This window comes from Parasteatoda tepidariorum, chromosome 10, assembly GCF_982258835.1.
Source record: "Parasteatoda tepidariorum strain Cologne lab strain chromosome 10, Ptep-v5.0, whole genome shotgun sequence".
In the NCBI taxonomy this organism is placed as follows: Eukaryota; Metazoa; Arthropoda; class Arachnida; order Araneae; family Theridiidae; genus Parasteatoda; species Parasteatoda tepidariorum.
Window position 1 is genome coordinate 95,275,340 of NC_141764.1, and position 228,840 is coordinate 95,504,179.

Sequence of the window (228,840 nt, forward strand, 5' to 3'; positions counted from 1 at the left end):
ACATTCTCAAATCAATCGCCGTTGTGCAGCGCTAGTGTTACGTAAATAAAATACCTACCAAAATTAATTGACGCATAAAGCGTAACTTTTCGTGCGAGTTCGATTAGCGTTGCTGAAAGTTGCTAATGAAAATAAGCCTTACAATTTCTCCCTATTCCGTGATTTCTTTGAAGTAAGCTTTAAGCTAACTTTCAAACAGGTGCAAAACAGAACTGCCAATCACCATGACATGCAAATTACCGAAAACAAAACAAACTGTGACTGTCAGAAGGGTTGCAGATTAAATTGTTACCTGACCGGTAACACTTACCTTGAAAAGAGTTTCCTTTCTGTGATTGCATACATTTCCTTCTTTGTTTCAAGTTGGTTCGAATTTAAATAAAGAAAAAAATGGCTAGAGAGTTTGATGTTATAATTTTTGGTGGAACTGGGTATACAGGCCGGTATGTTATTGAAGAACTGGCTCATTCTTCTAAATCAACTGATATTAAATGGGCTATTGCCGGCAGAAATAAAGAAAAATTGGAGGAATCCTTAGAGATTGTTCAGGGGTATCTTGGGAAAGGTATAAAAGTTTCAATTAGTCTGTCGAGCCATCTGAAAATACTCATCTAATAATGTACTTATTAAATTAATGAGAAAAGAATATTGATGGAATTCGTATAAACTATCTTTTGTTCATATTTACCGGAAAATTATTTGTACTTATTGTGGTAAAAATAACCAATGCTAGCATATAGCTGAGTGAAAATATTTGATTTAATTATTATTTTACCGATAACAGGTTAAATCAGTCTGTACAGATTTTTGCCAATCTAGGTATACTGTAATGTAGTTTAGAAAAAATGAGAATGAAAAGTAATGATCAAAAGCGAATAGTAAAATATGAAAGTATTTATTTTTATCTGTTTCTTAACACTGTAAATGAATATAGTTTTGACCATTATATAAGATATACCATTATTTTTCCAAAAGGCAGTAATGTTTAAGAAAATCTGAACCATTTACAATTTTAATTTTTTTTTTTTTATTATGATATTTTATTTTAGGTATAATTAATAGACTTAAATAAAATCTAAAATATTTACATATATTATCAGGATGTGTAACGTTTATAAAAATTGCTTTAAGGTGCTTATTTTTGATTTTCGTTTTTTAAAAGCCCTTAAAGGTGCTTTTTGCATTGGGTGTTTTTAAAAAGTGCTTAATTTTCCCTTTTTCAAAATGAGCTTTTTCCTTTACAATGTTGATTTTCGCTTCGAATTATGCAAAAAGACACAGTTCACATTGTTCTATTCAATGTTTTCACAATTAATTCAACCCCAATCTATTGCGGCATATTGTCAGTCCGTAGTCTCTGAAAATGCCATTCGTTTTACGTGATTCAAAATTTCATGATTTTTTAACAATAGTCAAAAACAATGCCAAAAGGTTTGTTTTTTTCCTTTCTTTTTTTTGGCATGATGGTTAAAACATTGTCAAAAACTTTCCAACTCTGCCTAATTGTGATATTTTTTTAAAGTGCTTAAAAATATTTTAGTGCTTGAAAGTGCTTATGTTTGTTGAATAATTTGGTTACGCACCCTGATTATTTAATGTAACTTTCTATTAGAAATGCTACTGGATACTACTAATCAAATAATACTAGGCTAATCCTCAGAACCTTGAAAGGTTGGCATGCTTAACTACAAAAACATGAAACCTGCTGCTTTACAATAATATAATTTATGTATAAAAGTTATAATTTATGTATAAAAGGTTTTACTTTCTTATAACTTTTTAAAAATACAATGATTGGTAGAAAAAAATATTAACAAGTGATTATTATAAACTAGAGTTCATTGTATTAGATTTAAATTTACTTTTTTTTTAAAAAAAGGCTCTAGAGTAAAGTAAAAAATAATTGAAATATATGTTTGAAGTGAATAGGTATATTATATTAAAATATTTTGTTTCCTTTATTAATTTCTTTAAAAGCAAAATAATAATAATTTGGTTATTTGCTCTGTAAAGTTTAAAAATATATTGTAATAGAGAAACTAGCAAAAGCATTGTTTATTCATAATCACTTCAGAAAAAAAGAGAAAATTATTTGTCCTATTTTTGCCTACTTGAATATGTATAAAGAATTCCATTCTATTTAAATATAAGTATGGGTTGATGTATATATTTTTTAAGTATAAACATGGTGCTTAACATTTTTAAAAAGTGTTTGAAGGTACTTATTTTTGATTTTCATTTTTTAAAAGCCCTTAAATGTGCTTTTTTCATTGGATGTTTTTAAAAGGTGCTATTTTTCTCTTTTCGAAAATGAGATTTTTTTTTCTTTACCATGTTGATTTTCGCCACGTATTATGCAAAAGTGTGCTTTTTCACAGTGTTCTGTTCAACGTTTTCATAATTCATTCAACCACAATCTATTTTGGCGTACCGTCGGTCCATAGCGTAGGAAAGCGCTAATAATTTTACATGTTTAATGAAATACTTTCGAGTCTGCATGTGCGTCTACTGAGCTGGGTTCGGTGAGATTATTGCACTGTCATGTGCAACTCTGCTGCATTTTGAAAGATATTCTCAATTTCTGGCTTCATTTTCCACCCGCTGAAATCGAACTGAAAAATCTCTTGATCATTTTATAATGGTTAATATAATCAGGAAAAAGAGTTCTTTATAAGAAACTAGTTATTTTTATCATGTTTGTGTAAAGTCTTGGAAAATTATTTTGCATTTTGTTAATGTATATAGTGCTTAAAAATATTTTTGAGTGCTTTAAAAGTACTTAAAAGGTGCTTATTTTTTGTTGTGAGATTTGGCTACACACCCTGATAAAAAGTATAAAGTAAGTAATGATTATGTAAATTGAAATTTATATTTGGTTTTAATTTTCGTTGACAGAAATTTATAATTTTTAAACATTTCTGAAAGTGGAAATGAGTTAATCATTTTTTCTGTTTTTCAGAGATAGATATAAGCAAAACTCCAATTATTGAAGCTGATGTTAAAAGTGAATCATCTCTTTCAAATATGTGCAAAAGGGCTAAGTTGATACTTAACTGTGTTGGACCAGTGAGTAATATTTCTTAACCATTTTGCTTATGCAGTATAATGTATCAAATGTACCAAAAACTCATAAAAGAGAAATGAAAAATAAAGTTATGAAACATCTCATAGGACGTGTATATCTCCAGTGCTTAAAAAAAAATAGCTTGCCAGCAGATTTATGTGGGCAAAATTATAACAAACTTAAAAGGTTTATTTTTATTTATCAATAACTAAAGGGAAAAGTTAAGATAATTCTGAGTATGAAATTATATCATTGATTTTTCTTTATGCAGGTATCAGTCTTAATTAAAAGCTTGGAATGTTTCGATAAAACTCTCATATTAAAATTCTTTGTTTTGCATAACAGTAGATAGAATAATTATGAATGTGCTTGCATATTAATAGATAGATGAAGAAGTAGAAAATTTATATTTAAATAGCGATCCACTTTTTGTAATAAGAGACACAGAAATTTTGAAGTTCAGAGTCACTGTTTCTACTTTTCTTGAAAAAGAAATTCAGCATATTATCAAACAGATTTTCTTTGATATATGTCAATCAACTAATTTTTAAATTGTTTATATATATATATATATATATATATATATATATATATATATATATATATATATATATATATATATATATATATATATATATATATTTAAATGCCTGTTAGTGTATCTATCATCAAAAGGTTTGTTATACAAAAATATTTTTTTCTCAGTGTTTTCATTACAGAAAAAAAATGAGAGAAAATTTCTCACCCTTTCTCAAAAACAGGATGAGATCTCAAAAAGTTAAGTGAGATTTCTAAAAATTAAAATAACGCGAATAGACTTGGAAAAAAATATTTCTTTAATTATAATACATTTTTAACATCTAATTTTTAAAGCATTGAATATTTTTGCTGCATCATGATATGGAAAACGTTCTATATCTACTTTTTCATCAGCTATTCTCATTAGGTTGCTCAAATGTTTATCAGTCATTTGTATAAGATATTTTGTCCTAATTCGGTTTTGAGTGCTAAATGACCTTGCAACAGATGCTGAAGTATTCAGAATCTCTAAGTAAATTTGTAGCATTGAAAAAATTTAAACGTCTTACATGAAGAAATCTTACCTTCCGTGAACACGTGGTTGCAGAAAAATGTGTTCTGAAAGGTGTTCTGTCATTCGGGGGGGGGGGCATTGTGTTCTGCTGTTAGCACTGGTTCTGAACAATACTGGTAAATAGGGAAGCAGATAACAGGGATCCGTGTTGAAAATAATGAAAGATCAAGGAAGAAAAGTGAAACGGATTTTATTCAAAATGGCAGAAGACGAATTTTTTTCCAAAATTCGAGCATTTTGAAATTGATTAATAGAGTGCGCGATCTTCTCGCGTTGATAATTTTTTAATGCGAGAAAAGAAGAAAATAAGCGAGATTCTCGCGCTGTAGTGAAAACACTGTTTCTTGAAAATATGTTTATTTGTGAATGTTAGATATTTTATTATTTCTAAATTTCTTTTCAGTACAAATTGTTTGGCGAGCCAGTTATCAAAGCTTGCGTAGAAAATGGAACTCATCACATTGATCTTAGCGGAGAACTAAAGGTTAAATCTTATTCATTGGATAATTGTTTTCCAATATCTTTTGTCAATCCCATCTTAGTCATTTGCTAAATTTTTAATGTTTGAAATTAAAAGATCCAGGAAATTCAGAATAAAATGCTTAAATTTTATTTTTTTATTAGTATCTCTTGTAATTCAATCAAGTAAATGTAAATTATTTGTAGTTCTTTTTGATTAAAAGTATAGTTTCTTTTTAAATAATAATATTTAATTTAATTAATTTTCTTTTGTTTTTTAATTCTAGGCACTTGTTCATGAAAAACTTGTAGTTAAGAGGAAAATATCCAATAAATATCACTTAAGATTTTATTTTTATTTATTTATTTATTTATTTAAATATCAAAATATCACTACTCTTATTATGTTTTAAAATTGTAACAAAAATTTATAAAAAGTTATTCTTTCATAAATTAAGATACTTCTTGGCATGATGTAGTCAAAGTATGGTTTGACTTTTAGGTTTGTTATCTTTTTTTTTTTTCATCTTTAATTTCATTACTAAGCTTTAGATGGACTTAAATGAAAAACTTTCAACAAACAAAAATTTCAATTTAAAAGCTTTCTGTTAGCAATTTATTAATTTTTGTAGTTTCAATCCTATCTTTACCACCTGATTTTGATAAATGTTGTTCAAAAACCGCTGATTTATGTAATGCTAATTTTTTCAAAATTGTAAATTTATTACTTACTTACTAACATATATATATAAATTTAACTATAACAGTTTTTTGATAGATATTAAACTATTTATTGACTTGCCTTGTTTTATCCTATACTTAGCTATATTTTTTATAATGCACTGAAAAAATTTCCATAGTAGTGATTAATTTTCCACAAATAGTGTTTGCACGTTTGTGTATATTGTGCATATCTAGCTTTAGGTCACTGTTCACTGGTTGGATAATTAACTTTTATAGTGAAAACAAATTATTCATGTTTATTTTAATAATTTATTTTCAAATCATGATTTATAACTGAAGTTGTTATAACTATTTTAATCATAAATTTTAAATTTTCATTGATAATATTGAAATACTAATTAGTAATTATATTCTACTAATATAATACCTACTAATAAATAATTATTATTTTTATAGTATTTAGAAGGAACGCAAATCAAGTATTTTGATGCAGCACGTGAGAAAAAGATTTATATTGTTGGGGCTTGTGGCTTTGACAGCATCCCTGGCGATTGTGGAATGACCATCTTAAAAAATCATTTTCCTGGTAAGTTACTAAAAAATTGTCATTTTCTTGATTGGTTAATAAAAATTAAAATTTTCTTTAAAAATATTTAAATGTGTATAAACATAGATCTTGATTTATTGCTGCTACTAACAGTAAAATATCCTCAAGTGTAGTTTTTCACCTGTTTTGAAAAAAAAAAAAAATTCATAATTTGTCTAGAATTATTGCAAAACTTCAAAACTTGTTATTTCTAAAACCTAATTATTTTCCATTTTATTTAATATATCTTGAAATTATTATTTTTAAAATATATAGAAAATAATTGATTTATCATTTTAGGGAATCTGAAATATTTTAGTTTTTTATTTATTTTTCTTAAAAAATTTAGAAAGTTTATTAACATAATTTCTTTTAATTCATTATTTACATTTCTAAAAGCAGTTTATTAAATAGTTCTGACATTTAAATTTTCTAAAAGAAATTATTGATTGTTTCTATTGAAGTTTTAATGTGTTACTTAGTTTAAATTCATATGTACAATTTTTTTCTTCAAAGATTTAATATTTGCATTTCTTAAAAGTTCTTTGTTGTGTTAAATATTTTGTCATTAATAGTATTTTTCAAATTTAATGTAATGTTTTGTATTTTTTTATTCATTTATTTATTTTATGTATTTATTTATATATTTTTTGTTAATATTTCAGGTGATTTGAATTCTGTTGAGTATTTTGTCACCATCGGAATCGGACCGGAGGTAAATAAAATATGTTAAAGTTATATTCAATATGCTTTAATTTTGTACTTCCAGAACAAATAAATTGTTGTTTAGAAAATTTATTGTAAAATCAAAATTTTTTAAGTTTATTTATGCTGATATTTCCATTTAAAATCAAGTTTTTATGATACTTTTTTAATAATTCTCAAATTTCTTTGATGGTAAAGTTAATAAAAACAAAATTTTAAAATGATTAAAATCAATACTGATTACAATGCTTTTGTGCTTGCAGACAGTTGAAGGTTCTCTATCTATGATGTTTTCTTTAATATCTTTAAAAATTTCAGAATTAAAAACTTATAATGGAAAGAAATATATTTTTAAAAATACTGTTTATAACTACTGACTTTTTTTTTTTTGTTCATGATTTAAAAATTGTGTATTTTTAATTCTCTGGTTTAGTGTATTTTTAATTCTCTGGTTTCTCTGGTTTATTTGAAGAAAAAAAAAACACTCAAAAATACTTTTTTAAAGAAATAATTTTGTCTCTTCTCTATTCTTATGTTTAAATTTTGTAATTAAATGAAGTTTAAAATATTCTAACATCTCTAAATAACATTGTAGTTTGATTTAGATCAGTTGGTTATGACCCTTTTTTATTTTGTTGCTATAGAAATTTGATTCTATGGGGCTTTAGAAGAAATTAATTGTCATGCATTTTCATTTTGCATTGATTGAAACTAGTACATATTTTGACTTTATTTTTCATTGTATTACAATTTTAAAATGAATTTTTTATATAATTTTACCAACTAATTGTAAAATATTGGTAGTTATATTTTTGTCGTTTTCTCTAGGGTCGATCCACTAATATCGGAACCTTTATGTCAGCTATGAACTCTATGTGGGATAAGAAGTATGTAAAAGAATATGATGCTGCTCTTAAAGAAAGAGTATTTAAAGAGGATTTGCCAAAACCTAAATATCCATTAGGCTGGAGGTACAAAATTTTTTAGTTTAAATTCATAATTTATGCACCAAGTATCACCATAGTAAAGCTTTTTTGATATTTTTTATTATTTTCTAAATAATTTAAAGTTTCTCTGATTTTCATCGTCATCATAGTTGGCCATACAGCCCAATGTGCGCTTCTGATGATTTCTCCATTACGACTTCCGATTTATCTTTGATCTCCAATTCTTTTCATTAATTGCAAGAAAATCAGACTCCTCTGAGTCAGCCCATCTCAACCACTGCCTTCCCTGCTTTCTTTTTCCAGTGGGGTCTAAAAAGCAATTAAATTTTGACGGAATATTTATTGCTAACTTCTTTATATTGAATTTTAATTTACGTGTTTTTGTTTTCAGACAACCACCAGTTTCTTATAGTTCTGAAGAGAAGGCCTGGAGTCTTTGGTTTGTAGGACCAGATCAGAGAGTTATTCATAGAAGTCAATTATTTCGCCACAACTACTTAAAAGAAAGACCTGTAAGTTATTCTATCATTGACTTATTTTTCAAAGAAAATGGAATAACTTATGAAATCAAGATATTATCTATTATAAACAATTTAATACTAGAGAATGTACACTGTTTTGCTTTGATATAATTTAACAGCTAACTCTTCAACGTTCTCCACGTCTTTATTCACATGCATATGATTTTTCACATGTATTTCAATTTATCTTTTTAAAAAAATATCTCAAAATGGATACCATTTTTCTGAATACATTTTTATTGAAATAGTATTTTTGCTAATGACTATTATGCACTAGTTTCTGTAAATAAGAGAATTTTCAAATTTGATTGATTATTTCAAAACTACTGGACAAATTTCAATAAAATTTTATTTTAATGTAGGATAATATGATATCAATGAAATAACTAATATATAGATGTTGTATGCACTTGTAATCACTCAAAGTAAAAAGGTATGAAATATTGGTTGCAGAATTTAATGAGAAATAAGGTTAAATATATAGTTATTATACGCATGCATAACACTCATCAGAGACAGAAGATATAATTAGTTGTTGCAGGTTAGGGTCAATAAGGCGTGAAGTCTCCTTCTACATGTATATGAGCTTTACATTCTATTTTCATATCGTGAAATCAAAATGTTCTCGTAGTTTTGTACATCTTTAAATTTAAAAGAGGTTCACATTAAGATTTTAGTTTAACAGAAATTCGGTATAAATATTAAATTAAACTTCGTAATGCATTTGAGGCATTTAGAATAAGTCACATAGCTGCCAATTATCCACAATTTGCAGTTATTTTCTGCATTTTTACTTATTTTAACTATTTTTTACGTGCAGAAGACAAGATTTTCTGCATTTTTATCTGCCCACTTGATAGGTCTTATTTTCTTTAATTCAGATATTGCTACTTCTCTGCAGCGGCCTTGGTGTGCCCACTTGCTGTGGTCCTCCCTTTAAGGTGTAACGCAATGGATTTCTCCTCATTTATCAATGAGGGAAGGAATTCAGTTTGTTCTGCAAGAGCGCTCCCAATTATTACGTGACTTATTATTTGCCAGCACGAAAGTGAATCTTGAAATAAAATGGCGTGTGCCAAAAAAGAAATAACGAAGGATTTTGCAGTAAAAATATTTATTTGCTCTTTCAATTAATCTTGTTAAATCTATATATTAATAGGCTAGCAATATTTTGTCTCGCTAAAAACTCCCAAACTACGCAACCGAATTAAACAAATAAGGTGTCGTTTTAAAGGTATTGTTATGTAGATGTGCAATAAGGTCTTAAATTATGAAAATTTCCTTTAATTAATTAATAAAATTAATAATTTAGTTTCAACCAATGAGAATTCAGCAAATCATTTTTCGGGTGGTTCGCATAAGCATTGTTTCCGTAAGCATCGTTTGATTTAAAGCATTTCTTAATTAATAGATTGATAAACAAAATTAAGAGTGGATAAAAAAAACGGAACTGAATTTCTTAAAAAAAGAATTCAATATCTTTAGTTCCTTTGATAAATTTTTAGTTTTAATGATAAATTTTTTGTTTCGTTACAATAGAATGGCAATGCATCGTGCGAATATTCAAACCAAAACAAACGTGCGAATATTCAAACCAAAACAAACTTTCTACAAACAATTATTTTGATTTGAGATTTAAAACGATATCTTAGTCATTTAGTTCTATTTTTATTTATTTAGTGCCTGCTGCCTAAATAAAATGCCTGCTATCAGGCGTCGAAATATCTCTGGCAGACGTCAGAGAAATGAATGGCGGAATTCTAAACGGGAAAGCATTTCTCGCCGAAGGGAATCGCCACCTCTACAAATTCGAGATTTTTACAAATCTGCATTGACTGTTCATGACGATTGTGACCCCTTTACTATTGGATCTATGACTTTTATTTGTAACTTTTGTCATGCTAAGCATTTTATGTTAGAGAAGACAGGAAGTAGCAATGAATATGGTATTTGCTGTCAGAAAGGCAAGGTTGATCTTCCTTTATTGTCGCATTCACAATATTTTGAGAATTTGATTACTGGTGTAACATCTTTAGACCATACTGCAAAGAAACGATCCCAAAATTATTTGGACAATATTCGCTCCTATAATTCTGCATTTGTCATGATAAGTTCTGAGACACACTTAGATGAAAGTGTAACCGGTGAAATGTATCATTTTAAAATCCATGACACATTTTACCATCGTGTTGGTTCACTTATACCAAGTGAAGGTTGTCAGCCAAAGTACGCTCAGAATTACTTTTATGATGTAGATACAGCAGTTGAACACAGAATGCGTGAACAAGCTAATGTCAAATGTGATGCGAACATTATGCATGAAATAGCTATATATCTGAACAGAGTGAATTCATATGTCCAATCTTTTCAAACAATGGGTGATCTCTGTAGGAATTCCAGTGATGGAAATGAAAAGGAAATATGCATGCACATCACTGTCAACGCGTCATCTGATCAACGACGGTACAATGATGCCACAAATACAGATGTTGCAGCAATTTTTAGATGCGTAGATGAAGTACCTCCTGGGGTATGAAACCTGGTGGTGATGTCAAAGTCAGGTGGCATTCGCACAGTTTCTGTTTTAGACTCATCGTTAGACCCATTGGCTTATCCGCTACTGTTTCCCCATGGTGATCCTGGATGGCATATTAATATTTCCTGTATCTTCAGTGGGTTGTGGATATGTATGTTCGAATTGAAGGCACACGCTTAAATTTTATAAGGCACAATCAAAGTAATTTGCGTGCAGATATGTATTTAAATGTAGCTGATTACATACACCAGCGTGCAGCTGAAAACAATTTGAGAGTTGGGCGTCAAGTCATTCTTCCCTCTTCTTTCATTGGTTCTCCCCGTAATATGCATCAATGTCCATTGTTTTTATAAGATTGCGAAGCAATATGCAATGGAACTGCGAAGCAGTTCTGGGGGTTGGCGAGCGTAGCGAGCAGGGGGCGGAGCCCCCTAGTTTTATTTATTATGACTGAATTAAAACAATACAAAAAACTTTTATAGAATCCAAAACCCAGAATCTGCTAATATCGTCATTCATATTCACCCGATTTTAATGTAAAATATAGATTTGTGTATTTATCTGATTTAAAAGCTAGACATTGCGATTCTTATTTCCGCAATTTAAAAATCGTTCATCGCGATTCTTATTTACAAAATTTTGAAATCCAATATAGCGATTTCTATGTACTCGTTTTTAAAATCCTATATCGTAATTTGTATTTACATTGTAGTAATATCAAACATAAATTTTTGTATTTATACTTTATTTAAAAATTACACATTAGGATTCGTTTCACACTATTGAAAATTGATGCATTGTGATTCATATTTATGCGATTTAAAAATTCAATATTGCAATTCATATTTATGTGATTTTAAAATCCAAGATTGCAATTTTAAAATCTAAAAATGCAATTCTTGTGAGAAGTAATTTCTTTTTTTTTAATCAGTTACTATAAAGGTCTGATATTCTTCACTAGTAAGTGATTTAATTATATATGCTAGCTCAAAAAATTATGTTAAATATGAAGCATGATTGGTATATAAATTAAAATCTTGATACCGATTTTTTGTGCATAAAATTTTCAGGATTTTCCACTTTGTTGCACTATCACCCCTGCATTATATTATAGTGAATTTATAAAATAATAAATAATTTTAATCTGCTTTTTTTATGCATTTATTAGCATGCAGTGGCATGCTAATAAATGCATAAAATGCTATCTAATAATTAATAAAGCATAATATGCTATCTAATAACTGCATTTTTATGCATTTTTATAATTAGGGGTTGGCAGCTATGAAGTTATTAGCATTCAGGAGATAAATGAATAAATTATTAATACTAAAATATTTTATTTCATTTTGAATTTCTTAATAGTTCATTTTGTTATTCCTGCATTTGCTGTGCCTTAAGTATCAATGCTATTTAAAATTCATATATGTCTTTTATTCTTTTAGAACTAAATTTTAATATCCTCCAGATATACTTCAATATTCTAATGTTTAATATATTAATAATATTAAAAAAAATTCTTATTTTATTGTATTTGTTGTTGATATTTTGATTTATTGACTAAATTTTATTTTTCTGGATAATTTAAATATACTTTATTTTTATTTCCATTCTTTATATTTCAGATATTGTCTCATGGTTACATTAAGTGCAATTCATTCTTTACTGCTTTCGCACTGGTAATGTTTGCTGTATATTTTGCATTCATGTCATTCTTTTCATTCACTCGATCCCTCTTAGCCAAGGTTTGTTTTTATTGCCTTATATCCATCAACTTAAATTTACTAAAAAGTAATTGCAATATTCAATTTTCTTAGTTAGCATTTATCTACTGCAAATGTTTACACTATAAATAAGATTTCAATCCTTTAACTGTCAGACTACTTGAACAATTCTGTTTAAGTATTACTTTGTTAACTATTGTACCTCCATTAAATAACATAATGGAAAACTGATTTGATGTGCCAAGAATTAACTAAATTCTACCCATTAGTTAAATCAGTCATCCATAGGTAAAATCATTGCCAATAAAGAGTTGTTTATATTATTAAGTGCTAATGTTTCATTGTTACATTTTATTATCGTATGATATTTAGAAACCATGGAAGAAGTTTTTTAAATAAATATTCAAATATTGGCACTATTTAATAGTTATAATTATACTTAAGTAAGTTAGTTAATGCACAAAATTGGTATTTACACACATAATTTTATTTTTAATTTACTTAAATCTACAGCACATTATTTGGCATGATAAAATTGTTATCGAATACTGTCTTTTTAAAAATATTATTTTTTAATGTCAAGGTTTGTAGTATTTTTAAAAATTGCTTTATTTTTGTTTTTAAAAAGACTTTAAAAATGTTTTTTTTTTTTCATTGGATTTTTCCCCTTACTAAAATGAGATTTTTGTTAAATCTATCATTGCTATAAATTAAGCGAAAAGCATGGTTTTTCTCAATTCATTGAACAACAATTCATTTTTGCATTATTTCGATCATATTGTATGAAAGCACCAATCATTTTACATGATGGATGAATTACTTAAAATTCCACAAGCATATACACTAAGCTTGATGCATTGAGAAGGATTCGCGCACTTGCAAGACTGCTGCATTTTGCAAGACATTTCAGCTTCATGTCTTACCGTCTGAAATTGAACCAAAGATCTCTCTGAAGTTTCGCTCATCGTGGAAACCAAATAAACATTACCAATTATTTTTCCAAATAGCAAAAGAAATTTTTTTTACTTGTTTGTTGATTTGTTAGCTTATAGCAATCACAGAGCTTTGTCACTTCAAAATTTTTGTTTCCATTTTATTCACTTGATTATGCAAAGATAAGAAGTAATTAAGATTTTTTTATCATGAGAGTATGTGCCTGGGGAAAATCAACAAATTGTTTGAATCTTTTAATGTATTCTTATTTTGCTGAATTTGCTATGAAATTTTCAGTACTCTTCAGTTATTTTATGAAAAAACTCAATTATTTTTAAATGCAAGATTTCTTAACAACCAATGCACTTTAATAATATTTTTATTTTTTGTCGAAACGTTTGACTGTGCACGTTAAATTCAAATTTATTTTAAAAAATTTTTTGTTCATCTGATTGCATTTTTCATACTTCTTATATTTCTTCAGTCATTTTTTTCTAGTTATTTCATGTAATTCTATAACAGTACTTTGTAAGAAAAATAAAATATTATAGCGATATCTTAATTTACTTTAAAGTTTCATTTGTTTGTATTAAAGTCTGCATACATTTACTATAATAAACATAATCAAACAAATTATCAACTACACAGTATCTTATTAGATTTCAAAAAAATTACAAAGATTAATTTTATTGCAAATTTAATATTTTCCACTGAATTGCCAGGAAATATATTACATTGATATTTAAAATGCTAGACATTATGCATTTGTTGAAGAGCAATTCAAATTATACATTTTACTGTTGATCTGTTTTTAAAACTAATTCTGTATTATTATTATAGTACCCATCCTTTTTCACTGCTGGTGTATTTTCAAGTTCTGGACCAACTCGAACACAAGTAAGTCAAAATCTATTTTAGTTTTGTATTTTCTATCATAAGACTAATTTTTATTTAGCAAATGTTCCCATTTAGTTTCCAGTAATTATTATTTTGATCCTAATAGATTCCTATTTTTTTCATTAATCATACTAATGTAATCAAAATATTTGTAGTTCTTAATGGCATCATTGAATGAAATTTGTGAAGCTCTAATGATAATTTGCTTTTTTTTTTCATAGTGATAATTTTAAAGAATTTTTAATGATTATAAGTGCTATTTTTAGTTGAGGTTACAAAGTTCTGGGCCTTGACTTTTCGCTCTCTAGGTAATCTTCGAGTACATGCAGTTTTTTTTTTTTTTTAATGTTTATTATTGTTTGTTTACTTTTTATTTAGTATTTGCTTTAGCATTGTAATTCCCTTAAAATATTCTTTTTAAATTAACAAAATAATGGAAATTATATTGTTTTTAAATACCTATTATTTACTTCTGTAGTATTCTAATATACTTTATTTTTGCTTGCGTAATAGTGTTACGTATTTAATGTCTTCAAATTCTGATAATGTGTGTTTTTTCTCTCACTTTATTGAAGTTTTACTATCGAATAAAGTAGTCTTCATTCGTTGACATTAAAAACATAGGTTTTATCTGTCTTTCAGTGCAATAAGACAACGGAAAAAATTAAATTATTTTTATTGCAGCACTTAGTTCATTCCAGTGTAATCTATTTCTACTGTGAACTCATTTAATATTTAATAAACATTAAATTCTTTAAAATCTTCTGTAAAAAATTCAAAAGCCGTTCTTGTAAAATTGAAGTAATTTTGTGTTGTGGCACTATTGGCCTGAGTTATTGATTTCATATTTGCATTGAATTAATTTCAATAACATTTTGAGTCTTTCATTTGTTCCGAAATAAAACAGTGTACTTTCTTAGTATACAATCTGTTTTTATGTTATAAGCATTTTAATTTTTCATTCAGGTCATGCAAGGATCTACTACTGTAACATTTTATGGTGAAGGATGGAAGGAAAAACTGTCAGATCCTACTGACCAGCACACCACTAAACCTGACACCAGAATGAAACTCACCATGAAAGGGCCAGGTCGCTTTTATTTTCTTTTATTATTCATTTATTGTTAAAATTGTTATGCTTTTGCTAAAATTCTCCCTTATTAATTTGTTAGCATGGAAAAAAAATTATTCCTGATTAATGTGTTATTAAAATTAATAACACATTAATTTTAATTAACCAAGCATTTTGCTTCTAAAGTGTAGCTTGATATTGCTTTGTATCATTTGACCACTTTTGCTAAAAATGTGAGAAACTGATGATAGTTTTTCAAATGTGCTTAGGTTAGCAGGATACAGTTGTCTAACCACTCTTTGGAAAATATTTATTGCACGATTATTTTTATCTTGGTTAATTTTTTATTACAATTAATGAAACAATCTGGTGAATTAATCTGAAACTTGATAATTTATTTTATGTGGAAACTAAATTATAAAATTAATCTGGTATTATTTTGTATTTTCAAACAAGATTATTGTAGTATTCCCTCACAAGTTTTTAGTACCATCAGATGTTTGTTTGCTTTTTTTATATTTGGACATAATGAAAAAGTAGCTTTTTTAAACACGTCATTTATTTCATTATTTACAATTTGATGTAATTTTATAAAGCTGTGACTACTTTTCTTTATTATATTCTGAATCTCCAAAAATTGAAATTGTAACTTAGGAAATTGAACTAATTGTGAAAGAATAATTTAGATGAATTAGTGAAATAATAATTAGATTAAAATAAAAGATTTTATATTGCATTTTAGAAACTTTTATGTTAAATTTCTTTCTTCCAATTTATTATTTTTATACATTTACCATGTACTGCAGAAAAAAAATACTTTTCTTAAAAGTTGAGTGCTTTATACTTCCCAGCAACTTCTTTTTTATGCTTTATTTCTATACAATGTTATCTTTTCTTTCTCTTGTTTTTTTTTATTTTTTATATATACTTGACAAATTAAGTTTTAACTGTTGATTTCTGTATATTTTTTAATTTATTTTAGTTAATTTGGATAAAATGCTAACATTATAATTGTCTGTAGTTGATCCACTTATATTATTTAAAATTTATCTTGCCAAAATTTGGAAAAGTTTTTTAATTTTTATACATGTTAAATTGATTATGTATTATTAATAACATATATAAATTATAGTATAATTTATTGTAGTTTTTCTATATTATTAATATTTAATATATATTACATTTTAGAACATTCAATTACATTTTTAAGGAAGAAATCTTATATCTAGAACTTACTTACACAGTTTAATAAATCTCTCAGGAGTTTCAATTTTGCAGCCATTATAATGGCAAAATTTTGTAAATTCATCTAAATAATGATTTTATATTTTTCTTTTAGAGCCTGCATATGCACTTACAGCTAAATGCATGGTAAATGCTGGTTTGACTATACTTCTTGAAAAAGATAAACTACCTTTAGAGTAAGTTATCAAGTCAATAGAGTGTAATTCTTTGATCTATTAGAGAGACATTTTAGTGATATGTGCTGTTAAAATATCGCACATAAAAGTTTTTAATTAATTTTTATTTAACTGTTAATCACAGAATTTCATAATTATTAGGAGGTAAAATTAATCTCTGATACTCTATTATGTCAATGCATTCTGTTTGACAGTTGATTAAAATTTTGATTGATTGAATTTTTTTGTTAAATCATAATTTAATGTATTCTTTAAGATACATTTATAAATTATTATTTTTATTTTGAAATTAAATTTCTTTGATCTTTAAAAAATAACCATTTTTAAGAATTGTTATATCCATAACTCAAGTTACACATAATTATAAGTGTTGTGTAAAATATGTATTTTAAAAAATTAAGTATTTTCCTCTTCACCTTGCATTGCAGTAACATATTTGCCAGCTTGCAGAGTGTTGGAATACACTTAACAAAATGATTATGAAATAATAATTATCGAAAGAATATTCTTAAAATTAAGCTACTTTCCATATATTTTAAAGCAATAATTCAAATATATCTATACTAAGTAATATAGAAATATTTGAATTATTGATTAGTCACAATATTTTCACTTTGAAAACCGTTATTTTTGTATTTGAAAACAAATATTGTCACCACTGAAAAAAATATTCCTAATGCATGTTTGTAAATATGCATTAAAAATGTGGAGTAGGGCAAACCATCTTCATGTGAAAATTTAGTTTCAAAACTAAGACCATTTTCAAAATTTTAAGTTTGAAAGACCAAACGAAAAATCTCATTACAGCATTGAATTCAGATGAAGGAAAAACATTGAGAAATATACCTGTTTGTTTCATATTATGGAGAAAAAATATTTTGGGCTCAATTTAATTATAATTCTGCAAATTTAGTCGTGTTATCACATTATAATTCTTTCCGTGTAATTTAAATCAATGCTAATTGTTTTTCTTTCAATATATTTTCAGAGGTGGTGTTCTTTCTCCTGGTGTAGCATTTGCTAAAACTTCTCTTGAAGAAAGATTGAAAAAACGTGGAATGACTTTTGAATTTGAAAATATCAATTAAAGTTAATTATTAGTGGCTGATAAACTTTGTCAACAATATGCATGTTATTAATTTGTATTCTTCTAAATAAAATATTCACCAGTAATGGTATTATAAATATGGTCCTAGTAAATGAGCAAGAGCATATATTCAAATTTAAATGCAGAAAATTGTTCAAATGTAGCCATTTAAAGCTATAATCCCTTAGAATGTACTTTATAGCCTCTTATGTTAGTTAGAACTCAGAGAATTTGCATAATTTTATTCAAATATACTTCAGAAACACATAAGGCGTTTATTTAGCCATTTGTGACAATTCTAAGGATACTTCCAGAACTGCTTCTAAATTACAAAATTTAAAAATTATTTATAATTCCAAAAATGCAGTAAATCTCTGTAATTCCAATGGTCTGCATGATTTTAATTTTTTTCAAGGTTCTATCCCTTTTTGCTTCTTTTAAATTTCTGTTGGTTTAAAAAAACTTAATCTACATTCAACTTAATGGAGAAAAGTCAATCTTAATTATCGATAGTACAGTAATCAAGAATTTATGACTGAATGCTTGAAGAATTATTTTGTTATTTATATGACATCAATATCATGTCATTTAAAAGATAGTTTATTGATTTTTTTATATCTAAACATAACCAAGATTACTTCTGATATTATCCTTTAAAATTTAATAGATGCAAAATAATGTTCTCCAATATACTAAAAAAAATTTAAAATTGCATATTGATATTAGCATTTACATTCTATTTTTGATATTAATTTAAAATATAGACCGAAATTTGTATACTAATTCAACTAGGCATACTATGTTATTTGACTGGCACTTTTGTCCCTCTTCAATACAATTTAAAAAATGTAAAAGATAATTTCCATACAAAACAAGTTATTTTGTGATTATCTGTTACCAAATGGTTAAAGAATAAATTTTTTCTTGATGTATATTTAATTTTTTATTTACTTAATTTTTATATGTTTTACCTATTAAGCTGTGAAAGTTATGATTTTTAAATGAAAAATGAGCTTACAATTTTGACTGTGTTATTTGTTAAATGAAAACAACTTTTTTTATTGTTGTATAATGTGTTTTATCAATTTTAGCCATGTTTATATTCATTTTTTTTTTAAATTAATATTCTAATTTTAAAGAGAAATGAGCTTATAATATTGATTTATCTTGTTTGGTAAATATTAAAATTTTTTTAATGTTTATTGCTTCATTAATATATTTTACCGAATAATAACTTGTTTAATTTGATTTTTTTTTCCTTCAGAAAATGAGCTTATAAATGATGTGATCTTTGCTAAATACTGAAACTAGAAATTACATTTATTTTTTACTATTATTAAACTGTTATAAAAATGTTTAGATTTTTATATGCTTACAAATAATGTAATGGAGGAGCATGTGAAATGTGTTGAATATGAAATCTAATCTTGCAATATGTTCTCTCACTTTGAGAGAGCAGATTTTAAAGAGGAGTGGTTTCTCAAAACTAAATGGGAAAATATAACAATTATGTGCTACAAAGATAAATTGCACCACTTTAAGTATTAGTTTAATGTTCAATTTTTGGATTAAAGTTCTTTATTTCATATGTATTTTGAATAAACAGTATTAAAATTTTAATTTCATTAAAAAGTTAGCAATTTTAATTGCTATTTGTTTTAATTATCTGAAACTTTAGTTTATATGCTTATGATGTGTACAATATTGAATTTTTATTTCTAGATGTTGTTTATTCTCTTTTCAAAATATTCCATTATATTTACTTAATGTTGATGTTTGATTCTTTATAATGTTTTATTAATGCTTGGTTGCCTGTGATTAATGCTTACTAAATGTTGCATATTGTGGTATATTATGAATGTTTTAAATCTTGAACTATTTTTTATTTTTATTCTTACGCTTTTTTGTACTTTGTTGACACCATGACTTTTTAAAATATATATTTGGTGGAAATATATTTTTTATTGTGTATAAAACCAAAAAATAAAACCTATTACCATCGTTAGCTACTATATTTTCTTAGAGATATTTTGCTTCAAATAAAATTTCTTGCGGAAATATTTGTTTTAGTTTCCACTTCTTTATCTCATTATTGAATCCTCTCTCTCATATCTTGTAGTTAGTCTTTTGTATTATTGATTGCATTATCTCATTAATTGATATTTAATTTTTGGAAAAATTTTTAATTTTGATGTAATCAACTTAGTTAACTTAATACAATCATTATTTTTAATTATTGTATTGCATGCATTGCTTGAAAAGTTCGCAGTAGCCACACATATGCTTCAATATCAATTAATATTTAAAATCGGTTGCTTATGATTTTCATTGCAATATAAACCAAAAGAAACATTTTGAGACTATAAAAATTTGAACTTAGAAGAAAAATTAACTATGATTACCAGAGAAATGTGTCTGTTATTGATTTTCGTGCAATGTAATATTTTTCTGAAAAGATCTGCAGAAATAACTTTAGCATTTCTACATGACTGTTAATTTTTTTTTACATAATTTCAAAAAAAATAAATTTTTTATTAAGAAGAACCAAAATACTAATTGGAAACTTTATTTTAATAAAAAAATTAATTTGAAAATAATAAAAGGCTAAATGTGAAAATTCCTAACAATAGGTTATAGATTGAATAATTTAAATTTTATCTATTTAAACTGAATAATTTTTATGGAAAGCAATTTAAAAGTTCCGAAATCTCAACAAAAAAATTAATTATAGTCTTAGTTTAAATTTTTAAAAATATTTAATAGAACTTTAATAATAATAGAACTGATATTTTAGCAATTTACTTATATGTTTTTTTTTTTTTTTTTAATTTGTCTTCTATTTTCAATAAGGATTAATTACGTAATTTTATAAATTCTTTCTTACTATAATTTTGAAAAAAATACTTTTAAACCCAAAATACCATCAAAATAAATTTCATCTTGTTATAATTTCTTTTTCTTCAATGCTGCTATCTAATAGCATCTTATAACACTACAGATTAGTATGCTGTGTCAGTGAACAAAATAAAGGATCATTTCAACTTCATTAAATTTATTTTGAGTATTTCAATTCAAACTACGTGAGAGCAAAAAAATGTACGTATACAGCATTGTGAATGGAGTGTGTCTAGTCAACGTATACTAATTGAATAGTGCCAAGATTAGAGATTCTTGCTGCTAGGTGCTTCTTTGAAAGACTAGACACTTAGAAATTATTCTTTAGAAATATGTTTAAAGCTGAGTATGATAAAAGACATGTAAAAAATAACAAAATAGTTTACCCTACAAAAGAGTTTTTTAAAACAATCTTGGAGAATAATGAAAAAAGAATATACTGAATGATTGAAAAACTTCCATATAATGATAAAAGAAAATCTATAAAAAAAATCAAATTTCTTTCAAAATATAAATGTTAATAATACTTTTAAAAACATTTTATTGCTTTAAAGTCTATATCTTTAAATTATTATTTTTTTTTAATTTATTGGTATTTAATAAACATCAAAATTCAGCTATAAAATATCGAATTTTGTTATTAATTTAAATAACTTATAACTATAAAATTAAAAATATTTCTCAAAGTTTGAGTAAAACGTACGCGATCGAATTTCTCATATTGTCTGGAAATATATTGGGACATTGAAAAATCAGGGCCGAAAGTACAATCGGAACACTATGAGCCGCGATGGCTCAGGGGATAGAGCATTCGCCTTCCAATGAGGCGTACCGGGTTCGAATCCCAGTCTATACGAATTCCGCATTCGGCTTGCACTGACAACAATGCTGACGTAGTCAGTGCAAGCCGAATGCTGACGTGAAATATCCTCAGTGGTAGACGGATCATGGGTTAGAGTCCCCTTGCAGTCAGGCTAACCGTTGGAGGTTGTCGTGATCTTCCTCTCCATGTAACGCAAATGCGGGTTAGCTCCATCAAAAAGTCCTCCACGAAGGCAAATTTCTCCCAATACTCGATCCAGGAGTTCTAACTGAGAAATAACCGGAATTTTAAAAACCACAGAGCTTTACTAGCATTGACTGCCGAGAAAAGTTTTTAAAAAAAAAAAAAGATCAAATAGTCACATTAAAAGTAAATAAGTGTAATAAAATTGTATAAAAAAAAAACATCCGAGATTTTTTTTAAAAACTAATGTGAAAATTCGTAGCAATAATTATCGAAAGAGCGATTGAAACACCACATGGATTACCGATGACTTGGCACAAACCGATAGTGTTTCACAGAGATTACTTGAATCCGCGATTCTAACTTTATGCGCTATATATGGCACATAATTTTTATTCAAAAAAAGTGAGAATGCCAATAACAGCTACACCGTAAAGAACATCGAAATTATAAATATAAATATTCCTAGCAATAATTGTCGAAAAAAATGATAAAAACACTACATATATTTATCATGGAATCGGCCTGAGTTGTGAGCTATGCTGATGAAGTGAAGTTTTAAATGCGTGATTTAGACTTTTCATGCACACAATATTTATTATAAATGTTGCATCGATTTTGTTTCAACCAAATTTTTAAAAAAAGTAAAGAATATACTGCATTGATTGATTGGTTTGCTACAAATCTAAATTTTTAACTAAATCCTCACTCCACAGTCATATTTTATAAAATGTTTTTTTCTTTTTGAGAAAATGAAATAAAAAACATGATTTCTGAAGGAACAACTTTTAAACTTGCGTGATTTCGAATTACACTTAACTATCTAAAATCCAAGCACAGAATAATTTTCAGAACTCCCTTGTTTTTTAACTTATAAGGTGACTTAGATTAACTGATCAATTTTATGCTGACAGTAAAAAAATATTTATTTTCACGTAACTTTTGATCTTGTGATCGGATTTTCAAATACTAAGATTCAGTATCAATTCCCAAGAAGCACAGAAACATCGATCTATCCCGTAGCAGTTCCTATCAATACTTTGAAAGCGGAGGAATATAGTTACTGTGAGCAAGTTATTGAATGAATTCCATCAATGAAACTTTAAAAGTATTTTTCTTAAGACACTCTATTTTAAATATATTTTAGTTTCAAGGTTCAAAATATTTGTTAGAAAGATAAAAATCTATCAGTTGAATAATTATTCAACTGATAGATTTTAATTAGTGGTACTATTTAGTTAGAAAATTTGTCAAAAGCTTGGACTCCTTGAAATTTTAACAAAAGTAATTTCTCCCAATTTTAAATTCGTTTATACAAGGATAATACTATTAAAAAAGAGCAATAATTTTTGTAATTTATTTAAGCTTTATGCACTGGTGAGCAAAAATTTAGGATGAAGTAGTTAGGATGAAGTAGTTTAGGATGAAGTAGTTAATGTAACAGTATTGGTTAAAATCAATAAAAATCATACCATAGGATCAACAAAAGTTGAAGTTAAAGATTTTGAAACTAATTACGTTTATTTCTCAACTACTATCATAATTAAAAGTGTGGACCACCGCAGAATCTTAGGGGCTGCTAGAGGTAAGTTTAATATTTCTCAAAGACTTTTCTACTAGATTTTCAGAAACTAATATTATGTGTAAACAACTTCGACGAATCTATACAAACGTTATTATTTAGTTGATTGAGTAAAAATTGACTTGTCTATTATTTCAGAAATATCTAATGTCTCATTTAACATTATTACTTTGTATGAATGATGCTTTCAATGTAAATGTAAACAACAACAATCTCGAGCTCTTGACCTGCTCTACTTCTGGCTAAAAAGTATACAACTGCTTACCACACTGCCTATTCTGCGAGGTGATATTTTCAAACTGATAATTTTGTTTTTAATAAAGGAAATAAATCATAACTTCTGAGCTCAAATCTATTGTATTTCATCAAGATATTAATTACATTAAGTAATAATTCTGGTGAGTTTGAAGTGAAAATTTGTTTAAGTTATTTAGAGTTATATTGTTAAAAAAGGTGACATAGTTGCTAAATTCAGATAGAATTCCCTTATGAAAAAATCGAGATATAAATGAGGTATAAACGAGGTATATTTTAAAGGTATAAAGGAGGTTGTTATTTAAATACGTCGTAAAGGTTGAAAAGGGTGCAAATGAATACCTCAAAATCAACCTTAAATATACCTCCAGAGGTATATATGTTTCAGCCTGAAGTATATTTTTTTACACTTGTGGAAGTATTTATTCAACAACCTAAGATGTGTCATTTTACACTTCAGGTTATTGTAAATCAACCTCAGGTGTATTTTGTTCGACTTCAGGTAACTATTTTTCAACCTCAGGTATCTAATTTTATGCTTGTAGAGGTAGATATTTTTCAACCTATGGTGTGTCATTTTACACTTCAGCTTATTATAAATCTACCTCAGGTGTATTTTGTTCGACATCAGGTAATTGTTTTTCAACCTCAGGTATATAATTTTATGCTTGTAGGGGTATATATTTATCAACCTGTGGTGTGTCGTTTTGCACTTCTGGTTGTTATAAATCAACCTCAAATGTATTTTGTTCTACCTCAGGTAATTATTCTTCAACCTCAGGTATATAATTTTATGCTTGTAGAGGTATATATTTTTCAACCTAAGGTGGGCCATTTTACACTTCTGGTTGTTATAAATCAACCTGAAGTGTATTTTCAGCAATTGGAAAGGTTATTTTTAATTAGCGCCACGTGTTCCATGTTTTACCTTAAGTTATTATTTCGTAACCTCAAGCATATATTTTTGTATTTTTAGAAGTATTAATTTATCAACCAAAGATGTTTTTTAGCACTTACGAAGGTGAGGTGTTATACGGACCACCTAGTTTATTAATTTTTAGACTCACTATATAAAAAATATAATATATATATATATAAAGATATTATATATATTATGTGAAGAATAATGTACATTACATTTTTTTTCACTAGTAGAGATCATTTATCAACCTGAAATTTTTAATATTAAACCTTCGGCAGTAATTGCTTCTTTTGTTAAGCTATAAAAGAAAGTTTCCAATGCATAATTCTTCTATAATTTTAATAGATTGATTTAAATCATCTTAAAATAACACTTATCCAAATTCTACCATTCTACAGTTAGTAAAAATTATTTATGGGAACCCATACTTCGTATTTTTAGAAGATAGTTGTTTAAGGTGCTTGAATTGTTAAAGCTATAAAACTACAAATTTAAATAATTAGTCAGCTGAAATTCAAAGTACTTTTATTTAAAACTAAAATTTCACTTTTTTTACAAACCAGCAAAATTATTTTAAATACTGTTTCCGTCTACATGTTGAAACTTGTAATTATTGGAACCTAAAAGGAAAAAAAATATAAATTAGTAAGAAAGTCATATCTATATATATATTTCTCTTACACGGCGATGAAAAAAAGCCTCATTACAACTCTCCGAATGGCAACGCTAGAAAATCAACCAATAATTGCCGCTAAAAATGTCACATGCCAAATCTAGATTGGGTGGCTCAACATATAGCGCTTCTAAAAACGGAAACTGAAATAACCAGAGTGCAAAATATTATGTGCTTATGCACATTGTATTTTTTGTTAAATAATTTATTTATTATATATCAGTTTATAGATGGTAACGAGAAGAGTTTTGTGGTTGCTATGGTGACTAATTAGATGGTAAATTGTTTTTTTGAGTGAGTGTGAGATTTGTTTTTTGGAACTGCGATGCAGAAATTTTATTGTTTAGTTAATAAATCTTCCTTTTATATTAAACGTGATAGTAGTTTCCTTAATTATTTGATTCGAAGTCCTTGGAGTTTTATTCGTGGTCAGTTTATTTTGTATTTTTTGACAAGAGAGAGCATTCTCACCAAACGAGATTTCTTCCGAAATTCAATGTTTTGTTTATGCAGGGTTTTTCCATTGTAATTTCCATTGCATTGCATTTAAATTCTTAATAGACTTAATTATAGCCAAAATTTTAACCTTTTTAAAGAGATATCAGTTTTAGAAATTTTATCTTAAGATTTTATACTATAGCACATTTCTAATAGGTTTAACGAATTACATGTCATTTATTTGAATTCAAATTTATTTTAATGACTTAGTATTTACTAAAAAGACGTAATTTTTTTTTTTAAAAAAAGTTTTTATATGGATTTGAATGATTGTTTTGAATTCTTAGAATTTTGTGCATTTGCAATGAACCTAAGTTAGTAGCAAGCGAAGCAAACCATATAAGATTGCGTAGCAATTTTCGGGGGTTGGCGAGCGTCAGCGAGCAGGGGGCACAGCCCACTAGTTTACAATAATAGTGGCAGGTCTTAAAATATTAGAAAGTATTTTTCTATTTATGATTTAAATATTTATTATTTATGATTATTTATTTTTTATTATTTATGATTTAAATTAACTGGATGAAATTAATTTTCCTTTCCAGATAAATATCTTCTGCCATTTCTATTCAATCCTCGTAGCTAAAAAGCATGACATGTATCACAGCCACAAAATAAAATACACTGAAGACAGTATTACCATTAACAACATTTACAGAAATTCAAATATACAGGGTATTTATAAAGTCTCGGACCCATTTTGATGTTTAATAACTCATAAAATAATAAAGATAGATTAAAATTAATAACATAAATGGTTAGATAGACTCAAAAACTTTCATGAACCTTGTCAATGAACTTCTACGTGTGCCCCCTTCGTCGCACAGAGAATATCAAGTCGATAGTCAATTTCACGCCAGGTAGTGGCAAGCAGGTCGGCATCCACAGAGGCTATTGCGGTTGTAATTCTGGCTTTTAGGCCATCAATGTTCGACATGATCCTCCTGCAAACATTGTCCTTTATAAATCCCCAAAGAAAAAAGTCCAGCGGCGTTATATCAGGTGATCTGGGTGGCCAAGGAATTGGACCTCCTCTCCCAATCCATCTTCCTGTAAAATGGTCATTCAAAGAACTACGAACGATGATACCCCAATGAGGTGGTGCACCATCTTGTTGCAAAAAGACGTGTGGCTGAAGCTCTTCTAGTTGTGGAAATACGAAGTTTTCCAACATGTCTAAGTATACGACTGATGAGATTGCCTTTTCTGTAAAAAAGAAAGCTATCTCTCGTGAAATTGACTATCGACTTGATATTCTCCGTGCGACGAAGGGGGCACACGTAGAAGTTCATTGACAAGGGTCATGAAACTTTTTGAGTCTATCTAACCATTAATGTTATTAATTTTAATCTATCTTTATTATTTTATGAGTTATTAAACATCAAAATGGGTCCGGGACTTTATAAACACCCTGTATAATTCCAATCTTATTATGCAATTTTAACACTTTTTATTTTTCTATACATGTGTAACATTATGGTACTTGTAAGTTTAATAATTAGATTCCCTTCCCTTTCTTTTTTAAAAATCTTTAAACTCAATAAACCTAGTCTATATTTTTCAACTTTTTGTCAGACTTCATGAAACTAGCAGCTTTTTTTTTAAATTTTTGACGCTGATTCTGAAAAGGACTTATGTTATTGTCAATCACATCAGAGTTTCTTAAAAAATAGTTATTTTAATAATTTTTAATCAATGTAATCAAGAATCTACAATCGTTTAATAAATTAAAATTTTAAAGTTATGTACCAATTTTTATTCTTTTTTTACACTCAATCGAATAGAACAAATTACAAGCTGATAAGGAGCATTTATTTTAAAGTTGTGAGTAATTTTATGTGAGGAAAATGTCTAAGAGAGAATGATTTGAAGTAATACTTTTAAAATAAGTTGAGTATAATATCTCCTATATAACTTATAATACCGAGCAGAATAAAACTAATAGTTAGTTGTTACAAACACTTGTTTAAATATAAATACACATCTCATAGGATGAAACTCAAAATAATGCATATTACTTTCAACAATAAATGTTTGTATTTGCAATTGATTTTATTCAATTCAGGATTAAAATTGCATACTATACTGACTTATTTCTAAAATATTTAAGATTTCCGAAATTCGCACATTTTTGAAGTAGTGAACCATAAACAGCTGCATGAAAAAGCTCATAACCTTGAAACAAATTGTCATATAAACTTGAAATCGGATTTAATTTCATTCTGCCCAATATTCTAATAAGTAATAGCAATCTGCTTAGCAAAAAATTAACGTGGGTAAAATGCGAGAAAATAATATGTAGTGAAAATAGCAGTTTTGTGATCAAACATGAAGAAGTGAGCTAGTACAGTTACTAGTTTTCAATTATCAAATATCTAGCAAACTATTGTTATCAACAATTACATAAATTCTGTAGTTTATTAGGAGAGATTTTATTTTATTTTATAACCGTCGTTGAACAGCCGATCCAATTTTATGGGTTTACGACTACTTACGTTCAACACCGTAGCCTTGTAATTTTGAACCAATCCAGAAGACAAGGAAACTCCTGGATCAGTACCCCCAGAGGTATTGATTTGTTGTGGGAACATGGAGGACTTTGAGACTCGACAGATTTAACGTGCATCAGTCACCATTTACTACACGGGGAGTCTTCGGCCGGCGAGGATCGAACCCACGACCTCTTGGATATGGGCCCAGCGCCCAACCGACTAGGCTATCCCGGCCCTATTATGAGAGATTAATTTTCTTTTAGGTATAAATTCAGAACTATATCCTAGGGGAAGGCTGAGCAGTAGCTTGCTTGTCTCTTCTTCTGCGCCTCCGCGCATGTGCTATTTACAGCCTAGGCCATCTCAGTAATATCAGGGAACTGTGGATAAGCTCTGTAAAATATATATATATATATATATATATATATATATATATATATATATATATATATATATATATATATATATATATATATATATATATATATATATATATATATATAAACAATAATATAAACTTTGCAACAAATATCCAAACGATAAGCATACAGCTAAAGTAGAATTTCAAAGCAAAATTGCTATTTTAAAAATCTTTCAAGTTTCAATGATTTATTTATAAGAGAAATTGTGAACATTTTTCTCAATTAATCAGCGTGCATACTGCTACGTTAAAACATATACATTTAAGCAAAATAAAAAAAATAGTTCTATTTGACTGAACTACAAACAATGAAATATACTGTGCATAACCTGCTGCAATGATTCACCAGTAATGTTACCCAAAACAGTGACGAGAAATATTTCGGTTATTCTCTCTTATTGCTAAGCCTACAACGATAGCCTCTAAGAATATCCTCCAACTTAAATTATTTAAGGTCAGGACGCGTAGTTAAAACAAAAATAATAAAATTTAAGTTTCAAAATTGAAGCATATTTGATTAAAAGTGATAAAACTAAATTAATAAATGTCAAGCACACTTACCGAATTTCGAATAGACTTTCGATTGTCAACACACACGCCATTTGCCGGCTCGCATGGAACTCTGGGAAGTGAGTTAGTTAATATGAAGTGTACTTTAAGCAACCTTAAAACAAGCTTAGGTATAAATAAAATGACTTCAACACCTCAATAAATACCTCACTCTCTTTAGTTGAAATAAGGTATATTTTTTTAAACCTCATAAATACCTCAATATCGTTAGTAGAAAAAAGGTATATTTTTTATACCTCGTAATTACCTCACTCTCGTTAGTTGAAATAAGGTTGATTTTTTTTATACCTCATAAATACCTCTTTTGTTACAAGTGTAAGAGAAACAACCTCGTGTACCTTAAAAATCATCTTATCAGTCTGGATGATTTGAAGTGAATTTAAAACAACCTCAAAATAAGCTTAGGTATAAATAAAATGACTTCATATACCTCAATAAATACCTTTTTATCGTTTGTTGAAATAAGGTAAAAAATTTTATACCTCAAAAATACCTCTTTTGTTACAAGTGTAAGAAAATAAACCTGGTATAACTTAGAAACCTCCGTATCAGTCTGGTTGATTTGAAGTGAATTTTAAACAACCTCAAAACAAGCTGAAGTATATATAAATCAACCTCGTACACCTTAATTACAACCTTTACGTGGTATAACTTTTATTGCTGTTTTCTCTGCAACCCTAAATATACCTCAAATATACCTCAAAACAACCTTAATACCTCAAAAATACCTCAAATCAACCTTAAATATACCTTAAATTTTCATAAGGGTTCGCTTTTTTTTGGCAGTTCTGATTTGGTCCCTTTTCACTTGTTTATTACTGTTTGTTCTTGGTGCAAGCCATGCACCAATGAACTTAATTTCAATTTTCGAACAAATTATCTTTTAGGATTAAATTTATAAGTTGGTATTTTGTTAATAAGATAAGTTTTTATAACGATTCTTTTTTCAAATGACAATTCTAGCGTCTTGAAAAGACATGTTTCAAATGACGTTTCTTATAACAATTCTTCTTTTAAAAACAAGTAATAAATCAGGTTACAAATACTCGTGTGCAAGAAATACTACAAGAAAGTCACAAAACACAATGATCACATCACGTTGTAAGCGAAACGGCTTTAAAGCACAGCAAAAATAGTAACCCGGGAGTATAGACAGTCAACAGCTCGCAGCGTTCCCAGTGTCAAAAATAACATCCGATATATGGGTCCAATTTGTAGCGCCCTCTATAATAAAAAGAGATCATAATAATAGTAAGCTATATAAAACAAAACTAAGCACCCGGAAACGTATTGAAAATTCCCATCTCTATTCGTAAACAAAACCAAGATAAAAAGGAATAAAGGTTGCAACCGGTATAGGAAGTTTTCTTTTACATGACTGTCACTTTCTGACTTTCCTCCCGCTTTGCTTCAAGTTCATCAAAAAATGTCTGAAATTAAAAATAGAGAATTTGATATTATAATTTTCGGTGCTACTGGATACACTGGCCGATATGTAATAGAAGAATTGGCTCATTCTTCTAAGTCAATTGACATTAAATGGGCTATTGCTGGCAGGAATAAGGAAAAATTAAAAGAATCATTGGATATTGTTAAAGAATATCTTGGACAAGGTAAACTATATAAGAAGTTTTTATATGCTTTTGTGTGATCTCAGTGTTTTTATTAAAATTGTAATTCTAAAAGTATTGTGAAGAATTAATTGACAAGTTTTAAATTTGTATTAATGATAGAGAATGATTCTTTTTGTTATCAAATTGCTGTATGCTTTTTGTAATGTTAATTCCTAAATAACCTCACTTAAACCTAAAAAAGTAAAATATCTACCAAAGTTTGTTTTACTATCACTTTTTTTCTGTTTATCAATTTTCACTTTAATTTAAAATTTGTTTAAACTGGTTTAGAAAATTTATTTGTACTTTATACTTGAAAATAAAAGCATTAAATAATATTTCATTCTTGAAAAACATCCTAACTCATCTTTGAATTACTTTAATGCATTTAAGGACATATATAACATTATTTTCTATTATAACAAATTATTATTGAAAAAATGAGCTACAAATTTTTGAACTATTAAAACTTGCACATATTAGTTATAATACAAGCTTTATATGATGAAAAAAATATTCATCAATTTTATTCCTTTTAGAGATTGATATTAGCAAGACTCCTATAATTGAGGCTGATGTTAAGAGTGACACATCTTTATCAAATATGTGCAAAAGGTCTAAGTTGATACTTAATTGTGTTGGACCTGTAAGTAGCCTTTTCCTACCTTAATTTGTAACTAACTTTATTCTTATTTCTAATGAAAAATTAGAAAGCTAAATTGAAAGAATACCTCAAAAAACAAAATGTCAAGATTTTCTTTCTTTTACTTGACTGCAGGCTTAACAGAAAGGAATTTATTCTATTTTTTTCCCCTGTATCATTAAAATAAATTTAAACAACATAAAGTTTTTATGTATAATTTATAAAGGACCCCTTTTATTCGCAAATTTTGCTGCATGTATGTTGGATTAAGCTGAATTTGTGCAATAATAATCTTTATCTGAAATTCATGCCTTAAATTCTGTTACTTTGTCTAAAGTTTAAAATTTGATAAAATAGGTCAAATAAAATGGTGGACATTTTTTTAATATAAACTGAAAAGGTTTTATAAATGAGTATATTAAAAAAAAATATTAAGTTTTAAAATACTAAATTCAAGATCTTTGGATCATCTTTATTCATACTGAAAGTTTTTATTTATTAATTTAATTCTAAAAAATACTTTTGTTCAATTATGTCTTTCATTGAACAAAACAACAGTAACACCTTTTTAACTTGTTTTATTTTATTAAATAAATGCATATGTGATTTATAATTCAGCAAACATTATATGTGACCTCGGTTTAAAGTATTTGATTGCAAACTATTTGAAATTAACTTTACCTACAACCATTAATTTTCAAAACACTTCAATTTGTAGAAAGTAAGCAATTCATTGAAGAGTTTAATAGTATATTTTTACATACTTATTTAATATCATTGAATTTATACTTGAAATTGTAGATTTTAGTTTGTGTTTCTTTATATGACTTTATTGTTATTTATTTTAAATATTTTTACATTTAGCAACACATGTAAATTATGCATCAAATGATATATGTTTTGTGACTTATGTGCTGAGAAACATTTCTATGTTAGCCTAAGTATTCAAAATTTCTTAAGATATGTAGGCATATTATGTGAATACAATATGTAATTGAAAAAAAAAATTTTTGAAAATATAACAGGAATAGTTTGTTTTCAGTTTTTGTAAGTATAAAACTATTTGCTAATTATTATTTTTTAATTAATCCCTTTTTTTCAGTACAAATTGTTTGGGGAACCTGTAATAAAAGCTTGTTTAGAAAATGGAACTCATCATGTTGATATTAGTGGAGAACTAAAGGTTTAGTCTTTTTTTTTAAAATTCATTTAAAGTAAACATAGCCTTAATGTTTTATTTACACCTTGACACATCCCTGAACTATAAAGCTTTTGTCCCTTTTCAACTCACAAATCCTAGTTTACTTGTTATCCATTGTTTGTTTAATCTAATTGTATTTGAGGCTTAATGCAAAACAAGCAATATCAGTATTCTAAAACTTAGGCTGCAAAATTTTTATAATTTATTTAAAAATTATTGCAATGGCTATTTTATGTTTATGTTATGGTACCAAAATTGACCCAAGTTGTAAAAATAAGTTTTTAGCTGAATGCATGTAGGTCTTTTCTCCATACATTGATATTGGTTGTTCTTGTATGAAGTTACCGGTATTAATTATTATTGGTAATTAATTTGATTATTGTTATCACTGTATTACTGTTTGAATTTAAAAAATTATGAATCCCGAATGCATTTTAGAAATATTACAAAATAATAGATTATCTGATTTAACCAAGGTGAAATTAGGTTCAAATATTGTTTACACCTTTAAAATGATAAGTAAATGATAAAAAAAATGATAAGTATATAATTTAAATAATAATGAATGATTTAAATTATAAAAGGAACTGTCAAAAGAAGATGAATCACTCAGAACAAAGCATCCTGAAAACCTGAATATTTAAAAAAAAAACTAATGGTTTTAAAGAAATAATAAAGGTTAAGAGGAACAAAACTGAAATACTAAAAGAAAAAACTCATTTAGTTTATTCTGAAATTTCAGATTTTCTAGTTAGTGTACTAAGTTTTATTTTTTCCATGAAAAAGTGCAGTACTAGAATTTTATTTAAAAAAATAAAGCTTAATAAATAAAAATAGAAAACACTGCTTATAGAAAATAATAAAAATGAATGAAAGGGAGAAATTTAGGTTAGTTGCTTATTAAAGATAAAATGAAAGATTATAAGAAAGAAAGAAAAAAGCTAAAAGGTACTCAAAATAATTGAAGTAAGGAAGGGAAAAAAAACTAAATTTTTAAACAAGAAAGCTCATGAAAAAGAAACAGGAAAAAAATTATTCTATGTTTCATTTATTTAATAACTATTCCTTCTGATCTAATCTTTTTAATATTCAATACTCTTGTTATTATTTTCATTTTTATGTCCCAGTCATTATATGGTAATGAGTTTCCTTTAAAGGAACTTTAAATAGGCTCAAATACAAACCATCATAAAAGAAAAAACTAATAATTTTATCCCTTTTTTGTTTTATTTGCATTGAGAGATTTTATTTAAATAATTTTCTCTGCCAGCTTTTACTTTTTTTAAATATAGTTTTTTAGTAATAATTTCTTTTTCCTTCTTCCTTTCTTTTCTCTTTTTTCATTTTATTTTATTTATTTATTTATTTTTTAACCTAGTATTAACTTTTGCTCCTTTTCTTTTTATATCACTAAGCAACTCCTTTTTAAACACTCCTACTGTTTTTCAAAATATATTTAAACTTGATTTGAATCAAATTCATTCAAATGAATTGTAGAAACTTTACAAATACAGGTAGAAAAGAAGAAAAGAAAAATATTTTTTTAGTCATAATTTCTTTTTCCTTCTTTTCTTTTTTATTTTATTTATTTATTTAATTTATTTATTTTTTAACCTAGTATTAACTTTTACTCCTTTTCTTTTTATATCACCAAGCAACACAACTCCTTTTTAAACACTCCCACTGTTTTTCAAAATATATTTAAACTTGATTTGAATCAAAATCATTCAAATGAATTGAAGAAAAAAAGAAGGAAAATTCATTTACTAATACAAAATTGAGCAAAATAGCAGAAAAGCAGTTCAAGAGCTAATATTCAAGTGGAACAGGTATCACCATCCAGTGAGAAAAATAAAATAAAAATTATAACAAAACATATAAGGCATTTGATAAAAGATGTGACTATGAAAAATTATTTACTGAAACATTGCTGTTTTAGTATATGAAAAGCCTTCTGGAAATCAAGGTCAATTGCTGATTTAAATTTTCGAATGATTGTTGGTGGCAGAAAACACTATTCTGTGCTTTGATTCCAATTTGAAGGTTATAAGAATGTTCTTCAAAAAATAACATTGTTGGCCCATGCATTTTGATTTTTCTTTTGCTGTGATTTTCTTTTCTTTTTCTTCATTTAATGCGTGTTTGGAAAAAAAAATTTTTTTATGGAATATTATGTTTGTTCAAGGCGTAGAAATTAAGTTGCTTGAAACTAATAAGATTTCTGGTTAACTTGTTGAACTCGTATGAACTTATAAAGGATTAATAGTGTAAAAAATATTTTTTAATAGTTTTTAGAAGAAACTCAGATCAAGTATTTTGATGCTGCACGTGAGAAAAATGTTTATATTGTTGGAGCTTGTGGATTTGACAGCATCCCTGGGGACTATGGAATGACTCTCTTGAAAAAACATTTTCCTGGTTAGTTGAAAATTAGCTATTTTTTATTTTGCAATTCTATAAAATATTTATTCTTCAATCTATTAAATAATTTTAATAACATTCTTTTAATATCAGTTTAAGATTTATTGTTTATTTTTTTTTTGTAACTTTGAATGACTTGTTAAAAAAAAGTAAGTACTCCTACAAAAAATTCTTTTGATAATTTTGCTATAGAGGTCCACCAGTTTCTGTATATATAAAAGCTCCCAAAATATATTATCTAAAATAATTTTATTCAAATTATATTATTTTTATTTATAATTTACTCTGGATTATACTGAGTATAATATGATCCAGCAAATGCTGATAGGTCAAAAATGTCACTTGTATCTTTTTTCTGACATTTATAAATTTGATGTTTCTTAATAAAATTTTGTTATTGTACAAAATAAAATAAAAATTACCAAGAATATAAGAGTAAAAGGAAACATTTTATATTATCTGGTCAAAATTTTGCGAAATTGAAACTCGTGTACAGAAATTACTGTGAAACTAATTCTCATGCATTTTCACATAGACAAAATGTTATAACACAAACTTTTATTTTGAACAAATTACTAATTTTCTAAAGTTGTATTTATTATTTTGTTTACATGCATACAATGTTAAGCCTTCAAACCAAACTGGATAAACTGCAATGTAGATAATAGGGAGTTTATTATATTCTCAATTAAATACCTTTATATATTACCTTTTCTATAACCTTACTTTTCTTAAAAAAAATGTTCTTAACAAATTATAATAGAAATATGTTATAATTAATGTTATTTTCAATTTTAAACGTAATGTTTTAATCTGTTTCAGGTGATTTGAACTCTGTTGAATATTATATCAGCATTGGAGTAGGGCCTGAAGTAAAAAAAAATATTATATATTTTTATTATGGAAATTAATTACATATTGTTCAAAAAATATTTATGCTGTTATTTTATAATGATTAATTCATAATGTAATATTTTAATTTTAAATCAACAATCTATCTTATACATAGTATCAAAAAATAACTCGCATTCCCTTTTTTATAACCTATATAAAAAAGAGTTTTTTGTTTGTAATTTATTTATTGAAGAATAATTTTTCATCACTTATAGTCAATATCAACCTTAATACACTGTTTTTTTATTTATTTTTAAAATATTGTATTATAACATGCTTGAAACTTTAAAGGTTGTGTGACAAAATATATGTCATTTAAAGATGACTATAATGTTATGCTTTCTTTCCCTTTTTCTCAAATAAAATTTTCAAAGGTTCAATTAAAATATTAAATAATTCTTTATTAAATAGTTTACGTTATTCTCATACTTTTTTTGCTACCATTTCTTTAAAGGCTATTAAAAAAGTGCAGTATACATGGTAGTAATTAAACCAAAATAAGTAAATGTTTTTATTTTGGTTTAATTACTACCATGTATACTGCACTTTTTTAAATGTTAATATTAATATAACATTTAATTAATAAATGTTTTTATTTATTATAGCTTTTTAGCAATAATTAGTTATTTATACAATACACTTTTTCTTTCCTTTTTTTTATATTATACCGTCATCTATAGCTCTATTAACTTCAGTTATATTCTGAACTATTAAGCACAAAATAATATATATTTCCAACCACTTTAATGAGTTTTAAGGTACACCTACTCACTTTTTAAGTAAAATAAATCAGATTCACTTACATACAGCCATTGTAGAATTCAATCCAATCCACAACAGTATCATCTTTAACACTTTAATTATCACTCAAGCACTTTTTTTTCTGTTCCAAAAAGCTTTCTGAAATGTTTCGCTAGAATTTGTTTGAGCTATCCAATAAAATATCTTTAGTAAAATTTTGTTGATAAAATAACTCTTTATTATTATTATGAGCAGTAGTTTTATTTTATAAAAAAATATGTTTCTTAGGGTCGATCTACAAACATTGGAACTTTTCTCTCGGCTGTTTACTCATTTTGGGATAATATGTTTGTCAAAGAAGCTGATATAGCTCTGAAAGAAAAGCTGTTTAAAGAAGATCTACCATCACCAAAATATCAATTGCCCTGGAGGTACAGAATTTCAGTTCATAGTGCTATATTTATTAATTCATATTGCTATTTATTACTTTGAGTCACAAATAAATTCTGCTTTGAAAGTAAGTTAAAAAAAAAAATTAAATTAGGAAAATAATAAGAAACCTCACAAATTATGGTTTAAAAACACTTCTTTTTCAGAAAAATACATTTGATTTAAGTGCTTAAATACAAATTTTATTAAGAGTCATAACAAGAAAATTGACATAATTTTATTTAAGTGAGTTGTGATACTTATTTTTGATGTATGGCAGTTATTCCTCAATGGTTATATTTTGCATCTTTTTTAACTACTTTCAAATGTAGTGAATCTTGCTAAGTGTAGTAAACTTTTTAATTTGAAATCAATTCAAAGATTTTTTTTATTAGTCATTTAAATTTTGTGTATTTTCAAAAGAGGACATGTAATTAAGGCAAAACTAAATAAATGAAAAAAAGAAGAAGAAAAAAGACTAAATACAAGAACTTTGGGAAATTTTGAGAATTTGTTTTGTGTTAAAGGGATCTGGAACTTCTAAACTAAGTTCACCATTTGTCAATGTATATAAGATGGTTGTTTGAAAATTTTTAGATTGTTTCAGCTTATGATAAAGTATCACAAACTGGTTATTAAAAAGATGAGAGAAAGAAAAGATCACAGTTTCTATATTGTTAAGATCCTTTTTCCATCTTAGCAAATTTTTGTATTATTGAGTATTTATTTTGTGTTATACATATTTCACCTTATTTCATATTTTTAAATTAAATTCAAAAATCAACGTGCTTATTAAAACTTTATTTTATAATTTTAAACATATTTCACACTTTTTTTAATAGTATAATTAAAAACTTTAAATAAGAAATTAATCTCACTTTTATTTTTAAAAAAAAGTCCTACTTATTGTATTGACAGGAGTTATGATGTTTAATTTATTTTAAATTTATCATGAGAAACTCTTTGTAATTATATATGATTATTTCAAAAGAATAAGAATAAAAAGATTTGTGAATTTTTGCTGCTATTTTTACTTTATTAATGCACGTTCAAAAAGGCTATTTTTAATTCCTCAAATTACTATTCCTTAGGATTAATCTATTAAATTATTGGAAAAAAATTGCTTTTAAATGATTGGTAAAATATTTTGCTACATATCTTTGTAAAAGGAAGCTTTCTTAGTTTAATGTGATAATATTTTTTCCCCAGATTACCTCCACTTTCTTATATTTCTGAAGAGAAAGGATGGGGTCTTTGGTTTCTGGGTCCAGATGAGCGAGTCATTTTAAGAAGTCAGTTGTTTCGCCATAATTACTTAAAAGAGCGACCAGTAAGTTAATGTTTTTTTATGGAAATAAAAAGAAAGAAATATGTTCTTTGAGTCAGGATGACAAAAGAGATTTAATTATTGCTATCGCTAGCAAAGTAGGATAGTTCAGGGCACAGAAAGGTAATTGCCTCTCAATAAAGTGGTCCAGATTTGAATCTATAATGATCTCAATGTAAAATGACAAAAAATATCTTGGGTGATAGATGGATAATTTCTTAGATCCTGTTCCTGTCAGCCTAATTGTCAGAGATTTTTTTCATCGATTCAGGTGGTGGAAATCACTTTATATATATATGTGTGTGTAGTGATTTATTGGGCAATGCGGGAAAAAAGACAATAATTAACTTAACAAATTTAATAGTGAAAGTATAACAGCGACATGAATAGCACAGAGCTGCCTGCACACAACGTTTCAGATCAAATACTGTCTAAAGAATCAATAATTCTAAAGAGAAGAATTAGTCAATTGAATCTATGAAATTTATTGACTTTTCCCTTCAAGACACTCTGGCATCATGAATTACAGGACTTTTCCCTTGTAGACAGTCTGGCACCACTATACTGTTGGTGAATCAAGGATGATAGTCAATAACAACTCCCATATGTATATATACTTGTGTAATTAGAATTTTCTCCATCAATTTGTTTTAATTTATATTTCTATGCAAAACCTAATTTTTCATACTTTAATTCTAGTTTGTTTGTTTTCTATATAATGTTTCTTCCTTGTTTTTAAAAAAATAAATATTTTTTAGATTTTGTCTCATGGTTACATGAAGTTATCTTCATTTTTTACTGGATTGTTACTCATAATGTTTGCTGGATTTTTTGGATTCATGACGTCGTTTTCTTTCGGTCGATACCTATTGGCAAAGGTTTGTTGTACTACAAAACAAAAAATATATATTGTACTGTTAAAAAGTAGAAATTAAATTTGTTTTAATTAAATTTTTTAACAAATTATTGTATCATTATTGATGTTGGAGGATTTTAAATCTATTGAATCTTTAATTTGAGTATTTTAGCATGTTTAAATTATAATGTATGCATCCAATGTAAATTTTTGCAATTTAGTAGCTGATAACTAATTTAGCACTTGCAAAGAAGGCAGAATTTATTCACTACTTTTTTTTGCTTTCTGCAGCATGTGATTCAATTAAATTGTATGTAAAACAGACACAAAGAACTGCAATAATTAATGTCCTTGCATAAAAATACCATTTTAAATTTGCAGCATTAGTACTTTTCATTTAAGTAGGAAAAAAATCTATCGCTTTTTTTTTCTTTTTACATGAATGCACTTGGCAATATATCTATACCATTTTGAAAACATCTTTAATATTTGTCATTAAGAATTTATTTTAATTTTTTTTCTAAAGATGAGTGTGTAGGAGCTTGTTTAAAAATAATGTAGAAAAGAACATAGTCTTATTTTTATACCAAATAGATTTGCATTAAAAAAAATACTGTAATATAAGTGTAGTGTTTTTATTTTTATCTCTTCCAAAAAGTGAAAGTTGTTTGTTATTCATTGCTTTTAAGTACTTTCATTATTATTTTATTATAGTACCCATCTTTTTTTACTGCTGGTGTATTTTCAAGTACTGGGCCAACTCGAAAACAAGTATGTTGAAGATAATTTATTTCCCATTTTTAGACCAATTATCATTTTCCAATAACATTTTACTGATATTTCATTACTTGAAATTTTAAATACTCTAACATAAGTGCGCATTGTCTCTAATTTTTATGTCATCACTTGAACTCTTGAAAAATTTAAATATCTCTCCTATGGTCAAAAGTATCTCACTACAAGCAGTGAAACTGCTGTAGTTTGCTGCTTTTTTTAGTAATTTGTAGTACAGTGCTCTAATTTTTAAAAGTAAGTGAAAAGAATTAGTTTGAAGTAGGAGACAGCTAAGATCGAATCTTCACAACCGAAAAACAAAGTTAAAACTCTATACTTCCTGTGCTACTTTATGGAAACGAAACTTGGACTCTAAACTCAGATATACAGCGGACACTAGACACATTCAATAAAAAGATCCTCAGAGCCATCTTTGGCTCAATTTAAGAAAGGGGATGCTTTGGAACCAGATATAACTTCGAGCTCTACCGACTCTATAAGCAACTCCAAATTTCACAAATAATCTGCAGTAATACCCTGAGATGGCTGGGCCATCTATGGAGAAGCTCTTAAACTAGCGTCATGAGAATTGTCACCTTTAAGAACCCTGAGGGGTCGCCCCAGATGCAGACCCCCTACTAGATGGCTTGATGACATCGAAAAAGATTTGAAAACCATAAAGATTAGAAATTGGAAGGGAGTTGCCTTTGATAGGAGGCACTGGCATTTGTTAGCTGTTGTGGCAGCCAAGGCCTGCAAGGGGCTGAAAAAGAAGAAGATATAAAGTATATCAGATTTTAATAAAAAATTTGAAATTTTCAAAAAGTAGAAATGTTTCAATTGCTAAAAAGTTTTACTAAAATGCTTCAGTTTGTGCAAAGTTACTAATGTTTTGATAAATGCATTGTTCTCTATAAGAATTTTATCTAAGACTTTTGAAATTTACTAAAGAAAGAAAATTTTATGTTAAAAAATTATACATAGAATTAAAACTTTTCATTCAAAAATAAATGTTCTGCTAAAATTATTTCATTTCTGTTTAAGTTGCTGATATGAAATGTTAAAAATATGTTCTGAAAAATCTGTTTAATTTAAAAACGTCTGTATATTATACTAACTGCAAAGTGATTGCTGTGTGGATAGGTAAAATTGTAGACCAAATTTAAGTATTGAATTGATGTGACCAAGCTTTAGTGAAGAGTGACATTTCTCCATTTTTTACAATAGAGAGTTATTTAAGATAAAAATTACTCTAAACTTCTTATTTTAAGAATGATTTTTAAAAAAGAAATCTAAATGGATGATAAAAACCTAAAGATTTTAAATAATTTATATACATTTATATTCCTTTTAGGTGATGGAAGGAAGTACTAAGTTGACATTATATGGCCTAGGATGGAAAGAAAAACTGTCAGATCCCACTGACCAGCACACCACTAAACCTGACACCAGAATGAAACTCACCATCAGGGGACCAGGTTAATATTATTTTTTTATTCTTAATATATTTCTTTGGTTAAAAACAATAGCTAAACATAAAAAAAATCAAGTCATCCCACAATAGCCAGTTGTTGGAGTAGTGGCTATGTGGTTAGTATTATGCACTGGCCACTTTAGATTTATGGATTACTTTAGATAATTTTATAACCATATAATAACTGAAACTTATGTTGCTTCAAAAAATCACTAAGAATAGCACCCCTGCCTTTTACTCCACAGCTTAATGTCTTAAGAGGCTCTTCATTCTCCCGACCGAACCCAACTGTCATACGGGTGGAGATGGAGAGGGAAAATTCTAAATATGTTTTTAATCCTTTTCATTTAATTTTTATAAACAAACTGATTACAGATTTTTATTTTAGTTGGCAGTATTTTAGGATAATCAATCAGAATTTTAGATATAAAGTATGCAGTATTTTAGATTCTCTATTACTTTTTTCTCCAAAAATTATCCCAATACGATTTTGCAATCAACAGTTTTTGAAAAATATTTAAATAGTTATTAGTTTTTAGAGTTTTGATAAGTATCTTTGTTTTTATGACATTATCTTTAAAGCGTCATCCAAATCACTTTTCATTGGTTTAAACTCTAATAAGATTAAATTTTAAAAACTGAAAAACATGTAGCTTTAAATCACTTACTCAAAACCACAAATCACATCATTTTGATTGCTTTAAATTTTTAAGAAAAAATTCATAAATGTTCTAAAAATTATCAAACGCTATTTCTCCTAACTAATTAAGCGACCCCTATATTTCCTATCATTTTTGAAAGTTATTGTTCTGTTTAATAATACTATATAATGAATAGTTTGTTAAATATTAAGAAAATAACAGAAAATACAAATTAGATGTTTAACTTGGAATCCAAGATAAGGAAGGTAGAGACCTCTTAAACCACTGTAATAACATCCATTAATAAAGGTATAAAGATGCAAACATCTTTCTTCATTCTTTTTTTTTTTTTTTTTTAAATGTTATTTTTAAATGTACTTATACCCTTTTTTTTTTTTTTTTTTTTTTTTTAAACTTGAAGAAAATTGATTGTGTTTTGTTATTGAATTTTTTATGACTTTTTTTTTTAATTTTTATTTTCATTAATACTTAAAAATATGATTTTAAAAAGAAACAGTTACAACATACACATGAAAATTAATTATCATTTGATGATCGATAAATATTGCTCCTTTTCATTGGGCAATAATTTAATATTGCATTCAATTATGAGGTTCTATTCTTTTTATTAAATCTAAATAATCTAGCTCTTAAGTGCTCCTTCAGCTTGCTGAATAATGTTAAAACATTCAATATTACCACCCTTGTCACAAAATTTTAGAGACCCCTAGTTTAAAGGTATGCAGCTGATAAGAACTAATATCAACTAATAAACAGCTATCATAAAATATTATTCATTATACTAGATTTAGGAAAATATAAACTGAATTTATTTTCTTAAGGTTTCATTATCTAAATGAATTCTAAACTCAGTGGCATGACAGCCAAAGAAAGATCAAGCCTATTATGTTCATCCAAGTTTTCTTGATCTTGGGCTCTGGGATGCAGGAGCAGATGCTCCAGTTGCGTATTCAGCAGAATGAGGAACCTATTTAATCCAAGCATGCTTGGTACTTATTTTATCAACCCACTGAATTCAATAAATTTAATATAGAAAAGAAAATTACAATATAGAAAGGAATTAAAAACATTAATGCAAAAATTAATAAAATTAAAAATAATAAAAATAAAATATCCAAATGGAAAAAATGCACTTAGCAGCAGAGAAACCAAGAGGAATTAAACAAATGAGACGATGAAGAAAAATTATCAAAAAAATTGAAAAAAATATGACAATCAAAGCTTACCTCATCACCAGCTTTGAATTTTCATAAAATGCAAAACTTTTTCTATCAAGAAAGCAAGACAAAAGTCAAAAATTCGCTTTCTCTGTACCCCAAAAGTTTTGCCCCTGTCCAGGAATACATAAAATACAAGAAAATGTTATACAATACGATTTAAATTACAGAAGCATAAACATTCATTAGAATAAAACAAGACAATTGCATTAGGAAAGTAAGAAAGAAACTTACTTGGAATAACAAGAATTCAATAACTAAACAACTCACACAGCTGCAAGACACAAATGAGATAAACTGAAATATAGTTTTATGACGTCACTACCTTCTTAACAACTGTCCTTTTTCTGTAAGAAGAGAGAAAAAAAAGAGAAGCCGCGAAGATTTGGGGGAGTTGTTTTCATATTTTAGTTTATCTGATTTGTGTCTTGCAGTCATGTGAGTTGTTTAGTTATTAAATTCTTGTTATTCCAAATAAGTTTCTTTCTTACTTTCCTACTGTAATTGTCTTGTTTTATTCTAATGAATGTTTATGCTTCTGTATTTTTAATAGTATGTTATTTTGTATTATACTAGTAAATTTTTCTTTCTTATTTTACTTCTATATTTGTCTTGTTTTTATTCTACTGCTTTATGCTTCTGTATTTTTAATAGTATGTTATTTTATATTATACTAGTAAATTTTTCTTTCTTATTTTACTTCTATATTTGTCTTGTTTTAATTCTACTGCTTTATGCTTCTGTAATTTAAATTGTATTGTATAACAAATTATGCTACTTTTCCTTGTGATTTATATATTCTTGGGCACTGGCAAAACTTTTGGGGTACAGAGAAAGCGAATTTTTGTCTTGCTTTCTTGATAGAAAAAGTTTTGCATTTTATGACAATTCAAAGCTGGTACCTCAGCTGATGACGTCAGCTTTGATTGTCATATTTTTTTCAATGTTTTTTCAATTTTTTTACTAATTTTTCTTCATTGTCTCATTTGTTATATAAATGTAACTCACCCTTTTTATTATTTTATCATAAAAATTCTGGAAAAGCTCTAAAATTTATCTTCCTGTTCTAAATTTACTTTAATAAGTGTTTATATTTAATGTATTTTTTCAATTAATGTTTATTTAACAAAGAAAATTCTCCTAAATTTTTTTTAAATCTTTTTTTCTTCTTTAATTTAGAGCCTGCATATCCATTAACTGCTCTGTGCATGGTACAAGCTGGTTTGACAATACTCCAAGACCAAGATAAACTACCTTTAGAGTAAGTCAACACATCACTATAAGTTATTGATCTAGAGTACTGAGCTGATAAAAAAAGGAAAATATTTTATTTTTGTTGTAAAGGAAAATTATTTGTTTTGTTTTTGTATTTTTTTTAATAAATTCTATTAATGCTACCAAGAACTATTTTAAAATTATGTTTTGAACCTATAATTAACTCACCTTAAATTTTTTTTAAAAAAAAGAAATCTAATGTTATTAATCTTTATTTTAACAAGTAGTCATAAGTAACATTTTCTTTACGGGTTTGAAAAGACAATTTCATATCTTTTCAGGAGTTCATCTACTATTCTGATTTAAAAACTAAAACCATTCATGCTGAATTAAAAAAAATTTGAAATTATGTAAAAAGCTTAGGGCTATAGTGATTTAGAAATTAATACATGAACTGTTTTGTAATCATTCCAGTTAAGTGCTGCTCCAAACTGTTTCAGTTCACTCTGGTTTTTCCAACCCACTCTAAAACAGGCCTTTTTTTTTTCACCAGCATCCCAAATGCTCCTGTGAATATTCCAAATTGCTTCGATCTACTCAGTACTTTCCCTCCTGCACCAAGACAGGCATTTTTTTTTCTCTGTCAGTCTATTTATTAGCAATTGTTCACATTTCTCTGAGTGATTTAAGCTGTTTCAATCTTTTGTTTTACTAACCTATTCAAAAACTGGCCGTTTTTTCCACTCGCACTTTCCCAAAAGTTCATATTCCTGTGAGTGCTCCAAACCACTTTGATCTATTTTGTTTTATCCTAATTGCTTCAACACCACATTTTTTTCCCCTCTGGCATTCTTGCAAATGTTCATATATTTCTTTTCTGTGTACTGTAATTACGAAAGAAACGCTGATTGGTTCTGCAAGGAAACAAGAGAGCTATCAAAAGGTTGAGCTTATATTTGTAGTTTAACTTTATATTACATGTTTGGCACAATAAAATACTGTGCTCAATTGCGTGTGTTCATATGAGTTGAAATTAACCTAATTTCTGAAATGCAAATTCTACTGATGTTTTTACGTTTTTACAGAATTTTGAAAATATAAAAGCCATGTTTAATTTCCGGTGAAATGTCTACTTTAAGTACTTATTGTGAGACAGTGAAAGCTGTAATTGTTAAAAAGGATTAGTCGCAAGAAAAAGTAGAAAAATTTAATTATCTTTTACACAAAGGTTATCTTTTACATAGGGTTAGTTTTTGCTTTACTTACCAATTAACCGTTTCTTTTTTACATTTATGAAATTGTAGTTTTTTAGTTGAGCATTGACTTTAGCTGAAACTCTTACTTAAGCTAGTCAATAACTGTACTTTGTTTTTATTTCTTTTATTTTTTAGAGGAGGTGTTCTCACTCCTGGTGTAGCGTTTGCTAACACTTCTCTCAAACAAAGATTAGAAAACCGTGGAATGACTTTTGAATTTGAAACTCTTAACTGAAACTTCTGATGAAAAGAATGAAGCTTATGAATACTGTGATTAATATGTTGTTACTACTAAGATTTATAATTATTGCTTAACAGGTTAATGAGCACATACTATGATATTTTTTTATAAAAGGTTAAGCTTTGAAATGTCAATAGTAACTTTTAAAAACTAATTATTTATGTTAAAAATGTCAGGCATGTAAATGTTTCTATATCTTTTGCTCTAATTGCCTAATATTATATCTGTAGTATTTGCCTTATGCATTTGTTATTAAGACGAAAATGAAGATGAATTTGCTCATCATCATTTTTAAATGCTTCTTATAATATTTTACTTCAAGTGTTAATTTTTTTAATATTATAAGAGTGTTAAAAAAATTTCCACAGTAAAATATATTCTGTCATATATATATTGTTTATCCATCTGTTTGAAAAAACAAGAGCTTCTTTTCAAAAAATTTTATGTTATATTGTCAATTTTATTATTTTTTTATATCATGTTGTATCTTATTTTTATGTTACTTTTTATAAATTTTTATTAAATAGTATGAGTTTAAATAATGATTTTGTCTTAAAATTTTTTTCTATTTCTTTTAGTTCAAAAATATTTGTTGTTTTTTTATATGTTAGAAAGTAATATATATATATACACACACACAGTTGGACCCCGATTTAACGAATTCATCGGGACCGGAAATTTTATTCGTTAAATCAGGGTTCAAAAAAAATAATTTTTTTTACATATGTATTCTTAAAAATTACTAGTAATAAACGACTATCTAAATATAATCTATAAATCATGAACTTTTATTCATCAGATGAAAATATTATTACAAACATTGGTTTTATTTTGACAAAAAACTGAGTTATGGAAGTTTGATGACTTTCCTGATCTTTTACCCGAAAAAGTTCCTTTTCAACTTTATGAAGATTATCAAAAACTTTTATCTTTCACTTCCTGCTGCATAAGGTATGTTTTAACAGTTCCTAAGCTACTTAAGGCTTGAGAAAATGGGACAATTTTAACAGGAGCATCGTTTTCATCCGAATCACTGTTCATAGTTTCCGACGAGTCAACACTTTCGGTAACTTCAGTTGCACAAACAGCCAATCCGTCATCACATGTAACGTAATCATTGAAGTCTATCCCAGGAGCAACTTCTTCTGAAATGGGGACATCAACGTCAACTTCACCACTTTCTACTTGAGAGCCAAAGAATCCCGCATTCCGAAAACACTTTTCTATCGTACTCTTAGAAACTTGATCCCAATATTGTCACACTAGACAGAGTGCATCGAAAACATTGAGCCTGTATTTTTTATCCTCACTTTCATCTAAAGATTCTGTTATCTTTCTCATGAGTAACTTTCTGTAATTAACTTTAACAGATTGAATAATGCCAAAGTCTAGTGGTTGCAGAACACTCGTGCAATTCGCTGGGAAGAACAGCACCTTGACGTTAGTTAAGCGGGAAACTAGAGCAGGACATCGATCGAAAAACAAAATAATTTTTTTCTTCTGCATCCTCGTAGATTTGTCAAGGGTCCTCTAAAAATCTTAGATAGAGAAGAAGTCATCCACGACTTTTGTACAATGACTAGTGATTTTAACTTGTCAGTTCCATCTGCATTCGCTGTAAGCAAAACAGTTACTCTTATTTTGCTTTTCTTTCCTCCAAAGCATTTTTTATTTTTATAGCAAAGCGTCTTGTCTGGTTGTAAATCATAAAACAGTACAGTTTCGTCTGCATTGTAGATGTCTGATGGATCCTTCAATCAACTTTTGCTGCTTTTCTTCCCATTCCATTACAACATTTTCGTCCACATCTGCCTTTTCGTCGCATATCATCTGACATAAATTATGTCGGTTCTTAAATCGGTCAATCCAACCATTAGATACAGTAAAGTTCGTCACTCCATGCTTCTTTGCTAATTGAAAAGCCTTTTCTTTCATTAAAGAACAGCTGACAGCAATATTCTTGGACCAAACGATATTAAACCATTCTACCAGTTCTGATTCAAGAGCAGTAAGAGGGGTATCTTTCAATGATTTTCGACGATTTCCCCCCGACTCCAACAGATCCTTTTTCGATTTCTTTGCGCTGTTTCGCAATTTTTGCTAATGTCGACACTGAGATCCCAAGATGCTCTGCTAAAGCATTTTATGGTCCAACGTTATTATCAAATTCTCTTAAAATTGCCATCTTTTCACTTAACGTAAAGCGTTTTCGTTTTCTACTGGCATCCGCCATAATGGACGAGGATTTGAAAATTCTAATCGTCCAGAATCTGCCAAAATTAATGAAAAATATTTTTTCCGGATGCTGAAATAATTCGGTAATTTCCTAGGGGTTTTTAGAGTCTGACTATATATATATATTCTGAAATGTGAGTGACTGATAACAAACAAGCAGTCTAACCATTAAAAAACAACCTTAATTGTATTTGCACCAATATAATGAATGTAAAAATATAACTTAATATTTTAAAATGTTTGGATTACGCATGAAAAAATTTTAAAAGTGTATTAAACATATTGATTAAGGCATTATAGAATATGCTGATAAGTAATTCTGTTTCTTAAAAATTGTTTTAGTAATTTTTATTTTAAAATATTTCTAAAAAATACCATGTTTGCTAATATATAGACGGTGATATTGTCTGATTTCTATTTCTGGATGTTTTTTCCACTCTTTAATTCTCTCTTACTTTAATACTTCTATACTAATAATAAATTATACTATCTTATATCTACAAAGTTTTCGGAATTAATATTTTTAAATTGTGTTTCTTGTTAACAATTATGAATTAATTATATTAAAACTTGGATTTGCACAAAACATATTTTTGTAATGATTCAAATTGTAAATATCGAAAAGAAATGATATATTTAATCATAAAAAAAAAAATTATTACTATATTTTATTATTTAAACAATAGTATCTCAAATAAAATGTTTTTTGGAATACATATTTGTTTTATTCTTGAAATCTTTTCTATTTAAAATTCTTGTGAAATCAACCACTTTCAATAGTTTTAAAATCTTAGTGTACACTTTTAGTTCAAATGAATCGATTTTTATTCATTTTTAATTACTATCTCATTCATCATTTTTCATCACAAGAAATTTTATTATATACATTTTTATTTGTTATAACAAACAAACAATCTTTTTAAATTGATTAAATATGATTATAATGCAATGCCTGTGAGTTTACAAAATCACTGATCAGTGGAATTATATCCTCTTATTGTCATTATATTTTAAAGAATGAAATATTTAATATCACGATGTTGAAATTTTTTGGTCATCAGACTCGCAATCAGTAATTATCTGAATAAAAACTATTTGGTCATTCAATGAAATTTATTGAAAGAGATAGTGCATGTCGAGGCTGTTAATTGTGACAGCTAGGAAACCATGGAACTGCGGGGTAGAAGCATTGAAGTTTAGGTCAAAGGCCGAAGGTAGGAACATCAAACAGTATTTTTTTTTTTTTTTTTTAATATACTTAGCAAATTAAGTTCTAACTGTTGATTTCTGCTTATTTTTAAATTCATTTCAGTTAATTTTTGGATAAAATGTTAACATTATAATTGTCTTTAGTTGAACTGCTTATATTATTATCTTGCCAAAATTTGGAAAAGTTTTTAATTTTTATGCATATTAAATTGATTATGTATTATTGATAATATATATAAATTATAACATGATTAATTTATTATTTTTATATATTATTGATATTTAATATATATTACATTTTAGTACATTCAATTATATTTTTAGGGAAGAAATCTTATATCTGGTCTATTATAATCTTATATTTTTAGGGAAGAAATCTTACACAGTTTAATAAATCTCTCAGGAGTTTCATTTTTTTAACTATTCATTTTTTCAATCTTAGAAACTTCAATTTTGCAGCCATTAAAATGGCAAAATTTTGTAAATTCATCTAAGTAATGATTTTATTTTTATATTTTTCTTTTAGAGCCTGCATATGCACTTACAGCTAAATGCATGGTAAATGCTGGTTTGACTATACTTCTTGAAAAAGATAAACTACGTTTAGAGTAAGTTATCAAGTCAATAGAGTGTAATTCTTTGATGTATTAGAAAGACATTTTAGTGATATGTGCTGTTAAAATATTGCACATAAAAGTTTTTAATTCATTTTTATTTTACTGTTAATCACTGAATGTTATGATTATTAGGAGGTAAAATTAATCTCTGGTACTCTATTATGTCGATGCATTCTGTTTGACAGTTGATTAAGATTTTGATTGATTGAATTTTTTTGTTAAATCATAATTTAATCTATTTTTTAAAATACATTTTTAAATTATAATTTTTATTTCGATATTAAATTTCTTTGAACTTTAAAAAGAACCATTTTTAAGGATTGTTATATCCATAACTCAAGTTACACTTAATTATAAGCATAGTGTAAAATATGTATTTTAAAAAATTAAGTATTTTCCTTTTCACCTTGCATTGCAGTAACATATTTGCCAGCTTATAGTGTGTTGGGATAGACTTAACAAAATGATTATACAATAAAAATTATCGAAAGAATATTCTTAAAATTGAGCTACTTTCCATATATTTTAAAGCATAACTGCCTAAGTAATATAGATATATTTGAATTATTGATTAGTCACAATATTTTCACTTTGAAAACCGGGAATTTTGATATTTAAAAACAAATATTGTCACCACTGAAAAAAATATACCTAATGCATGTTTGTAAATATGCATTAAAAATGTGGAGTAGAGTAAACCATCTTCATGTGAAAATTTAGTTTCAAAGTAAAACCATTTTCAAAACGTTAACTTTGAAAGACCAAACGAAAAATCTCATTACAGCATTGAATTCAGATTTCAAAAAAATTTTGAGAAATATACCTGTTTGTTTCATATTATGGAGAAAAAGTATTTTGGGCTCAGTTTAATTCTAATTCTGCAGGTTTACTAGTTAGTCGTGTTAACACATTATAATTCTTTCCGTGTAATTTAAATCAATGCTAATTGCTTTTCTTTCTATATATTTTCAGAGGTGGTGTTCTTTCTCCTGGTGTAGCATTTGCTAAAACTTCTCTTGAAGAAAGATTGAAAAAACGAGGAATGACTTTTGAATTTGAAAACATCAATTAAAGTTAATTATTAGTGGCCGATAAACTTTGTCAACAATATGCATGTTATTCATTTGTATTCTTCTAAATAAAAATATTTGCCAGTAATAGTATTATAAATGTGGCCCTACTAAATGAGCAGGAGCATATATTCAAATTTAAATGCAGAAAATTGTTCAAATGTAGCCATTTAAGGCTATAATACCTTAGAATGTACTTTATAGCTTCTTATGTTAGTTAGAACTCAGAGAATTTGCATAATTTTATTCAAAATGTACTTCAGAAACACATAAAGCATTTATTTAGCCATTTGTGACAATTCTAAGGATGCTTCGGGAACTGAATCTACATTAAACTAAATGGGAAAAAATCAATCTTAATTATCGATAGTACAGTAATCTAGTATTTATGGCTGAATGCTGGAAGAATTATTTCGTTATTTATATGACATCCATATAATGTCATTTAAAAGATAGTTTATTGATGTTCATGTCTAAAAATAGCCAAGATTACTTCTGATATTTTCCTTTAAAATATAATCGATGCAAAATAATATTCTCCAATATACTAAAAAAAATTTTAAATTGCTTATTGATATTAGCATTTACATTCTATTTCAGAAATTTTTATACTAATTCAACTAGGCATACTATGTTACTTGACTGGCACTTCTGTCCCTCTTCAATATTATTTAAAAAATGTAAAAGATAATTTCCATACAAAACAAGTTATTTTGTGATTATTTTTTACCAAATGGTGAAAAAGTAAATTTTTTCTGAATATGTATATGCAATTTTTTATGTACTTAATTTTTATATGTTTTGCCTATTAAACTGTGAAAGTTATGATTTTTTAAATGAAAAATGAGCTTACAATTTTGACTGTGTTATTTGTTAAATAAAAACATTTTTTTTTTTTATTGTTGTATAATGTGTTTTATCAATTTTAGCCTTGTTTATATTCTTTTTTTTTCAATTAATATTCTAATTTTAAAAAGAAATGAGCTTATAATATTGATTTATCTTGTTTGGTAAATATTGAAACTTTTTTTAATCTTTATTGCTTCATTAATATGTTTTACAGAAATTAAAACATGTTTATTTTGATTTTATTTTTTTAAATGAACTTATAAATGATGTGATTTTTGCTAAATACTGAAACTAGAAATTACATTTATTTTTTACTATTATTAGACTGTTATAAAAATGTTTAGATTTTTATATGCTTAAAAATAATGTAATGGAGGAGCATGTGAAATGTGTTGAATATATGAAATTTAATCTTGCAATGTGTTCTCTCACTTTAAGAAGGCAGATTTTAAAGTGGGATGGTTTCTCGAAACTGAAGGGGAAAATATAACAATTATGTGCTACAAAGATAAACTGCACCTCTTTAAGTATTAGTTTAATGTTCAATATTTGGATTAAAATTCTTTATATCATATGTATTTTGAATAAACAGTATTAAAATTTTAATTACGTTAAAAAGTTTGCAATTTTAATAGCTATTTGCTTTAATTAATAAATAATCTTAAACTTTAGTTTATATGCTTATGATGTGTACAATATTGAATTTTTATTTCTAGATGTTGTTTATTCTCTTTTCAAAATATTCCATTATATTTACTTAATGTTGATGTTTGATTCTTTATAATTTTTTATTAATGCTTGGTTGCCTGTGATTAATGCTTACTAAATGTTGCATATTGTGGTATATTATGAATGTTTTAAATCTGGAACTATTTTTTACTTTTTATTCTTACGCTTTTTTGTACTTTGTTGACACCATGACTTTTTAAAATATATATTTGCAGGAAATATATTTTTTATTGTGTATCAGATTGTAAAACCAAAAAATAAAACCTGTTACAATTGTTTGCTACTATATTTTCTTAGAGCAAAGTATATTTTGCTTCAAATAAAATCTCTTGTCGAAATCATATTTGTTTTAGTTTCCACTTCTTTACCTCAATATTGAATTCTCTCTCATATCAGTTAGTCTTTTATATTATTGATTGTATTATCTCATTAATTGATATTTAATTTTTGGACAATTTTTTTAATTTTAATGAAAGTTAACTTAATACAATTGTTATTTTTAGCTATTTTATTGCATGCATTGCTTAAAAAGTTGCCAGACATGTGCTTCAACATCTATTAATATTTAAAGTCTGTTTTCATTGCAATATAAACCAAAAGAAACATTTAGAGACTTTAAAATTTGAACTTAGAAGAGACATGTTATTCCTACATTTCATAAACATTAACCAGAGAAATTTGTCTGTTATTGAATTTCGTCAAATTTAATTTTTTCTGAAAAGGTCTACAGAAATAACTTTTAACATTTCTTCATAACTGTTTATTTTTTTATATTATTTAAAAAATAATTTTTTTGTTATTAGGAAGAACCAAACTACTAATTGGAAACTTTATTTTAATAAAAAAATGAATTTAAAAATTTATATGATAATTATAAAAGACTAAATGTGAAAATTCCTAACAATAGTTTATAGATTGAATGATTTAAATTTTATCTATATAAACTGAATTATTTTTATGGAAAGCAATGAAAAAATTCCAAAATCTCAACAGAAAAATTAATTATAGTCTTAGTTTAAATTTTTAAAAATATTTAATAAAGCTTGAATAATAATAGAACTCGTATTTTAACAATTTACTTACATATGTTTTTTTTTTTTTTTCATTTTAATTTGGTTGTTTCTATTTTCAATAAAGATTAATTACGTAATTCTATAAATTCTTTCTTACTTTAATTTTTTTTTTAAATACTTTTAAACCAAAGTACCATCAAAATATATTTCATCAAGTTAAAATTTCTTTTTCTTCAACGCTGCTATCTAATAGCATCTTATAACACTAAAGGTTAGTATACTGTGTCAATTAACAAAATGTAGGATTATTTCAACTTCATTAAATTTATTTTGAGTATTTCAATTCAAACTATGTTAGAGGAAGAAAAAAAATTACCTATACAACACTGTGAATGGAGTATGTCTAGTCAACATATCCTAATTGAAAAGTGCCAAGATTAGAGATTCTTGCTACTAGTTGCTTCTTTGAAAGACTAGACACTTTGAAATCATTAACGTTGAGTCTGATATAAGACATCATGCAGAAAATAACAAAATAGTTGACCCTACAAAAATGCTTTTTAAAACAATTTTGGTGAATTGCTTAAGTGATAAATAAAAAATACTGAAAACTATATATATATAATGCAATATCAAGCTGCAATGTCTTAAGAATAGCACTTTAACTTAAAGAAAAAAATTTATTCACTTTTTTTTCACCTAATAGCTTCCTCCCAAGTTTGCAATTGTCGCATTGCGTTTTTCTTTTAAAGGAAAAAAAAAAGAAAAAACTTTTTACTTTCTAACGCCTTAGTACCAAGAAAGAGTTGAAGCAGGGCCTGGGGCAAAAGCAAAAACTTCTTTGGGTCCCCCCTCTGCTTCAGTAATGAAGAACCGAACTTAATGGAAGTATTTAAATTTTTCACCTCATGATAGATAATGTATGTAAATGTATTACAATTTTCGCATTGATAAATTATATCCCCATTTTTCTCATTTATTCCTTTTTTATAAAAACATTCTTGTGTGAACTATTTTTGATCATTTTAACTCCTTCCAATTTCTGCGTTCATATAAAATCTTCATTATCTTCAGTTCTAATTATTGCAAAAACAGAATAACAAACTGAAAATTTAAAAGTATACCTTAACTAAAATAGTTATTTTATTTTATAATGTAATAGTAATTGTTTCTTATATCAATATTATTTCATATAAAATTCGGTTTTCATATCAAATTTGCACTGATATTTTCAATAACTTTATTCAGAATTGTATCCAAAGTTATTTTGAAAAGAACTTTGAAATCAATTTCTGTAAAGACTTACTACGAATATGTTGTCGCGAGCGACTGCCATGACATCTGTTACAAATGGTCCTGTCATTTCTTCCACACTAGCTAATAAATATAATTAGTTTAATCTTTTAATCTATATTTGTCATGGCTAAGTTAAGCTAATCATGTTGAGGTAACTCAACGTTTAAAAGTGGATTGGCAACCTATTTCCATACATAATAATTTGTTTTTTTAAATACGAAAATTAGCTTAACGTCATTGAAACCATAAACTGCTCTCGATTCATCCAAGCTTCAACTTTTCTTTATTTTATTTTATTTTTCGTCGAATCTTTCAGCATTATAAGTTAAAACCTAAAACATTTTTTTGTCTTTTTATTTTATTATTATTATTATATATAGCTCTTTAATGTTATGCTGTATTACCCATCGTTTATACAGTGCTTTAAAAAAAAATACAATACTTCTATCCTGTAGCATCAGCAGTTATATTTCATCAAAAGAAAAAATACAAATGTACCACAAAAAGATTCTGTTTTTAGTTAATATTTATTACTGTTTTACTTATGATACTAAAAACCCCTGTGATAGAATTTTTTCGGGCTTTCTACGACAAAACTCTCTAGTACTAATATCTTTCTGCAAGATACTTTTAATGATAACAAATATATATGTTACTATTTTAAAGTAAAAGAATTGCTGTGTTTCAATAAAACTATATAACTTTTAATGTAATATTTTTTATTTTAATAGATGAGCGATATTCTCGCATTTTGTTGGGAGAAAAACACATTATTTTCTTTTTCGCATTTTTGAAATCTTCATCACATCAAGAAAAAAAATCGTGAAAATTTTCACGATTTTTCAGATTACTTCTACGCTTAAGCGTAGAAGTAACTGCCGAAATAAAGATCGATCGACGACGGTGTTACTCAAATGCGTGTTTCGTTTCAAAATTCCGCTGTTGTAAATAATGTCGTATTAAAAAGTATCGGATTTAAAAAACTATGTCAAAATCAATAAATATAACTGCTAAAAAATCGATAATCATTGCGTTAAAAAGTAAATACTCAAACCCGTGATTCGAATTTCTCATATTGTCTGAAATATATTGGGACATTGAAGAATCATACGAAAATCAATACCAGTAACTGCCGAAAGTACAATCGGAAGTGGATTTACTATACTATCGGCTGAAATTGAGCTACTCAAAAAGTGATTATTTGAATGGGCGATTCAAATTTTACGTGTACTAACTGAGAGGAATTTTAAAAACCACGGGGCTTATGAGCATTAACTGCAGAAAAGTTTGAAGAAAAAAGATGAAATCTTTATATTAAAAGTTAATAAGTGCAATAAAATTGTATAAAAAAACATGTGAAAATTCGTAGCAATAATTATCGAAAAAAACGATTGGAACACCACATGGATTAGTGATGATATCGGAAAAAACCGAGTTTTTCAAGAGTGATTTCTTGAATCCGCGATTCAAACTTCACGTGCTATAAAAATATCGATAATTTTTTTCTTCAAAAAAATAAGAATATCAATTAACAACTAGGCTGTAAAAAAACATCGATATTCCAAAAATAATAATATTAAATAAATAAAAAAATATTCATAACAATAATTGTCGAAAAAAATGCAGCGCCCTCTATAAAAAAAAAGAGATCCTAATAATAGAGGCAGATCGAGTTTAGCCTTGGCTACATGAAATGAAACTAAGCACCCGGAAACGTATTGAAACAAAACCAAACCGTAAACAAAACCAAGATAAAAAAGGAATAAAGGTTGTAACCGGTATAGGAAGTTTTCTTTTACATGACAGGCACTTTCTGACTTTCCTTTCGCTGTGCTTCAAATTCATCAAAAATGTCTGAAAATAAAAATAGAGAATTTGATATTATAATTTTCGGTGCTACTGGATACACTGGCCGATATGTAATAGAAGAATTGGCTCATTCTTCTAAGTCAATTGACATTAAATGGGCTATTGCTGGCAGGAATAAGGAAAAATTAAAAGAATCATTGAATATTGTTCAAGAATATCTTGGACAAGGTAAAATATATAAAAAGTTTCTATATGCTTTTGTGTGAGATTCGTGTTTCTATTAAAATTTTAATTCTAAAAATATTGTGAAGAATTTATTTATAAGTTTTAAATTTGTTTTAATAATAGAGAATGATTCTTTACGTTATCAAATTGCTGTATGCTTTTTGTAATGTTAATTCCTAAATAACCTCACTTAAACCTAAAAAAGTAAAATATCTACCAAAGCTCGTTTTACTGTGACTTTTTTTTATTTATCAATTTTCACTTTACTTGAATTTAAAATTTGTTTAAACTGGTTTAGAAAATTTATTTGTACTTTATACTTGAAAGTAATAGCTTTTGAGCGTCATGCTTGAAAATAAAACACATTGAAGGTAAAGGTTAAAAGCATTTAATAATATTCAAGTAATTTCTTGAAAAACATTTAAACTCATCTTTGAATTACTTGAATGCATATAAAGACATATATAATACTTAAATTCTATTTTTCAGAGGTTAATACTTTAAAATGCAGATTTTTAAAAATTGTTAAACAAATTATTATTGAAAAAATGAGCTACAAATTTGTGAACTATTAAAACTTGCACATATTAGTTAGTGTATACAAGCTTTATATGGTAAAAAAGAATTTCATCAATTTTATTCTTTTTAGAGATTGACATTAGCAAGACTCCTATTATTGAGGCTAATGTTAAGAGTGGAACATCTTTATCAAATATGTGCAAAAGAGCTAAGTTGATACTTAATTGTGTTGGACCTGTAAGTAGCCTTTTCCTACCTTAATTTGGAACTAACTAACCTAACTTTATTCTTATTTCTAATGAAAAATGAGAAAACTAATTTGAAAGAATACCCCAAAGAACAAAATGTCAAGATTTTCTTTCTTTCACTTGATTGCAGGCTTAACTGAAAGGAATTTACTCCATTTTTTTTCCTCTGTATCATTAAAATAAATTTAAACAACATAAAGTTTTTATGTATAATTTTTAAAGGACCTTTTATTTGCAAATTTTGTTGCTTATATGTTGGATTGAGCTGAATTTGTGCAATAATAATATTATATCTGAAATTCATTCCTTAAATTCTGTTACTTGGTGTATCATTATAGATACACCAAGTACATTATAGATACACCATTTCAAATTTGATAAAAAAGGTCAAATAAAAAGGTGAACACTTTTTTAATATGAACTGAAGAGGTTTTATGAATGAGTATATTAAAAAAAAATGTTAGTTTTACTAAAATGTTACTAGATTCATTTAAAATGTTACTAAATTCAAGTTCTTTATTCATACTGAAAGTTTTTATTTATTAATTTAATTTTAAAAAATATTATTGTTCAATGATGTCTTTTCATTAAACAAAACAACAGTAACACCTTTTTAATTTGTTTTATTTTATTAAATAAATGCATATGTGATTCATAATTCAGCAAACATTATATATGACCTCTATTTCAAATATTTAATTGCAAACTATTTGAAATTAGCTTTGCCTACAACCATTACTTTTTGAAACATTTCAATTTGTAGAAAGTAGGCAATTCATTGAAGAATTTAATAGTATATTTATACATACTTGTTTAATATCATTGAATTTATACTTGAATATGTAGATTTTAGTTTTTCTTTATATGACTTTGTTGTTATTTCTTTTAAATATTTTTACATCTAGCAACACATGTAAATTATGCATCAAATAATATATGTTTTGTGACTTATGTACTGAGAAATGTTTATGTTAGCCTAAGTATTCAAAATTTCTTAAGATATGTAATATATTTTATGCACATAATGTGCCTACATAATTTAAAAAAAAAAAAATGTGAAAGTATAACAGGAATAGTTTGTTTTCAGTTTTTGTATGTATAAAACTATTTTCTAATTATTTTTTTTTTAATTAATCCTTTTTTTTTTTTCCAGTACAAATTGTTTGGAGAACCTGTAATAAAAGCTTGTTTAGAAAATGGAACTCATCATGTTGATATTAGTGGAGAACTAAAGGTTTAGTCTTTTTTTTTTTTTTAATATTTATAATTTATTTAAAGTAAACATTGCCTTCATGTTTTGTTTACACCTTGACATATCCTTGAACCATAGAGCTTTTGTCCCTTTTCAACTCACAAATCCTAGTTTACTTGTTATCCATTGTTTGTGTAATCTAATTGTATTTGAGGCTTAATGCAAGACAAGTAATATCAGTATTCTAAAAAGTGGCTGCCAAATTTTTTTAATTTATTTAAAAATTATTGCAATAGCTGTTTTATGTTTATGTTATGGTACCAAAGTTGACCTAAGTTGTGAAAATAAGTTTTTAGCTGCTGAATGCACGTAGTTCTTTTCTCCATGCATTGATATTGGTTGTTCTTGTATGAAGTTACAGGTAATAATTATTATTGATAATTAATTTGATTATTGTTATCACTGAATTGCTGTTAAATACTCCTTTAGCAAAATACGAAATAGCAAAAATTTCAAAGTAACGACTATTTTCCGAATCCCAAATGCATTAAAAATTGAAATATTACGAAATAATAGATTATCTGATTTAACCAAGGTTAAATTAGGTTCAAATATTCTTTACACCTTGAAAATGATAAGTAAATGAGATAAATGATAAGGAATGATTTAAATGATAAAAGGAACTGTCGAAAGAAGATGAATCACTCAGAACAAAGCATCCTGAGAACCTGAATAGTATTTAAAAAAAACTAATGGGTTTTAAAAAAATAATAAAGGTTAAGAAGAGCAAAACTGAAATACTAAAGGAAAACACTCATTTAGTTTATTCTACAATTTCAGATTTTCTAGTTAGTGTACTAAGTTTTATTTTTTCCATGAAGAAGTGCAGTAATAGAATTTTATTTAAAGAAATAAAGCTTAATAAATAAAAATAAAGAACACTGCTTATAGAAAATAATAAAAATAAAAGAAAGGGAGAAATTTTACGTTAGTTGCTTATTAAAGATAAAATGAAAGGTTATAAGAAAGAAAAAAGCTAAAAGTAACTCAAAATAATTAGAGTAAGGAAGAAAAAAAAACTAAATTTTTGAAAGAAAAAGCTCATGAGAAAGAAACAGGAAAAAAAATTAATTCTATGTTTCATTTATTTAATAACTATTCTTTCTGATCTAATCTTTTTAATATTTAATATACTCTTATTATTATTTTCATTTTTCTGCAATGTCCCAGTCATTATATGGTAATGAGTTTCCTTTAAAGGAACTTTAAATAGGCTCAAATACAAACCGTCATAAAAGAAAAGACTAATATTTTTATCCCTTTTTTGTTTTATTTGCATTGAGAGATTTTATTTAAATAATTTTCTCTGCAAGCTCTTTCTTTTCTTTTCTTTTTTTTTTTTTTAATTTTTTTTTTAGTCATAATTTTTTTTCCTTCTTCCTTTCTTTTCTCTTTTTTATTTTATTTATTTATTTATTTTTTAACTTAGTATTAACTTTTGCTCCTTTTCTTTTTATACCACTAAGCAACTCCTTTTTAAGCACTCTCACTGTTATTCAAAATATATTTAAACTTGATTTGAATCAAATTCATTCAAATTAATTGTAGAAACTTTACAAATACAGGCAGAAAAGAAGAAAACAAATATTTTTTTAGTCATAATTTCTTTTTCCTTCCTTTCTTTTCTCTTTTTTATTTTATTTTATTTATTTTTTAACTTAGTATTAACTTTTGCTCCTTTTCTTTTTATACCACCAAGCAACTCCTTTTTAAACACTCTCACTGTTATTCAAAATATATTTAAACTTGATTTGAATCAAATTAATTGTAGAAACTTTACAAATACAGTTAGGAAAGAAAAAGAAAAAAATATATTTTTCTGAATCCTCAAATTTATGTAAGCTTTACATGTAAGCTTTTATTTTTAATCTTTCAAAATGAAAATGATGAAAAAATTTTTTTTCTTCTCTAGAGAAATTATTTACTGTAAGCAGATGAGAAACTTTTCTGGATTGTCCTAAAAGTTTTAAAATTTCACATTAAAAAATACATAATCTGCTAAAATATATATCATGTTAACTTTAACTTTATCAAAAGAGTTAACTCCATTTTGAGTTATAGAAATATATATGTTTTCCAAAAACGCCAACTAATTTTTTTGTTTTAAAGATTTTTAATTTTTTTAACATTTACTAAAAGTTCCAATTAAATAACTTACCAAAAATCCAGTTTTTACTTTTAAGGGAAACCATTTTGATTTTCAAACATTCTAATTGTTTTTCTGTTAATATTTCTGCACATTATTTTTTTCCAAACTTCTAAGAAGTTCAGTTATTTAGCTTTCTAGCTGGTTGAATTCCAAATAGGTAGGTTATTTTTAGGTAAAATTATTTTTTTAATTGCATAATGCTTTTTTTTTTCCTTTTATCAATATAAAGAAAATATTTTTAGTGGCAATATTTAAAAACTTGAAAAAATATCTTTTCAACAAAACAAATCAATATGTTTTTGTATTAAAAGGAGCAATTTCTTTCTTCCTAAAAATAATGGGAAAAATTCATGTACTGATACCAAACTGAGCAAAATAAGAAAGAAAAAAAAAAAACTTTCAAGTGTTGACTTCAAACTTATTTCAAGATACAACCAGTTTACTTTCCTAGACAGAAACTCTGCTTTGTCTCATGTTATTCTATGGTGATCTCTAAGAAAGGAAACTTTTCTACAAATTTGTTCTATCAGAAAATCAGTTCAAGTGGAACAGGTATCACCATCCAGTGGAAAAAAATATAAAAATTTAAGCAAAACATATAAGGCATTTGATAAAAGATGGGACTATAAAAAATTATTTACTCAAACATTGCTCTTTTAGTATATGAAAAGACTTCTAGAGATCATGGTCAAATTGCTGATTTACATTTTCGAATGATTGTTGGAGGCAAAAAACACTATTCTGTGCTTTGATTCCAATTTGAAGGTTATAAGAACTACATTAAAAACCAAGAGCGTTGATGCTCTTCAAAAACTAACATTGTTAACTCATACATTTAATGCTTGTTTGAAAAATATATATTTTTATGGAATATTATGTTTGTTCAATGCGTAGAAATTAAGTTGCTTGAAACTAATAAGATTTCTTTTTAACTTGTTGAACTCGTATGAACTTATAAAGGAACTTATAAGAAATTTTTTTATAGTTTTTAGAAGGAACTCAGATCAAGTATTTTGATGTTGCACGTGAGAAAAATGTTTATATTGTTGAAGCTTGTGGATTTGACAGCATCCCTGGGGACTATGGACTGACTCTTTTGAAAAAACATTTTCCCGGTAAGATAAAAAGCCTTTTTTTAATTTTGCAATTCTGTAAAATATTTATTCTTCAATCGATTAAATAATTTTAATGACAGTTTAAAATCTATGGTTTACTTTTTGTTGTAACTTTGAATGACTTATTAAATAAAAAGTAATTATGTAAGAAATTCTTTTGATAATTTTGCTTTAGAGGTCCACAAACTCCTGAATATATAATAGCTCTCAAATTATTCTCTCCTTTCAATTTTATTTATATAATTGACTCTGAATTATACTGAGTATAACATGATCCAGTAAATGCTGATGAGTCAAAAATGTCACTTGTATATGTCTCTAACATTTATAAATTTGATGTTTCTTAATAGCATTTTGTCATAGTAAACAATAAAAATAAATAAAATAGACCAAAATAAAATTACCAAAAATATAAGAGAAAAAAAAACTTCTATATTATATGGTCAAAATATTGCAAAATTGAAATGCATTGCAGAAATTACTGTGGATCAGATTCTTGTGCAGTTTCACATAGATAAAATGTTATAATACAAACATTTGTATTATGAACAAGTTACTAATATTTTTCTAAAATTGTATTTATTGTTTTACTCACATGGATGCAAGGTTAAGCCATTTTTTGCAAATTATAATAGAAAGATGTGATAATTAATGCCATTTTCAGTTTTTAACATAATGTTTTAATCTGTTTCAGGTGATTTGAACTCTGTTGAATATTATATCAGCGTTGGAGTAGGGCCTGAAGTAAAAATTTTTTTTATATATTTTTATTATGGAAATTAATTACATATTGTTCAAAAAATATTTATGCTGTTATTTTATAATGATTAATTTATAATGTAATATTTTAATTTCAAACCAACTATCTATCTTATACATAGTATCACAAAATAGCATATTCCCTTTTTTATGACCTATATAAAAGAAAAATTTTGTTTGTAATTCAGTTATTGAAGAATAATTTTTCATCACTTATTGTCAGTATCAACCTTACGAATACACTAGTTTTTTTTATTTATTTTTAAAATATTGTATTATAACATGGTTTGAAACTTTAAAGATTGTGTGACAAAATATATGCCATTTAAAGATTACTATAATGCAGGGTTGGGTTTTTGACGTCAAAAAGTGGTTTTTGACATGACAAGGGTATAATACTGGTTTAAACCGTCAAAAACTGAAGTTTGCCAAGAAAATATATAAACTTCAAAACTACCAACAGTTGCCATGCATTATATTGCAATTTAATTATACTATAGGTAATCAGCAGGTTTTAAAATATTTTTTTAATTAAAATTAAGGTAAAATAACAGATTTAAGATCTTAAAAATTTATATTCAAATGCATGTGCAGAAAAATTTTGCGCAAAAATTGTTTAAATATTTATATTTTGAAAAAAAAAAAATTTTTTTTTGTTGATATTTAAGAAAATTGAAAGTTTATTACTATGCATTTTTGACATATAAGGAACATATACCTAATATTTATAAGGAACTTACAAGTTATATTGTATAAATACAAACTTGATACAAGTGTATAAAAATTTTTTTTTAATGTTATACCGAATATCTTTATTATCCAATATGTTAATTTGAAAGTAGTTATATTTATGAATAATGATAAATATAATTCATATTGTTTATTATATTTATTTATAATTATTATACTTATCATTTTAAAACAATTTTTATCTCTTAATTTTTTTTTCTCCACTTGTATTAAGAATACAAATAATGTATATCTTGAAAGCAGGAAGTAATTATTCAACAGCTGAATATTTAGATATTCAACAAAACTATATAGTACAGCAAAATGAAATTCACAAGTACAGTAGGGAACCGATTATCCGGAACAATCGGGACCATCGCTATTCTGGATAACTGATTTTTCCGGTTTTCTGAATCGCTACAAAAAGCCGTTTTTTTTTATTGTTAAACCCAACTAAAAAAAAAAATTTGGGAATAATCTTAGAAAGAAGAAAAAACGATGAAGTAATACACTAATGATTATTTCCAAAATAATGGAAAGGTAAAAATCTTTCAAAAAAGATAAAAAAATCCTAAAATCTTAGGAGGAAAAAAAATAATTTTTTTTTAAAAATGGCGGGAAAATTCATCGAATTTCGTTCCGGTTTTCTGATTTCCGGATAACGGGTTCTGTACTGTATTTGGATAAACTAAATTTTCAGCATAGTAAATGAATAGGCTGAATATACTGTAAATCGACACTAACTACTCTGTGTATTTAACAGAAAGCACTTAAATTTGTGTTGTCTTATGTTAACAAAAGATGTGAGTTTTCAAAGATACAAGATTTTGGTTACTATTCAAAATTTTAAATTTATTTTTTCTAGAACCTATTTAGAAACACTATCCTTTATAAAAAATATATAAATTTATGTATTAATTAAATTTCATATATGAATATAGGTTTTTGACATTTTTGATGTGACGGTTTAAACCGTCAAAAACTGTCACATGTCAAAAACCTGCCAACCCTGCTATAATGTATGCTTTTTCTTCTTTTTTTTTCCAAATAAAAATTTGAAAGGTGCAATTAAAATATTAAATCATTCTTTATTGAATAGTTTCCCTTGTTCTTAAGCTTTTTTTTTTTTTTTTTTTTTTTTTTTTTTTTTTTGCTACCATTTCATCAAAGGCTATAAAAAAAAAAGTGCAGTGTACATGGCAGTAATTTAACAAAAATAAATAAATGTTTTTATTCATAATTACTTTTTAGCAATAATTAGCCGCGATACACTTACTGTCATATATAGTTCTATTTAATTTCAGTTGTATTCTGAATTATTAAGTACTGAATAATATATATTTCCAACCACTTTAATAAATTTTAACATATACCTACTCACTTTTCAAGTTAGATTGGATTCGCTTACATACCCCCATTGTAGATTTCAATACAATAAAATTTCCAGTAAAATTTTTTTGATAATGTAACTCTTTATTAGTATTAGTAGTAGTAATTTTATTTTATAAAAAAATAATGTTTCTTAGGGTCGATCTACAAACATTGGAACGTTTCTCTCGGCTATTTACTCATTTTGGGATACTATATTTGTTAAAAAAGCTGATAGTGCTCTGAAAGAAAAGCTGTTTAAGGAAGATCTACCATCACCAAAATATCCATTGCCCTGGAGGTACAGAATTTTAGTTCATTAGCTATGTATTAATTTAAACTGCTATTTATTACTTTGAGTCACATATAAATTCTGCATTGAAAGTAAGTTAAAGAAAATTTAAATTGAGAAAATAAAGAAACCTCACAAATTATGGTTTAAAAACATTTATTTTTCAAAATAAAATCAAATTTCAGAAAACCATATTTGATTTGATTTAGCTTAAATACAAATTTTATTAAGAGTCATAACACAAAAAAATGACATAATTTTATTTGAGTGAGTGATATTACTTATACTTATTATTGATATAGATTATTGATATTGATAATAATGATTAATTATTATTGATATGGGGGGTTATTACTCAATGTTTATATTTTAGATCTTTTAGAACTACTTTCAAATGCAGTGAAACTTGTTAAGTGTAGTAAACTTTTTAAATTTTGTGTATTTTCAAAAGAGGACAATTTAATTTTTCGCAGAAAAAATAAATAAAACAAAAATAGAACTTTAAGAAAATTTATTGTGTTTTGTTTTAAAGGAATCTGTAAGTTCTAAACTAAGTTTACCATTTGTCAATGTAAATACAAAGGTTGTTAGAAAAACTTTTAGATTATGATACTTTATCATAAGCTGAAACAAAGTGGTTATTAAAAAGATAAAAACAAAGATCACAGTTTCTATATTGTTAGAATCCTTTTTTCATCTTAGCAAATTTTTTTATTATTGAGTATTTGTTTTGAGTTATACATATTTCACCTCATTTATTTTTATATTAAATTCAAAAATCAATGTGCTTATTAAAACCTTATTTTAGAATTGCAAACATATTTCGTACACTTTTTTTTATGTTATAATCATAAACTTTAAATGAAAAAAATTAGTCTAATTTTACTTAAGTTATAAAACAATTCTACATACTGTATTAATAGAAGTTAGGATGTTAAATTTATTTTATATTCTTATTTATCATAATAAACTCTTTGTTAATCAATATACCTATTAAAACCTTTTTGAGTATTGTAAACATATTTCACGCATGATTTTTTATACTAAAATCATAAACTTTAAACAAAAAATTAATCTCACTTTAATTAAAAAAAAGTCCTGCACATTGTGTTGACAGCAGTTGTGATGTTAAATTCATTTTAAAAACTTTTTTATGGTGATAAATTCTTTCAAAAGATAAAAGATTCTTATACAACTATTTCAAAAGATAAAAGATTCTTATACAACTATTTCAAAAGAATAAGAATAAAAAGATTTGGGAATTTTTGCTGCTATTGTTACTTTATTAATGCAAATTTTAAGATGCTACTTTTAAGGTTTTAATTACTTAAATTTCTATTCCTTAAGCTTAATCTAATAAATTATTGGAAAAATTTGCTTTTAAATTATTAGTAAAGTATTTCACTTTCATATCTTTGTAAAAGGAAGTTTTCTTAGTTTAATTTAATATTTGTTTTTCTTTCCAGATTACCTCCACTTTCTTATATTTCTGAAGAGAAAGGATGGGGTCTTTGGTTTCTGGGTCCAGATGAGCGAATCATTTTAAGAAGTCAGTTGTTTCGCCATAATTACTTAAAAGAACGACCAGTAAGTTAATGGGTTTTTTTTATGGAAATGAAAAGACATAATTATATTCTATGAGCAAGGATTACAAAAAAGATTGCATTATTGCCATTTCTAGCAAAATTTTTAAGTAGGGTAGCTCAGGACACAAAAGGATTATTGCCTCTCAATAAAGTGATCCAGGTTTGAATCTAATATTGATCTCAGCATAAACTAAAAACAAATATCTTGAATGATAGATGGATCATGTGTTAGATTCAGTCCCTGTCAGCCTAACTGCTAGAGATATTTATGAGTTTCCTCTCAGGTTTTCATCGTCATAAAGTTCCCTTATCTCCTAAATTAGGTGGTGGTAATAACTTTATACAGGGTGATTCTAAAAAGATGGTCGAAATTTTAGGAAGTGATAGTACACACCCAAGCAAGCAATTTTTATCAAAAAATGCATGGTCAAAAACAAAACGCAAAGGTGCTGGCGCATTTGGAAAGTTGTTTGATGCAAACGTGGAAGCTCCATTCCTGTTGCGAGTTATTGCGCTGCGTTACTTGTTGCCAAGCTTTCAGCCGCTGCAGGGAAAATTCGTGATATGCCTGGTGTGTTTCAGAATGTTCGCCTATCTTTTCTTCGCCATTGTACTGCGTGCATAGCCACTGCCGGCCACTGTTTTGAACACTTATTGTAATCACATGCCATTAAATTTGCTTTTATAACTTAATTTCATCGTTCTTAATTAACAAAATGTTTAACAAAATGTTTCTTCAAAATATATAAATGAAAAGAAAAGGAATAACATAAAAAAATTAATTGAAGCTTTTTATGTTATATATATATACGCACACTTGAGTATTTAGATTTTTCTCCATTAATATTTTCATTTACTTTATATTTCTATGCAAAACTCAATTTTTGATATTTTAATTAAAATATATCTAGTTTTTTTTTGTTTTCTATATGATGTTTTTTCCTTTTTTAAAAATTTTTTTATTTTTTTTCCTTCAGATCTTGTCTCATGGTTATGTGAAGTTATCTTCATTTTTTACTGGATTGCTACTCATAATGTTTGCTGGATTTTTTGGATTCATGACATCCTTTTCTTTTGGTCGATATCTACTGGCAAAGGTTGGTTGTACTGCAAAAAAAAAATATTGTAGTGTTAAGAAGAAATTGACTTAGTTTTAATAAAAAAATTTTTTATCAAATTATTGTATCATTACTGAGTGTTGACGGTTTTTAAATCTATTGAATCTTTAATTTGATTACTTTAGCATGTTTAAATTATAATGTGCGCATCCAATGTAAATTTTTGCAATTCAGTTGCTAATAATTAACTTACCACTTGGAAAGAAGGCAGAATTTATTCACTACTTTTTTGTGCTTTCTGCTGCATGTGGTACAGTTAAATTGTGCGTAAAACCGACACAAAGAACTGTAATAATTAATGACCTTACATAAAAATATCATTTTAAATTTGCAGCATTAGTACTTTTCATTTAAGTAGAAAAAAACTGTTATTTTTTTTCTTTTTTACATGAATGCAATTGACCTTAAATACAGTATTTTGATAAGATCTTTAATATTTGTCATCTGTATATTTTTAGAAGTTATTTTTTTACTGCTGTCACCACTCAAAATCTATTTTCAAAGCAAAGTTCTTGAAAAATAAAGTAATTTCAATTAATTAAATGGTTTTAATTATTTTACTTAAATTATTGATACCTTGTAGCTAATATTTCCTATTCAGTTCATTTCAACATCATGCCATTCAATTCCCATATTGATATCAAAAATGGCTTGTTGACTGTTCTGTATCTGATTTACCAATTTTTTTACTTTACAAAATTTGTTTGTTTCCTGACAGACAATTAAATGTTATGGAGTCTGACAGCGATAAAATATTTTGAATAAATTGATCTTTAGTAACTTGAGTTTTATTTTTACTCCAAATAGATTTTCATTGAAAAAAAAAATACTCTACTAAAAAAATACTGTGCTAAAATTTTAAAGTGTTTTTATTTTTATCTTATAACTGTCTTCCAAAAAATTGATTGTTTGTTATTCCATTATTTAAGTATTTTTATTATTATTTATTATAGTACCCATCATTTTTAACTGCTGGTGTATTTTCAAGTACTGGGCCAACTCGAAAGCAAGTATGTTGAAAATAATTTATTTCCCATTTTTAGGCTAATTATCATTTTCTAATAATATTTTACTGATATTTATAAAACTTACATCAGAGCAGCAAGTTTTTTCCTTACTATTAACATTTTAATGACTAATATTTAGACTATCCGTTACGAATAATAGCTAATTTATCACTTTAGCCCTACTTTCAAATCCAAATGTAAATTTTTTTGAAACTCTTAAAAGGATACTTGATGTTAGTTAACTGTGAAAGCGAATATATGTGCTGTCTAATTTTCCATGTATTTTATTTTTTAGCGAAAATAAAACATTATACACGAAATTGCAAATATTCGATAATTTAGTAGCATTTTTTAAATTAAATTTTCACTGTTGAGAAATTGAAGGTTAAAAGAACAAATTCATAACAAATGGTATAGAAAAACAAACTGGCTCATGTAAACATAAAAATGTTTTAAAGTACTAATTTTAAGAATAATTTTTAAAAAAGAAATCTAAATTTATGAAGAAAAGAAAACCTAAAGATTTTAAATAAATTAAATGTTCCTTTTAGGTAATGGAAGGAAGCACTACGTTTACATTATATGGCCTAGGATGGAAAGAAAAACTATCAGATCCCACAGACCAGCACACCACTAAACCTGACACCAGAATAAAACTCACCATTAAAGGGCCAGGTTATTATATATATATATATATTTTATTCTTAATATGTTTCTTTGGTTAATCATGATCAGTTGCTTGCTTAAAAATAAAAATTAACTATTTGCATATGTATAAAAAATCAAGTTATCCCGCAATAGCCAGTGGTTGGCTAAAGAGATCGTGAAGGTTGACTCCATAATTTGAATACCAATATTATGAGTAGTGGTGTATTATGCACTGGCCACTTTTGATAGATGGATTACTTTGTAGATAATTTTATAACCATATAATGACTGAAACTTATGTTGTTTCAAACAATCACTAAGAATAAAGCTCCTGCCTTTTACTTGACAGCTTAATGTTTTGAGAAACAGTTTCTCTTCCCACCAAACTCATCTATTGTATGGGTGGAGGGGGGGGGATTCTAAACATGTTTTTAATTGTTTTCATTTAATTTTTACAAATAAACTGATGAGAGATGTTTACTCTATTACAGTATCGTAAGATACATTTAAAATAAAAGTCTGTCCTTCAGTCAGAATTTGAGATATAAAGCATCCGGTATTTTAGATTCTCTATTACTTTTTTCTCTCAAAATTATCCCAATACAATTTTGCAATCAACAGTTTTTTAAAGATATTTAATTAGTAAACAGTTATTAGTTTTAAGATTTTTTAAAAGTATTTTTGTTTTTATAAAATTAATATTAAAGGAAATTTATAGCATCATCCAAATCACTTTTCATTATTAGTTTAAACTGCAGTAAGATTAGATTTTAAAAGATTTGAAAAGTATGAAACTTGTCGCTTTAAATTACTTATGCAAAACCATAAATCACATCATTTTATTGCTTTTAAGTTTTGAGGAAAAATTCATAAAAGGTCTAAAATTTATCAAACGCTATTTCTCAAACTAATTAAGTTACCCCTTTATTTCCTATCTCTTTTGAAAGTTATTGTGCTCTTTTATATTACCATATAATCAATAGTTTGTTAAATCATCATCAATGACTCGACAGGCCAGGGTGAGCCTTGGCCTTCTCAAGAAGTTTTTTCAGGCCAACCTTTTTTTTCATAGTGTTTTCCAATTTTTAGTTTTTAGGATCAAAAGATCTTTCTCTAGGCCATCTATCCGTCTCAAATTTGGCCAGACTCTTTTTCGTGTGCCAACTGGTCTGGCATTGAAAACTCTTTTTGTAGTATGGTCTTCGTCCATTCTGATAACGTGGCCTGCTCATTTTATTCTTCGCCTTTTCATAAAGTTAATAATGTCAGGTTCATTAAATGAGTGACAAAGCTCTAGATTTGATCTTCTAAACCACTCACCATTTTTCTAAATTCCTCCAAAAATACTTCTCAAGACCTTTCTCTCAAATGTACCCAACATAGCCTCATCCGTACAAGAAGAGATCCAGGTTTCACAAGCATATGTTAAAATTGATCTTATAAGAGATTTATATAAAACTTTAGTTTTTCTATGAATTGCATTAGACTTTATGTATTTTCGAATTCCATTAAAACAGTTATTGGCTATAGTAATTCTTCTTTGTATTTCCATTGTGGTATAATTTGTTAAATATAAAATAAAAATAGCAGAAAATGCAAATTAGATATTGAACTTAGAATTCAAGATAGGCCTCTTAAACCACTGTAATAACATCCATTAACCCTTTCGAGCCGACTGTCACATATATGTGCCAGCTCACTTCCCGACCGACACACCCGCTTGTCAGAGAGTTTTCTCGTTCACCCCTGACCGTCACTTATTTGTGCCAGCGTTTCGGAACGTTTTAAAAAATGAAATTTCTTCCAAAAGATGGCATTGTATGTCCATATGGTTTCAGATACATGTAGATTTGACCTTCTACTCAAGATGAAAGTACAGTCACATGGTTTTTAGGGGAAGGAGTGGAGGGGGGGGGGATGTTTTATGAGGGCTCTTTAAATTAGCACGTGATATTTATTTACAGTAAGTAAGGGAGTTTTTTTTTCTCTCGCTACTTTCGATTTTCGGATTAGCTTTTAGTGGATAATTAAATCTTGTAGGCTTGAATTTTTTTTCTTTTTACCGTTAGAATGTCGAAGCGTCGAAAAATTTTGACTAAGCTGGAAATAGAGGAAATTATGCAAAATATTTCAGATATTGATTCTGAAACAGATTCGGATAGTAGTGATAGTGACACTATAATGAAAATAAAATGTGTAAAATATACATTTAAACAAGAAATAACTTAAGTAAATCAAGTATCCATAGAAATATATATAAAGCACATGTCACTTAAATACTCTACAGAACAATATTAAACAAAGCGCTGATATTTCGGTAATTTCATGGAATTAGGCTTAACATCGAAAAACCCTCCAGCCCTGGGGAGACACACGCTAGAGAGACTGCCGGCCTCAGTGGTAAGCGCGCTTTCGCGCTTTGCGTCGCGAAAGGGTTAATAAAAGAATAAAAATGCAAACATCTTTCTTCATTTTTTGTTATTTAAAAATTTTATTTTTAAATGCACTTATACTTTATTTTTTAAGGTTTAAAATAAATTAAAAAAAAGGTAAAATAACATTTTTTTTCTATTTCTCTATTTTTTGCTTTGCAAATTTTCTTTTACGGTGAATTTCTATCGCTGTCATCGAATCAGCTTTAAAAGTTAATAATAAGTACAAAGATAAAACTTTTAAATGCTAAAATTCTAGAAAGATATTCAGCAAAAAAACCAAAACTTAACTTGATTGTGTTTTGTTATTGAAATTTTTATGCTTTTTTTTAATTTTTATTTTTATTAATACTTAAAAATATGATTTTAAAAACTAACAGTTGCATCATACACATGAATATTTAATTATCATTTGATGATTCAGAAATAATTATCATTTGATGATTCAGAAATAATTATCATTTAATGATTCAGAAATAATTATCAGTTAATGATTCAAGAATAATTAATTATCATTTGATGATTCATGAATAATGCTCATTATCATTGGGGAATAATTTAATCATGCATTCAGTAATGAGGTTCTACTCTTTTTATTAAATCTTAATAATCTAGCTTTTAAGTGGTTTTTTTCCCCCATCAACTTTGCTGAATAGTGTTAATGTTCATCATTGCCACCCGTGTCACAAAATTTAAGCGACCCCTAGTTAAAAGGTATGCAGCAGACCTTACAAAATAGCTGTAATAAGACAGGGTTCCCACGGTCCTTGAGAGTCCTTGAAAGTCCTTGAATTTTTTTTGCTAAATTCAGGTCCTTGAAAATGCTTGAAAAACGTCTTAGGTCCTTGAAGAACTTGATAGGTCCTTGAGTTTGTCCAATACTGTCGGCGGCCCTTTTTATAAAACACCCGCGGATCTTTCTGTTTCGTTCCCGAGCTCTCTCACGTGGTTTTTAACGCCACCGTTTCTAACCCTGCCTAGCGTCTTGGTTTCTGCCAAGCGCGCGGAGCGCAGCAGACAATCAATGCGATCGGGGCGAGACTCCACTTCATCTTCTGTCGCATATGCTTAGATCTTCTTTTTTCTTATCGAAACTGGAATACTCTCGAATTTCGTAACAATATGTACCTTGTAGTTTTCAATAAATTTGCCGTTTTACCATCCGCACTTGTCCTTACGTTTGCGTCATTTCAAAACTTTATTGTAAAGCGTATTCGCAAAGGCATGGCTTCGTATTTGTGTTATGTAGTTTAGACTAGTTATGCCTGGGTAGTGCTATTTTAATCCCCAATGGATGGATAATCAAGCTTATAAAGAATGGATTTTATCGATGCCCGAAAAGAAGTTCAGAGCCAAGTGCCGATTATGCATGAAGGAGATCGATATCGCGAAAATGGAAGAATCTGCTCTGAAATCACACATCAAAGAAAGGTAAAACAAAAAAGCAGTCTCATGTCCTGAGTTCTCTTTTTCCAAAGAAATCAACATCTAATTCATCTGGTGTAAATACTCCTTCAACATCGTGTGCCCCATGTGAAACAGAAACTTTAGTGGCCGAGGTAACATTGTCTTCTTATCTGGTCGAAAGGAATGTGCTTGATGCTGAAATTCTCTGGAGTCTGAAGTGCATCACTAGTAATTATTCATGTAACTCCTGTGAATGGATTAGTAAATTGTTCTCCAAAATGTTTGCTGATAGCTGTATAGCGAGACAATTTTTTTGTAGTGCCACAAAGTGAGCCTATTTGGGCTGCTTTGGATTGGCACTATACTTCAAAGGGATTCTTATAAATGAGTTGAAGAATGTTGATTGCTACACTGTACTCTTTGATGAGACGTTAAATCAGTCTCTACAATCTAAGCAGATGGACATTATGGTAAGGAATTGATAATAAAGTTTGCACTAAGTATCTTACCTCCCAATTTATGGGTCATGGAACTGCAGAAAATATTTTGTCCTCTTTTTACAAATGCATGGATGATGGTTAAAAGCTCTCTAAAATACTTCAATTATCCATGGGTGGACCCTATGTCAATTGGAATTAAAAGAGAATTAAAAGAGTGTGAATTAAAAGAGAAATATTCCCACCAGGTCATATTCATTGGCAGTTGTGGATTACACATAACGAATAATGCTTTTAAACATGGTGAAAATGGGATATGTTCCTTCTAATTTTTATTTTCAGAAAGAATTGTTGCTGCATAACATTTAGAGAAGGTTGTGTAAATTATGGGTGAATAATTTCAGAAACGATGCTTAATAGAGGAGAAGAGGGGGTTATGGAATAGTCATGGAATATGGAATACCTAAGATTTAGCTCTGTCTTTCGTGCAGCCTTTACATGGAAATACACAGGATTAAAGGATTTCACCATTAACACCTCATTACCATTAGTTATAGATTGTGCTGAAAATGATTCTGTGAATTAATATGTAAAACCAGCAGGGTTGTTTTTAAAAAAATATAAATTTTAGTCCATAATACATATACTCTCTTCTCTCTATATAGGCAAAGCATTTAGGTTATTTGAAATTAATTATTGCCACAACAAGCATTGTTGCTTCTAGTAAAATAGAAGAGAATAATTTTTAAAATTGGTCTTAGATTAAGGTCCTTGAAAATTTTGTTGAGGTCCTTGAAAAGTCCTTGAATTTCAATCTCATCATAGAGTGGGAACCCTGTAAGAACTAATATCAACTAATAAATAACTATCATAAAATATTATATCAGATTTAGGAAAATATAAACTGAATTTATTTTCTTTTAAGTTTTCATTATCTGAATAAACATAAAAACTCTAAATTCAGTGGCATGACAGCCAAAGGAAGGTCAAGGCTGCTACGTCCATGCAAGTTTTCTTGACCTTGGGTTCTGGGATACTAGAGCAGATGCTCTGGGTGGGTGCTCAGCGGAATGTGGAACCCTCAGTATTTAGTACCAAGAATGCTCGGTACTCATTTTATCAACCCACTGAATTAAATAAACGTAATTCAGCCTTTTTATTAATTCTTTTGTCATAAAATTTTTTAAATTATCATGCATGAATTGCTACAGAACTATTATGTAGGACGTTTCAATGCATCCCATAAAAATGCTGAAAAAGCTCTAAAAATTATCTTCCTGTTCTCAATTTACTTTAATAAGTGCTTATATTTAATGTATTTTTTTTCAATAAATGTTTATTGCCTATTTAACAAAGAAAATTCTCCTTATTGTTTTTTTTTTTTAAATATTTTTTTCTTTCATTTAGAGCCTGGATATCCATTAACTGCTATGTGCATGGTACAAGCTGGTTTGACAATACTCCAAGAACAAGCTAAATTACCTTTAGAGTAAGTTAACACATCACTATAAGTTATTAATCTAGAGAACTGAGATGATAAAAAAAGAATATTTTATTATTGTTGTAAACTTAGCTTTATTTTAAATACATTTTATTAATGCTGCCAAAAACTATTTTCAAATTATGTTTTGAATCTATAATTACCTCACCTTAACTTATAAAAAAGAAAGAGATCTAATATTATTAATCTTTGTTTTAACAAGTAGTCATTATAAATAACATTTTCTGTAAGTGTTTGAAAAGCAGGGCTGACTGTGCTCCGGAAAAAATCCTGATTTCCGTAATAACAGTGATCCGGAAGTTTACGCAGATCGAAGGTCCAGGCGTTTCAAAAAGTTATTGATCACAGAAGTTTCCGGAAATCAAATTTCCAAAGGTGGAACTTAAAAACACAGTTTATTTTATTTGTAAGGGAGAGCCACAGAGATACTTTATAAGCTTATATTCATGATTAATATTCATTTTTTATCAGTAAATAGTTGTTATAATCATAAACTCAAGAAGGAAAGACATATTTGTAAAATTTTTAATATATTTTAAGTAAACTAAGAAATATAGAGAAAAAAGAAAAATCTATGTTTAATTTTTTAATTTAAACTTCTATTTTTAAACTCAAGAAATTTTCCGGAATTCTGACTTGGGCTCACATTTACCCCTGGAAAAGACAATGGTATGTCTTTCAAGCTTGTTATCATTCATCCTGATTTGAAAACTAAAAGCATTCATGCTGAATTAGTTCTGTTCGATTGTTCAGACTGTTTCAGTTCACCCTGGTTTTTCCAACCTAATCTAAAGCAGGCCTTTCTTTTTACACCAGTACTTTCCTAAATGTTCCTCTGAGTATTCCAAATTGCTTCGATCTACTTAGTTCTTTCCCACCTGCACCAAGACAGGCATTTTTTTTTCTCTGTCGGTCTGTTTATTAGCAATTGTTCACATTTCTCAGTGATTTAAGCTGTTTCAATCTTCTTTTATTTTACAAACCTATTCCAAAACTGGCCGTTTTTTCCACTCGCAATTTCCCAAATGTTCATATGCCTGTGAGTGTTCCAAACTACTTTGATCTATTTTGTTTTATCCCTCTTGTTTCAACACCAATTTTTTTCTTCTTCTGACATTTTAGCAGATGATCATATATTTTTCTTCTGTATACTTCTTTTTGTAATTACGAAAGAAACGCTGATTGGTTCTGCAAGGAAACAAGAGAGCTATCAAAAGATTGAGCTTATATTTGTAGTTCAACTTCATATTACATGTTTGGCACAATAAAATAATGTGCTCAATTGCGTGTGTTCATATGAGTTGAAATTAACCTAATTTCTGAAATGCAAATTCTACTGATGTTTTTAATTTTTTACACAATTTTGAAAATATAAAAGCCATGTTTAATTTCCCGTAAAATGTCTATTTTAAGTACTTATTGTGAGACAATGAAAGCTGTAATTGTTAAAAAGTATTAGTCGCAAGAAAAAGTAGAAAAATTTAATTCCTTTTTACACAAGAGTTACCTTTTACATAGGGCTAGTTTTTGCTTTAGTTACCAAATAATTGTTTCTTTTTTACATTTATGAAATTGTGGTTTTTTAGTAGAACATTGACTTTAGCTGAAATACTTACTTATGTTAGTCAATAACTGTACTTTGCTTTTATTTTTTAGAGGAGGTGTTCTCACTCCTGGTGTAGCATTTGCGGACACTTCTCTCAAACAAAGATTAGAAAAGCGTGGAATGACTTTTGAATTTAAAACTCTTAACTGAAACTTCTGATGAAAAGAATGAAGCTTATGAATACTGTGATTAATATGTTGTTATTACTAAGATTTAAAATTATTGCTTAACAAGTTAATTAACGCATGCTATGATATTTTTTTATGAAAGATTAAGCTTGGAAATGTCAATCGTAACTTTTAAAAACTAGATTTTTATGTTAAAATGTCGGGCATGTAAGTGTTCCTACTTATTATGCTACACAATGCTCTAATTGCCTAATATTATATATGTAGTATTTGAAGTATGCGTTTGTTATTAAGACGAAAATGAAGATGAAATTGCTCATCATCATTTTTAAATGCTTCTTATAATATTTTACTTCAGGTGGTAAATTTTTTTAATATTATAAGAGTGTTAAAAAAAATTTCCACAGTAAAATATATTATGTCATATTTATATTGTTTATCTGTCTGTTTGATAAAGCAAGAGCTTTTTTTCATAATTTTTTATGTTATATTGTCAATTTTATTATTTTTTTTTTATATCATATTGTTGTATCTTATTTTTATGTTACTTTTTATTAATTTTTATAAAATAGTATGAGTTTAAATAATGATCTTGTCTTAAAATTTTTTCTGTTTTTTTTTTTTTAGTTTAAAAATATTTGTTGTTTTTTATATGTTAGAGAGTAATATAATATATCCTGAAATGTGAGTGACTGATAACAAACGAGCAGTCTTACCATTATAAAACAACCTTAATTGTAATTGCACCAGTATGATGAATGTAAAAATATAATTTAATATTTTAAAATGTTTGGGTTACACATAAAAAAATTTTAAGAGTGTATTAAACATATTGATTAAGGCATTAGAGAATATGCTTTTTAATAATGCCTGGATTCTGTTTTTTAAAAATTGTTTTAGTAGTTTTTATTTTAAAATATTTCTAAAAAATATCATGTTTACTAATATATATATATTTATACTGTCCGATTTCTATTTCTGGATGTTTTTTCCCCTCTTTAATACTCTCTTACTCTAATACTTCTACTAATAATAAATGTTCTCTTATATTTGCACAGTTTTCAGAACTAATATTTATAAATTGTGTTTCTTGTTAACAATTATGAATTAATTATATTAAAACTTGGATTTGCGCAAAATATATTTTTGTAATGATTCAAATTGTGAATATCTAAAAGAAATAATATATTTAACCATAAAAAAAACTATTACTATATTTTATTATTTAAATAATATTATCTCAAATAAAATGTTTTTTGGAATACATATTTGTTTTGTTCTTGAAATCTTTTCTATTTAAAATTCTTGTGAAATCAACCATTTTCAATAGTTTTAAAATCTTAGTCTGTACTTTTAGTTTAAATGAATTGATTTTTATTCATTTTTAATCACTATCTCATTCATCATTTTTCATCACAAGAAATTTCATTATATACATTTTTATTTGTTAAACGAGCAAACAATCCTTTTAAATTGTTGAAATATGATTATAAAGCAATGCCTGTGAGTTTGCAAAATCACTGATCAGTGGAATTATCCTCTTATTGTCATTATATTTGAAAGAATGAAATATTTAATATCACGATATTGAAATGTTTTGATCATCAGGCTCACAATCATTAATTATCTGAATAAAAACTATTTGGTCATTCAATGAAAAAAGAGATAGTGCTTGTAGAGGCTGTTAATTGTGACAGCTAGGAAATCATGGAACAGCGGGATAGAGGGGTAGAAGGATCGAGTTTTAGGTCAAAGGCCGAAGGTAGGAACATCTAGCACAGTAGTTCCTGCAAGGAAGGATACTTGCGGATGAACATAACCGATGACCATGGCGAGGAGTGAACAGCCTGCTGTCTGATATTTAAGGAGTGGATATTTTGCCATCATGGTTGTTGCAGCCTCCGAGATCCCACCATACTTTGTTTTCCCCGGTGACCCCCACCTACTGGAGGCATTCAACAGTTTAAGCTTTTAATTGTTTTAATAACTACTTTTGAAATGTTTTTTACGAATAGCCTTTTTCTGGAGTTTGTTTATTGATGGATTGTTAACTTTTTCTATTAAAGAAGGATGTTTCAGTGCAATAGTGTTTTATTTGACATCTTCCAGTTATCACTGAATAATAATTGGTGACCCGGACTTGATATTGAGCCAGAGGCTCAGATATGCCCATGTTTTGCATCTGTTTTCAAGAAAAGTTACCCTTCTTGGACACTGCGTCTGTTTTTTAACTTTCTCTTGAATCACTTATTATTTTTCATTACTCTAAAGAAGATAATTTGAAATTTATTAGAAAACAAAAAAGTCGAGTGTGTTTGTGGGAGGAAGGAAGTTCTTTTTTGTAACAAAAATTAGAAGGACTAAGTTGGTTTAGCTCTCTGTTCAAAGTGGTATTTGGCAATGATTTTCTTTCACTTTCAATATTAAGGAGTAGATAAAGTGTAATAATTTTAATTTGCATAGCTTTAACCTTATTAACATAAAATTCAAATGAAACTTACTTCACTTAACCCATCAAGGTTTCTAATTATATTTATGTAAATGTATACTTGGGAGAAAAATTGTTAGTGAGACCATGGTCTAACATGAACTGTAATGCCAGAGAGTTAGTTTTATGTAAATGTATACTTATGAAAAACTGAGAAAATGCATTCTTTTTTTTTAATGAATTCTGTTAATGAACTCAGATGTTTATTGGAATCAAAACCTTCAGATGTCAATGCAAAAGTGTTTGTGTCCAAAAAGTTTTAGCAACCATTTACAGAAATATCAAGGAGATTTCGATTAAAAACAATTGGTTTTGATAAAATTGCCATAAATTATGTATTATTTTAATATTTCACAAGTTTATTATTCTGCATTACTCTTTGGCAATCATTTACTACAAATAAGTAATAAAGTTCTGTTCTTAAAAGAATTTAAGCTCTTTTTTTATTTTACTTTTGTGAAAAAAATTCCATTAAAAGTATAGTCTTCCTGAACTTAATTTCGACCTTTTTATACGAAATATACTAGTCTCCCTTCCTTCCTTTATACATTTGCAAAGATTTTAAATACTTCTAACTTTGATTTTATCTATAATTTATTTCATTTTATCATTCATAAAATAGGCATAAGAAAATTTATCTTCATATCTGTTGGTAAATTTTTAAAGTTTTGTTTCTTTTGAATTAGTTAAAATCTTATAAAAATACTCTCTGATTATCTTTATAGACTGCAATATTCGGGAAAACGTACTATTTTCTTAAAAGCATGTTCTTGAATTCTTTCAAAGATAAATATCAAATGCATAAAAGGATGTTTACCTATTTATATTCCTAAAATTATTTTAATTTGCAGTAAAATTACTTGAATGATAATAGGTTTCTCTTAAATATTTTACTATATATTTTTGAACAATAAAAACTTTCTTCCCCTATTTCTCCCCTGAATAGACTACTCAACTTTTTAGTGTGTTTCGGTTAATACTATATAGTTTTTAGTGTGTTTGGGTTTTGTTTACTTTAGTGTGTTTGAGTTTTAATGGTGGAGCCTTATGTAGAATGTTCAGTCATTTCTATAGTGTTAATGAACTGTTCAGCTGTGTTCTTTTTTTTTTTTTTTTCGTGTTTTAAATTATTTTTAATTAGAGTAACTAAACAATTATATCACAACTGATAAAAAAATTTTGCTTTTCTTAATAATTTTTTACATAACTGCTAAACATCACCTGCATTAACACGTGAATTATCCGGCTCCAAAAGCTAGTGCTTACTTCCCTAAAGAGCAGTTATACAGCAGATTGTATTCCAGGGGTACCTCGGATTTCCAAGTTTTTCGAATCTTTCTTCCGCGTCTAAAAACGCAGAGGGGCATGTAATTTCTGCGCGAATATCGTAGAACTCCGCTCCACTAAAGACCATTCGCGGGCATCCGCGAATCAAAAATTATAATACAACAAAATTTTGAAGCTTTTTCTAAATCCTGTTAACGAGACGTTTACATACATTCTTCTGCCAATTACGTGAATAATTAAGTCTCACGTGACTCTTCCGCCAATTTTATTCTTTTGGTTTGGCTGTTTTTCACCATTTTATCTGCTAATATCGCGATTCTTATTCGCGTAATTTAAAAGTCCAATATCACGATTTGTATTTACGTTTTTGAAACCAATGCTTCGTATTCACGCGTTTTTAAAATCCAATATTGCGATTCCTATTCACCCGTTTGTAATCACGCATCCATTTTCGAATTTATACTTGATTTAAAAACAACGCATTGCGATTCGTATTCGCTCTGTCTAAAATTTTAGCGCAGTGATTCATATTTACTCGATTTTAAGTGTTTTTAAAATCCAATACCGCGATTCATATTCTCACGATTTCTAAATTCAATATCGCGTTTCATATTCATGCTATTTTAAAATCGTGATTCTTCTAAGTAACTTTTTCTCGAATTAATTATTCTAAAAGTTCTATTCTGCATTAGTAGGTAATTTAAATATAAATGTTAGTTCAAAAAATTATGAACATAAAATTTTCAGGGTTTTTCACTTAGTGCCGCAATTACCCCTAAGTTATAATACTGCTCTTTGGGAGAGTGATAGATCACATTAAGTTAAATCTAAGTTATCATTTTATCGCATTTATTTTTAATAATGATTGTCGGGTTCTGCATCGTTGTTGTAGTTGCTTCTCATTCATCATTGAAGATCAAGGAGAAGAATGGTTTATATCCATTTTTTCCGAATATTATTATTTGATTGACATCTGTTGTATTTTGAGGATTACTAAGTAATAGCAAATCAATAATGTAAAAAAATCGGTTTTCCCCGAGAATTATTAACACAGTGAGGATATTTTGTGCTGTAGTAAAACAGTTCCTGTCTTTACGCATTTTTTAATTTTTTTTTATTTATAATTTTTTTTTTTAAACATAAACAGTTCTTCCTTCTTAAATTTTTAAAAGACATTTTTTTTTAATAGGTTAATAGAAAAAATATCAGTTTGTTTATAAATAAGATCATTATTATAATTTTATGTCCGTCCGTACATTTTATTGATATGTTAATCGTGACGAAATAAAAGGATAGCCAGATTTGGAAATTAATCAAACTTCTTTTAAAAAAAAATTAGCTTAAGGGTACAAAATGTGTGACACAATAAGAAGTAATAAATGGGAAGTAATTTTACTTGCTAAGAATATTTAACGATAACCTTATATCATATAACAGTTCTCACTGGAAGCAGTTTTTATCTCTCTTCACTCTTTATGTTTTTAAATAGTTTGATATCATATAAATGATAAGATTTATAACTACATCTAATCTCCATCTCATTTTTTATTTCTTTTACTATTATCATCAAGTCAAACGGCGAGAGATTATAAAATGGAAATTGCAAAAGTGATAAATTTTTCTACAACAAATGGATAAAAAATTATTATTTTAAGGAAAAAAATACAAAAAAGCATTTCAATATGGTCCAATCAGCACATCCAACCAACTATGTGGTTGCCTTTTTTTTTACAAGTTTAATAGTTTGATGATTTGAATCATAATTTTTTTTTTATTCCATCGAACTCCTTGCGCATAATTTTGAGCAAAATGTAACGTAACAAAAAGAGAAAAGTTTTCAAATAAATGCAAATCTCGAAAAAAAAATGCGTTATACAAATATTAATAAAATAAATAATATAAAAAAATAAGCAAATATGGCCCGTTAGCATGCTAAATTTCAACTTTGTATTTGCGTTCCTGCTGCCTGCAGAACTGCCCATATGATATTTTTAATATGTTATGTTTATCAGTTAATATAATTCATGAACTAATTATCGAATGTCAATTTTTATTATTCCATCGAAAGTCATGTAGACTTTTCTACACACCTTAATAATTTCAAGTTTTTGAGTCTTTTAGTTTAGTACTGAGAAAAATTTCTATAAACATTATTCGACACATTTGGGTGTTTTCAAGAAATATGACACTCTTATTATAATATGAAATAAGGTCAAGTGTGGTTCCCTGCATCTCCGGTCGAAGTGAAAAGTTCAACGGAAGTGCGTGAACCACATTTATTAATATTACTTTTTCTCGGGCTTGCATAATGATGACAAATATTTCGTCTGAGCAGAAATAGGCAACGGGAAACATTCGTTGTTTGGGTTTTGTCATTGCTTGTTAAACGTAGAGGTGAAAACTTGTTACAATTATTGATTGAAGAATTTGAAATTATTTCTCTTGTTTGGAAAAAGAATGCTTCGCAATATTCGCCCACGGGTTGCTTCTATAATGTTTTCGTAAGTTGTATTTTCTTTCATTCTAAAATTATTAAAGATATCTCATACCTTAATCATTAAAGGGTGAATTACAATTTGATAGCAAGTCAAAAATGCCGCATTTCTTTGAAATTAATCATAATAAATTGTTTGGAAATATTTTCTTACTCTTATTTCTATTTCTGTTTGTTTAACCGCTACTTATTTCTGTTTAAAAGTTTGAGGAAAACCTATTTTCGATTGGTATATATTTATCAGTGTTCTCCATAAGAGTTTTTAGGAGGATGGCCCACCCTGTCTGCACTTTCCCTAAAACAAATGCACCCTCTTTGCCTTTACTGTAAAAATGTTTTCCTCTTTTTTTCAGAAAAAATACTGATTTTTTTAATTTAAAATAAATGTATTTCTGAAAATGTACATTGTTTTATATAATACACATATTTTATACCTTTTATCTTCCAATAAACTTTTCTATTTGTTTGCTTTTTATATACTCTACTTGCTTGTGCATTGTTAAATCGATTCCATTGATTTTCAGGAAATCATTTAAAATAACTAGGATGAAACCCAATCCAATTTATTAACAAATAGCTTAATAGTATCTATCGCTGTGATAACGTTAAAGCTCTAATAACCATCTTAATTTCCTTAAATTTCTGAAATTGTATTTATAAATCCTAGCTAATGCTAAAGGCAACCCAGGAGCGACCATGAACTTAATACAGTTCTCACAGATATCACTCATAAAGTATGGTGATCTTAATATAGCTCTCCCAGCTTCTCACAAAAACAGCATTGAATCAACTAGTAGTTTCCATGTATCCAATTCTATTCCACCTATAATTCTGGTGGGGGAGTACTGTAGTGTGTCTACCACTACAAAATTACAATTCCAATTCACTAGTATATAAGACATCTTAACTCGATTCTATGTTGGCGTACCTTTTCATAGATGAAGGTTGACATTGTCGATATCTACTCTCCCTCTCTCCCTACACAAAGTTATTACTGAATCCCATTTAACCTATTTTCCAGAAACTCTGGTCTTATTGTAAGCTGTAAGCCTTATTAAAGCTGAATCTTTACAAGAAACAATAGTGTCTCCTAAATTAAAATAATTTCAATATATCAAAAATGAATTAAATGATTGACTATCCTATTTACCTATTCATTTTAATTTTTAAGAAATCAAAATGAATGAAATTCTTTAAAAAATTCTGAAATATTAAAAAAATGTGCATCATAAAAGTAAGTAATAAAATTCTGATTTAAATCCTTTGAAGATCAAATGTAAAAAAAAACTCACATTATTGATTTAATACATTTATAGCATTCAAGTTTTTATTTAATTTATTATTTAAAACAATCTTAGAAGATAATAAATTTAATTTAAGAGATTAAAAAAATAATCTAGAATTTTTTTAACTATATATTGAAAAATTTTATTTCAAAACTAATAACAAAATTTATGAACCATTGATTAGAGTATCATAACTGATTAAACTAATCTAACTAAAATGTGTAACTTTAAAACCAACCTCAGTATTTAAGACAGTATCATAATAATTGATTTAACTAGTAATTGAAAAAGATATTTAACGATAACCTTTGTCACAATGGGCACTTTTTATTTTTTGAGGGATAACAAATGCATTATTTGTATAAAAAATTCTTTTCTTATTTTATAGAAGTAAGAATTATATACAATTGAAAAAAAAAATTGTATAAACTAAATGAAGGTGCTTTATACACATTGTTTTGCTTTAAGGATGATATGTTTATTTTTTATTTTGGGCTTTAATTTCTTTTTATTTTTAGTACTTTTATGTACAGAATATTTTGCTTTTGCTTTTCGTATTTCAAAAATTGTTTCAGAATATTTAGCCTAAATACTTTTCAATATTTCTTTGTAGCATATTATTCCCTGATTTTATTATTATTGTAGTAACTAAAAAAAAAGGCAATCTAAAATAGTTTTATGAATTAAAAAGGTTTAAACCTTAAATATGTATATTTGGTGGTTTAGTATATATCATGGCTGGATATATATTTGGCTGTTATATCATATTGGCTGAAGAAAGATATTTTCTATTAATAGTAGGGGAACTATTGTAGAGCAAGTTAAAAGATGACAACAAATAGTAGGTAGTTAAAGGGATAATGATGATACGAATTTAAAGTGATACAAAGCAATAAGTAGAACTCTCCTTACTATTGCAATATCACCAATTAAAAATAATTCAATCTGTTAAAATTTGCTGCTAATACTATTTTGGAAGTTTGGATTATAAAACATAAGTACCAGTAGTACCATTAATTCATGTTTTACAGAACAAAGAATTACTAATGAATAATGGTTAAGTTTTAAAGTTAGGATTTGTATTTACTGGTTTCTTATATTTTGACCCTCCCCCTTAAAAAAAAACATCCACATGCAATTTAATATATATTTGTAATATTATTTTAAGAGCTTTGTTTAAGTTATGAAACAATATTTATATGTTTACTCTTTATTTTTAGATTCTATCGCACAAACGGGTCACAAGCAGGAGAATGGGGTAGTGGTTCTGGAAAGGTAAAATAGTGTTTTATAAAAAAGAAATATTTTTGTCTAAATATTTCCTATTTTAATAAAGTTGCTTATGATTTTTAAAATTAGGTTTTATCTACTGCTGAATTGTGTATCTTAAGTTAGTTACTATTAATATGTTATGTTACTATTAAATGAAAAGTACTATAAGTTTTTTCTAATATTATGATAAGTTTTTGTTATTCTCGAGATATTTCTTAGTTAATTCTAATTAGACCTCCTTTCCTCTATACACCAATATTAACTAACAAAAATTTGTAAGACGGAGGTTTAAATTGCCCTCAATATGTCATATGATGATTTAATGATATTTTAATGTAAATTTATTGCAGTTTTACTTATAATGTCAGGTTCGTTATTTGAATACTTCATTTTTATGCAACCACTTCAAAATTATGGCTCTTAAGAAGCCTCTTTACAAAATTTCACCTCAAATATCATTTGTTCCTGTTAAACATTTATTTTTAATAAACATGGTCTTAAGGTACTTTGACACAAATTAAGATTCCTTTTTCTTGTGACTATTCATATATTGAATGAGAATCTGTGAATAGCTATACATTTTCTTATGCTTTAGGTCCGTTTAAAAGTTCGTACATAGAACACCTTCAATTTTTCCCTTATATATTTTTTAAAGTTCTGTTTCAGTTTTTTACTCTATGGTTTTCATGAATTGTGCAAGTTTGGCGTTTATGTACTATAACTTGCTTTTTTTCGGTTTCATATTAATTTTGTTTTCAAATAGTTCTACTGTTGTCAGAACTTATGTATTTATTTCAAACATCTGTTTAAATCCATATGTATTTGAAATTAGTAATTTTGCTGTATTATTTTCCGATTTTTTAATTTGTTGTTAATTTTGGATTATAGCCTTTTGAACCGAATTTTAGATTTTGGGACGTTTATATTAATTAAATTTTATCAATAATTGTATCACAAATATTCCTTTTGTACTTATGTACCATTAAAAATATAAAAATTTTATGAATAAATGGCAAAACTGAAGTAATATTTTCAAGTCATTTAAATGCCTTTTATTAAAAATAAAAGCTCAAATTAATACATAGCATTTGTGTCCTACCAAAAGTTATGTATGTTGGATTGGGTTTTTCTCCCGAAAGATCACTGGCAATTAAAAAAACTTAGGTACATTACCTCGTAGTTCCCTTGGCCACTTTTGGTGTAGACTTATAATTTTTATATTGGCTGTAAATTTTAATTGCTTAAATCATCAGATTTAAAAAAAAATGTTTTTCAAATTTTTCTCGCATTTTTTTTCTTCAAATAATAAGTGCACAATGTTTAAAATTAAGGGAAAATGGTGCTTTATCCTTAACTTTTCCTGAATTTAATTTCAACTTTCTTGAATTTTTTGAAAGTTTATAATGTTATAAAATAGTCTGTTGTGATTTTTTGAAGTTTAAGAACTTTTTGAGAAGCTATGTGACTAATACAGAGTTTAGTTAAACAAATTTTCAACCACATGTTCTTTTTAGCTGACCATATTTTCCTAGTTAAGCACATTTTTCAGCCTCATCTCATTAGTCTGCTGAAAAATTATTCAATCAATTTGTAGTTCATCTGATTTCTGAATTTCCTTCTATGTAAATTTAGAATGATTCTAATATCTTGAAGGTCGTAAAAATTTGAATAGCTAGATATCAAAAGTATTTAACACAATTGTCGAGAATTCAATTACCTCTAAGCTCAAAAAAGTATGTAGGAAAAAAGATTAATATTTTTTGAGATACAATAGAACAAGGTTTAATCATTTAGTTTTTTTTAAAAAAATGAATAAAAATATGGCTGTGTTGCATGTAATTTTATTCTATATTGGTCACCTTAACTCTTAATGTTTAGAAAATAATTCTAACACATTACACACTAATAAAGCTTTCAGAAAATATAAATAAGAAAGAAAGTCTACTTGTAAAAATTTTTGTTATTTTAATTTTCGAAAATTAAAAGTTAATGAGTGCTGAAATTATCTAATTGATTCGATCCTCATTCATTCAATAATCTAAAAAGAAAATATTTTTTAAGATTTTATGAAAGCTTAATATTTGATTAAAAAGGTAGTTTCATTTTATTGTAAAAATAAAATATTTCTTAAAAAGTGAAAACATTAATTGTTTGTACTAACTTAAGTTTCAAATAACTTATATAATTACTATTTTAGGGTGGAGGTTCTGGTGGATCTGTCAGGTAATAAAAAGTTAATTGAATCTGTTTTTTAAATGAAAATTTTCACTATTGATATGTTCAGAATTTAAAGTGCTTATTCTAGGCAACTTTGAACTTTTGCCACCTCATCTCATTTTCTTACAAAGCATTTAATGAATTAACATTCCACTTTCAAAACTTGTCAAAAATTTAAATCTCAGTGATGTGCAATTGTTACCGCCAAAGTATGAAATGTTGGCATTCTGTAGACTGCCTAGGCATTGTATATAATGCTATACGTTTTAAAGCAAAGTATGAAGTATGAGAATTATTACATACTTTTCTTAGGCATTGATAATTTTCTTAGGCATTAATACCCAGACATTCTATAGAATGACAAATTCTGTTTAAGAAAAATATGCAAAAAGGTTCTGATTAGGCTATTATATTTTTATTTCACTTCGCTATTATATTTTTTTTCACACATATTTCTCAAAAATAAAAATTTTATTCTGCAAAAATATTGAGAACATTAAAAAATGAGTTCAAAATGCATAAAGAAAATTGAAAGTTGTTCAAAATAAACTTATTAAGGGGAAAAAAAATTTCGTTTAAAAAAATAAGAACTTATAATTAACCTACTTGTACCAACATGTAGGCCTGAATGACATTTCATTACATTCAAAACGAAGTGGAGATGTATTTCATACTTTGCCGGTTTCTTATTCTATAAAATGCCAAGGAAAGGTTTGAAGTATGAATAGTTTCATACATAGCTGACTCGTTTTAGGAAATTGTATACAATTCCTAAGCATTAAATGGTATGCTGGATTTCTAACTTTGCCTGTAACGTATGATTTTTCTTAAAATGAGATATGGTTGGGATTTGCCGTTATTATTCTAATCCCCTCAATTATATTTAATTAAAATGCTTCTGAAATTTAGCATAGTTTAACTCTCATTTCAATAACATTATATTTATTTTGTTATTTAATTTTAAAATTAAATGATTTAGGTTAGGCTATAAGATATATGAATAAAAGGCTTAGTGCATTAGGGTGATGTTTTTCTTCTTTTGAATGTGTAGCATATGTATATGTAAAATTTTCAGATCAAACTGTTGTTTAATATTGTTTTGAAATAAACATTGCAAGTTTCTAAATTTTTTAATAGATAACATCACAGTGCACAAAAACAACTTTTATTGCTTTCATTTAAATCATAATATAATTTACTCAAAATACTCCTATAGACAATTTTAAAATGTGGCTGATTGGTATATTTTGCTCTAAGCCTATCAAATTTCAATATCTTCATGTTGCACAGTTAAATTTAGCTTATTTATTTTGCTAATTTTAATATATATATATATATACTTCGTCTAAAGAAAGTGTTTTTCTTTAGTTATAACAAATTTTTATTTTTATTATTAGGGATGCTGGTGGTAGTTTTGGTAAGATGGAAGCTGCAAGGGAAGAAGAATATTTTAGGAAACAAGTAGGTTTATAATTTTTTTTCAAGCTGTTGTTATCTAGTACAATCAATTTTTAAAAAATTTGTTTATTCAAATGTAAATTATGTAAAAACTGCAATGCAAATATGCCTAATCTTTAATTTAAAAAAAAAAATGTTTAAGGTTGGATTTTGAATACAATATAATAATTTAAAAGAACACCGAAGTAATGCATTAGTGATATATTTTTTATTTAACTTGAAAAAGTGTTAATATTTATCAGTAATTTACTTCTTAATAGACCAACAGTAACTAAAATGTATTGTGTATTCATACGTTAGGTATAAAAAATAAAGTTAATTAAAATATGTGATTTGATAGAAGTTTTCCAATTTTTGAAAATTGTAGACATTAGATTTTTCTGACTTCTGAACATGTTTGTTAATTTTCTACTTTAATTTTTTCATCTTATAAAGATACATGTTTTGAGCTATGCCAGATTGGGAAGCTCACCAAATATATACTTTTTAGTAGTCTGCAGTCCTAGAAGGTTTAAATAAAATTATAAACTTGACTATTACTTATTTTATTGCTGTTTAGGGGAGATCCAAATTTAAAAAAAAATAATAACACGCAAGTAGAAACTGTACAGTGCCTAATATGTCTCTCTAGAAGGGATTCTTGATATTCAAAAGTTTTGCAAACAAGTAAGAAAGTTCTGAATTCGAAACACATTACGTATCTTTAATACTTTCATCATGTTTTGACATGTCCTTAGTTTTTCTTAGCAATCATGATTATATTTTTACATTGTTTAAAAAGCAAAGCATTATTTTATTATTATTAATGCAAATTTTTTGCCAAAGTAAATTCATTTTTTTTTCTGCTATAAGCTGCTAACACTTTTGCCATATTCAAAAATTTCTTCCCTACAACATTATGAAGGAGGATATTAAACCACACGGAGAAAATATAAAACTGTGCTTAAGTTCATTTATCAAGCATGTGGCCGTGTCAAAAATCTTGTTTTAGTAGGAATTCAATAGTGTGTTCTGTAGTCTCTATATCTACTGCTACTTACATCTTAATAATGATTATATCTTGAAAAAAATCAGAAACACATTTACATACAAAAAGAATCGGATTTATAGATGCTGATATCTAAAATAGATGTTTCTCTTTAAGTGTAATCATCAAAATGTTTGGTAATGTCATTTTCCTTATTTTTTTTTTCTTCTTCAAATCTTTAGCAAAAAGAGCAGCTTAAATCTTTGAAAGGCCACCTTCATGAAGAAATAGATCATCATGAAGAAGAAATAGAAAGACTGCAAGAGGAAATCAAACGACACAAGCAAAAGATTTCTAAATTGAACCAGGAAGAGAAGAAAATAGATAGTTAAACTTCAAAATGAAAATAATCCATTTTGTTACTTATCAATTTTTTGTTTGATTTGTCTGCTAATTACTAGAAAATGATCAATAAGCATTTAAAAACTTGTATGTTGTTAAAGTAATATAACAATAATTTGTAAATAAACTTTTATTTACAGCATCATTTTTCTTTGATATAAAATGTTATTATTGGGTATAGCCTTGAAAATCTTATTATCCATTATTTCCTTTTAAAGTATTTACAATTGTCTAAAATGATGTTCCATCAACACTTGCAATCAAATTTTCGTCTTGGAAAAGGTATGACATCTCTAATGTTTGGAATTCCTAACACACATTGCAAATATCTATCAAAACCAATTCCAAATCCACCATGAGGTACACTTCCATATTTTCTGAGATCTAGGTACCTTAAATATAAAGCACATGAAAAATAAACATTATGAATAAGTACATTTCTTTTGGTGTAAATATTAGTTAAAATTTAATTTGCATACTTTTGGGTTAAAATTAATAAGCTTTGATAAAAATAAGATAGCTTTAACAGGATAGCTTTAACAGCAGGTATCATAAAAGAGTAGAATTAAGATCACATAATAACAGTTATGTTACTTAATAATGATAAATGAAGTTACTTAATAACAGTTGGTGATTATTGATGTAGACAAAGAGTCTGAGAATATATATAAGTGCATTAACATTATATATATTAACTTCTTTAGTAATAATTTCTTGTTAAAATTTTGCAATATGAAATTGGAAAAAAAAGTAGCGAACTCAAAATTGTTAAGAATTGGTATTGTTTCAGTTCTAATTATTATCGGCAATGTCTAAATACAAAACGCCTAACAAGTCATGTATCTTTACTACTTATTTGTGTTTGTATAATTATTTGCAATAAAACAATAACTTTTTTTCTTCAATTTTTGAAATACAATCCATGCAACTTGCTTACAGTCATATATTGTACTTTTTTTAGAAAAGACCAAATAATAGTTTAAAAAGAATTTCTTTAAGAAAAATCCTCCAAAAAATAAAAAGTCTTTCATGACAAATTTTAATGATACTAACGTAAAAAACAGATCAATAGCCTGACTTTATAGCATTTTTCAATCTCTAATATAAATTTTTGAAACATTTTGTAATGAATGTATTTATTTATTTGGAAGTGATATTTCATTCGTATATGCAATTTTTCCACTTAAAGGATAAGTAAAAAATTGAGACACATGCTTCGAAAGAATACTGCAGACATACAAATCTCTTAACTTAGCTGTAATACAATTTTTGTAAAATATTTAAATGATAGTTTTTTTTATCTACCTTACATTAGAATCAAAATAAAAATCATTACTAACCATGAAAGACTAGGATTTTCTTCAAATGAAAATTTTTCTTTCAACAGATCATAATTATCTTCTCTGAGACTTCCTCCACATACTTCCCCACCAAAAGGAGCAAATAAGTCGAAACAATAAGCCTATAATAAATAGGATTGGTTATATAAATATAATTCTTTTTTAAATATTAGGGCTATACTTTGTACATTATTATACTATAAAACTCAAGTATAATTCTATTCTTAATGCTATGTTATTTAGAGTCATTATAATTTGTCTTTTAGAGATAGGTACATTTAATTAAATTGAAGCAAACTGTTTGGAAGAAATTGATAATTATTTAAAATAGTTATTGTAAAATAGTAATATTAAAATAGTGAAACTTCTCAAATTGTTCAACATAAAATTGAACAGCAAATTCAGAACTTATATATATTATTTATTCACATGTGAGTATATACAAGTATAATTTAAAAAAAAGTTGTATTTAACATTAAATACCTACTTTGGGAAGAAAGTGTAAAAATAATTTCATAATCTAAATAAATAATTACATCTGGAGTTATTTACTTTCCTTTTTTTTAATGTATTTAAAATTTATACATCATGCTTATACCAATGAAAAACATGAATATTGAAATTTAATATAATAATCTGCATTGTAGCAAATTTTATTTCTTGACAACTTTTTGAAAACAATAGCTTTTGATATGACAGAAAAACATAGTATGTGCAATCCTATCTGAGAATTAATTTTGTAGAACGATTTTTTTTCCAATATAAAATTAAAAATTTGTTTCCTTTTAAAAAAAGATCTAGCTTGTTCCTGGTTTAAAAAAATAGTCAAATGTAAAACTAGAATATTTAATCTAAATTTTTACAAACACGATCGAAACAAGTTTAATTCGAAGATTTATTTTCTTTTTTTGCAAAAATTTTTATTTAACAATTTATATATATATAAAAAAAAAGATTATAGCAAAGATTGCTTTAACTAAACTCGCTAATAAAGATAATGGAGAAGGTGGTTGTTAAAAACCGTCAACTACATTTGTGGAGATAGTGATAGGAATGGAAATGGACATTTGTGTTAAAAAGAGAAATTAGAGTTAATTTCTTACCAAATTTCTTTCATCTGTTTTCATATAAAATGGCTTTATTGATGATGGAAACATAGAGACGAATACAGGGGTATTATTACAATATTTTACTAAAAATTGCTTGTGGTCAGTTCCAATATCATCTCCATACTAAAATCATAAAAAATAAATATTAGTAGTTTAAAATTGTGCTTTTCCATTGACTGTTTATGAAGTAAATTACCCATCAAAAAGCATACTTTATAATTTAATAAAATATGCTTACATGAGAACTTTTACATGAAATAATTTTTATCATGATTTTCTATTCTTTAATGGTAATTAAGAAGATGCCATGAAATAATAATTTAGCTCATATACAAGTAAAATAATTTTTTTCACTATTATTTTTTTCATTATATGAACTCTATTCACTATTATTATAATTTTTTTCACAATTATTTATTTCATAGGAAGAAAATAAATGTTCACAATAATAATTTAAAAATAATTAGCTTCATAGTCTTTCTATTCTTGATGAAAACATTTTTTTAATTGGCATAATTTTGCCAGAGAAATTTTTTTTTTAACGAAAAGTATTATTAATAAAATAGTAATATTTATTCATTTCATATTAGGCTTATATACAATATTTTACTCAAATGCCTTGCTAATGTTTTCAATTCTAATAACAAATTAATTTAATTAAATAATAAATTCATTATTACAAAAAACAGAACAAAATATATTAAAATTTATTGCTGATTAGTTCGTGAAACCATCTTTTTTCAAAACCCAATCACCGGAATATAAAACGTTTGTTTCAGAAGGAGTTTAAACGAAATTTCCTTAGCTTACAAAGAAATTTAATTAGATACAAACCAGCAAATAAAATTTTTTTTAACCTTTCTCTAACCATCGTTTTCAGATTTGGTAATTTTGACCCAATCTTGAAATTGATCACATTAAAAAAAATATAAGTACTTTATACAGATAAAAGGAATTTGCCAACAATTAACTATGTAACTACTAAAAATAAGAGCAAATAAATCAGTCTTACTTTTATAGGAACTTTAAGTCGTTTTCTATTATTTTCTAATATAATAACAGCTTCACTATAGGACAGGCTGAAAAAGAATTTTCTTTTAAATGCTACAGTTCATTTGAAGATCATACTATTTCTATAAGCTATTACAAAAAATTTATTTATTTAAAAAAAAAAGAGAAGATAATTACTGCACAAAGTTCTTAGACACAATTTTATTGAGATAATCTTGATGATCTCTATTATTTTCACTAGTAAAAATGATTTCATCTTTACAGGATTCCAATAAAGATTCAGTAACGTATTTTATGCATTTCTCAGCGACCTAAAAATGAATTTGAAAAAATATTACAACAACTTATTAAATTATGATGGATATAATTATAGAATTAATACTACTGTTAAAATATCCATAGTACTAGTTTTCAATGTACACAGTTTTAAATAAATATATTAAGTTCAGCTGCATATAAATGATTCAAATTGAAACATTAATTACATAATATAAGTGGTGAAATTCTGATGATATAATTATTAATTGAGTGTTACAAAGACTGTAAAACAATACAAAAATTACTTGGAGAAAAGTTAACTTTTATTGTTTCTGATTAAAAACATCTGTCAAATATTTTTTTACCATTATTTCAAAAAATTTTTCCATCCAGTTTTTTTGTTTGTTATTTTCTAAAAAAACATATTTCACGACTGAAATAAGAATAAAAAGAGATGATTAAAAAATACAGAAAAATTTGTAAAATTTTTTCAAACATCGAAAAAAAAAAAAAAAAAAAAAAAAAACTTTTTTTTTGTGTTGAAAATTAGAGTTTATTTGGAACTACGCTCTTTGCCTGGATTGTCTATTCAAATTCAAGGGCATATTTTAATTTACATGTAAATTAAGAAAACAAAATAAATAATATGATTTCTTTACTTTTGGTTCACAAAAAATGCCTTGCCTCTTCTCAAGCATAAAATAAATAAATAAATATTCAAAATACACTTGTAAAATATAATGCAAACTAAATTGGTTTATGATTTTAGCTTAGATAAAGTGGAAATCTTAAAATTAGTTTGAAGAAGGACTTAATTATTTTCTGTTAAAAATAGTTATTTTTTTATGTAATGCACTAAAGAAAAAAAAAATGTTTGAAAAGTTAAAGTTTGTTTAAACTTTCCTATTTAGGATGCTTCTTTAAAGATTGAATCAAAATTTTGTATTAACACAAATCACATGACAAATTTCTTATAAAATGTTATTCAATGCTAACGTGGAGTTAGGTTTGACAATTTTCGCTACAAGTCATTATAAATTTTACGTAACTGCTCATGTACTATTATAACTGCTCTTGAAAAAAATATACATATTATCAATATATCATCATCTCACGTAGAATATATCTTTAATCTGGAAATCTTTTTCAAAAACTTTCAACTTTTCTTTCAGTTTTTTATTTATAATAAGTATCAGAAAATTGTTTTGCTCTTTTCCACAGCAAAAATGAAGTTTGTCCCAACATAATGTAATAAAAGTAAATATGTCAGTGATATATTATAACTATAGCTATTGTAACAAGCACAAAATACTACATTTTAAAAAGAATTTCAGATTATGGGTAATATTAAGGAAAACAATAATTTATTAAATTACTTCAAAAGCTTCTATATTAGGAATACTCACCTGCAACACATCATTTATTGTTTCAACGAAAGCTATTTCAGCTTCAATCATTTGAAATTCACTTGCATGTAAACGTGTTTGAGAGCCTTCAGCTCTAAAAGTAGGCCCAAAGGTATAAACACGAGATAAAGCACTGAAAGGTAACAAAACAAATTTTTAAGTTAAAGTGTTCCAATAAAGTAGCTTTATGCAGTCATTTGTTATGAAAACAAAAGACAAGATGAAATATTGCTAAGATACTTGGATTTTTATAGACACTTGGAAGGGAGGGGAGACAGAAATATAAACAATATTTAAATGTCGTTTACTATTTTTTATTGCCGAAAAAACTTAATTCATTTAAATACTGAACACATCATTTACTTGCTAAATTAAGTACCGATTTAAACATCATGTAGTTAGAGTACAAATTTTAAACTTTGAGATGCTTTGAATCTTAATTTGATTTACAAAAAAATTGAAATAAATTTTTTAAAAGAAAATATAATATGAAGCATTTTTATACAGTAATGGAAAACTATTTTCTTTTTAAATTGGTTATTTAGAGTAAAAACTAATGTAAACAAAAAATTTTATAAATTGCTATTAGAAGAATAAAATTTAGTATTAAGCACCAAGGCAAGTTTAAATAAAATTTACTCCCATACATAGTGATTTAACATGAGATAAAATTCAAATTGAATAAGATTCATAATAAATAACTAAATTCTACTTCAAAAAATATAAGTAAATATTGTACCTAACCATAGCTTCTAAATGCAGTTGTCCTGATACGGTAAGGTACGTTGGAGAGCCAAAAAATTCTTCTTCATTATTTATCTTTGAACTAATTGGAGGTGATTTGTCAAGTTTCAAATTATCATTTAATGCATTGCTTTGATCTTTAAACTCAACAGAATTTTCTTTAGGAAGTTTATCTTTGTCTCTCACCTTAAAAAAAAGGAGATAAAATAATAAAAATTGAAGTTAAAATTAGAGTTAAAAGAAAGATTGAGAATTTTTGGATAAATTTTGCAACAAAACTATCATGCTGAGTTATTAGTAATAATTTAGAAATCAGCCTACATGCAAACACACTTCTATAGCAAACTTACTGATAACACAAGAAATTATTGCCCAATTAAAAAAATTCCATTTATGCACGGCCGGATTATCCTATAGGCACACTAGGCACGTGCCTAGGGCCTACGAAATTCAGGGGCCTACGAAAAACTTGGGAGAAAAAAATTTATTGACCAAAATAATTTAGCTTTAAAAACAACAAGTGTATTTTGCACAAAATTATGAAGATACAAATAAAAATATAATATTTTTCGGTAATAAATTATTTTGCAGAATCTTATGATGTAATATATTACTTTTTTGCGATTTTTGGATTCAACGAAATCTTGTATTATGCTGTCGAATTCCAAACTACGCAAAATGTTGTATTCAATAGACATAAGTGCGAGAGATGCCAAACGATCTTGATTCATTGTTGAACGCCAATAATTTTTTATAAATTTTAATCTGGAGAAAGATCTTTCTCCTTCTGCATTTGATCCAAGAATCGACAAATATATTCTTAATGCAATGTGAACGTTAGGAAAAGTATTCACAAGTTTATCTTTAATTTGAGCCTTCAACATTTCTTGTGCAGATTTATGCTCATACAAATTTGAAAATAGTAAAAATTCATCTACAAAGTTTTCCTCTAAATCGGAAGAGTAAATTTTCACCAAAAATGGTATTATCGATATCAACTGCAATATCGGCAGTATGTCGGTATTGCAGATAAAGTTAGATAAACAAATTCGTAAATTAAAACCCATATTAATAAAAATGTAAAAAAAAAATATGCAAGAAAATTTTAGCGGGGAAAGAGGGGAGGAATGGGGGGGGGGGCAAAAACGGCTATGCCTAGGGCCTACAAAATGTATAATCCGGCTCTGTGCCTAGGGCCTACGAAAGGTATAATCCGGCCCTGCATTTATGGTATGGCTTTTGTTAACTTCCAGATTTTGTATCTCTCAAAAATGTGACGAAATAAGATAAATTTCATACAAACTGATTTTTTTTAAATAAAATTTAATATTTTATCACTTATAAAATTTCATTTCTGTTGAGATTTTTAATTAAGAAACAGAAAAAAATGCAAGTTATACAAATTTATTTTATTATATCAACAAATTGTGTTTTTATCTTGCTATATTATACCAAACAAATTAAACACAGCTACTGAAATAAAAAATATTATTTTCACCTCGATTGAAAACACTTCACCAGCTCCCTCACAGTCATTTTGTGTGATGATAGGGGTGTGAATGAAGCAAAATCCCTCCTTCTGAAAATATAATTAAATGTATCAGAGAAAAAAAGCATTCTCTAAGCATAGATTTTAAGGCTATAAAAAATTAGTGCTGCATTCTTATATTAACACCCATATTTGAACTTTTATTTTCCTGAAACTTCTGTATGAGAAATAAATTTTAATGAATAATAGGTCTTAAAGACTTATTATATGGGATAATTCTTTACTCGGATAAGTCAAAGTCCTAAGGATTCCGGTTACAGTACAATATAAAAAAAAGTACATAATGAGGATTATACTAGGAAAAATTAATAGTAGAAGAAAATTAAAAAAAAAATCTTGTAACTGCAAATGTCATATAAATTTTCAGGTCAGTTTTTTTTATCACTTACAGTAATTAAAGAATCTGATAATGTCAAATAATTGTCAAATTGCATTCTACATTGAATACATTCTAAACAATATTGTCCTAACTAAAAGCTGACAATGTTTAAAATTTAGCAAAAAATTACAAAGGCAGACTTAAAGAAATATGAAACAAATTTATTTTAAACTGAAATAAATAAGATTTAAAAGAAGTTATAAAACTAATACTAACTAAACAAAAACAAATGTTTAGTTTTCTAGGAAAAAAAACTTGATAAAATAAAATGGTAACAAATGACTTTTAAAATTGAAATTATAATTAGAAAATAAGATTCTACACCATATTAACATGAAAAAAATTTATCCTCACCTTTTTCAGTAATTTAACAATTCATGATTTACATTTTGTTTTGTGAAAATCTGTTTTAAACTATGCATAATATTTAATTCCAGTCAACCAATATTTTTTCTTCCTGTTTTAGAAGTAGGGTACCACATTTAATTAAATCAAATTAGTACTTTATTTTACAAATGAGACACCAAATGCTGTAAATTTAATTGTAACTACTCTACAATTATAACAGAAAAATATTGATAAGAAAATAAAATATGTCTACCTGAAAAAAATTTTGCACAGCAATGGAAGCATTATTTCTAATTCTTAAAATGGAAGAAAATTTTCTAGTCTTTGGTCGAAGGTGCAGATACTGACGAATAAATTCTTGCGAAAATTTTTGATGGTAGACAAATGGATAGTCCTACGTAAAATTCATATAAAAGTATAATCGAAGAGCAAATTTAAAAAAAACAAACAAAAACATAAGTTAAAGAGCAGTATTAAATAATATAATATTTTTCAACACAGTAATATGATTATCTGCTTAGAACAGAAATCTTCTGCTACTCTAAAGAAATTTGGAGCAACAATTCTTATTTTCATAGTAGTTTGAGTGCCTACAAAGCAAAAATTTTCTGCTTGTGATTGACATTAAATGAACTTGAATATAAAATTTTATATAAATTAACAAATATACAGAATGAAAATTTCCATACTTTAAAAGTAAAATAAAAAGGTTTTAATAAAAATAAAATCGATAAAGTTTTAAGATAAAATGTATTAAATGTAATCCCTTAAATTTACTTTCTACCTGAGACTGCACTTCATTAATTAATTGTATTATTTTAAACTTCGATATTAGTTATAAGTTAAATAAAATATTTATTTTGCTGGGGAATTAGAAACTTTTCCACATTCTGCAATTACTCTAAAATATACAAAAACTAGAAGGAACTAGTCTATGTAGCAACTTAGAATATAACATAATAAGTCATCAATGTTTTTTTTTCTTCCCAAAAACCATACAAGATTTTAAATTCAAATTAAATTATAGATTTATAGGTAAACAATTTAATTGTATAGATGCATTCATGGGATAGAGATGCACTGTATAGAATTGTATTCAAAAATTTTATTTTGAAACGCAAAAATAATAAAAACACACAAGTTAAAATAAATTAAGGTTTTAACTTCTATAAATTCTCTAACCAGAGTGCATCAAAAATAATGTATTTCTTAAAAGATCTTTCAGAAAATTTGCAAAAGACCTGATTGCAATAATAAAGCTAGATTAGGTTATAACTGTCACTAATTTAACAAAGAACTCACTAAAATATTTGTTAAAACTTTTTACATTTCTGTTGAGAAACTTAAAAATATAATAAATTATTATGATTTTTAGTGAAGTTGCTTATTTAGATATTAATATATAGAAGTTTATAAATATATTCAAAGCTTTTGATAAGCACAGATCATATAAAATCATATGTGATACAAAATTAAAGCATATATAAAACTGATCAATAAAATATAATATGCAAATAAACGATTTCAGTTATCAAGGATAGTTACAAACTATATTGAACATAAATGTATACAATGGTATAAATATACATAATATTCTACTAAGCAACATGGTTTTATTGACATTAAAAAAAACTATCAACAGTGACTTCCTTTTAGCAATATCTGAATTTGGGTTAATAATTTTAAGAATTAAACTAGAAATGTTGCAATTTAATAATGATAATTTTAAAAAAAAGAAGAAAAAAGAACGATAAAATATACTTTTAAAAATGAATTTAATGATGAAAATGGGGTAAATCTTTTTTTAATAATTGTCACTGTTAATTTTTCAAGGAAAAAAACATTCACCAAGACATTAGTTTGTGAGATATTTAATATACATTTGCAAAAATTGTAAATTATACATTAATTTTTGTTCTCTAACTCTTGCATACGTCCCCATTTGTTACACAAAACAATGCTTTTACAATATCTGTTTTGCAAACAGTTTATATTTATATTTACTTTTCAATATTTATAAGTGCAGTATAGTTTTATATAAATGTAATAATATTTGAAAGTTTTAAACAACAATAAACAATATAACTCATCCTAAAATTACATACTACAAATTAAGAAAAAATTAACAGTGAACAAAATTATGAGCAATAAAAGTAAATAAAAAAGATACTTCAGCACATTCGCCATATGTTTTCCAAGAATTGGCATGTAGTTCAACTTCTTGCCCTTTATGCAGGCTTTTAACAACAGATCCTTCAACTTTAATTGAGCTTCCATATTTGGGTGGTATGCTAATTTAAAAGAAACACAGTATTTAAATAAGTAAATAAATTTAAAGTAATAAATTTAGAAATTTTTTTTTCAACAGTTCTTCAGACTGACCACAGTTAAAATAAATCCCAATGATGATAGATTTATTATTTTATTTATGTACCTTAAAAAAAAGAACCTGCCTTTTATCCAGCTATCACAAAAACCTGGGGGTTATAATGGTAACAGGGATAAGTCACATTCGTAGGAGAGTGGGAAATAGTTGTTTCATTTTGTTGTAAGTTGGGGGAATTATGTCATTCCTTGAACTCTCCTCCATTAAAAATCATATTACTCCAATTTCCATAGCAGCAGACAACTCCAGACTTTCCGTCAGGAAGAGTTCTTTAGCTAACAGGGCAGTATCTCAACTAAGGCATAATTACGACAACACTTTGAAAATAACAAGTAATTATATAGAAATCCTTCAGATTTCAGCAATTTATTCTATTTAAATATTACCACCATGATTTAATATCTCATATAAAGTAATTAGCTATTATGATTTTACTAAATGCTTTTCTATCTTTTAATTCATATTTTTCACTAAATATTTCAATATCTGCAGTTTTGTTATAACTTTTTTTACTCTAACTTATTGAACAGAAGACAAAGATAATTAATATTTTGTTTCCTGCTATCACCTCAAGATCCATGATTATTGTAAAAAAAAAAATATTGGGTTGTTCAAAAAGTAATTTCGTTTTTTTTAAAAATTTCTTTTTTATTTTATGAAAAGGAAAGGCGGTTCTCTTATGGTAAAAAATATTTTATTGAGTTGTATAATGTCCATTCTGATTACTTTTTGCCATCTTTTTGTCAGTAGCACGATTCAATGCTCTTAAAACTTTTGTTCTTTTCTAACAAAAAACTGACACATATGGGGATTGTCATCCACATTTGAAGCAAAGGTTTGACCATATAAATTTTTTTTTGCAGAGACTAGAATATTGCTGCAGACAACCTATATCTAGTCCAATGGGATAACAAGCTTCAAAAATGGCCAAGTCTCTTGACATTTGAAAAGCAAATCACAGACATAAGATGACAGAAAAAATATCTTTCCGTAAAAACATGAGAAAATCATATGTTGAGTTTGGATTTAAAAACTTGGTGTTTCAAATTATCACAGTAGGTTGAATTCGATAAATTTAATCTTTCAACAATCATATGAGTTGTTATTCACATAAATTAATATTTTGTCTTAATCAGCTTCAACTATCCTTTCAGAAGGTGATGCATCTTCAACATCCAGATTGTTGTATTAAAATTTTGCCAACCTGTTTTAGCACAGACAAGCATACTATTAATACATCTTTTCCATACACAATGAAAAAATTTTCGTGCTTGAATAGCATTTTCACCTTTTCAATAGTAAATAATATATATATATACCGAAATGCAGCTTTTCACTTTCCATATTTAAAAAGGCATCAACCAAAAACTACTGCGGAGAATCAATCAGACTTCTTCACAAGCAAGCATTGCTACATCAACTGTCAAAATAAGTAACAAGTATAAGACGTAAGTGTTTTACTGCAAGCATGATTTTTTTATTTCCTCCACAAAAATGAATACTAAATAAATTTATTGATAGTAGTGAAAAAAATTGTAAATAATGTCCACTTGTTTATATATTATTTTACACTGTTTAAAAATATTTTAAAAAAATAATTCATAAAACTAAATGAGTGTATAATCAACAATGTAGGAATGGGAGTTGCAGACTATCAGCTTTTACGGAGGACAAAATTAAAATATACAGCTAGAAAGTTTAAACCATTTTCTTCAATCTGCTATATCTGCAAAACAATAAGCTCTTTTTAAATCCTTAACTTAAAAAAAAAAAAAAAAAAAAAAAAAACTGAGCTAAATTTATATTGCATTATACATGAAAATTTCATTTATTTGTCAGATATATTAATGGTGGGAGTTTTAAGAGTATCCTAATTCCATATACCCATTGTCTCCTTCCCACTAACATCTATGGAAATAGGAAAAATTTCTCGTAAGATATTTACAAACAGTAAGCTTGGTTATAGCTTTGTGAATCTCCATAAGACTAACTTAAAATTAAAAATTGAATTTTTTAAACATTTAATAAAGATATGAAGAAATGAAGTTTATAAACAAGTAATAAATTTCCAATTTAGTTTCTTGAAATAATTTATTACATACTGCAAACATTTGTCAAAAATTTGGTAAGAAAAATTACATAAGTAAAAATGAATAACTTAAGAAAACTTACCTATGTTCTTGTGCATCTAAAACTATTTGAAGTCTGCCAAAACATGTTCCATCAACAAGATCCACAAAATATAAATCTTTGTGATTCCTAACAGATTGAACCCATCCCTGTGAGATCAAAACAAACAAAAAATTAATTGAAACAAATACAAGTTTCATTAGCAGACAGCTTTAAAATAAAAATTAGAATTTAATTTAAAAAAATTACTTAATTACAGTATGTTGGGAAAAAGAAAGATAAAATTAAAAGAACATTTCTAAACAAGGAAATCAAAGTTAAAAGAAAAATATATCAAACAGACAAATCATGTGGTAAATATGTTAATTTACATTATTGACAAACCATGTGAAATATTTAATTTATAACATTAATTTTTAAGATGTTCTTTTAACTTCCTCATCTTGATGTTCAAACTTATTATTGAGATCAAGTAGTCTTTCTACTATATTTTCTTCCATATTACTAGATAACTTTGCATCAAATAATAGGCATTCTGTTCCTGAGCTCTAAATTGATTGGTATCAGCTAGTGTGGGAATTAAAGGCATTTTGTGTACAATGCTGACCAAGCAGATGGTCTTGAAATTATCAAGTCCTAAACAACAATGACCCTCTTTGCCATCAATTGAATGTTACAAGAATGTTTTACTTAGCTAATTCTACCATTAATCTTCTTTCAAACATATATTGTGTTAGAGTAAAAAAATTTAACTTCTTACTTATTGCCAATACAAGTTAATTTTTAAAATTTTATTTGTACAGTCATGAGAATGGTTTCACCTTATAACAATATATAATTAGTTACATCGCGATGCATTCTAACACACTAAAATTACAGCTATTACAGCTATTTTAAATTACAGAAAAATAAGTTTAAAACAAATTCATTAATTCACCTCTACAGATCAATGACACTATTATGGATTACACTTTTATTTTGCTAAACAATAATTTAAAAAGAAGCTTTAACATGAATACATGCAGGGTTCCCCCCTGAAGAAGTCCTGTATTGCATTTAAGATGTTTGTTTTATTGCATTTTTATATTCAGGGTATCTGCTACATTTTAGATTTTCAAATTCATGACTAATTCCAAGAATTTTTCATGACTTAACGAAGTTACTATTTTCTAAAACGAAACAATAAATTTAAAAAAGCATTATAATAACATAATTGAAATGATAGGTATAACCAAAACTGCTATACTCTGCATCTTCATATTTATAGATTTTAAATGTAAAAAAGTAAAGAAAGAGTTAAAACAATAATATAGCTGAAAAAAATACAAAAGCAAATAATTATTTTTCTGCAGAAATATATTCTAAAGATACTTTTCTTGTTCATCAGAAAGGAAAGAAATATTCCTGATTTTTCTGTTCTCATTTCAGAATTAAAAAAATTCGCCAATAATTGGTTTACTTCAACTAGAATTTTAAATTGATAAAGTTTAAAAAAAATAATAATAAAAATTCTTAAATCACAGAAGTTTAAAAGATAATTCACTCTAGAAATGATGTCTTTTCTATCATTTTTTGAAAGAACACCATAATTTTTAAATAATAGAATAAAATCATTTTATATTCTAATAAAATATGACTGAGTAGTGATTTTGTTAGGAATTCAGATATTTGGAACAAGATGAAATTGGGGGTGGGGATTCCATTTTAAAAATTAGATTTTTCGGAAACCTAAATCCATGACTTTCCAGGTGCGCAGATACTCTGTATATTTTAATTTAAGCTTTAATTCTCTAATTTTAACTTTAAATAACTGTGGATTAATCAGTTTTTGCCTATATTACACAGAATATGTAATTAACTATATTGAAGTCGCGTTTATAATCACATATTAAAATTTTTGCTCTGTCTTGGTATGAGGAGGAAACTAAATCTTTTACCTGGTTCTATGTCATCCAAAATTTTCATTTACTAACCAGCCAGTTTTGGATATAAGGATCTGGATATAAATTGGATTTATTACCCAGCAGGGTATTACAGCATTTATTATTTTCAAGTTCTATCTTCTTTATATAGTGCAAAGATAATCCTTAGGGTCAGTGGCAGAGTTTTGAATAATGAATGTTTTTTTCACCACTTCAATTAAATTTAATATAAGAATATAATAAATATATAGGTATTTCGGCTGAAATTCGATAGTCAGGTCAAGGTACCATGAATCGGGTAATTTATACCGATAAACGGGTAATAAAAATCTGACCGGTTATCCACCGGTGCATTGTTATATTTAAATATTAAAATAGAAATAGAGTTATTATGTTAAAGTTATCGATGCAAAGCTATTTAAAATTAAGCATTTTGAAATAATAACTGTTTAAAGACAAAATTCGAACTAAAATTTGCAAACAGAGAAAAATTTATAACAATACCCGGACTAAAACTGTTTTATTTATTGGCTTGATTGAAAGAGCTTCCTTTACTGTTAAGGGAAGAGGGATAGTGCAAAATCTTCTTTGTAGAGTCAAACACTTTTGGAGCATGCGAAAGTTCATTATTTCAGTCTGTTTGTTTACTAATAAAAGGTAGTGGTTGCCACTTTGAAAACTTTTCTTCAAAACTTTTGCAAGAGTGTTATGCTGTTCGCTAGGTAACTTGGAACAGAAATGGATGCGTTTGATTGGATTTTTTATTACAGACGCATGTATAGACTCGTTTGATTGGCGCTTACAGTTTTCCTCACAGTGATGCTATTCTTTTTTTTTTTTTTTTTAAAAAATTGGTACACCCTTGCGTTTAAAAGGACAGAAATAGACAGCCCAAACCGTTGACATTGACAGATTTAAAAAGGCCCCGCCAGCCAAAAATAATAAATTGTAATAATATTTTAAAATAATTACATATTTTAAGTATGTGGAGGTACATTTTATTATAAAGACTTTTTTCTCATGACTGTTATTTGCCTCAAGTATTGTTTTGTAAAATGGAAAAGATTAAAAATTTAATTGAGTTAGAAAATGATTTAGGCGGAAAAGAAGGAACGTTTTCATTTGATGTTTTTGTTAAATACCTAGAAAATAAATATGGAGTAGTATCTGAGTGCATAAAAGATTCCAATAATGATATGAAATGCATATACTGTCAAGATTCATTTATGAAGGATGTTTTTAACTTTTTTCCTGACCGACTTTGCATTGATGTTACTCATTGTATGGTAGCTGATATTTTTATGTACATCTTTCTTTGCGAAGATTCAAACGGACGAAATGAAATAGTAGCCGTTGGTTTTTCAACGAGTGATAATTCCGAATCCTTTTTATGGCTTTTGAACACGTTTAAGAAGCATAATCCTAATTGGCGTAAAACGAAAATATTGACTCTTGATCCTGAAATAAAGTATAAAGATGTAGTTAGAACTGTATTTCCAACTCCGTATGCCATAATATGTTTTCATCATGCTCTCAAATCATTTAACAAAGGTGTAGAATCAATTAGAATTCAGAACATGATTCCTAATGATCAAATTAAATGTGCTGTGGATTTATTTAAAAGTATGTACAACTCAATTAGTCATGCTGAGTATGAGATGTATTATCAACAATACATTATGTTGCATAGCTGTTTAGTATTTTATTTTCAAGAAGTATGGCTGCCTTTACAGCCATTATGGCGAATTGGGCTTGATTTTTTTCATGAAAATTTATTTAGCTCTCTGAATTATCATTTAGAAATTTTAGACAATTCAATAAAAGTAATATTTGTCTCAGAAGAGAGCTTGGCGAAGTTTATTGAAAAATTGTTCGTTATATTGTCGATTAAAAGGAAGGAAAAATCCAGCTTGAATTTGCTCACAAATCCTTTATTTTATTCTCGATTTTCTACTGAGTACCAAATTTCCAGAATACTAACCCCATATGCTGCCAGGTTTGTCATTGATCAATACGGCCTATCTTCTGAAATACATATGGATTGTAGCATTTTATCTGACAGTTATTTTTTTGATAGCTTAGGCACGTCAGTTAATGCTACTGTATCAATGTGCCAATGCAATTTTTTCCTGTATTTTTTTTTGCCTTGCCGACACATTTTTGCAGTGAGGAAAACACTGAGTCTTTGTGCTTTTGATGAAAATTTAGCAGATTCTGTTTGGATTATGAAATACTACCAGTCTTCTCTTATGTCTATTCAAACTACATTGAATGGGATTAATAATTTTGTTTCAAATGATTTAAAGCATTTGTTTGTGCAAAATTTATTAGAAATATCCTTACTATCTTTTTACGAAGATTCTCAGATATCAGAATCACGTGCTGAATTATTGAATGAACTCGTGAAAAATTGGGCAAATAATAAAGATGTTTCCATTCAGTTTGAGGGAGTAGAATTAGTTTTGCCTGAAAGTAATAGAGACAATTTTTTAATGGATCATATTTCTCAAAAGTTTAAAACTGAGGAAGAGTTTAATTCTTTTCCTACTCAATTAAATAAATCTGTCTCTGTATTAAAAAGAACCCCCGTTTCTTCAAAATCATTCAAAGTTGAATATGCAAATCCAGATTTTGGTGGTTCGAGTGAGAGCTCTTTTTGTAAGTATAGAATAAGTTTCAACAATTTATGTAATTATTACATGTGGTATTAGAATGGAAATTTTTGTGTTTATTATTAATCCATTTTCAATTTTATTAACAAATCTGCAATAAATTAAGTTGTATATTGTTAAAATATAAATAATTTAATAAATTTTATCGATCCATCTTTTTTGAAAAATGTTAAGCTATACGGATAAATATTTTTCAGGTCTAAAACCATTTATAAATGACTTGTTTGAATTCAATAAATGAATATAATCAATAAATGTTAAAGAATATAAGGCAAATGTTTAATGCTGATCATTTTTATGGTGGCAAAAATTTTTTTCTTGATTGAATATTACAGTAAAAAAATTTATTTTTACTGAGTTAAATTTTGAAACAAAAAAAGAAAAAAGAGTTTTTAAACTTGTATTAAAAATATATTATCAATAAAATAAATTTAGTCCAGAAAATTAAATGTGTGAAACCTAATATAGTTTTTAAGTTTAAAAGCAAATAAGTAGGTAAAAGAGTTTCTGTTGTGATATTATTTCTGTTCATTAATATCTGTTCTTTTGTACATAATATTTTAATGACCTATAATTGGTTTAATAATAGCCACAAAATACCTACTACTTGATATAATAATGTAAAATGTAATTTAATCACTAATTCAAATTCTTTTGCATTAACTATTTTAATTTCCTTATAAGTCATTTTAAAAATAATTAAAAAAAAAAACTTTGAATTTCAAGGCATTAAGAATTATTATCTTATCTTTTAGTTATGATCATTTCAGTTTGATAATTGAAAGTATTACCTACTGTTTCAGAATTCTTTTCTTTCTTCTTGTAATGAAGATTTATTGCATTGTTTCCATAGCTGCATTTTGTGAAAAGGAACTCAAACAAAAGAAATGGAATTTCAAAAGCAAAGTTTTAGATGGACCTCACATAAATTATGCCTATTTATGTCGAATCATCTGCGATAGTAAGGAGAGTATTATAGACTGGTTGAGACAAATGGAATTAATTTGTACTAGTATGTTATGTCCTACTTGTGGCTGTGCAATGACTCTCAAATTAGTTCCCCGACTATCTGATGGAGCTGTATGGGTTTGCTCTAATGATATGGTAAGTTACGCCATAGACTAATTTTACAGTTAATTTCAAATGCTGTTGGATAGTGATGTTGATTGCAAATTTGTAGTTTATCTCTTGTAGAAAAAAATGATATGTATGGTTTATTATCAATTCAAAATTAATTGGGTGTTCCTTAAAAATAATATTAATCAAAGAAAAAAAAATCTCAGCAAATTAATGAGATTTATGTAAACAAGAGTTGTTTTGTAAAATATTACTTACATAAAATTTGTTAAACAGTTTTAGGCACCTTAATATAATTATAAAATGTTAAGTTTTTATTTAAAAAAATATTTGATAAAGCACCAAAAGCTGTTTTAAACAAGTTCATTTATCAAACCAAATTTGTACATCATTAAATTCTAACTGTCCCAATTTTTATGCATTAAAAATAAGTTTTAAGATATAATATTTATAAGGAATAATAATATTTATAAAAACTTATGTCAATGTTTGTTTTGTAGAGTAATTTGAAGACCATATTTATAAAAGATTGCTCATTTTAAAATATGTAATCCATTTCCACAATTTGTTGAAATTTGATACTTATCATTATCTATAAAAGCATTACAGGTAATTTTAAAATGTCACTAAAATTGTTTACACAATTGTAAAAAGTTAATGATTGAAATTTATAGTAAGTATTTGACAAAAAGTTTTGAAACTATCAAAAATTATCCTAAGTTCAAAATTTGCTAGATCTACATGATATGTTGTATAATTCAGAAGAAATGGAATTTAAAAGAAGGCATTGATTCACTCTGTCTAACCAAATATGTTGATGTTGGTGAATTATAAACATATATTTTTTATAATTTGTTTGCTTTTTGCTGTTTCTTAAAGAAGCATTTAATTTATAAGCTTTGAAAAGGCTTTTTGGAGAAATAAAATTACTTATATCTTAACTTTGATAGGTTACATAAGATCTGACTGCATGCTAATTATTGTTCTGTTTACTGAAATGTGATAAATTTAGATACTTGTTCTCATTCAAAATTTTTTAGGATTTTATTATGATTTCAGGAAAAAAAACAAAATTGTTCTCGAAGGTGCTCAGTCAGAAGAGGCTCTTGGTTTGAGTTAACTAATATGAGTTTTGAACAGATACTTACATTTTGCTATATGTGGATTAACAGCTACAGCCAGGGGCAAATTATATCGGAAACTGGAATATCTACTGCTACTTACATCTCATGGAATAAGCTTAACAGGAGAGTTTGTGAAGAATACCTTACGGAAAATACAAGTTATTCATCCACAACAAAGGTAATTTAATTTTTTTAATAAAAGAAGATTGAAATGAAAACATGAAACCTTTTTTTTCCTCCGAACAGATGATTTTGATTAAATATTGTTCAGTTGAAAAAAATGTGAATTTTTATTATTCTACAATGCTGTACTCTTTCAAATCTTAAATCAATATTCTTATAGTTTTAACAGAAATAATAATAATCTAAAGATCTTAGGAGTTTCCCTTTATTAGGTAATTATGTGTCTCATAATTGAGAGTTCCCTTCTGATCGTTTCAATTTTCATTATGTCGCTTTGACCTTTTACACCAGGTTTAATATGTTGCATAATCAAAATTAAAAAAAAAAAAAGTTTAATTAAAACATTTTTGTTAAAACAACACTTTCTTGCTAGGCATTTGCCTATCATCATTACATCTTTTAATAAGTAGTGCATGACCTAATTATAATGACCCAGCATCTGACACCAGCAGCTCATTATCTGAACTTAACCCAAAAAATGGAACCTTTTGTTTGTTACAGTATTATAAATGCATTAGAGAAATGAGAGTATAATTTTTGAAATAATAAGAAGATAAAAGCAAAGCGTTCTCATAACAAGCCATTATAAGCTATGGGGGTTCATGAAAGTTAAGTCTACAATTTTGTGACCAACGCCATGATTGTTACGTTGGAGTCAGTATTACACACAAGCTGTCTGTACACCCCAGTACCCATCAATCTGAAACTGAGTTGGCTTCAAGTCGCCTCTAAGAATCAGAGTTGATTTTAACCACAACGTCAACTCAATGCCTTTACCCACTGAATTATTGCGATTTATACTATTACAATTATGTATTTTTTAATTAAAATTTTATAACCAGCGTTGAATAGCTGGCCCAATTTTGAGTTTACAACTATGAATGTTCAACTATGTTGCCTTGTAATTTTGAACCCAATCCAGAGGACAAGGGAGCTCCTGGATCAAGTATTGGAGCAAGCTAGCTTTTTTAGAACACTTTTTGGTGAAACTAACCTACGTTTGCGTTACATGGAGCAGAAGGCCATGAAAACTTTCCATGGTTAGCCGGATAGCGAGGAGATTCTAACCCGTGATACAGCTACTGTTAAGGATAAGCACTGTAGTCAGTGTGAGCCGGGAGCAGAATTTATATCAACCAACCGCCGCTGGATTCGAATCTGAGTCACCTCATTGGGAAGTGAATACTTAATCTAAACTGCCACCCACAACTCATTGATTATGTATTCAAAGTAGTGACATCTCCTTTTTTTGTGCTTTTGTTTTTAAGATTTTATAAACTGAAATATTTTTTAACAGAGACATGCTTCAATGCCAGTGAAATGTAACAGTTTGGAGGTATACCCCTAGTCACAGCACATACATCCTTTGATTTTATTATCTTGAGTACTTAACTGTATTTGATACTGTACCTACTCTCTCTCTTTATGACTTTTGTACTATTAAACTCAATATTTACCAACCACAAAAAAGTATAATTGTTGAATAAGAATTGTTGAATATCACGGAAAAAAGTATCTTTAAAACTAAAATTTCATGCTTTGCTGTAACTCCTTTTTTATAACAACTGCAAATAAATTCTGTTATTTTGAAGAAGAAAAAATATTTGTGAGCTTTGTCCGTAAGATTATTTAAATTTCCAGAAATATCTTGGAAATATTGATTTGTGTAGTAGATAGGCAATGCTCTGAGTTATAATTTATTTTTTGAATTTAACTTTGAAAGCAGTAATTTTTTTTATATGTTCAAAAGTAAAAGTTCTCTAAGTTTTTTGACATTTTGATATTAATTGTTGTTTATGTAAAGGTCTTAAAAATATTCTAATCTTTCTCTGGTTTCAGATGGATTCAAGTGTTTATGCTCAAGTGTTAGATGCATGGCTAGAAAAACGAGCTAACGAAGACACATTTTTAAAATTTTTGCAAGATGCAAATGCAATGCATAGAAAAGATTCTGCAAAGCACTCTGTGTGGTGAAGTAAAAATAATTAGCTTTTCTTATTTTATGCAATGTAAGACTTGAAAATTTTGACAAAAATTGACATTTTAAAACCTGGCAGGTTTAATGTAAGTTATTTTGTAACTAAACCTTTATATGTTAAATAGTTGAGGTAGTTTAAATGCTACAGTTTTGGCAAGTTTTTTTTTTCTTATACTTTTGTTTAATTTAGCTTCATGAGAATTTTTTATTTCTTTATGTTGTGCAGTAAATTATAGTTTTTTTTTTAAATTTAATTTGCTAAGATGCATATTTACAATTATTTATCTAGTCTTGGAAGAGCTTATTTTTGTTATATCTGTCATATTTATTTGCTCTATATAAGTTTTTGTGAGCTTTCTTTTGTTTTGTTTTAAAGATATACATTTATCTATTATGTTATTTCAATTTAATAAACTTTTGTTAGTTGGTTATTATTATAAATATGTTGTATTTGTTGAAAAGCACTGGTATAGGTACACTTGAGTAGTTTTATTTAACACAAAGCTGATTCTGCTGTGGTTACCCCAATGCAATTACAAAACAGATAATTGACCACATGCCTAAGACCAGCTATCAGTTTTTGCATAAGAAATGACATATTAGGATTCACGACAAATTAAAAAATATATATACAGTGAAATCTCGCTATAGTGAACACGGTTTATAGTGAACGAAATGTTCGGTCCCGAGCCTTGCTATACACGTATAATGTTATTTTTTGTGGATATAGTGAACCAACAAAAGAGAGGAAGTTGGATATTATGCTTTTTTCTGCCATCGACTGATTTTTTTCCTTCATTTTCTTTAATAATTTTGAAATGTCTACTTACAAATAAATACTTATACAGATTTTTTAAACCATCTATAAAATAGAATGGGATGTAGCGATAAGCATTTTCTCTTGTTTGCTTCTTCTATCATACTTTTCCATCCCTAAACAAAGGCCTACCCAGGCAGTTGTGTGGACAAATTTTTCCCTGCATCAGCAAAAGATTACTATTTTTTTTTTTACACTAGACAAAGAGTAATAAAAAATAAAAGCAAGTTAACACATTTTTTGTTACTACGTATCATATTTCAGTCATTTTTGTATTTCATTTTATGGGTTATTTATTTAAATAATGTAAAATAAAAAGGAGTTCGGAACCCTTAGTTAAAATTGTTTGCGGAACAGATATAGTGAACCGAAATTTCGGTCCCTTGAAGGTTCACTATAGCGAGGTTTGACTGTATATACCCATCTAAGTTCTTGTAAACCTATGTTTTTTTTTCATCAATTGCTTAGACACTAGCAGCTTTTTGATGAGCTGTTTGACTGTATATACCCATGTAAGTTCTTGTAAACCTATTTTTTTTTCATCAATTGCTTAGACACTAGCTGCTTTTTGATGACCTGTCAAATCAAGTAAAACCCCTTTGAAGTAGAGATACAAGTCATTGTGTGTCTTCTAGGGCATTAGCTGTGTACTTAAAAATCTTAGTTTGTAGACCAAAATGTCACATTTGACTTTTACGCCTCTGACAATTCTGCACACGAAAGTCTTATTTCCATGATTAAGCGTTGTAAAAAACAAAAAAAAACGACCAGTCCTTTACGGGAAAAGCCAGGATTTCAAAATATTGAACTTAATTTTCTGTAAATCTGATATTTTCTACAAAACTGCATCTGAAAATATATTATGTTGGAAAAATTGGTCACTTTAGTGAATTTCGTAATATTCTTACATTGAAGTATTATTAAAAAAATTTATTTCTACATTGCATTTCCAAGTAGTTAAAAATTCTTGTTTTCATGGATTTGAAAGCTAAAAGCTGTTGCTCCAAAGTTGTCTGTTTTGAAAGTACAAAATCATCGCTCCAAATATATCTAATAATTGTAATTATCAATATTTACCTTTAATTTTTTTAAAAATAACAAAAAACTAGTTTTATTTATTTTAACTGGTCTTTTTTTATGTGGTTTATACTTAAAAAGAAAAAAAAACCTGCTTTTTTTTATCTTCATTAAAATTTGTGTATCCTTTCTGTATTGTTATTGCAAACCAGTTATTATGGAAATTAATTGAGGTTTAACTGTAGTTGCATGGTCAACAAATTCTACGCTTTTCTTTACCTTTTAAATATATAATGAATCATTTTTTTCAGTAGTTACATGCAAATGGATTATTTTTTTTTGTAGCATAATAATTGACAATTAACATTAGAACAGAATGAAATCTGTCAAAAATGCAAACTATAATTTTTATCATATTTCTATTTTTTACTTGAAATATAATACTACTTCTTTTAAGAACCGCAGTGGTTCATGAGATAGAGCATTTGCCTCCCAATGAGGTGATCCAGGTTCGAATTCCAGCGGTGACTGGTTAATTTGAATTCTGTTCCTAAGTTACACCAACTACAGTGCTGAAGTGAAATATCCTCTGGTAGACTATCATGGGAGAGATTCCCCTTGCTGTCAAGCTGACCGTGGAAGGTTTTTGTGGTTTTTCTTTCCATGCAATGCAAATGCGAGTTAGTTCCATAAAAAAAAGTCCATGAAATGGTTTGTCACAATGCTTGATCGTCTGAATTGGCTACGGAGTTAAACATTGATAGTTGTAAACTCAGAATTGGGTTGGTTGTTCAACTCCAGTTATAAAATAAAATACTTCTTTTAAGCTTTGCTAATTACAAATTAACACTGATTTAAGTTTAGTTATCTAAGGTTAATAGAGATTTTAATCAAACTGATTTAAATTAACTAACCCTAGTGTACACTAGACCCCTTTAATAAAGAGCACTAATATATCACTCCATTGAATCAAAGTGCCTTGGTGCAACGTTTCACCCATTGCCTTCTACTATACTGTGAAGTTCAGTTGACACATAGAAGAAAGTGATAAACCTTTGGTAATCATTATTATACAAAGCGTTTGTGTATTATTATTCTGCAGTTAGTAATTTTGTTGCAAAAGGTTTCTTCTTGAAGAATCTACAAAGTTTTATTTGAATATTGATAGAAAAGTTGATTAAATCTACTGTAAGTTTTAAATCACTATAGATATCAACATAAAATTCTTATAAAAAATAGATTCATGAACATCTACATCATTGATAAAAATTTAAATAAGCAAGTAAAATGTTAAAAGAAATCACATGCTTAGTTAATTTTCTGTAATGATGCATTTTAAGTAATAAGATTGATTAAATAATATATGGTTGATAATGCTACTAAAATTTAAATGAATGCTAGCTGTTTTATTCATCAAATTTATAATTGTAGTTTTTAGAAAATTTTACACTGAATGAATATTTGTAATCCTAGTTAGTTAAAAATAAAGAGACTTATATTTGTGGATTTTACAATTTTTTTTTTTTCCTCTGACATTAAAATATTAATTTATGACCCTAATATTTTAAATTTAATCTTTGAATTATTCAAATGAAAATTATCAAAACAAGGAAAATAGAAGTATATATGAAATATTTATATATAATAATCTAATATTTAAAAATATTGATAAATTTTTACTCTTTTGTAACTTAGCGATGAAGATTTTTTGCTTGTTTTTATTACAGAAACAATTGTATATATCTTCTATTTTTATTTGTATCAATTTCATTTTAGTATTAAAATTTCAACACAAATATAACCATTTTTTCGCTCCCAACTTGAGCTATATTTCATTTTTTCCCACCTGTTGAACAGTCTTAGGCCATCTGATGCAGGCAATAAATAACATTTGTTGTATGGCTCATTATATTTAACTCTGTAACTTAGAAATTTTAAAACCAAACTCTGAAGATGACAAAACTTCTGTGTCAAGTATCAGGATGTACTTCTTAATGTTGAGAATTTCTAAAAAGCTAACATTTATTTCCTTACAAGGAGATAAAAACTCTCATGATAATTAGTTTTATGGAGGAGGTATTCACATATTTTGCATTAGCATTGCGGTTGATATAGAACATGTATGGTGTACAAATTATTCAGCCATTAACAAATTTTATTTCAAATATGGATCATTTGTTGCAGAGCCATTTCAGTCTTATTATTTGTAATAGTATATTATATACACTATTATGTGATATTGATGTTTAGGTATATGTTTATAACTGCTCGCAATTTTATTTGTTTATTGCTGGCTGAAACTTTATAATGAATTCTTTCCATTATTTTGACAGCATATTTGAAGCATTTCTTTTAAAACTTTGAATTGCAATAGATTTGCTTTTAAAATATTCTTTTAATTTTAATAAGCACAAAAACGTAGATTCAAAAATTTTAGTCTGCTTTATGAAATAAACAATATTAAAACTGCATAATTGCTATAAAATTAGCAATAGAGGCAGAAACCCGAAATATACAAGTACTGTTAAACTTATTAATATTTGTAAAATTTTTAGGAATAATAAATGTCTTCAATATTTTATAAAAACTATTTAATTACATGTAAACAATAATATACTTTAAAACAATATAATATAAGTCCAATATCCAAAATAACAATAGATCCCTTATTAAATAAGTTTAATAACATATTATTGATGAAATAGTTCAGTTCTTTTTATGTCTTTTTTGACAAAAAGACACTTAATTTGTCAGTTTAATTTATTAAGTTTTCAACAACATAACTGAACAAGAAAAAAAAAAATTAAATGCATAATTTTAAACATTTGATATGCTCTCTGTTTAGTCAATCAAAATATCATAAGGCAAAATGATTGTGCGTGTAGAAATTGAATTATGGATAGGACTTTCACAAATTACACTATTTACATAAATATTTAAGGAAAACATAATTTTTTTTTCACAAACAATGAATTATTCTTGATTATTTATATACAATTATTGTATCAAGCTTTGAAAACAGAAATACACATACACAAAAAGCTCTGTTTTCTTAGATTTCTTTGGAAAAATGTTTTCACGATGTGAATTTTTTAATTCACCAGTTCCTAATTACACCAAAAAAAACAAATTCACATCTTTTTTTCCCAATTAAAATCTTAAATAGTTAAAATGCATGAGCATCTAATCCATGGACATTTGTTTCAACTGATAAACCAATTTTCCCAAATCTCAAAAGTCTGAACTTTAAATGCCTATTATTTGCCAAGAATACTTATTCAGTATGTCCAAGACACATTCTTGAAATATTACATAAGCTTTAATATACTTCATGCACTATCTCTTGTTGCTGTACTTATGATTGTTACACTAAGGTTGAAACAGGATTTTAGTTAAAATTATAACAAGACTAGATCACAAGCAAAGCACCTCATCAGCTTCACTTCCACTGCCATTCATAAAGCAGTCTACAAGGATGATTCCACAGAAGAAAGCACCAACGGCTGCCAGAAGAATACCTGCAGCAATTAGTAAATAACTTTTCTTTCTTTTTAAATCCCGATCAGTTTGTAGTGTTACTTGTATGAGACAAATACCTGAAAATAGCATGGATATAAAAAATTTGAGTTTTAAGCAATTAAATATTAAAAAGTAAAATATTGTATAATGTGCCCAATATAGGTGTTATATTTAATCTGAAGACTTGGATAGTGTTGTGTAGAGTTTAATGGCAAAGAACTGGATTCCTTTATACCGCACCAAATATAAATAACCTAACATACTTGAGGTAAACTCATTAAATATTATAAATTAAGCCTGATGCAAACAAATTTGTATTTGTATGCAAATTTAAAGGAAGTGACATACTATTGAAGATACTGTAGGTATCATTTCATGACCTGTATAATGAGACTCAGTTTAAGAGGCTTTTTTCTCCTCCAAAATTAATTCATCAAAATATTTAGGCAAAAAGACACAGTTCACATTGTTCTATTCAACGTTTTCTCAATTAATTCAAGCCCAATCTATTTCGGAGTATTGTCAGTCCGTAGCATATGAAAACGCCATTCGTTTAACATTATTCAAAATTTCATGATTTTTCACAAAAACAGTGCCATAATTTTTTTTTTTTTTTTGACATGTCGGTTAAAACAAGATAAAACCGTCAATTGTCAAAAACGTTTTGACTCTGCCTAATAATATTTTTTTAAAGTGCTTAAAAATATTTTTTGATTGCTTAAAAGGTGCTTATTTTTTGTTGGATAATTTGGTGATAAAATATAAATCTATTGATATAAATCTTAAAAATAACATAGCTAGAGAGTTTTTCTGACATGATTAACATATATATATATATATATATATATATATATATATATATATATATATATATATATATATATATATATATATATATATATATATATATATATATATATATTTACTGGAAAATAGTAATTAATGTGTGGCTAAATGTTTCAATTGCAAAAAATTATTAGTTTGTACACGTTGCTTAAGTTAATTTTTACAGTATACTTATATACTCTAGTTGGAGCTTTAATTGCTTTCCTAGTTTTGTTATTATTTATTGACAATCATTTTTTGATGTGAAAGCACACAAAATAAATGTTAGTGAAAGATTCGAACACAGTCACATAGTAATTATAAAAGTACAAATTAAAAATTATTAATTAGCTTTAATAAATTAAGGGTTTCTTGAAAGTAGGTGTTCAAAATATATATTTGTGCAAACTCATAGGTAGATTTAAAATATAATTACCAGGATAAATGAAAATATTAGCTGAAGAGACTGATCCCAAAGCATGAATCACAGTGCCAATGCTTTTAGTATAAAGTGCAATTAGCAATGATGAGCTGAACCACAAGCTTGCAATGATGATTCGACGTCTTTTTTCTCCTATCATAAATTCAGCAGCAGATAGTTTTCGCAATTCAGAATAGAGTCCATCCACGGCACCCCTGTAGCATAAATAGTTTTTAACTCAACATGATACCAATTATTTAAAAATATTAATTTATGAAGTTTTAATTGTACGTAAATTGCAGCTTTTGAGTCTAAAAATATTTTTCTTGCTCACATCATCAAATCATATTAATCAGACTAATGTTTGGTGTAACTAACAATGAATATTTTCAAATGTAGCTGTTTGTAATAGCTTGAAACTTCTGTTAAATGTAAAAAGAAGAAAAATTGCTTATCTAAGGAAAATTACATCCTAATTAATCATCAACAACATCATATTAAAAATATCAGAATTTAAAAAACCAAAACATGTGAAAAGTGTTAAATAAAGTAATAAATAACTGCCTAAAAAACTATCATCAAACGATGTTGAATTACAATGGGATCATCACAAACCATACGAGTCAAAAAGTGATATTTCAAAATCGAAATTCGAACGGCGTAATAACATCGTATTCAAAATATCGGAATTAGAAAACAATATGTTAAAGGAACCGAAAAAAGGATAGATAAATGCTGCTAAACTATCAACTAATGACAAAATTATGATGGAATCGTCACGAAACGAGCGCTTCGAAAAAAGTGATGGGCCCAATTTCGAAAATCATATGTCGTAAAAACGCATTAAATATGTAGGATTTAATTTGAAAAACCATAGGGAAGCAGCTTAAAAACAATTGAAAAAACACGGAATTTTTTTCCTTCTAAAAAGTCTAATAATAAAAAAACAATGTTCTTTACCAAATAAGAAATTTTCAAAAAAAAACTAATGAGTAAAATAAAGTAATAATTTCCATTCTTCATGAAATTGGGCCCTAAAAATAAAACCTGGATCGAACTCAGAATATTTTAGTACTTATAACTTTTTAGTTTTCAAGTGGAACAGCAATTCCCCTGTTTCCTGCGAGTTCTTAATAACGAATTTAATTGAATTCATTTGCCAAACCTTGGTGATAGAGGATTAAGAAAATTAACAATAAAAAATAATAATTTATAAGAGATAATAAGACACTATCCCTATAAATTTCTCAATAAAAATAACAATACACAATCTGAAGTCCATCCAGCCTTCTATCTGTCATCCTGTCTGTTAACCATACGCCCTTTTTAAGTTGAAAGTTTTCTATGTCGGAAACCATAGCATAGGGGTGCACAACCTGCGGCCCTTCGACTACTGAAGTGCGGCCCGCGAAAGCTTCTAAACACAATAAAAAATTTTTAAAATATGACTATTTTTAATCGCACTTTTAAGTCATCACGTTTTGACACAATCAATTTTAACAGATTCTTTAGTAAATGTACGTTTAACGCGCTTTCTTTAAGCCCATTTTATCGTAAATATAAATGATTTTTTTTAAACAGTTATTTCCGCTTCTCTACGTGATTTCGAAAATCCCGAATTTTTAATCTTTTCGCAATCAGATCGCAAATTTAAATAATCACTTTTTGTGCTCTTTATTTGTGACGATTTCATCTTGAATCTAAGTGATTTTTTATCTTTTTTTTAAACAATTTTTTTCGGCAGTTATTGCTATGCGTTCCCACGTATTATAAAAAATTCCAATTGTTCTATTACGACATACAAATTTTAAATCATGCATTTGACACGCTTTATTCGTGCTGAGTTCAGCATAAATATATTTTTTTCCCAATTATTTCTATACTTTTCCACATGATTTTGACGATCCCGTTATTTAACTATGATGTTATTACGACACGTGATTGTTAATCGCGCAATTAAATAATCCCTTTTTGATACGGTATTTCGGTACAGTTTTATCGTAAATCCTAGTTACTTTTCCTTCGTTTTTATTTCCGCAACGAATATGATTTGGTCGAATGTGGTAATGAATTGTGATTTGATCAAAAACCAAATATTCGGCAAAAAAAGAAGGAAAAAAAGACTGAACGCCGTACACGTGGGGCGAAATAGCAAAATCTTTTAGCAGCATAGCAACACTGAAACTAAAATTTCAATGCTCAGAATTATATTTTCTGGAAAAACATTCATAAATTAACTCTAAAAAATAAGGCCAATCAAAACGTTTTTGAAAATGTCGAAAAGCGAAACAGAGAACATAAAAATAAATCTTAATTTTTGAAAATTTTTTTTAAAGCTGAACATCTCAGTTTTTCAATTACCAGAAAAAGCCAAGAAAAAAGAATTAAGTCAACAGAAATGCTATTAAAAATTACTGCGTTATAATGAAAACGTCTAAAAAAGGTTTTTTTTTTTATTTAAAGAAAATAAAAAGATAGAAAAAACGTTCTTAATTTTTTAAATGAAAATCTTATGCCGAAAATCTCAATTTAAATTTTTCTCATTGCCATAATTTTGGAAGAAAAAAAAATTGCTATAAAATAAATTTTATTAGTAACTTTATTTTTTAAAAAAATGCTGAGTCATAATAAAAGTGCCTAAAAAAAACAGAAAAAACAAATTTTTCTTAATTCCTGAAACAAAACTTTAATACTGAAAATCACACTTTTCTATGTCATTGGTTATTTATATTACAGTACAGGGAAAGAGTGATAATAAATTAATAGTATGAGACGTTCTGTTAAAATGCTGGGTTATAATAAAAACAGCAAAAAATGGAAAAAAGTCCTTCTCGATTCTCAAATTATCGAAAAAATGACAAAATTGACTTGTCTGATTATAATTAAAAAAAAAGAAGTAATATCTATAAAAATTCAAAAATAAAAAAAACTTGGAAAAATACATTTCTAAAAAATATTCTGCCGAATATTTGACTGATCATTCAACCAACTGAATTTTTCACAGAAGGGCCAAATACTCGTTACATCCCTCCCTAATTTAAATGCAATGTTATTGCAAATTGAGAAATTCATAAAATGACGGAAAACGTGAATTTTTAAACTGCTCTCTGTTTGTAGTTTAGATTTCAATTTTTTGTTGCTTAAGTGATCTTTTTCGATAAAAAAAAGGAAAATGTTTACGATATAAAAAAATCTAATAATTAATTAAATAAAATAATAAAGTACATTACAAAATAAGCATTGACTTTTATTTTGAACAATCACAGTTTTGTTTTTATTTTAGGCTTTTGTTTAAAACCTATAAATTTTCTTCAATTAAAATATTTAATTTGAATTTATATTACTTAATTATGACTAAACTTTTTCCTGCTTTCATTCTGTGGGCATTGCAGTTTTTTTATTTTATTTATTAGAATTTAATTCTAAAATGAATTCTCGTATTGCATGATATGATAAAAAAATAAAAAACATTTCTTTTCTTCAATGTTTATTTTGATAAATCTATTGTTCATATGATAAAAATAGCAAGTTTTTTTTATATTTTTGAATGAATTCTCATAATGGAACACTACTAAGTTATTGATATTACTAAGTTTATTGATAAAAAAAATGGAACGCTAATGCTTAAATAAACATTACTACATTTGTCATTAATACATCTGCGGCTCTTCGTTAGCCAACCTGCTGTGCAAGTGGCCCTTCACTCAAAAAGGTTGTGCATCCCTATCATAGCATGTTATTGTTCTGTGATTCTGTGAAATATGGCTCCATGCCCAATGGGTGATATCGAAACTCTTGTGCGCAAATATAGCATATTTGACGCTCGCCAAATCAAAATCCCTGACTTTTCCAGTTTTTGGCTCAAAAATTTTAAAATTCCCTGATTTTTTTTGGAAATTTTCAGACTTTTTCTGATTTTCCAGGTAGCGTAGCAACCCTGAACTTAATAATGATAAGTAACATTCGTACATAAATTACCTTCCGCAAAGTGCAAGGACAGGATACGTGACAACCATCTTGATGATAAGTGCTCCAATACCCACCATGACAACTGGATCACTGGCATCGTACATCTTCATGACATTTGGAGAGACTAGAGACCCGAAAGTCAAGTAACCAAAGCAACCAATGACTGAATAAATTAAGAACAGGAAAACCATTGACAGACAGCAGGATTTCGTCAAGTTTTTCAAAGTTCGTTCTCGCATGCAAGCATATACAGGTACTACTACTTCTTGACACTGGAAATAGTAAAATTAAGACAATCTAAAAAATTTATAAAGTATAATGATTCATTTAATACAACTATTATATTCATAATTAAAAGCTTGTAAAATTATGATTATAAGCATGCTAAAAGTTATAGTTGAAGAACGATTCTGAGAAAAAAAATCTAATTCCTTTTTTTCCTTTGAGAGCAAAATTAACTGATTTGTTTTTACCGTTTTAAAATTACTTGAAAGGGCCAGACTGAAATTATGTGTTGTATGGCTTTTTTGCACACTTTATGCTAACAGCACCGTAAAAAATCATTATAGCAATAATTTAATACTTAATTGGTAAATAATTTCAAAATTCATGTTTGATCCCTTTACCATTGGGCTAATCGCGGGAGGTTTTCAGGACCACGTAATGCAAATGCGTTTTAGTTCCATCAAAAAGTCCTCCACAGAGATTAGTTTGTCGTAATGCTTGATCCCTTGTCTCCTGAGTTGGGTTCAAAATTACAAGGCTACGGAGTTGAACATTAGTAGTAGTAACCTCAAAATTGCGTTTGGCTGTTGTTCCACGCCACTTATAAAATCTTATACTATAATACGAGGAATGGTTGCCAAGTCGAAAATCGCCCCAGAATTAATAAACTCCGGTAAACTTGGGGGTCTGGGGTTTTTGGCCACGAGGAATCGATTGGCGCCGGTTTTGAAGCGCTACGGTCGAGCAGTTCGGAGTTACAGATAGGATATTTTCAAACTTTATTAGTTCGCCATAATGGCTATAAATACTTTTCTCCACTCTTATAAATGTATGCTAATGCGAACCTTACAATTGAAATATTAACTTTCGACAACTTAAACCAATAATATATGAAGGAATTAATAATTTAATTGTAAGGTTCGCATTAGTTTACATTTATCAAAGTGGAGAAAAGTTTAACTTTTGTGTTAAAATCACCGTCAACAAAGTCCGACATTTCAACATTCGTCAGATTTCAAGCTACATTTTCAACATGCAGAACGCACCTCTACATGAAATTCTTCAAGGAGCCGGAATTTTGGAACAACAAGCGATCAACTCAATTCTACCCGCAAATGGACAACTAGAAGATACCGTCATTGTCAGAATGCTTCTCCATTACGCCGAACAAGCTTACCCGACCGTCAAAGTTGCCGTACTTCACCCTGAATTTGTCGCACGCTTCTACGTTACAACAGCGGATGGCGCTTATGAAGGAATGGCTCTTCTCAACGATATCAGCGACCAGAACAAGGCTTCCAACTATCTATACGGCGTTCAACAAGGATTCGACGTGCTACTCATTCCAATTCACAAGAGAGCTCAAATGGCTATCCATTTGAGCACTGGATGCTAGGAATTTACGAAGCAAGCTATGGAGAACGTCAACTATTAGTCTGCGATCCAGTCGACAACCCGCTGCCCATCGATGCTGTTTTGAGAAAAATACTGCGACTCGTTTTGAATACCGTTGTTACGAATGAAAAGCTGAAAGGATGCATCGTGAAACCTCGCAACGCTTACAACCACCAAGATGACGCGTCTTCCTGCGGAGTTTACATCGTCTTTTATGCTGGACAATACCTCTCTCATCGACGCCTTTTCCTGGACAAGAATTTTCAAGAAGCGGATGAACGAAAGCAAATTTACGAATTCGTTGTGAACAGTGTCTTTAATTGTATAATTTTTTGTTATCAATTAAATTTTATTTCCTATGACTTTTCAAACTTTACCTTTGTATAGAATAGTTCCAAACTCTAACTTTGTTTAGATAGTTTACAATGGTGCACTTTAACCGGTTATCTTTTCACCAATGGTTTCACAAATTTTCTTATGGCATGTATTGTTTTGATAAATCACAATTGAAAATTTAAATCTTCGAGTTAGCTTCGATACCTGTTTTCTCCGAGCGGAGCTCGGTCACCCGCTGGTAAAATATAAAACTTCATATTTTGTTACCATGGGATAAATTGAAGACATTATTTTTGTGTTGTAATCGGAGAAATTGCAATTGTAATAAACATTAGGAAAATTTTTTCCCCTTTTTTTTGTGTCCTGAAAGTTGGAAATTATAAGCTGAGAAGATAAAAATTTAATGCAGTTAAAAATTGTCAGAGAGGAAATGCATACTTCATAATGCAACAGAACTTCAGTGACAATATCTACATACAACATACAAAAATTTTAAAATCAGACATTTTTTATAGCATTTTCTGAAAGTACAAAAATTTAAAGATGAGCAGGTATGTTTAAAAGTAGTCCCATGCCCCCCAAAAATTGCAAAGCTCGGAAAAGTTTTCGGCCACGTCTCAATTAATTAGAACTTTAATAAATAAATGCAGTTTTCTAAAATTATAAAAAAATTATATTTAGCATTGGAACGATTTTCAAATCATATTGGAATTTTTACTACCTGTTCAAAACTACTTATCTTGGGACATGTCATTCAATTCAGGAAAATCAATTTTTGAACAAAACTACAGCTGTTCAAATCATCAATTTTCATTTTAAACCTTTATTATTATCAATAAAAAATTAATTTCTATTTCTGCAAAAGTTTCGATACTTTTGATAGCTGACATTTCGTTCAAAATCAATTTCTGCTGAAATGAGAATTTATTATTATAATAAAAGATATGGTGGTTATCAATGGTAAATTTTTTTTAAGGCAATTATATTTACAGTTTAAGAGTTATAATTGATTTATATAGGTAGGATATATTTTTTTAGACAATAACTTTTTGAATATCTGAAAAATATTATTTTGAAAATTTCTTTACGTTCGTAAGATATACTTTTATAAAAAAAATTTTTCTCGAAATTTTGAAGATAGATATTGTCTCTTAAGAATTTAAGAACTATAGAGGGACTGAGGCAATTGATTTATGCTGGCATTACTCATTCTGTATACCAAACTGATGATTGTTAAAATTATACAATAACTTTTAAATGAACAAAAATAATTTTTAGCATTAAAAATTAGTTTACCTGGTATGCTAAACACAGGACAGGAATAACAACAAAGAATTTAGGAATACTATCAGGCCTATGAAAAAAAATTATATATTATGAAATATGAAAGTTTTTTTTTGATAAATATTTGTGTTTTCACTTTTAATAAACACAATAGTACTTGAAAATTTATTGTAAAACTTACGCAGTTTTAACATGAACATCTTTAATATCCAATTTGAAGTAGCCATAAACAGTTAAAAACACTGGATATAACATTGCAAAAATACCGAGAGATCTGGAAAAAAATTTTATTTATTAAATATCACATCCTTAATGCTCTTCTTATTCAGTCTTTGAAAACTGAAATTTTGTTTTTTGTTGTTTTCTTAACAACAAAAATTTAAATTATGACACATTTATAAAGCAGTAGCGGGACATTAAAAAAATAATCCAGCTTGTATATAGAAATAAATGTAATTATTATTATTTTAAATTCGTTTGAAAATTACTCTTTACCAGTTAAAACAAAATGATAAATAATAGGTTATAAAAAGTTTTCTACAATCATCACCTTTAATACTTTGATGGAGATGAGGCACACACGTTCCTTATATATATATATTTTTTGTTTTTTTGCTCTAATAACAAGCAAAAATTTAGTTTGGTGTTTCAAAATTTTTAAAAAAACAGTCTAATAATTACTAAAAATAATCTGTTAGATTATCACAATTCTATTTGTTCTAAAATAAGTTATAAAAAATAGTTAGAAAATAATGAAATATAGTTATAAAAAATAGAAAAAAGTTTTTTTTTTCTTCATTCATATTTAAAAATTTATCAATAACTGATTCTTTAAATTAAAGAAATTTCAATGATGAATAACTGTTTCTTTTAGATCTAAATTACTGCAAATAAGTGCAAATTTGAAAAATTATTGTTTGGAAGTAGTATCTGCTTTTGAAAGACTTTACCATCAACGCAGAGAAAGACAAGTGTTTCATGCTGTATTTCATAACCATAAAATATTAAAGTGCTAAAAATAATATTTTTCACTTATTTTGACCTAAATGAATACAAAGTAATAAAAAAAGTATGAAAAATACGTTCAGTAAAAATTATGCGCCAAAGAGTTAAATATTTTTAAAAACTTAGTGAAAAAAAAAAAAAAAAGTATTGTAAATGAATTTTTACGTAAACAAAAAAAAAAAGTTTTTAAAACATGCCAAATCATTTTTAATGAGGGCAGAATTAGAAACATCAAGGCCATTTAGATCAATTGAAAATTTTTTTTTCGGTTTTTACAATCACTTTTAGTTTTATTCAATTTTATCTATCAATCAAACAGGTTATTTCTTTTTTTTTTCTATAGTGATTCCTCATATTTTGGTATAGTTTTTGTTTCCCCTTAAATATTAATTTGCGATCCTTAATGAGCATGCTTTTTACATTTATGCTTGACCAGGATTCTAAAAATATGCATTAAGGGTGGTGAGTACGAAACACCCTGCATAACAAATTACATTTCATTAGATAACTTATTATAAAGGTAGAGATTTTGCTTCCACGTCGAAATATTGAAACTTACCCCGCATATCTGAGGAAATCTACTCTTTTGAAATAACAGATGGGTAAAATGAGGAATATAGAGGCAGCTGGAATGGTGAAATGACGCTCCAAATACCAGTGATGGCAAAATGTTGAACCTACAGCCGCTAGAAATACTGAAAAAAAATTAAAAAAATAAATTAAGAGTTCGTAAAATGAAAGAGAATTGAAAGATTTTTAAGTTTTACGTATTTAAACTGGATAAATAAAAAAAACTATCTTCAAATAATATATCACAGAATTGCGAACCAGATTGGATGTTTTACCTAACAGTATAGTTATTTTCGTTTGCAAATTAGACAATTTATTGTAAGCGCAAGAAATATTTAGCGTTCATTTTCTTTTTTTGATGATCTTTCGGCGAAGTCAAAGATAATAATGTAAAATCTTAAAATATAAAAAGGGCCACTACAAATAAATTAAATGTTTTTTCCCTCCATATTAAAAAATCGTAAAAGCCCCCCCCCCGCTGTTTCGGGGGCCACGTCACATTTTGTTTTACACAAATACTGTTAGACTTCAAATTACGGCGGTATGTAGAAAAAGGTAAATGATAAAATTAAAAAAAATTAATATTCGATAATTAGTTAAAAATTAATATTCAACGAAATATTAGCTGTAAAACTTTAACAGTCTGGCCACTCTACAGACCGCAGAAATACAACTACGGATTTAAAATTTTACGTGCTGAAAGGGTAATATTTCTTTATGAAACTTTTTTTTCTTCAAATTGTTCCAAAGTTATGACAATTTTAAGCTCTTTTTTCGTGATTTTTTTCTCTAAATAATAGTACTTTACTTTGTTATGATTAACATATATACAAAATTTTCTAATATAAAACTGCAAATATTTGTATATTTTGTTAACAAAATATTCTTTTTGTGGAAAATATTGACTTTTAAGAGAAAAAAAGAAGAATGAATGAGGAATGAGAAACAATTACGGGGTTGGTGAGTGAAGCGAGCAGGGGCGGAGCCTTCTAGTTAAATAATAATAATAAAAATGTTCAGATTGAATAGTTTTATTGAAAATGTAGAATAATGTATTTATAAATCTGATTGTTTTAATTGTAAAAACAACTGCTAAATTTATAAAAAAAAATTTTTGTTGAAAAAATTATACTGACTTATGTTTTTAATTTTTCTGGTTATTTTAGCCTTAAATAGCTTTAAACGAATTCAATTTTGATGCATCCTTTAAAAAATAAATATTAGTTATTTCAGATTATATGATGTCTAAAAAACACATTGAGGGAAGGGAAAAAAAACTGATAATAAAGCGAAACTGAATAAAAAACGCTAATGATGAAATTTGCAGATAGCAAATAAAGTGTTTATTTGAACATCTGGCTATTTTTATTAAAATGATATTAAGCTATAACATGCTGATTAAACTATCGAAAAAAATGTTGCACAGGTGTCAGAGTTACTCAAAGTTTGTTGCACTTATAGTATGCAACAGATCTGCTTAGTAACAAGATATTTTCTGCCGTTTTACAAATAATTGTTCAAGATATTCCAAATTCGAAACGAGTGTTCAATACTTTTAAGTTGCTTAACCTAAACCAACTTATCTACTTTTGTTTATTACTGAATTGTTATCAACGCTCCTGTAATTTACATATTTCACGAAAGATGGTTCGGTGGACTAGTTTAAAGCCCCCCTTTTTTTTGTCATTTTGTCAAAAATATGTCATTCTGTCAAAAATATACCGCAGTTTAAATTGTTCAGAAATAAATAAGGATAACACTTAAAATTTTAATTACCAGGTTTGTGAAATCCTAAATTATTCAGATTAAACAACTTAGAAACATTAATAGTTATAAATTGATTTTTAAGAGCATATTTACAGTCAGTGAACCACCGATTCATAGAATAGACTACGAGTTTTTAAATCTTTCCTAATGTCTACGATTTTTGAACCCGATTTGGAAAAATTTAATCAAGAAATAGGACAAATTCACTTTCTAAATGACATTCCGAGTTTGTGTTACATGGACGGGAAAACAATGAAAACTTTTTACTGCTTTTAAGTATCTTTACCTATAACTAGTTTATCTACTGTTCTGTTTATTACTGAAGTGTTATCAAAGCTCCTGTGATTTGTATTTTTCACTGAAGATGATTCGATGAACTAACTTGAAACGTTCTCCCCATTTTTTGTTAAAAATATACCGCAATTTAAATTGTTCAGAAATAAATAAGAATAAGAAATATATTACCAGGTTTATAAACTCCTTACTTAATCAGATTAACCAACTTTGGAATATGATTAGCTATAAATCGATCATTTAGAACATATTTATCGTCAGTGGACCACCTATTCACAATAGCGGATTATGAGTTTTCTAACGTCTACGATTTTTTAATCCAATTTGAATGAAAACTTTTCACTGGGAACTTCATATAAAAGCAAAATACGAATTCATTAGCCATAACATCGGAAGCGAGCATTAAATATACTCTTCACCAGTAACTTTAGTTTACAGATTTATGGATAAACAATTGGAAATTGCAGTGTTATTCTTCAAATTAAGTTAAATCTCCCTTACATTTTTAATAAATTTATTGATTCAGCATAGTTAGGTGGTTTATAATTAAGTACTTGTCTACTTGCGTCTAATTTACGTCTTTTTTCACGACAATATCTTAACAATGGCTCAGTTCCGACCGAACAGACAGAGGTTCGGTTTCGTAATTCGACGTTTATCTGTTTGATTCGTGTACTGTTGTGGCCAATTCCGATTACAGTGGTATAAGGTAATAAATGACGCTGAGCTAACACTGAGAGGTTTTTCCTTTATAACGAATTCGATTTACTCAATTCATTGAAAGCAAGTTTGCTCCTATAATTTACTTAGACTTAGCATTATCTCTAATTACTATATATACATTTTACTTAGATTACGGTTCTCTTGTTTTCTGAGTCGGATTCAAAATTAGAATGTTAAGGACTGAATATGTTTAATTCTAATCTATTTAGCGTTATTGTTTTTTTTTTTTTAAAAAAATCCCCGGTTGATTTTGCAACAAGCTACAATAAAAGACAAACTATCAGGATGCGTAGCGTTTTTAAAAAGTGCTTAAAGGTGCTTATTTTTGATTTTCGTTTTTTAAAAACTCTTAACCCCTTCCTTCTCGCTCTCGTGAAAATAACGGGGGTGAGCTTTCGCCAGCTATTTCTCGCTCTCGTTATATTGACGGGCTGGAGTGTTTAGTAGTAACGCGCCTATAAGAATAAAACTAATTCATTTCTTTCGCCAAGCAGCATTTGCCAGTCAACATTTTATTTCTCATTTCTCATTTAACAAGATATTTTTAAGGTAATTTTAGATAGTTTATTTTAAACTAAATGCCGGCACTAATCAAATACGTAATACAAATACAAAAGACAAGAAAAATAGGCACTTTTATGACCGTTTTCTTGAACAGATCGTTAAGAGGTTAAAGGTGCTTTTTTCATTGGGTGTTTCTAAAAAGTCCTTAATTTTCCCTTTTTCAAAATGAGATTTTCGCTACGAATTATGCAAAAAGCCACAGTTCACATTGTTCTATCCAACGTTTTCTTAATTAATTCAACGCCAATCTATTTCGGCGTATTGTCAGTCCGTAGCGTATGAAAACGCCATTCGTTTTACATGATTCAAAGATTCAAAATTTCATGATTTTTGACAATTGTCAAAAACAATGCCATAAGTTTTTTTTCTTCCTACGGGACGGTTAAAACAAGATAAAACCGTCAATTGTCAAAAACTTTCCGACCATGCCTAATTACTATATTTTTTTAAGTGCTTAAAAATATTTTTTGAGTACTTGAAAAGTGCTTATTTTTTGTTGAATAATTTGGCTACGCACCCAATCAGTTTTGTACATGAATAAGTTTTGGTACTTACACCTATCTAACTGATCTCCAATGATGATGAAAATGGCAACACATACACCGTAACAAGTACAACATATAGAGACAGCTGCCAATTTTTGCGCTTTCCTTCCGCACATTGACAGCAACACATCGTGATATGTAACATCTAAATTGACATCAGAACAATGGGCAAGTATAAGCATTGTTAGTACTATAAGTACTAGCATTACCTATAAAAGAAAAAACATTCCTGTGAGTTTGTGCTCATTTATTTCATACAAACGTCGCAGAACCATTACTTCGTGATAATTTAAATTATTGCGGATACCTATTTTAAAAAATAATTTCTAGAACTCCAAGGAGCGAGGGAAAAAGAAGGATTTTAATTTATATTGTAAAATATGGGCTAGCGAAAAAGTTCCCGGAAAAGCGTTTTTTATTTTGTATAATTAAAAAATTATTTTCTCAAAAGACTTTTAAAAAAAATTACAGAACTGTCAAAAACAGTGCATTTTGTGTCTATGTGTATATGAATAAAATAAATCCTTAAAAACAGCCTTGATTTGTTATTAATAAGCGGTCTCAATTTTTGATTTATTTTTATTGAAAATATCGCATCGTTCTGACGTAGTTTTCATGGCAGGTAGGATTTATTTGATTTTTAATTAACTTAATGTCAAATATGTAATACTTTTTGTTCAATTTGCAATACTCAGCTTTGCATGCATAACTTGCGATGGCCGGTTTGCAATAGTCAATTTTCATAAAAGAGTTCTCAATTATTATGTTTTTTTAGCTTCATTTCGTGTCTATATTTATGGAATCTTGCAATTGAAACTTTGATCCCTTTCCGACTAGTTGAATGCTCATATTTTAACTTCAGCTCCGTGCCAGATGACAATCTAAGTTTTAATTCAAAATCTATCTATCTATACCAGTAGGAGTTTTTGTCATTTTATCACCAAATCTAATTTATCATCAATCGAAATTTCGACCCCTTAAAGAATAGCTTGAGTACTCAAAATTTAAAAAGAATTTTGTGCCGGATGACAATACAATTTCTCATTGCTTTCTGACCATTTCAAACAAGATATTCTGTTATTTTATCACCAAATAAATTAATCGTTAGTCAAATTCCAACTAGCCGAAGAAACTGCATGTTGTGATTGAGTGCTATGCTCCATCCTGATAGCAGCAAGTAGAACTTATTACCAAATAGGAAGTATGAATAGAAAATTCTACCACATGTAGTGATCAAATTTTAACTAGAGCTCTGGGTCTGTTGACAATTTAAGTTGCCCTGGTTTTCAGATCGCCATAGCTCTATGCCTTTTGCCAAACATGTTAAAATTGTTACTAAATGCTGCAAGTAAAAAAATTTTTTATACAAAAGTTTTTTTAAATTTTTTATAAATAATCGAATTCTCATATAACTAAAAGGAAACTTATAAAATTAAATTTTTTAAAAAAATACGCTTTTAATGTGGACTTAAAGGGAAGGCAATAATTGTGCTATGACCGATCAAACAAGAAAAGAGGAAGCATATTACTTTCAACAGTTGTTGGGGGAATTGATGGAAGTATATTACAAAAGTGCTGCGCTTTATGTATTTGATCTGACAATTACAGAATTATTCGATCTTTTTAAGGTCTAATTTGGTTTTTAAAAGTTATTTTTTTATTGTTTTTTTGGGAAATAAATAATTTGAATTGGTTTTTATTTCATGCTGATAATAAAGAAATAAATGTTAATAATAAAGTAGTAAATAAATGCTATTTGACTACTTACTAATTGTGTGCATGTTGCTGATACAATTCCTCCTGCTAAATCATACGCAGCTGGAAAATTCAGAATTCCTATACCAAGCGCTGCATTGACCAGCAAAAATGCTGCTGTGACCCAGTTAACTCCTGTAGTTAATTCAAAACATTATGTTCTAATTATTAAATGTATTTTATTTAGTTAAAAACTGAAAAAATAAAATTGAAAAAAGAAATACTTAACTACGATTAAAAAATTTCAGTAATGAAATGTTTTGGAATGGCTACACATACTCAAGATATTTTCAGTGTTTTATAATACTTTTGACATAATTTATCATTGCAATTTTCTTTATAGTTTTGCCAGGTGTTACACAAGAAGCTTCCTGACATTATTTTCAGCAATATTATTGGCATAATGCTCCTATTTCAGAGCTTTCGAAATGATTGATTGCGATTTCAAAAAGCATTAAGACACGATTTGTTAAATTTTGGAACTAGAAAGGAACTTGAAAGAATTTAGGATAGCGCGAAACTCTTTCCAACAGGTGCAATAATTTTTAAGAAATAATGTTAAATGCTGATAATTGGATTTTTTTTTCCATCTAGTCAAATTTGATTTTCGTTTTTCTCTAATATATTCACATTACAAAGCTTTTTTATTCGTGATCGAAACGCTCGAACAAGCCATCTGGGGAGAAGACCGGTTTCACGCTTACATCCTATCCTCTTCTCAGATATATACGAATGTATAGTACGGGGTTTCCCTCCTCCATAATATTTTTCGCAGTCAGAGTATCAAAAATATATTTGAAAATTTCCATGATGCTTATATTAAGCACTATGCTTTATGCAGTTTTGAGTTCCACAGTTTCCAAGCTCAGCATTTTTTAATTAATTTATAAATCAAGAAAGAAATTAGAGTATTTCTTCTATGACTATCCATACGCCGATGGTGAAAGTATGCCTAATGTTACTATAAGTAAATGTTGCTATAGGTACGTGCCACCTGTAGCCCGTTTCGATCACCAATAGATAAATGCCAATAGATCGCTAATAGATACTTAATGGCATCAGAGTAAAATTAGACCGTATACTTATATATAAAAGTACTTATATACCTTCGTGATCTTCTGGAATAGGTGGTATGATAGGTGTGACCGTTCTGCATACTTCGGAGATGGTTACAGGCTCATGAGCAGATATCGTAAAAGGTAGGTTGCTAACTGATGGCCACAGCGCTCTCCTGGCATTGATATTCTGAGCTGCAAAACGGGATGAGTTGATTTCAGACTTAGCTAGAATGACAAAGATTGGGGCAGTTAAAGACAGAAAAACACAACCTCGTATTTGGTGCAAAATACCCCACGTATACTGTTTGATACAAATTCAATAAAACCTAGCATTTAATATCTTTCAACAAATTCAAAATAGTTCTGATACTAGTTCAAAAGGCGTTGCATTAAATTAATGAACGAAAAATAATTTGAATATATGCTTTTCCGTAGTTATATTATTTAGCTTTTGTATTTGTAGTTTTGTGAATCTTTCGGAGTAAATACTTCCCGTCGTTAGCAACATTAAAATGTGGATGTAACGAGCTACATTTTGTTCCAAACAAAAAATGTCGATTCCAAAAAAAGTATCTGGTAGATAGATATGAATTTAATTTCTAATAAATTATTATATTAATCTAAAAGTCAAGAAAAGGAACTTTTTCCCAAGCTACAAAACAGTAAATTAAAAAAGATTTTTTTTGAATATTTTTTTTTAGAAATTTAAAAGAATTGTACGATAATGAAACATAAAAAGCAAAATTAGTCTTTACTATAACTTTCGAAAGTTTCTTGCAGATCCATGGCTACAATTGAAAATTTGTAGGAACTACGAAAATTCCGTAGTTGTATGTTCTACTTTCCCCAGCACGTGTTAGCCTTTAACGCTTTCAGGACTTTACATTATTATTATTATTTTTTTTTTGTGGAAGGGGGAACGAGAAACACTTCCTAAGTGTCTGAATAGAAAAACCAAAACAATTTTTTTTTTAAAAAAAAGAAAAGAAAAACATGGAAATTAGATTTTCAGAAACTTTCTTTGAGGCATACATTAAGTTGAACAATTTCTATGAGTCAAGTAATCGAACAGTACTTTTTGTACTTAAACGGTTGTCGTAGGTCATTAAGGTAAGGGGATGCCATCTATGGCCAAGAATTCGACTTCTGTCACACCCGTTCGTTGGGGGGACCCATTCATGCATCCACAGATCGTAATTTTGACCTGAACCAGAGAAAGACAAATCTCCAATTCAGTACACCCAGAAGTATAATTTCTTATGGAAATATGGAGGACTTTGTGACCCGACAGATTTAACTACAGAGAGGTCTAGTCCGGTCACAGGCGTGTAAACAAGTCTCTCCCATCACCATCTAGGACATAAACTTATTTCCAAATGTCTAAAGAAATTTAAAACTTGAACGCTTTAATATCTTATAATAAGTATGTTTATTAATAAGCGTTATCTAAGTATAACTCGAAAATTTTAAAGCTTTGTTAATCGGTCAGTTTGGAAATGTGAGTAAACACATTTATAAGGTAATACAAATATTTACTTATTGTAACATAATTTAAAAGTTGCGGTACCTAAAATGAGTATTATGGTTCACAAGGTCAACATGAAATATTTTGAACATACACAAATATCGTTCATAATGGTTACTGCAAAGTTTTCTTATTAGAAATTGATTAAAAAAAAACTGTTAATGGAAAATAAGAAAGAATTACAAGAAAGAAAAAATTTAGATCCTCTTAGGATAGTTCACGAAAATTTCAAAACAGGCATTAAGTTTTTTCCAGTATTAAGAGAATTACAAAATAACTGCCCTTAAAGTATAATTTTAGAATCCTTCTAGAAGAGGAGATTTTTTTTTGGTACCAAATAAATATTTTTGTGAGAAACAAATTTTTTTTTCGCTTTTTAAAAATAATTTAGGTCGGGATAGCGAAAAAACGAAAAAGGAATTTGAATTGCAAAAGAGCGATTAAAATCATCAAAAATGGAATAATCTGTATACTTTACATAAATAGCAATACAATTCAGAAATATATTTATACATGGTGCCTAGCGTTTTTAAAAAAGGGCCTAAAGGTGCTTATTTTCGATTTTCGTTACTTAAAAGCCCTTAAAGGTGCTTTTTACATTGAGTGTTCTTAAAAAGTGCTTAATTTTCCATTTTCAAAAATGAGATTTTTTCCCCATTACTATGTCGATTTTCACCACGTATGATGCAAAAGCGTGCTTTTCTCATTGTTCTATTCAACGTTTTCCAAATTCATTTCGGCTTACCGTCGGTCCATAGCGTATAAAAGCGACAATCATTTTACATGTTTGATGAAATACTTGCGAGTCCGTATGTGCATCTACTGAGCTGGGTTCGGTGAGATTATTGCCTTCTCATGTGCAACTCTGCTGTATTTTGAAAAATATTCACAATTTCAGACTTCATTTTCCACCCTCTGATATCGAACCGAAAAATCGATCATTTTATAACGGCTAATATAATCAAGAAAAGAGTTGTTTGTCAGAAACTAGTTATTTTCTCATGATCATCTAAAGTTCATATTTTGTTAATGTATATAGCTTAAAAATATTATTTGGGTGCTTAAAAAATACTTATAAGGTGCTTATTTTTTGTTGAAAGATTTGGCTACGCACCCTGTTATAATCTACTATATATTTACGATTTTTGTACGCTTTTAAATATAAATTAACAACAAATTTATCTTGTTGAAAACAATTTGTTCAAGCAAAATAATTTTCGTAAATCTTACACGAATTTAAGTTATTAATATTTATGCTAAAAATATAGTATTAACTTCTTCCTTTTTAAGTACAGCTCTTTTAGAGCCTCATTGCAATATTCATTCACCGTTTTCCAATATTAGCATTATATATATATTTTTAAAGAGCACGCCACAATCAGAAATATTTAAAATCTCAATAGTATTTTTTTTTACTATAGACTATAGATTATATCTACACATTTTTTCGTCTTTAAAAAAAATGATCTAATACAATATGCATTAGGTTTATAAGATCATGTCCGTGTTTTCCTGTTTAGCAAAAATTACTTTTGCTTTCGAATAGAGATGAGATCGAGCTCGCTTTTGGAGATCCGAGCCCGAAGAATTTATGCGAGCCTACCTGGGACAGCGAAACGCAGAATTATTTGAAGCCCGAGATGTAGGTAAGTCAGATAAAGGCCAAATTTTGCGGTGCAAAAAAGAAAATTTAAAATCTTTAGCTGAATAAAAAGCATTTGTCAATTAGTGTTAGTCTTGTAAACCAAAAGCAACAGAAGTGGGAAATCGTTGCAATTTTTTTATACCTAATAAATTTTAAAATTTTTTATACTTAACCAAACTTTATTTCATAAATAGTAAAAAAGTTTATGAAAATTTTTTAAGTTCATGCCCGAAACCTTTAAGTAAACGAGCCCGAGCCAGTCTTATTTTTATTCTCGAATCGGGAAACCATATCCTACTGTCAGTGGAAATGTATTTTTCAAAATACGAATAATTATTATTACTAAATCAATTAAATAAATAAAGAGAAACGAAGAAAATAAACCTACATAAAATATAGCTCATTATGATTTCATGACGTTGCGCCATTTCAATGACAACAAGCCTTTAAAAGATAACAAGTAGTTAATCTAAATTGATTAGTGTCAAAATTGAACAATCGGGAATTTGAGGACACGATGATAGAGTTTTTAAACAATCTGTGTTTTCTGAGTCAATACTCTAGCCAGAACCAGCAAAAACCGGAATATAGCGGTTCTTTATTAAGTGAAAGTCGAAATTACCCGCTGATAAAAACCTTGATCCCTTAAAACAAAACATCAAAAGAAAATGTGTCGCATCAAGAAGTTGACCTTTCCTAAGATACGTACCTAATAACAACGTTTAGTTTATTTTCTTTCTGCGATCCATCAAATTAATGTTTTTGAAAAAGAAATCGATGCAGATAAACGATCATTAGTTTTACATTTTATTTCCTGTTATTCTGAATTAATTCCAAACCTCCTGTAGCAAGGTAACATACTGCAATGTTTCACAACAAAATAGAATACGTTTATTCAAAAACCAAAATTTGTCTCATTGAAAACAAGGTTATATTATGTAACAAGCAATGGAATACGTTATAAGTCAATATTTTATCAGTGAAAAACATATTTTAGAAGGCACCGTATTGCTAACTAAATTGATATTTTTTGCACGTTTTAAATTTGAAATGACGTAAAAGCAACCGGAAAAATCTAGAACTTTAAAAGTTTAAATGAGAAAAGTACTTTTGAGGGAACAATTTTAAAAGCAACATTTTATTTATTTAATTTTAAAGCTATATGCAAACTCTTTGTGGTCGTATTAAGTCTATTCACAGGGCTTGATTATCGCCTAGGCCTGCACTTTCTGGGGGGTCTCGAAAATTAGTAAAAAGTTCACAATATTACTTTTTCCTTTTAAATACTAAAAGAAACAGTTCTTATCAAAAAAGGCATTTTTTTTTAATTTCAAATTTTCGTTTATTGTGATAAACCAAACTCGTGTAGACATAGCACTTATCAAATTCGTAAGTACAGCTGAATTTTAGTTGGTGCAATTTAATGAACGGATCTAAAATAAATCTGAATAAATACTTTGTAACTAAGCTTATTATTTCTATAAAAACGCAAAATTACTCTAAATAATTACTTGACGTATAACTAATTATTCAACACTCCACAGGGTGCGTAGCGTTTTTAAGAAGTGCTTAAAGGTGCTTATTTTCGCTTTTTAAAAAGCCCTTAAAGGTGCTTATTTTCGCTTTTTAAAAGCCCTTAAAGGTGCTTATTTTCGCTTTTCTTTTTTTAAACGCCTTTAAAGGTGCTTTTTGCATTGGGTGTTTTTAAAAGGTGCTTAATTTTCTCTTCTTCTAAATGAGATTTTTCCCTTACCATGTTAATTTTCGCTACGAATTATGCAAAAGACACAGTTCACATACGTTTTCACAATTAATTTAACCCCAATCTACTTCGGCGTATTGTCAGTCCCTAGCGTATGAAAACGCCATTCGTTTTACATGATTCGAAATTTCATGATTCTTGACAATTGTCTAAAACAATGCCAAAAGTTTTTTTTTAATGACATGACGGTTACAACCAGGCAATACCATCAATTGTCAAAAACTTTCCAACCCTGCCTAGTTATGATATTTTTTTAAAGTGCTTAAAAATATTTTTTGAGTGCTTGAAAAGTGTTTATTTTTTGTTGAATAATTTGGCTACGCACCCTGCTCCATTAATTATTACTTAAGACAACCTAACAAAATGAATAACAACTATAGTGTTGATAATAGATAAATGCCAGAGTTTAAAGTGCCACTTAAGAGAAATATGTATTGAGATAATAAATAAAAATATTTTTTTAAGAAGAACTAATGTTAATACCACAGTGTTAAACACAATTATATACAATTTTGAATTTAATACATTTTGAATGCTGATCAACTTATGTGAACAGTATTGTTCAATACCATAACATTGGTAATGGTTCTTAGCTAGGGTGGTTCAGAGCAGACATACGATTGGAACGATAAAATAGCTTCGGTGACCGAGAGCAGATGTACATAGTATACATATATAGTATATTTGCTTCCAACTTTGCGGTTGTATACTATACAACGTAAAGAATAAATAACTTTATTTAAAAAGTAAATATCATTCAAATTTTTTCGAAAATAGCTTATCGCTTTATAATTTATTTGTTATATGTTTAATATATAAAAATAATAAAAAATATTATCCCAAAACTTAAAGGAAAAATAAAAATTCTGTTAAATACCAATTAAAATAAAGTTTTCCTAATTTTCAACGAGAGTTTTGATTACCAAATCTTGTATTTTTCAGAAAAACAATTCTTCGAAAAAGCTGAAATAATAATTTGGGAATAAAATGTTTTAATTAACTTACTAAATGAATATTTTAATTCTGTCTCACAAATACAAAATCGAAATGTTTTATTTCAGCAAACTTTTGACAAGGAACCAATCTCCGTCGTTCAGCATATTTTTATTATATATCTGGTTTTCTAGATTGATTGGAGCATAATTATGAAAAAAGATTTTTTAATTATTAATTGAAAAAAAAAAACTTTTTTAATATATTAATTGAAAAAAACTTTTTTTTAATTCGTGATTTGTAATAATTTGTACAGTCCATTTTAGTTGACCCTGAAGTTAATCGGCTATACTTTAGAATCACTGCTTACTCAAGGTAAATTTGAATCAACGGTGCTTTGAACTAAGTCCAGTGTAAAAGAGGCAGAAATAAGGACTGGGATAAAAAAGGCAGAAATAAGGACTGGGATAAAAAAGGCAAAAATTATGACTGGGGTAAAAAAGGCAAAAATTATGACTGGGGTAATAAAGGCAAAAATTATGACTGGGGTAAAAAAGGTAAAAATTGTGACTGGGGTAAAAAAGACAATAATTACGAGTGGTATAAAAAAGGCAACAATTACGACTGGGGTAAAAAAGTAAAAATTATGACTATGGGGTAAAAAAGACCAAAATTATGATTGTGGTGTAAAAAAGACTAAAATTATGACTGGGGTAAAAAAAAAAGGTAGGAATTATGACTGCGGAAAAATAAGCAGAAATTATGACGGGGTGAAAAAAACCAGTAATTATGACTGAAGTTAAACTATTTGTTATTATTGTGTCTATTATTAAGTTGACTATTACTGAGGTATAAAACGCAAATCTCTTGTAAGTTTTTGTAATGCTGTAAAATTTCTGATGTTACATAAAGGGTTGTAATAATTAATAGATTTATTTTTCACCAGGTTTAAAAACTGGGGAAATTCTAAAAATTTAAAAAACTTAATTAAGAAAATTAATTTTAACTGGAATAAGACAAACACACACACCTTGATATATTTCATTGTAAGAGTAATTTCTTTTCTTTCCTTTTAATAAAGGTTGATGTTCAGTGTTAATACTATGTTGAGCAGTAGATTTTGACAACCATGTTGCGCCTGATAAGACTTTCTGGAATACATCTTTAGAAAGAGTCCACTGCAAATGACCAGGCAATGACTCACTGCTCTCTCCCAATTTACCACCTATCTGGAATGGCATTGTTTATGCTCACAGAGGAATATCCTGAAAGAAAAATATGTTTTTATCAAGTTAAATGTGAGAATAATAAAATAATTTGACACTGAAAAATTATATAATAAAAAAATATTACTTAAAATCATTCCCTATTATTTTTACTTGGCTGGTAGGCTGATTTCTAAAAACTTTTCTGCAGAGAACATTCAATGAAAAACAGAGAATTTTAATAACTTTAAGATTATACTGCACTGTTAAGATGGGCATTAATTATTTTATTGAAGCATTAATTATTTCCTGAAATTTTATTTTATATTTGTAACATGGAGAGGAAGATCACGAAAACCTCCCGCAGTTAGTCTGACGGCAAGGAGACTCTAACTCATGATCCGTCTAACACTGAGGATGTTTCACGTCAGCACTGTAGTCGGTGCAAGTCGGATGCGGAAATTGTATGGTGGACCAACCATCGCAGGGATTCGAACCCATTCACCTCATCGGAAGGCGAACGCTCTACCCCTAAGCTATCGTGGCTCTTCCTATCATTTGCACTTGGCTCATAAGCTAAATTATTTTTAAACCTGAAAAAATGAGTATTTTAACAAGCTAAATAAGACATTAAAAGTTTATTACGCACTGTAAAATTGCATAAAGTAATTATTAGATAAAAAAAATCATTTCCTATTATTAGCATTTGGCTAGAGAGCTAATTTCCTAAAATTTAAAAATTATTTTTGCCACTAATTTTGCAGCAAACAATTAAATTAAAAATAAGGAATTTTAACAATTTTAAAATTTGACTGCTCTGTTAAGATGTCTCAAAATAAATTGCATTAATTATTGCTTTTGGCTTGTAAGCTAAGTTAATTTTTTTAAATGATGTGAAAATTTGTTTCGTCACTGATTCCGTGGAGAACATTTCAATTAAAAATATAACATTTTAATATTTTAAAAGTAAACTGCACTGTCAAGATGTTTCAAACGAAATTGTGTTGCTTATTTACTAATTATTTCATTTTATATTTTGTAACTGTCGTTGACCAGTCGACCCGATTTTCGGGTTTACGACTGCTAATGTTCAACTCCGTAGCCTTGTAATTTTGAACCCAATCCAGAAGACAAGGGAACTCGAGGATCAAGTATTGGGAGAAATTTGCCTTCGCGGAGAACTTTTGATCGAACTAACCGCCTTTGTGTTATATGGAGAGGAAGACCATGATTCCCTCCCACTGTTAGCCTGACGACAAGGGGACTCTAACCCATGATCCGTCTACCACTTAGAAGATATTTCACGTCAGCACTATGGTCAGCGCAAGCCGGATGCGGATTTGTATCGACCGTCCACCGATGGGATTCGAACCCGGTTTACCTCATTGGAAGGCGAACGCTCTTGGTTTGTAAGGATTTTTTTTTTAAAAAAAGTTTGCGTTTTAACTCCTTGATGCACCGTGGTAACTTGGAAACAGCATACAAGTAATTGTATTTTTGTCGACCGATTCTGTAACTAATTACAATAATAAAATGACTGGCTTTTTATTACACTAGTTTCTGCTATTACAATCTTAATTTTTGATTTGAAATTTATATTTGGAGGTCTTTTAGGGTTTGAAATATTTTTCCCAGCTATTTTTATTAAATTAAAGATATTTCGAAGTAAATAAACGTTTACGATGATTCTTTTAAATATTTATGTAAAAACATTAGGACCAAATCACATTTGAAATTTATTAAATTTTTTTTTTAACTCCAACTTTTAATCAAAGATGAGAGAGAAAGAAAGAAAATTATCCGATTTCGTTCAAACACACAATCTGGCGGAAATATTTATTTTATATGTCTCACTTAGATAAAAAAAAACTATACCAAAGAATAAAAATAAAGTACACGACATATTTAAAATCTACACCAAAGAAAATTGAAAAAATGAACACTCTCAGTAACATTTATCTAATGATTAGAATTTCGAGTACGAACACTAAATCTGAAAGGTTAATATTCTTATTAATTAAAGGTTAATATTCTAATTAATTAAAGGTTAATATTCTAATTTTAAGTTACGGAATCAGACTCATAATCGTAATCTATCTGAATGAATTTATAATTTTTCATAGGATTCGGATCTCTAAATTTCAAATCTAGTAGTTTAGACAATAGTCCGAATAGTTTGGACCAGATAGAGTTAAAAAAATTGAATCCCTTAGTTTTAATTTTACTTTTTGCGTAATTTGCATAGTGAGCTTTTCAAGCGATTGCATGCATTTATAAAACTAGTTTAATTAATGATAATTCTATGTAAAGAATAAATTTTTTAATTATTGGTAATTTTTTATTATGTGTTTTAATAATAGTAGAAAAAAAGAATTGTAATGTCTACAAGTTTTTTTAAACATAATTTTAAAATGTGTAGCTTTAAATGACAAAAATTTTTTTTGAACGAAGTCTGTCGAATAATTTCCAAGTTATCAAATATTAAAGAGTTACGTTATTTAAAATTTGTATTCTCAACTTCGATGAAGATATGCCCAATATAAAAACATTTTATTAATAATAAATTTAAGAACCCTTTCTTTGGAATACATTAATTTTATTCTATTTTTGAATGTAACAAATTTTAAGCAAAAGTGCATGCTTCAAAAAAAAAAAAAAATTCTAAGTTGAATACTAATTGAAAAAATTAAACTATGAAATATAAAACAAAACATTTATTGACGAATCTTCTAATTTTGATCGAATAAACACTGTATATAAATTCTGAAATTAAATCAATCTCATCAATACTATTTGCTAATTTTCCTTTTTCTCACGAAACTTTAAATACATAAATACAAATAAATTATGCATATTTTCGTTCAATAACGTTTCACGTTTACTCTGATAATAGAAACTGTCACAGTTTATTAATGAACCGGTATTTTTAAGCAGATTTCTTATTTTGATTTTAATTATTTTAATATTGTAATAAAGACTAAGTTATAATATTAAACAATTTTAATATTTAATATTGTAACACTACTTTATAAGTAATAAATGTGATATAATTAAAGAAATATTCTAATTCAAAATGATCTAAGTAAAGTGAAATTGGGAAATTTAGTAATGCTTATTTATTATATTATTTATTTAAAATAGAAAACATTTGCTTTATACTATAATAATATTATATATATTATTTAAGTAAAAAAAAATAATATTGCTATTATAAATATTATGATAAAGACTAAGTTATAATATTAAATAATTTTAATATTATAATATTTAATATTATAACACTGCTTTATAAATTTGATATAATAAAATTTGATTTAATAAATTTGATATAATAAATTTGATATAATAAAATAAATATTCGAATTCAAAATGATCTAAGTAAGGAGAAATTGGGAGATTTAGTAATGCTTATTTATTATATTATTTATTTAAAATAACAGCAAAACATTTGCTTTATACTATAATATTATATATATTATTTAAGTATAAAGCAAATAATATTGCTATTATAATATTAATTTATTATAATATTGCTATTATAAATATTATAATAAAGACTAAGTTATAATATTAAAAAATTTTAATATTATAATATTTAATGCTATAACACTGCTTTATAAGTAAAAAATTTCATTTAATAAATGTTCTAAGCAAAGAGAAATTGGGAAATTTACTAATGTTTATTTATTATATTATTTATTTAAAATAATAAGAAAAAAATTGATTTACACTATTAAAATAATGTTCATGATTTTCTTCTATTTTTTAACAATGGCTTTAAAACAAGTTCGATTTGAATGAGGATTAAATTAATGAGAATTTGAAAAAAAAATTAATTAAAAACAACAAAAATATATTAATACAGTGACACAGTTTTAAAAATTCTTTTTCAAAAAAGCAATTTAACTGCTGAAAATAAACACTAAATACAATTTATTAAAACATCTTACCTCTCGCAAATAAAAGTTTAAGCAGACGATAACATTGATTTCGCGCACGAGATGAATATCTCAACTCGAGAAATGGCGGTCATAGTAAATAAAGCAAGGCGACTGACATTTTGGCATTCCATACCATTCATATAAAGCTGGCTCTGTTATATTGTAAACGAGATCCTTCAAAAGGCAAAACCGAAGAAGAGCAGTTTAAACTGGTTAGGGTGTTTTCCCAATATATTTTTTTTTCTTAATAGAAATTAAAATCTTCCAACTTGGATCGTTTGGACCTTGCTCACGTCAATGACGTCAAATAGTCGCCAACCAGACGCACAGAAGGTCAGTTTCTGCTTAAAACGGCGAATATAACTAGAAAAAGAAATTGTGCTATAATTATGAATTCAAAAAAGAAATAACATTTTAAGAAGAAGAAATATCATTTGATGGTAGAATAATTTATTTTTTTAGATATATTTGATACGTATGCATTAGCTAATTTATTTATTTTCACGTAAGTTCGAACAAATTCAAAAGTGACCTAACACACGGGGTGCTTCCACGGTTTTGACGGCACTTGACGCCTGCAATAAATATATTTGAAAAAAATATGTCTTGAAATATTTTAGTACATAAAATATGTAAAAATATATTCACATATATATATATACATAATAACATAAGAATACATAAATTCCGCTAACGGCCTCAGGCACCCAGATAAATTTTGATGATGATGATGTATACATAAATTACCTTATGGGAATTTTTGCCTTACTTAAAGCATACAAAATGTCTAGACGAAAAACTTACAGCAAAAGTGCCAATTTATGAATTTTGTAGATTTCTTTCGGTATTAGTAAATTAAAATTTCAAAGCAGGATTTTGATTACTCACGCCTTCACTTCAAATATCACCTAAAAATGCTCGAATTTACTATATAAATCTTTTAATCGTTCAGGTAACGTTGTGGTCGAAATGATTTTAAATATAATTTTTTTCAATTAAATATTGAACAATTAACTTTCATACCAATAAATTTTTCTCTAAAGCGTGAAAATTACCAGCAATAGAATAGCTGCCAATTTTTACATTATCATAGAATGTTCATGGATTAAAAGAGCGTATTTATTCTTGTGGTATAAACAGAAACAGTTCATTAATTATAATGATTTCTTGTTATTTATTGCATTTCTTATAAGCACATGTTCGAATTAAATTGAAAATAATTATTGTAGAAAGAGTTATTAAGATTAAGAGATATCTAGTTTAGAACTTGCTTGTGTGAGATCGTAATGCTAATTACAAATAAAAATTTTCATTTTTTGAATAAAAAAAAAAGATTTATTGGATTGAGTTTATTGTTTTAGAGTGTTTTTTCCCTAATACCAAGAAGACGAAAATTTCTTACATTCATGATTTTCACACAAAATGTTATTAAAATAAACTTCCACATTTCATTCAACTTACTTATTGCTGTTGGGAAAGTATCATAACATGTTTTTATTCATAAAAATTAAATACTATAAACTGCAAACACAAATACAGTTCTTAAATCAAACGATTCTAAAATCGCTTTTGGAAATATTTTTCATTTTTTAATTTGAAATTATCTTTGTTGCATTAACTGTGACGAATAAAGAGAAATAGAATTTAATTATATGCAATAATAGTAAGAAACTGAACTTTTTCTTAAGGTGGCATTTTTACATCTAACTGCTCTTTAGTTTTGTTATAAATAGGCACTTAAGAAGCTTCCAGAACTTCCGCTGGACTATAGCAAAATACATAACAACTTTTTGCTAACTTATTTTGTGACAATCGTGAAGTTTTCCACTTTCCAAAACCGCTTTCCTGCTAATTTTGAAAATGTGGCTTGTCATTATATTACTTGATCTGAAGTAGAAAAGTTTCATAGGAAATCACTTTAATATTGAAAAATAACATCTGACAGTGTAATTTCAAATTTTTATTCATTTATACCTCAATCAGCAGATATGTGTGCTCGAACGGATATACGTTAGGAATCGAACGCAAATACGCTAGGAATCGAACCCACCATCTCACACTGCAGAATCTTTGGCAGAAGAGCAATATCTTAGAAGGCACCTGAATTGTTATTTAAAAGAATATGTAGTAAGTTTATTTAGCAGAAACTGTAGGGTATAATAAAATTCCTGCAGTTCTGCCCCGATCAGATGCATTCAGTTAAGTTCCGACTCATAATACCATAGGAATGCTACAAAATGTGATAAATAAGTAAAACATCAGGATGACTGAGACATTGGAAAGTTCTATGGTTCGTATCCCGAAGACGTCAAAGAGTTTCAGCACTTATAAATTTTGTTTCATAACCGTCATTGAACACCAGACCCAATTTTGGGTTTACGACTATTAATGTTCAACTCCATAGCCTTGTATTTTTACACCTAATTCAGAAGACAAGGGAACTCCAGCCTCAAATATTTTTTAAATTTGCCTTTGTGGAGGACTTTTGATGGAACTAACTCGCATTTGCGTTACACGGAGAGGAAAGCCACGAAAAGGCCCCACGGTTAGCCTCACGGCAAGGGGACTATAACTCATGATCCGTCTACCACTGAGGATGTTTTCACATCAGAACTGAGTCCCGCAGTGGACTGATCGTTAAGACACGGTTCCCAGCAGATCACCGAAGTCAAGCATCACTGGCTGCGGTCAGTGTGCGGGTGGGTGACACTTGGATCAGTCTGCGTAGGGACCGAGGGTGTGCGGTATTGGTCCTCGTTAAACTGTGCTACCGTAAAGTGCTCGACTTCGCGCGTAGGTCGTCGGGCTACCGAAGCGGGGGTGCCACCCCCTCTGCAGAGGATCAAAATTGTGATGGCATGTCTTCGGATCATCCTCCGAGATGTTTCCCAGACCGTCGCCAATAGCCCATTGTGCAGCTCTAGTGCGACGTAAATTAACTACAACAACATCAGAACTGTGATCGGTGCGAGCCGGGTGTGGATTCGTATCGACTTGCCATCTCTGGGATTCGAACTCGGTTCACCTCATTGAAAGGAAAACGCTCTATCCCTTGAGCAACCACGGCTCAGCATTTATAAATTATGAATAACATGCTAACGCTTGATTGAAGAAGTACCAACTTTATTATGGGTTTTGTCGAAATATGCACGATTACTTTTTACGAACGTCAACTTTTTTTTGTGCTCTGGGTAAATGTATAAAAATATGTGTTCTAAGAAATCAACTGCAACGTATTGTTATCAAATTTAAATCTAAAATCAATGCAGTTATGTTTAAAAATAAGGTGATAAATAAAAAAAGTGTTTTCGGAAAATTTGAAAAGAGTCGATAGATAAAATATTTAGAATGATAAGAGTGTATTCCAGATAAGAATAATTGACATTTTGAGTTTTAGTGTCCATTTTAAATTCATTTTATACATAAAAATGAAGCACTCGAAAAGCATTTACATGTAGAACTTCATGTTGTTTATTTTCTTATTTTTCTTTAATCTTACACGATAATCTTTAAATATCTAAATTATACCTTACCTTTGAAATATAATTCTTTTCCTAACGATCGAAAAGTTCAGAAATTATTCTAAATCTAGAAATATGTTGACGTATTTGTTAAAGAAGAAATCATTCTTATAATACTCGGTGACAAGGGTGCATAAAAACAAAAATAGAAGAATTCAGATTTTCATTTTCTAAGAGAGAGTTTTTCATAACTTCTACTTCAACAGATATTTTTAGAATGCTTTTTAAAATGAGGTAAAAAAATAACACATTGGAATCCTAAATTAATACTTAAATGAGAAAAAAATCAATCAAAATTTGACGCACCCTTATCGAGAACAATCATTATGAAAACTTAACTGAAAGCTTCAAAATGAAATGGAACTGAAAGAAAGTGAAAGGTGGCTATAATAAACTTTTCAGTTTCATACAAAAATCAAACCGGGTTTGAAGCTTACTTAGTACTTACTTAGAAGGTTACCGTAGATGACGATATATATTATTCTACGTCGTATACATAATTGACTTATATATAATTGACGTCGTATATTTAATTGACGTAGACGTCGATATATATAATTGACTTATATATATACAACGATTTTTCATAACCGTCGTTGAACAGCAGACCCATCTTTTTGGGTTTACGACAACGAATGTTCAACTCCGTAGCTTTGTAATTTAGAACTCAATCCAGAAGACGAGGGAACTCCTGGATCAAGTATTGGCTGAAATTTGTCTTTGTGGAGGACTTTTTGATGGAACTAACCAGCATTTGCGTGACATGGAGAGGAAGACCACGAGAATCTCCCACTGTTAGCCTGACGGCAAAGGGAATCTAACCCATGATCCTTCTACCACTGAGTATATTTCACGTTAGCACTGTGGTTGGTGCAAACCGGATTCGGATTCGTTTCGACTAGCCATCGCTGGGGATCCGAACCAGGTTCACCTCATTGGAAGGCCAAAATCCTCCATGTTTTCAATAAATTATCCTATTTAAATACTTGGTTAGTAATCCCATTTTTTATTTATTTTCTTTATCTTAACAACTATTTATATACACTGTGTAAAAATTTTTTTTCTGCATAATTATAAGTCTTGTTTGACCCATAAATTTCTCGGCGCATTTGGCTCAGATAAAAATATAACTCTCTCATATTAAGCTGAAGACAGAGTTTTTTTTAAATTCATTTATCAATTCATATCAATCATGCGAATATTAACTGTTTATCTCAGATTCCAAAACGGGAGTTTTTTCGAACATTGTAGAACGCAGATGATTATTTGATATGCTTTAATTTGGACAAAGTCCGTAGTGTGACCAGTTTTATCAGGTTAATATTAGAAGCTGTTGATAATTTGTAACAGTCTTAGCTCAATAAAAACAATATTTCTGTTCTTAAAATACATATTGACTCCCTAATAAGTTTATTTACACTTAGAAATCATATTTTTCTTAGTTGTTCATTATTCGCTCTTATCGGTTGTGAATCAATCGTTTTCTTTGCAAGGATAGGAAAAAATTAAATTTTTTTAATCAATTTTCGTTCGTTGCAGATACCATTAATTCAACTTTTATAAAAATGTTGAAAATGTCCCATTATCTTTTTTTTAATCATAAAAGTTGATTTCACTTATTTTAATATGATAAAAAGATAAAGGGCTTTTCAATGCTTTATCCCACACGTGACCAGGGAATTAATTTAAATATTTGTCAAAACTATTGGACAAACTTGTAATATGTAGAAAAACATATTGTAAATGTCTATGCGAGAAATATCGTAATACCAAATGTCACAAGATAAAATTAATTTCATTCAAAAGAAAATTCTATGAGATTATAATTTCTAATGGTTCCTTAGACGTGGACTCGCCCTAACAGATTTCATTAGAATAGCTAAACTTTTGGCTAATTTTAAATTTTTATCTCATTCATGGTTAACATGAAGCAACAGTTAACCCTTTCTCACAAAGCTTGTATTAAGCATGTTTTTCATCATTTTGTATTATTTTAGGCCAAAATAAGTGAAAAATATTATCTTCAGTATTTTAATAATTTATGGTTATGAAATACAGCATGAAATACTGGTGTCTTTTCTGCATTAAAGGTAAAATTTTTTAAATATGGCTCACTTATGAACAATAATTTTTCAAATAATTTCAATTTCACTTATTTTTAGAGGCGTGATGGCTCAGAGGGTAGAGCATTCGCCTTCCAATGAGGTGAACCTGGTTCGAATCCCGGAGATGATTGGGCGATATGAATTCAGTATCCAACTTGCACCGATCACAGTGCTGACGTGAAATATCCTCAGTGGTTGACGGATCATGGGTTAGAGTTCCCTTGCTGTAGGCTAACCGTGGGAGGAACTCGTGGTCAGCCTCTCCATGTAACACAAAGGCGGTTAGTTCGATCAAAAGTTCTCCACGAAGGCAAATTTCTCCCAATACTTGATCCTGGAGTTTCCTTGTCTTCTGGATTGGTTTCAAAATTACATAAACCCGAAAATTAGGTCGGTTGCTCAACGACGGTTATAAAATAAAATTTCACTTGTTTTCAGTTATTTAGATCTAAAAGAAACAATTATTCATCACTGAAATTTCTTTAATTTAAAAACTAAATTATTTAAGAATTTTTAAATATGAATGGAAATAAAGTTTTTTTAAAACTACTTTGTTTGCATTTTTTATTTTCGTGCAGTGTAATATGGGGTTTTCCCATAGTGAAAGTGAAGTGATAAAGTTTCGTAATTCCGATGGCAACGGGATTTTCAGAGCGTCTGAGTGTTTGTTTTCTGTCATGGAACAGTCGTCGTTTTCGTCGAGAGTTGTTTGTTTGCATCTGATCTGATCGGATTGCATTAATGTTTTTTCGCGAAGCGTTCAATAATAAAAAATGGATTTTTTAAAAAAAAACTTAACCCAGAGTTGCTTTTTTACAAATCTATCAAACTCCTCTATGTTTCTTATAATTTGCTTGTCGACTACATTTAGTTGACTCCAAAGTATAACTTTTGAAACTATCAAAAACACGATATATTTTATTTTAATTAAATACTTGTTCAATTTTTATATGAAATAAAACTTATCAGCTGTAGATTGTCTAATAACTTTTTTAATCGTAATTGCAACGCTCTTACAAGTTTTAGATTTGAATCCAGTTTTAAAATTGACTTTTTGTAACTCGGTGTCTGAATAAGTTATAAGACAGGATCTGGAATGATGCGATTTGCAGACACATAAATCTGCAATTTTTTCGTCCAAATGACGAATAAAATCGTCTACTACAACCAGATCACCATCCTCGTAGGTATACGGGGTAACCCTCTCACTAACTGAAAATTGAGTTCCTCAACGAACCACGGAGCGGAATACAAGTAACACCATTTAACTTTTCTAGGTGAATTTTCGTACGCATCGTTCTTTATCATTTGGTGAACCAAATACGTCTTTCCCGCTTGGCTAGGTCCGACTATCATGGACGAGCTGAGAAATTTAAGTTTTAACATTTCAAACACAAGCGTCGAAATTGTAATTCATTTAACTGAGCGCCAATGATTTCCGGTTTTAAATAACCCGGTTCGTCCCGCCAGAAATATCGAATATTAAAAAGTGTCCCGTGAAGCAGATGTGAAAAAACAAAGGTCTTACGATGTTTTCGGAAAAGGTCGTCGTAATTACAACTCTTTAACAAAATCAACGATTCGAGGATGCCAGCAACACTCAACAAAATAATGACAGAGATGTGTTTATGCGGAACATTTTTATGAAATCTATCTCAGTAACACGCAACTTTAAATATAATAATAATAATAAGTTATCTAATGTCTTTTTTATTCCACACCTTAGGGGTTTCGCGCCAATTGTATGCCAAAGCAGAAAAGAAAAGAAGAAAAAAAAATCGATTATCATATTAATGTGTGTTTATATTATACATATCTTGAATAATAATGAGTATAAACATCTGCTGATTTTATTCCTTGCAAACAAATAATAATAAAGTGTGAAGGAAATGAACGCATGCAAGAGATTATAATATAAGTTATATAAATATTTTGCTTCATTTTTACGATGGATGGAAGAGGAAACCAGACTCTTTTTCTCTCTCTCTCTTTTAAAATAATATATATATCTATGTTAAATATTTATTGCATTTATTTCAACAGATCCTACATCGAACATGATGAAAGTTTTGTTATTTAATCTACAATATTATAACAGAAGGTCCGTGGATTGGAATAACTTGACGGATGATGAAAAATATATACTCCGATATGGTTCCTTTCCACCCGAAATGCCCGAATCGCAGTCACCATCACAACCACCGCCACCACCCTCGCCGCAATAGAAAGGTAAGTTTTTTTTTAAAAAATCCAACATTATTTTTTATTTATTTTATTGAACGCTCCGCGAAAAAACATTCTCGCAATCTGATCAGATCAGACGAAAACAAACAACTCTCGACGAAAACGACTACTGTTCCAGACCGTGACAGAAAATATTTGCCGATCGATACGCAGACCCTCTGAAAATCCCGTTGCTATCGGAATTACGAAACTTTATTACTTCACTTTTCTCCCTATGGGAAAACCCCATGTTACACTATACGCGACTGCTCCAGATCGTGACATGCTGAAGTAAAACATGACTATATCATACCACTACCGCGTACAAGATGGTTAGATACTGTGGAAAAGTGTCTGAGCAATGAGGGAGTAAATACAATAGTGGTTTAGTAATAGAGCGTGGATGTAATACAGTAGTGGCGTCTGACAGATCAAGAGGAACACAGCTGCTTGAGACTATCATGGCTGGTAATCGGTTACAGTGCTGGTAGAAGAAGAATAAACATCGTGTTCAATAGCACCTTCAAAATTTGAGTGGTGTCGGATTTGTAGATAAGTAATAAATAATTAACTGCGAAAAATAACTGAGTTGTTGTTGCTGTTAATTTACGTCGCACTAGAGCTGCTCAATGGGCTATTGGTGACGGTCTGGGAAACATCCCGGAGGGTGATCCGATGACATGCCATCACAATTTTGATCCTCTGCGGAGGGGATGGCACCCCCTCTTCGGTAGCCCGACGACCTGCGAGCGAATTCCAGCACTTTACGGTAGCACAGTTTAACGAGGACCAATACCGCACACCCTCGGTCCCTACGCAGACTGATCCAAGTGGTCACCCACCCGACCACTGACCGTAGCCAATGATACTTGACTTCGGTGATCTGCTGGGAACCGTGTCTTAACGATCAGTCCACTGCGGGACATGAAAATAACTGAGAACCTGTTAGAAAAATAAATTACGATTAGTTTTAATCGATGCTCGAAAGGGCAAATGAAAGAAAACTGTTTTAGGATGCTTTCAATCAACACATCTAAGCCTTCGCACTGGTTACTACAAACAAAAAATCCGATCATCTTTTATTAGCCTTACGTTGTGACAGCTTTTTATTTTTTATTTTTCCTTCACTGGGCAGTTTAGAAGTACGGATGTTGTGACGTCTATCTTATATTTCTCACTGCGCAGTTTAGGTTCGTTACATCGGATTAGTAAATTGACCCGTGCAGAGACCTTATTTCTTATATAAGCTGTTGTTTCAATCCCATATTGTGCTCAAATAGCGGCTTATTATATTTCAGAATGTTCTGTTTTTGCCTAAGATTGCTTTCTGAGCCGTGATGGCTCAGGGGTAGAGCGTTCGCCTTCCAATGAGGCGAACCGGGTTCGAATCCCAGTCGATACGAATTCCGCATCCAGCTTGCACCGACCACAGTGCTGATGTGAAATATCCTCAGTGGTAGACGGATCATGGGTTAGAGTCCCCTTGCCGTTAGGCTAACAGTGGAAGGTTCTCGTGGTCTTCCTCTCCATGTAAAGCAAATGCAGGTTAGCTCCATCAAAAAATACTCCACGAAGGCAAATTTCTCGTAATACTCGATCCAGGAGCTTCCTTATCTTCTGGATTGGGTTCAAAATTACAAGGATACGAAGTTGAACATTGGTAGGCGTAAATCCATAAAATGGGGTCGGTCGGCTGTTCAATGACGGTTATAAAATAAAAATAATATTGCTTTCTGAGATATAAAATTAAATATAGAAGATTAAACCATGTGTGTTTTATTGCAGGTGTGAGCATAACTTTAATTAGACTATCGAATCCTCTGTTTTCTGCATTATGAAATGCATTGAAGTACAATGCATTTCGATACCTAAAATTGTAGAGCTTGCCACTCTTTTTTCAAAGGTGACAGTTTTACATGAAATTGATCCTCAGTGTTGTTTTCAGAGATGCATCATACGTTTCCAAAAATTCTATAAAATAAGAACATAATGCACAGAAATATTTTAGTACCTACAGTAACCTTTCAAATTATTAGGGACACTTAAAATTTCTAAAAAATTGTCATTTTTCAAAGTGTCATACCTTTTTCAAAAATGAATCAATTTCCATAAAAATTTCAAGATATCATGTTCAGGTCTTCTACTTTCACCTAAAAATTATCAATTTAATTTATCTCATTTTTTTTGTAGAAATTTGCACTTTTGAACAAAGCAATTTTTAAAAAAAAAGAAATTTCAAGTCTGACAAGTTTCTACTTTGTAACAAATTTTTTTGCATAAAAATTATTATTTACACACTAAAGTACAAGTCATTAACTTTAAAATGCGCTAAAGTAAATGACTTTACGATTTTTTGTGACTGAGATATGAGATTTTGAAAATTTTTTGTCATTTGTAGTGAAAACGAAATTAATGTGAATTCGAAAATTATTTAGTACTTAGTATTATTTTTTTGCAACTTTCTTATTCGGATTAATTATGAACATTATTTATAAATTTGCAATAAAATTTTAAAAAACGACTCAAAAAATGTAACTTTATTATAAAATTCAAAAACATTTTTGCAAAAAAAAATATAATAAAAAAATCTTAATATTTTGTAACATGTCCTTTTGCTTGTATAACTGCGTTTATTCTTCGCGGCATACTTTTAATACAAGCTTTTGCTTTTGCAATAATATCTGGGCTATTCCAGGTTTCTTTCAGCAAAAATACTGCCACAACTCACTTTTCACTATAAATGGCAAAACATTTTCAAAATCTCATATCTCGGTCAAAAAAATCGTAGAGTCATTTACGTTAGCGCGTTTCAAAGTTAATGACTTGTACTTTAATGTGTAAATAATAATTTTTATGCAAAAAACTTTGTTACAAAGTAGCAACTTGTCAGACTTGACATTTTTTTAAAAAAATTTGCACTGTTCGAAAGAGTAAATTTTTTGCAAAAAATTGAGATAAATTAAATTGATAATTTTTAGGTGAAAGTAGAAGACCTGAACATGATATCCAGAAATTTTTATGAAAATTGATTCATTTTTGAAAAAGTTATGACACTTTGAAAAATGACAATTTTTAGGAAATTTTAAGTGTCCCTAATAATTTGGAAGGGTACTGTGCTTAGAAGGTATAATGCTTCTCACCAAAAACGTTCTTAACAAACACAGTATTTTATAGAAAAAAAAATAGTTTCCATGATAAAGAGAGAAGTACAAAGACCTGCAATTTTTTTCTTAACTGTATGATTCATATGCGGGGTTTTCCACACTGATCACTCTTACTGTATATTTTTAGAATACTTGCCAATATGAATTTAAAAACGGATACACACTAAGATTCAGCACTGCTGGAAGTACTAGTGAAAAAGACCGAATGATAAAATTTCGACAAGTTTGATTGACTGATGAAACCCAGAGCTTTTTTCCCTCATTTTTCGCCGAAAATTTAATAGGTTGTGATATTCTCATTTTTGCCCCTTTCAAGAGGTAAGCAAAATCTCGTGAGCGTTAATTTTTTGTATAAATATTAGTTTGAAACCTAATCAGGTATTCAGTTTTGACAAATATTCTATAGATATATATTATGGGAAGTCTATACGGAACACCCAACATTCATGTATATTTGACTTGATTAATTAATACCGAATTAATATTTAAATTAATGCCAAAATTAATATATTATTCCCAAGGATTTTAAAAACAGTTGTTTTGTAACAGGTATGCTGATAAAATCAGGAATCATTAGAATCAGGAAATAATAAGGAATTAAAATTCATATTTTTTTAAATCCATTTATTTTCGATTTTTTTGTTGCAACTTTATGTAACAGTATTATTATTGCTTTCATTATCTATAATTTTTCTGGATATTTCTTAGCAAATAACCCATTCTAATTCTTTCGAATTTTACTTTCTATAGATGATAACGATATTTTTCGCAAAGATTGACGCTGCAGTTTTAATTGAAATCATAAGTTTGTCTATGATAAGTGATCACTCACAATATTTTTTTTGTCGTCTTATCTTTTCTGTTTTCTTATTCATCACCTGAGCATCGCATATCATAGTGGAGGACTGTACTGATAATATTGTAAAATGTGATGTATTTTTCACACGAGGTTTGTCATATCTTTGCATTCTGATAACTAGTCAATTGATGTGACTTAATCGTCGATAATTTGAAGTGTTTTCATCGACTATAAATATTAATATCGGATTGCTCCAAATACCCACAACCAGGGATATCATTCTGAAGTTCAGTTGGATAACTATTTGTAAGTATTTAATGTATATTTCGGTTTTGTGCAATTGCTAGAAATTTTTAACTTATTTCTAGATCAATAGGACATTTATTTTTTTAAAAATATTATCAAAGTTTAAAAAAAGATTTGAAATTATAAGTTTTGAATTTAAATTAACGAATCAGAACAATTGTCGTGTAATAAATTTTGAAAAAAATTATGTTGTTAAAAATTAACATGGTGCTTTCATTATTTCAAAAAAGATTTAAATGAAATATAAATTCTCAACTAGTGAATGGTAATTTATTTAGAAAATATTTTTAACCGCACGTTATAAAAACAGAAGAAAACTATGAATAAAAAATTTAAAATTAAATAGCTATTAAATTTTTTGATTTTGTTTTCGCTTTTCCTTATGCAGATGTGGCAAATACTTTTATTTGAAACATTTAATTATGATACCTATAATATGTAGTTATGATACTTATAATTATGATACCTATTTGGAATGAGGTTATTAACTTAAAGCAAAAAAATGCATGCCAAACTGATTAAATATGCATTTTTTTATAATCAATTCTATATGTCAAATAAATTTTACACATTAGCAGATTGAAACAGGAAGTTTAAGGCAATCCGTTAACTTTTAAAATCATTAAAAAAGCGAAGTTTTAGTTTGTTTTGGATATTAATGTAATTTGAAATTATTTTAAGTTTTGTTTCGAAAAAATCTGTAGTTTTAATCTTTGTAACTTATTACAGACTTGAAAATACAGGCTTCTATACAATTCAAAATTTAAATTTAGCAAATCAATATGTGCATTGGAATAAAAAAAATTTAGCATTCTCTCATTAAAACATTTATACTTATCGTAAAAACCATGAGCTGTGTTCAACGTGATATTCTTGACATATTAATACACAGATTTTAAATAATTAGGTAAATATTTTTTCTAATTTTTGTTTGTTATGTATAAGATTATATAAAAATATATATTTGTACTTTTGGGTTGAGTTAAAATAATTATTGAAAATTTTAATAATATCCTTAAATTAAATTGTTAAACTATTTTTGGCAAAAAATAAAATTTTAAAAACTGATTTTTACATTGAGAAAAAAATATGGTGAAATTTACAGTGCTTCTGACTCCATGGGAACACCAAAAACTTACCATATGAACGGAAAAAATTACAAAATAACCAATGAATCGATGAAATACTGTATCTATGGATTCAGTTTTTTTTTAAAAATTAAATTTTTTTTAAATTTTACAGAATGCTAATTTTACTGGAATTTTTTTTCTCTCTGTACTGATGAACTCTTTATCTCTAAACCATTAGCAATAATTTAGTAAACATAAATACATTAATTTACTATTTAATTTCGTTATTAAAGGTGTATACTTCTGTAAATGTTCACATTTTTTCCATTCTGTTTAAAAAAAATATAATTTAAAAATGCAAATAGTGAGCACATATTTAAGATAAGTATTCACTTTTCGATTGCTAAAATAAATAGAAAAATGAAATTATTAGTTCTTTAAACATAGCGATAATCTCTTAATTTTTCTTAAATTAATATTTTCTGATTTAATTGTTTTTTTACTAACTTTCAATGGTTCTTAAATAAAATTTTTAATGCTACTAATAGTTGTTAATTATAATTCATAAATTATACGAATAAAAGTAGGAGAAAAAATTATACGATTATTGTAATAATTCAAAAGGTTCAATAAAATTTTTAATAACTTGTATAGTCATTCTCAGAACCTCAAATTTTTCACTAATTGTGTCAAATTTTGCACTAAAAGTGCTCTAATCGTGAATGACAATCTTTATTTTTTTGGTACAATAAATATTAACCTAATTAGTAAAAATAGGTTTTTAACTGTATACTCTTTATCGAGTGTAGTTTAAATTATTTTTCCTAATTATAGTCACATGGAATTTCATGAAATTGTTTATTATATTTTGTAGAATATAATTAATTGATAACATTTGTAAATAAGAAGAGCATTGTTACGTTTATTTTAAATTTTGCTTTCTATTTTTTCAGTACCAAAATGAAATTTATTGCACTTTTTGCCTTCATCGCTGTTGCAGCAGCGACTAGACTACCTTTCGATTCTCAACTAGACGAACATTGGGAAAACTTCAAGGTAAGTAATTCATTGAATAATTATTCCAAATTAATCAAATCTTACAATGCATAGTCAAATTAATAGAACGATAAACTCGGCAACGAAAATAACTTTTTTTTAGTTATGAACTATTGCATTTACTATCTTGTTTGTTTATTTTTTGAATAGTTCGTTTATTACTGAAATTAACGTATATAACCTCGTTTTTTTAGAGGGCTTTCGGAAAGAAGTATGATGGTAAAGAAGAGTTCGCAAGGCGGCTGATCTGGGAACAGAAAGTTGCTGACATCGTAGAACACAATCTTCAGGCTGACATGGGCCTCCACAAATTCAGAAAAGGTCTTAACCAATACAGTGATATGGTAAGATTTCAATTATTTCTCCTGTCTTTTATCTTTCTTTAAAAAAATCAGTAAAAAAATTCTAATTCTAAATTTAAACTTAGAAGCAAATAAATTTTGAACATTTCCCATAATATTCAAAATTGTAGTCATAAGTGTAGTTATTGGTCACAAATTGAACTGGTAACACGTTATCAAGTTATACAGATACCCATTATTTTTAATACGTATTTTTATAACACATTTAATATTTTAACTAATTTAATCATTGAATATGACAGATGAGTTTATCAATTTAATTTCATTGAAGTATAAATTTCATTTAATTCAAATATTTATTTAATAAAATTCAGACATTAATTTCATTTAATAAAGGTATTAATAGTTTTTCTATTATAATAACACTGAGAATAATATATGGTCAAAACTACCAGAATATGGCAAAAATGTTTTGTACATATTTATATAACACATACGATAGTTTAAGTACTTTAATCAATGAATATAATAGATCAGCTTATCAATTTGATTTCATTCAAGTATAAATTTGATTTGATTACCATATTTATTTGATAAAATTCAAATATTAATTTCATTTAATAAAGCTATTAATAGTTCTTCTATTATAATTACACTGAGAAAAATGTATGGTCAAACCTACCACTATAAAGTAAAATTTACCATATTTCTGATTCTATGAGAGCATCGAAAAGCTCAGTAATTTTTACCGAAGTGTTCGGTAATGATTTCGGTATAATGAACAAAAAATTATGGTTTCATAATGTGTGATATAATTTGGTAAATGGGATAAAATTTGTTAGTTTTATCATGATATTTTGGCATATGATAGAAATCATTCTTTCGGTTAACATTATTCTTCAGTTTTGTATTTTTTATTAAATGTGTGGTAATAAGAACTGCAATTTTGAAAACTGAATTTCAGGTAAACCGTTTCTATATAAACGGGAAAATTGTTAAATGATTGATATAAATACCATACATTTTAGTTTTATTATCAAATGTTAAGTTCTTTTTTTTTTTACCAGAAATGTCCTTACCATACGGTACGGTAATTTTACCAAAATAGTTTTTTCTCGGTCTAAAAATTTATATTTTCGTTTTTTAAATTATTTTCTCAATTAAGAGCTTTCTCGTTTTTTTAAATTTTTAATTAATTACAAAGATGGTCGAACATTGAATGTGAGGAACATGCCAAATGTCTTGCTTAAAAGAAGTGCTATTAACCAGTTTTTGGACAATACTTTAAATTATAGCTTGGTTTAATATTTTTTAAATAACGAATATTTATTATTTTTTTTTTAAATAATTAAAGATATTTTTTTGGCGTTTTTGAAACTCAAGTGCTTAATAAATAAATAAATAAAAAAAAAAACTGCAAAGGTTATTTACTCTTATAGCTTCACAGTCTTTAAACATTATATTAAAATCTTAAAAAAATTCTATATTTAAGGTTATGTAAGAACAAGTATTTAATAAAATTTTTTTTTATTTTATAGAGCCATGATGAATTTGTGAAACATTTCAATGGATTTAGAAGCCACGGTTTGAGAAGCAGAAATGGCAGTGTCTGGGTTGAACCATTGAACGCCGAAATTCCCGATACCGTTGACTGGAGGAAGAAGGGACTTGTTACCCCAATTAAAAACCAGGTTCGTTAAAAACTTCGTTAATTTTCAAAATAGATTATTTTTTTAATTGAATGTTTTTAATACGCTTACAATTCTGATTATTATTCAAAATGAAAGGTAAAATTGTTGTTCCTTTATTCTATTATCAATCAATCGCATAACATAATATTCAAATTGGACCCATAATTTATCATGCAACTGTTCATGATAAAAATATTCAATTTCCATTTTACAATTATTAGACAGTAAGTTATATTTACTTTTAAACTAAATTTTATTTAAAGTTGTGTCCAGTAAACGTAAGCATTTAAAATAATGAATACAAAATAACTGTTTAAAATGTTAAGTATTTTAAATTTTAAGTTTAAAATTTGACTTCTCGCCCAATTTACGAATAATCTCTTCAGCGTAAAAGCATTTCACGTTTCGTCAGTTTTCATTGTTTCTCAAAAGTGAATATGAATTTCAAATTAAAGTTTCTGATAAAATACCCAAAATAATTAGGTATAAATTAAACAAAAATAGAATTGGAAACTAAATGTATGGAACCAATTCTGTATTAATGTAATAAATTTTTTTACGATCTTTTAATTGATTAATTTTTAATTTTGATCTAACAATCTGCTTAACAAAACAAAAATTATAGTGAAGATACTATACTCCTAAAAGAGAGAAGGCTTTTGCACTGATTCACAACGTTCGAACTACAAGAGGATTCGATTTCTCGTTAATGGTAACTTGTGCGAACGCCTTCTCTCTTTAAGGAGGTGTTGGAAGATATTGTAAGGGTTGCTGAGAGAAGTAATCAGGGGGAGGAGCCTTCTACTAAGGCAGATTATCTAAGTTTTCTTGTTGAAAATTATTCTACAAAAGTAGACAGTATATTGTGTAATAATTTGAAGGTTGTTGAAAAATTGAGATTTCATTTCACTTTTTTTTTCTGTAGAAAATGTGAACGTTGAGCTTTTCAAGGGGACAATAGCAGTTAAAATTCTTCGGTCTAATTGGACGCACAATATTTATTTTAGACAAAATTATTTTAGTTGTTTACCATTGTATCGGAGATTTTTAGAATGAAATAATTGCGCCAAAGTTGTGCAACCTTATCTTCAATTTTCATTACAATAAGTACATTGTGTGTTTTACATAACGTTAGATAACCAGGTAAGCTACGCCAACAAATAAAGATAACATCACAGCAAAGAATATTTTAAGAACGCTTTTGACACTTTGTTTTCATAGAGCTTATCGCCGAAAAAGAGTAGACAGATAAGAACAGTTTAAGTTTCTTTACTTAAATAACTAAAGCTCACTAACCGTCTATGTTTGAAGAAACGTTTATCGCCATGTCTTTCTTTTGATAGACAAGGAAAACAAATATTTATTTTGATCTAATGTAATATGTCTTATTTAATGGACTCGCTAATCATCGATATTTGACGAAATGTTTATCGTTATGTCTTTCTTTTGATAGACATGGAAAACATATCGTAATAATTGATAAGTTTATGCCTATTTAATGGACCCGCTAACCATCTATATTTGACGAAACATTATTGAAATGTCTTTCTTTTGAACGTTTTTGAAAACAAATATTTATCTTGATAATCGTAATATAATGGAATTGGTATCATAAAATGAAATTTTTCTTTTGTTTGAATAAGATACACTATCGGTTTATGCTATAGTGATAAGCGTCACTTTTCTAAAGATGGCTTTTATACATCAAGCTGTTTCTTAATATTGTTTCCAGATAAGCAGTTTGCAAAATTTGGAGTTTTCATTTGATTACAGCACAATACAGAGTAATATCTCATTACATATATAAAATTTTTAGTTTTTCTTTTGTTGATAGAAATGGACTCTTGAACAATTTCAAAATGTGGGTGACTTATTATATTTTCAGAAACTCTTCATATAAAAATTTTATTCTGAAAGCGTAACAAGCCAGTATTTTAATGTTCTTGAAATTTTTTTCCCTCGCTTCTAATTAGTTTCTAGGAGCAATAAAGACTCACAACCTGAAAATAATCATAGAGAGAACAAATAAAATTTGGTTTTGAAATACCTCCTATCATTATTCATTAAATGAAAAGTGGTAGCTAAAACAAAAAAACTATCGGCATATTTAACACTACAATTATTAATTTAGAGAGTTTTATTTAATAGGAACAATGTGGTTCTTGCTGGGCTTTCTCCACCACCGGATCTTTGGAGGGACAGCACATGAAGAAGACCGGAAAATTGGTTTCCCTCAGTGAACAGAATCTCGTAGATTGTTCTGGAGCAGAAGGTAAGCAGGAAAAATTGTTCGAAATTCCTAGATTTATTTAAATTTTTTAAAAATACTCTGAAAGAGAAAATTGTAACCTTGTTCGACGGCTGATATGATTTATAAGTTTCATGCAAATTAAGAAGCATAACGTACAGTTTTGCTAAAGATTGAATTTAATTAATTAATTTTACCACAGCTAAACTGTGGAAAACTCATTGATGTAAACAATATCGATAGTTAATATAAAAAGATTTGCGTAATACGCCTTTTCGCTTCATAATCTGTGCTTCCAAAGTTAGACATTATCAATGGGACATTACCTTAAGAAATAATTTTGTGATTTAGTTTCGATACCGGTAAAGAAGTTTCTAAAAGTCAGGATAAATTAAAAGATTAGTAAATAAATAAAATGATGAGATAATTGACATCCGACTATATCACTTAAATTTTTAGTGTTAAAAGAAATGCACATTCAATAAAGATGTGTGTGGTAAAATAATATGCAAGACAATGTTTAAAATTCATGAGAAGTAAAATAAAAGAAATATAACAATTTGAAATGTTGAAAGTTTATCTTCTTTTTAAAGAGAAATATTCTTGAAAACAAGAATTGAAAAATCCTTATTTGAAATAGTAGAATATCATTTAATAAAATGTTCTGAAAGGTGATAAGATCTAATTAAATTTTCTAGTGAACGAAGCCATTAAATGACAATAATTGAACACTTTTTAGAAAACGGAGCAGAGAAAATTATCTTCGCGATCTGATGAGTGAAGTTTCAATTTATAAACTAAATATACCCTATCATCGGTTTGTTAAGATTCATGGCTATCACATATTATGGAGAATATATGAACAAAATACATTATATTATGTATCACATGAAAATGGTAGATAATTATTTTATATTTGTAGGCAACATGGGCTGTGAAGGAGGTCTTATGGATCAAGCTTTCCAGTACATCAAACAGAACAAAGGAATTGACACTGAAGCATCCTACCCATACACAGCTGAAGTAAGTTTTTTTTAACAACGTATATTTTAAAAATGCTTCAAAACATATTGGGTTTAGAGAAGGTCTTGAATTCAAGGAATTGGCAATATCGTTCAAAAGCTCATAGCTACAAACTGAATTGTCTCATTGTGAGGAAATTTACTTTAAAAACGTTTTATAATACGAAATCTTATAAAGTTAGTCCGAAAATAAAAATGTTGAAAACCACAATTTGTTATTAAATCGAGGATTTCTTGTAACACGAAAGCAATCAGTTAAAACAAGAGATTGGAAAGACTATGCCACCACCAGAATTCAGACGTATTCAATTTCCCTATAAGCAAATGCTCTTTTGTCTGGAGTGCTCTATTAAATTGAGAAGTTTTGTAAAAGAACAACCGCCGATTACAATGACCGAGAAAAGAATCTGCTACAATCAGGATTCATGCTTATGCAGCCTACGTAAAAACAAGTGCTCTATTAATAAGCGTTGCCCAGATTTTTTGAAAGAATAAGCACAACGAGTTTTCAAACTTTAGTAAAAGCAAATGTTTCATATGCTGGATTTTGAGCATTTTCATAAAACAGGAGCAGCTGTTAAAGTATATTAATAGAAATAAGCTGCCACTACCAGGATTCAAGCATACATTACTTTCCTAAAAGAAAATGTTCTGTTATCTGACTACACTCCCATATTTTAAATAATGCCGAATATTTTAGTTTGCCCGATAAAGGGTAAAAATACAATTAGAGGATTGTATTTGAGAGCAAATTTGCCTAATTATAAATTCTTGAAATCTCACAGTTTTGAATTTTTGTAGGATGGTGACAGATGTCTTTTCAAGAAAGCTAATGTAGGAGCCACATGCACTGGATACGTTGACATTCCAACTGGTGATGAAGATGCCTTGAAAAAGGCTGCTGCCACTGTAGGTCCAATTTCAGTTGCCATTGACGCAAGTCACGACAGCTTCCAATCATACCAGTAAGTTCAATTAATAGAATTTTTCACTTTAACTCTCTTGGAATGCAACTGTTACCTTTCCATTTATTTTTCGCTCGTAATGAGTATTCTGCATCATTTTCAAAATATTTATGCACCCTGGACTATAGTATCATGCAAGTTTACAGCATAATACTTCATAAAGTTTTTAAATGACGAATACTATTTATGTGAAAATTAATATTTATACTCTTGATTAAGGGACATTAAAGCAAACTAGAACGAAAATGCTGTTCAAACTTTATGATCTTAGGCTTACTGTTAATTTTCCAGATATCAGTACCGATATTTTGATGAAAATTTTAGATTGGTTTTATAAATTAATACCATTTACTAATGACATATTACTCGAAGTCTGATTTGCTATTTTAATACTTAAATTGTTTCAAGGATAGAATAATAATATATGAAATAAAATGTATCTATTAAGCTCTGATCATGGAAATATTTCTTTTTAAAATTAAAGATTTATGCTAAAAATTGGTGAACTAGTCACAGAATTTTACCACAAAATTTAATATAGTACATTTATTGAATCATATTTGATATGAATATATATTTTTTCGAAGTGAATTTGTAATAGCAGTTAAAATAGTTAAAAATGAATATTGCTCCTTCAAATTACTTTCGAGCAATTTTCTTTAGTTAAGTTAGAAAACTAATTTTTTTAAAGTATTTTAATAGGTGCGAAATAAGTAGACCTAAATTTTAGTATTTTCTTACGGTTATTATAAGAAATAATGAAATTTGAAAATGTAAAAACCATTTTATTTATAAAGCTTTCAAAAATTTAAGTGATTTATAAAAGCATTTACGAAAACAAATTTTAAAGTCTGAGTATTAATTTAGTGATATACTCAAGAAATTATTTTCTAAAGTCTAACTTCTTTTTTCCTAAACAGTTATTTTTTTCTAACACAAAAGAAGTGTTTTCTTTTAAAACATAACAGATGTATTTAAATATGTGTTTTAAACGTTTTTTTAATTTTTTCAGAGACGGAATTTACGATGAACCTGATTGTAGTACTGACCAATTGGATCACGGTGTTTTGGTTGTTGGTTATGGAAGTGAAGATGGTAGTGATTACTGGTTGGTCAAGAACAGGTAATTATTTATTAATTATTATTTTTAGAATGTCAAACGAATAAACATTATAGAATAATAGTAAAGATTTTGTTCATATATTTCAAATTAACTAATTTTTCTCCATCTTTTTTAATTAAAATTATTTTTAACATCTCTTTTTGGAAAAAAATAAATAATTTTTTCTCCTGACAAATAAAAATAATATACTTTTTTATTGCAGTTGGGGAACAAGCTGGGGAATTAAAGGTTACATCAAGATGTCAAGAAACAGTGGCAACCAATGCGGTATTGCTACTCAAGCCAGCTACCCACTTGTATAAACTTTCAAAATATCTGTGATTAAAGTAACTGTGATTTTTAGGACTTGAAAATGGTTTTGAAAAGAAAAAGATTTTATGTTACGTTTTTATTAAAAAATATTTTATAAAAAATACATTTTTGTTTTATTTTAAAAATCATCGTAAGTTTATACACTAAAAAATAGAAGAATCTCGTAACTATTTAATGATTTTGAATTTAATAACCATTGCGTCTAAAGAAAATACATTAAAAAATCTAATTTTATTCGTTCAATAATTGAGGACATACTAGCAAAAATATGTAGTATTGAAAAGCAATCAGAAAGTAAATCAATCCTTTTCAGCAGTAATAAGACTTTTTTCCTGCTTTTAACGTTTTCATTGAAAGGAAAATACTTTGAAAATTTTTTCAGAAATTTTGAGAAATATTAAAAATGCAAGAACAATTGAATTAAAATAAGAACAAAATTTACTGATTTTGAGTTAAAATTGTGAAACTCAGAGAAATATTCCTGACAAATTTAAAATAAATGTATTTAGTTCATATATCATATATTATATTCCACATCAAATTACGGAATAAAGTACCGGCACTTTGGGTGCATTATCCGTAAAATCCATTTCTATCACAAAGTCTATTTCTATCGTAAAAAATTCACCGTAATTTTCATAGTAGTATTTATTTATATTAGAGTAATTCGGTGATTTTACGGCAATTATTGCTATAAAAATTATGGTATATCAGAATATTTTGCTCTGTAACATGTTCCGGTAAGAATGATAAAAAGTATCGGTACCCTGCTGAGTGTGGTACTTTTTACCGTAATTTGATTCCATAATTTCTTTACAGTGTACGTCAATATATCTAGAAGCAAACTCTATACAATTTAGTGAATCAAATTTGATAGTAGGTAAATCCTTAAGGAAAGTTCAACTGAAAATCTTTTTCAAAAACTTATTTTTCGTTTGAATCCTCTGCTTTGCTTGAAAATTTCATAAGAGAGCTTTCCTAAGTTTGAAAAAATTAATTTTTGAAATGTAATCTGAAATTTAAAGAACTTTTAAGTCCAAAAATAATTTTATGAAATTGCCATAAATGGCTTTTTATGAAAATTTTAATAAATTATTCTCTAGGAATGTGCAATATCAAGAGAAACAAAACGAAAATATGTTTTAAAAATCTATTTTTGAAGGTGTAGGGGAAATTAACTATTGCAAAGAAGGAAAAAATACATCATAAATAAAAATATAAATATAATTACAATATTCGATTTTTATGTGTATTAATTTGCAATCTTTATATTTTACACTAAACATTAAAAATATACTAATTAATTGGTATAATTATTGAGTTAAGAAGCAAAATCGGAAAATATTATCAATGGCCTTTTAGATAAGTAATTCAGTATTCACTCATTTAAAATTCGAAAATGATCAACTGAATAATTCCTGAAATAGAATAATTTTAAAAAAAAAAATGTTATAAAAGCGTACAAGTCAAATAAAAATAATGATAATAAGCTAAAATTATTCAAAATAAGCTAATAATAATAAAATAAGTTAATAATAGTAAATTAAAAGGACTAAGAAATACACACCAGTATAGTTTAGTAAATATACGCTTTTGCCAAGCTGAAGTGTGACACATTACATATTTACGGAGGGGTGGGGGAAAATGCGGATGCAAAACATTACCATAAAATAGTTTAAGAGGAAACACCAAAATGACTGTCGAAAAAAAATTTTTTTTTTAAAAGCAACTTTTATGATTGCATAGTGAGGATAAACTTGGATTTTTATTTTTGCATCATTTAACATGTTCTGAGCAAAATTTAAATCCGATAATAAGAGTAAATTAGGTCAAACAAAATGCCTGCACGATCTAATGTGTACAATTTCCTTTTTGAGATATCTGAAAGGTCAGACATCAGTTAAATCAAGTTTCAATTTCTCCATCAAAGTTAGCCGATTTCACGGAGAAAAAAAATTCTAGTAAAATCACCGGCAATGACAATTCTATTATTGAAAACCAAAATATATTGAAGTTAAACCCTTTAATTAGTTAAAATTTTTCCTTTCATATGATGCTGTTCATATATAATTTTGGAAACTATGGTTTTCAAAAATATAGCTCTTATTACCACACATTTGGTAAAAAATACATAAGTGAAAAAAAAGTTGTATTAATTTTTTTAATAAATTTTTTTATGCCATGCTCTGATTTTTCATGAAGAAATTGACAAACTCTACCACATTTACCAAATTTTATCACAGATTATTAAACCATATATCATTTTTAATTTTATCATATCATTACAAAAGCTCTTCGGTAAAAAAAATACCGAGGTTTCTGGTGTTCCCATAGAGATAGAAACACGATCAATTTTATCATATTCTAGCAGGCTTGATCATACTTTTTTTTCAATGTTGCTTTAAAATAACTTAAGAAAAAAAGATGTAGTTTCCCCCATAATACAAAGCATGTTTTCTTATATATTTAAAACAAAGCAAAAATCACATAAAAAATGCGCCAAAAGTTAGGGTCTACCACTTAATTAATCAAAAGCTATAAATGCAATAAAAATACTATATGTTATGGAAACTATGTGTATATATGTTGTGAAAATTTCAAGTGAATCAAATGTTAAACGCCGCTTTACCTTGTAAAAAGTATCTACTACTTTTTGATTTATATGGGTTATCATTTAGCCTTTTAGAGCAAGTGCTTACTATAAAACTATCAAGAAAAAAGGGTTAAATTATGGAAATTTTGCCTTTGACTTTTAGAACAAGGGCTTACTATAAGACTATGAAGAAAAAAGGATTAAATTCTGGAAACTTTGACTTGGTCTTTTAGAGCAAGTGCTTACTAAAAAATATTAAGAAAAAGGATTAAATTTTGGAAATTTTGACTTAGTCTTTTAGAACAAGTGCTTACTATAAGACTATAAAGAAAAAAGGATTAATTTTTGGAAATTTCACAATTGTGTTTCCCCTAAAGAATTTCTGAATACAGAATTCAGAATATAAATTCTTGATCGAATTAAGTTACTTTACAAGAACATGTTATGGAATAAGAAATCTGATATACCGTAATTATTGCAGTAAGAATTGCAGTAAAATTAACGAATCATTCTAATTAAATAAATATTACTGATAAAATTAGGATATAGTATTTTACAGTAAGAAAGGATTTTACTGTAAAATGAAATTTTCGGATGATGCAGTACTTTCGGTTGTAAAGTGAAAGTACCATAATTACCATAATTTGTACCGGAATTTCTTACTGCGAAGAACATTTAACTCAATAATTGAAGACTAGAAATAAGATAAGATTGTTAGAGTTATATTTTGAGTTCTAAAGAAACGCAAATTTACACGTGCAAGAACATTCCAAGTGATACATTTTTGACAGAAAAGATTAATGAATAATCAATAAAATTCTAAAATTTACAGCTGAAACATTTATTAAAAACAAGTTTGAATTTATTAAAAGTAATTTGAAAGTTTTTTTTAAAGAAAAATAGTTAAACTACTGTTGCTTTTCTATTTTGTTTTATTTTATTGAGCAATTTGAAAAACCTGATCACTACTAAGTTCCTAATGAATAGTGAAAAGTTTATGACGCATTCAATTTAAATGCAGTTCATGTCCACAAAACTGCCCTGAAGGAATAAAATAATTCGTATGCAGTCTTAGATCTTGAAATCTGGTTGCTTTTAAACTGTTTTTAAAACATAATATCAATTATTATTTAATTGAGAATCATTACAGTTAGCTTATTTTTTTGCATTATTATTAAGTATTATTACACAGATAAAAAAGTATGGTCAAAGCTACCAGAATAAGGAAACATTTACCGAGTTTCTGACTCTATGAGAACACCAAAAAGCATGGTGATTTTTACCGAAGCGATTTGGTGATGATTTTGTTAAAATTAACATTAAAATATGGTTTTATATAATGTGATTAAATTTGGTAAATGTGATATCATAATACCTTAAAGCATGGCATAAAAACCATTTATACGGTTAAATTTGCTCTTATAATTTTTACTAAATGTATGGAAATAAGAGCTATCAGTTTGAATACCAGACATGACCGTTACCACATGAACGAAAAGTTCCCAAATGAATGGTTTAAATACCAGATATGAATAATACAAGAATTACGTTTTTTTCAAATTTTTCTTAAATCAGAAATGTTAATACCATACCTTAACACTAATTTTGTTAGAACTTTTTCTCCGTGTATTATAACTTATGAAGTTTTATTATGTGCTTCGTGATTCCATTAAATTTCTTTTGCCATTGTATATGGTGACTGGAAAATATTAAATCAACGCATATAATTTATGATAAAACTATTTTATTGTTTGCTATTCTAAACTGTCTTTAAATTTTTAAATTTAAGTTAATGAGAATAAATTAAAATGGTATTTATAATTTTGGTTATTGAAATGTTCTATAGACGATAATTTTAAAAACTCAGTCTTTTCATGATTATGTAATTCACAGCGCATCCTGCGTCGCACTCCGAGTTGAACATATTACGCTGTACTGTAACTTTTGCATTTTTACGAAAATCAATTCAATATTTTGATACAATTATCCTAAGAGGATAACCTAGCAAAAGATGCACAAAAAAAATTCTTTCATTTTTTGAAAATTTTACTATATTGTTTCCCCTTAGGTGAATAATATTACTTGAAAACGAGCAAAATAGAAGAAAGTTTTATTCATATCAATACAGAAAAGTGAATATATTTTTACAATACTTTCATAAAGCAACCATCAGCCAGGTTATCTACTTTCTTGGATAAGCAAAATAAGATACTTCGTTTAGTTTAATAAATGCTCCTTTTATTGTCCATGTATCTACCATCCCCCCCTCTTTATTTCCCCATCTTGACAGTTTACTATTAAAATCAACAGTCAGTGTCATCAATGGCATCAAAATCTCACCTTTTCATTGTTATTTTAACGTTAAACATTTAGATTCGCCTATAAAGATAAACATTCCATAACGGCCCACCCATCTGACATAGTTATAATGAAATTTAACTACAAATGTATCGTAAAATTATAATTTTATAACCCTCTTTGAACAGCCAACCCAATTTTATGGGTTTACGTCTACTAATGTTCAACTCCGTAGCCTTGTAATTTTGAACCCGATCCAGAAGACAAGGGAACTTCTGGATCGAGCATTGGGAGAAATTTCCCTTCGTGGAGGACTTTTTGAAGGAGTTAACCCACATTTGCGTTACACGGAGAGGAAGACCACGAGAACCTTCCACAGTTAGCCTGACGGCAAGGGGACTCTAACCCATGATCTATCTACCACTGAGGATATTTCACGTCAGCACTGTGGTCATTGCAAGCCGGATGCGAAATGGGATTCGAATCCGGTTCACCTCATTGAAGGGCGAAGGCTCTGAGTCATAGCGGCTCTGCAAAATAATAAGTGTAAAAGTCCGCTGATGCTCAATGAAAATTATCTAATTGGATTTTGTAGCGTGATTGGCAGGGTGTTGGACCCACGTCTGCGAGAACGGGAGTTCTAATCCAGCCGGCCGGCGACTCTCCGGGTAATAATTGGTGACTGGTGCTCCTTAAATCTGTCGGGTCACAAAGTTCTCCCTGTTCCCATAACAAACAATACCTCCTAGGTAACTGAATTGGAAATTGATTGTCCTTTGGTTCAGGTCAAAATTACGATCTGTGGACGAATGAATGGATGTATGAAAGGATCTTCCCTATAAACGGGTGTGACGTATGAATGTGGCGGAAGTCGAATTCTTGGCCATAGATGGAGCCACTGGAAAGCAAAAAATCACTCCCCCTCTGCCTTAATGGCCGACGACAACAACAACAATTAGTATACTGCTATTTATCATACACCATATTTATCATACAACGGTATCTTTTCATATATTTTTTAAACCATAAAATTTTAATCATATGAATAGTTTTCTACGAAATCTCCTGAAACTTATGCTAACATGTAATTATCAAGTCGGAAGTACATTTGTAACACTCAGTAGTAAAAATTCTTTTTTTGCTATATATATTTTTAAAAATTTATCTTCTTTTTAAACCATTTTAACACCTTTGGAAATGAAATATAAAATTTTTAGTTTAGAATTTTTAATTTTGTGATATTATGTTTGAGATACTGTAACATAATATTAACAAATTGAAATTTAAAAAAGTTATTTTTCTAAGTCTGTAATGGGTTAGAGGGATAAAAATTTAGTTATGTTTTAAAAAAAGCATGCATAACTTTGTTGTAAACTATTATTATAATTATATTATTTAAATTATATGCTATATATTTTTTAAAATTTGCTTGTTCTACTGAATTTATAAGTTAAGTTTGTTAGTTATTTTTTGAAAAAAGCATACATAACTTTGTTGCAAACTATTATAATTATATATTATATATTTTTTGGAATTTCTTTGCTCTACTACGTTTGTAAAAGTTTAATTTAAGAAATATATCGCACACAGAGGGCAAACTATTACTTTTTAAATAACTTATGGCTAATATTGCTGCGTATTTAGCAAAAACGCTAAAAAAAACACAATTATTCTTTTTAATTTTGTAGTATAATGAAATAGGAATTTTGATTAATAATTGTGGGTTTTAAACACTTACGTCGAAAACATTTTGAAAACAAACACAACAAAAATTGATTTCATTAAGAATATAAAAGAGCTATGAAGAAAAGTAATGTTGATAAAGTTTTTCTTTTATCTACTTAAACACTGCTTCGTGTACTACATTTAAGAAATCATTTATAATTAGCAGAATTGATGATACTTTTATAAAAATAAGTTTCGCTGCTTTGCAAAACTTATAAGTACATTGTAATTTGTAAAAAATGGTGTAAAAAGAAATGATTGAATAACAATACAGTTTCAGTTATTTTTATTTCAACTATTTTGATAATTCATATAACTTGAAAATAAATCGTTTGTGATCAAATTTTTAATATTTAATAACATTCAAAATAAAGCTAGTTACATAATCAGTGCAAAATACTTTTTCTAAGCTGGAAGATGTCTTATAATTCAGAAATGTAAGTAACTAAATATGTAATTATAAATAAACATTAAGTTATTTTTAACATTTAGGACAGTTTTTGCCTCTTTTTTAAAAATGAATTTGGTAGTATTATTGTCAGCCCACTGTTGAAAAATTTACAAAAAGCTACTTAATTCATGTAAAAAAATTTGCATATTTTTTTTTCGTTCAAAACTAGTTTTAAGTAAGGATATTAAGGTTTTGTAAAAATTAAAATCGTTAAACATTGCAATAGCATTGTTTTTTTAATAAGGTTAGGGACGACATAACCTCATTACATTTCTTATCGAAGTAAAAGTGATAAGAAATGCATGTTAAAAAGTAAAGCTCACTGATTATACTAATCACCACAGCAGGAAAATATCTTTTTATCGATATATTTTTCATTTTTTTAAGAAAAATATTTATCAATTTTTATCTATGTTCAACCTAAAAAATAGAATTGTGTGTGAATCAAAAGTGAAAAGTGAAAAGAAAATAATTATTAGAATTAAATTTAACACAAAGAAGCTGATTTAAGAGTATATATCAATAAATACGAAAAAAGACTGTAATTTCCATCATGTAGTATTTGGAATTATTCTTAAAATTGATTGATAATATATACACCAAATGATTTTGCTAACCTGCTTCAATATCACCTAATGATAAAAAATAATATTTTTTATTTATGGCATTTAAAAAACACCACTTTAATTTTGTCAACTTATCCCGAATACTGTAAAATATTATGAATAATTACGGTATAAAGAACCGGCACTTTGGGTGCATAATTCGTAAAATCCATTTTACCGTAAAACAGTATACCGTAGTTTTTGCCGCAAAATTTATTTAAATGATTGACTGAGTGATTTTACGAAAATTATTACTGTAAAAATTACGGTATATCAGATATTTGTGTTTCATAACAAGTTCCGATATAAATGGATTTTACGGTAAATAGGGTGGTCACCCTGAGTATTGGTAATTTTTACCGTTATTTGATCTGGAATATTTAAAGTGTATGCTGGGTAAATTAGAGATAACACAAAGATTTAATAGAATTGCTAGAAAAAGCACGTTATTAACCCAAATCTTTTATATCAAACTTAAGATTATAAAATGAGGGCACAGATTTTATTACAAATTTTTTTCCCGAGATTTTATTATTTCGCGTTAAATAATAATTATCTAAAAACGAGGTTGGTTATGCATCAAAGTGGATAAAGTGGTAAAGGAATATTAAAGATCAAGGTAAAACAGGGAGAAAAATTTCTGATAAAATTACCGATCATGACAGTTTTAATGAAAAAAAAAAATCCTGATATTATTCCACCTGGTGCTTAAACCACTCATTTAGTGATTTTTCGGTTCATATGGTAAGTGTTCACTGGAAATTCTGGTTTCTAAAATTATAGTTCTTATTGCCTCATATATAAACTAAACTCAGTGGCGCGACAGTCCATAGTGGGCCAAGGCCTACTGTGCCCATCTCAGTTTTCTTGATCTTGGGCTCTGGGGTGTAGGAGCAGATGGTCCGGGCAGGTGGTCAGCCGAACGCGAAACCCCAGTGTTTAGTTTCGAAGCATGCTTGGTATTCATTTATCGACCCACAGAAGGGATGAAAGGCTGGCCTCATGTATAGTAAAAGATACAAAAGTGAAAAATAAATTTAACAGAATAAATGGTTATGTTTTTCTCTAATGTATTATGATAAAACTACAAAACTTTAAAAATTTATAATATTTTTTCACGTACTATAAAACCGCATTTTATTGTTTATTTTACCGAAGTCATTACCAAAGTGCTTCGATAAAATTTTTTGATCTTTTTGGTGCTCCCATACAGCCTGAAACACTGTAAATTTCACGATATTCTGGTAGTTTTTTTACTATATTTTTATTCTTTTTATTCTATATTCTAATAAACCTTCAAGTTAAAGCAAATTAAAGCTTGGTAATTTATTAGAGTATCATGCGTTGCGTAAATTTATTACTAACACATGAATATCGGAAAATATTTCATATATTTTTTGGTCAAAATAATTATTTATTTTTATTGTTTTATTACGAAAATCCGAGAAAAAAATATAAATACTTTTAGGAGATTCTTTTTATTTTTCAGTTTTTCTACCCCTATCATTTAAAAACATATTCGACAGCCTATCGAAACTCTTTTTAAGTCATTAACATGATTTTTAAAGCTTAATATCTTAATATTATACGCACAAAACGCCATAATATTTAACTCTAAAGAAAATTAAATTACAAAATTCTTGAAGTATTTTTCGAAAACGTTTGCATTTGAATAATATCTGTGCTCATATTAAACTCTTACAAAAAATTCAGAACCCTAAGTTTTAATTTAGATTAGGTCAAAAAAGTTATTCATAGTTTTTTTCTCCGCGAGATCAAAATCTCCTGAGCCCCTTAAAACCGTGGTAAAGCACATTATATCACGCGCTGAAAAAGAATCATATGTTAAATGTGATAAGCTTATGTCATTTGTTTTTCAATTTTACCCAATTTTACGTTACTTCTCATTTTATTATCACTGCAAACCTAGTCACGCATTGGAGTTATATTTTAAAATAGAAGTCATGATTGATAATTGTATTGATATCTAAAAATTATATCAACTGATTTAGATAAAACAAGAGAAAGTTTTACGGTTTTACTGAAATTTAACCCTGATAAAACAGGTATAAATATCAGGAATTAAATCCAAGTAGCATCCACAAGCAAAAGGTTCTGTTCAAATAAAGCATTAGCGTAAGCATTACTTTTTATTATTTTCATTTTTATAATACTTTTGTTGTTCTTTTCATTTTAAAACAACCAACTTATAACATTCAGGGTTTAGATTTTAATATTATATTTGTCACCATCGAAAAAATTATTCAAAAATATTTATCAATCATCTAACTATCTAAGCTCCACTTAAAAAAATAAAATATAAATTTAATTTTCCAAAATTTATTATGTTGATTCTTTTGAATATGTTTTTTAGATCTATAATCGAGCAAGTTTCAATCATTGGATAATAAAAATAATCATCATTATAATAACATTGGCTAATAAAGTTTTAAGTTTGAGGACAAAAGTTAAAAATTCATGTAATAAACTTATAGTGAAATTATAACTTAGATTATATGTAATAAGTTTTTAACATTTTTGGTAAGCAAAATTGTTTATGTACTAAATTTTTAAGCTGAATATTAATTGTGAGATTTGTAACGAATATAAAATAAGGCTGACAATAATAAATCTAAATTGTTATAGTCTAATTGCTATTTTAGAATATATTTACTAAAGCAGTTTTTTAGCCTCTATTTAAAAACTTGGTTCTGAAAATGATTTGTATCTAATTTCGTTCAATAGAAATAAGATGCTCTTAAATAATAAAGTCTAATATAAGAAAAATAAGAATTAATTATTCAACAATGCCTATTAAAGTAGCATTTGAAAAAGTGTTGCAATATATCATGCAACTTAAAAAATTAATTCATCCGAATGGTTAATATTTATTTACAAAGTAATTTATTTTAAGTTAATAAACTTGCTTGCTTAATTATTTGATATTTAAACGTATTTAATATTGTAAATTAACTAAAATAATAACTAGTCTATGATTGTATGGGAAAATAATTTTTTACTGAAGCTTTTATAAAAATGCAATCAATGAATATAATAAATAATGGATTTAGGGACTTAATTGGCTTACATTTCACATTTGAATGAAAAAATATTAATTAATTTATTTTTCTCGTACGATAAAATCTAATGTATGCTCACTAAAGTATTTCAAATATTTAATCAGTTACTTAAAGTTCTACCTTTTTTATTTAATGATAATAAAATAATATAAATCATATTGAATAAGTATTATTGTTTTAAATGCACATTTTGAGCTTAAGTGAATGCTAAATTATCTATTATTATTTTTCAGTACTATTTTGGATTACGATGAAATACTTGGCAATTTTTGCTTTTATTGCTGTTGCTACAGCACTAAAATTTCCCTACAATCCTCAATTGAATGAACACTGGGAAAATTTCAAGGTAAGCTACAATTGCATTTAACTAACGTCAATAGAGGTAAATAAAGAATAATAATGTGTTAAAATTATTTGTGTTTTGATTATTTATTCTAAATTCTATAATGCAATAATGCAAAAGTAATATCAATGAGGATTGTATAATCCAATGGTCATTCGTAAAAGAAGATTTTTCAGTTATAATAAATATGTTTAATAGGCTTTTTAAATGCTTACAATGAAAATGTTTCGAAAGAAATATAATTTGGTCAGTCACTTTAAGGTTTAGGAGTTTGATAAGGAAGTTAAAAATAATTATTTGATATTTATATAGTGTGCAGAAAAAAAATACGTCAGAATTTATATGTTTAATTAAATTATAACTTTAACAGCAACTAAGAATTTTTGTTGATATTAAATATTGTTCTATTAACACAAAACCAATTTTTTTTATTAATATTTTTAGTAAACAGTATTATATGTTGCCCTAAAAATTTGGATTAAAATTGTATAAATAATATATTAATAAATTTAATTAATAAATGTTAACAATATTCACTTAATTTTAAATACTATATCTAATCCATTAATCCGTTCTGATTAGTCTAGACTGTTTAACATTTAAACATATTTTGCACATTTAATTAATTCTATTTAACTTATTATTCTATTGTATTATTTATTATTCTATTATAGTAACTTATTATTCTGTTATAATATTTACTTATTATTCTATTTAATTTATATAAAATTTTTTTAAAGATTTATTAGGAAGATTTATGATTTATTTATATATATTTCAAGACTAACTAAAATTTAATTTTTCGTTAAAAGTTTGTTTATTGCATATGATGAAGTCGGGAGATGAAATCATAAGTTTAGTACATACATGGCTCATGTGTACAATTAGTCATTAAAAATTAGAAAATTGTATAAATAATATATTAATAAATTTAATTAATAAATGTTAACAATATTCACTTAATTATAAATACTATATCTAATCCATTAATCCGTTCTGATTAGTCTCGACTGTTTAACATTTAAACATATTTTGCACATTTAATTAATTCTATTTAACTTATTATTCTATTGTATTATTTATTATTCTATTATAGTAACTTATTATTCTGTTTAATTTATATAAAATTTTTTTAAAGATTTATTAGGAAGATTTATGATTTATTTATATATATTTCAAGATTAACTAAAATTTAATTTTTCGTTAAAAGTTTGTTCATTGCATATGATGAAGTCGGGAGATGAAATCTTTAGTACATACATGGCTCATGTGTACAATTAGTCATTAAAAATTAGAAAATTCAAAAAGCAATAATATTGCTTAATATAATAAAATATGGTTTTAAGTTATACATTAATTTGTTAAAAAATTGTAATCCTTAGCAAAATTTAATTTTGAGGCTGTTAAAATGTGACATATTTCTATAGAGAATCTATGGAAAAAACTATGGTAGCAGAGAAGAGTTTTCAAGACGTCTTGTTTGGGAAAGAGCTGTCACAGATATCATAAAACACAACCTTCAAGCTGATTTGGGTATTCATTCTTACAGAAAAGGCATTAATGAATACGCAGATATGGTAAGTTTTCATAGAATTATTAAAATATATGTTTTATATGTAGCTACATGGTTTGACATACTTAACATACACTTCGTCATATATGCTAAGTTATAGACATGTAATTAATTTATTATTAAAAAAAAAGATAATTCTACAAGTGATTGAGTCAGCTTGTTCTAATAGAAACACGTGATACTTTCCTCTTTAAAAACTGTTCGTAAAAGTAATTAATTATTGAATGTAAATATTATACAAGTTAAACATTTTCAGTATATTTTTTAATGAAAACATTGTACAAATAGAATGCTTTCAACTTATTATTTATACACATTATACTGGTTAAACACTTTCTATTTATTCAGTTTACACATTACGCAAATTAAGCGCTTTCATTTTATTATTTAATTTACGCATTACACAAATCAAACATTTACAACTTTTTATTTATAAACATTATTCAAATTTACCGTTTTAAACTTAGTAAGTTTATACTTCACGCAAATATAAATGTCCTCAATTCATTATTTAATTTCTACATTACACAAAGTGAACATTTTGATCTTAATTTTAGTATCCTTAAATTTCTTATTTCAGAGTCACGAAGAATTTGTAAGGCACTTTAACGGATTTAAAAGCAGCGGTCTCCGAAGTGGAGAAGGAAGTGCCTGGGTAGAACCCTCTAACGTTCACATTCCCGACACTGTCGATTGGAGGAAACAAGGACTGGTCACCCCAATCAAAAACCAGGTATAAAATTATATCTTTTCTAAAATTTTTTTCCAGCTGTTTCGTTTTGCCTAATTTTAATTAAAACAAAATGTTGCATTTTTGTAACAAAACTTGCAGTTTCTTGGAACTTATAAAATTAAGTTTTGAAATTAACTTTATCATTATTTACTAAATGGAAAGTGGTAGCTGAAACAAGAAACTATCATCATATTTAACGCAAGAATTACTAATTTAGAGATTTTTATTTAATTAGCAACAATGTGGTTCTTGCTGGGCTTTCTCTACCACCGGATCTCTTGAAGGGCAGCACAAAAAGAAGACCGGAAATTTGGTTTCCCTCAGCGAACAGAATCTCGTAGATTGCTCTCAACCGGAAGGTAAGTGAATTAAAATTTGTAAAATTTTTTTTATTTGTTTAAATATAATACAAAGTATACCATAAATTTGGTAATTTTTTTAATTAATAAATATATACGTAGTTAATATAACATGGCTATAAATTCATTTTGATCAGAAGATTTAAATTAATGGTTTGCCATATTTTTTTTAAGGTAACATGGGCTGTGAAGGAGGTCTTATGGATTCAGCTTTCCAATACATCAAACAGAACAAAGGAATTGACACTGAAGCATCCTACCCATACACAGCTGAGGTAAAACTTCTCTTCAATTTGTAAGAAAAAAGCACCTAAATGGTATTAGTTTGAAGTTGTTGAAACGATAGTCAATGTGCAATGTCATAAGCAAAAAAAAAGAAGTAAAAAAAGATTAAGCACTAATTGTAAATGTTTATATTTGCTAGTGCCCACTATTTAACTTAACGAATTACGATAAAAAGTATCAGCACTCAGGGTGCCGGTATTTTTTTACCGTAAAATCCCCTTTTGCACATGTTATGGAACAAAAAATTTTATATATCTTAATTTTTACGGTAATTCATGGAATTACTCTAGCTAAAAACTTACTACGATAAAAATTATGATATATTTTACGGTAAAAATGGATTTTACGTTTTTACGCCATTTAAAACAAGGTAGTATCTGTTCTAAAAAATATCACAGGTTCATAGGAGTTACATTTTCTTTGTGAGTTAATTTCATAGCTTGTTTTCTCTTTATATTTCATTTATTGTAGAAAGAATGAAGTGTGTGATTTGAATGTAGACGTTTTGAATTCGATTTAAAGTGGATTTTTACAATATCCTAAACAAAATTCATAATTTTATAAAATAAATTAATTTGCAATTCGAAAATATTTTAGTAAACATAATTTAAGAAATATATTTTTTATAAATTCATATTTTATTATTTTATTTCTTCGTGGACAAAACGCTGTATTGTCTTTCAAATTTTTGGACTTTTTCTAATTAAAGTAATATTTAGAGAAGTTCTTTTTTGAAATTTTCGGTTGGTGCAAAGACAGCTATTATAAATTTTTAAAATAATGTTAAAAAATGTGATTTAGGCATTTATAAACTTATTTATTTTAGGATGGTCCAAAATGTCTTTTCACGAAAGCCAATGTTGGAGCAACTGTTACTGGATATGTTGATATTCCTACCGGAGATGAGAACGCTCTTAAAACAGCTGTTGCCACCGTAGGACCTGTTTCTGTCGCCATTGATGCAAGCAACTTTAGCTTCCAGCTCTATCAGTACGTATAGAATAAATGTTATTATTTTAAATCAATTTTTGTTTTTCATATTACTCTATTGAAAAAAAGAACAAGGAAAAGGTTAAAATTGTCACCTTGAATCTTTTTAGATTTTATACGAAAAATAATTTAAGTACTAAAAAAATAATTTATTTAATTTTTATGCCTGATTGTTTTCTTTTCGTTGATAGAATTAATTGTCTTCTTTGCATAATTTTCAAATCTTTGCAAACAGTCAATATCAAGTAGTTCAAAATATTTATTCACTTGTAATATGAGCAAATTAGTTTTCAGAGAAAGTTTAAAAATATTCATAATTTCACTTAGAAATTACTTTCCTTAAAAAAATTAATATTATGACTTACAAAAAAGCGTTTTTATAAAAGTCTTTAGTCTAAACTTGCATATTTTTTTCAAAAATTGTACTTGGGAAATATTAGTTTTTCAAGTGAAATTTTATATTGTAGAGTAAATAAAAGTAAATTTTTAAAATACAATTATACTATATGTTTTGGATTATTTTTAAGCGAATAAAATGTAAAAAGAAATTAATTGATAAATTTAGGCCTGTAATAGAGTGTATGAAAATATGGAATTGCAATTTGAGACACATACTACATTTTTTAATTTAAAATTAGTCATTGCTTTGATACCAAAAAGCATAATATTTTTATTTCTAAGTGATCTATGCGTCGTACAAAATCTTAACTATGGGGTCACACAATAAATATAAACTACATTAAAATCGTATAAGTAGAACAGTTAATTCTAGATATTAATTGGATTTATGTTTAAGTTTGTATCATTGTTAGTTTACTGCTAATTTTTGCAATTTTATAAATAATTTCAGAAATTGCATTGTTAAATAGTTAAATAATTTAGTGATTAATTTTAATTTGTGTTCCAGAGATGGAATTTACGATGAATCCAGCTGCAGTACTTCTCAATTGGATCACGGTGTTTTGGCTATTGGTTACGGAACTGAAGATGGCCAAGACTATTGGCTGGTGAAGAACAGGTAATAAAAGTTTCAAAACTTCTTTTAAATATAAGAATAAAATTCATAAATAAGCTCGAAACTGATTTATCGATTACTTTAAAATAAATAGTAAAATAAGTAATTAGTAAGCAATTAATATTGGTATGAAGGAGTTTTGCTTATAAGAAGGAAATTTAACTAACAACGTATGAACGATAAACGTATAGTTCAGAGGTGTTCATGTAATGTTAAAATATTAAAAATGAGATAAATCCAAATTATTTCCTATTTTTATATATTATACATAATTAAACAAGAAAATATTAAATTATAGTAAATCTCTTTTCGAAATTTCAGATAATTTTTGAAATAGTTTATTCAACATAAATCCATTAGTGTTTTTATGAATTAGAAAGTTTGATGGGTTTATAAACAATTCAGTTTACTTATGTGTACACAAAGAAAAAATTCTGGAAAAATTACAATTAATTATTATTATTAATTGTATTTTAAAAATTAGTAATTACATTTCTGGTACGCAAAAATATCATTTCGGTAATAAAAACCAAAGTATTTAAGCCATTCATTCGATAATTTTTCCGTTCGTGTAGTATCGATTTACAGGAAATTTTGATTTACTTATAGTTCTTATTACCACACATTTAGTAAAAAGATACAAATTGAAAAGTAAATTTAGTAAAATAACTGTTTTTTATACCGTTCTCTAAGGTATCATGATAAAACTACCAAATTTTATCACATTTTATTATACATTATAAAATCAAACTTTATGGTTAATTCGTCCTAAATCATTACCAAGCGCTTCCGTGAAAATTTTAGAGAATTCTGGTGCCCGCATAGAGCCAGAAATACGGTAAATTTTAATTCTGGTAATTTTGACCATACTTTTTTTCTCAGTGTATAAATTTTCATATAAGTTTCTTTATAAATAAATACATTATTCAAAGATATAGCATAATTTACTTACCTATTGATATGATTTTCATTTTCTTAAAAAAAATTGCAATTAATGCAATGTTTTGAAGGCATATCTGATATAAACTAAAGTGTTAATTAAAAATTTAAACTTCTTATTTTGCTTAGGTTTTATTTTGTGCAAAATATATCAAGTTTTATTCTTTGCTTTCGTATCATGAAAAAATATATATCAAATTCTAACTCTGTAACTATTTTTCATGGATATTCCTTTTTCATGTTTCGATTTAATATATATTTCAATTAATATATATTTAATAATATTTTCTTTTTCATATTTCAGTTGGGGAACTACTTGGGGTATCCAAGGGTACATCAAAATGTCCAGAAACAAAGGCAACCAATGTGGAATTGCAACACAAGCCAGCTACCCACTCGTTTAAACTGTGATAAACTTTACATGACTGTACACGGAATTGTTTGTTTGTATTGTACGTGAACTAATTAGAAATTAATTTTTGCATGTACAAAAAAAAGGATGACAGATTGATTTGATGAAGAAAAAGGTGGAAAAAAGATCTTATAAATGTTAAAATAATATTGTGTATGTTTTAAAATAAAATATTTTATGTTCTTAAATGAATTTTGTTTTCTAAAGAATTAATACACACTGAATTTTTTTTAAAAAAACTGTTTGTTATTTATTTCGGGATTAAAAATAGGTTGAAAAGTCTTTTAAGTCACGGGTGATCTGGACTTAAAATGTCCGCTAAAATCTGTGTTAAAATCTGGACTTAAATGACTGCTATTAGATTATTTCAAACTTTTTCCCAGTGCCTCATTATCGGGTTTACAAAGAATTTTTTTAAGACTACTGGAGAATTTCTGACAGACAACCGCTAGAGTTTCGCAGTCGTTTTCTTTAAACAGATTGCTTTTTTATAATTAATAATTATGCCATTGAAACGTACCAATTTTGTTGTTGAATTCCAACTCCTAGTTCCACAGATTTAATTTCCGATTCGACTGGTATAAAATTTAAACTTCAAGGCTTTAATCTTTCACCATTGAAACTTCATTGATAAATTTGTTTTTGAAGTTCCTTTTTAAATTTTAATTATTATGAAAACTCTTGAAATATTTTTCTCTAAGGAGAATAGAATAATGTGAAAATTTAGCATTGAATGCTTATTTAAATTTTCATTACCGTTATTCTGTATATTTTGTTGCAAATATCCTATAAAATTTATAAAGAAAGTAAATATAACTTGCTAAAAAGTAAATATAACTTATTTACTATTTAAATAAACATCGTCTTAATAAATGTTGCAAATGTTGTTAAGTTATGAACTTTAACTATGAATAGTAAATAAAATTAAGAATATTAAAATAAAAGAAAATAATATCAGGAAAGAATGCTGAATAAATATTACAGGAAAATATCTTCAAATGAAGGATAATTTTGTAGTGAACGAGTAACAGTTTTTTTCATAATTTTATAGTGAATCATATTTGGCATATAATTAAGAAATTTGATTTAAATATCTTAAAAATTTAAAAAGTTTCAAGCAATTTTTGAACTTTTCAAACGAAAGCTCAAAGCATTCAGGGGTGTTCAACAAATTTTATTTTGTATCATAAGATGAAATTTAATAACAGATGACAATACTTTACAATAATCGCCTGAAACTGAACTACTTGGTATAGAAGATATGCAAATGTTATGGAGATAGTATGGAGAAAGAAAAGATACAAAAGAGAACATACTTTTATGGGAGGTGATCCTCCAGAATTCGGGTCTCATTTTTAATAAATCTTGTTTCATAGTGCAAGATGAAGTTTGTGGATATCCCCTTATCGCTCTGAGCTTTCTCTTAAAATGTACAAAAACTAATTAGAAAATTGCTCGAATCTTTTTAAATTTTTAAGATATTCAAATAAAGCTATAATGATTAGTGGCCAAATATGATTCCCTACTAAATTTTAAAAAAACGTCATTAAATTTTTCCAGCTTAAATACTCTTATCTTGTGTAGTTTTTAAGGGAATTTTTTAAAATTTCAACTCAACATTTTTGTAATTAAATTTAAATTTTATTTAATTCTATTGAATATTTATGAAGATATAGCAAAGAAACTTAAGACAAAAAAAGTAATTTTCTGAAAAATCTCTATATTCTTATTAAATTCATATTTACTAATTCTATATTCTTATATTCTTATTAATTAAAGATAACAACTAAAGTAATCGATACAAGTTAAAAGTGTTTTGCTTGAATTTCTAGGATAGGGTGTTCAAAAATGCTTGTCTTCTTTCGTAGTTTATTGTAGGTCTTCAAAACCTCAGAAAGCTTCAAATATTATTGCAAAGTATGAAAAATCACGTGAAATAAACACCTCTAAAGTTACAAAATAGGTTTTATAGTATTTCTTGAAAAATTAAAAAAATTGTGAAAAACTGAAAATGTATCTTCCATTATTGTAGGGTAGTTTATAAAGAATTAGTTTTGTTCAGTTTTTGTGTTCCTATTTAAAGTATCATTAAAAATATTATGTTCCAAAAAAGCTTGCTAAATTATTTTACGACATTAAATATTTTTATTTCTTTATTAGCTGTTAGTATATAGAAAGTTACATGTTTAATTGAGAAGTAAAATAATAAGTAGATTTTCTATAGTCTTTGAAATTTTTCAGAAAAAGTAGATAAATAAAAATTTATTTTAATTTTACCACGCTCCAACAAAACAGTCAAGTAGCCATAAAAAAGGTATTCCAACTGCTAACTGTGAGAAAAACCGTTTATTAAGTCCTTTTATCTAATAGGGTTAGAATATCAGAATTTTACCACACCAACTAGGCCCATCTATTGAATTTACTTAATTCCTTTCATCTGGGTAATATTATAGCCACGAGGATTAATTGGCCAATCTCATGACAGACTAGCTTTGAAGCCAAAATATTTCTTCCATTTCCTTTCATTCCCCGTTTTGTGACCCTGGGATATTAGAATACGATACTCTTATTCACGTCTAGGTGACAAAACCATAAAGCTGCATAATAACCTTAATGTCCTCTAACTATAACGCCCTGTTAAATTTCTTTTTTACGGTTTTAAAACTATGTTAGTTGTAACTAGTTAGGAAGCCGCAACTGTATAGTTTTGCATTTATGTTTTTTTTAAAACTAAACTAGTTATAAACGGTTTTAAAACCGTAAAGGTAAGAAATCTTCCACGCCATAATTTACCGTAAACATTAAGGTTAAGTAGATGGACAGAGTGTTTCCTGTTATTTTACCGAATTTTAAGAAGGAAAATTTTAACCGTGTAAAGCTCAGTTGTTATTCTAAAATACCTATACTTTAATATTGAATACATTTATAAGTTTAGTAGAACAAAGAATGTTTAACAAAAAATAGTTTCATAACAGTTTTTAATTATATTTAATGAGTCTATAACAGGGTTTCCGCTACGGTAGCTTTTTTCGCAAAATGCGAAAAGACCCCTCAAAAATGCTAAAATTCAACAAAGCATTTTCGCATTTTTGCTAAAGGATTTTACTAAATTCCATTAAAAAAAAAGTTTCCGCGAAAAACAATGACGCTAACATCCATGAAAAAACTTGATCAAACAAGAAGGAGAAAAAATCTAAATATCTTTCGCAAGAAGAACCATGACCATACCTGCCAACTTTTGATCCCTTCCATTATGATTTTTCCCAGTGGTAGTAAAATGGAAATCAAATTTCAATTATAAGCAAAAAAATGCGGTGCATGTGAAAAATCTTTATCTGACAACCATGATCGTAACACATATTAATGTATATGCTTAATTTTTTTAAAAATAGTGGTGATCAAAATCATTTAAAAGATAAGTTTATAAAAGAAAAATAGTATATATTTACTACCACTTTAAATATAAAAATAAAATTTTACGCCAAATGCGTAAAAGTTAGCAGGTATGCATGACGCTAGCGTTATGACTGGTGTTGGAGCGGTGGTTGCTGCTCTGTTCAAAAACCAAAATCCGCATTTAATTTCAGTACATTGTGTGGCACATAGGCTAGCATTAGCCGTGAGCCAAGCAGCGTCTGAGAATGCTTACCTGGTAAAGTTTCAGGACATAATAAAAAGAATTCACTCTTATTTTGAATGCTCCCCTGCAAATACCAGGCGAATGAAGAATGATTGAAGAATTTCCTTGAACCAAAATCAAGGAAATTCATAAAGTTATCAACAACTCGGTGGTTGTCTTTGGGGAATTCAGTTACAGCTCTGGATTGCAACTGGCAAGCTCTTGTTAGTGTTTTAATGGAAGACAAACGTCCTGTTGCTCAAGGGTTGTTAAAAAATATAACTACTTTTTTGTTTTTAGCAACCACTGCCATCATGAATGATATCATGTTCAACATTAATAAATTAAGCCTCATATTTCAAAAATCTAATTTAAATTTTGAATATGTTCAATCAAGTGTGAAGGCTTGTATTTCAAGTTTAGAAGAAATAAAAAATGGCACCGGCACTCATTATATGAGTTTTTTAGATGATGTGCCTAAGAAGGAAAGTGAAAAATTTGAGTTTCAGGGCCATATAATTTTAGATGGACTGAAACAGAGGGAAAGATTCCGCAATTTGATGCACAATTTTTTAAACTGTATCATTGAAAATATTACTGATAGATTGGGAGATTTGGATAAAATCGAAATGTTCAATATATTTATACCTAGCAGGATGCCCCATAGTTCGGAAGAATTACAGCATTATGGTGTAAAGGAAATCCGTTGCATTTTCAATTTGTTTTCGGAATCTCCCAGAAAAGAGTTTCAGTTTACAGAAACTGAATTACTTTGTGAATGGGGATTATTTAAACACATCTTAATGCAACGATGTAAAAACATGTCATTTAATGAATTACTTTTATTTTTATATACCAATGATGTGTCTGAACAGTACCCATTAATAACTTCTGTTACAGAGTATTGTGCAACAATACCAATGCGCACTGTTGACTGTGAAAGGGGCTTTAGCTGCCTTAATTTGATTAAAACTAATATTCGAAACAGGTTGTTAATCAACCATGTAAACAATTTGTTAATGATTAATATTGAGGGCCCTGAAAGTGCATTTAACTTTCAAGAAGCATTTGTAAAATGGGCAAACATGAAAGAAAGGAAGATTGTTAATTATAAACCAAAATGTTTTGATAAATAATAAATGTGTTTTTTTTTGTTATAGGTATTCTTTTTGATATTCTTGTACATTAAGCTATTCTTTGTCAGATAACTTACAGTACTTGTTTGATATAAAGTAATTTTATAAGCCTAATGGCATTTTAGCATTTTGCTAAAACTTTTTTTCAGATTTTAGCTTTTTTGCTAATGAATTTTTAGACTCAGCTTAAACCCTGGTCTATAAGCTACTAAACTTATAACTGACTTTTACAATGAAGCAATACGAAACTTATAAAATTGAAGAATTGTTAAGGAAAGTTAAGAGACGTGGTGCAACAATAAATATTATCCATTTTTTTCTTCATCTTATTATCAATAGCAGAAAATGTTCACTTAATACAAATAAACTGTTTAACTAAATTCATGATTAATGAAACTGGTGATAACACTATCAGTTTTTTAGAAACTAAATTTAGCGAGAAGGAGAATTAAAAATCAGTATCTTTAAGGGTAAAGTTACTTCTGATGTAACATATTTTGTGAGTAATATTTTTTTAAATTTCATAACAATATTATCAATTTAGTGTATAAAGATTATTCATATATGTTTGAAACTGTGTTATTATTTTAAAATGTTCAGTTTTAACTCCCAAAAATCATTTTAAAATGCTAAGCAAAAATAATTTTTATAATTTTCTTCGGTTGTTCAAATTTGTTCGTTTCTTCGTATGTCTTAGAATTTATTCACTGATTCCTTACCATACGACTTTGCTTGAAAAACAAGAGCAAGAAATATTAAAATGTATAAAATCTATCATAAAAGGCTTCCCTAATGCGCAAACAAAATTAGAAATTAAATATGATTAAAGTATGATTCATACGCTTTAAAGTGTTATTTATTTGATGCAGATATGTGTTATGCTTCGTTCTGTGCTGAAATCATTAAAAGGTTAAAAGAAATTATGAGGCTCATAACACATCCTGTGAGGTAAAACAAACTAAAAAATTTGGGATCAAATTACTGTAAAAAATCCATTTTTAATGAAACATGTTATAGAACAAAAAGTCTGATATACTGCAATTGTAGCAGTAATAATTACCTTAAAATCAATACCTCACTCTAATTAAATAAATATTACTGTAAAATTGAATCATATATTTATTTTTATTATTTTTCGTACGAAAATCCGAAAAACAATATAAATACTTTTAAGAAATATTTTTATTTTTCAGTTTTTTTGCCTCTTTGGTTTAAAAACATATTTGACTGCCTATCGAAACTCTTTTTAAGTCATTAACATGATTTTTAAAATTGCACACAAAAAGCCATAGTATTTAGCTCTAAAGAAAATAAAATTATAAATTTTTTTTGAAGTATTTTTCAAAAAGTTTGCATTTGAATAATATAACTTTATAAAAAGCTCATATTAACTCTTATAAAAAGTTCAGAACCCTAAGTATTATTTTAGATCAAGTCAAAAAAGTTATGCTTATTTTCTTTCTTGATGATATCAAAATCTTCTGAACCCATTAAAACCATGGTATAGCACATTATATCACGCGCTTAAAGCGAATCATATGTTAAATGTGATAAGCTTATGCATTTGTTTTTCAATTTTACCCAATTTTACGTTACTTCTCATTTTATTATCACTACACATCTAGTCACGTATTAGAGTAATATTTTTAAATAGAATTCACGATTGATAAATGCATTGATATCTGAAAATTATATCAACTGATTTAGATAAAACAAGAGAAAGTCTTACTGTTTTACTTAAATTTATCCCTGATAAAACAGGTATAAATATCAGGAATTAAATTCAAGTAGCATCCACAAGCAAAAGGTTCTGTTCAAATAAAGTATTAGCGTAAGAATTACTTTTTATTATTCATTTTTATAATACTTTTGTTGTTCTTTTCATTTTAAAACAATCGACTTAAAACATTCAATTGATTTCAATATTATATTTGTTGGTATCGAAAAATGTATTCAAAAATATTAATCAATCATCTAACTATCTAAGCTACGATAAAATATAAATTTAATTTTCCAAAATGAATTATTTTTATTTTGATTCTTTAAAATATGTTTTTTAGATCCATAACAGAACAAGTTTCAATAATTGGCTAATAAAACTAATTATCATTATAATAACATAGGCTAATAAAGTTTTAAGTATGAGGAATAAATTTTAAAATTCATGTAATAAACTTAACGTGAAACTATAACTTAGATTATATGTAATAATTTTCTAAAATTTTTGGTTTACCGAAATTGTTTATGTAATAAATTTTTAAGTTGAATATTAATTGTGAGATTTGTAAAGAATATAAAATAAGGCTAATAATAGTGAAACTAATTTGTTATAGTCTAATTGCTATTTTAGAATATATTTACTAAAGCAATTTTTTAGCCTCTATTTGAAAACTTGGTTCTGAAAATGATTTGTATCTAATTTCGTTCAGTAGATATGCGATGCTCTTAAATAATAAAAATAAAAACTAATATAAGAAAATGAGAATTATTTATTCTACAATGCCTATTAAATTAGCATTTGAAAAAGTGTTGCATTATATCTAATTTCGTTTAGTAGACATGAGATGCTCTTAAATAATAAAAATAAAAACTGATATAAGAAAATATGAATTAATTATTCAACAATGCCAATTGAAGTGACATTTAAAAAAGTGTTGCAATATACCATGGTACTTAAATAATTAACTCATCCGACTGGTTAGTATTTATTTACAAAGTAATATATTTTAAACTAATAAACTTGCTAGTTTAATTATTTAATACTTAAACGTATTTAATCTTGTAAATTAACTAAAAAAATAAATAGTCTATGATTGTATGAGAAAATAATTTTTACTGAAGCTTTTATAAAAATTTAATCAATGAATATAATAAATAGGGATTTAATTTGCTTATATTTCACATTTAAATGAAAAAATATTAATTAATTTATTTTTCTCGTAAGATAAAATATAATGTATGCTGACTAAAGTATTTCAAATATTTAATTAGTTACTTAAAGGTTTACCTTTTTTATTTATTGTTAATAAAATAATATAAATCGCATTAAATAAATATTATTGTTTTAAATGTACATTTTGAGCTTAAGTGAATGTTAAATTATTTATTATGATTTTTCAGTATTATTTTGGATTACGATGAAATACTTGGCAATTTTTGCTTTTATTGCTGTTGCTACAGCACTAAAATTTCCTTACAATCCTCAATTGAATGAACATTGGGAAAATTTCAAGGTAAGCTACAATTTCATTTAACTAACGTCAATAGAGGTAAATAAAGAATAATAATGTGTTAAAATTATTCGTGTTTTGATTAGTTATTCTAAATTCTATAATGTAACAATGCAAAAGTAATATCAATGAGTATTGTATAATTCAATGGTCATTCGTAAAAACCAAAAAATGTTAGTTATAATAAACATGCTTAAAAGGCTGTTTAAATGCTTACAATGAGAATGTTTCAAAATAAATATAATTTGGTCAGTCACTTTAAGGTATAGGAGTTTGATAAGGAAGTTCAAAAATAATTATTTGATATTTATATAGTGTGTAGTAAAAGTATTATATGTTACTCGAAAAATTTGGATTAAAAGTTTAAAAATTGTTTTTTAAAATTATATAAATAATATATTAATAAATTTAATTAATAAATGTTAACAATATTCACTTAATTTTAAATACTATATCTAATCCATTAATCCGTTCTGATTTGTCTCGACTGTTTAACATTTAAATTTTTTTTGCACATTTAATTAATTCTGTTTAACTTATTATTCGATTATATTATTTATTATTTCATTATAGTAACTTATTACTTTATTATAATATTAACTTATTATTCTATTTTATTTATGTTAAATTTTTTAAAGGCTTATGAGGTATTTATATCTATTTTAGGACTAACTAAAATTTAATTTTCCTTTAAAAGGTTTTTTATTGCATATGATGAAGTCGGGAGATGAAATCATAAGTTTAGCACATCCATAGCTCATGTGTGCAATTAGTCATTGAAAACTAGAAAATTATGAAAAAAATAATATAGCTTAATATAAAAAAATATGGTTTTAAGTTATACTTTATTTTTTTTTAAAAAAAATTAATCCTTAGCAGAGTTTACTTTTGAAGTTGTTAAAATGTGACGTATTTCTATAGAGAATCTATGGAAAAAATTATGGTAGCAGGGAAGAGTTTTCAAGACGCCTTATTTGGGAAGGAGCTGTCACGGATATCATAAAACACAACCTTCAAGCTGATTTGGGTATTCATTCTTACAGAAAAGGCATTAATGAATACGCAGACATGGTAAGTTTTCATAGAATTATTAAAAGATATGTTTTATATATAATTACAAGGTTTGACATACTTAACATCTTCATCATATATTTTAAGTTATGGACAATATTTAATTTAATATTAAAAAAAAGATAATTTTAAAAGTGATTTAGTCAGGTAGTTCTAATAGAAACACGTGGTACTTTCTTTTTTAAAAACTGTTCGTAAAACTAATTAAACGAAAGTGGAATAATTTATAATCATGTATTTTGCCCAATAAGAATGAGCACTAGTTTATCTTCATTTTAATATAAAAATAAAACTATTTAATTACAATACTATTCAAGTTACTTTAGGAACTCAAACTGATTTAAGATTTTAAATTTAAGCGAAAGCTATTTTGATTAAAAGTTAATTAAAAACTAGAATTTTTCCAAACAGTTATAATAAATTTTAATCAATATTTACAAAATTTTTATTTTATGTGAAAAAATGCTACATTGTTTGATAATTTCAATAAAATTAAAACTACATTTCAAGCATAAACTTGTAATAGCTATCTAATATTAACCCTGTAATGAGTACTACGTTTTTAAAACATTCCCAATAATCAAATATTTAGTAATATCACATAAGAAAATATATTAAAAACGTAAAATTTGGTTCAAAGAAAAACTTTAACATCACACAAATCAAACACTTACTACTTATTATTTCTTTACATTATATAAATTAAAATTTTTGAACTCATTGAATTTAAATAATATACAAATTAAGCGTTTTCAACTTATTATTGAATGTAAATATTACACAAATAAAACGTTTTTAACTTAATATTTTTACAGAGTTTGCAAGCGTTTTCAACTTATCATTTATACGCATTTTACAAATTGAATATTTTTAAGCTTTCTAAATTTAAATATTATACAAATTTAATATTATTCAAATTAACTTTCAGTATAAATTTTTAATGAACACATTGCACAAATAACTAAACCTTTCAACTTATAATTCATACACATTATACTAGTTAAACACTTTCTACTTATTCAGTTTACACATTACACAAATTGAACGTTTTTAACTTATTATTTAATTTACGCATTACACAAATCAAACATTTACAACTTTTTATTTATAAACATTATACAAGTTAAGCGTTTTAAACGTATTAAGTTTAAACTTTACGCAAATTAAACGTCCCAAATTTATTATTTAATGTATACATTACACAAAGTAAACGTTTTGATCTTAATTTTGGTATCCTTAAATTTCTTATTTCAGAGTCACGAAGAATTTGTAAAGCACTTTAACGGATTTAAAAGCAGCGGTGTCCGAAGCGGTGACGGAAGTGCCTGGGTAGAACCCTCTAACGTTCAAATTCCCGACACTGTCGATTGGAGGAAACAAGGACTGGTCACCCCAATCAAAAACCAGGTATAAAATTACATCTTTTCTCAAATTTTTTTCCAGCTCTTTCATTTTGCTTTGTTTCAATATAAACAAAATGTTGCATTCTTGCAACAAAACTTACAGTTTCTTGGAACATAAAAAATTAAGTTTTGAAATTACCTTTATCATAATTTACTAAATGGAAAGTGATAACTGAAACAAGAAACTATCATGATATTTAACACAAGAATTACTAATTTAGAGATTTTTATTTAATAGCAACAATGTGGCTCTTGCTGGGCTTTCTCCACCACCGGTTCTCTTGAAGGGCAGCACAAAAAGAAGACCGGAAATTTGGTTTCCCTCAGCGAACAGAACCTTGTAGATTGCTCTCAACCGGAAGGTAAGTGAATTAAAATTTGTAAAATTTTTTTTTATTTATTTAAATATAAAGTATATAATACAAATTATACAATAAATTTGGTAATTTTTCTAAATTAATAAATATATACGTAGTTAATATAACATGGCTATAAATGCATTTTGATCAGAAGATAGAAATTCATGGTTTGCTATATTTTCTTTAAGGTAACATGGGCTGTGAAGGAGGTCTTATGGATTCAGCTTTCCAATACATCAAACAGAACAAAGGAATTGACACTGAAGCATCTTACCCATACACAGCTGAGGTAAAACTTCTTTTCAATTTGTAAAAAAAAAAGCACCTAAAAAATATTATTTTGAAGCTATGGAAACGATATTTCATGGTTAATGTCATAAGTAAAAAAAAAAAAAAGTAGAAAAGAACAGAAAAAAAAACAAGAGAAAAGAAGCACTAATTGTAAATGCTTATATTTGCTAGTGCCTACTATTTAACTTTAAGAATTACGTAAAAAGTATCGGCATTCAGGTTTCCAGGATTTTTTCACCATAAAATCCCCTTATACGCATGTTACGGAGCAAGAAATTATATATATATATTAATTTTTACAGAAATTCATTGAATTGCTCTAACTAAATACATACTATGATGAAAATTATGATATATTTTACGGTCAAAATGGATTTTACGCTTTTACGCTATCTAAAACAAGGTAGGATCTGTTCTAAAAAGTATCATAGGTTCATAAGCATCATAGGTTCATAAGTATCATAGTTCTAAAAGTATCATAGTTCATGGGAGACATTTTCTTTATGAATTAATTCCATATATTTTTTTCTCTTTATATTTCATTTATTGTAGAAAGAATAAATTGTGCTATTGGAATGTAGACGTTTCGAATATCAAGCTTGACGTAAAGTAGATTTTCACAATATCCTAAATAAAATTCATATTTTTTCATAAATAAATTAATTTGTAAATCGAAAAAAAAGTTTCGAGTAGGTTTAATTTTTCATAAATAAATTAATTTGCTTTTCAAAAATATTTTAGTAAATATAATTTTAAAAATATACCTTTTATAAATTCATGACTTATTATTTTACTTTTTCGTGGACGAAACGTTGTATTGGACTTTTTATAATTAAAGTAATATTTAGACAAGTTTTTTTTGAAATTTTCGGTTGGTGCAAGGACAGCTATTATAAATTTTTAAAATAATGTTAAAAAATGTGATTTAGGCATTTATAAACTTATTTATTTTAGGATGGTCCAAAATGTCTTTTCACGAAAGCCAATGTTGGAGCAACTGTTACTGGATATGTTGATATTCCTACCGGAGATGAGAACGCTCTTAAAACAGCTGTTGCCACCGTAGGACCTGTTTCTGTAGCCATTGATGCAAGCAACTTTAGCTTCCAGCTCTATCAGTACGTATAGAATAAATGTTATTATTTTAAAATAATTTTTGTTTTTCAAATTACTCTATTGAACAAAAGAGTAAGGAATAGTTTAAAATTGCCGACTTGAATCTTTCTAGATTTTAAACGAAAAATAATTTAAGTACTAAAAAAATAATTTATTTAATTTTTATATCTGTTTATTTATTTTTTCGTCGAAGGAATTTATTGTCTTTTTTACGTAATATTAAAATCTTTGCAAACAGTCAATATCAAATAGTTCAAAATATTTATTCACTTGTAATATGAGCAAATTAGTTTTCAGAGAAAGTTTAAAAATATTCATAATTTCACTTGAAAAGAAATAACTTTCCTGAGAATAAATAAATATTATGACTTACAAAAAAGCGTTTTTAAATAAATCTTTAGTCTAAACTTGCATTTTTTTTTTAAAAATCGCATTTGGGAATTATTAGTTTTTCAAGTGAAATTTTGTATTGCAGTGCAAATAAAAGTAAGTTTTTAAAATACAACTATACTATATGTTTTGGATTATTTTTAAGCGAATAAAATGTAATAAAAAATTAATTAATAAATTTAGGCATATGGTATAGTGAAAATTTTTTTTTTAATTCTCTCAATGGAAAAAAAGATTAAAACTCATGGTTAAAATACAGAATTGCAATTTGAGACACATACTACATTTTTCACTTTAAAATTAGTCATTGCTTTGATACAAAAAAGCATAATATTTTTATTTCTAAATGATCTACGCGTCGTACAAAATCTTAACCATGGGCTCACACAATAAATATAAATTGCATTTAAATTGTATAAATAGAACAGTTAATTCTTGATACTGATTGGATTTATGTTTAAGTTTGTATCATTGTTAGGTAACTGTTAATTTTTGCAATTTTAGAAATAATTTCAGAAATTGCATTGTTTAATAGTTAAATAATTTAGTGATTAACTTTAATTTATGTTCCAGAGATGGAATTTACGATGAATCCAGCTGCAGTACTTCTCAATTGGATCACGGTGTTTTGGCTATTGGTTACGGAACTGAAGATGGCCAAGACTATTGGCTGGTGAAGAACAGGTAATAAAAGTTTCAAAACTTCTTTTAAATATAAGAATAAAAATTATAAATAAGCTCGAAACTTATTTATCTATTACTTAAAAAGGAATAGTAAAATAAGTAATTAGTAAACAATTGATATTGGTATGATGGACTTTTGATTATAAGACGGAAATTTAACTAACAACGTATGAACAATAAACTTATAGTACAGAAGTGTTCATGTAAATTTAAAATATTAAAAATGAAATAAATCCAAATTATTTCCTATTTTTGTATATTATATCTAATTAAAGCAATTAAATTTGTAAGCAAATAATATTGGTATGACTACTTTTGATTATAAGAAGGAAATTTAACTAACAACATATGAACAATAAACGTATAGTACAAAGGTGTTCATGTAATGTTAAAATATTAAAAATGAAAAGTATCCAAATTATTTCCTATTTTTTATATATTATACATAATTAAACAAGAACATATTAAATTATAGTGAATCTCTTTCCTTAATTTTATTTGATTTCTGAAATAGTGCATTCAACATAAATCCATTAGTATTTTTATTAATTAGAAAGTTAGATGGGCTTATAAACAATCCAGTTTCTGGTACAAAAAAACCATCATTTCGGTAATAAAAACCAAAGTACACGGTATTTAAACCATTCCTTAGATAATTTTCCCGTTCATTAGATAATTTTTCCGTTCATATAGTTTCGGTATACTGGAAATTTTGATTTACATAGTTATAGTTTTTATTACCACACACTTAGTAAAAAGATGCAAATTGAAAAGTAAATTTAGCCAAATAAATGGTTTTTATGTCGTGCTTTAAGGTATCATGAAAAAATTACCAAATTTTACCACATTTAATTATATATTATAAAATCAAATTTTATTGTTAATTCTACCTAAATCATTACCAAGCTCTTCCGTGAAAATTGCAGAGCAGTCTGGTGCCCCCATAGAGCCAGAAATACTGTAAATTTTATTATTTTCTGGTAATTTTGACCATACTTTTTTTCTCAGTGTATAAATTTTCATATAAGTTTCTTTATAAATAAATACATTATTCAAAGATATAGTATAATTTACTTACTTATTGAGATTATATTTATTTAAAAAAAGTTACAATTAAACCGATGCAATATTTTAAAGGCATCTCTGACATAAACTAAAGTGTTAATTAAATATTTTAAATTTCTTATTTTGCTTATGTTTTATTTTGTGCAAAACATACCAAGTTTTATTTTTTGATTTCATATCATAAAAATATTTATCAAATTCTAACTCTGTAACTATTTTTCATATATATTTCTTTTTTATGTTTCAATTTAATATATATTTCAATTAATATAATAATTCAATTTAATAATATTTTCTTTCTCATATTTCAGTTGGGGAACTACTTGGGGTATCCAAGGGTACATCAAAATGTCCAGAAACAAAGGCAACCAATGTGGAATTGCAACACAAGCCAGCTACCCACTCGTTTAAACTGTGATAAACTTTACATAACTGTACACGGAATCGTTTGTTTGTATTGTACGTGAACTAATTAGAAATTAATTTTTGCATGTACAAAAAAAAGGATGACAGATTGATTTGATGAAGAAAAAGGTGGAAAAAAGATCTTATAAATGTTAAAATAATATTGTGTATGTTTTAAAATAAAATATTTTATGTTCTTAAATGAATTTTGATTTTTAAAGAATTAATACACACTGAATTTTAAAAAAACTGTTTGTTCGGGTGATCTAATCTTAGACTGCTATTAGATTATTTCAAAATTTTTTATAGTAGCTCAACATCGGGTTTGCAATGAATTTTTTAAAACTACTAAAGAATTCGTGGCAGACAACCGCTATAGTTTCGAAGTCATTTTATTTAAACAGATTGCTATTTTATAATTAATAATTATTCCATTAAAATATTCCAATTATTTTGTTGTATTATTCTTGGTTCCACAGAATTAATTTCCGATTCGACAGTCATGAAATTTAAACTTCAAGGCTTTAATCTTTCACCATTGCAACTTCATTGACAAATTTGTTTTTGAAATTCTTCTTTAAATTTTAATTATTAAGAAAACTCTTTAAATATTTTTCTCTGAGGAAAATAGAATAATGCGAAAAGTTAACATTGAATGCTTATTTCATTTTTTTCACTGTTATTTTGTATATTTTGTTGCAGACATCCTATAAAATTTATAATGAAAGTAAATATAACTAGTTAAAAAGTAAATACAACTTATTTACTATTTAACTAAATATCTTTTTAATAAATGTTACAAAACTTTTAACTTAAAGACTTTAACTATGAATAGTAAATAAAATTAAAAATTTTAAAATAAACGAAAATAATATTAGGAAGGAATGCTGAATAAATATTACAGGAAAATATTTTCAAATGAAGGATAATTTTGTAGTGAACGAGTACGAGTTTTTTTCATAATTTTATAGTGAATCGTATTTGACAAATTATAAAGAAATTTGATTTAAATATCTTAAAAATTTAAAAAATTTCAAGCAATTTTTGTACTTTTCAAACGAATACTCAAAGCATTCAGGGGTGTTTCACAAGTTTTATTTTGTATCATAAGACAAAATTTAATAACAAATGATAATACTTTACAATAATCGCCGGAAACTGAACTTGGTATAGAGGATATGCAAATGTTATGGAGATAGTATAAAGAAAGATAATGTACAAAAAAAAGCATGCTTTTATGGGAGGTAATCCTCCAGAATGCGAGTCTCATTTTTAATAAATCTTGAGTAATAGTGCAAGATGAAGTTTGTGGATAACCCCTTATCGCTTTGAGCTTTCTTTTAAAATTTACAAAAACTAATTAGAAAATTGCTTGAAACTTTTTAAATTTTTTAGATATTAAAATAAAGCTTTCATCATTTGTTGATTCCCTACAAAATTATGAAAGAAAACTTTACTAAATTTTTCTGCGCAAGCGTAGTATAAAAGAACCAGCTTAAATACTCATATCTTGCGCAGTTTTCAAAGGAATTTCTTAAAATTTTAAATCAACATCTTTGTAATTAACTTTAAATTTCGTTTAATTCTATTGAATATTTATGAAGTTATAGCAAAGAAACGTAAGACGAAAAAATTAATTTTCTGCAAAAGTCTCTATATTTTTATAAATATTTATTCTAGAGTTATTAAAAATAACAACTAAAGTAATCGATACAAGTTACAAGTGTTTTGCTTGATTTTCTGGCATAGGGTGTTCAAAAATGCTTGTTCTCTCTCGTAATTTATTGTAGGTTTTCCAAAACTCTGAAAGTTTTAAATCTTATTACAAAGTATGAAAAATCACATGAACTAAACACCTCTAAAGTTACAAAATAATTTTTTAAGTATTTCTTGAGAAATTTAGAAAAAAATGCGAAAAACTGAAAGTGTCTCTTCTATTATTGTAGGGTAGTTAATAAAGAATTAATTTTTCTCAGTTTTTAAGTTCCTATTTAAAGTATCATTAAAAATATTATGTTCCAAAAAAGCTTTCTGAATTATTTTACAACATAATTTTTTTAAATTTCTTTATTGGCTGTTAGTATGTAGAAAGTTACATGCTTAATTGAGAAGTAAAATGCTAAGTAGAGCTTCTACAGTGTAAGAAATCGTTCAGAAAAAATTGATAAATAAAAATTTATTTTAATTTTACCATACTCAAACAAAACAGTCAAGTAACCACAAAAAGATGGTATTGAAACTGTCAATTGTGAGAAAGCCCGTTTATTAACTGCTTTTATCTAATAGGGTTAAATATCAGAATTTTACCACACCAACTAGGCCCACCTAATGAATTTACTTAATTCTTTTCATCTGGGTAATATTATAGCCACGAGGGTTAATTGGCCAATCTCATGACAGACAGAATAGGGGTTCCCAGGTTTGAAGCCACAATATTTCTTCCATTTCCTTTCACACATGAAGAGTTTCCAGTGACCTGCACTTCCCAATTTGTCACCCTGGGATGCTAGAATACGAAACTCTTATTCACGTCTAGGTGACAAAACCATAAAGTTGCATAATAACCTTAATGTTCTCTAACTGTAATGCCCTGATAAATTTCTTTTTTACGGTTTTGAAACTATGCTAGTTGTAAATAGTCAAGAGGCTGTAACTGTATAGTTTTGCATTTATGTTTTTTTAAAAACTAAACTATTTATAAACGGTTTAAAAACCGTAAAGGTGAGAAATGTTCCATACCATAATTTACAGTTAACATTAAGGTTAAGTAGATGGACAGAGTGCTGCCTGTTATTTTACCGTAATTTCAGAAAGAAAATTTTAACTGTGTAAAGCTCAGTTATTATTTTAAAATACCTGCATTTTAATATTAATTACATTTATAAGTTTAGTAGATAAAGAATTTTTATCTAAAAATAGTTTTATAGCCGTTTTTAATTATATTTAATGAGTCTATAAGCTGACTTTTACAATGAAGCAATACGAAACTTATAAAATCAAAGAATTGTTATAGAATAGTTAAGAGACGTGGTGCAACAAAAGACAATAAATATTATCCATTTTTGATTTTTATCTTATTATCAATAGCAGAAAATGTACATTTAATGCAAATAAATTGTTTAACTAAACTAATGATTAATGAAACTGGTGATAACACTATCAGTTTTTTAGAAACAAAAACTTAGCGAGTAGAAGAATTAAAAATCGGTAAATATATCTTTAAGTGTAAAGTTACTTCTGATACTACGCATTTTGGTTTTAATTTCATAGCAATTTTATTCATTTAGTGTATAATTTTAAAGATTATTCATATATGGTTGAAACTGTGTTTTTATTTTAAAGTGTGCAGTTTTAAATGCCTAAAATCATTTTAGAATCCTGAGTAGAAATAATTTTTAATGCTAAAAATGTGGAACCTTTGAACTGATTTGATTCAAATTTGATCGTTTCTTTTTACGTCTTAGAATTTATTCACTGATTTTTTACCATACGACTTTGCTTAAAAAATACGGGCAATAAATATTAAAATATATAAAATGCATCGTAAAAATCTTTTTTAATGCCGCAAACAAAATTAAAAATTAAATGTGATTAATTAAATGTGATTAAAGTATGATTCACACGATTTAAAGTGCTATTTATTTAATGCAGATATCAGTTATGTTTCGATCTCAGTTGCTGAAATCATTAAGAGGTTAAAAGAAATTATGAGGCTCATAACACATTGGTGAGGTAAACAAAGTAAAAAACTTCGGATCAAATAACGGTAAAAAATCCATTCCTAACGAAACATGTTATAGAACAAAAAGTCTGATATACTGCAATTGTAGCAGTAATAATTACTTTAAAATCAATAAATCACTCTAATTAAATAAATATTACTGAAAAAATTGCGGTCGAATATTTTACGTCAAAAACGTCAACAACTGTGTGCCTGACTTCCTCAGACAATTGTCCCTGGAAATCATCAATAAAATTCCTCCAAACGACATCAAAATATACTCTGATGGCAGTAAAATGGATAGACAGACAGGCAGTGGAGTGTTTATTGAAACACCTCGAGAGAACTACACTCTTCATTAACGAAATCCCGATTTTTGTTCCGTCTTTCGGAGCGAACTAATTGCAATCGACAGGGGACTAGAGAAAATCTTGAGAGAAGGACACCTTGGAAATACTTGGATACTATCTGACAGCCGTAGTTCAATTCAACACCTCAAAAATTGGGCCTTCATTGGAGATAAAACCAGTTTTTCAATCTTACAAAAAGTAAAGCTCATTTCCCAGCAGCATGAAGTCCACTTTCAATGGATCCCGTCCCACGTCGATATCCACGGAAACGAGTTGGCTGACACTCTTGCAAAGAAGGGACTAGATCACTCAGTCCTCTCCACCTCAGAGCTTACATACCTTGAATTTTTCGCAAGGCAAAAGGCCCAGAACAAACAAAAGTGGCTGCTCCACCTACTCACTACTGGTATAAAGCAGAAGACCAGGACTATCTCTATCTCTTCCTGGTGTCAGGCAGACCAACACTTGCTTATCCCGACTGGCCAGTGGATACCTGAAAAGTCTCACATTTTTTGCCAATCAAAAGATCTTTCCTCTTTGCCCTAAATGCCAACAAAACCAGACATCACCTGAGCAGATCTTGAACTGTTTAGGGCTGGACTGGAACAACATTTATTCCTCTCCCCTTTTATTTTCGGACTTCCTAAATGTCAACGGATTTATTGATCTGGTCTGACGGAGTCAGACCAGATGGGAAATTGGCAACAACCAAAACAACGTCAAAAACGGATTTTACGGCGAAAATAGTTTTACCGCGAAAGTGAATTTTACTGTAAAATGGATTTTACGGATGATGCCCTCAAAGTGCCGGTACTTTACACCGTAATTTGATCAGAAATTTTTTACAGTGAAGACGGAATTCGGTACTCCTCCTCTGAGGGGCATATTCCAGTAATTGGGAGTACAAGCATTATTTTTTTTTCCAAATTAAAGATCAAATTGTAGATTTTTGTTAATGAGATAAAATTGTGAATTGCAGGAGTAGCATTAGACATGATTATTGTTGGTTTTATTAGAAAATTTCCTGGGATTAAAATTGATTAGACCTTTTACCACAATGATTTAAATAGATGAAAATATTTTTAGTGTTATTAGTCCATTTTAAGAATGGTATTTTTTGGAATAGTTGAATGGCAATTCATTGATGTTTTTTAGGTACGGTTATGAATAATTTAGCACACTCGAGAGATTATTTTGACACTATTCGGAAATATAATTAGATAGAGACTCCTATAAAAAACACTGCATTATTGATAAACACTTCATAATGCCATTTAAGTTGCACAGATTACAAGTAATAACATATGCTAAAATATTATAACTAATAATTAATATTCCAATCATTCTAATCATTATTTTTGTTTAAAAAATAAACAGATGCTTTGAATGTTGTGGAACTAAAGTCCAGAGTGTTTTGGATCAAAATAAAATTTGTTGTAATTTTTGTTTCTGCTGCTATTTCTTCAGCACAATGTCTACCGTTAGGATCACAGTTGGATGATTTTTGAGAACTATTTAAGGTGAGTAGCCCATGAAACTTTTACATCAAGTTAATTTTTTGATAATTTTAGATAATTGAATTTTAGGCACTTTAAGTGCCTCATTCGTAAAATCCATTTTACCGTAAAATAGTATACTGTAGTTTTTACAGCAACATTTATTTAAATAATTGATTGAGTGATTTTACGGAAATTATTACTGTAAAAAATACGGTATATCAGGCATTTTTGTTTCATAGCATGTTCCGGTGAAAAGAGATTTTATGGCAAAAAGTGCCGACACCCTAAGTACTGGTAATTTTTACCGTTATTTGATCTGAAATATTTAAAGTGTATACTGGGTAAATTAGAGATAACACAAAGATTTATTAGAATTGCTAGAAAAAAAAACGTTATTAACACAAATCTTTTATATCAAACTTAAGATTATAAAATGAGGGCACAGATTTTTTTTGCACATTTGTTTTCTGAGATTTTATAATTTCGCGTGAAATAATAATTACATGAACGGTAAAAAACAACTTAGTTATACATCAATGTAGATAAAGTGGTAAAGAAATATGTATTAAAGATCAAGGTAAATACACGGAGAAAGAAAATTCTTATAAAATTACCGATAATGACAATTTTGATGAAAAAAAAATAAACCTGGTAAACCATTCATTTATTACTTTTTCGGTTCATATGGTAATGGTTCTTCGGAAATTCTGGTTTCTAAAACTATAGTTCTTATTGCCTCATATGTTGTAAAAGATACGAAAATGAAAAATAAATTTAACGGAATAAATGGTTATTCTATTCTCTAATGTATTGTGATAAAATTACAAACTTTAAAAATTTATAAATTTTTTCACTTATTATAAAATCGCATTTTATTGTTTATTTTACCAAAGTCATTGCCAAAGTTTTTAATTTAATTTTTCTGATGGCCCCATACAGCCAGAGACACTGTAAATTTTACGATATTCTGGTAGTTTTGACCATATTTTTATTCTACATTCTATTAAGCCCTTAAGTTAAAGCAAATTAAAGCTTGGTAATTTATTAGAGTATCATATGCTGCCTAAATTCATTTAAACTGATGAATATAGGTATATATTTCATATATTGTTTTGGCTAAAATAATTATTTATTTTTATTATTATTTTTCAAGAAAATTCGAAAAACAATATAAATACTTTTAGGAAATTCTTTTTATTTTTCAGTTTTTTTGCCTTTATGGTTTAAAAAAATATTTGACTGCCTATTGAAACTCTTTTTAAGTCATTAGCATGATTTTTAAAACTTAATATCGTAATATTATAGGCACAAAAAACCATAGTATTTAGCTCTAAAAAAATTAAGTTATAAACATTTTTTGAAGTATTTTTCAAAAACGTTTGCATTTGAATAATATCTGTGCTCATATTAAACTCTTACAAGAAATTCAGAACCCTTACTTTTATTTTAGATCAAGTCAAAAAAGTTATTCATACTTTTTTTCTCGATGAGATCAAAACCTCCTGAACCCCTTAAAATCGTCGTAAAACGCATTATATCACGCGCTTAAAAAGAATCATATGTTAAATGTGATAAGCTCAGGTCACTTGTTTTTCAATTTTACCTAATTTTACATTACTTCTCATTTTATTATCACTGCAAACCTAGTCACGTATTGGAGTAATATTTTAAAATAGAAATCTTGATAGATAATTGAATTGATATCTAAAAATTATATCAACTGACTTAGATAAAACAGGAGAAAGTTTTACTGTTTTACTTAAATTTATCACTGATAAAACAGGTATAAATACGAGGAATTAAATCCAAGTAGCATCCACAAGCGAAGGTTCTGTTCAAATAAAGTATTAGCGTAAGCATTACTTTTTATTATTCATTTTTATAATGATTTTTGTTCTCTCAATTTTAAAACATCAAACTTATGACATTCAGTGTTTGATTTCAATATTATATTTGTTACCATCGAAAAAATTAGTCAAAAATATTTATCAATCATTTAACTATCTAAGCTCTACTTAAAAAAATAAAATATTAATTTAATTTTCCAAAATGAATTATTTTGATTCTTTTGAATATGTTTTTTAGATCCATAATCGAACAAGTTTCAATCATTGGCAAATAAATCTAATTATCATTATAATAACATTGGCTAATAAAGTTTTAAGTATGAGGAATAAAGTTTAAAATTCATGTAATAAAATTAACGTGTAATTAAAACTTAGACTATATGTAATAAGTTTTTAACAATTTGGTTAGAAAAATTGTTTATGTAATAAATTTTTAAGTAGAATAATAATTATGAGATTTATAACGAATATAAAATAAGGCTAATAATAATAAAACCGAATTATTATAGTCCAATTACTATTTTAGAAAATATTTATTAAAGCAATTTTTTAGCCTCTATTTAAAAACTTGGTTCTGAGTGTGATTTGTATATAATTTAGTTCAGTAGAGATGAGATGCTCTTAAGTAATGAAAACCAATATAAGAAAAATAAGAATGAATTATTCAACGATGCCAATTGAAGTAACATTTAAAAAAGTGTTGCAATATATCATGGTACTTAAAAAAATAATTCATCCGAATGGTAATATTTATTTGCAAAGTAATATATTTTAAAATAATGAACTAGCTAGTTTAATTTTTGGATATTTAAAGTTATTTAATCTTGCAAATTAACTAAAAAAATAACTAGTCGATGATTTCAAAAATTTTTTTTTTTCTAAAGCTTTTATAGAAATTTAATCAATGAATATAATAAATAATGACTTTAGGGATTTAATTTGCTTATATTTCACATTTAAATAAAAAAAATATTAATAAATTTATTTTTCTCGTAAGATAAAATCTAATGTATGCTGACTAAAGTATTTCAAATATTTAATCAGTTACTTAAAGGTTTACCTTTTTTATTTATTGATAATAAAATAATATAAATCGTATTGAATAAATATTATTGTTTTAAATGTACATTTTGAGCTTAAGTGAATGTTAAATTATTTATTATTATTTTTCAGTATTATTTTGGATTACGATGAAATACTTGGCAATTTTTGCTTTTATTGCTGTTGCTACAGCACTGAAATTTCCTTACAATCCTCAATTGAATGAACACTGGGAAAATTTCAAGGTAAGCTACAATTGCATTTAACTAACGTAAATAGAGGTAAATAAATCATTATAGTGTGTTAAAATTGTTTGCGTTTTGATTATTTATTCTAAATTCTATAATGCAATAATGTAAAAGTAATATCAATGAGGATTGTATAATCCAATGGTCATTCGTGAAAACCAAAAAGTTTTTATTCTAATAAATATGCTTAATAGGCTTTTGAAATACTTACAATAGAAATGTCTCAAAATAAATATAATTTGGTCCGTCATTTTAAGGTATAGGGGTTTGATAAGGAAGTTCAAAAATAATTATTTGATATTTATATAATGTGCAAAAAAAAACACGCCAGAATTTAAATGTTTAATTAAATTAAAGCTTTAACAGCAGCTGAGAAGCTTTGTTGCTATTAAATATTGTCCCATTAACACAAAAAAATTTTTTTTTTATTAATATTTTCAGAAAACAATATTATATGTTACTCGAAAAATTTAGATTAAAAGTTTAAAAACTGTTTTTTTAAAATTGTATAATTAATATATTAATAAATGTAATTAATAAATGTAAACAATATTCACTTAATTTTAAATACTATACCTAATCCATTAATCTGTTCTGATTAGTCTCGACTGTTTAACATTAAAATTTCTTTTGCACATTTAATTAATTCTATTTAACTTATTATCCCATTATATTATTTATTATTCTATTATAGTGACTTATTATTCTGTTATAATATTAACTTATTATTCTATTTAATTTATATGAAATTTTTTTAAAGATTTATGAGGTATTTATATGTATTTCAAGACTAACTAAAATTTAATTTTTCTTTAAAAGTTTGTTTATTGCATATGAAGTCGGGAGATGAAATCATAAGTTTAGCACATACATAGCTCATGTGTATAATTAGTCATTAAAAACTAGAAAATTTAAAGAAAAAATAACATAGCTTAATATAAAAAAATGTGGCTTTAAGCTATACTTTATTTTTTTTAAAAATGTAATCCTTAGCAGAATTTACTTTTGAGGTTGTTAAAATGTGACATATTTCTATAGAGAATCTATGGAAAAAACTATGGTAGCAGAGAAGAGTTTTCAAGACGTCTTGTTTGGGAAAGAGCTGTCACAGATATCATAAAACACAACCTTCAAGCTGATTTGGGTATTCATTCTTACAGAAAAGGCATTAATGAATACGCAGACATGGTAAGTTTTTATAGAATTATTAAAATATGTGTTTTATCTATAATTATATGGTTTGACATACCTGACATACGCTTCGTAAAGTATGCTAAGTGTAGACATGTAATCAATTTAATATTAAAAAAAAGATAATTCTAAAAGTAATTGAGTCAGCTAGTTCTAATCGAAACACGAGGTAATTTCTTTTTTAAAATCTGTTCGTAAAGTTAATTAATTATTGAATGTAAATGTTACGCAAATTAAACGTTTTCAACTTATCATTTATACACAGTTTGCAAACGCATTCAACTTATTATTTATACCCAGTTTGCAAACGTTTTCAACTTATTATTTATACGCATTTTACCAATTAAATATTTTTAAGCTTTCTAAATTTAAATATTATACAAATTAAGCGTCTTCAGTATATTTTTTAATGAAAACATTGTACAAATAAAATCCTTTCAACTTATTATTTATACACATTATACTGGTTAACCGCTTTCTACTTATTCAGTTTACACATTACACAAATTAAACGTCCTCAATTTATTATTTAATTTATACATTACACAAAGCGAACATTTTGATCTTAATTTTGGCATCCTTAAATTTCTCATTTCAGAGTCACGAAGAATTTGTAAGGCACTTTAATGGATTTAAAAGCAGCGGTATCCGAAGTGGAGAAGGAAGTGCCTGGGTAGAACCCTCTAACGTTCACATTCCCGACACTGTCGATTGGAGGAAACAAGGACTGGTCACCCCAATCAAAAACCAGGTATAAAATTATATCTTTTCTCAAATTTTTTTCCAGCTGTTTCGCTTTGCCTAATTTTAATTAAAACAAAATATTGCATTCTTGCAACAAAACTTGCAGTTTCTTGGAACTTATAAAATTAAGTTTTGAAATTAACTTTATCATTATTTACTAAATGGAAAGTGGTAGCTGAAACAAGAAACTATCATCATATTTAACGCAAGAATTACTAATTTAGAGATTTTTATTTAATAGCAACAATGTGGCTCTTGCTGGGCTTTCTCTACCACCGGATCTCTTGAAGGGCAGCACAAAAAAAAGACCGGAAATTTGGTTTCCCTCAGCGAACAGAATCTCGTAGATTGCTCTCAACCGGAAGGTAAGTGAATTAAAATTTGTAAAAAAATTTATATTTATTTAAATATAATACAAAGTATACGATAAATTTGGTAATTTTTCTAAATTAATAAATATATACGTAGTTAAAATAACATGGCTATAAACGCATTTTGATCAGAATAAAAATTAATGGTTTGCTATATTTTCTTTAAGGTAACATGGGCTGTGAAGGAGGTCTGATGGATTCAGCTTTCCAATACATCAAACAGAACAAAGGAATCGATACTGAAGCATCCTACCCATACACAGCTGAGGTAAAACTTCTCTTCAATTTGTAAAAAAAAAAAGCACCTAAACAGTATTATTTTGAAGCTGTTGAAACGATATTCAATGTGTAATGTCATAAGAAAAGAAAAAGAAGATTAAGCACTAATTGTAAATGTTTATATTTGCTAGTGCCCACTATTTAACATAACGAATTACGATAAAAGCTATCAGCATTCAGAGTGCCGGTATTTTTTTACCGTAAAATCCCCCTAGGCACATGTTACGGAACAAATAATTTTATATATCTTAATTTTTACAGTAATTCATCGAATTACTCTAACTAAATTCATACTACTATAAAAATTATGATATATTTTACGGTAAAAATTGATTTTACGTTTTTACGCTATTTAAAACAGGGTAATATCTGTTCTAAAAAGTATCATAGGTTCATAGGATGTTACATTTCCTTTGTGAGTTAATTTCATATATTTTTTTCTCTTTATATTTAATTTATTGTAGAAAGAATGAAGTGTGTGATTGGAATGTAAACGGTTTGAATTCGACTTAAAGTAGATTTTTACAATATCCTAAACAAAATTCATAATTTTATGAAATAAATTAATTTGCATTTCGAAAATGTTTCAGCAAATATAATTTAAAATATATAACTTTTATAAATTCATAACTTATTATTTTGTTTCTTCGTGGACAAAACGTTGTATTGCTTTTCAAATTTTTGGACTTTTTATAATTAAAGTAATATTTAGACAGGTTTTTTTTTTAAATTTTCGGTTGATGCAGGGACAGCTATCATAAATTTCTAAAATAATGGTTAAAAATGTGGTGATTTAGACATTTATAAATTTATTAATTTATTTTTTTAGGATGGTCCAAAATGTCTTTTCAATAAAGCCAATGTTGGAGCAACTGTTACTGGATATGTTGATATTCCTACCGGAGATGAGAACGCTCTTAAAACAGCTGTTGCTACCGTAGGACCCGTTTCTGTCGCCATTGATGCAAGCAACTTTAGCTTCCAGCTCTATCAGTACGTATAGAATAAATGTTATTATTTTAAATTAATTTTTTATTTTTCATATTACTCTATTGAAAAAAAGAGCAATGAAAAGGTTAAAATTGTTACCTTGAATCTTTTTAGATTTTGAACGAAAAATAATTTAAGCTCTAAAAAAATAATTTATTTAATTTTTATGTCCGATTATTTTTTTTTGTCGATTGAATTTATTGTCTTCTTTACATAATTTTAAAATCTTTGCAAACAATCAATATCAAATAGTTCAAAATATTTATTCACTTTTAATATGAGCAAATTTGTTTTCAGAGAAAGTTTAAAAATATTTATAATTTCACCTAGAAAGCAATTGCTTTCCTCAAAAAAATAAATATTACGGCTTACAAAAAAGCGCCTTTAAATAATCTATATTCTAAATTTGCGCATTTTTTTTAAAAAAAAATCGAATTTGGGAAATATTAGTTTTTTACGTTAAATTTTATATTGCAAAAGTAAATTTTTAAAATACAATTATACTTTATTTTTAGGTTTACTTTTAAGAGAATAAAATGTTAATAAAAAATTAAGTAATAAATTTAGGAAGATAGTATAGTATACAAAATATGTTTTTAGTTCTTTTAATGGAAAAAAACGAGGAAAACTCTAAGGTTCAAATACGGAAGAGAAATTTGAAGCGCATACTACATTTTTTGATCTAAAATTATTCATTGATACAAAAGATTAAAGATTGATAATGAGTCATTGACATTCTTTGACACGAAAGAAAGCATAATATTTTTATTTCTAAATTATCTATGCGTCGTACTAAATCTTAACCATAGGCTCACACTATAAATATAAATTACATTTAAATTGCATAAATAGAACAGTTAATTCTTGATAACAATTGGATTTATGTTTAAGTTTGTATCATTGTTAGGTTGCTGTTAAATTTTGATATTGTATGAATAATTTCAGAAATTGCATTGTTTAATTGTTAAATAATTTAGTGATTAATTTTAATTTGTGTTCCAGAGATGGAATTTACGATGAATCCAGCTGCAGTACTTCTCAATTGGATCACGGTGTTTTGGCTATTGGTTACGGAACTGAAGATGGCCAAGACTATTGGCTCGTAAAGAACAGGTAATAAAAGTTTCAAAACTTCTTTAAATGTAAAATAAAATTCATAAATAAGCTCGAAACTGATTTATCGATTACTTTACAATAAATAGTAAAATAAGTAATTAGTAAGCAATTAATGTTGGTATGAAGGAATTTTGTTTATAAGAAGGAAATTTTACTAACAACGTATGAACAATAAACTTATAGTACAGAGGTGTTCATGTAATATTAAATTATTAAAAATGAAATAAATCCAAATTATTTCCCATTTTTATATATTATATATAGTTAAAGCAATTAATATTGGTATGACTACTTTTGTTTATAAGAAGGAAATTTAACTAACAACGTATGAACAATAAACTTATAGTACAGACGTGTTTTCGTGTAATGTTAAAATATGAAAAATAGAAATAAATTCAAATTTACTTCCTATTTTTATACATTATATATAATTAAACAAGAAAACATTAAATTATCGTGAATCCCTTTTCTTAATTTCAATTGATTTTTGAAGTAGTATATTCAACATAAATCCATTAGTGTTTTTATTAATTAGAAAGTTGGATGGGCTTATAAACAATTTTGTTTACTTATGCGCACACAAGGAAAAATTCTGGAAAAATTACCGTACTGTATGGTAATTACATTTCTGGTGGAAAAAACCCTCATTTCGGTAATAAAAACACGGTATTTAAATCTTTCCTTAGATAATTTTTCCGTTCATGTAGTATCGATTTACAGGAAATTTTGATTTACTTATAGTTCTTATTACCACACATTTAGTAAAAAGATGCAAATTGAAAAGTAAATTTAGCAAAATAACTGCTTTTTATACCGTTCTCTAAGGTATCATGATAAAATTACCAAATTTTATGACATTTTATTATACATTATAAAGTCAAATTTTATTGTTAATTCTACCTAAATCATTACGAAGCGCTTCCGTGAAAATTGCAGAGAATTCTGGTGCCCCCATAGAGCCAGAAACACGGTACATTTTACTATATTCTGGTAATTTTGACAATACTTTTCCTCTCAGTGTATAAGTTTTCATATAAGTTCCTTTATAAATAAATACGTTACTCAAAGATATTGTGTAATTTACTTACCTATTGATATTATATTTATTTTTTTAAAAAAATAGCAATTAATGCAATATTTTAGAAGCTTATCTGGCATAAACTAAAGTGTTAATTAAGAATTTAAATTTCTAATTTTGCTTAGATTTTATTTTGGGCAAAATATATCAAGTTTTATTCTTTGCTTTCGTATCATGAAAAAATACGTATCAAATTCTAACTCTGTAACTATTTTTCAAAGATATTTCTTTTTTATGTTTCGATTTAATATATATTTCAATTAATATATATTTAATAATATTTTCTTTTTCATATTTCAGTTGGGGAACTACTTGGGGTATCCAAGGGTACATCAAAATGTCCAGAAACAAAGGCAACCAATGCGGAATTGCAACACAAGCCAGCTACCCACTCGTTTAAACTGTGATAAACTTTACATGACTGTGCACGTTTGTTTGTATTGCACTAATTAGAAATTAATTTTTGTGCATGTACAGAAAAAGGGAGGACAAATTGATTTGTTGAGGATAAAGTTGGAAAAAAGATCTTATAATTGTTAAAATAGCATTGTGTATGTTTTAAAATAAAATAATGTACATTCTTAATAGAATTTTGATTTCTTAAGAATTAATGCACTTTGAATTTTAAAAAAAAAACGGTTTCTTATTTATTTAGGAATTAAAAATAGGTTGAAAAGCCTTTAAAGTCACGGGTGATCTAGTCTTAGACTGCTATTAGATTATTTCAAATTTTTTCCCAGTGGCTCATTATCAGGTTTACAAAGAATTTTTTTAAAACTACTAAAGAATTCGTGGCAGACAACCGCTAGAGTTTCGCAGTCGTTTTCTTTAAACAGATTGCTTTTTTAAATTAATAATTATTTCATTAAGACATTCCAATTTTTTTGTTGTATTATTCTTGAATCCACAGATTTATTTTCCGATTCGACAGGCATGAAATTTAAACTTCAAGGCTTTAATCTTTCACCATTGCAACTTCATTGACAAATTTGTCTCTGAAATTTATTTTTAAATTTTAAATATTATGAAAACTCCTTAAATATTTTTCTCTAAGGAAAATAGAATAGTGCGAAAAGTTATCATTGACAGCTTATTAAAATTTTTTTAACCGTTATTCCGTATATTTTGCTGCGTACATCCCATAAAATTTATAATGAAAGTAAATATAACTTGTTAAAAAGTAAATATAACTTACTTACTATTTTACAAAACATCTCTTTAATAAATGTTGCAAAACTTTTAACTTAAAGACTTTAACTGTGAATAGTAAATAAAATTAAGAATTTAAAAATGAAGGAAAATAGTATTAGGAAGGAATGCTGAATAAATATTACAGAAAAATATTTTCAAATAAGGGATAATTTTGTAGTGAACGAGTACGAGTTTTTTTCATAATTTTATAGTGAATCGTATTTTGCATATAATAAAAAAAATTGATTTAAATATTTAAAATTTTTTAAAAGTTTCAAGCAATTTTGGTACTTTTCAAACGAAAGCTCAAAACAATTAGGGGTGTTTCACAAATATTATTTTGTATTATAAAACAGAATTTAATAACAAATGATAATACTTTACAACAATCCCCAGAAACTAAACTTTGATGGTATAGAGAATATGCAAATGGTATGGAGATGGTATAGAGCAGTGTTTTCCAACGTGGGGTCCACGCCCCACTGGGGGCAATTTGATTGTTATGGGGGCAATTCAAAAATGAACTCGACATGTATTTAACCCTTTTGCTCCGGGCCATTTAAATGCAATGCTAGATTTCGATGCGAAATTGAAAGAAAAAAGCAAATTCTTAAATAATTGCGGCGAATAAATCTTATGTGACTTAGCGATTTTTTAAGCGACAAACCAGAAATTAAATATCTTTTAACAGTCGATGGTAAAAGATTTGTGAGTTATTTAGCCGATATCTTTGAAAAACTAAATATAATAAGTAAGCAACTTCAAGGAACAAATGAAACTCTTGTTGATGCAAAAGCGAAGATATTTGGTTTCATTACCCTTATTGAGTTATGTCAGAAATATATTAACGACAAAAACTTTGAACAGTTTCATTGGCTCCAAAAATGTAAAGTAAATGATACCTCTTTACTTGTTATTGTCGATCATTTGAAAATTCAATCAGCTGACTTACAAGAAAGATTTTCTGATTTAAAACAAATTGATTTTGCAACTCGGATGATGCAGTCAATGTTAGAGGATTTGTCTGATGTATCAAATATGCAATATCAGGAAGAACCAGGACCCGACTTAGCCTAATTGAGGCCCGGGGAACAGAATTCTTTGGGGGCGCCCCTCTGATTCACTACTTCAGTAATGAAGAACCGAACTATATGGAGGTATTTAAATTTTCACCTCATTATACAGATACAGCAAAAAAATTGATTAAAATCTTAAAAAATCTATTAAGTCCCCCTTCCCCTCCAATGGTCAGACGAAATATCGTTCTGTCCATTTTTTTTGACTTTCTGACAATTCTATGTCCATCATGCCAAATGCAGTTTTCTAATTTTTAACTTTGTCATCCAGCTGCAAAAAATTCATATCCTTGCTGACATTAGGGTGGAATTCAGCTAAATTTTTGGAATTACGATGGCTTAATTAAGCTAAGCAGAAGCCTGTATTTTATCCTTTTTTGTGATGTATAAAAATACAGTCTTTTGATTGGCCAAATTTGTCCACCGTAATTGCGAAGTTTACCTAAAATCCGAGCTAGAAAGCCATGGATTTACGAAAAATAGATTTTTTGTGTTCATACGATAGATTAATGAAGAAGCTAATATGAAACTGACGGATTTTGCACTGTACTGATATTTTGTTTTAAAAACAGCTCATTAAAGAAGGAAACCTAAAATAAACTTTCTAATCGATTTGGGGCCCCCTCTTATGTGGGGCCCTGGGCAACTGCCCCATATGCCCATGCCTTTGTTAGGGCCTGAGAAGAACTCGCAGAAATGCAAAATGATGTGTCAGCTAAAACTTTATTTAATTTAAAAGGAGTGATGGCATGGCTTTGTGAGGAAACGGAAATCAAGTACCCAAATTCAACCAAATGTGAAAGAAAACTATAGTTACAGTTTTCGTTTTCATATTTAGCTGAATGTGGAGTTTGTGCTGTAAATGATTTACAGGTAGAAAAAAAGAAATCGTCTGGATGTAATATAACCGGGAGACTTGAAACTGAAGCTAACCAAATTGGAACCTAACATAAAATCTCTGTGCCGAAAGCATCAAGTGCAAGGATCTCACTAAATTAAAATATTAAATTATTATAGAAAAATCTTTATTAAAATTACAGTAGAGTCTCGATTATCCGAGTTAATGTGAACCACTACCAACTCGGATAACCGAAAAACTCGGTTAAAGCGAAGAGTCTAAAAAAGGAAAGAAAATAGTAGGTATAAATGCATTATATTTAAAAAGTACAAAATATATGCGAGTACAAGACTTAGAATTCGTAATATAATTAAAGAGCATACTTTACGAGAATTAAGGAGCTTTTGCTTAAAAAAGTCCTTAATTGTTTTTTTTATATTTTACTTTACTTTGGCTCTTTTCAGCAGCAATGTTTCGCCATTTTTTTACGGATAACAGGAAGGTTAGTGTCACCTTTTCTTGTTATTCTATATATTCAATAGAACTTTCGATAGCTTTTAGTCCATTTTTGTGAGAGATTTTTATATGTTGATTTTCATCGTCACTGTTTTCATCATCTTTACTAGATTCATTTTCATAATTGACGATATTAACAATCATTTCATCGGTAATCTCGTGTTGTCCGTCAGCTTGTTTTCCTCAGTGTTTTGAAGATAAAATTCAGAAATTTTTTTTGGTGGTAGTTTTAAAAATAGAAAGTAAACTAGTGCAAAAAAAAAAAAAAAAATCCTTGAAATATTTGATAGCTCGGTTTAAGCGGAAACTCGGATAATGGGGGCTGGGATAAGAGGGACTTTACAGTATTTCGAATTAGAATTTTAGTTTTTCATTATATGTTTTGAAAATTTACTTACTGTGTCTCGTTAACAATTTCCTAGTGATTTATTCCTAAAACCTATCATTTAAATTTCCTAAATGAACAATTCAATTTTTTAATATTAAAAATTATGTATATGTTACACAGGGGGGCATAAGAATTTTAGAAAGGCTTAGGTGGGGCATGGCCTAAAAAAGGTTGGGAAACACTGGTATAGAGAAAGAAAATATTCAAAAGAGAACATACAGTTATGATAGGTGATTCTCCAGAATGCCGGTCTCGTTTTTAATAAATCTTGTTTAATAGTGCAAGATGAAGTTGGTGGATAACCCTTTATCGCTTCGAACTTTCTTTTAAAATATACAAAAACTAGTTAGAAAATTGCTTGACTCTTTTTAAATTTTTAAGATATTCAAATAAAGCTTTAATCATTAGTTGCCAAATATGATTCCCTACAAAATTATGAAAAATCTTCATTAAATTTTTCTGCGCATGCGCACCCTAAAAGAACCAGCTTAAATACTCATATCTTGCGCAGTTTTTAAAGGAATTTCTGAAAATTCTAAATCAACATTTTTGTAATTAACTTTAAATTTTGTTTAATTCTATTGAATATTTATGAAGTTATAGCAAAGAAACGTAAGACGAAAAAATTAATTTTCTATAAAAATCTTTATATTTTTTATAAATATTTATTCTAGGGTTATTAAAAATAACAACTAAAGTAATCGATACAAGTTAAAAGTGTTTTGCTTGGTTTTCTATCATAGGGTGCTTAAAAATGCTTGCTTTATTTCATATTTTATTGTAGGTCTTCCAAACCTCTGAAAGCTTTAAATTTTATTGCTAAGTATGAAAAATCACATGAACTAAACACCTCTAAAGTTACAAAATAATTTTTTGAGTACTTCTTAAGAAATTTCAAAAAATTGTGAAAAACTGAAAATTTATCTTCTGTTCTTGTAGGGTAGTTTATAAAGAATTAATTTTGTTCAGTTTTTGTGTTCCTATTTAAAGGAGCATTAAAAGTATTATGTTCCAAAAAAGTTTGCTAAATTATTTTACAACACTAATTTTTTTTATTTCCTTATTAGCTGTTAGTATGTAGAAAGTTACATATTTAATTGAGAAGTAAAATACTAAATAGAGTTTCTACAGTGTTAAATTTTTTTCAGAAAAATGGTTAAATAGAAATTTATTAAATTGTTATTTTATCCTACTCAAACAAAACAGTCAAGTAACGATAAAAAAGATTGGTATTCAAACTGTTAACTGTGAGAAAAGCCGTCTATTAAGTGCGTTTATCTAATAGGGTTAGAATATTAGAATTTTATCCCACCAACTAGGCCCACCTAATGAAGTCACTTAATTATTTGCCTCTGGGTAATATTATAGCCACGAGGGTCAATCGACCAATCTCATGACAGACAGAAAAGGAGTTCCTAGCGTTGGAGCCACAATATTTCTTCCATTCCCTTTCACACACGAAAAGTTTCCAGTGTCCTGCTCTCCCCAATCTGTGACCCTCGGATATTGGAATACAATACTCTTATTCACTCCTAGATGACAGAACCATAAAGCTGCATAATAAGGGAAAGATACTCCGACCCGCCATCATTTGGGCACACGGAGAAAATGACCCGTCATCACGACAGTTCCCAGATGGGAACCGCGACCTTTCGACCAGCACATGCGCCCGCCCGAGCGACCAGCCCGGCCAGGCCACATCCGTGGCATTTATTAAAACAAAACCAAAAATAAAATTTACAAAGGCTGTGACAGATGGCAACAGCAAAGGTGCTCTGAGAGGCCCGCCTTATAGTGGCGAAGCCGACGGGACCTCCCTTATAATGAGCCAAATATAAAGTATAACGTTAAAACATTCGGATTTAAATCATTAGATCAACAGGTTAGGATACAGAGGTTAGGTACAGAGGTTAGGTACAGAGTGTACTCACTTAAAATGAACGAGTGAAAATAACTCAACTTGAGTGCTATTTAACTCTTTCATCTAGATAAAACCGGCCTTCTCATCTTGAGTTAAAATCACTCAAGTGAAAGAGTTATATGGAAATAGCTCAATTTGAGTGAAAAAAATTTCACTCAAACTTGAGTTATTTTCACTCGAGTTTGAGTGATTTTCACTATTACCTGGGTGGATCGTTTTCACTCAAACTTGAGTGATTTTAACTCGTGCTTGAGCGATTTTCAGTATTTCAGTTTGCAAATTGCAGCCGAAATTTTTACAGTTAATATACAAAATTTTTGTATTTAGTGGTGCCATCTATCGTAAGCGATGGAAAATACTATAGTTTTTGTTTAAAAAAAATTCCTTTTGAAAAGAAGCCTTAGATAGGAATTTTTTTTATCACATCTTTTGTTGAATTTAAATGTCGAAATAGATAGTATAGTACTTGTGAAAGGTTTCGATGTGAGCATATCGATACTGCGTATCCTGGGATTCGAACGCGCATCTTATCAGTCGTGAGATTGACCGATTAACCCTCTCGGCTACAGTCCTGTGTCAAGACGGTTCCAAAGAACTAATTACTTTCATGAGCTGGGTCTTGTTGGCGAGAACAAAGTTTTTATTTCTTAAATCAAATAAGGTGAAAACACAGCTAAAAATTTTTTTCAGAGTTAACAGTTTGAATAGCAGCATTTTATGGTTATCCAATTGTTTTGATTGTACTAAATAAAACAACAATTGAATGAATTATTACTTAAGAGTTTTTCTTATGAAAAATTCCTAATCACTGTAGATTTAAGTTTTTTTTTTCCCCTAAGTTTTGTCATTTTTCTTTTAAGTTTAATTTTTAAAAGTAAGGAGCTCTGAATGAATTTTTAAAGTAAGCAGTTTTATAAATATTATGCTCATTTAGGTTCAATTGAAAATACTATGAGTTATTTTTTTTCGAACAAATTTATTCGTTTAATTTATAAAGCTTTATTTTCAAGCAATGAAAAAGGTATATTGTTTTAAATTGCCTAAATTTTTTAAGACAAATTTCTGAAACTAAGTGAAATTAATCAATTTTTGAAGAAGATGTTTGAAGCTAAAAAATCTGGATTAAATACCCTTTTTCAAACTCAATTTTGCAAACTCTTTTGATATAAATTTGTTTAAAATCCAAACTATATATTTGTTTTGATTAGAAAAAAATAAGTATAATTTGCGTTCTGCAATAATCCTAGCTTAGTATGAATTCGAATAAAGAAATTAACTAATTAACATTAACTACTTGACTTTACTTTAATATTGTTTTTACCATAAACTTTGCTCAAACATAGTTTTCTTAAGTCAAAAAGAAATAAATAATAAAAATTAATAAAAACGACATTTTTGATAAAATTACTAAAATACAGAAATATTTAAATACCTAATTTTAGGCATATTTTAAACTAATTAAATTGTATCGCTTCTGAATTATAAATAATTACAATTAAATCAAGTAGATATTTTATGAATTTTAACTATTATGAATATAGATAGTGTATGTTATTTCCGTTATCAATATATATGTTTTGAATTTTTACCAAATTGTAAGAAATTAATATATAATCAAAAAGAAAAAAAAAGAAAAAACATTATAAAAATTTAATATACTAGCCAGGAAAGCAAGATTGAAGACATCAAACTCTTTCAATTTTACAGCAATGCAAAGTAACTGCATTTTTTCTGCAGATTCATCAGAAAGTATACTTCTGAAACAATGACTGCATAATTTCTTCAAATTTACTGCAGAATGACCACGGATTTAAAGTTTCAGTTTTTTCTAAATTTATGATTTTAAAGTGATCTCACTTAAACTACAGTAATTTTGTAGACAATTGCTAAAAGTTTTTTCGAAATAAATTACTGAGAAATTACTTCACATTAGCTTCAAAATAACTGCAGTGTTTTTACAGTTAAGATTGCACTACATAAAATTTGCAGTTAACTCTAGAAAAACTACGAAATTACTTCAGTTCTGTAGAAAAACTACAGTTTATTTTCAACTGGGAGGTATATAAATTCAAGTTGAACTATACCACATATTAAATATTATTTTTATTCTGCTCCTATTTTTTTGCTATTAATCTATAACTGTTGTAAAATTCTAATTTATTTGCATTTTCAAATACTTTAATTAGCATTTTACTTTTAATTAAATATTAATTCTGCATTTTCAATTTTGCCTCGAAAATTGAACTTGAAGAAAAGTGGTAAGAACTTTTATGCTAGCAACAAAGGAAAAATAGTTTGTATAATGTGATAAATACTTTATGAAATACGAAGACAGTATTAATTCTGAATTCCAATTAAATAAAAGCTAAAGACAGGATAAAAACAGAAAAATTCAAAATACGGCTTAATTTTTTTAAATATAATATTTTACACTTTTTCTTTGAATTATATATTTATAATAAAATGTATTGAACATCTGAAGATTCTGATTTGAATGAATGGATGTTGCAAATGTGAACTTTCATAAATTAAAGACAGTCAACTTTATCAATCGAAAGCAATTTAAATAACAGCAATTATAAACTGTATGAACAATAATTTCGTAAATATCTTTTATAAAAGAAGTATAGAATGATTTGAAATTAATTATCCAAAAATGTTTTGTACCAAAATTATACATAAAAAAAAAACTAAAACATGGATATAAATTTATTATATTAAAATAAAATGTTAAAACTTTAATATGAAATCTGAAAAAATTCTAAAACTCTTATCAGATATAATATGTTCCCACATGCTTTGACAAAGATTCCACAATAGAATCAGATTTTTTTAATATTCCATAACCATCCACATTTAACACTTTCAATTTTAATAAATTTTTTTGACTAATAATTTAAATGAATAGTATTTTATTAAAAAACGCTGAAAAACAGCTAATTTAAATGGAATGTGTATATAACACATTCAGAATAAAAGTATTTTCAAAATAAAAGCAACTAGGTATATCTACTTACTAAAAAGTAAAACAGCGTCTTCTTCAGAAATACCGCTGTGAACTAAAAGTTGTTTCAATTCCTTTTAATTCAAAATATTGAATGACATATTCTCCGGAAAAAAAAATTAAACGTAAAATAAGAACGAAGACAAAATCTATTTAGATCACAGAACATAACAATTTTATTTAGATTTATTATCGTTTGCTTCTTAAAATAAAACGATAGAAATTTCAGCTTATAGCTCGCATGCAATTAAATAATAAATAAATCACTCAAATTTGAGCTAAAAGCACTCAAATATTGCTTAATAAATACCACTCAAGTTTGAGCAAACGCAAAGCAAGAATTTTGCTCAAATAAGAATGTATTTCACTAAAGTTGAGTTAAAAAAATTTAACTTTTTTTTGAGTAGGGGAAATAACTCTTTCATTTTAAGAGAGCAGATAACAATAAAAGTCTTGTTGTATCACATTCGGCAGATGGTTTAAATATGGTTAAATGACAAAAACAACATACAAACGAAGATAAAACTTGCAAAAGGTAGAGATAAAAGAAGGTGTAAGTGCCACAAGAAATCCTGAGAAAGCCGAAGATGATAAAATATACAGTTAAAATAGAAAGGACGGTAAAATTAAAAGTGAATAAAAGTAAACATATAAAACAAGCTAAAAGGTGGCCAGGAGGTGCCATGACATAGGTAAAAACGCGAAAATGATCCCTAAAAAAGTAAAAGTGTTAAAAGTAGAGAGCAGTAAAATGTAGGGAAAGTGTAAAATCAGTAACCGTAGGAAAAACAGGTGTCACTAAAACGAAGTAAAAATGTAACTAGTAAAAAGTACATAGTAAAATAATAAATAGAAAATTGTCATAGTAAAATAGTAAGGTAGTAAAAGTTAAGTATTAAAAGTTGGGTCCATGATGTCATCCGGTGTAAAAAGATCTTCTATTGTAATTTTAATAATTTGTTTAATGGTATCTTTTTGTTGTTTAGTTTTACACCAAATATTAAAATTATCATGTTTATTAAAATAGCCACTTCGGGGGGTGGTAAATTTATCACATTCTGTTAAAAGGTGTTTAATAGTTTGAATCCTTCCACAATATTTGCACGAGGAGGTTTTACGGAAAAGTCTTGCCTGATGTTCACCAAATACACCATGGCCTGTATAAAATTGATTTAAATAAAAATCACTAGAGAGTTGTTTGAGATTGACCCTTGGAAAAAACACATAGGTATGTCGACCTCTGGTTGACTTGTTCCTCCTGTCCTGCCACAGAATATTGCTGACCCGCTTCAGTCTTTGATTATATTGGGGTCCGCGCTGAGCATGGTTCCTGCTTTGGCCAGTTGATCTGCCTCTTCATTACCCTGTTCGCCTATGTGCGCTTTTATCCAGTTGTACTGGTAATTTTTGCCCAATGCAAGTTGTTTGATGTCTTCAATGATTATCTCCTTTGGAGTTGGGTTACTTAGGGATTGTAATGAAGAGTAGGAGTCAGAGAAAAAGGTTGCACAGGTGATGTTTTGATCAGTGGCCCATTTCATGGTTAATTTAAGTGCAGTAAGCTCAGTAGAGTAGATACTAACATCATCATTGAGTCGGACTGACTGTTGGTATATAGTGACATTACTATGTTTGGCCAGGAAACCGCGCCCCACTCTAGTCTCTTTCTCACCAGTATCGTTGTTCTGAAACTACCTTTTGCTCCCGTCGGTATATAGTTCGTATTCTTTGCCCCTCGGCGAATCGAATCCCACACTTAAGGTAATGAGGCTTTCTGGGCCGTAGTTGAGGACTGAGGTTGGGCCAGTGTATGTAGCAAGACACGTTTGATAATCGGTATCGTTGTGAAAAACTGGGTGATGCCACGTTTGTCTTTTAATAGCTATTGTCTGACGAATTTTAAGATCTATTGGGAGAGTTCCAGCTGAAATCTGTAGAGCCTCCGTACTGGTGGTGGAATAATATTTAAGAGCGGAATTCTTTGAATTGATTGGAGTTTACTATTCATTTTAACCGTATTAGAGTACCAGACGGAGGCCCCATGAATAATTTGTTTCTCAATTGCCTTTATATAAATAGATTTCAAGATATTCGGACTCAGTCCCCAAGTTGCCCTGCTCTATTGTTTTAGTTTGTCATAAAAAGAATTGATGTTATTTTACAGGTGCTCCAAGTGTGGGGCCCAACTCAACCGGGGGTGCAGGATGATTCCGAGATATTTGAGCGTGCGTGCAACCATAATATATGCGGAGCTAGTACCGTTCATCTTTATACAAGGGAATCTTCTGATCACTTTGGTACTCTTTGGGAAAGTGATGCATTTTGTTTTCTCTGGTGCAAATTCGAGTCAGTGGTCCCTGGCCCAGTCAGTGAGCCTTTCAATAATGTCCGACCCCGTTTTATCAATTCGATAAAGGATTGAGGTTTTCATTAAAAGGAAGACATCATCAGCGAAGGCCAGCAACTTAGCATCATGATGTTTAAAATCGACCAGGATGGAGTTTATTAGAATTAACCAGAGCATAGGTCCGAGTGAGGAGCCCTGGGGCACTCCGACATTGGTAGTTAAAACAGTAGTAGTATCGTTAAAATCATAAATCACACATCGTTTTTTGAAAAAATCAAAAATTAGGGTCAGCACCAAATCCCTCAAACCTAGTGTATTCAATTCGGTCTTTAACACATACCAATTAACCGTGTTAAAGGCATTCCTGATATCCATGGCCACTCCAACTGTGTGCTGTCCGTGTTTTTTGGCGTCCCTAATGAAATTTGTAACTGTTATGAGTGCATCCTCAACTCCCCTGCCCCTCCTGAAGCCGAATTGGTTTGGATGAAAAAGTAATCTTGATTCTAGAAAGTAAGATAGTCTGTTAGTCAACAGCTTGTCCAATATCTTGCCCCAGGTAGAAAGGAGGGAAATTAAGCGATAATTTTGAGGGAGGAGCATGTCCCTATCGGTCTTTGGTATCAAGCAAATCAGTGCAGTCTTCCACATTTTTGGGAAAGTACCGAGATGTAGACATTTATTCAAGATAAGGGTAAACCAATTTTTATTGCACTAAAAGAGATCCCTGATCATCTCTGTCGGAACTCCATCTGGCCCCGGAGCTTTGTTGATCCTAATGGATCTAATCACCTGCTCTACTTTAGGGATGGTAAAGGGATTATCAATAATTCCCGTAGTATTTGGTAGAATGGGTGTTTCCTGTTCCGTAGGAAAATGGTACTTAAGTATGTCTTCTACGGAGTCCTTAAAATTTTCTGTGGAAGTGCCGCCTTGTTTTATGGTAAGTGTATTTTGTTGTGCATGCGTATTTAATCCTCTGGCGATTTTGTAGCGCTTACCAAAAGTGGAATGTTCAGTTAATTTAGATATGTATTCTTTGACGCCGACTCTCTTTTTATATCTCAACATTCGTCGGTATTTGGCCAGAATGGGCTAGTAGTCAATTTTCTTTCCTGTCCTCTCCACTGCCTCTGTCTCCTATTGAAATCTCCTTCGGAGTGCCCTGACCTTTTTCCTCCGAATTGTCAGATCCCTACACCACCAAATTTTTTAAACTGATTCAGTAGGTTGTCGTTCGTATTTGCTCCAGCTCCAGTTACAGACTGCCGTGATTCTCGTCGTTATATATTCGATAGTCTGTTCAAGGATGATTTCATCGCCGATAGTATCTGGTATGTACGATGTTTGAGAGTCCTAATTTCAATCCCAGCCAGCACACTCTGTTGTAGTGAATTCTTTTACTCCTTTTGTTCGTAGTACCTGCAGAGTCTTTGTCATAGCAGCAGGTGATCAATTCGTGGTCAGACGCAGAGACGTGATCAACCACGGTATAGTTGCCGAATCTTTCACTGTTCGCGATCCTAATGTCTATCCAGCTCTTTCCCTGTGGTGTGTTGTAGGTTGGGGGCCCGTTGGAGTCGTTCAGGGTGATCAGGTCAAAGTTATTAATGAACTGTACAATACTGTTAGATCGAAAAGTGGTGGTTCCTCCCCATATGGGAGATTTTGCGTTAAAATCCCCACAAATTAGGATTTTACTGTCAGCTATTCGCGGGGCCATGGAATCAAGTTTTACCAGATAGGGATCGATATCATCACTACATAGTCGCTGCGTAATAACCTTAATGTCCTCTAACTGTAATGCCCTGTTGAATTTCTTTTTTACGGTTTTGAAACTATGCTAGTTGTAAATAGTTAAGAAGTTATAAATAGTTGAAACTATGCTAGTTGTAACTGTATAGTTTTGCATTTATGTTTTTTTTAAAAACTAAACTAAACTATAAGCGGTTTTAATACCGTAAAGGTAAGAAATGTTCCACACCATAATTTACCGTAAGCATTAAGGTTAAGAAGATGGACAGAGTGTTGCCTGTCATTTTACCGTAATTTCAGAAGGAAAATTTTAACTGTGTAAAGCTCAGTTATTATATTAAAATACCTATATTTTAATGTTAAATACATTTATAAGTTTAGTAGAACAAAGAATTTTTAACTAAACAAAGTTTCATAACAGTTTTTAATTATATTTAATAAGTCTATAAGCTGACTCTTACGATGAATCAATACGAAACTTATAAAATCAAAGAATCGTTAAAGAAAGTTAAGAGACGTGGTGCAATAATAAATATTATCCATTTTTTCCCCTCATCTTATTATCAATAGCAGAAAATGTTCATTTAATACAAATAAACTGTTTAACTAAATTCATGATTAATGAAACTGGTGATAGCACTATCAGTTTCTTAGAAACTAAACTTAGCGAGAAGAAGAATTAAAAATCGGTAAGTATCTTTAAGGGTAAAGTTACTTCTGATGTAACATGTTTTGTGAGCAATATTTTTTTAAAATTTCATTACAATATTATCAATTTAGTGTATAAAGATTATTCATATATGTTTGAAACTGTGTTATTATTTTAAAGTGTTCAGTTTTAACTCCCAAAAGTCAGTTTAAAATGCTTAACAGAAATAATTTTTATAATTTTCTTCGTTTGTTCAAATTGGTTCGTTTCTGCGTATGTCTCAGAATTTATTCACTGATTCTTTACCATACGACTTTGCTTGAAAAACAAGGGCAAGAAATATTAAAATGTATAAAATCTATCGTAAAAAGCTTCCCTAATGCGCAAACAAAATTAAAAATTAAATATGATTAAAGTATGATTCATACGCTTTAAAGTGTTATTTATTTAATGCAGATATGTGTTATGCTTCGTTCTGTGCTGAAATCATTAAGAGCTTAAAAGAAATTACGAGGCTCACAACACATCCGGTGAGGTAAAAGAAACAAAAAAATTTGGGATCAAAATACTGTAAAAAATCCATTTTTAACGAAACATGTTATAGAACAAAAAGTTTGATATACTGCATTTGTAGCAGTAATAATTACCTTGAAATCAATAAC

The 228,840-nt window shown here is 27.5% G+C and overlaps 11 protein-coding genes across 17 annotated transcripts; 9 read left to right on the forward strand and 2 right to left on the reverse strand.

The window, feature by feature from the left end:
* Positions 1-226: 226 nt before the first annotated feature.
* LOC107455899 (saccharopine dehydrogenase-like oxidoreductase) lies at positions 227-19,786 on the forward strand. Its single transcript, XM_043044342.3, has 12 exons — positions 227-565; positions 2,960-3,066; positions 4,561-4,641; positions 5,757-5,886; positions 6,552-6,601; positions 7,420-7,562; positions 7,930-8,050; positions 12,218-12,337; positions 14,090-14,146; positions 15,113-15,236; positions 16,558-16,639; positions 17,628-19,786. The coding sequence occupies exons 1-12, from the start codon at positions 391-393 to the stop codon at positions 17,725-17,727; spliced, it is 1,290 nt and encodes a 429-aa protein (XP_042900276.3). The 5' UTR covers positions 227-390; the 3' UTR covers positions 17,728-19,786.
* Positions 19,787-30,339: 10,553 nt separating this feature from the next.
* LOC107455905 (saccharopine dehydrogenase-like oxidoreductase) lies at positions 30,340-52,986 on the forward strand. Of its 3 annotated transcripts, none has more exons than XM_071184291.2 (12): positions 30,340-30,650; positions 31,190-31,296; positions 32,396-32,476; positions 34,783-34,912; positions 35,738-35,787; positions 36,839-36,981; positions 38,189-38,309; positions 39,065-39,184; positions 39,877-39,933; positions 41,291-41,414; positions 49,972-50,053; positions 51,035-52,986. In XM_071184291.2, the coding sequence occupies exons 1-12, from the start codon at positions 30,464-30,466 to the stop codon at positions 51,132-51,134; spliced, it is 1,302 nt and encodes a 433-aa protein (XP_071040392.2). In that variant the 5' UTR covers positions 30,340-30,463; the 3' UTR covers positions 51,135-52,986. The 3 variants fall into 3 exon arrangements, with proteins under 3 accessions (XP_071040392.2, XP_087009522.1, XP_087009521.1); XM_087153396.1 differs by lacking the exon at positions 49,972-50,053 and adding an exon at positions 44,469-44,550 and having other exon boundaries at positions 30,341-30,650; positions 51,035-51,262; XM_087153395.1 differs by lacking the exons at positions 49,972-50,053; positions 51,035-52,986 and adding exons at positions 44,469-44,550; positions 45,896-46,540 and having other exon boundaries at positions 30,343-30,650.
* Positions 52,987-56,695: 3,709 nt separating this feature from the next.
* LOC107455906 (saccharopine dehydrogenase-like oxidoreductase) lies at positions 56,696-78,618 on the forward strand. Its single transcript, XM_043044341.3, has 12 exons — positions 56,696-57,056; positions 57,703-57,809; positions 58,974-59,054; positions 62,207-62,336; positions 63,031-63,080; positions 65,351-65,493; positions 66,951-67,071; positions 68,048-68,167; positions 69,142-69,198; positions 69,747-69,870; positions 75,527-75,608; positions 77,277-78,618. Exons 1-12 carry the CDS (start codon positions 56,870-56,872, stop codon positions 77,374-77,376), a joined length of 1,302 nt encoding a protein of 433 aa, XP_042900275.2. The 5' UTR covers positions 56,696-56,869; the 3' UTR covers positions 77,377-78,618.
* Positions 78,619-83,365: 4,747 nt separating this feature from the next.
* On the forward strand, positions 83,366-91,370 carry LOC107455908 (ATPase inhibitor mai-2, mitochondrial). The gene is made up of 5 exons (XM_016073635.5): positions 83,366-83,630; positions 86,130-86,184; positions 88,379-88,404; positions 89,796-89,859; positions 91,066-91,370. Exons 1-5 carry the CDS (start codon positions 83,587-83,589, stop codon positions 91,213-91,215), a joined length of 339 nt encoding a protein of 112 aa, XP_015929121.1. The 5' UTR covers positions 83,366-83,586; the 3' UTR covers positions 91,216-91,370.
* AsnRS-m (asparagine--tRNA ligase, mitochondrial) lies at positions 91,341-106,584 on the reverse strand. The gene is made up of 12 exons (XM_087153397.1): positions 106,312-106,584; positions 103,928-104,034; positions 101,540-101,660; positions 99,623-99,763; positions 98,592-98,672; positions 97,089-97,279; positions 96,350-96,482; positions 94,863-94,996; positions 94,687-94,753; positions 93,669-93,797; positions 92,566-92,687; positions 91,341-91,617 (listed from the first exon to the last, which is right to left on the reverse strand). Exons 1-12 carry the CDS (start codon positions 106,432-106,434, stop codon positions 91,473-91,475), a joined length of 1,494 nt encoding a protein of 497 aa, XP_087009523.1. The 5' UTR covers positions 106,435-106,584; the 3' UTR covers positions 91,341-91,472.
* A 109-nt stretch (positions 106,585-106,693) lies between these two features.
* On the forward strand, positions 106,694-113,282 carry LOC107455897 (zinc finger SWIM domain-containing protein 1). Of its 2 annotated transcripts, none has more exons than XM_043044343.3 (4): positions 106,694-108,465; positions 109,333-109,583; positions 110,616-110,858; positions 112,703-113,282. In XM_043044343.3, the coding sequence occupies exons 1-4, from the start codon at positions 106,863-106,865 to the stop codon at positions 112,835-112,837; spliced, it is 2,232 nt and encodes a 743-aa protein (XP_042900277.2). In that variant the 5' UTR covers positions 106,694-106,862; the 3' UTR covers positions 112,838-113,282. The 2 variants fall into 2 exon arrangements, with proteins under 2 accessions (XP_042900277.2, XP_087009524.1); XM_087153398.1 differs by having other exon boundaries at positions 106,722-107,430.
* Positions 113,283-117,251: 3,969 nt separating this feature from the next.
* On the reverse strand, positions 117,252-147,564 carry LOC107455911 (sodium-coupled neutral amino acid transporter 7). Of its 3 annotated transcripts, XM_071184293.2 has the most exons (12): positions 147,403-147,564; positions 145,951-146,304; positions 141,826-142,060; positions 134,979-135,155; positions 133,886-134,007; positions 132,128-132,326; positions 128,214-128,349; positions 126,831-126,923; positions 126,662-126,719; positions 123,419-123,681; positions 119,456-119,655; positions 117,252-118,271 (listed from the first exon to the last, which is right to left on the reverse strand). In XM_071184293.2, exons 3-12 carry the CDS (start codon positions 142,034-142,036, stop codon positions 118,090-118,092), a joined length of 1,641 nt encoding a protein of 546 aa, XP_071040394.2. In that variant the 5' UTR covers positions 142,037-142,060; positions 145,951-146,304; positions 147,403-147,564; the 3' UTR covers positions 117,252-118,089. The 3 variants fall into 3 exon arrangements, with proteins under 3 accessions (XP_071040394.2, XP_042900281.2, XP_087009526.1); XM_043044347.3 differs by lacking the exon at positions 147,403-147,564 and having other exon boundaries at positions 134,979-135,122; positions 145,951-146,238; XM_087153400.1 differs by lacking the exons at positions 145,951-146,304; positions 147,403-147,564 and adding an exon at positions 145,732-145,923.
* Positions 147,565-158,023: 10,459 nt separating this feature from the next.
* On the forward strand, positions 158,024-167,951 carry LOC107455896 (cathepsin L-like peptidase). Its single transcript, XM_043044348.3, has 9 exons — positions 158,024-158,059; positions 160,083-160,185; positions 160,380-160,529; positions 162,026-162,178; positions 164,327-164,450; positions 165,349-165,449; positions 166,250-166,413; positions 167,426-167,536; positions 167,739-167,951. The coding sequence occupies exons 2-9, from the start codon at positions 160,090-160,092 to the stop codon at positions 167,836-167,838; spliced, it is 999 nt and encodes a 332-aa protein (XP_042900282.1). The 5' UTR covers positions 158,024-158,059; positions 160,083-160,089; the 3' UTR covers positions 167,839-167,951.
* Positions 167,952-177,324: 9,373 nt separating this feature from the next.
* Positions 177,325-185,437, forward strand: LOC122269753 (cathepsin L-like peptidase). Its single transcript, XM_043044350.3, has 9 exons — positions 177,325-177,656; positions 178,834-178,946; positions 180,371-180,520; positions 181,097-181,249; positions 181,485-181,608; positions 181,783-181,883; positions 182,720-182,883; positions 183,791-183,901; positions 185,142-185,437. The coding sequence occupies exons 2-9, from the start codon at positions 178,851-178,853 to the stop codon at positions 185,239-185,241; spliced, it is 999 nt and encodes a 332-aa protein (XP_042900284.2). The 5' UTR covers positions 177,325-177,656; positions 178,834-178,850; the 3' UTR covers positions 185,242-185,437.
* On the forward strand, positions 177,638-200,220 carry LOC147803093 (cathepsin L-like peptidase). Of its 2 annotated transcripts, none has more exons than XM_087153405.1 (9): positions 177,638-177,656; positions 193,125-193,237; positions 194,156-194,305; positions 195,560-195,712; positions 195,947-196,070; positions 196,256-196,356; positions 197,313-197,476; positions 198,438-198,548; positions 199,925-200,220. In XM_087153405.1, exons 2-9 carry the CDS (start codon positions 193,142-193,144, stop codon positions 200,022-200,024), a joined length of 999 nt encoding a protein of 332 aa, XP_087009531.1. In that variant the 5' UTR covers positions 177,638-177,656; positions 193,125-193,141; the 3' UTR covers positions 200,025-200,220. The 2 variants fall into 2 exon arrangements, with proteins under 2 accessions (XP_087009531.1, XP_087009530.1); XM_087153404.1 differs by lacking the exon at positions 177,638-177,656 and adding an exon at positions 191,714-191,835.
* A 7,090-nt stretch (positions 200,221-207,310) lies between these two features.
* Positions 207,311-215,078, forward strand: LOC107446864 (cathepsin L-like peptidase). The gene is made up of 9 exons (XM_087153403.1): positions 207,311-207,440; positions 208,609-208,721; positions 209,763-209,912; positions 210,514-210,666; positions 210,901-211,024; positions 211,198-211,298; positions 212,139-212,302; positions 213,302-213,412; positions 214,794-215,078. Exons 2-9 carry the CDS (start codon positions 208,626-208,628, stop codon positions 214,891-214,893), a joined length of 999 nt encoding a protein of 332 aa, XP_087009529.1. The 5' UTR covers positions 207,311-207,440; positions 208,609-208,625; the 3' UTR covers positions 214,894-215,078.
* The last annotated feature ends 13,762 nt before the right edge of the window (positions 215,079-228,840 follow it).

What these genes read in the sequence shown, in the direction of transcription:
- LOC107455899 (XM_043044342.3), top strand. Translation starts at nt 391, where the DNA reads ATGGCTAGAGAGTTTGATGTTATAATTTTTGGTGGAACTGGGTATACA. An exon ending in ATCTTAGCGGAGAACTAAAG is followed by an intron (nt 4,642 to 5,756) that starts GTTAAATCTTAT and finishes TTATTTTTATAG; the next exon opens with TATTTAGAAGGAACGCAAAT. An exon ending in CCATCGGAATCGGACCGGAG is followed by an intron (nt 6,602 to 7,419) that starts GTAAATAAAATA and finishes CGTTTTCTCTAG; the next exon opens with GGTCGATCCACTAATATCGG.
- LOC107455905 (XM_071184291.2), top strand. Translation starts at nt 30,464, where the DNA reads ATGTCTGAAATTAAAAATAGAGAATTTGATATTATAATTTTCGGTGCT. An exon ending in TAAAGAATATCTTGGACAAG is followed by an intron (nt 30,651 to 31,189) that starts GTAAACTATATA and finishes TATTCCTTTTAG; the next exon opens with AGATTGATATTAGCAAGACT. An exon ending in GCATTGGAGTAGGGCCTGAA is followed by an intron (nt 35,788 to 36,838) that starts GTAAAAAAAAAT and finishes TATGTTTCTTAG; the next exon opens with GGTCGATCTACAAACATTGG.
- LOC107455906 (XM_043044341.3), top strand. Translation starts at nt 56,870, where the DNA reads ATGTCTGAAAATAAAAATAGAGAATTTGATATTATAATTTTCGGTGCT. An exon ending in GCGTTGGAGTAGGGCCTGAA is followed by an intron (nt 63,081 to 65,350) that starts GTAAAAATTTTT and finishes AATGTTTCTTAG; the next exon opens with GGTCGATCTACAAACATTGG. An exon ending in GTCGATATCTACTGGCAAAG is followed by an intron (nt 68,168 to 69,141) that starts GTTGGTTGTACT and finishes TATTTATTATAG; the next exon opens with TACCCATCATTTTTAACTGC.
- LOC107455908 (XM_016073635.5), top strand. Translation starts at nt 83,587, where the DNA reads ATGCTTCGCAATATTCGCCCACGGGTTGCTTCTATAATGTTTTC. An exon ending in GGGGTAGTGGTTCTGGAAAG is followed by an intron (nt 86,185 to 88,378) that starts GTAAAATAGTGT and finishes TTACTATTTTAG; the next exon opens with GGTGGAGGTTCTGGTGGATC. An exon ending in AAGAATATTTTAGGAAACAA is followed by an intron (nt 89,860 to 91,065) that starts GTAGGTTTATAA and finishes TCAAATCTTTAG; the next exon opens with CAAAAAGAGCAGCTTAAATC.
- AsnRS-m (XM_087153397.1), bottom strand. Translation starts at nt 106,434, where the DNA reads ATGAACTTTCGCATGCTCCAAAAGTGTTTGACTCTACAAAGAAGATTT. An exon ending in ATAAAACAGTTTTAGTCCGG is followed by an intron (nt 104,035 to 106,311) that starts GTATTGTTATAA and finishes TTGATCTCACAG; the next exon opens with GGATGGGTTCAATCTGTTAG. An exon ending in GTGAAGTGTTTTCAATCGAG is followed by an intron (nt 97,280 to 98,591) that starts GTGAAAATAATA and finishes CTTTTTTTTAAG; the next exon opens with GTGAGAGACAAAGATAAACT.
- LOC107455897 (XM_043044343.3), top strand. Translation starts at nt 106,863, where the DNA reads ATGGAAAAGATTAAAAATTTAATTGAGTTAGAAAATGATTTAGGCGGA. An exon ending in GGGTTTGCTCTAATGATATG is followed by an intron (nt 109,584 to 110,615) that starts GTAAGTTACGCC and finishes TTATGATTTCAG; the next exon opens with GAAAAAAAACAAAATTGTTC. An exon ending in GTTATTCATCCACAACAAAG is followed by an intron (nt 110,859 to 112,702) that starts GTAATTTAATTT and finishes CTCTGGTTTCAG; the next exon opens with ATGGATTCAAGTGTTTATGC.
- LOC107455911 (XM_071184293.2), bottom strand. Translation starts at nt 142,036, where the DNA reads ATGCCATTCCAGATAGGTGGTAAATTGGGAGAGAGCAGTGAGTCATTG. An exon ending in CAGCAACATGCACACAATTA is followed by an intron (nt 132,327 to 133,885) that starts GTAAGTAGTCAA and finishes TTTCTTTTATAG; the next exon opens with GTAATGCTAGTACTTATAGT. An exon ending in GTCCTTGCACTTTGCGGAAG is followed by an intron (nt 119,656 to 123,418) that starts GTAATTTATGTA and finishes TTTATGCTACAG; the next exon opens with GGGTGCCGTGGATGGACTCT.
- LOC107455896 (XM_043044348.3), top strand. Translation starts at nt 160,090, where the DNA reads ATGAAATTTATTGCACTTTTTGCCTTCATCGCTGTTGCAGCAGCGACT. An exon ending in CCTACCCATACACAGCTGAA is followed by an intron (nt 165,450 to 166,249) that starts GTAAGTTTTTTT and finishes GAATTTTTGTAG; the next exon opens with GATGGTGACAGATGTCTTTT. An exon ending in GACAGCTTCCAATCATACCA is followed by an intron (nt 166,414 to 167,425) that starts GTAAGTTCAATT and finishes TAATTTTTTCAG; the next exon opens with AGACGGAATTTACGATGAAC.
- LOC122269753 (XM_043044350.3), top strand. Translation starts at nt 178,851, where the DNA reads ATGAAATACTTGGCAATTTTTGCTTTTATTGCTGTTGCTACAGCACTA. An exon ending in TTAATGAATACGCAGATATG is followed by an intron (nt 180,521 to 181,096) that starts GTAAGTTTTCAT and finishes TTCTTATTTCAG; the next exon opens with AGTCACGAAGAATTTGTAAG. An exon ending in TCACCCCAATCAAAAACCAG is followed by an intron (nt 181,250 to 181,484) that starts GTATAAAATTAT and finishes TTATTTAATTAG; the next exon opens with CAACAATGTGGTTCTTGCTG.
- LOC147803093 (XM_087153405.1), top strand. Translation starts at nt 193,142, where the DNA reads ATGAAATACTTGGCAATTTTTGCTTTTATTGCTGTTGCTACAGCACTA. An exon ending in TTAATGAATACGCAGACATG is followed by an intron (nt 194,306 to 195,559) that starts GTAAGTTTTCAT and finishes TTCTTATTTCAG; the next exon opens with AGTCACGAAGAATTTGTAAA. An exon ending in CTTACCCATACACAGCTGAG is followed by an intron (nt 196,357 to 197,312) that starts GTAAAACTTCTT and finishes TATTTATTTTAG; the next exon opens with GATGGTCCAAAATGTCTTTT.
- LOC107446864 (XM_087153403.1), top strand. Translation starts at nt 208,626, where the DNA reads ATGAAATACTTGGCAATTTTTGCTTTTATTGCTGTTGCTACAGCACTG. An exon ending in TTAATGAATACGCAGACATG is followed by an intron (nt 209,913 to 210,513) that starts GTAAGTTTTTAT and finishes TTCTCATTTCAG; the next exon opens with AGTCACGAAGAATTTGTAAG. An exon ending in CCTACCCATACACAGCTGAG is followed by an intron (nt 211,299 to 212,138) that starts GTAAAACTTCTC and finishes TTATTTTTTTAG; the next exon opens with GATGGTCCAAAATGTCTTTT.